This window comes from Rhinopithecus roxellana, chromosome 9 (assembly GCF_007565055.1).
Source record: "Rhinopithecus roxellana isolate Shanxi Qingling chromosome 9, ASM756505v1, whole genome shotgun sequence".
Taxonomy (NCBI): domain Eukaryota; kingdom Metazoa; phylum Chordata; class Mammalia; order Primates; family Cercopithecidae; genus Rhinopithecus; species Rhinopithecus roxellana.
Genome location: NC_044557.1, coordinates 19,211,049 through 19,425,745, shown reverse-complemented (window position 1 = coordinate 19,425,745; position 214,697 = coordinate 19,211,049). Strand labels below are relative to the sequence as shown.

Here is a 214,697-nt window from a genome sequence, read left to right as displayed (position 1 = left end):
GTAATATTATTTTTGGTAGTATATATAAGAGGCATTATATAGTGTCTCTTGAAATTTGTTTTTTCACTCATACTATTCCCTTGAGATACATCAAATTGTTTTCTTGTATTAATAATTCAGTCTTTGTTATTTCTGAGTAGTATACTTAATACAAATGTTCCACAGTTTATTTAACCATTCATCCATCAAACAACATTTGGGTAGTTTCCAGTTTTTAAATTTGCAAAAAACATTGCTATGAATGTACATGTACATGTTTTTATATATAAATCAATTACATATTGGTTAGACTAAGTAAGAAAACAGTAGACTGAAATAAATGAAAATTTGAAATAAATGAAGAGACATCCCAACTGATACCAGAAAAATAGAAATGATCATGAGGGAATACTATGAACAGTTATATGCCAAGAGGTTGGATAAACAAGGAGAAATAGATACTTTTTTACATGCATACAATCTATTAAGATTGAATCATGAAAAATAGAAAATCTGAGCAGGCCAATAATGAAAAAGAAGATTGAATTAATAATAAAAAGGCTCCCATGAAATAAAAGTGCAAGACTTTACAGCTGAGTTCTACCAAACATCTAGAGAATTGATAACAATCCTTCAAAACTCTTCTGAGAAACTGAAGAAGAGGCAATTCTTCCAAACTCATGTTAACACACGAACATTATCCTGAAACCAAAACCAGACAAGGACATCACAAAGAATGAAAACTACAGGCAGAGTGTGGTGGCACACAACTGGAATCCCAGCAATTCGGGAGGCCAAGCGGGTGGATCACCTGAGGTCAGGAGTTCAAGACCAGCCTGGCCAACAGGATGAAACCCTGTCTCTACGAAAAATACAAAAATTAGCTGGGCATGGTGGTGGGTACCTGTAGTCCTAGCAACTTGGGAGGCTGAGGCAGGAGAATCACTTGACCCCAGGAGGCAGAGGTTGCAGTGAGCCAAGATCGTGCCACTGCACTCCAGCCTGGATGACAGACCAAGACTCTGTCTTAAAAAAAAACAAAAACAAAAACAAAAACTACAAGCCACTAGTCCTATAAACATGGATGCAGAAATCCTCAACAAAATACTAGCAAATCAAATTTAACAGTACATTAAAGGGGTAATCCCCCGTGATCAAGTGGGATTTATTCCTAGGATACAACAATGGTTCACAATACACAAATGAATTCATAGAATATACCACACTAACAGAATGAAGTACAGAAATCCTATGATTATCTCAAAAGTTGAATACAAAGCATTTGAGAAATTTCTTCATCCTTTCATAAAATACTCTGATCAAATTAAGCATAGAAGGAATGTTTCTTTGTTCAATAAAGGCTATGTATGACAAACACAGAGCTAACATCATAATCAATAGTGAAAGGCTGAAAGATTTTTTTCTCTGCGATTACAAACAAGACAAGGATATCCACACTCTTCACTTTGTTCCAACATAATATCATTTCTGGTCACAATTAGGCAAGACAAATTTAAAAATGCATTCTAATAGGAAAGGAAGAAGTGAAATGGACTCTTTGTAAATGACATAATATCATATCCAAAATTATGTATGTTTTATGGCTATAATATAATTTTTATATATTAAAATATAAATATATATATTTTAATATATAAGTATATATAAAATTATATATAATTTATAATTTAAAATTAATATAATTTAAAATTAAAGACTCCACCAAAAAACTGATAGAACTAATAAACCAATTCAGTAAAGATGCAGAATATAAAATCAGAGTATAAATATCAGTAGTGTTTGTATGCACTAACAAAAACTGTGCGAAAAAGAGATTTAAAAATTAGCCTCTTTATTAAAATACTTGGGAATAAATTTAACCAAGGATGTGAGAGATCTATCTATGTGCTGGAAATAATAAAACATTAATGAAAGAAATTGAAGAAGGTACAAATAATTGGGAAGATATTCCTTGTTTATGAATTGGAATAATTAATATGTTAAAATCTCAGTGATATCCTAAGCAGTCTACAGATCAGTCCAATCCCTATCAAAAATACAAGGACATTTTCCACAGAATGGAAAAAACAGTGCTAAAATTTTTATAGTACAACAAAAGACCTCAAATCATCAAAGAAATCTTGAGCCAAAAAGACAAAGCTGAAGACATCACACTGCTTGTTTCAAAACATGTTACAGAGCTATAGTAATCAGACCTTCATGGTACTGACATAAAAACAGACTGATTAAGCAATGGAACAGAATAGATCCCAGAAATAGTCCCCACAAAATTTTGATCAATTGATTTTTGAAAAAGGTGCCATAAATATATAATGGGGAAATTACAGTTTCCTCAATAAATTCTTTTGGGAAAAGTTCATATCCACATGCAGAAATATGAAATTGGATCCGTATCTCATAACATATGCAAAAATAGACAAAAATTGCATTACCGACATAATGGTAATATCTAAAATTGTAAACTGTTAGGAAAACACAGGGGAGGAGCTCCACAACATTGGCCTGGGGAATAGTTTTTTGAGAACTGCATCAAACTGAAAAGCTTTTTCACAGCAAAGAAAAACAACACAATGACGACATATTTTCTGATCGGCAGAAAATATTAGTAAGCTATAAATCTGATAAGGGACGAGTATCCAAAATATGTTGGAAACATCTCAACAGCAAGAAAACAAATAACCTGATTGGGCAAAGTATCTGAGTATAGACATTTCTCAGAAGAAGACACACAAGTGGCCAAAAAATATATAAAAATATGCACAAAATCACCAATCATCCAAGAAATGCAAATTAAAATCACAATGAGTTATCACCTCAGACATGTTAAAATAGGTATTATCAAAAAGACAAAAGATAGCTAGTGACAAGAAGGATGTGGACAAAAGGAAACCCTTGTTCATTGTTGGTGGAAATGTAATTTAGTGCAGCCATTATGGAAAACAGTATGGAATTTCTCAAAAAAATTAAAACATAGCTACCATATAATCCAGCAATTCTACTTCTGGGCATATATCCAAAGGATTTTAAATCAGTATATTAAATAAATGTCTACACCCATTTTCATTTCAGCATTATTTACAATAGCCAAGATTCATCAACAGATGAATGGATGGATAAAGAAAATGCCCAGTATCTATTCCTCCTATTCTATTGTTCACAATGGAATACTTTTCAGCCTTAACAAAATGAGGAAATTATGTAATTTGCAACAACATGGAGAAAGCTTGAGGGCATAATGCTTAGTGAAATAGGCCAGGCACAGAAAGACAAATATTGCATTATATCAGTTATGTATGAAATCTAGAAAAGTCAAACTTAGAATTAGAGAACAGAATGATGGTTAACAGAGCTTGGAGGTAAGGAAGTGGAGAGATGTTGGTCGAAGGGTACAAAGTTTCAGTTAGACAGATGGAATAAGATTTTAAGGTCTATCATATAGTATGCTGAACATAGTTAATAATAATGTAATTCATATTTCAAAAATGCTATTAGAGTAGATTGCAATTTTTCACACCACAAAAAGAACAATTATGTGAGGTGGTTAATATGTAATTTATCTTAAGTATTCCATAATGTATGCATATATCAAAACATCATATTGTACCCATAAATAAATACATATATTTATTTTATTTAAAAATTAAATACAAACACCCAATATGTAATGTGAAAGTCACGTTTAAGGAAATAGAGAAAAAAGTAAATTAAGAAAGCAATGATATAAAACTGATGGGAAAGAAAATCTAATAACATGTGATGGTTAATTTCATGTGTCAATTTTGCTAGGCCACGTTGCTCAGATATTTGGTCAAACATTATTCTCGGTGTTTCTATGAGACTGTTTTAAATGTGGTTCACACCGGTGGACTTTGAGTAAAGTGGATTGTTCTCCATAATGTGGGCTGGCCTCATCCCATCTGTTGAATACTGGAGAGAATGAAAAGACTGACCTTCCTCCAACAGGAACTTCAGCATCAGGTCCTTTTGGTTTTCAGCCTGACAGCCTCTGGACCTCAATTGTAGCATCAGCTCTTCCTCTCTCCACCCTCCTGGCCAACTCTGCTGAGTTTGAACAAGTCAGCCTCTGCAATCATAAAAGCCAATTCCTTATGATAGATAGCTTTCTATTTATATAAACATCCTATTAATTCTGTTTCTCTGGAGAGCCCTGACTAATATAGTAAGAAAAGCTAACAATGGCAGTTCAAGATAAGTGAAATTATCATGAATAAAGTAGCATGAAAAGTATTCCAAGTTATTAAAGAATAGAAGTTTATTGAAATAAAGTTGCCCTAAATGAGAAAAAATATTTTAAGAAACTCTGATAAAAACTTGTATCACTGAGGTATAGTGAAATTAATATATTGGACTGTGTAATTAAATAATGAAAAATCCTACGGGCATCTTGGCCACAAGGAAAGTCAATAATGAGGTTAGGAAAACTGACTGGTGTTGGGCTTTGACAAAATGGAGTGCTTACAAATGAGTCAAATAATTTCTGTGAACTTACTGGAGGACATACAGTATCTCAGTGTTTTACACAGTCAAATTCGCATTGTAGTATAAACATTCTCACTTTTTCAAGAATTCTAAGACTGCAGTATCTGTGGAACTTTGTGGCAATGTTACTTAAATCAATACAGCCAAACAAGAACTGAAATGCGCTATGTAACAGATACATGTAGAGAATCATGGGATCATAACGATAGTTCCAGGAAAAATCCTTTGGAAAAATTCCACATCCATTCATGATTTAAAAGTAGGAATAGAGAACTTTATTGGTCCCAGAGTAGTGACTCATGCCTGTAATCCCAGCACCTTGGGAGGCAGAGGCAGCCGATCACCTGAGATCAGGAGTTTGAGACCAGCCTGGCCTAAATGGTGAAATTTCATCTCTACTAAAAATACAAACATTAGCTGGGCATGGTGGCACGTGCCTGTAATCACAGCTACTTGGGAGCCTGAGGCAAGAGAATATCTTGAACCTGGGAGGTGGAGGTTGCGGTGAGCCAAGATCATGCCACTACACTGCAGAGTGGGCAACGGAGCGAGACTCCATCTCAAAAAAGAAAGAAAAAAGAAAAGAAAAGAAAGAGTTTATTGATCTAATTAAGAACATCTATGAGAAACCTACAGCTAACATAAAAGTGTAAATGACTGAATATTTTCCACCTACCGTAAACTGCATGTTTATGTATCCCACAAATCCACATGTGGAAACTCCCCCAAAAAGATGGGATTAGGAGATCAGACTTTGGAAGGTAATTAGATTGGTTAATAAGAACCCAGCCTTCCTGATGGAATTAATTTTCTTACAAAAAGAGGACAGCATTCAGAGGATCTTTATCTCTGCTCTCTGCTATGTGAAGACACAAAGAGAAGCAGCAGTCTGCAAGCTAGGAAGAGAGTTCTTACGAAATATCATATCTGTGAGTGCCTTCATCTTGAACATTTTGGTCTCAAGAAATGTGAAAAAGCATGTTTGCTGTTTAAGCCACCCAGTCCATGTATATTTGTTACAGCAATTTAAACTAAGATGGGATTGGGATTACTACTTCCATTAAATATTTTACTGAAGTTTCTAGTGTAACAGGAAAAGTAACAATAACAAAGGGCATAGAGTTTTAAAAGGAAATGGTAATCCTACTTATCTGGATCCTTACTCTTGACATAAAAATTCCTAAAAAGTCACCACTAAAAGTACCAGGACAAATAAGAATTTAACAAGTCACAGGAAATAGAGGAATTAGCATTGTTAAATTGTTCATTATTCCCAAATTGATCTGTAGATTCAGTGTAGTACTAATCTAGCAAGCATTTTTTTTTAAAAGTTGGTTATCAAATTCATAAAGACATTTAAATATCCTGGAGTAGTCAAACAGTTTTATAAGGCAGAATAAGAAGGACAAGTTGCATTTTTCTTAAAAGGAAAGGAGAACTTCTTAAAAGACCAGATTGTAAATATGTTAGGCTTGTGAGAAATGTGGTCTGTTGAATCCACTTCATTCTGCCTTTGTACCATGGAAGCTGCGTAGATGATATGTAAATAAATGACTATGGCTGTGTTCCAATTAAATATTGTTTCCAAAACAGGGCAAAGTTTGCTGAGCCCTGTATATTATGTTATTGGCACAAGAATAGACATATAGAACAGTAAAACAGAATGGAGAAATCAGAAGTAGACCCATATATTATTATTGGTTGGCTTTTCAAAAGGGTGCAAGAACTTTCAAAGGGTAAAAAATTAGCTTTTCAACAAATGATACTAGAAGAACTGTATACCCTATAGAATAAAATATACTTTGACTCCTATAGAAAATGAATTAGGCATAGACTTATATGTCAAGGCTAAACAAAATTTCTAGTGGAAACTTTAGGAAAAAACTAATTAGTGGGCCACAAACATGTGAAAGATGTTCAACAGCACTACTCATCAGAGAATGGAAAAGAAAACCTCAGTGAGCTATCAATACAGTCCAACAAGAATAAATATAACAAAGAAGACTGAAAATACAAAATATCGGTAAGGATGTGGAGCAATGGGAATTGATTTATTCTTGTTGAGAATGAAAATGATCAAACACTTAGGAAAGCAATTTGCAATTTGGCTTATTTGTACTATTTACACACTCACAATTACCGTATGACTCAGGTATTCTATTTATAAATATTTACCAAGAAAAATAAGAACACATAACTGCACAAAGACCTGGATACTCAGGGAGGCTTTATTTATAATTGCTAAAATGTGTTAGTAATCCAAGTGACCATCACCAGGCAAATGTATAAACAAATTGTGATGTATCTATAAATGTACAGTACTTGGCATTAAAAACTAGTGGACAACTAGTAATCACAACATCGATGAATACTGAGTGAAAGAAGCCAGATATTTTAAAAGTTAACATCGATGAATACTGAGTGAAAGAAGCCAGATTTTTAAAAGTACATGCCATCTGATTCCAGTTATATGAAATTTCAAACAGACGCTCTATAGTAAGAGGAAGCAGGTCACCTATTGTCTTGAATCATGTGGTCTACTGACACAGCAAAGGATGTTGGAAACATTCTTTATCTTAATTGTGAAAAATGAATATGTAGGAGTGTACTACAACTCTTATAACTTTATATTTAAACCTGATGCATTTTATTGGAACATAAAGCTCAACAAAGTTAATATAAAAGTTACAAGTACAAAAATGATGAGAAAATAGAGACATCATTTGGGGTCAAGTTGTTCAGCTTGAAGGTTAGGGTGATACCCTACAGAGCACCCACGAATTTTTGAGAGGGTGGAAACATTAAATTCTCTCATTTTTGAAGGTATTAATTAGCAAGAATATAAAATTAAAGCTTCCTATTGTTTACTAAAGTTTTTATTTGGACTCTGACTTGCTTATTTACTAAGTAGACATGCATCCTCTTATTTTCCTATGATCTACATCTATATCTATTGTCAGAGCTATAGCTGTATCTATGTGTCTGTATCTGTGTTTGTATGGAACTGTATCTACTTTACCTCTGTGCAGATATGTATACATTTATAGTATATATAAATATATAGCACATAATTTCGATGTAAAAATTTTGAAATTGGTTTAATTCGTGTACTCTGTTTCGCAGAAAGAGTCACATGTTGCACTGTTGAAAAGAACCCTGAAAATACAAATCTTTATGGATAAAGCTTTAGTATGCATTATTGATATATTTCATTACATCTTTGCTTTTTGTTTAAAATCAGGAGGAATGTGCAAAAGAAATTTCTATTGTTTGCAATGCAGGCATATTTTACTCTGTTCAAAATATGTGTCTCAATAAAACAGTACATTAAGAAACGTTATCAATGGTCTTTACATTGACATAGGGAGATCAATATTTAGGTATTGATTACCAAATTCATATAAAAGTCTAGCAATAATGTATACATTTTTACAGAAGAGTTTGACCACACTATAATCTACTGGATTATAACTGGTAGCAGATATTCTGGATCCACTTCAGCTCCTAGATGAAGCCTTTTCCCTAAATTGATTATCATTTTAAAACAAGCTATTTCACTTATTCAATTGGAGATCTTTCTCATTAAATATTATATGTATTAAAATTATTACATGCTTTATAAGTGCTCGAGTTCTCTTGTAGAGGCTCTGTATTTTAAAAATGAGAATTATTTATGGGAACATTCAGGTTGCTGCAGAAATTATTGTTTATGTCAATCAGTTTCAGCAAGAACTTCCTGTCGGTAAGTTAAAATAACTGATTTGTTCATTATCATTGATATTTTTGCATGAAGTCTCTTAATGAGTGTCAGAATGTTCTAAATTTTGTTCCTAAAACAAAATATTTGCATAACTTAACAAGTTTTTATAAAAATAATAGTAGAAAAATATAGATGAATAAAACAATAATTTATGACAAGGTGATAAATTATATGCATATATTTCTGTTTTTCATATAATTATATATACATAAATCTTTATTTTATATATGCTATTTTATGAACTGTTTTATAATGTTTTCCCTCATATTCATTAAATACATCATGTCAACTTAATTTCAATATTTATATATTATCTATTTAATATGTTTAATGGAATTTAATCTATTTTACTAGCAAATGCCTCTTTCAGGACATTCAGATTTTATTATTATTGTTATTACATGAGGAATAAGACTCTTTGGCAGAAAAACAAGATCACAAGCATTGGAATTGTGCTTTGCCACAGCTAAAATTAAATCCGTCAGCCTACTTTCCTGTCCCCACTTAGCCATATACCTTCTTACCACCCCAGTAACAATGGAAACCATTTTTAATGAAAAAGCCATCCTTCAAAAACAACCAGAGAGTTTTTTTGAAATAATATCCTACGATTAGTATTTTCCCTCTTTTTATTTTAAACGTGTCTATCTTTAGTTATTAAAGTATAACACTGGGAAACAGGATATTGATTGTCAGTCTTTGTTTCTCCCTATCCAGTCAGATAACCCCTTGCCTTTTCATTAGAACCTGTAGTTGATTTATGTTTATCAAAAGTACTGATAACTATACATGTAAGTTAAATACTACTTTGCTATTAGTGTTTTTTTTTTCACATCACTTATTTGCTACTTTGTTCCTTGTTTCCCATGGGTTATTGGGTTATTTTTAGCATTTATTTTTATCTTTTATATTGATTTTTTTTTCTATCTTCTGTTTCCAGACTTTCATCCCAGCGGTTTTTCTAGTTGTTACAATTAGCACTCTCACCATTATCTAGAATTACCACCTCATATTTGATGTAAGAGCCATAAAACAATAAAGCTTCATTTAACCCCAATCAGTCATTGTTATTATTATTTTGTTGTTATATATATATATATATATATATATTTTTTTTTTTTTTTTTTTTTTTTTTTTTTTTTGAGACAGAGTTTGGCTTTTGTTGCCCAGGCTGGAGTACAATAGTGCAATCTGGCACACCGCAACCTCCGACTCCGGGGTTCAAGCAATTCTCATGCCTCAGCCTCCTGAGTAGCTAGGATTACAGGCATGCACCACCACTTCAGATTAATTTTGTATTTTTAGTAGAGTGGTGTTTCTCCAAGTTGGTCGGGCTGGTCTCGAACTCCCGACTTCAGGTGATCCACTCACCTTGATCTCCAAAAGTGCTGGGATTACAGGCATGAGCCACCGTGCCTGGCCTGTGTAATATATTTTAATTCTTATGTGTCATAAATGGCACAAGAAATTAATTTTTAATTGAGTATTTAGTTGTTGTTTAAAGAAATTAAAGAAAGAATGTATTTTATGTTTCTCCACATATTTACCATTTCCAAAGCTTTTAATTCCTCTAAAAGGTCTGTGTTTCTCATGTGTATTTTTTGACTATTGAATTTTCTTTAGCTTTTGTTCATCTGAAATTACCTTTACTTGTTAAATACTTTACTTGGGAATAACATCAACTTTTAGAAAAGCTGCAACATTGAGAATGATACAAAGAATCCCTCTATTCTCTTTATCTATATGTATTGTTAATTTGTATCTTATTATCACTTTGTTCTCTCCATGTAAAAGCAAGTTGTATATTGCATCATGAAGCATTATTCTCAAATATTTTAGTGTGTATTTACATAGAACAAGAACGTTACCTTTTATAATTACCGTGGAGTTATATGCCTCAGAAAGAATAGCCACATTTATCTTCTACCACTTTGTTGGATAATATAAGTGCTACTATGTATTATATTTAAAGAAGCTGTTTTATGGTCTAATATGGATCATTTTATGTAAGACTTTCATATATGCTTCAAAAATGTATATAATCTCTGAAACTTCCATATACGTGTATGATATCCACCACTTGCTGGGGTTTTAACATCTTGTGTATTGTTACAGATTAATTCATCTGCTTGATCTATTAGTTACTGAGATAACTACATAGCAATAGCTCACTCTAATAGTCAATTTCTATTTATTATTTTATTAGTTTCTTTCAAGTATTTTGTAGCCATATTACTAGGTATAAGGAAGTTTAGAATAGGTTTATTTTTCTGATGAGTTGAATATTTTTATCACTATGTTGTGATAAGCATGTCCATTTTTTTGCCTTTAAACTCTATAATAGTTATATATTAAACACAACTATTAACATATAACGATTAATATAACTATTATGTTAACTAATATAACTATCATATAACATAACATATGCTTATTTTCTAGTATTTTTCTGGTATATTGTCATCCTTTAGCTCTTAGTATTTCTGTGTCCTTATGTTTTCAGGGTTTTAGATTGGTTTATACAGGATTTTTTTTTACCCTCTTTATCCATTAGTATTTGATCTGTTGTTATTTTGTGGTTATTTGGACTCGCTTCCATTATCATGCTTTTGTTTTCTGCTGTCTTGCTTTTCATATGTTCAGCCTTGTAAGTGAGCACCTTCACTCATGCCACATATCCTACATTGTGTAAATGTGTAATATGGTTAATTGAGGAAGGTTACATACAGAGAACTAGGAAAATGTAAAACTATTTCTAAAAGGCCTGGACTCCAAGTTAGGAAAATAACATCTCTTTTGTCTATATCAGAGAGGAAAATTCTATTGCATTATTTTTTTCTGTCAGGAGTTTTCTGTAGACTTGCTGGAGACTGTTGAGGATCCCAAGCTATGAATTTTTGTGTTTTCAGCAAACAGAAATGTGTGTGTACACTATTTGCTACAATGTTTCAGAGAAAATGCTATAATTTTTCTCTTGAATGAGGATATATTATTGAAATTAATCACCATTACAGTACTCAGGGCAGTGTATTTAGAAGGCACATTGTTTATTCAGGATAAATAGTCATGTTGTTTTATTGGAATGAAGACAAATGATGGAATTATACAACAGTAGACAAAATAGGCTTAGTAGCTGAGTAAAAAGTCTGAGGCCTGGTTCTGGTCTTTAATGAATATGTGCTCTTGTGGAACAGGAATTAAAAGAAATTAAGGAGTGTGTAAGCAGAAACTCAGTTGTATGTAAGAAAACCCAGTTCCCTCTGAGAAAGAGAAAGAGCTGGAGTCCTTTAAAAATTAACTGCCTGTTTTACTGTGGCCAGTGAGCCTTTCTCTCCTCCTTTCCCAGGCATTGTGGAGACCCTGATTCCCTAGCTGTGCAGTTGCAAGGTCACTAGACAGATAAACTCAAGTCGCAAAACATGTTTTTCTTTTAAAAGTAAGAAATGATGTAATGCATGTCACAATTAATTAAATAACTGTCTTTATTTCTCACTTCTGTAATATGATTCCCCCTGCACAGATCTCCCCCCGCCCCCACGAAATGCTTAAAAGGTAACGTAACTCGTTGTTCAGGGCTCAGTCCGTCCTTTGGATGTTAATCTGACAGGGCTGGTGCACCTAAATAATTAATAAATATCCTCCTGAACCCCATCAGTCTCTCTGATTCCTTAAAAATATCCCACAACATTGGAAACTTCACTTTTTGACCTTTTATACATACATATATGTAAGGAAGAGAATCACAACCATGTCATTTTAATATCATCAATTAATGTATAAAGCCTCTAGGGTTATGCCTCAAACTTAGCACTTAATTTTGTTTTTGTCACTTTAGCACTGCATTATTCTAACATTTTATATTTAAATACATTTACAATATGATAGTTCAGTCATTTTCACTAGGGATTAAGAAAGAAAATTTGTCTTTTAGTATGCTTATGTGGGCTCTGATATGACAGCCGCAGCTGAGAAAGTTGTCTATATCTTTGGTCTTGTCAACACTGTAAGTATTTATCTTTAGTATTTAACAAGAAACATTTATTTTAATGCAGTAACTATTTATGTAAATAGCATTTTCACTTTTATAAAAACTACAGTTGTGCTAACTAGTTTCATCCACCAATGAATTCTTCTCCAAAAAATAGTAAATTGAACATAGTAGCATTACGTATGGAGATGTAATGTCATATTTATGGTCACCCCAAACCGTATATCATATATCTTCTGTTTTCAGGTGTTTTCTCAGCTTAAAATGACTGTTATTCTATCTTCTTTGGAGCTCTGGTCACATGAAAATAAGATTTCAACTAATGGGGATGCTGGTGATGTACTGCAAAGGTTTTTGTCATGGAAACAAAAATTTGTGTTTCAAAAGTCCAATAACATGGCATATTTATTAATGTAAGCAACTTATTCACACTGAAAGGGGGGTTTTCAAATATTTAATATGTTCACTATCAAAACTATACACAAAATTTATTATATGTATAATGCTTAGACATCTTAAAAAGATTTATTAATACTGTGTTGTCAAAATGCAGAATACAAAAATCTGATAACCATATAAGGCACCAATTAAATCATAGTAGGACATTGCTCTTAAAGTGGACCATTTATTTATGAAAATGTAATGAGCTGAAAAATGTAAAGCTTTTGGATAAACGTGGCGCCTTAATAATTGTAAAGCTCTTCTCAGTGATAAATAGTTAAAACCATCATTTTATCATTATTTAAAATGTAAACCAATGGCAAGCAAAATATGCAAAAATAATGGAATACAAAAATTGCATATGATGCTGGCTATAACACAAAACATTAAAATAGTAAATAACTGAAATGGATTACTTTAAGATCCCTGTAGTTTTTCTGGCATTTCTATGATAATCTAACATATAGCTATTAAACTAATTGCTGTGTATCTTTGAAGAGTCTTTACATGGATTTTTTTGTTTGTTTGTTTTACTAATTTGATTATTTAGGGCCAAAAACCCAGTCCTAAAGATCTTAAGCAATACGTAATAAATTTGCAAATCTATGGTGTCTAATGTGGAAGCAGAAATAAGGTTTAGGAATTCAGAAGCAACATTAACAAACGACTAAAATGTGTGAGGATATCATACTATATCATCTCTCTCTTTTTTGTAATGAATGTACTGCATGTTCTATCTCTCTCTCTCTCACCTTTAACATTCCTTACAACATTTAGTGTCGGTTTACTATGTGAAAATTATGGCAGTAAATGACCCTGACTTTTAGCTTTTAGAATTTTATCCAGCCAGTTATGATGACAGCAATAATTAATTTTGGGGAAAGATTAGACACTGCTAGGTTTTGTGCTATGTATCATAAACTGTTCAATAGCCCTCAGAACTTAACTTTATAGAAACTATGGGAGATTATCCAAATAGAAAATGCTTGAAAGTATAAGACACGACCTGCAATATTCATGTTTTAAGGAAAGTACAGCTTAATTGGCGTACCCAATTTATGAAAGGTGATTAAGTTATTAATAAATTAAAATATGTTTATTTTAACAAGAAAAAAATTTTAATTCAGTTATAGGGACCTTCCTACTTACGTGGGAGCAATGTACTATGGAGTGGCATGTGATCCAACATTTGCTGCAGGAACAACTTTGTTTTTTTGTACATTTTATTTCTATCTCTTAAGTAATACCAGATTTTGAAACTTAATATCTACTTGAAGGAGCATAAGTACACATTTTTAGATTTTGAAGCACAAATCATTTTAAAGAGCTTTTTATTATGATAAGAAACATAAAAAATTTACAATCTTTACCATTTTAAGTCCACACTTCAATTGTGTTAAGTATATTCACAATGCTTTGAAAGAAATCTCAAATTTTTTTTTGTCTTGCAAAGTTGAAACTCTAAACCTGTTATACAATCTTCATCTTACCCCTGCCCCCAATCTCTGATAACAACCAGTTTACTTTCTATTTCTACAAAAGTGACAACTTTAGGCTATTTATATAAGTAGAATTATATAGCATTTTTATTTTTGCAACTGGCTTATTTCACTTAACATAATGTCCTTATGGTTTGTTCATGTTGTTGTGTGTGACAAGATTTCATTCCTTTTTAAGGCTGAATAATATCACATTGTGTGTGTATGTGTGTGCTTGTGATTTTATTCATTCACATGTCAATGGACACTTCGGTTATTTCATAATTTGGCTATTTTGAATAATGCTGAAAACATAGGAGTACAGATAGCTCTTTAAAATCCTGATTTTAATTCTTTTGGATGTATACCCAAGAGTGGGATTGATGGATCATATAATAGTTATATCATTAATTTTTGGAGAAATCACCATACATATTCCATAGCAGTAGCACCATTTTATAATCCCATCAAGAGTACATAATTGTTCACATCTTATACACCACACTTTTATTCCTAGTTCATTTAATATTTTTATTACAAAAGTGTGTGAAATCTTATGAAATGTATTTTCTATAACAATTGAGATGATCACATGGTTTTTGTCTTTCATTATGTTAAAATAGTGTACCAAATTGTTTTATTTGCATATGTTGAGTCATCCTTGCATTTCAGGATTGACTCTCATTTGGTCATGATACTTAATCCTTTTAATGTGCTACTGAATTCATTTTTGTAATATTTTGTTGGGGAGTTTTGCGTCAGTGGGTAATGGGGATAGTGGTCTCTAGTTTTCTTTTCTTGTTAAACCTTTGTCTGGCATTGGTATTAAGGTAACACTGGCCTCATAGAATGAGTTGAGAAGTATTTCCTTTTCTTAATTCTTTGAAAGAGTTTGAGAAGAATTGGCGTTAAGTCTTCTTTACATGTTTTATAGAAATCTCCACTGTAGAAATCTTATCCTGGGATTTCTGTATTCAGATTTTGGAATATTATGTCTATCTTTTTACTAGTTCTGTGTCTTTTAGATTTTCTATTTCTTCACCAGGAAATCTTGGTAGTTTGTGAATGTGTAGTAATTTATACATTTCCTCTAGTTTATCCACTTTTTTGGCATACAGTTGTTCCTAGAATTATCTTATAAGATGTTTTTATATCTGTGGCATCAGTTGTAATCCTTCTATTTCATTTCATATTTTAATTATTTGGGTATTTTCTCTTTTTTCTTAATCTAGCTAAGGGTTTGCCAATTTTGCTAATCTTTTCAAAAAAACAAAATCTTTGTTTCTTGATTTTTTCTATTGGTTTTCTCATTTTATTATACTTGTTCCTGCTTTAATCTTTATTATTTCTTTCTTCTGCTTGCTTGGGTTTAGTTTAATTTTTATTTTATTAGTTCCTTGAAATGTAACATTAGATTATGGATTTTAGATCTTTCTTCCTTTGTAATGTGTGTGTTTGAAGGTATTAACGTCCCTTCTAGTAATGTTTTTACTAGACCCCGTAACTTTTGGTATATTGTGTTTTCATTTTAATTTGAGAGAGTACTTTCTACTTTTCCTTGTGACTTCTTTGACTCGCCAATCATATAAGATTGTCTTGTTTGATTTCTATGTATTTCTGGATATACAAGTTTTCCATCTCTCATTGATTTCCATTTTCTTTGTATTTTATAGTTTCTTTACATTGAAACTATAAAATACATTTTGCATAATTTGAATATTTTTAAAATTGTTAAGACTATTTCATGGTCTAACAGATACTCTATGCTGTAGAATGATCAATTGCTCTTGACAAGAACATGCATTCTAATGTTGTTGAGTGCAATGTTCTGTAAATATCTGTAAGGTCTAATTGGTGTATACTGTTGTACAAGTTCATTATTTACTTATTCATCTTCTATCTAGTTATTCTGTCTATTGTTGAAAGTGGAGTATGGAAGTATCCAACTACTATTGTGCTTGGATTAGCACAAAAATAATTGCTTCCTTCAATTATTTTTGAAGATTGCTTCCTATATTTAGAAGCTCTGATATTTGATGTATAAGTACTTATAATTGTTATACCTTCTTGGTGAACCGACCCTTTGATCTGTAACTAGTGTCCTTTTTAGTCTCTTGTAACAGTTTTGGTTTACAGCATATTTTGTTTGATATCAATATAGCTATTTTGACTTTCTCTGGCTACTATATGCATGAAATATGTTTTATAATCCTTTCCCTTTAAGTTAATATGTGTCCTTGTGAATTAAAATAGCAGGGCGGAGCAAGATGGCTGAATAGGAACAGCTCCAGTTTCCAACTCCCAGCACGAGCGACACAGAAGACCGGTGATTTCTGCATTTTCAACTGAGGTACTGGGGTCACCTCACTGGGGAGTGCCGGACAATCGGTGCTGGTCAGCTGCTGCAGCCCGACCAGCGAGAGCTGAAGCAGGGCGAGGCATTGCCTCACCTGGGAAGCACAAGAGGGAAGGGAATCCCTTTTCCTAGCCAGGGGAACTGAGACACACAACACCTGGAAAATCGGGTAATTCCCACCCCAATACTGTGCTTTAACCAAACGGGCACACCAGGAGATTATACCCACACCTGGCTGGGAGGGTCCCACGGCCATGGAGCCTCCCTCATTGCTAGCACAGCAGTCTGCGATCTAACCGCAAGGCAGCAGTGAGGCTGGGGGAGGGGCGCCTGCCATTGCTGAGGCTTAAGTAGGTAAACAAAGCTGCTGGGAAGCTCGAACTGGGTGGAGCTCACAGCAGCTCAAGGAAACCTGCCTGTGTCTGTAGACTCCACCTCTGGGGACAGGGCACAGCTAAACAACAACAGGGGAAGCAGCAGAGACCTGTGCAGACGTGAACGACTCTGTCTGACAGCTTTGAAGAGAGCAGTGGATCTCCCAACACGGAGGTTGAGATCTGAGAACGGACAGACTGCCTGCTCAAGTGGGTCCCTGACCCCTGAGTAGCCTAACTGGGAGACATCCCCCACTAGTGGCAGTCTGACACCCCACACCTCACAGGGTGGAGTACACCCCTGAGAGGAAGCTCCCAAAGTAAGAATCAGACAGGTACACTTGCTGTTCAGCGATATTCTATCTTCTGCAACCTCTGCTGCTGATACCCAGGCAAACAGGGTCTGGAGTGGACCTCAAGCAATCTCCAACAGGCCTACAGCTGAGGGTCCTGACTATTAGAAGGAAAACTATCAAGCAGGAAGAACACCTATACCAAAACCCCATCAGTACGTCACCATCATCAAAGACCAGAGGCAGATAAAACCACGAAGATGGGGAAGAAGCCGGGCAGAAAAGCTGGAAATTCAAAAAATAAGAGCGCATCTCCCCCTGCAAAGTAGCGCAGCTCATCGCCAGCAATGGATCAAAGCTGGTCAGAGAATGACTTTGACGAGATGAGAGAAGAAGGCTTCAGTCCATCAAACTTCTCAGAGCTAAAGGAGGAATTACGTACCCAGCGCAAAGAAACTAAAAATCTTGAAAAAAGAGTGGAAGAATTGATAGCTAGACTAATTAATGCAGAGAAGGTCATAAATGAAATGACAGAGATGAAAACCATGACACGAGAAATACGTGACGAATCCACAAGCTTCAGTAACCTACTCGATCAACTGGAAGAAAGAGTATCAGCGATTGAGGATCAAATGAATGAAATGAAGCGAGAAGAGAAACCAAAAGAAAAAAGAAGAAAAAGAAATGAACAAAGCCTGCAAGAAGTATGGGATTATGTAAAAAGACCAAATCTACGTCTGATTGGGGTGCCTGAAAGTGAGGGGGAAAATGGAACCAAGTTGGAAAACACTCTTCAGGATATCATCCAGGAGAACTTCCCCAACCTAGTAGGGCAGGCCAACATTCAAATTCAGGAAATAGAGAGAACACCACAAAGATACTCCTCGAGAAGAGCAACTCCAAGACACATAATTGCCAGATTCACCAAAGTTGAAATGAAGGAAAAAATCTTAAGGGCAGCCAGAGAGAAAGGTCGGGTTACCCACAAAGGGAAGCCCATCAGAATAACAGCAGACCTCTCGGCAGAAACTCTGCAAGCCAGAAGAGAGTGGGGGCCAATATTCAACATTCTTAAAGAAAAGAATTTTAAACCCAGAATTTCATATCCAGCCAAACTAAGTTTCATCAGTGAAGGAGAAATAAAATCCTTTACAGATAAGGAAATGCTTAGAGATTTTGTCACCATCAGGCCAGGCCTTACAAGAGACCCTGAAGGAAGCACTAAACATGGAAAGGGACGACCGGTACCAGCCATTGTAAAAACATGCCAAAATGTAAAGACCATCGAGGCTAGGAAGAAACTGCATCAACTAACGAGCAAAATAACCAGTTAATATCATAATGGCAGGATCAAGTTCACACATAACAATATTAACCTTAAATGTTAATGGACTAAATGCTCCAATTAAAAGACACAGACTGGCAAACTGGATAAAGAGTCAAGACCCATCAGTCTGCTGTATTCAGGAGACCCATCTCACATGCAGAGACATACATAGGCTCAAAATAAAGGGATGGAGGAAGATCTACCAAGCAAATGGAGAACAAAAAAAAAGCAGGGTTTGCAATCCTAGTCTCTGATAAAAATAGACTTTAAACCATCAAAGATCAAAAGAGACAAAGAAGGCCATTACATAATGGTAAAGGGATCAATTCAACAGGAAGAGCTAACTATCCTAAATATATATGCACCCAATACAGGAGCACCCAAATTCATAAAGCAAGTCCTTAGAGACTTACAAAGAGACTTAGACTCCCATACAATAATAATGGGAGACTTCAACACTCCACTATCAACATTAGACAGAACAACGAGACAGAAAGTTAACAAGGATATCCAGGAATTGAACTCACCTCTGCACCAAGCGGACCTAATAGACATCTATAGAACTCTCCACCCCAAATCAATAGAATACACATTCTTCTCAGCACCACATCGTACTTATTCCAAAATTGACCACATAATTGGAAGTAAAGCACTCCTCAGCAAATGTAAAAGAACAGAAATTATAACAAACTGTCTCTCAGACCACAGTGCAATCAAACTAGAACTCAGGACTAAGAAACCCAATCAAAACCGCTCAACTACATGGAAACTGAACAACCTGCTCCTGAATGTCTACTGGGTACATAACGAAATGAAGACAGAAATAAAGATGTTCTTTGAAACCAAGGAGAACAAAGATACAACATACCAGAATCTCTGGGACACATTTAAAGCAGTGTGTAGAGAGGAATTTATAGCACTAAATGCCCACAAGAGAAAGCTGGAAAGATCTAAAATTGACACTCTAACATCACAATTAAAAGAACTGGAGAAGCAAGAGCAAACACATTCAAAAGCTAGCAGAAGGCAAGAAATAATTAAGATCAGAGCAGAACTGAAGGAGATAGAGGCACAAAAAACCCTCCAAAAAAATCAATGAATCCAGGAGTTGGTTTTTGAAAACATCAACAAAATTGACAGACTGCTAGCAAGACTAAAAAAGAAAAAAAGAGAGAAGAATCAAATAGACACAATAAAAAGTGATAAAGGGGATATCACCACGGACCCCACAGAAATACAAACTACCATCAGAGAATACTATAAACACCTCTACGCAAATCAACTAGAAAATCTAGAAGAAATGGATAATTTCCTGGACACTTACACTCTTCCAAGACTAAACCAGGAAGAAGTTGAATCCCTGAATAGACCAAGAGCAGGCTCTGAAATTGAGGCAATAAAAGTCTCAAATTTTTGAGCCTACCAACCAAAAAAAGTCCAGGACCAGATGGATTCACAGCTGAATTCTACCAGAGGTACAAGGAGGAGCTGGTACCATTCCTTCTGAAACTTTTCCAATCAATAGAAAAAGAGGGAATCCTCCCTAACTCATTTTATGAGGCCAACATCATCCTGATACCAAAGCCTGGCAGAGACACAACAAAAAAAGAAAATTTTAGACCAATACCCCTGATGAACATCGATGCAAAAATCCTCAATAAAATACTGGCAAACCGGATTCAGCAGCACATCAAAAAGCTTATCCACCATGATCAAGTGGGCTTCATTCCTGGGATGCAAGGCTGGTTCAACATTCGCAAATCAATAAACGTAATCCAGCATATAAACAGAACCAAAGACAAGAACCACATGATTATCTCAATAGATGTAGAAAAGGCTTTTGACAAAATTCAACAGCCCTTCATGCTAAAAACGCTCAATAAATTCGGTATTGATGGAACGTACCTCAAAATCATAAGAGCTATTTATGAGAAATCCACAGCCAATATCATACTGAATGGGCAACAACTGGAAGCATTCCCTTTGAAAACTGGCACAAGACAGGGATGCCCTCTCTCACCACTCCTATTCAACATAGTGTTGGAAGTTCTGGCTAGGGCAATCAGGCAAGAGAAAGAAATCAAGGGTACCCAGTTAGCAAAAGAAGAAGTCAAATTGTCCTGTTTGCAGATGACATGATTGTATATTTAGAAAATCCCATTGTCTCAGCCCAAAATCTCCTTAAGCTGATAAGCAACTTCAGCAAAGTCTCAGGATACAAAATTAATGTGCAAAAATCACAAGCATTCTTATACACCAGGAACAGACAAACAGAGAGCCAAATCAGGAATGAACCTCCATTCACAATTGCTTCAAAGAGAATAAAATACCTAGGAATCCAGCTTACAAGGGATGTAAAGGACCTCTTCAAGGAGAACTACAAACCACTGCTCAGTGAAATCAAAGAGGACACAAACAAATGGAAGAACATACCATGCTCATGGATAGGAAGAATCAATATCGTGAAAATTGCCATACTGCCCAAGGTTATTTATAGATTCAGTGCCATCCCCATCAAGCTACCAATGACTTTCTTCACAGAATTGGAAAAAACTGCTTTAAAGTCCATATGGAACCAAAAAAGAGCCCGCATTGCCAAGACAGTCCTAAGTCAAAGGAACAAAGCTGGAGGCATCACGCTACCTGACTTCAAACTATACTACAAGGCTACAGTAACCAAAACAGCATGGTACTGGTACCAAAACAGAGATATAGACCAATGGAACAGAACAGAATCTTCAGAAATAATACCACACATCTACAGCCATCTGATCTTTGACAAACCTGAGAGAAACAAGAAATGGGTAAAGGATTCCCTATTTAATAAATGGTGCTGGGAAAATTGGCTAGCCATAAGTAGAGCACTGAAACTGGATCCTTTCCTTACTCCTTATACGAAAATTAATTCAAGATGGATTAGAGACTTAAATGTTAGACCTAATACCATAAAAACCGTTAAGAAAACCTAGGTAGTACCATTCAGGACATAGGCATGGGCAAGGACTTCATTGTCTAAAACACCAAAAGCAACAGCAGCAAAAGCCAAAATTGACAAATGGGATCTCATTAAACTAAAGACCTTCTGCACAGCAAAAGAAACTACCATCAGAGTGAACAGGCAACCTACAGAATGGGAGAAAATGTTTGCAATCTACTCATCTGACAAAGGGCTAATATCCAGAACCTACAAAGAACTGAAATAAATTTACAAGAAAAAAACAAACAACCCCATTAAAAAGTGGGCAAAGGATATGAACAGACATTTCTCAAAAGAAGACATTCATACAGCCAACAGACACATGAAAAAATGCTCATCATCACTGGCCATCAGAGAAATGCAAATCAAAACCACAATGAGATACCATCTCACACCAGTTAGAATGGCAATCATTAAAAAGTCAGGACACAACAGGTGCTGGAGAGGATGTGGAGAAATAGGAACACTTTTACACTGTTGGTGGGATTGTAAACTAGTTCAACCATTATGGAAAACAGTATGGCGATTCCTCAAGGATCTAGAACTAGATGTACCATATGACCCAGCCATCCCATTACTGGGTATATACCCAAAGGATTATAAATCATGCTGCTATAAAGACACATGCACACGTATGTTTATTGCGGCACTATTCACAAAAGCAAAGACTTGGAATCAACGCAAATGTCCATCAGTGACAGACTGGATTAAGAAAATGTGGCACATATACACCATGGAATATTATGCAGCCATAAAAAAGGATGAGTTTGCGTCCTTAGTAGCGACATGGATGCAGCTGGAAACCATCATTGTTAGCAAACTATCACAAGAACAGAAAACCAAACACCGCATGTTCTCACTCATAGGTGGGAACTGAACAATGAGATCACTTGAACTCGGGAAGGGGAACATCACATATCGGGGCCTATCATGGGGAGGGGGGAGGAGGGAGGGATTGCATTGGGGGTTATACTTGATATAAATGACGAATTGATGGGTGCTGACGAGTTGATCGGTGCAGCACACCAACATGGCACAAGTATACACATGTAACAAACCTGCACGTTATGCACATGTACCCTAGAACTTAAAGTATAATAAAAAAATTAAAAAAAAAAAAAAAAAAGAAAAAGAAAAGAGAAATGACTTAAAGCTGAAACTTACTTAAAAGAAAAGCAGAGCATCGCAGTTTGGAAAATTTACAGCCTAACCAGGAGAAAAATCCAAGCAGGCTTCTGAGTAACCCAAAATATAAGACAGCAAGTTTTTATTGCTCTCTTTTACTATTGGCCATAAGTACAAAAAACTTTCTGTTTTTCTTTTCTCTGTATACCCTCTCACAGACCAGTTTCAATAAAGCTTGTATTAAATTTAAGGATTTGATACAATTTTTAAAAATACACTTTCTGCTTACTAATAGACACAAATAAAAAATAAAAAACAAAAATAAAAATAAAAGTTCAAAAATAAAAAACAAACAGCTGCTTTGTTGAAACAGCCGCTTTGCTAACACATAACAGTGATTAACATGTTTGTAATCATTATTAAGATATTCCTCTTTGTAATGTCTAAAAAATATGACTAGTACTAGATAATATTAGTAACGTATTGGTCAGTTTATCTTGATGATGAATAGCCAAACAAGGAAAACACTGCAGAAGATTAGGTGGAAGATGGGTCTAGCTTCCTGCTAAGTGAATCTTTGTTTCAAACAGTAACAAGATTTTTGATCTATGCATCTCTTGGGTGTCTTTGCATTGTGGCTGACAATTCTAGCAAGCTTTCATATATGATAGCAATAGATCATTTTACCTCTCTGCTTTTCTAGTCCACAGTGTGCAATATTTCAGAAGAGTAGAGAGAGCTTCTCCTTTCCAACATTCATTTCAATACTTGGTAGTGGAGGAAAACATGAACAATCTTGTGAAACTGAATTTCCCACCACTGTACTATCATTGTATCTGAGGATGAGTGTTCAGATTATCACCCTGTGTCAGAAGCAGATTCATGCGATTTATAATCCCCTTATAGTGGAGGTGGAACAGATCCTGGAAAGAAAATTACTTGAACTGCAAAATGAAAAAGAAGTCTATCGGACATTTTATTTTCATTAAGCATAAATACTTTCTAGTTATTTTGAAGAAAATAGATATTTTGAAGAAAATGGGATGCATTTTAACTATGAGAGCTTTCACTAAAAATTGTTTAAAAATTGGGGTGAAACTCACAAATCATACAATTGACCATTTTAAAGTGGCCAACTCAGCATCGTTTAGTACACACACAATGTTGTACCTCTATCTACTTCCAAAACATGTTCGTCAACACAAAAGGAAACCCCTGACCCGTTGAGCAATTGCTCACATTCTTCCTTCCCCTCAGACCCTGGAAACCGCCCGTCTGTGTTGTCTCAATGTAGTCCCCTATTCTGGATATTTCATATAAGTAGAATTGTGCAATACTCGACCTTTTGCCTCTGACTTTCTTCACTTAGCATAGTGTTTTTGCAATATGTGTCCATACTCCTTGTAATATGTGTCCATACTCCATTTCTTTTTATCATTGAAAGTATGTTATTGTATGTATATTTACAATATATTTATCCCTTCATCAATAGATGGATATTTGGGTCCTTTCCTAATTTATTTCACTATAAATGTTTAGTAAATCCATAATTTAACACTAAACTGTTAAATGATAGAAATGATAGATGCTAATACAATGTACCTTTTGAAATTTTTGACATTTTTAATTAACCCCTTCATATATGTGTGTGTGTATATATACATATATATACACATATATACACACACATATACACATATATACACACACATATATATACATATATATGCGCACACATATTGTTTCCATTTGTCTCACAGATACGTAAAAGAGGACATGTTTGCAGGAAAAGCATAGATCTGTGCGATTTTACAGAATATTGCAATGAAACATCTGAGTCTTGTGTACCTGAAGTGAAATCTGCTGATTACAAACTATGCAATAAGACTGCCTATTGTCTTAGAGGAATATGCCAAGACAGGGATGGACAGTGCGTGCAATTGTTCATTTTTAAACTGTAGTTATTCTGAAGTCAGTAATCCATCCTATAACCATGTAAAAAAGTTTTGTTTTTTTTTTAAATCCAAATTTAAAAATAAAATTGCAATTTAAAGTAACTTTGAACTATATCAAGAGGTAAAATGGACTTAATAATCACAGGACAAAAAAAATAGAGCATTAGTCAAATATCAGATGACAGGTAGAAAGGGAGAACACTATTAGAATAATAGAAAAGAGAGAAAATGACTGATCTCTCAATTATATCTGCACTAAAGGAACACTTTTGCTCTTTCTTCCCAAGTGGATAGTTTTTAGCAGGTGTTTCTCCTTTGTGTATAGACAGTACTTACACCAAAAAGTTGTGGTGGATGACACTGAATGAGCATTATTGCTCTCTAGATATCTCCATATTAATTTACTACATTTTTACTTTTAATTATTTTTTTAAAATGAGTAATTGGAACTTCTTTATTTATGTTTTCAGTTGCTCAGGGTGCTACTTACCTGTGTTCACAAGAAGTGAATTTGCATGCTGACGATTTTGAAAACTGTAAAACTAGTTCCTGTAATTTTGAGTATGTATTTTTAAATGTATACATTTTTCTAATGTTGGTATGTGTGTGTGTATATTTCAGAGGGTCACTTAATACAAATGAGAGATGAACCTAGCATATACAGGTGAGTTTATATTTTACAGTTTATAAAATGTTATAGGTTCTGAATATATTGGGTGGTGTAATCTAAGTAACATTTTGAATTATCATTATATTTTGAGCTATTATTTACCTAGTATATTTTGTCCCTAAGTGAAAAAAGGTTAATTTTTTCTGCCTTATATTCCCAGACATGTCCTTTGTGCAAGGCTAGTTTGTCACTGGAAAAATGCAGACTTAATATCACATGAAGATTATGATGTTCAATATTCTTACCTTGGAAACCGTGTATGTGTGTCTGCATTTTTACAAAATTCAAGTGGTGGCAAAAAGGATAACTCCTATGTCAAAAATTGTACCTTATGTGGTCCAGAAAAGGTAAATAAAAATTTTACTTGATACTATATGGTGTGTGTGCATACGCATAACAGTGTGAGAGAGATAGTCATCTTTACTGTTGTATTACTGTTATAAATTTTTATTACTGCGTGATCTTGAGATTCAACTTCAGAATCCTTGTTGGTCAAAGGAACTTTTACTTTACTATCTGTCATTTTTTCTTTTTTATTATACTTTAAGTTCTAGGGTACATGTGCACTACGTGCAGTTTTGTTACATGTGTATACATGTGCCATGTTGATGTGCTGCACCCATTAACTCATCATTTACATTGGGTATATCGCCTAATGCTATCCCTCCCCACTATCCCCACCCCACAACAGGCCCTGGTGTATGATGTTCCCTTCCTGTGTCCAAGTGTTCTCATTGTTCAGTTCCCACCTATCCTTTTCTATGGCTGCATAGTGTTCCATGGTGTATATGTGCCACATTTTCTTAATCTAGTCTACCATTGATGGACATTTGGATTGGTTCCAAGTCTTTGCTATTGTGAATAGTGCCGCAATAAACATACGTGTGCATGTGTCTTTATAGCAGCATGATTTATAATCCTTTGGGTACATACCCAGTAATGGGATGGCTGGGTCGAATGGTATTTCTAGTTCTAGATCCTTGAGGAATTGCCACACTGTCTTCCACAATGGCTGAACTAGTTTACAATCCCACCAACAGCGTCAAAGTGTTCCTATTTCTCCACACCCTCTCTAGTACCTGTGGTTTCCTGACTTTTTAATGATTGCCATTCTAACTGGTGTGAGATGGTATCTCATTGTCATTTTGATTTGCATTTCTCTGATGGCCAGTGATGATGAGCATTTTTTCATGTGTCTGTTGGCTGCATAAATGTCTTCTTTTGAGAAGTGCCTGTTCATATCCTTTGCCCACTTTTTGATGGGGTTGTTTTTTTCTTGTAAATTTGTTTGAGTTCTTTGTAGATTCTGGATATTAGTTCAGATGAGTAGATTGCAAAACTTTTTTCCCACTCTGTAGGTTGCCTGCTCACTCTGATGGTAGTTTCTTTTGCTGTGCAGAAGCTCTTTAGTTTAATTAGATCCCATTTGTCAATTTTGGCTTTTGTTGCCATTGCTTTTGGTGTTTTAGACATGAAGTCCTTGCCCATGCCTATGTCCTGAATGGTATTGCCTAGGTTTTCTTCTAGGGTTTTTATGGTATTAGGTCTAACATTTAAGTCTCTAATCCATCTTGAATTAATTTTTGTATAAGGTGAAAGGAAGGGATCCAGTTTCAGTTTTCTACTTATGGCTAGCCCATTTTCCCAGCACCATTTATTACATAGGGAATCCTTTCCCCATTTCTTATTTTTGTCAGCTTTGTCAAAGATCAGATGGTTGTAGATGTGTGGTATTATTTCTGAGGGCTCTGTTCTGTTCCATTGGTCTATATCTCTGTTTTGGTACCAGTACCATGCTGTTTCGGTTACTGTAGCCCTGTAATATAGTTTGAAGTCAGGTAACGTGATGCCTCCAGCTTTGTTCTTTTGGCTTAGGATTGTCTTGGCAATGCGGGCTCTTTTTTGATTCCATATGAACTTTAAAGTAGTTTTTTCCAATTCTGTGAAGAAAGTCATTGGTAGCTTAATGGGGATGTCATTGAATCTAGAAATTGCCTTGGGCAGTATGGCCATTTTCACGATATTGATTCTTCCTATCCATGAGCATGGAATGTTCTTCCATTTGTTTGTGTCCTCTTTTATTTCATTGAGCAGTGGTTTGTAATTCTTCTTGAAGAGGTCCTTCACATCCCTTATAAGTTGGATTCCTAGGTATTTGGGAGTTCACTCATGATTTGGCTCTCTGTTTGTCTGTTATTGGTGTATAAGTATGCTAGTGACTTTTGCACATTGATTTTGTATTCTGAGACTTTCTCTTGCCTGATTGCCCTGGCCAGAACTTCCAACACTATGTTGAATAGGAGTAGTGAGAGAGGGCATCCGTGTCTTGTGCCAGTTTTCAAGGGGAATGCTTCCAATTTTTGCCCATTCAGTATGATATTGGCTATGAGTTTGTCATAAATAGCTCTTATTTTTTTGAAATATGTTCCATCAATACCGAATTTATTGAGAGTTTTTATCATGAAGGGCTGTTGAATTTTGTCAAAGGCCTTTTCTTACCTGTCATTTTTTATTTTGAATTTTGCCATAGGTATTTAAAATTTTCCCATATTTGAGAACTAAGCCTCTCTGTGAGGCAAGAATCTTATTTCAAATAATATGCCTAAATCTAGAACAAAAAATAAAATCAAAGAACATTCCAAAAAAAGGTCAGAAAATCTGAATAATTAGAACATTAAAGAAATAGAGGAAAAAACTCCAAGTATTTAGTAATTGACAAGAACTTGTTTAGTTATAATGAAAGTAAAATATTTATTTGCTCATCGACCTGCACTCTGAATTTGTTCTCCAAAATCATGACATACTTATTAAAATTTTGGCTTGCCCATAACAGTAAAACATAGAGTTTAAGCTTTACTTACTTTTTTTTTTTTTTTTTTTTTTTTTTTTTTTTTTTTTTTTTTTTTTTTTTTTTTTTGAGAAGGAGTCTCACTCTGTCACCCAGGCTGGAGTGCAGTGGCCAGATCTCAGCTCACTGCAAACTCCGCCTCCCGGGTTTACGCCATTCTCCTGCCTCAGCCTCCCGAGTAGCTGGGACTACAGGCGCCCGCCACCTCGCCCGGCTAGTTTTTTGTATTTTTTTAGTAGAGACGGGGTTTCACCGTGTTAGCCAGGATAGTCTCGATCTCCTGACCTCGTGATCCGCCCGCCTCGGCCTCCCAAAGTGCTGGGATTACAGGCTTGAGCCACCGCGCCCGGCCGCTTTACTTACTTTTGAGAGACATAATAGATAAAGGATTTTTGAACCAGTGCCATTGAAAAATTAGTTGACTGATGAAAAAGTACAAACCTGTCACACATTTTACATAATTTTTATATAGATCCAATATTTTAAGAAGAGAAAAATTAGAGGAAAATGGATATTAATAGTAAAATTATTTCAGAATGGGAAAAGTTGTTACCACATAAAAATAATGAAGTAATGACAAAGATACATTCTTATGCTGGCTACATTATAAAGGAATATGTCATCCTTTCAAAGGATGACAAAACTGATAAAATAAACTGACAAAAATGTTTACTATAAATATGACAGGGTAAATATATAATTCACAGCTAATTTAATCATCAATTAATTAAAGAAAAAGCACAAAAATGATGTGTATATGTGCTATACTTCAGAAGACATTTGGTCTTTGTCCCTGGTTCCTGGTGCAGAGCACCTAAAACTATCAGAATTTCCTAAGTGACAGGATTATCATTTGTTATTCATAATGAGCCCTTCTCAATCAATATCTGAGTTTATGCTAATGCAGTAACTTAGGGTAGGGCCCCTAGATAGCCTCAGGACGGGGATGGTCACCAGAAAGACCAAATGATTAGAAGGTTGACACTCTCAGTCCTACCCAATGACCTTTGGAAAGGGACGAGGTGAAGCTGTGGTTGAGCTCCATAAAGACTCTCTATGTGGCTCATGTCTGTAGTCCTGGCTACTTGAGAGGCTGAGGCAAGAGGAATGCTTGAGCCCTGGGGTTCGAGGGAAGCTCCAGTGCGCTTGAATTTTGCCTGTGAATACTCAACTGCACTCCAGCCTGGGCAGCATAGGGAGGTCCTATGTCTAAAAACAAGCAAATGAATAAAATTCTAAACAAAGAGATTCAGAGACAGCTTCTGGGTTGGTGAACACAACGACTTGCTGGGAGGGTGACGTGCCAGGAGAGGGGCATGGAAGCTCTGCCTGTACCACCTCGTCCCCATCAAATACCTTGCCCAACACACCTCTTCCAATGGGCTGCTCCTGAGTTACACCTTTATATTCCTATACTTTTTTTACAGTTTTATTTTCTTTTTAATTGACAAATGACAATTGTGTATTTACCTGGTATACAATATGATGTTTTGAAACAGTATATACTGTGAAATGAACAAATGAGTCTAATAATTATCATATTCATTACTTCAAATATTTATAATTTCCTTACTGTGAGAACATTTTAATCCCCTTTCAGGTATTTTGAAATATATGATATTTTATAATTAAGTATACTCATCTTGTTGTTCAATAAAAGATCCAAACTCATAATTAGCTTTTACTCACTGACATATTTTTCTTTTCTTTGTTTACTCCTTCCCTAACTCCTTGTAACCACAATTCTAGTCTCTATTCCATGAGTTCAACATGTTTAGATTGCACATGTGAGTGAGATTATATTTGTCTCTCTGTACCTATTTTACTTAATGTCATATAGGCCCACCAGTGTTGTTGAAAATGAATTTCCTGTTATTTTTAAGTCTGAATAGTATTTCATTGTATATGTATACACACACACACACACATTACATCACATTAAAAAATATGTATGCATCTGTTGATGGACACTTAGGTTGTTTGCATAGCTTGTCTATTGTGAATAATACTACAATAAACATGGGAGTCAGATATCTCTTTAGCATACTAATTTTATTTCGCTTAGATAAATACACAGCAGAGGGACTGCTGGATCATATGATAGTTCTCTTTCTAGTTTTTTGAGGAATTGCTGTACTGGTTTTCCAAAATCGCTGTATCAATTTACAATGCCACCAACAATGTATAAGCATTCCCTTTTCTCTACCTCCTAACCAACACTTGTTATTTTTAATATTTTTGATAATAGCTAATCTAACAGGTTTGATGTGATGTCTCATGTGGTTGTAACTTGCATTTCTCTGATGATTAGAGATATTGAAAATCTAATTGGGTGCTTTCTCTATGTGACTAGGGTTTATCAAATGACAGCCTTCGTCTTGGAAGCTGATTTTAGGCCATGATCACTAAATATGATACTATACTAACCACTGGTTTAAATGGGTAGTGCTTATTCTAGAGGACAGAACATTCTAGAAGCCCGAATTCTGTAGTCTTATCAGTCTAGTTGCTTTAGGAAACAAAATACCCTTCTAAATCTTTGGGATAAAAGTGCTGTGTGAACTGCATTCAGTCATTGAGTGAGAGAGGGAGAAGTGAGTAGTGGATGTTGAGAGCAAAGTAGGTTTTGTGGACAGACTTCTGTGGATAAGTCCACATCTTAGCCATCCCTCCCCTTCCTGTCCTTTCAGCTCTTCTCCCTCAGTTTTCCTTATAATCTTGAGGCTGTAGCTCTTGAAAGCATTGCCAGGCTAATCAATGAGGCTCCACTTTGCCATTTTCTTTGATATGGTTGCTTTTCCACTTCATTTTATCCATTGTTGATCTTCCTTTTTATTTCAGTATTCCAGGAGGTTCTTACATCTCTTTTCTTCCTTTTGCCTCTTTTTGATTATCCTTTACTCTCTTTTATTGGAAAAAGAGGGCTTTCGTGTTCGCCAGCTCTGTCAATTCAAATTGGAGTTATTTTCTGGCTATTTAAAAAAATCATCAAAGATGTGCTTTGTTTTCATTTGTTGTTCAACATTGTTCAATTGATTTCAGAGATATAAGAAAGTAGAGACTTCTTTACCTCACCTTCATGAAATGTGGGTCCTTTGTAAAAATTAAATTTAACATATATTTATATTTACCTCTATCCATACCTATATAAGAAGATAAATGCATTTTGTTCTCTCCCTCCTCCAATCCTCCACTCTTTGATAGGCACCACTGTGTATTTTTCCCCTCTATGTGTCCATGTGTTCTCATCATTTAGCTCCCAACTATAAGTGAGAACATGTGATATTTGTTCCCACAAAGGAGATGGCATAGTTTTTTTTTTTATGGCTTCATAATATTCCATGGTGTGTAGTTATATGTGTGCAGTCTTATTCCTGAGGTCTCTATGCTGTCCCTTGGTCTATGTGTCTGTTTTTGTACCAGTACCATGCTGTTTTGGTTACTGTGGTGTAGTTTGAATTCAGGTAGTGTGATGCCTCCAGCTTTGTTCTTTTTGCTTAGGATTGCCTTGGATGTTTGGGCTCTTTTTTGGTTTCATAAGAATTTTAAAATAGTTTTATTTTCTAGTTCTGTGAAGAGTCTCAATGGTAGTTTAATAGGAATAACACTGAATTTGGAAATTGCTTTGGGCAGTATGGCCATTTTCACAATATTGATTCTTTCAATTCATGAGCATGGAATGTTTTTCCATTTGTTTGCATCATCTCTGATTTATTCGAGTAGTGGTTTGTAATTCTCCTTGTAGAGATCTTTCATCTCCCTAGTTGGCTATATTCCTAGGTATTGTATTCCTTGACAATTGTGATTCCTTGATGTTCATCAGTGAAAAAATCCTCAAGAAAATACTGGCAAACTGAATCCAGCAGCACATCAAAAAACTTATCCACCATGATAATCTAGGCTTTATGTCTGGATGCAAGGCTGGTTCAACATACACGAATCAATAAATGTGATTCATCACATAAACAGAGCTAAAAACAAAAAACACGTGATTATCTCAATAGATGCAAAAAACACTTTTGATAAAATTCAACATCCATTCATGTTAAAAACACTCAATAAACTAGGTATTGAAGGAACATACATCATAATAATAAGAGCCTTTTGTAACAAACACACAACCAACATCATACTAAATGGGAAAAATCTGGAGGCATTCCCCTTGAAAACTGTCACAAGACAAGGATGCCCTCTCTCACCACTCACATTCAATGTAATATTGAAAGTTCTCAGTGTGCAAAAATCACAAGCATTCTTATACACCAGTAACAGACAAACAGAGAGCCAAATCATAAGTGAACTCCCATTCACAATTGCTTCAAAGAGAATAAAATACCTAGGAATCCAACTTTCAAGGGGTATGAAGGATCTCTTCAAGGAGAACTACAAACCATTGCTCAATGAAATAAAAGAGGACACAAACAAATGGAAGAACATTCCATGCTCATGGATAGCAAGAATCAATATCGTGAAAATGGCCTTAATGTCCAAGGCAATTTATAGATTCAATGCCATCCCCATCAAGCTACCAATGACTTTCTTCACAGAATTGGAAAAAACTACTTTAAAGTTCATATGGAAGCAAAAAAGAGCCCGCATTGCCAAGACAATCCTAAGCCAAAAGAACAAAGCTGGAGGCATCATGCTACCTGACTTCAAACTATATTACAGGGCTACAGTAACCGAAACAGCATGGTACTGGTACCAAAACAGAGATATAGATCAATGTAACAGAACAGAGCCCTCAGTAATCTGCCCACACATCTACAACCATCTGATCTTTGACAAAGCTGACAAAAATAAGAAATGGGGAAAGGATTCCCTATGTAATAAATGGTGCTGGGAAAACTGGCTAGCCATAAGTAGAAAACTGAAACTGGATCCCTTCCTTTCACCTTATACAAAAATTAATTCAAGATGGATTAGAGACTTAAATGTTAGAGCTAAAACCATAAAAACCCTAGAAGAAAACCTAGGCAATACCATTCAGGACATAGGCATGGGCAAGGACTTCATGTCTAAAACACCAAAAGCAATGGCAACAAAAGCCAAAATTGACAAATGGGATCTAATTAAACTAAAGAGCTTCTGCACAGCAAAAGAAACTACCATCAGAGTGAGCAGGCAACCTACAGAGTGGGAAAAAAGTTTTGCAATCTACTCATCTGGACTAATATCCAGAATCTACAAAGAACTCAAACAAATTTACAAGAAAAAAACAAATAAACCCATCAAAAAGTGGGCAAAAGATATGAACAGACACTTCTCAAAAGAAGACATTTATGCAGCCAACAGACACATGAAAAAATGCTCATCATCACTGGCCATCAGAGAAATGCAAATCAAAATGACAATGAGATATCGTCTCACACCAGTTAGAATGGTGATCATTAAAAAGTCAGGAAACCACAGGTACTAGAGAGGGTGTGGAGAAATAGGAACACTTTGACACTGTTGGTGGGACTGTAAACTATTTCAACCATTGTGGAAGACAGTGTGGCGATTCCTCAAGGATCTAGAACTAGAAATACCATTCGACCCAGCCATCCCATTACTGGGTATGTACCCAAAGGATTATAAATTATACTGCTATAAAGACACATGCACATGTATGTTTATTGAGGCACTATTCACAATAGCAAAGACTTGGAACCAACCCAAATATCCATCAATGATAGACTGGATTAAGAAAATGTGGCACATATACACCATGGAATACTATGCAGCCATAAAAAAGGATGAGTTCATGTCCTTTGTAGGGACATGGATGCAGCTGGAAACCATCATTCTCAGCAAACTATCGCAAGGACAAAAAACCAAACACTGCATGTTCTCACTCATAGGTGGAATTGAACAATGAGAGCACTTGGACACAGGGTGCGGAACATCACACACCAGGGCCTGTCGTGGGGTGGAGGTAGGGGGGAGGGATAGCATTAGGAGATACACCTAATGTAAATGATGAGTTAACGGGTGCAGCACACCAACATGGCACTTGTATACATATGTAACAAACCTGTACATTGTGCACATGTACCCTAGAACTTGAAGTATAATAATAATAAAAAGTCAGACAGAGTCTTCATCACAAACCAAGATGCTCCTGGGACAGGGGTGGAGGAACCTCACCACAGAGGTCCAGAGTTTCCTATTCCAAATATCCCTCAACTGAAAAATGGATAAAAAAAATGTGGTATATCCAAACAATGGAATATTATTCAGCCCTAAAAAGGAATGAAGCACTGACACTGGTACAACATGATTGTTCCTTGAAACCATTATGCTAAGTGAATAAAGCCAGTCACAAGCATCAAATATTTACATGTGTATTTGAAGCAGCCTCGTTGTCTGGGGCAAGTACAAAGTTTCTTGGTCTCATGGCCAAGGAGATCGAGGTCGTGGACACACACACACAGACACACACACACACACACACACACACACACACACACACACACACACACAGAGGGAGTTTGGAGCAGGAGTTTAATAGACAAAAGGGAAGAACAGAGAGGGGTCCCAAGTGGGTTGCCAAGTTGTCAGGGTTTTTATAAATGGGCTAGTGAGGAGGGGGCTCCTGAGGAGGGGATGTCTTCTCCTCCTAGGACCAGACGATTTGATTGAGACCAGGTGCGCTATCTGTGTGGCGCAGAGTTTTTTGTCAGTTCTCATTCCATTCCCTGCACACATAGGCAGAATCTCAGTCTGTGTAACTTTGTTATGCTTATCTGGGAGGGAGAGTTTCTGTGTCTGTTCCCAGACATCTTCTTGCAGCTGCAGGCATTCCCTCCCCCCAACAAGTCTGCTTTTAGCTTTCCTATCTTAGCGTGCCTAAAGGGAAAGGAATGTGCTTATTAAAGTTCGCTGTTTTACTGGGGCCCATTGTTTAAGTGTGAAGTTTGGTGATTACGCAGGAGACTTTCCCCTTCTTTCTGTGCCCAAGCTGCTGATCTGTGATTTACAGCCTGAACTTTCGCCTGCTTGTTGTTAGAAGAGAAGTGATTTCTTTGAACTGCCTGAGGTGAGAAAGGGGGCTATTTTTGAGCTGCGTTTTGTTAAAAGGAAAGATTTCTACCAGGGACTCACTTTACCTTGTGTACCTAAATAATTTCTTTCTGCCTCCTATAACATATTCATTTGTATGAAATGTCGAGAACAGAGACATCTCTTGAGATAGAAATTAGTTTAGTGGTTATTTAGGGAGTGGAGGGGTGGGACAAAGAACTTGTGTTGGGGGTGGGAGGGTACTGTATGGCTAATGGGCACAGAGTTTTTTCACGATGCGATGAAACTAATTTCAAATTGACTATAGTGATGGTCACACATATCTGGGAACATACTAAAAATCACTTAATTGTATGCTTTAAATGGGTAAACTGCATGGCATGTGAATTATATCTCAATAAAGCTGTTTAAAAATATAACCTGGGACAATTTTACCAGAAAATATAACCTGGGATAATTCCACCAGACTTCTCTCATCTTCATTGCCACTAACTTATTTTGGGTCATTGTGTTCACTGGCCTGCTTCTTGTCAATAATAATTTTTGAGCTATCTGTTCAGGTGTACCAGTACCTAGCAGATCCAAGTTTTAGTCCTCATGTGTTTTATTTATTTTGTTTTTTATTTTTTGAGATAGAGGTTTGTTCTTGTTGCCCAGGCTGGAGTGCAATGGCACAGTCTTGGCTCACTGCAACCTCTACCTCTGGGGTTCAAGCAATTCTCCTGCCTCAGCCTTCCAAGTAGCTGGGATTATAAGTGCCCACCACCACACCAGGGTAATTTTGTATTTTTAGTAGAGACAGAGTTTCACCATGTTGGCCAGGCTGGTCTCGAACTCCTGACCTCAGGTGATCCGCCCATCTTGGCCTCCCAAAGTACTGAGATTACAGGCATGAACCACCATGTCCGGCCCTGATCAGTTTTATTTTTGCACACAATTTTGCACACAATTTTTGCACACATATTTTGACACAATTCATCCCTGAAATAGGGGGTACTGGAGTAAAAGGCTTGAATGTGATAGATGAATTAGGTTTTGGACATGTGCCATTTAAGATATTTGTCAAAAAGCTAAGGGAGGCAGTTGCATAGTCTTCTACAGTGGTCTCAATTTTTCTCTCTCCCCTTGCCTTGCTGCCCTTCCTGTCTCCAGAGTTTCTTACTCAGAGCTTAGAGTCACTGTTAACAAAACAGTCAGATTGCATTGCAAAAGTTTTCTTTTCCCTTAGAATGCTATATTATAATCTTGTGTAGTAAGCAAGGTACACAATTGAAGTAAAGTGCTTTCTGATTGTCTTTTCAAGAAAAAGTTCCATTTTCTTGAATTCTCTTTATTTGCAAAAATAACACTAAATATTAAAGCTTTCCTTTCTCTTTCCTCCACTGATTATAATATAGTTTTATGAGAAAAATACACAGTTGAAGAAAAGTGCTTTTTGATGGTCTTAGTAGGATAAACTCCATTTTCTTTTTTGCAAATATATTTCAAATAATTTTGTGTATTTATAGGGTACAGTGTGATATTTTGATCTACGTATACATTATAGAATGCTTCAGTCAAGCTAGTTAACATATCCATCACCTCATCAATTTATCATTTCTTTGTGGTGAGAACATTGAAAATAAATTTTAGCAATTTTGAAATATGCTTATTATATTAACTGTGGTCACCATGTAGTGTAAGAGATCATTAAAACTTATTCTTTCAGTCTGACTCATACTTTGTACCTTTAGATCAACATTTTCCCTTTCTCCATCCCTCATCCCACTTTCCCTAGCCTCTGGTAATCACCTTTCTATAAGACAGACTTTATTAGATTTCATACACAAATGAGATCATACAGTATTTATCTTTCTGTGCCTGGCATATTTCCCTTAGCATAACGTTCTCTGGTTCCATCCCTGTTGTAAATGAATTTCCTTTGTTAAGGCTGTGTACTATTCCATTGTGTATATGTACCACATTTTCTTTATTCACTCATTCCTCATCGACACTTAGGTTGATTCCATGTCTTGGTATTATGAATAATGGTGAAATTGTACCAGCATTAAAAAGTTCAATTTTCTTGATTTTTCCGTATTTGCAAAGATATTTAAGTCAGCAGTAGCATGTAGAAAATTGCTAGTAATAATAGCTAATAATAATAGCTGTTATTTCTCTTTTCCTCTTTCTCTTCCACCTTAGTAAATAAAACCTGCCATAAAACCGTGATATGGAGAAACAAAATTACCAAGAATCTCACTAAAAAGGAAAATCTGGCTTATTTACCCCAATGTAACTACTGAGGGCTTTAAACAACTTAAACTTCTCTGCAACAAATTTTGCTCAACCTATGCTTCCATCTGGCATTTCCTCTCCCTGCCCTGTGAAAGTGGCCCAGCCCCCAGAGCTTCTCAGGCCTCACCCCCAGGGTCCTGGGGCAGCACAGGGTCCTCCCTGGCCCAGGCGCCCGGTGGCCAAGAGCCTGCCCGCGAGCTCAGCGCTGCTCAACGGTCTCTGTCCTTGGCTGTGCCTCCTGCGCTCTGGTTGAGCCATGTTCCTTCTCCTTGCCTTCCTCTCTGAGCTTGGAAGGCTGCAAGCCCACGTAGGTAAGTCCACCGGAGCCTCCCCTTTCTTCTTCGGCTTTAGAGCGGGCCTGGGCTCTTCCTGGGAGCAGTTTCTTGTTATTCTGGGACCCTCCCCCGCTCCCTTTTGGCATCTCAAGCAGGTGCTTCCGGTGTGTCAGGGACACCTTTCCATGCCAGGCCAGGGGAAGCAAGGTCCTTAGCGGAGGAGCTGTTAGCGCTCTGCATCAGCGCCCATGGTCTCAGTGGCCCACACGCAGTGCGCCTTCCGGGATCTTCCCACTCGGTGAAGGATGGAGGTGGTGGAGTACTAATTGCCTTCAGCGAACGCCTCAGAGTCCTGAGGAAGCAAGCCTCACAGCGATTCTAAAAGGGAGCTAGAGGGGCCTGTAGAACAGCAATGTCTACTTTTTTTTTCTTTTTTTGTACCTTAGCCATTTTCAATGTGCTGTTAATTATGTAGTGAAATTTGTGGACTAGAGAGTGTGAGCACATGTAAAAACGTTTACTTAAGATTTTAGGCGCCACCATGCAGTCAGGGATAAGAACCCATGCTTGACTGAAACGATTGTGGATGCAAAACAAAGACGAAAACAAACACATTTCCTTACTTCAGGTTCTGAAGGAATATTTCTGCATGTCACAGTTCCACGGAAGATTGTGTCAAATGACAGTGAAGTTTCAGAGAGGAAGGTAAATGATGAGGAATATTTATTCTATATTTAAAGTTTTATGGCAATTTTGATTTACCCTTATATTAAGTCAGATCATACGGAATTGTATTCATTGCCAAATCATAATATTTTGCCTGTGTTATTTTGTCTCCTGCCATGTTTTGATCCTCTTCTCCCCCATTTCTACTGCTTATTTCCCTGTCTTTTCTCTTCATCTCTTCCTAACACACTACTTGTTCACAATTTCCAAGAAATGTTCAGCAATCAAACTGGTAGGAAAAAGAAACCAATATAAAATATGCATGACCATGGTTTAGCCAACAAATTAACAAATTTTTTATTGTCCACTAAATGATGTAGAAATTGGTCATAAGCAAAATTTAGACATGGAAAATTTGATCCACAAGCATCAGTCTTAATAGCATGTAACCTACAAAGACATTTGTAAAAAGCGAAGAAAAAATAAGAATGTCACATTTGCCCTGTTATGATGCAAAATATTACAATAAGTAAAAATTAACTGGAAAAAGAAGTTGGAAAATTACTAACCTGCTAGATTAAAAAGTGATTAAACTGAAGGCCTTCAGTCTTGTATATTTGCTTGATTAAAATGCCTGAAATCGACATAGTTAAAATGTTCTATTTTACAAACTGGAGGTTACAATATAGGGGTTTATATTTCTATGCAGTCAAAAGGTACACAATATATGTCAACTCTGAAAATGTTTCAGGTTGAAAGAGTGATTTTAAAATTATGAGTAAGGAAAAGATTAATTCATTAATTCTATTTTGGCACACAATATTGGGACTTACCATGGCTATGTTTTACTAGTGAACAATTGTAATAAATAAAATATATGTCAAATTGTGTTTAGGAATCACAATAAAATGAATACTTTCCTTTAGAGAGGTTGGAAAGGATTTTCATTTATCAATCTTATTTATCACATTATCCTCCTGAAGTGGAATTATTGATTATATATATTCATTTTAAAAGACAGAGGATTAAAAAATATTAATGGCATCAAATCTGTGTCAGCATGTAGAGTCTAATCTTTAATTTGTAACTCCAATTCCACTACAGTAAGCTGCTTTCTGTTGAAAAGTTACTTGCATAAGTTATTTTCTGCCAACACAATGCCTCATGACTGTAATCCCATCCCAACCCTTTGGGATCCCAAGGTGGGAGGATTGCTTGAGCCCAGGAGTTTGAGGCCAGCTTGGGCAAGTTGGTGAGAGCCGATCTCTACAAAAATAACCTAACTGGGTGTGGTAGTGTGTGCCGGTAGTCCGAGGTGTTCTGGAGGCTGAGGCAGGAGTATCCCTTGAGCCCAGGGTTTGGAGGCTGCAGTCAGCTATGATTGTGTCACTGTACTCCAGCCTGGATGACAGAGGGAGACTTCATCTCTTAAAAACAAAAAACAAACAAAAAACCCCAACTATCTATCTATCTATCTATCTATCTATCTATCTATCTATCTATCTATCTGTCTGTCTGTCTGTCTGTCTGTCTGTCTGTCTGTCTGTCTATCTATCTATCTATCTATCTATCTATCTATCTATCTATCTTTCTGGTTTTTTTCCCCCTGATTTACTACTATTGCACGTTGTCATTGTATAATCACTGTAAACTTCAAATTTCTTACTACTTGTCAAGAAGCATATAGCAACTACGCAGGGCTTGATGAAATAGTTTTACTATGAGAGACATGCAGTATTCAGTCCTTGTCTACACTTTTGGTATTATTTATATGGAATTCTTGAAGTTATATTTTATTGTATATGGTATTCTCTTCATGTTTTAAAAACTTTATTGAGTTATAATTGATATAAAAATTGCACATATCTAGTGTAGACATTTTGATGAGTTTGAATATATGCATACACCCATGATATCATGACCACAATCGATGTACTAAACATATCCATCACTTCCAAAAATGTCCTTGCATACTTTAATTTTGTATTTTGTGCTAAGAATGCTGAAGATGAGAAAGATCCTCTTAACATATTTTCAAGTGCACAATGATGTATCGTTAACTATAGGTACTATGTTATACAGCATATCTCTAGAACTTATTCATCTTTCATTACTGGAACTTTGTATTCATTGAGCAACAATTCCCCACTTCTCTCTTTCCCCAGACCCGTGGCAACCACTATTCTATTTTCTGCTTTTATGATTTTGACTATTTTATTTATTTATTTGAGGTGGAGTTTCCCTCTGTTGCCCAGGCTGGAGTGCAGTGGTGTGATCTTGGCTCACTGCAACCTCCACCTCCCAGGCTCAAGCAGTTCTTGTGTTTCAGCCTCCTGAGTAGCTGGGATTACAGGTGCGTGCTACCACACCTGGATACTTTTGTATTTTTTTAGTAGAGATGGGGTTTCACCATGCTGGCCAAGCTGGTCTTGAACTCCTGAACTCAAGTGTTCTGCCAGACTCAGCCTCCCCAAGTGCCGGCATTACAGGCGTTAGCCACCACACCCACCTATTTTAGCTATTTTAGATTCCTCATATAAGTAAGTGGAATCATATAGTGTTTGTCATTCTGTGACCGTCTTAGTGTTCCAATATGTTTATATGCCACATTTTCTTTATGAGTTAATGTCATTGAACTTTTGGGTTGCTTCCAAACCATGAATATTGTGAATAATGTTGGAATTAACATGGGGCTGCAGATATCTCTTCAAGGTCATGGCTTTAATTATTTTTTGGATATGTAGCCAGATGTTACATTGCTGGATCACATGGTAGTTCTATTTTTAATTTTTTGTGGAACCTCCATACTGGTTTTCATAATGGCTGCACCATTCTCCATTCCCACCAATAGTGTACAAGAATTCCAACTTCTCCACATCTTTGCCAGTGCTTGTTATCTTTTGCTTTTGTTTGTGGGTATGGGTTTCTTTGTTTTTTTAATAAAACCCATTATAATAGCTGTGAGGTGATATCTCATTGTGGTTTTGATCCTGCATTTTTCTGATGATTAATGATATTGAGTACTGTTCCTTATACCTGATGGTCATTTGTATGTTTTCTTTGGACAGAAGTCTATTCAGGTCCTTTGCCCATTGTTTAATCAGGTTATTTGTTTTGTTTTGTTTTTGGCTGTTGAGTTGTAGAAGGTCCTTTTGACATTTTGGATATTAATTCTTTGTCATATAGATCGTTTGAAAATATATTCTTCTATTCCATAAAACAATGGCTTAAATTTTAGGATATTACAGGAACTATGAAGAAAGTTTCAAACCTTCTGTTTTATCTAAGTATACATATGGAAGCCGTAGTACCCATTGTTGGTTCAACACTGGGAAACAACTCTCCAGTTGGGGAGAGCTGACCTCAGTTAGGATGTGTTTGTTTCCTGCTATCAATGCCTTCTTATCAAAGACCATTGTGAACACACTAGCAATTGAACAAATGAGAATTATTACACATTGCAGTGAGGGAGAATGCACACCGTGGGGAGCCATGGAACATCTCTTTAGGAGGTTGTTAAAGCACTTATAAGACATTGGCGTGTTTTGGGAATTTGGGGGAAGTTTTAGGGCTTGTGCCTTCCATCTGGTTTAGATGTGGTCCGGAAGTAGGCATAATACTATGATTGTGTATCTTAGTAAGTCTTATCTAGGGCACAGGAAGACCAGAAGATTCCTAAATCTGTCATTAGTTAAGAAGCAGCAGCCATTCACACTAGCCCAGCAAGGGTATATTCAATCTTTCTTTCTTTTTTTTTTTTTTTGACTTGGAAGGGCTTACATTTTGTTGGTGTTCACACACGATTATGAAGTAGTGTTGGTTTTGTCTTGATACGTAATTGTCTCACAGTGGTCCTGTGTTACACTGATGTCCTTTTAAAGTGATTATATTCAACAGAAGAATTCCAAGGCTAGCTGATAGTACCAAGCCAACTCTTTAATGTTACTGGCTGCTCTCCCCTTTCTTATTCTTTATGTAATTAATTTATGTTATGCACATTATGTCTTACTCAGACTATAGCCAGAAGCAAGCATTGGAATCATAAATGTCTGCACAAGACAAATATATATATATTTTGTAGTGAATTAAGTTGTCATGGTAAGGTTGAGAAGAACTATCTATGCAGAATATCTATTCCAAATGACTGTTGTTTATAGATATTAATATAAATAGAAAATATAAGAATATATGTAACTGTATATTATGTATAAATTATGTATGATTGTGTATATTATATATATCAAGATGTATGTATATATTCCTTGACATGCACATTTTACACACACAAACATGTCAATGATTATGTACACACATGAAGAAATATATAAATATATACACCAACATGTGTGTATGTATGTATATATTTTTATTATTAATGTTTTTATTAATAATAAATAGTTTTTAATTACAAATTTTGTAACATATGTTTAAAAATTTTACACTTTCATTTTAAGTACTCCTTGAGTCATATTCTATACTTTTTTATTCATTTTTCAATATTTTAAAATGAATACTGTCATTCGTTTTTGGCTCAAGTATTTTGGGAAGAGGACATTTTGCCTTTAATTTCCAAAATAAATTTTCCTAGGTTTTCTTTTTTATACTAAAATAACATTTTACATTGATAAATAACACATATATCTCAATGAATTTTCACAAAGTAGACACACCTCCAAAATTAGCACTCGATTCAGAAATAGAACATAAGGAGCAAGTCACAAACTCTCTCCTGATTCCTTCTAGTTATTTTCCTGCTTATTTTGACTTATAAGGTCCTTGCTTATTATTGTTCAAAATTGAAAGTTACAGGCATATCTTGGAGATATTGCAGGTTTGGTTCTGACTTACACTTGGTTCTAGACTAATGTAAGTCACACAAACTTTTTGTGTGACTAATGTAAGTCACACAAACTTTTGGTATCCCAGTGCATACCAAAGTTCTGTTTACACTATACTATAGTTTATTAAGTGTGCGATAGTGCTATGGCTAAAGATAACAATGTATAAACCTTAATTTAAAATACTTTATTACTAAAAAATGATAACTATCATCTCAATTTTCAGTGAGTTGTAATCATTTGCTGACAGATGCCCTTGCCTGATGTTGATGGCTGCTGACTGATCAGGGTGGTGGTTGAAGGTTGGGGTGGCTGTGGCAATTTCTTAAAATAAGACAATGATGAAGTTTGCTGTGTCGATTGTTCCTTTCGTGAAAGATTTCTCTGTAGTATGCAATGATGTTTGATAGCATTTTACCCACAGTAGAACTTATTTTAAAATTGGACTCAATCTTCTCCAATCCTGCCACAGCTTTATCAACTAAGTTTATGTAATATTCTGAACCGTTTTTTTTTTTTTTTTTTTGTAATTTTAACAGTATTCACAGCATCTTTACCAGGAGTAGATTCCATCTCAGGAAACCAACTTCTTTGCTCATCCATGAGAAGTAACTCCTCATCCATTCAAGTTTTATTATGAGATTGCAAAAATTCAGTCATATCTTCAGGCTCCACTCCTAATTCTAGTTCCCTTGCCATTTCTACCACATCTGTAGTTATTTTCTCCACTGAAGTCTTGAATCCCTCAAAGTCATTCGTGAGGGCTGTAATGAACTTTTTCTGAGTTCCTCTTACTGTTGATGTCTTAACCTCTTCCCATGAATCGTGAATGGTCTAAATGACATGTAGAATGGTGAATTCTTTCCATACTGTTTTCAATAGACTTTGCCCAGATCCAGTAGAGGAATCACTATTTGTGGCAGCTATATCCTTACAAAATGTATTTCTTAAGTAATAAGACTTTAAAGTCAAAATATCTCCTTGACTAGGCTGCAGAATGGATGCTGTGTTCGCAGGCAGGAAAACAGCATTAATTTCCTTGCACATCTCCATTAGAACTCTTGGGTGACCAGGTACATTGTCAATGAGCAGTAATATTTTGACAGGAATCTTTTTTTCTGAGCAGTAGGTCTCAACAGTCAACTTCAAATATTTAGTAAACCATGTTATAAATAGTTATATTTTCATCCAGACTTTGTTGTTACATTTCTCATCACAGGCATAGTAGATTTAGTATAATTCTTAACGGCCCTAGCATTATCAGAATGGTCACTGAGTATTGGCTTCAATTTAAAGTCACTAGCTGTGTAATAAGCATTAACAAGAGTCAGCCTGTCTTTTAAAGCAAGACATTAACTTGGGGTGAATGATAGTTCTGTTTTTACTTTTTTTGATGTTTGACCCAGCAATCTCACTAATGGGTATCTACCCAAAGGAATATAGATCATATAAAAAAGACACTGGCACTTGTGTATATATTGCAGCACTATTCACCATAACAAAGTCATGGAACCAATCTAAATGTCCACCAACAGTTCACTGGATAAAGAAAATGTGGTATATATACACCATGGAATATTATGCAGCCATAAAAAGAAGAAAGTACAGAATCTTTCAATTTACCACTGTCCTTATGGATGCACAGCCTCGCTGACTATCAGGTCTCACATGTTTGTTTCAATTAATGAATCTATATTTACACATCATCACTCAAATTTTCATAGTGTACCTTAGGGTTCTCTCCTAGTGCTGTGTGCCATGTGGGTTTGAACAAATGTGTAATTACAAATGCCCACTAATAGTATCATACAGAATAGGTTCACTGCTCTAAAATTCCTTTGTGCTCTACCTAATCATCCCTCCCCACCAACCAAATCCTTGACATTTACTTATTCTTTTACAGTCTCTATAGTTTTGCCTTTTCCAGAGTGTGTTATAATTGGAATCTTGAAGTATGTAGCCTTTTCGATGGCTTTTCTTTCCACTTAGTATGTGTTTAAGATTCCTTTATATCTTTTATTGGTTTGATAGCTCATTTCTTTCTATCACTGAATAATAATCTATTGTCCGGCTGTACCAAAGTTTATTTAGCCATTTACCTATAAAGAATGTATTGGGGGGGCGGAGCAAGATGGCCGAATAGGAACAACTCCAGTCTCCAACTCCCAGCGCGAGCGACACAGAAGACCGGTGATTTCTGCATTTTCAACTGAGGTACTGGGGTCATCTCACTAGGGAGTGCCGGACAATCGGTGCTGGTCAGCTGCTGCAGCCTGACCAGCGAGAGCTGAAGCAGGGCGAGGCATCGCCTCACCTGGAAGCGCAAGGGGGAAGGGGATCCGTTTTCCTAGCCAGGGGAACTGAGACACACAACACCTGGAAAATCGGGTAACTCCCACCCCAATACTGCGCTGTAAGCATACAGGCATTCCAGGAGAATATATCCCACACCTGGCCGGGAGGGTCCCACGCCCACGAAGCCTCCCTCATTGTTAACACAGCAGTCTGCCGCGATCTATCCGCAAGGCAGCAGCGAGGCTGGGGGAGGGGCGCCCGCCATTGCTGAGGCTTAAGTAGGTAAACAAAGCCGCTGGGAAGCTCGAACTGGGTGGAGCTCACAGCAGCTCAAGGAAGCCTGCCTGTCTCTGTAGTCTCCACCTCTGGGGACAGCGCACAGCTGAAGACCAACAGGGGAAGTAGCGGGAGCCGGTGCAGACGCGAACGACTCTGTCTGACAGCTTTGGGGAGAGCCGCGGATCTCCCAACGCGGAGGTTGAGATCTGAGAACGGACAGACTGCCTGCTCAGGTGTGTCCCTGACCCCTGAGTAGCCTAGCTGGGAGAAATCCCCCACTAGGGGCAGTCTGACACCCCACACCTCACAGGGTGGAGTACACCCCTGAGAGGACACTTCCAAAGGAAGAATCAGACAGGTACACTCGCTGTTCAGCAATATTCTATCTTCGGCAACCTCTGCTGCTGATACCCAGGCAAACAGGGTCTGGAGTGGACCTCAAGCAATCTCCAACAGACCAACAGAGAGTCCTTCTGACTGTCAGAAGGAAAACTATCAAACAGGAAGGACACCTATACCAAAACCCCATCAGTTCGTCACCACCATCAAAGACCAGAGACAGATAAAACCACAAAGATGGGGAAGAAGCAGGGCAGAAAAGCTGGAAATTCAAAAAATAAGAGCGCATCTCCCCCTGCAAAGGAGCGCAGCCCATCACCAGCAACGGATCAAAGCTGGACAGAGAATGACTTGGACGAGAGGAGAGAAGAAGGCTTCAGTCCATCAAACTTATCAGAGCTAAAGGAGGAATTACGTACCCAGCGCAAAGAAACTAAAAATCTTGAAAAAAGAGTGGAAGAATTGACAGCTAGACTCATTAATGCAGAGAAGATCATAAACGAAATGACAGAGATAAAAACCATGACACGAGAAATACGTGACAAATGCACAAGCTTCAGTAACCAACTCGATCAACTGGAAGAAAGAGTATCAGCGATTGAAGATCAAATGAATGAAATGAAGCGAGAAGAGAAACCAAAAGAAAAAAGAAGAAAAAGAAATGAGCAAAGCCTGCAAGAAGTATGGGATTACGTAAAAAGACCAAATCTACGTCTGATTGGGGTGCCTGAAAGTGAGGGGGAAAATGGAACCAAGTTGGAAAACACTCTTCAGGATATCATCCAGGAGAACTTCCCCAACCTAGTAGGGCAGGCCAACATTCAAATTCAGGAAATACAGAGAACGCCACAAAGATACTCCTCCAGAAGAGCAACTCCAAGACACATAATTGCCAGATTCACCAAAGTTGAAATGAAGGAAAAAATCTTAAGGGCAGCCAGAGAGAAAGGTCGGGTCACCCACAAAGGGAAGCCCATCAGACTAACAGCAGATCTCTCGGCAGAAACTCTACAAGCCAGAAGAGAGTGGGGGCCAATATTCAACGTTCTTAAAGAAAAGAATTTTCAACCCAGAATTTCATATCCAGCCAAACTAAGTTTCATAAGTGAAGGAGAAATAAAATCCTTTACAGATAAGCAAATGCTTAGAGATTTTGTCACCACCAGGCCTGCCTTACAAGAGACCCTGAAGGAAGCCCTAAACATGGAAAGGAACAACCGGTACCAGCCATCGCAAAAACTTGGCAAAATGTAAAGACCATCGAGGCTAGGAAGAAACTGCATCAACTAACGAGCAAAATAACCAGTTAATATCATAATGGCAGGATCAAGTTCACACATAACAATATTAACCTTAAATGTTAATGGACTAAATGCTCCAATTAAAAGACACAGACTGGCAAACTGGATAAAGAGTCAAGACCCATCAGTCTGCTGTATTCAGGAGACCCATCTCACATGCAGAGACATACATAGGCTCAAAATAAAGGGATGGAGGAAGATCTACCAAGCAAATGGAGAACAAAAAAAAGCAGGGGTTGCAATCCTAGTCTCTGATAAAACAGACTTTAAACCATCAAAGATCAAAAGAGACAAAGAAGGCCATTACATAATGGTAAAGGGATCAATTCAACAGGAAGAGCTAACTCTCCTAAATATATATGCACCCAATACAGGAGCACCCAGATTCATAAAGCAAGTCCTTAGAGACTTACAAAGAGACTTAGACTCCCATACAATAATAATGGGAGACTTCAACACTCCGCTGTCAACATTAGACAGATCAACGAGACAGAAAGTTAACAAGGATATCCAGGAATTGAACTCATCTCTGCACCAAGCGGACCTAATAGACATCTATAGAACTCTCCACCCCAAATCAACAGAATATACATTCTTCTCAGCACCACATCGCACTTATTCCAAAATTGACCACATAATTGGAAGTAAAGTACTCCTCAGCAAATGTAAAAGAACAGAAATTATAACAAACTGTCTCTCAGACCACAGTGCAATCAAACTAGAACTCAGGACTAAGAAACTCAATCAAAACCGCTCAACTACATGGAAACTGAACAACCTGCTCCTGAATGACTACTGGGTACATAACGAAATGAAAGCGGAAATAAAGATGTTCTTTGAAACCAATGAGAACAAAGATACAACATACCAGAATCTCTGGGACACATTTAAAGCAGTGTGTAGAGGGAAATTTATAGCACTAAATGCCCACAAGAGAAAGCAGGAAAGATCTAAAATTGACACTCTAACATCACAATTAAAAGAACGAGAGAGGCAAGAGCAATCACATTCAAAAGCTAGCAGAAGGCAAGAAATAACTAAGATCAGAGCAGAACTGAAGGAGATAGAGACACAAAAAACCCTCCAAAAAATCAATGAATCCAGGAGTTGGTTTTTTGAAAAGATCAACAAAATTGACAGACCGCTAGCAAGGCTAATAAAGAAGAAAAGAGAGAGGAATCAAATAGATGCAATAAAAAATGATAAAGGGGATATCACCACCGACCCCACAGAAATACAAACTACCATCAGAGAATACTATAAACGCCTCTACGCAAATCAACTAGAAAATCTAGAAGAAATGGATAATTTCCTGGACACTTACACTCTCCCAAGGCTAAACCAGGAAGAAGTTGAATCCCTGAATAGACCAATAGCAGGCTCTGAAATTGAGGCAACAATTAATAGCCTACCCACCAAAAAAAGTCCAGGACCAGATGGATTCACAGCTGAATTCTACCAGAGGTACAAGGAGGAGCTGGTACCATTCCTTCTGAAACTATTCCAATCAATAGAAAAAGAGGGAATCCTCCCTAACTCATTTTATGAGGCCAACATCATCCTGATACCAAAGCCTGGCAGAGACACAACAAAAAAAGAGAATTTTAGACCAATATCCCTGATGAACATTGATGCAAAAATCCTCAATAAAATACTGGCAAACCGGATTCAGCAGCACATCAAAAAGCTTATCCACCATGATCAAGTGGGCTTCATCCCTGGGATGCAAGGCTGGTTCAACATTCGCAAATCAATAAACGTAATCCAGCATATAAACAGAACCAAAGACAAGAACCACATGATTGTCTCAATAGATGCAGAAAAGGCTTTTGACAAAATTCAACAGCCCTTCATGCTAAAAACGCTCAATAAATTCGGTATTGATGGAACGTACCTCAAAATAATAAGAGCTATTTATGACAAACCCACAGCTAATATCATACTGAATGGGCAAAAACTGGAAAAATTCCCTTTGAAAACTGGCACAAGAGAGGGATGCCCTCTCTCACCACTCCTATTCAACATAGTGTTGGAAGTTCTGGCTAGGGCAATCAGGCAAGAGAAAGAAATAAAGGGTATCCAGTTAGGAAAAGAAGAAGTCAAATTGTCCCTGTTTGCAGATGACATGATTGTATATTGAGAAAACCCCATTGTCTCAGCCCAAAATCTCCTTAAGCTGATAAGCAACTTCAGCAAAGTCTCAGGATACAAAATTAATGTGCAAAAATCACAAGCATTCTTATACACCAGCAACAGACAAGCAGAGAGCCAAATCAGGAATGAACTTCCATTCACAATTGCTTCAAAGAGAATAAAATACCTAGGAATCCAGCTTACAAGGGATGTAAAGGACCTCTTCAAGGAGAACTACAAACCACTGCTCAGTGAAATCAAAGAGGACACAAACAAATGGAAGAACATACCATGCTCATGGATAGGAAGAATCAATATCGTGAAAATGGCCATACTCCCCAAGGTTATTTATAGATTCAATGCCATCCCCATCAAGCTACCAATGACTTTCTTCACAGAATTGGAAAAAACTGCTTTAAAGTTCATATGGAACCAAAAAAGAGCCCGCATTGCCAAGACAATCCTAAGTCAAAAGGACAAAGCTGGAGGCGTCACGCTACCTGACTTCAAACTATACTACAAGGCTACAGTAAGCAAAACAGCATGGTACTGGTACCAAAACAGAGATATAGACCAATGGAACAGAACAGAGTCCTCAGAAATAATACCGCACATCTACAGCCATCTGATCTTTGACAAACCTGAGAGAAACAAGAAATGGGGAAAGGATTCCCTATTTAATAAATGGTGCTGGGAAAATTGGCTAGCCATAAGTAGAAAGCTGAAACTGGATCCTTTCCTTACCCCTTATACGAAGATTAATTCAAGATGGATTAGAGACTTAAATGTTAGACCTAATACCATAAAAACCCTAGAAGAAAATCTAGGTAGTACCATTCAGGACATAGGCATGGGCAAGGACTTCATGTCTAAAACACCAAAAGCAACGGCAGCAAAAGCCAAAATTGACAAATGGGATCTAATTAAACTAAAGAGCTTTTGCACAGCAAAAGAAACTACCATCAGAGTGAACAGGCAACCTACAGAATGGGAGAAAATTTTTGCAACCTACTCATCTGACAAAGGGCTAATATGCAGAATCTACAAAGAACTCAAACAAATATACGAGAAAAAAACAAACAACCCCATCAAAAAGTGGGGAAAGGATATGAACAGACATTTCTCAAAAGAAGATATTCATACAGCCAACAGACACATGAAAAAATGCTCATCATCACTGGCCATCAGAGAAATGCAAATCAAAACCACAATGAGATACCATCTCACACCAGTTAGAATGGCAATCATTAAGAAGTCAGGAAACAACAGGTGTTGGAGAGGATGTGGAGAAATAGGAACACTTTTACACTGTTGGTGGGATTGTAAACTAGTTCAACCATTATGGAAAACAGTATGGCAATTCCTCAAGGATCTAGAACTAGATGTACCATATGACCCAGCCATCCCACTACTGGGTATATACCCAAAGGATTATAAATTAGTCTACTACAAAGACACATGTACACGTATGTTTATTGCGGCACTATTCACAATAGCAAAGACTTGGAATCAACCCAAATGTCCATCTGTGACAGACTGGATTAAGAAAATGTGGCACATATACACCATGGAATACTATGCAGCCATAAAAAAGGATGAGTTTGCGTCCTTTGTAGGGACATGGATGCAGCTGGAAACCATCATTCTTAGCAAACTATCACAAGAAGAGAAAACCAAACACCGCATGTTCTCACTCATAGGTGGGAACTGAACAATGAGATCACTTGGACTCGGGAAGGGGAACATCACACACTGGGGTCTATCATGGGGAGGGGGGAGGGGGGAGGAGGGAGGGATTGCATTGGGGAGTTATACATGATATAAATGATGAATTGATGGGTGCTGACGAGTTGATGGGTGCAGCACACCAACATGGCATAAGTTTACATATGTAACAAACCTGCACGTTATGCACATGTACCCTAGAACTTAAAGTATAATAAAAAAAAAAAAAAAAAAAAAAAAAGAGAAAAAAAAAAAAAAAAAAAAAGAATGTATTGGCTGCTTCTAAGATTTGGCAGCTATGAATTAAGCCGCCATAAGTATTTCTACATAGGTACTTGTATGGACATAAGTTTTCAGCTCTTTTCAGTAAATACCAAGGAACACAATTGCTGGATTATATGGTAAGAGTATGTGTAGTGTTGTAAGCAACTGCCAGCTTATCCTCCAAAGTTGATCTATTATTTTGCATTTCTACCAACGAGGAATAAGAGTTCCTGTGGCTCCTCATCTTTACTTCAATAGGGGTTGTCAGTGTTTGGGTTTTGACTATTCAAATCAATGTGTAATAGTATTTTATTTTTAATTTGCAATTCCTTAATAATATATAAGGGTTAATTTTTTTAGAGCAGTATTAGGTTCAGAGAAAAGTTGAGAAGAAAGTACAGAATCTTTCAATATACCACTGTCCTTATGGATGCATGGCCTCCCTGACTATCAGGTCTCATGTTTGTTTGACATATGTCTTATTTGCTTGACATATATCTTATTTGATGAGATGTCTGTTTGTTTAGGTTTTTGTTTCTTTTTAAAGTCTGGCTGTTCATTTTATTATTGTTGAGTTTTAGGAGTTGTTTACATATTTTGATCCTTTATCATATAGGCCTTTTGCAAATATTTTCTTTTAATCTGTGGTTTATCTCTTCATACACTTGACAATGTCTTTCACAGAGAAGAAATTTTTAGTTTTAATTAAATCCAGTTTATCAATTATTTATTCACGGATCATGCCTCTGGGGTTGTACTAAAAAGTCACTGCCATAGCTAAGGTCACTTAGATTTACTCCTATGTTCTTTGCTTCAAGTAGTTTTATAGTTATGTATTTTACATTTTGGTCTGTTATTAATTTTAAGTCAATTTTGGTGAACTATTATGTTCTGTGTCTAGATTTATTTATTTTTTTAATGTTTGAATATCCAGTTGTCCCAACACCATTCGTTGAAAAGACTATCTTTATTTCATTGTATTTCCTATGCCATTTTGTCAAAGGTAGTTTATTTATATAGATCAATTTCTGTGCTCTTTATTCTGTTCCATTATTCTATTTGTTTATCCTTTAGCCAATACCACATTCTCCTAATTACTGTAGCTTTATAGTTCAGTCTTGACATCAGGTAGTGTCAGTCCTCCAACTTTGTATTTCTCTTTTAGTATTGTGTTGTGTTGCCTGTTCTTGGTCTTTTGCCTCTCCATATAAACCGTAGAATTTGTTTGTCGATATTTGCAAAATAACTAAATGGGATTTTGATGGGAGCTATCTTGAATCTATCTTGAATCTATTAATCAAGTTGGAAATAACTGATGTCTTAATGATATTTAGTGTTGCTATCCATAACATGGAATATTTCACTTAGTTCTTAATTTTTTTTCTATCAGTTTTGTTGTTTTTCTCACATAGATCTTGTATATATTTTGCTAGATTTGTATCTTAAGTATTTTGAGTTATGGATGCTAATGTAAATGTCATTGTTTTTACTTCATATTCCCTTCCTTCATGGCTGGTATGTAGGAAAGCAATTGACTTTTGTATGTTTACCTTCTATCCTGTGACCTTGCTATAATTGTATTTTAGTTCCAGAAGGGTTAGTCATCAATTCTCTCAGAATTTCTACATAGACAATCTTTTTGTCTATGAACAAAGACAGTTTCATTTCTTTTTTTCCCAATCGACTATACCTTTTCTTATTGCATTGGCTGGGACTGGTAGTGTGATGTTGAAAGGAGTGGCTATCTGTGCCTTGTTCCTGATCGTAGCATAAAAAGGTCTAGTTTTTCAAAACCTATGTATGATGTTAGCCTTAGATTTTTTAAAATAGATATTCATTATCAAGGGGAGAATGTGGCCTGCTATTCTTAGTTTGCTGAAAAGTTTTATCATCATCATTATTATTACTCAAAGTGGGTGTTGGCCAGGCACAGTGACTCACGCTTATAATCCTAGCACTTTGGGAGGCCGAGGCAGGTGAATCACCTGAGGTTAGGAGATCGAGACCAGCCTGGCCCACATGGCAAAACCTGGTCTCTACTAAATATATGAAAATTAGCGGGATGTGGTGGCACATGCCCGTGATCCCAGCTACTCGGGAGTCTGAGGAAGGAGAATCACTTGAACCTAAGCTGAGATCACACCACTGCACTCCAGCCTGGGCAGCAGAGCAAGACTCCATCTCAAAAAAAGAAAAAAAAAAAAAGAATAAGAAATGGGTGTTGGATTTTTTTCTTTTTTCTTTTCTTTTTTTTTTTGAGACAGAGTCTTGCTCTCTCACCCAGGCTGGAGTGCCGTGGCGTGATCCTAGCTCACTGCAACTGCCGCCTCCTGGGTTCAAGCGATTCTCCTGCCTCAGCCTCCTGAGTAGCTGGGATTACAGGCACTCACCACCACGCCTGGCTAATTTTGTATTTTTAGTAGAGACGGGGTTTCGCCATGTTGGCCAGGCTGGTCTCAAACTCCTGACCTCTGGTGATCCACCCACCTCGGCCTCCCAAATTTCTAGAATTATGTGCGTGAGCCACTGAGCCGGGCTGGATTTTTTCAAATGCCTTTTCCACATCTATTGAAATGATCTTGTGATTCTTTTCCTTTAGACAATGTGATGATTGCATCAATTGATTTTCAAGTGTTGAGTTACCTTTGCACACCTAGGATAAACTTCACTTGGTTGTAATGTATAAAAAATAAAATAATTTGTATAAAATATGTAAATAGTTTGTATAAAGTAATGTATCAAAATAATTATTTTTATACATTGTTGAATAAGATTTGCTAATATTTTGTTGAGGATTTTTCATCTGGCTTTATAGAAAAAGAAGTATTCCCTGTGCTTCTATCTCTTGAAAGAGATTGTAGAAAATTAATATAAATTGTTTCTTAAATGTTTAGTAGAATTTACCAGTGAATCCATCTGGGCCCAGTGCTTCCTGTTGTAGGAGGTTAATTATCGATTCAATGTCTTTAATAGATGCATTTCAATGGCTTTATATATGTATATACACACACATCCATTTATTTATGTCTTTGTTAATTTCACTAATCATTTTTCTGAAGCTTTTTAGATGCAGATATTACTCATATATTTTATAACTTTTAAAAAATATTTCATGTTTTTGATGCTTGTGTAAATTCCATTTTTGTTGCATATTCCTGTTATCCATTGTTGTTATGTAGAACTAAATTACATTTTAAATATTGAGCTTCCATTCTCATATTACTAAATTCACCCATTAATTCTAGTAGCTTTTTTCATATATTACTGAGAATTTTTTCTGTGTATTATCACGTATTTTGAAGATTTAAAAATTTGTTTTTTTTTTTCTTAATTCTGCCTACTAGTTATTCCTTTTCCTTGTAGTACTGCACTGACTAGAACCTCCAGTACAATACTCAGTAAAAAGTGTGAAATAAATTGTCAATAAATATTTATTTCTTGAGATTTCAGAGAGGATGCATTCAATTATTCACCGTTAAGTCTGACGTTATCTGTAGATTTTGTTCAATGCCTTTTAACAATTTAAGAAAGTTTTCATCTGTTCTTGGTTATTTCTTGCTAATACAAATATTTAAATTTGTAAATTTTTAAAAGCACTGTTAAAGAAAGGTCTGTAAAGTTTCTTTTAATCACAGTTTTTATTTTTCTGCAGGCCACAAAGTTTTATAGGTTATGACTTTATCATTATTTGTTTAAAATTATTTCTAAATTCTCAAAATTGCTTCTTTGACTTAGGGAATATTTAGAAGTGAGTTATTTAATATCTAAAAACTTGAGAAATTGTCTAGATATTTCTCATACTGATTTATATTTTAATTTTATCAGATCCAAATAAATAACTTGCTTTCAGTGACTTAAATATTTTTAGAGTATTGAGGCTTGGGCTAAAATAAGGTATATCTTAATCATTGTTCTTTGTGGATTTCAAAAATGTGTTTATTTCATCTTGGTGGATTGCGTGGTCTATAAATGTAAATTATTTCAAGTTGATGGATAGTGTTTAATCTTCTGTGTCCTTGCTAATTTTCTGTCACTAATGCTATTTCTGTGGATAACTGCTCTCAGTTTGAGAAACAGTTTTTGACTTGCTAATGAGCCTTAATAAGACTGAATGCTTAATCAGGGCACCAGGTTACCCTGGTGGCGAATGCACAACAGGATTTCACCATCAGATGGAAGTTGTATAAACATGACTGGAAGGCTTTTGAATGTGCCTGAAGGCAGTATTAAGTTACATGATGAAGTGGCCCAAATGCCCACAGTCTCAATTCCTATTTGTATTAGTCTGTTCTCACACTGCTATAAAGAAATCACTGAGACTGGGTAAGTTTTAAAGAAAAGAGGTTTAATTGGCTCACAGTTGGGCAGGTTGTACAGGAAGTATGGCTGGGGAGGCCTCAGGAAACATTCAATCATGGTGGAAGGGAAAGGGGAAGTAGGCATGCTTTACATGGCAGGAGCAGGAGGAAGAGAGAGGAGGAGGAGATGCTGCTCACTTTTAAACAACCAAATCTCATGATAATTATCACAAGAACAGCACTGAAAGGGAAATCTGCCTTTCTGATCTAATCACCTCCCACCAGGCCCCACCTCCAACATCAGAGATTACAATTTGATACGAGATTTGAGTGGGGACACAGATCCAAACCGCATCACTGCTGCACTATCTTCTGTCTTCCAGCCCAAATGTGCCAGGGGCCAGGTGGTGGCACTTTGCTCTCAGTAAAGCGTTTAAATCTCCATTTATAGTTAATTGTTTCCTCCACATTTCAGTTTTTCATGCATTTTACAGCTTTATGCACATTTGGATTTATATTGCCTTCTTGATGAATTGACACTTTTATCAGTTACGAAATGTTTCTGCTTATTCCTAATATTATTTATTATTATCATGAAGTTTGCCTTCTTAGTGTTTAATGTACACATTTAATTTATTTATGATTAGCATTTGGATGATATATTTCTCTTTGTTCTCTTAATCAACCCATGTCTCTGTAGGCATATAATTGGGTCTTGGTTTTTTATCCAATCTCACATTATCTGTCTTTTAGAAAAATGTATTGTACAATAGCGTACATAAGATAAAATTTACCACCGTAACTATTTTTAAGTATACAATTCAATGCTGTTAATTAAATTCACACTGTTATGCAACAAATCTCTAGAATTGTTTTATATTGGAAAACTGAATCTGTATACCCGTTAAATACTAATTTCTTTGATGGCCTTCCCCAGCCCTTTCCAACCATCTTTCCACTTTTTGTTTCCATGCTTTTGACTACATTAGATATTTTATATGAGTGCAGACATACATGATGTATTTCATGTCTGGCTTATTTCAGTTAGCATAGTGTCCTCAAGATTCAACCTTGTTTTAGCATGTAATAGCATTTCCTTCTTTTTTAATGCTGCATAATATTCTATTGCATATTCCACATTTTATTCATCTATTCACCTAGATGGGCATTTGGGTTGCTTCCACCTCTTGGCTATTGTTAATTATGACACAAAGAATATTGGTGTGCAGATAACCTCTTCAAGATTCTGCTCTGAATTGCTTTGGATGCATACCCAACAGTGGGGTTTTTAAATCATATAATAATTCTATATTTTATATGATTCTATTTTTATGTGATTTTTTGGATGAACTTCTCTACTATTTTTTGTAATGGCTGCATCATTTTAAATTTCCACCAACCCCACGTACGCACCAACATTTGCTGTTTCTTGTTCTTTTGATAGAAGCCATTCTATAGTGTTTGAGGTTTTGATTTGCATTACTCTTATGATTCTACAGGTGACCATGTCTCATGTAATAGACTGGAAATCACAGTTCCACCTTTACTGGAACTGCCCTGAATCCAGATGAGAACTTTAGGGTCATTTCTGCCATACTCTTGTGTGCCTTCTTGACCTTCAATCTCTTGCAAAATCCTTCTTCTGTTCTAAGATTTTTAAAATATACCTGTTATTTTCCATCTGTATATCTTCTTTGGTAAGATTCGAAAATTTTGTTCATTTTTAAATTGGGTTGTTTCTTATTTTTGAGTTTCAAAAGCTTTTTATATACTCTAGTTAAGTATTTTATAAGATGTGTGATTGGCAAATATTTTTCCCTGTCTATAGCTTTTTTTTCAGTCTTTTAACAATGTCTTTCTTTGAGCTAATTTTTTTCACTTAAATGAAGTCCAACTTATTATTTTTCTCTTGTATGGATTATGCTTTTGCTCTCATATCTAAAAACTCATCACCAACACCAGGAATACAGAGGTTTTTCTCCTGTGTTTCATTTTAGATATTTTGTGGTTTTATGTATTACCTTTAAGTCTATGATTTCTTTCCACAGTTGTGCAAGGTGTGATGTCTGTATTGAGATTCATCTTTTGCCTATGGACAAATTGTTCTATCACCATCAATTGAAATGACGACCATTTCTTATGAAATGACGACCCTTTCTCCATTGAATTGCCTTTGAATCTTTTTCAAAAATCAGTTGAAGGTCTATTTCTGGGCTCTTTTTTCTGTTCCATTTATCTGTATGTCCATTTTGTTTTGCCAATATCATTCTGTCTTCTTTATGGTAGCTTTAGAGGGAAATGTTGAAATTAGATAAGGCAATTTCTCCATCTTGGTTCTTTCTTCTCAAAATTTTGATGGGTATTTTATGTGCTTCACCACAGACATACGTTATTTTATTGTGCTTTACTTCATTGCAATTCACACCTGTGCCAAGCAAGTTACCTGTGCCACTTGTACAACAGCAAGTGCTCGTTTTGTCTCTGCGTTTGCATTTTTTAGCAATAAAGCATTTTTTAAAGTAAGGTTGAATATTTTTAGACATAATTTGCTTTACATATTCAATGAACTATAATATAGTGTAAATGTAACTTTTATATGCACTGAGAAACCAAAAAATATGTATCACTTGCTTCATTGAAATATTTGCTTTATTGCAATGGTTTGGAAATAAGCCTGCAGCATCTCTGAGGTCTGTGTTTTAAAATCTTTATATGACCCTTGATGAGCACATTAAATGATAATACTTATGTGTTCAATTTTGAAGTAGTAGTTTTTAACTATTAATATTTCTTTCACTTTGTTATCTTTATTTTTGCCTTCTTAAATTCTTACTAGTTGATATTGGAAGTCCTGGAAATAGCTTCTCTGTTTCTTATTTATTCTTTCAGATCTTCCACTTTTAAAATACTTTTGTGTTTAATTCACAGAAACTTTCTTAGCTTTGATGTTCAACCTCACTAATTAATCCTTCAGATATAGCCAGACTCTTATTCAGGATAATGATTTACTTAAGAATCAACAGTTACATGATCATTTATATGATCTATAATTGATTCATTTTTTACAATTTTCTGTCTTTTCTTCACTAAGAACTCTCTGCTCTTCACCACATGCTAACATTGTCACACAGTGGTAAAGCACATTGCTTCTCTCCCGGACTCCTACACTCATTCAGTGTGTCGTCTTTGGAGAGTTACTCAATCTCTTTTTCTTGAAATGAAAAATAACTTTTCTGAGGATAAAAATGTTACAAAAAACATACAAAATGCTTTGGACAATGCTAGGCATTTGATAAGCCCTCATTAAGCATTAGAAAATTATAGAATTAGTTTCTTATTATATTCAATCCCTACTCCTTGTAATACCTATTTTTATTTTTCTAAAGATATTAAATATACTTATATTAAGGTCCTGTTTTATTCACACATGATGCGGTTTGTATATGTGTTCTCTCCAAATCTCATGTTGAAACGTGGTCCTCGGTGTTGGAGGTGAGGTGCAGTGGGAGGTGTTTGGGTCATAGGGGTGGATCCCTCATGGCTTGGTGCTGTCCTTGCAATGGTGAGTGAGTTCTTCTGAGATCTGGTCATGTAAAAGTGTGTGGCACTTCCCCCCGACCCCCACTCTCCTTCTTGCTTTTGCTTTCGCCATGTGTAAGTTCCTGCTTCACCTTCTGCCATGAGTTTAAAAAAAACTCCCTAGGCCTAGCCAGAAGCCAAGCAGATGCTGGTCTCATGCTTGCAGAGCCTGCAGAACGATGGGCCAACTAAACCTCTTTTGTAAATAAATTACCCAGTCTCAGGTAGTTCTTTATAGGAACACGAGAACAGCCTAATACAACACACTTCATGGTTTTCTCAGGAGTAATTTGAGAAATCACTCCTTTTGTTTGTTGAATTCGTTATTGTCCCTTCTTGGTGTAGATACCTCGGAAGTTAGATTTTTATTGTGACTTGCCATGGAGTGGAGATTGTGTCAGACCTTTTGTTACCTCTGTTTTGCATTCAATCTGGGAGAATGCATTGAATTTACCGTAGTAGCTTACGTTAGTTTTAGGGGAATAATGGATGAGATTTGCCTCCAGTCTGGGTGATGAGCAGATAGTCTTCTGAGCCTGTGTGCTCTGTTTTCTTTCTGCCATTTCCAGTCATAGGCAGTATTGCCCTGTTTCTCTCTACCCAGTTCACAGACTGTTCCAGCTTAAAATCAGAGATCTCTCTTGACATTGGTTTGCCGTGGGACAGAAATGGTGGGTTTAGTAGGATAGACCTCTGCCTGCATCTGTAGACATAGGCCAGTTACGGTCCCTGTAGAATTTCATGGCATCACCTGCTGTTTCTGGATGCCATGACAATAGGATCATGAGCATTGTTAGTACCCAATTTGTGATAGTTTAGAACTCTTATCCCTGGAGGTGTGGCCTTCCTCACTGGCTTCTTGTCTGCTTTCAGTCTCTTAGCTCTTTTTCCTCAGTTTTACATGTTGAGAGAGAAATGCTAAATGTCTCTGAATAGGTATGACTGCATATACGTATGTATAAAAAATTTATTAGTGGTTCATTATATTTTGTGTGACATGTAAGCCTACAGTCATGTCTAATTTACCTTGACTAAAAATGCATGCTTTTTTCTAAATAGAAGCAATTAATATAGTGTTAATAATGCTAGAGTTTTTTTATATATATATATATATGTATATACTAAAATGTACTCTTCATTTTTATTTTATTTCATTTTATTTTTATTTCCATAGGTTTTTGGGGAGCAGGTGGTATTTGGTTACATGAGTAAGTTCTTTAGTGGTGATTTGTGAGATTTTGATGCACCCATCACCCAAGCAGCATACACTGAACCCAATTAATAGCCTTTTGTCCTTCACTTCCTTCCTACCCTTTTCCCCTGAGTCCCCAAATTCCATTGTGTCATTCTTACGCCTTTGCATCCATAGCTTAGCTCCCACTTATGAGTGAGAACATACGATGTTTGGTTTTCTATTCCGAAACTCAGCCAGGTCACTGCAAATACCATTCATTCCTTTCTTTTTATGGCTGAGTAGTATTCCATCATGTATATATACCACAATTTCCCTTCACTTTTATTTTAAAAAGTCACCCCTGCCCATTAAATTGCTCACATTGTTCCTGAATTTATTAAGATGCTAAATTCTTACTATTTAGAATAATAAATTCTAAAGACGATGTTCATTTTTAATAGATAGAGTGACTCATTTTTATTAACTTGGGCGAATATTGTTTTATTTTATATATTTCTAATTTCCTTCATAATCTTTACTGATGTGTTTTATTTTAGATGATTTACGTCATTACAATTGATGGACAACCTTATACTCTACATCTCAGAAAACAGTAAGATGTGATTTTTTTTTTCATTAAGGAAAAGGGAAAACCTGTAAGTTTAGATTTTACAGCCTTAAAGTTTTTGTGCAGTATTTAAATTCAGGAATGCTGTATAAAGTAGACTTGTTTTATCAGTTGACTTCCCAATTTAGGATTCATTAGGTCTTGAATATCAGATCTGTAGAGCTCTTTCATTTTAATTTTTGCTTGGTATTCTCAAATTATGAAATAAATTACATACTTGTAAAATCTCTGATTGCATGTAAGCCATTGAACCCAAGAACTGCAAGTTATATATTAAGTATATCTGGTGTGAAGTCAAATATAGTTACACGTCAAGTGAATATTGGTGGGAAATTCAACTAGTAACACAGTTTTTATGATGTGCTAATTACATGTGTGTCTATTTTTAACAAGTTTATACAGCTACTTTACATGTAAAATTCTCTAAAGTATAAAATTCAATAATTTTATGACTTTATGCACTGTTGCCACCATCAAATATAAATCAGTTTTAGAACATTCTTTCCCCACATAAGAGCCCTCATGTTTTTTCAGTTAGTCTTTGTTCTCAGTCACAACTCTAGGCAACAATCTACTGTTTGTATCTTGATTTATATTTTCTGAAAATTTTATAAAGATAAGTTAAGTAGCCTCTTCTCTGTCTGCATCTTCAAACATATATATTTATAGCAACTGTCCCTTGTCTGCCTGCTTCCTTGTAATTGAACAAGGCTAGACCAAATTATTCTAACTTAATTCATGACTACCCTACTTAATTCACATTTACTTTTCTTCCTGTACAGCTGCACAAAAGTGTTTTCTGATAGAATCATCAGTGGTCCTCATGTTTTTGAATGCCCTATTTGTGTTTTAGTTTTAATTTTTCTTAACCAGTTGGCAGCATTGATCATAGTTGACTGGTGTCTCCTCCATAAAATACTGTCTCCATTTGACTTCCAGAATACCACAGACTCCTGGTCCTGATTTTACCCATTGTGGGTACTTCAGTGCTCTCTCTTTCTCTCTGTCCCTCCTTTCTCTATCTTTTTTTTTTTTTAAATTCTTTCTCATCTCTCAAATCTTAAAGTACTCCATGGTACTGTCTCTGCATTCTGTTTTTTTATTTTTCTCTAGCTATATTCAATCACCTGGTTGTCTAATTCTTGTGACTTTAAATGCCATCTACATGTTGGTTGCTCCCAAATTAACATCTCTACCTTATTCCTCTTCAATAAACACCATATTCACTTACCTGAGTACTTAGTTGATAACCAAGTATTTACTAGAATCCTCATAGGTAACATGTCTAAATGGAATTCTGACTTTCTTCTCAAATTTGTCTTTCCCACAGTCATGTCAGGAATTGGCAAATATACCAGTTTTTCAGGGAAAAAAAACATTTAAAACGTTGGAATCATACTTGACATCTTTCTGTCATTTTCCCCTATTTCCAGTGGATTATAAACCTATATATTCAAAATATATCTATATCTATATCTAAGCCCTACAAAATATATCCAGAATTAGACCTCCCCCATTGATGCTATCTTAGTTCAAAGCACTATCATGTCTTACATCTAAATGGTTTCCCTGCTTCTTCTGCTTATTTGTACTGCAGATTCTTGTCAACACAGCACTGATTTTATTAAAACATTGGTCTGATGCTGTCTTTATCTGCTGAAACCCTCCAATGCTTCTCACCTCTGTTACACCATCTCTTACTATAGTCTCTCTTCATCACTCCACACTCCAGTCATATTGCCCCCTAGTTGTTCCTTGTTTGTACGAAGCATATTTCTGCTTGAGGGTCATTGCGTTTTCTATTAATTCTGTCTAGAATAACACTTCTGTGAAAATCCATGTGGTTTATTCCTCAGGTATTTAATCATCTATTCAGAGAGATTTTCCATGCCATCTTATCTACATTTTGTAACCACCCTCCCCAGGCCTTATCTATTATCATCTAATTACTAATACTATGTGCCCCTGGCTGTCACAAAGACTAAGGCTTTTTGTCTCTTGTATATTGCCGAATCCCAGCACCTACCTGAGGGTCTGTCAGATAGTGAACACTCAGTACAGTTGTTGAACGTCATCATACACATCCATATGCACATATATCTGATGCAGAGGAGTCCCAGACTCTGTCCCAGTTCTGAGGAAGTCTAAACTCCTTGATTCACCACTTCTATGAATTTCAAGTGTTATACCTCATACCTCACTAGAGTCACTCTAATTAAATCATGCAATTATATAAGCTAATTAAATCATGCAATTATATAAACCTAATTAAATCATGTTATATAAAATGTAATATTTGTTTTTAACATTTATATTAAAATTATGACTCAAACTTTTTTATTATTTCTTGCTTTTTTTTAGATCATTCTTACCTCAGAACTTTTTGGTTTATACATATAACGAAGCTGGATCTTTGCATTCTGAGTCTCCATATTTTATGGTAAAGTAAGATACCTTATGTTTTTTGTTAAAGTGGATATATTATTACCATTGGATTGTGTTTCATGTTGACAGTTTAATACAAATGTTTTATCCTTACTGACGTGTTACTGACTTTTGTACATAGAAATGGCATGTGATAGAGATGAAACCCAGGTACAAGAGAATATTCACAGAGGCCTAGGTGGTGCAAAGTAAAGAGAGTTGTCACAAATCTTTTTTTTCTGAAAATATGCATTAATAATTCTACATGATTCATGATCATATTAAATCTTTTAATATTTTGAATCTTCTGACATGTTTGACAATACATTTTTTATTCACAACAAATTTATATACTTGCCTTTCTATACTGTTTTTCAGATGCATTGCCATTACCAAGGATATGCTGCCGAATTTCCAAATTCATTTGTGACACTCAGTATATGTTCTGGTCTCAGGTAATAGCACCTTATAAGAAATCTATAGATGGAGAATTTAAGATATACTTTAAAACAAAGTTTAGTGACTAGCAGACGCAAATCATGAAAGTTTAAGGGAAATCAAAATGGAAAGTTTTCTTTATAACAGCTTTTTTCTATTTATATTAATGTTAATACTTAGACCTAAGGGCCTACTCCCATGAAATCAGTCAAGGGATATCATGGAAAATGGAATAGTTTCATGAAAAAAAACTTTAAAATATCTCCTTAAGTGTGATTGTTGTATTCTGCATCTGTTTTCTCAAATAGTTATGGAAAATGGCATTAATTAGTTATATAAATATAATAGGAAAATATAGTATGTTCTCATCTTAGTACCAGATATAAAACAACGAATTAAGAAGATCCCTCAGGAATAAAGGATAGGGAAAAGTGATTTTTGTTACTGATTCTGGGAGACTCACTTATGATACGTTCATCAGGAAAAGAAGGATCCAGAGCAGAGAAAACATGTTCTCTCTCTTTCCTTTGGTTTCAATTGCCTGATTTCCAGAATTTGTTCACATCAACTCAGAAACTTGGCATTCTCTGAATGTGTTTTTTATGGATAATAACCTATTTAGATATATAATCTACATACATGCTGTTCCTTATCAAACCTTTGTAAGAACAGGAACATTATTCCTGGGATTCTCAACAAATATATTTTTTTGTGGCAAATTTGGCCTTAATTAATATGATTGCCTTACAAAAATATTCTTCATTGCATTTAGATCTTTAAAATGTAAGCAAAAGGAAGCCAAATATGGTGGCTCTTACTAATGATAAACTGCCCCCCCCCAAAAAAAATGGAAAAAGAAAATGGGCTTAAAATGTGTTCTTTAGTATAGTTATTTTACTTCTTAGGCCATTTCAGATCATCATTTTGATGGGATCATTTGTGGGATTTTTATAACTGTTTTCTTATGCTTTCTAAATTTTCAGGGGATTTCTCCAGTTTGAAAATGTCAGTTATGGAATTGAACCATTAGAATCTTCAGCAAGATTTGAGCATATAATTTATCAAATGAAAAATAATGATCCAAATGTATCAATTTTAGCAGAAAATTACAGTCATATTTGGCAGAAAGACCAGTCCTACAAAGTTCCTTTAAACTCACAGGTGACTGTCATCATTCTGATGTTATGACATACTAGAAAATTGCCTGTGTAGTTTTCTTTTAAATCATGAAAGGAATTTAGTTAGCTACTGAGTAGGAATATTAAATTTTATATATTTTTCTACCTTTAAATAAAACATTGAAAATTCATCTAAAATACTTGGAAAGTTACATATTTCAAGCTTAATATTTTATGATGTATTACGTAACACTAATTTTTATATTTTTTTCAAGCCAAATGGATACTATTGAAAACGTTTAGAAATGCAGAAAGAACAGTCACTGTTATTCCAGTACCTTGGTAAAATTACTTTTAATATTTTGATACCTATCTTACATACTATCTGAACATATCTTTCTAAAATACACAGCCATTTGCATGTTGCTCAATGCTCTTAATTTGCTGCTAGACTAGGTATAGAATTCTTGCTTGACAGTTTCTTTCTTTCAGCACTTCGAATATTTCAATCCATCACCATGTGGCCTCTGTTTTTTTCTGATAAAAATATTCTATTATTCTTATTGAAAATTCCTTGGACAAAATGAGTTGCTTCTCTTTTGTTTCTTTCGAGATTCTTTCTTTGCCTCTGTCTTATGGCAGTGTGCTTATCATGTGTCTATGAATGGATCTCTTTGTGTTTACCATACTTGGAGCTCAAAGCACTTCTTGGGTCTGTACTAGATGTGTTTTGAAATTAAATTAGCTTGTGTGAATCCTGAAAAAAAAAAAAATTCCGTGAAGCTGTAAAACCAACTATCTGTATGGTTCCTAGAGACTTGACACTTTTTTGCTACTTTAAAATTTGTCTCGATTTTGTATTTCATTACTGCCAAAAGTATTTACTGAGATAAATAAAAAGGCATTCTTCTCAGGTTTCTGGTTTCAGGTGAGATATGAAAAGCTGGAAACAGCATTGCTTCCACATATACAGCAGAGTAAAATTTAGACCAACTGCACATTAATGATTTTTATGGAATACATCAAAAACCTGAGATTGCAGATTAAACCATTAACAAATATGTGGAGAAAAAAAGTGCCTATAGGTTGTGATGGGAACCAAATGTATAAAAAACAGAGTTTTTCTTTTTCCTTTTTTTTGTCACCACAATTAATTTGGTATCAGTACAAAATAACCTGCTACAACTATAAGATGTTCTTTGTAAGCCTCATGATAACCATGAAGCAACATTTTTAACAGACCCACTAAAAGTGGAAAGCAAGAAATCAAAACATACTTGATAGAGAAAAAATCACTTAACCACAAAGGAAGATAGCAAGAAATGAAAAAAAAAAAAAAAAAAAGAAGAAGAAGAAGTTTATACAAAACAACTAGAAAACAAATAAGAATATGGTAATACCAACTTCTTACCCATAAATAATTACCTTGAATGTAAATGAATTATTCTGTCCAACTAAAAGAAATAATGTGGCTTAATTAGTGAAAAAAAAATAGGAGGGAGGAGAGCAGAGATGGCCAACTAGACACAGCCAGGAAGGTTATCTCCCACTGGAAAACAAGACAAAGAAGACCAACACATTCTGAGCAGATCTTTGGAAGGAAGAATTTGAGGGTGGGTGGAGGGAGGATGTAGACCCTGTGCTGAATGGGGAGGAAGCTGGGAACCCTGCACAGGGCTGTTAAGCACCAGGACTCATCCCTGGCTTCCAGTAGCTCCTGGGGAAGAGGTGAGTTAAATGTTAGAGGAGTAGCCCACTCTCACTATAAAAACTTCCAGAATTCTAGCTGCAGGAGATCCCATGACCCCCACAGACACTTGATCTGGCAGGGAGACCTGCTTGGAGAAGTGGCAGGGACAGGACCCCAGCCTGTGCAGAACCCAGGGAGTTTGATTCAGGAAGAGCTGCAGTGGATTAAAGCCAGGAGTGCTCATACCCCAAGGCTCCCCACACTCCTCTACGTGGCTTTGGCTTTTGTTGATTGTTGGACCTGGACAAAACAGGGCTGCCTTGCCTGGGGGGACAAGGCCATTCTGATCTGAGCACCCCACTGTCTGACGTATTCTTCTGGGGTTCCTCCCTGGCTACATTCATTTGCAGCACAACCTCAGCTGCCCAACCTGAATGCCTCCCTGTTGCTGCTACCATAGCTCCTTCACCAGCAGACCCTACCTAACCATTGGAGAAATTTAGCAGATGGACTCTTGCCAACACACATGTGCCAATAGCCTCTCCCACCACTTTGTTGGTGCACACTCACCCATAGCCTCCCCCATTATTTTTCTGGTATGTGTGCATGCACCTTGCTGTTGCAGCCTCATCCCTGCCGGTACATGTACACGTGCAGACTCCATAGAGCTACCACTGCTGGAACACACCTGGATCCGTGGACTCCAGCATGTCTCCCTGTTGCTGCTGCCATGCGTGCATGCATGGAAGCCAACATGCCGCTACCACCACCACATGTACATGCATGCAGACCCCGCTGCACCGCCAGTCAGCCACTGCTGGTCTGCATGAAGGAGTGCAGACCCTGCTGCCATCACCATGACAGAGCACTTTTGATATCACCCCCAAATGGAATGTTGTTGCCAACATATCAGGAATATCTTGGCCCCTCAAGCACAGCAGGCGCTTAACCAAAGAACAAAGCCATGGGCCTGATTTCAGCCCCCCAGGGTTACAGCATGCGGCCCAGGAGTACAAAACCAAGCACGAACCCCCTAAAATCATCCAGATACAGAGTCAGTTGACTGAACCCAACTTACAAACATGGTCAAACCCTCAAAGCATCAAAGAATATAAAAACAAAAAGCCTCACCCAAAGGACAAAAACTTTAAACATCAGCCCACACAGATTAGGAAGCACTAGCACAAGAACTCTGGCAACTCAGAAAGCCAGAGTGTCTTCCTACTTATAAATGACTGTACTGTATCTCTGGCAATGGTTCTTAACCAAGCTGAAATGACTGAAATTACATACTTAGAATTCAGAATCTGGATGGCAATAAAGATAATCGAGATTTAGGAGAAAGGTGAAACCCAATCCAAGGAATCTAAAGAATCCAATTAAACAATGAGGAGGTGAAAGAGGATATAGCCATTTCAAGAAAGAATCAAACTGGTATAACAAAACTGAAAAATTCACTAAAAGAATTTCATAGTACAGTCAGAAGTGTTAACAACAGAATAGACAAAACTAAATAAATAATTTCAGAGCTCAAAAACTGGTTTTTCAAATCAGTCAAACACAAAGAAAAAATGCAAAAGAATGAACAAAACCTCTGAGAAATATGGGATTATGTAAAGAGAACAAACCTATGATTGTCATCCCTGAAATAGAGTGAAAGAGAGAGAGCAAGCAACTTGGAAAACATATTTGAGGATATTTTTTACAAAATATTTCCAAACTTTACTAGAGAGATTATCATTCAAATTTAGGAAATTCAGAGAACCCCAGGAAAATGCTATACAAGAACAACCATCCCAAGACACATAGTCATCAGATTCTTCAAACTCAATGTGAAAGAAAAAACATTGCAAATAGAAACAAGGGGCAGGCTATCTACAAAGAACACCCTATTAGGTGAAGAGTAGATTTCTCAGCAAAACTCTAGAAGCCAGAAGAGATTGAGAGCCTATATTCAGCATTCTTAAAGAAAATAAATTTCAACCAAGAATTAGATATCCATCCAAACTAAACTTTATAAGCAAAGAAGAAATAAAATCCTTTTCAGACAAGCAAATGCAGAGATAATTTGTTCCACCAGATCTGCTTTACAGGAGACCCTTAAGGGAATGCTAAACATGGAAACAAAAGACCATACAGGGCACCACAAGAACACACGTAAGCACACAGACAATTGACACTATAGGGAAACTACACAATCAAATCTTCTTAACAGCCAGCTGACAACACAATGACAGGATCAAATCTGCACATATCAATGTTAACTTTGAATGTAAAGGAGAAAAACACCCCACATAAAAGCATGGCAGGTTGCATGAAGAAGCAAGACCCAACTGTATACTTTCTTCAAGGGACCCATTTCATATGCGATGACACCCACAGATTCAGAGCAAGAGATGGAGAAAAATCTACCAAGCAAACTGAAAACACAAAACGCAGGGGTTGCTATTCTAATTTCAGATGGAATAAACTATAAACCAACAACAATCAAAATGGACAAAGAGCACTGCATGATGATAAAGGGTTCAGGTCGACAAGAAGATTTAACTATCCTAAATAGATTTTCACCTAACACTGGCACACCCAGATTCATAAAGCAAGTTCTTGCAGACCTGCAAAGAGATGTAGATAACTGCGCAATAACATTAGGAGACTTCAACACTCCACTGATGCAGTAGACAGAACATTAAAGCAGAAAACTAACAAAAATATTTGGGACCTAAACTCAGCATTTGACCAAATGGACCTAACATGCATCTACAAAACACTCCACCCTAAGAACAACAGAATATATATTTTTCTCATGGGTGTATGGCATGTACTCTAAAATCAACCACATGCTCAACCATAATGCAATTCTAAACAAATTAAAAAAAAAAAAAAAGTCATACAGACCACACTTTTTGGAACACAGTGCAATAAAAATAGAAGTTCACACCAAGAAGATCTATAAAAACCATACAATTACATGAAAATTTAGCAACTTACTCCTGAATGACTTCTGGATAAATTATGAAATTAAGGCAGAAATCAAGAAATTCTTTTAAACCAATGAGAACAAAGATACAACATACCAGAATCTCATTCAGTAGCAGGTTGTTTAACAGAATCCCACATGAGCATCTCAGCAGATGCAGAAAAGACTTTCAATAAAATTCAATATCCTGTTATGTAAAGAACCCTTAAACTAGGCATTGAAGGAACATACTTCAAAACAGTGAGTCATCTATGACAAACCCACAGCAAACATACTCAACAGGCAAAAGCTGGAAGCATTCCCCTTGAGAACCAGAACAAGACAAGCATGCCCACACTCACCACTCCCATTCAACATAGTACTAGAAGACCTCACTAGAGCAATCACGTAAGAGAAAGAAATAAAAGGCATTCAAATAGAAAGAGAAGAGGTCAATCTCTCTTCATAGATGATATGATTTTATACCTAGAAAACCCCATAGTCTCTGCTCAAAGGCTCTTAGATGTAACAAACAACTTCAGCAAAGATTCAGGATACAAAATCAATGTAAAAAAAAAAAAAAGTAGCACTTGTATACACTAATAACAACCAAACTGAGGGGCAAATCGAGAACATAATCTCATTCACATTAGCCACAAAAAATAAAATACCTAGGAATACAGATAATCAGAGAGGTGAAAGATCTCTATAATGAGAATCAGAAAACATTGCTGAAAGGAATCAAATGACAGAAACAAATGGGGAAAATATTTTATGCCCATGGTTAGGAAGGAAGAATCAATATTGTTAAAATGGGCCAGCCGCAGTGGCTCATGCCTGTAATCTGAGCACTTTGGGAGGCTGAGGCAGGCAGATCATCTGTTATCAGGAGTTTGAGACCAGCCTGGCCAACATGGTGAAACCCTATCTCTACAAAAAAAATTATATATATACAAAAATTAGGCAGGAGTGGTGGCATGCGCCTGTAGTCCCAGCTACTGGAAAGGCTGAGGCAGGATAATCACTTGAACACAGGAGGCTGAGGTTGCAGTGAGCCGAGATGGTGCCACTGCACTCCAGCCTGGGTGACAGAACAAGACTCCTTCTCAAAAAGAAAAAAAAAATGTTAAAATGTCAGTGCACCCCAAAACAATTTACAGATTCAATGCCATTCCTATCAAACAACCAACAAAGTTTTTCACATAATTAGACAAAACTATTCTAAAATTCATATAAGACCAAAGAAAGAGCCTGAATAGCCAAAGGAATTCTGAGCTAAAAGAACAAAACTGCAGTCATCACATTATCCAACTTCTAACTATACTTTAAGGAAGTAACCAAAACAGCATGGTCCTGGTAGAAAAACAGAAACACAGACCAAATGGAACAGGTTAGAACCCAGAAATAAAGCTGCACATCTACAACCATCTTATCTTCAACAGCATCAACAATAACAAACAACTGGGAAAATAATTTCTATTCAATAAACAGTGCTGAGATAACTGGCTAGTCACATGCAAAAGATTGAAGATGAACTCCTTCCTTTTACAATATACAAAAATCAAATCAAGATATGTAAAAGACAGTGTAAAAGCTAGAGCTATAAAAACTCTAAAATAAAACCTAAGAAATATCACTCTGCACATAGGCCTTAGCAAAGATTTTATGATGAAGATGCCAAAAGCAATTGTAACAAAACCAAAAATTGACAAGTGGAACCTAATTAAATAGAAAAGCTTCTGCACAGCAAAAGAAGCAATCAACAGAGTAAACAGACAACCTACAGAATGGGAGAAAACATTCACAAAGTATGAATCCAGCAAAGGCCTAATATCTAAAATTTACAAGAAAAAAAAGAATCCTATTTAAAAATGGCCAAAGGACATGAACAAGCACATTTCAAGAGAAAACATACATACAGCCAACAAGCATATGAAAAAATATTCATCATTGGTAATCATTAAAAAAATACAAATGATAACCACAATGAGATACCATTCCACACCAGTTAGAATAGGTATTACTAAAAAGAAAAAGTGACAGATGCTCATGAGGCTGTGGAGATAAGGGAACAATTGTGCACTGCTGATGAGAATGTAAATTAGTTCAGCCACTGTGGAAAGCAGCTTGGAAATTTCTTAGAGAACATGGAACTACCATTCGACCCGGTAACTCCATTATTGGGTGTATACCCAAAGGAATAAAAATCATTCCACCATAAAAACACATGCACACATATGCTTATCATAGAACTGTTCACAATAGTGAAGACATAGTATCAACCTAGATGTCCATCGATGATGGAATGCATAATGAAAATCTGTTATATGTACACCATGGAATACTACACAGCCATAAAGAATACTAAAATTATGTTCTGTGTAGCAATATGAATGGACTTGGAGGCCATTATTCTAAGCAAAGTAAAGCGCAAATAGTAACTCGAATACCACATGTTCTCACTGATAAGTGGAAGGTAAACATCGAGTACACATAGACACAAAGAAGGGAACAATAGACACTGGGCCTACTTGAGAGTGTAAGGTGGGTATAGGGTGGGGACCTATTGGGTACAATGCTCATTATCTGGGTGACAAATTAATCTGTACATTAAACCCCTATGACATACAATTTACCTATGTATCAAACCAGCACTTGTACCCCCCAAACCTAAAATAAAAATTGGAAATGAATAAAGTTAATAAAACCAGAAACCCTAAAACAAGACCTATTTGATGTCTCCAAAGACTCACTTTTTCTTTAAGTATACACATAGACTGAAAGTATACACATAGAAAGAAATATATATGAAAAGTATATATTTAATGCAAATAAAAACCAAAATAAATTAGGAGTAGCTATACTTAGATAAAAATATTCTCCAATGAAAAAAGTGTAAAAAAAAAAAAGACAAACAAGGGCATTATATAATGACAAAGTGGTCAATATAGGAAAAGGATTTAACTATCACAAATATCTTTGCACTCAATAATTGTAGCACCTAAATATATAAAGCAAACATTAATAGATCTAAAGGAAAAGATAGACACATATACAATAATAGGGGATTTCAACACCTCGCTTTCAGTAAAGGAGGAAACATGCAGGTATAAAATCAATGGAGAAATAACACATTTTAACTCTACTCAAGATTAAAAGAGACTTAATGGACATTTATAGGAGATCTGATCCAACAACTTGAGAATTCACATGTTTTTCAACTGCATATGGAGCATTCTCCAGGATAAGTCACATTCTGTGACACAAAACAAGTCTTCATAAAGTTTTTAAAAATTGAAATTGTATCGAATAGTTTTTCTAACTATAGTGGGATAAAACTAGAATTATAAGAGAAACATTGGAAACTGTACAAATACATGGAAATTAAAAGCAACATGTTCTACATAAAATAATCAGTAGCATTTCTATATGCCAATAGTAACCTATCTGATAAAGAATTCGAGAAAACAATTCCATGTATAATAGCTACAAAAAATAAAATAACTATTAGTCAGTTTTTCTAAGGAGATTAAAGATCTCCACAATGAAAACTATAAAACATGGATGAAAGAAATTGAAGTAGACACAGTAAATGCAAAGATATCTAATGTTCCTGAATTGGAATAATATTGTTAAAATGTTCATATTACTTAAAGAGACTTACAGATTCAATGCAATTTCTGTCAAAATTCTAATATCAGTCTTTACAGAAATAGAAAAAACTCAGTCCAAAATGTATATGCAACAAGAAAACACCCCAAATATCTAAAGCAATCTTGAGCAAAAAGAGGAAAATATACTATAAAGCAATAGTAACTGAAACAGCATGGTATTCGCATTAAAACAGACACATAGACCAATGAAACAACATAGAGAGCCCAGAAATAGAAGCGTGCATTTATAGTCAGCATTTTTTTTTTTTTTTTTTTTTTTTTTTTTTTTTTTTACAAAGGTGCCAAGAACTCACAATGGAGAAAGGACAGTCTCTTCAATATATGGTGCTGGGAAAACTGAATATTCACACACAAAAAAGAGAAAGTAAATTCCTATCTCTGAACTTATATAAAAAGATCAAAATGTATTAAAGATTTAAACTTAAAACCCCAAACCATGAAATTATTAGATGAAAAGCCTAAGCGAAATACTACATGACACAGGTCTGAGCAGGGATTTTTTTAGACAGGACCTAAAAAGCACACACAACAAAAGCAAAAAACAAACAAACAAACAAAAACAAACAAACAAACAAAAACAAACAAAAAAACGAAAAACAACCAACCAACCAAACAAAAACATTACAACAAACTAAAAAGCTTTTGCTGGCAAATGGGCAAGATATTCGAACAGGTAAACATACTTTCTCAAAAAAACACATACAAGTAGCCAACAGTTATATTAAAACAGAATGAAATCCCATCGTTGGCAACAACACAGATGAACTGGAGGTCTTTATCTTAAATGAGACAAGTCAGACACAGAAAAATAAACACTGTATGTAGTTACTTATAAATGGGATATAAATACTGTGCACACGGGGGTGTAGAGTGTGGAATGATAGACAATAGAGATTTGAATGGGTGAGGAAGTGAGAGATGGGTAGATAATGAGAGAATATTTAATGGATACAATATACAATATTTGGGTGATGGATACCCTAAAAGTTCTGAGTTCACCACTACACAATGTATGCATAGAACAAAATTATGTACATTTATATCCCAAAAAGATAAGCTACAGACCTGAAATGTGACAATGGACTGATATTGAGACAATATAAATAACTCAAAAGTCAACATTTTAAAAATACAATTAAAGAATAGCCAAAACATTAAGAGGCATTTTGCTGAAAAGGATATCGACATGGCAAAAACAAAACAAAATAAAAATACATTAAAATATTTACATCATCACTACCCATTAGAAAAATGCAAATTAAGAACATTATCAGGTACAATTACATACTTAATAGAGCAGCTGAGTTTTTTAAATGTGACATAAATACATGCATGACAAAATGGCACACACACACACACACACACACACACACACACACACACGCAGAGACTGTACCCATGTCAGTGTCCTGGTTTTGATAAGTTTATGACCACTGGGGAAAACTGGATGAATGACACATGAGTTCCCTGATCTTCTCTGGTATTTTCTAGTGTTTCATTTTTTTTTATTTTTTAAGTATAAAATATGGAAAATAAAAATAATCTATTAATATTATAATAATTTTGGAAGTTACTTTTATTGCAGGTAACATATCCAACAATATTGTGAATATTATTTTAAATTTATTTAAAAACTCAGATACTAAAGATATTTATTTTTGTTTTGAGACTAACAAGAATATAAAGTCACAATAGTAATGACATGGAATCAACCCAGATGCCCATCAGTAACAACTGGATAAAGAAAATATGGTACATATACACCATGGAATACTATGCAGCCATACAAAAGAATGAGATCATGTAATTGCAGGGATATGGATGGAGCTGGAAGCTGCTATCCTCATCAAACTAAAGCAGGAACAGAAAACCAAACACTGAATGTTCTTTTATAAGTGGGAGCTAAATGGTGAGAACACGTGGACACATGCGGGGAAACAACACACACTGGGGCCTGTCAGAGGGTGGAGGATGAGAAGAGGAAGAGGATCAGGAAGAAAAGCTAATGGATGCTGGTCTTAATACCTGGGTGATGGGATGATCCGAGCAGCAAACCACCATGGCACATGTTTACCTATGTAACAGACTGGCATGTCCTGTACATGTACCCCTGAACTTAAAATAAAAATTGGAAATTTAAAAAAATGTATATATACATATATATTCAATTTCCAACTTTTATTTTTAACTACTTCTACTTAAAAGTTATTGACAAAACTACTTGTTTTTCTAAAAACAAGTACATCAACACACAAGGCAAAATTATATTCTCATTGATTAAAAATAGCATAAGGAAAATTATATGTAATATATGATGTATATTATATACGTAATTTTACATATATAATATACGTAATACATATATATAATGGCCTTTAGAAAGATTCTATTGAAAATGTTCACAATTTTAAATGTATTAACCATGAAATGCAATTTTGAAAATAATCATAGGCAATCTAATGAAAATATTAAGATAATATTGAAAAACACATTGCTCCAAAATATCAGAAATATAGCATTAGAAGGAGAGACACCTAAGAAAATAAAGCCCATGAGAATCTATCAAGTGCAATTATTTTACTTATGCAAGTTTTAATCAATGAGAATATAATTTTGTCTTGTGTGCTGTTATATTTGTTTAGAAAAACATCTAGTTTTGTCAATAGCTAGTTTTAATTATATCAAAATAATACAAACTTATTAATTTTTCATTTCATATCTTATATAATGCTATTTACAATCGTGCTTGTCATACTTATTTTACAGATACATAACTGAGGTTATAATAAGTTACATAACTTAACAGAAGGCACAGAGATAAAAGATTTAGAGGAGTCATACACAACACACACTGCTGTTTGTAAACCTCTAAGACTTTCTGGTTTTCCAGGCTACCAGTCTCTCTCTCTCTCTCTCTCTCTCTCTCTCTCTCTCTCTCTCTCTCTCTCTGTCTCTCTCTCTCTATATATATAGTCAATTCAATTGCTTTTGGGTATGAGTGGACAGTTACATGGATGAATAGTATAGTGGTGATGTCTGAGATTTACTCCACCCGTCACTTGAGTGGTGTTCATTCTACCCAATATGTGGCTTTTAATCCCTCACTCCCCCTCTCAACCTCCCCATTTCTGAATCTCCAGTTTCCATGATACCACTCTGTATGTCTTTGCATACCACTTAAAAGTGAGAACATATAGTATCTGGTTTTCCATTCCTGAGTTACTTAACTTAGAATAATGGCCTCCTCCATTCAAGTTGCTGCAAAAGACATTAATTCATTTTTTTTATGGCTGAGGAGAATTCCGTGGTGTATATATTATCCACTCACTGACTGAAATACATTTAGGTTGGTTCCATATCTTTGGAATAATGAATTGTGCTGGAGTAAACATATGTGTGCAGCATTCTTTTGGATATAATAATTTCTTTTTGGGGGGATAGATAATCAACAGTGGGTTTGCTAGATCAAATGATAGATCTACTTTCACTTCTTTGAGAAATCCCCGTACTGCTTTTCCATAGTAGTTGTAGTAATTTGCATTCCCACCAGCAGTATGTACATATACTCCTGAACTTGAAATAAGTTCCCTGTTCACCACATTCACACATCTATTTTTTTTTTTCAGTTTTTAAAATAATGACCATTCTGGCTGGGATAAAGTGGTATCTCATTATAGTTTTTTGTTTGTTGGTTTTTTGTTTTGTTTTGTTTTGTTTTTTGAGATGGAGTCTCGCTCTGTTGCCCAGCCTGGAGTGCAGTGGGGCGATCTCGGCTCACTGCAAGCTCCGCCTCCTGGGTTCACGCTATTCCCTTGCTTCAGCCTCCCAAGTAGCTGGGACTACAGGCGCCCACCACCACATCCGGCTAATTTTTTGTGTTTTTGGTAGAGACGGGGTTTCACCGTGTTAGCCAGGATGGTCTCCATCTCCTGACCTCATGATCTGCCTGCCTTGGCCTCCCAACGTGCTTGGATTATCATTATAGTTTTAATTTGCATTTCCCTAATGGTTAGTGATGTTTAGCATTTTTCATGTTTGTTGGTCATTTGTATATCTTCTTTTGAGAAAGGTCTATTCATGTAATTTGCCTACTGTGTGGTGGGATTATTTGTTTTTATCTTGCTGATTTGTTTGAGTTCCTTGTATATTCTGAATATTAGTCCTTTGTCAGATGCATAGTTTACAAATATTTTCTCCCCTTCTTTAGGTTGCCTGTTTATTCTGATGGTTATTTCTTTTGCTGTGCAGAAGATTTTTAGTTTAATTATGTCCCATTTATTTATCTTTCTTTTTGTTGCATTTGCTTTTGAGGTCTTAGTCATAATTTCTTTGCCTAGGACAATGTCCAGAAGAGTTTTTCCTAAGCTTTCTTCTAGAATTTTTGTGGGTTCAGGTGTTATATTTAAGTCTTTGATCCATCTTGAGTTGATTTTTGTATATGGTGAGAGAGAGGGATGCAGTTTCCTTCTTCCACATGTGGCTATCCAGTATTCCCAGCATCATTCATTGAACAGGGAGTCCTTTCCCCAATTTATGTTTTTGTTTGCTTTGTTGAAAATCAGTTGGTGGTATTTGGGTTCATTTCTGGGTTCTCTAGTATATTCCATTGGTCTGTGTATCCACTTTTATACCAGTACAATGCTCTTTTGGTTACTAAAGCTTTGTAGTGTGGTTTGAAGTCAGGTCATGTAGTGTCTCCTGATATGTTATTTTGCTTAAGAATGCTGGTATGTTTCTGTATCCTCCCAAATCTCATGTGAAATTGTAATTCCCAGTGTTGGAGGTGGGGCCTGGTGGAAGGTGATTAGATCATGGGGGTGGTTTCTCATGGCTTAACACCATCCTCCTAGTACTGTTCTTGCGATAGAGTTCTCAGGAGATCTGGTTGTTTAAAAGTGTGTAGCACCTCCGCTGCTCTCTGTTTCTCCTGCTCTGTCCATGTGAGACATGCCTGCTTTTCCTTTGCCTTCCACTATGATTGAAAGTTTTCTGAGTTTTCCCAGAAGCTGTCATGCTTCCTGTACAACTTGTGGAACCGTGAGCCAATTAAATCTCTTCTTTATAAATCACCTAGTCTCAGGTATTCTTTTATAGCAGTGCAAGAATGGACTAATAAAATTGCTTTGGCTATTCAGACTCTTCTTTGGTTCTATGTGAATTTTAGGGTTTTTTTTTCTAATTCTGTGAAAGCTGATTTTAGTATTTTGATAGGAATTGCTTGAATATGTAGATTGCTTTTGGCAGTATGGTAATTTTCACAATGTGGATTCTTCCATCCATGAGCATGGGATGAATTTCCACTTGTTTGTGCTATCTAGGATTTCTTTACACAGTGTTCTGTAGTTCTCCTTGTAAAGATCTTTCACCTCCTTGGGTAGGTATATTCTTAATTATTTTATTTTATTTTTGCAGCTGTTGTAAAAGGAATTGAGATCTCAATTTGATTCTCAGCTTGGTCATTGTTGCTGTACAGCCATGCTACTAATTTGTGTACATTGATGTTGTAACCTGAGACTTCACATAATTCACTGGTCAAATGTAGGAGTCTTCTGGAGGAACCTTTTAGGGTTTTTTAGGTAAATGATTATAATATTGGCAGACAGAGTTAGCTTGACCTACTATTTTCCAATTTGGATTTCCTTTATTTATGTCTTTTGCCTGATTGCTCTTGCTAGGATTTCCAGCACTATGTTGAATAGAAGTAGTGAAAGTATCCATCTTTGTCTTTTTCCAGTTTTCGGGGAATGCTTTCAGCTTTTTACCCGTTCAGTATGATGCTCGCTGTGAGTTTGTCATATATAGCTTTTATTATTTTGAGGTATGTTCCTTCTATGCCTAGTTTGTTGAATTTTTTTATTATAAAGAGATGCTAGATTTTATTGAATACTTTTTTCAGCATCTATTGAGATTATTATAATTGTTTTCCATTTTTATGTGGTAAATCACATTTATGGACATGCATATTTTGATCTGTCCCTGCATCCCTGAGGTGAAACCTTCTGATCATGGGTGAATTATCTTTTTGATGTGTTATTGGATTCTATTTGCTAGTATTTTGTTGAGGATTTTTGCATATGTGCTCTAAATACTTTGCAATAGTTTCAGTAGGATTGGTATCAATTCTTGTTTGAGTGTCTGGTAGAATTTGGTTGTGAATTCCTGTGGCCTTGGGCTTTTCTTTGGCAGGTTTTTAAAATTACTGACTCAATCTCACTGATGGTTATTGGTCTAGTCAGGATTTCTATTTCATCTTGATTCAAGCTAGTAGGGTTGTGTGTTTCCAGGAATTTATCCATTTCTTCCAGATTTTTCTAGTTTGTGTGCATAGACATGTTCGTAGTAGTCTTGGATGATCTTTTGTATTTCTGTGATGTCAGGTGTAATACTTTCATTTTTATTTCTAAATCTTATTTTAATCTTGTCTCTTCTTGGCTAATGGAGCTAATGGTCTATTAATTTTGTTCATCTTTTCAAAGAACCAAGTTTTCATTTCACTGATCATTTTAATATTTTTGTTTCAATGTCATTTAGACCTGCTCCGATCTTTGTTATTTCTTTCCTTCTGCTAGCTTTGGGTTTGGTTTGTTCTTATTTCTCTAGTTCCTTGAGGTTGAGATTAAATTGTCAACTTGTGGTCTTTCAGACTTTTGGCGTAGGCATTCGGTGCTATAATCTTTCCTTTCAGCGCTGCATTTGCTGTACCCCAGAGGTTTGGATGATTTGTATTATTATTACCATTCATTTTGAAGAATTTTTAAATTTTTATCTTGAGTTTATTGCTAACCCCAAAATCATTCAGGATCAGATTGTTTAATTTTCTTGTATTTCTATAGTTTTGAGGGTTCCTTTTGGAGTTGATTTTTAGTTTTACTCCATCGTATCTGAAAAGATACTTGATATAATTTTGATTTTTAAAAAATTTATTGAGACTTATTTTGTGGCCCATCATATTATCTGTCTTGGAGAATGTTCTATGTGCTGATGAGAAGAATGTAGTTCTTGGGTAGAATAGTTTGTAAATATATGTTGGGTCCATTTGTTCTAGAGTACAGTTTAAGTCCTGTGTTTCTCTGTTACCTTTCTGCCTTGAAATCTGTCTAGTGCTGTCGGTGGAGTGTTGAAGTCATCCACTATTATTGTATTGCTGTCTGTCTCTTTTCATAGGACAAGTAGTCATTGTTTTATGAATGTGGGAGCACCGAAGTTAGGTGCATATATATTTAGGATTGCAATATCTTCTTGTTGGATTGATCCTTTTATCATTATATAATGACATCTGTATTAGTTTGTGCTGACACTGCTGATAAAGACATACACGAGACTGGGTAATTTGTAAAGGAAAAAGGTTTAATGGATTCACAGTTCCACATGACTGGAGAGGCCTCACATCATGGCAGAAGATGAAGGAAGAACAAAGGGACATCTTTCATGTCAGCAGGCAAGAGAGCTTGGGCCAGGGAACTCCCATTTATGAAACCATCAGATCTCATGAGACTTATTCACTACAGTGAGAACAGTATGGGGGAAACTGCACCCATGATTCAATTATTTCCACCTGACCCCACCTTTGACAGATGGGGGTTATTACAATATTTGGATGGGAACACAGTCAAAGCATATCAACATCCTTTTGTCTTTTAAAACTGTTTTTGCTTAAAAGTCTATTTTACCTAAGAATAGCACCTCCTGCTTGCCTTTAGTTTCTATTTGTCTGGAATGTCTTTTCCACCCCTTTGCCTTGAGTCTATAAGAATCTTTACATCTTAGGTGAGTCTCTAGAAGACAGCAGATGTTTGATTTGTGAATTTTTTTATCCATCCTGCCAATATGTGTCTTCTAAGTGGTATATTTAGACCATTTACATTCGACATTAATATTGAGGTGTGAGACACTGCTCCAGTCATGCTGATTGTCACAAAGATACTTCGTATTCTTCATTGTGTTATTGTTTTATAGGTTCTATGCATTGTATGCTTTCAAGAGGTCCTATTCTGTTGTGTATTGACATTTTGTTTTAAGAGGTACAACTCCTTTTAGCATTTCTTGTAGGGCTGATCTAGTAGTGACAAATTGGCTTAGTATTTGCTTGTTTGAAAAAGACTTTACTTCTTCTTCATTTATAAAACTTAGTTTTGCTGGCTACAAAATTCTTGGCAGAGTTATTCTTTATAAAGAGACTAAAGATGAATGTCACCCCTTCTTGTTTGCAAGGTTGCTGCTGAGAAAGTTAAACTTTTTAGTCATTAAGTATCAATTTTAATAATTCTATAATTTTGATTATTTTAGTGCACCCTTTTCTCACTCAACGTTATTTCAGTTTGAGCAATAAGTTGTATGGTCATTCAATAGTATGATCACAAAAAACACACCAATAACAGAAAGTTTAAAAGACAAAACTCACATATTTTAGAATATTGAAAAAAAATGAGAGTCCCCTTTTTTACAAAATTGCATATATACATGTATACACAAGGAGAGGATATATAAATAGATGGATAGATAAATAAACATATATGTCTTGATAGATGATAGACTGATAGATTTAGATGTTGAATAGATAGTCTGATAGGTCCATTAGATAGATAGATAGATAGATAGATAGATAGATAGATAGATAGATAGATAAACAACAATAGGTATATGAGATGAGGCATACTTTACTTTCCCATGGAAATATAAACCAACCTATTTAAATAGAGGCTCTATCCAGTAAGCTTATTCGTTTGCTTGTTTACCTATTTTAACTCGGACTATTCTATTGCAGATTCAACACCCTCTTTACTCTTGTATTTGGTGGCCAGTAAATATGCTTAGATCAAAGAGGAAATTTCTCTGAAGTTTCTATGTGTGAGAAGGCACTTCAGTTTGTTAGAAATAAAGCTCATGTAAAATTATCAATAAAGTGTTCAATGAGGATGTAATAAGTGATGATTTATAGGCGATAATCATATGGGTACACAGGGAAGAACAGAATGTAAAATATCAGAAATAATTCAATAGTTCCAGAGCATAGGCTTTGTGTGTCATTTGATATAATACAATGATTATTGATTGTGCTAAGATAATAACCTATAAATCATCAATTATTATTAATAGACAAATCACAGTATTTACCTGAATTTCAGTATAGACTATGTGTTCTCAAATATTTCCTATATCTCTATGAATGGACAATTTTCAGTATGCCACAGTTAGTGTTGCTTAGTCCTTCATAAGACAGTCAGTGAAAAATGTTCAAAGTGTAGATTTGTCAGTAGATGAAGACAGCAGAAGGTGGATCTTTATGTTTATGTTTTTTTCTCCTCATTCAGCATTAACAGAGACTACACCCTTACATTACTCTAGCAGGTTCATTGTAAATATTTTAAGCTTGAAATATGTTTTGAAGTAGAATTTTCTACATTGGAATTAATTTTTATATGTAAGTCCTCATGAAAATTTTATATGCAATTTTTTGCTGTCTTTACATGCCATTTTTTCTGTTAAATTCAATACATGTAAACATTTTATAAATCCCTGTTGTTGTTGTTTTCCAGAAAAAAAATCTTTCAAAACTATTACCCCAATATCTGGAAATATACATTATAGTGGAAAAAGGTTTGGTAAGTATGCTTTCAAGAGGTCTTTCAAAAAGGAACTAAGTATGCTTTCAAGAAAGAACTTTCCTTCTTGCCTTCCTGTCTTCTCCCTTTTCTCTCTTCCTCCTCCTTTCCCTTCCTCCACTGTCTCCCTATTTTCTTCCTCTCCTCTCTTTTCCTCCCCTCTCCTCTGTCTTCCCTTTTCTTCCTCTACCCCTCCTTCATTCACTCTCTCCCTTTGTTCCCCTCCCTCCCTCCCTCCTTCTCCTTGTTATCAAGATTATCCTAGCCTCATCAAATAAGTTAACAAATTTTCTTCTTCTTATAGTCTCTTTGAGAATTTAGATGTTATGAGTATGATTCCTTCCACATATAGTTGAAAGAATTTACTCTGAAACCCTGTAGACCTTAAGTTTTCTTTGGGTAAATATTTTAAAGTACACATTAAATTTCTTTACATATGATATACATAGGGAAGTTTAGATTTTCTTTAAACTTGTTTTACTTTCTACAAGTTAGATTGCTATGGTTTGAATGTGTTCCCTTCATAATTCATGTATTAAAACGTAATGGCCAATGTTATGGCTTTAAGGAATGAGGCAATTCTGCCATGAAAGATTCTTCCCTCATGTATGGGATTAAGTCTCCTATAAAACAGACTTCATGCAGCATTCTGTAGCTTGCCTTTCTGCTTTCCTCCCTATGAGGACATAGCAAAAAGGTCCTCACCAGACCAGTTTGTGGTGCCTTGATCTCGGACTTCGCAGCCTCTAGGAGTGTGAACAATAAATTTGTGTTCTTTACAAACTACCCAATCTGTCATATTCTGTCATAGCAGCACAAATGGACCAACACAGAAGTTGGTATCAGGAGTGGGTGTTGCCATAGCAAGTGTCTAAAAATGTGGAAATAGTTTTGGTACCTGGCAATGGGTTGAAGCAGGAGCTGTTTTGAAGTAAATAATGGAAAAAGTTTGTATTAATGCGAATGGAGTATGAAGGGTGAGTCTGATGAGAGCTCAGAAGAAGAGAAGGGAAGTAGGGAAGTTGTGCATCTTTTTAGAGATTAGTGGTTATGAACAGTTTTTAGAAATTACTTAAGTGGTCATGAACAGAATGCTGGTAGAAATATGGAGAGTAAAGGCTATTCTTATGAGAGCTCAGATGGAAGTGAAGTCCAAGGTACAGGAAACTGGGAGAAAGGCCACTCTTGTTATAAAGTGACCAATCACTTGGCTGAGTTAAGCCCATGCCGTAGAACTTTATGGAAGGCAGAACTTAAGAATGATGAACTCAGGTATTTGGCAAAAGAAATCTCTAAGCAGCAAGGTGTTCAGGATGCTGCATGGCTTTTTCTAATTATTTATAGTAAAATTTGAGACAAGATAAATGGTTTAAATATAGATTTTATAATTAAAAGGGAAGAAGAATGTAAAGATTTGAAAAACTCTCAGCCTGGCTCTGTAAAAACAAACAAAAACAAACAAACAACAACAAAAAAGGTGGAGGTGGGAGTGGGGGTGGGGTAAGTATCTATGGTAGAGAATAGCAAGAGTGTGTCAAGTGACCTTTAAAGAAAATTGATGTGGATAGAGGAAGTCAGCTGCTATTTATCAACACAAGAGGAGAATAACCCCAAAGACATTTTGGAGATTTTCAAGGCTGCCTTCCTATTACAAGCCCAGAGTGCTAGGGATTTGTAAGCAAGACAAGTTAAAGAGAGAAGCCAGAATGCTTATAGGACCTTGAGACTTACACACCAGGGCCACCTCAGGTCTAAGATCCTTGCATCACATCCAGGCACTTCTCTGCTGCCCTGGCTGTAGCTCAGCTGGGCCCAGGTGCATCTCAGACTGTGATTTCAAAGGGTGCAGACTGTGAACCTTGGCTGTGTCCACCTGGGGCTAACTCTCCAGGCTCACAGAGTGCAAGAGCTGTGGTGGCATGGCTACCTCCACCTATATTTCAAAGGATCCCTCAGAGAGATCCCACTAAGGCAACGTCTAGCAGAGACATAGGTGCTGGACCACCCACAACACCCCAGAACTATAGAGCCACCAGGAAGGAACGACAGCCTGGGAAAGCGGCGTGCATGCATTTTCAATGTGTGAGAGCTGAAGCATGGGCTGCACACAGCAAAGCCTTTGGGGCTCAAATCCCACCCCAGTGTGTCTCATGGGTGGCATGGAGTCAAAGAAGATCATTTGCAGGCCCTAAAATTTAATATTATTTGCTCTGTTGGGTTTTGCATTGGTTTGGGACCTGCTGTTCCCTTCTTCTTGACTCTTTCTTCTTCCTGAAATGGGAATGTCTGTCCTATGCCTGTCCCACCATTGTATCTTGGAAGCATATAACTTGTTCGATTTCATAGACTCACAGCTGGAAATTAATTTGCCTCAGGATAAATCTTGCCTTGAGTCTTACTCATATAATGTTTAGGTGAGATTTTGAAATTAGACTTAAAAGCTGGTGATAGAACAAGTTAGGTTTTAGGACTATTTGGATGGGATGAAGGTATTTTGTACGTGAGAATGACATGAATTTTGGGAAACTAGGGATGGAATGTTAGGGTTTGAATGTGTTCCTTCCAAAATTCAGATATTAAAACTTAATGGCTAAGGTGATGGTATTAAGGAATGGGACCATTTAGAGGTGATTAGTGCATGAGGAACTTCTTCCCTTGTGGATGAGATTAAGGCCCTTATAAAAGCACTGTGTAGCTTGCTCTTCTGCCTTCTGCCATGTGAGGATATAGCAAGAAGGCCCTCACCAGGCCAGATGCTAGCAACTTGTTCTTGGACTTCTCCACTCCCAGAAATGTGAGGAAATAGAGTTCTCTTTTTTATAATACCCAGTGTGTGTTACTCCTTTTAGCAGGCAAATGGACTAAGGCATAGGTTTTCAAGTAATTTTTTAAAATGATCTAAATTACCAAATTTCTTAGAATGAATTTGTAAGACATTCTTTTTATCTTTTAGAAATTGGTATATTTGTAGTATCAGCATTTCTAATGTTCACCAGTAATATTGGTGGGATATCCCTCTTTGCTTTTCAGCTGCATTTTATTATTTTACACTTATTATTTTGAAAGAACTTTAGACTTACATGAAAGTTAAGAAACAGTAAAGAGATTCTTTTCACAACTTCTCCTAAGTTAACCTCTTATTATAATCATAATGTCGTAATCAAAACTTAAAAGTTAATGTTTCTACATTATTATCAACCATTATAAAAATTTTGACATTTTTCCCACAAATGTCTTTTTCCTAATTCAGTCCTCAATTATAAGATCCTACATTCCATTGAGTTGACATGTCTCTTTTTTCTACTCCAATCTGTGGCATTACTATGATCTTTGTATTTCACGTACCTTGGCACAATTGGAGCATACATGCCAGTTATTTTGTAGAAATGTTTCTCAGTTTGGACTTGCCTGAATTTTCTTGTGGTTACATTGATAATTCATTTTATGTCTGACGAGAATATCCAAAAAAGACCTTTTCTTGTTAAGCTGTTGTTAAAGTAGTGTTGGTTTCATAAAACAAATTACAATGTCTGCCCTTTTCCTACATTCTGAATGAATGATTTTTGTAGAAATGCTTTTACTTATTCTTTACTTATTATTTAAATATCTGTAACCATTAACTTTTTTTAGAGAGAGAGAGAGAGAGACAGGGCCTCACTCTGTCATGCAACGTGGAGTGCAGTGACAAAATCATAGCTCACCGCAATCTCGAACTCCTGGCCTCAACCAATCCTCCTGCCTCATCCTTCCAAGTAGCTGGGACTACAGGCATGCACCACAATGCCTGGATAATTTTTTAAAAAAATTTATAGAGACGAAGTCTCACCATGTTGTCCACGCCTCAGTCTCCCAAAGAGCTGGGGTTATAGGCATGAGCCACTGCACCTGCCCAACAATTAACCCTTACAGTCCTCTCAACCTGATATTTCTTTATGGGAAGGTTTAAAGTTACAGAATCCACTTTAATAGTTATATGATTATATATTGTTTGAACTTTACCTTTGGCCATTTTGGCAAATGCCATTTTAAGTAATATTTTCAAATTTATGAAAATGTAATAAGTTTTTGACATCAGTATTTTCATACTTTATTATCATCCTTTGATATAGTAATCTTCTTTCATTCCTGATATTGGCAATTTATATCTTCTCTCTAACCTTTTATTCTTTTTAAAAGTGTATATGTTTAAGATGTATACATCATGATGTTTTTGTATACATAGTGTTACATTTTTGTGGTAAAAGTACCTAAAATCTACTCTCTTAGCAAATTTTCAGTATATAAAGCAATATTGTTAACTGTAGTTCTCACATTGTACATTAGGTCTCTAGATTTATTTATTCTACATAACCCACACTTTGTATCCTATGAATGCCATTTCCACATTTCTTCCCACACTCTGCCCTCTGCCCGTTGACAACCACCTTTTCACTTTGTTTCCATGTATTTGAATATATTTGTTTTGTTTTGTTTAGATGCCACATGTAAGTGAGATCATGTAGATTTTCTTTTCTGTATATGGCTTATTTCACTTAGCATAATGTCCTCCAGATTCATCCATGTTTTCACAAATGACAGGACAACCATTTTCAAGGCTTAATAATATTTCTGTGTGTGTGTGCATTTTATATATATGTATATACATAATATATAATCCATAGAAACTTAAGTCCCTTATATAAAATAGTGTAGAATTTGCTCAAATCTACACACATTCTCCCATGTACTTTAAAACAGCTCTAGATTACTTATAATACCTAATACAATGCCTAAATATTTCATTCACATGATTCAAAATAATACTTTTATGAAAAATAAAATTTCTTTTTCAGTATGATTATATGGGATCTGAAATGATGGCTGTAACACAAAAAATTGTCCAGGTTGTTGGGCTTGTCAACGCTGTAAGTTTTTACTTTTTCACATTTCCATTTTCATGAAAGTTTCTTTAATATAATTTGGGTTCTGTCTTGGCCAATGAATAACTTAAATACTTTTTGTTAGTTCAATACGCAAAATACTGGAACATTTTATTTTTTAATGTATCTTCTAAATGTAATAACTTGTTACTTTAAAAATGTATAATAAATTTATTTTTAGATGTTTACTCAGTTCAAATTGACTGTTATACTGTCTTCTTTGGAATTGTGGTCAAATGAAAACCAGATTTCCACCAGTGGGGATGCTGATGATATATTACAAAGATTTTTGGTGTGGAAACGGGACTATCTCATCCTACGGCCCCATGACATAGCATACTTACTTGTGTAAGCACAGTGTTCTACATTAATAAAGATATCTGCATAAATAATTATTTTAAATTGGTAATTTAGTGAATTTATTGTGTTCGTCAACTTTTTGTAAGCCCCTTTGAAAGTGTTTAAAAATTAGTAGCCTTTGCCATGGAGGTGCTGGTGTACTTAAAGATATAATAAAAGTAACAATAATCAATTTTGTATTAGAATAGTTTGGAGTATAAGTATTATTTCAAAAACCTGCATTTCATGAACTTCTACGATATTGACTTTACTACAGAAAACATATAATCCTTAGTTTATGAATGATGTAAAAACGGAGACTATTCAGTTAAAATTATACGTGATAAATTAATACGTTTCATGTCTACTTTTCACTAGGAAGGATTTGGGTTTTTTTTTTTTTAACTATTTAATATTTTTAAATGCTTATCTTTAGGAGTGGTAAGATTGCCTCTTCCACAAATTAAAAATTATTTTCTCTTTAACTTTTGGTAACCAAATGAAGTTAAATTTGAGCTAATAAAATTATATCCATTTTAGGAGATGCAAAAGGAAATTACATCGGTGTTAAAGTGAATTGATTAAGGTCAATGATTTTAGTATTTTGTATAGTTTATTAGATATTACCTAGTTTGAAGCTTTATATATTTGCAAAGTCATTTTTAAAATTTTATGTAAAGAAGGTTTAATTTAATAAATAAGTTTACAAATTGTTTTGCGTAACTATGTTAATAAAAAAATTATAATAATGTAGTTACAGGAAACATCCTAAATATGTGGGAGCAACATTTCCAGGCACCATATGCAATGAAAGCTATGACGCAGGTATTGCTGTGGTATGTAATTTTTATTCTTTGTTACATCACTATTTTTAAGCTGTATATTATATTTTATAAGTATTAATTTAAGTAAATAGTGTATAATCACTTGATCTTTTCTGAATATGTATATTCATTATTATTTTGTTGGGACAAAATTAATAGAATCTCAGAAAGTTTATTTATTTATAAAGTTCAAACACAAAGAATATTATGTGAACAAACCTTAGTGTAACCACTCACTAACTAGTCATAATGGACATGAACATTTGCTTTAGATTTTTAAATGAATAAAGCATTAGAGCAATGTTAAAGCCTCCTACATATTTTCTCCAAGTTCAATAAATAGCAAAAATCATGAATTTGTGCTTGCAATTTTACACATACTTTATGCTATTATAATAAATATATGTATGCATAAATGATATATATTGGTTTGGGATATTGAAAATTTGTATATTGATAAAAGTGTTTCCTGCATTATCTACAACCCCTAAATCATCTTTCTCAATTAAAAAATTTCATCTTTGTAACCATATAACTCCATGTTAATTTCTTTTTAAAGAAAAGTTTTATTGAAGTACAAAATATAGCATATAGATAAAATTCCACAAGTCAAAGTATATAGCACAATTAATTTTTATCAAGTTTATACATAGGTGTAAACACCACAAAGATCAAGAAATAAAATATTATCCACACTTCAGAAGGTGCTTGCGAATCATGCGTCCTCCCACCTACTATTTGTACCAAAGGAAACCGCAATCCCATTGCCCTTGTTTAATTTTACTTCTTTTTGAAGTTTATGTAAGCAGAACAGTGTGTATTCTTGTCTGCTCTATTTTGCTCAGTATTATGCCTGTAACAATCATTTATGTTTTTATGGGTAGGAATAGTTTATTTATTCTTTTACTATGTATTTCTAAAAAATATGCCCTCACTATTCAAATGTGAGTATTATCTGTTGACTTCCTATTATTGAAGTTAGAATGTAACATCCCAATAGTTCATCATATCCGTATTTTGACTCCTTTATTTCCCCTCTGTAATTATATACTTCATTTGAATTGTGTCTTACTCCCTAATGACCCAAGTAATGAACTAAGATTAAATTGCCTTTATTGTGTGCCTTTTCGTTCTTCCTAAATTTAATAGGTGCATTATACTGATTTGCACAACAATTGCTTAATAAAATTATACATTGCTTCTAGTTTTCTCCTTGTTTCAGAAATTTCTTTTTTCTTTCTTGGAGACATTCTGGAGAAATTGTCTGTTTTACCAATCTATATTAGACTTGATGCATAGACGGGGTTTGAGAATTTTCAATCTGGTTTCCTTTGTATTGTATGTATCCCTCTTTCATATTTTGCTCATTTTGGTAGAAATGAGCTCCTATAATATACTGACAAAGAAAAATGGGAAGTAAATTGTGTGGAGTTATATGATAGAAAACATTTTAATTTTTTTAAATTCCAACTTTTAAATTCAAGGGTACATGTACAGGATGTGCAGGTTTGTTACCTAGTTAAAAGTGTGCCATGCTGGTTAGCTGCACATATCATTCCATCACCTAGGTATTAAGCCCAGCATCCTTTAGCTGTTTTTCCTGATCCTTTCCCACCTCCCACTCCTCCAACCTCCAACAGGCTCCAGTGTGTGTTGTTCCCACCATGTGTCCATGTGTTCTCATTATTCAGCTCCCACTTGTAAGTGAGAATTATTTGATTTTTTGTTCCTGCCTTAGTTTGCCGAGGATAATGGCTTCTAGCTTCATCCATGTCCCTGCAAAGGACACAATCTCATTTCTTTTATGGCTGCATAGCATTACATGATGTATATATACCACATTTTCTTTATCCAGTCTATCTTGATGGCCATTTAGGTTGATTCTATGTCTTTGCTATTGTGACTAGTGCTGCATAAACAAATGTGTGCATGTGTCTTTATTACAGAATGATTTATATTCCTTCGGGTATATAGTCAGTAATGGGATTCATGAGTCAAATGGTATTTCTGCCTCTAAGTCGTTGAGGAATTGCCACACTGTCTTCCACAATGGTTGAACTAATTTACACTCCCATGAACAGTGTAAAAGCATTCCTTTTTCTTCATAACCTTGGCAGCATCTGTTGTTTATTGACTTTTAATAATAGCCATTCTGACTGATGTAAGATGCTATCTCATTGTGGTTTCAATTTACATTTCTCTAATGACCAGTGATGTTGAGTTTTTTTTCATGTTTGTTGGCCACATATATTTTTTTTATGAGGAGTGCCTGTTCTTGTCCTTTGTCCACTTTATAATGGTTTTTTTTTTCTTGTAAATTTGTTTATGTTCCTTGTAGATGCTGGATAGTAGACCTTTGTCAGATGAGTAGATCGCAAAAATTTTCTCCCATTCTGTAGGTTGTCTGTTTACTCTGTTGATCATTTTTTTGCTGTGCAAAAGTTATTTAGCTTAATTAGATCCCATTTGTCAATTTTGTTGCAATTGCTTTTGGCATCTTCTTCATGAAATCATTGCCCATGCCTATGTCCTGAATGGTATTGCGTAGCTTCTCCTTCAGGGTTTTTAGTTTTTTTTTTTTTTTTTTTTTTTTTTTGAGTTAATTTTTGTATATGGTGTAAGTTTCATTCTTCTGCATATGGCTAGCCAGTTCTCCCAGCACCATTTATTAAATAGGCAATCCTTTTCCCATTGCTTGTTTTTGTTAGATCAGATGGTTGTAGGTGTGTGGTCTTGTTTCTGGGTTCTCTACTTTGTTCTATTGGTCTGTGTGTCTGTTCTTGTACTAGTACCATGCTGTTTTGGTTACTGTAGCTTTGTTATATATTTTATTGTACAGATTATTTCAACACCCAGGTATTAAGCCTAGTACCCATTAGTTACTCTTTCTGATCCTCTACCTCCTCCTACCCTCCACCCTCTGGTAGGCTTCAGTGTGTGTTGTCCCATGTGTCTAGGTGTCCATGTATTCTAGGTGTCCATGTGTTCTCACCATTCTAGGTGTCCACATGTTCTCATCATTTAGTTCCCACTTATAAGTGAGAACATGTGGTATTTGGTTTTCTGTTCCTGTGTTAGTTTGCTAAGGATAGTGACCTCCAGCTCCAGCCATGTCCCTGCAAAGGACATAATCTCATTCCTTTTTATGGCTGCATAGTATTTAGAATGATTTATATTCGTTTGGGTATATACCCAGTAATGAAATTGCTGGATCTAATGGTATTTCTGTCTTTGGGTCTTTGAGGAAACACTACATTGTTTTCCACAATGGCTGAACTAATTTACACTCTCACCAACAGTGTATAAGTGTTCCTCTTTCTCCACAACCTTGCCAGCATCTGCTATTTTTTGACTTTTTAGTAATAGCCACTCTTACTAGTGTGAGATGGTGTCTCACTGTGATTTTGATTTGCATTTCTCTAATGATCAGTGATGTTAAGCTTTTTCTCATATGATTGTTGGTCACATGTATTTCTTCTTTTGAAAAATGCCTGTTCATGTCCTTTGCCCAATTTTTATGGAGTTGTTAGTTTGTCTTCTAGTAAATTTCCTTAAGTTCCCTACAGATGCTAGATATTAAACCTTTGTCAGATGCATAGTTGGCAAACATATTCTCCCATTCTGTAGATTGTTTACTGAGAGTTTCTTATGCTGTGCAGAGTAAGAAACTTTAGTTTGTTCATTCTTCTACATATGGCTAGCCAGTTCTCCCAGCGCCATTTATTAAATAGGCAATCCTTTTCCTGTCAATCCATTCCTAGTTAATGAATGAAACTTTAGTTTAATTAGATCCCATTTGTCAATTTTTGGTTTTGTTACATTGCTGTGGCATCTTCATAATGAAATCTTTGCCCCTGCCTATGTCCTGAATGGTACTGCCTAGTACCATTCTGTCTTCCAGGGATTTTATAGTTTTATAGGGATTTTATAGTTTTGGATTTTACATTTAAGTCTTTAATCCATCTTGAGTTAATTTTTGTATATGGTGTAAGGAAGGGGCCCTGTTTCATTCTTCTGCTTATGTCTAGTTAGTTATCTCAGCACCATTTATTAAATAGAGAATTCTTTCCCCTTTGCTTGTTTTTGTTAGGTTTGTTGAAGGTCAGATAGTTGTAGGCCTGTGGTGTTATTTCTGGGATCTCTATTCTGTTCCGTTCGTCTAGATGTCTGTTTTTCTATCAGTACCATGCTATTTTGGTTACTGTAGCCCTGTAGTATAGTTTGAAGTCAGGTAGCAACCATTATGCCTTCAGCTTTGTTTTTTTTGTTGTTTTTGATTTTTGTTTGTTTGTTCTTTTCTTACAATTGCCTTTCTATTCAGTCCTTTTATGGTTCCATATGAATTTTAAGATACTTTTCTCTAGTTCTGTGAAGAACGTAAATGGTAGTTTAACAGAAATAGTACTGAATCTATAAACTGCTTTGGGCAGCGTGACCATTTTAACAATATTGATTCTTTCTGTCCATGAGCATGGGATGTTTTTCCATTTATTTTTATCATCTCTGATTTCTTTGAACAGTGGTTTGTGGTTCTCCTTGTAGAGATTTTTCACCTCCCTAGTTAGCTGTATCCTAGGTATTTTTTTCTTTTCATGACAGTTGTGAATGTGAGTCCATTTATGACTTGACTCTTGACTTGGCTGTTATTGGTGTATAGGAATACTAGTGATTTTTGCATATGCTTTTGTATTCTAAGACTTTGCTGAAATTGTTTATCAGTTTAAGAAGCATGTGGGATGAGATTGTGGGGTTTTTAGAGATAGTATCATGTTATCTGCAAACAGGGATAGTTTGACTTCCTCTTTGGATGCCTTCTTTCTCTTGCCTGATTGCCTTACTAGAACTTTCAATAGTATGTTGAATAGGAGTGGTGAGAGAGGGCATCCTTATCTAGTGCCACTTTTAAGGAGATATTCTTCCTGTTTACTCTTTTGCACTGCTCTGATGACAATTTTGCTGTAATTCTTACCTTTTCCTCATTGTGTAATGTGTCTTCCCCATTCCTGGGCACTTTTAAGATATATTACTTTGGTTTATGATATATTAGGGGATCTGTATTAGATTTCCAGGGCTGCCATAACAAAATACTGCAAACTGAGCACTTAATCAACAGAAATGTATTGCTTCACAGTTCTGGATAAAATGGAATTCTGAAATCAATATGAACAAAGTGGCTTCTATTAAGGACTGTGGAAAACAATCTCTTCTCTGCCTTTGCCCTAGCTTCTGGTGGTTTGCAAGAAGTCTTTGGCATTCCTTGGCTTATGGATGCATTACCCCAATATTTGCCTTTCTGTTCACATGAAGTTCTTCCTGTGTCTCTGTCACAGTATCTAAATATCTTCTTTTTATAAGAGCATCATTTATACTGGAAGTACAAGACCATATTTCCCTCTCTGACCTAGTATCAAAAGTCTAGATTTTGGTTTTTATATTTTGCCCCAAAACATGATGGTCAGCCTAGATATCATTCCTCATATTCTGTTCTGGCTTTAACTTCTTTCAAATTCTGACACTGTAACTTTTAAACATATTTATTACAGGATAATAGGAAAGGATACTTATTAGTTTATTTTTTCATCTGCCAATTCTGTGTTTTCAGTCACATACATACAAACATGTACACAATTTTTTTTTCTTTTAGCTATGCATTACACAAATTTTCTAGTTACACATTTAAACTGATACAGAAAAATTAGACGTTCTCAGATTTGTGTTTGTAATGCTTAAAGAGTTAAGAAATATATCATGATTTAAATAAATATCAGAGATAAATAATATGAAAAACACTTCGAGTCCACACCCTTAGCAAGCATTTTTAAATATCTTCTCACTTCAAATTTATTTCTTGTTTTTTTTGGTCTTTGAGACAGGGTCTCACTCTGTAGCCCAGGCTGGAGTACAATGGTGCAATCAGCTCACTGCAACCCCAAACTCCTGGGCTCAAGTCATTCTCCTGCTTTCTCCCAAATAACTGGGACTGCAAGTGTGCATCACCTTGCTGGCTATTTTAATTTTTTTTTTTTTTTTTTTTTTTGTAGAGATGGAGTCTCACTGTGTTGCCCAGGCTGGTCTTGAATTCCTGGCCTCAAGCAATCCTCCTGCCTTGGCTTCCCAAAATGCTGGGATTATAGGCCTAAGCCACTGTCCCGGCCCAAATTTCTTCACTGTGATTGTGTCTGAATCTCTGGCTTCTGTCCTGTCATTTCTTCACTTTAATCATTGTACATAACTTTCCGGTAGGTCCCCATTCAAACCCCCTATACATATACATAATGTTGGGTCATTTCCCATACTTTATATCTCAGCCTAAATAGAAATTTCACAAAGAAGATTTTCTAACTACCGTAGTTAACTACCTTATTTTATACCCCTCCATAAAATTTTCTATTGGAGTACTTTATTTACTTAAAAGCATGTGTAACAATCTATTTTTATATAGAAAGTTTATTGCAGATTACTGTTAATTGTCTTTCTTTCTATAATATAAGCTATAGATGTGAACAAAGTCCTTTTCTTTCATACATGCCATTATATTCCTACCATCTATCATAATGCCTGACACATGAGTACACTGAATTGATATCTATTCATTGGATGAACTGATTTAATGAGAAAGTGAAATAAATGTGTTTTACTGTATCAGAAATACCACCTGTTCAAAGCTCTAGAATTTTGGCATGCAAAATTTAAAATCAGAGACTATCATAGTTTGATTACTTGTTTCATGCTTCTTAATCAGTAAATTATGGCAGATAAAAAAATGGCATACCAAAATAATTTTTGTGAAGTATGTGCAATATAAAAAGTATTAAAATAGAAAATAAGATACGAGTAAAAATATTTCAAGTTATTACTTGCTTTTGTTTTCACACATAATAATTTTCTCTTTAATGTCTTTATTTTAGTATCCAGATGCAATAGGTTTGGAGGGATTTTCGGTTATTATAGCTCAACTGCTTGGCCTTAATGTAGGATTAACATATGATGACATCACTCAGTGTTTCTGTCTGAGAGCTACATGCATCATGAATCATGAAGCAGTGTAAGATGTTTTCTTAATTAATTTCACTTATATTTTTATAAGGTTGTTTCCAAAATGTGATAAAGTTTTTAAACTTTTATATTCCACACCACATCGATAGCTAGAAAGGTATGTCATGCTTGAAAAGTTATCACACAAAAATTCTCTATACTTAGGGACATATACTATAGATTGATCTATATCTACGTCTGTGCACACACATACACATCACTGACATCGCATTCATATTCTTTCTTGTCATGCCCAACTTTTAAGCAGAGGTTTCAAAACTTGATTGCTTTGTACCCATCTTAAACAAAAGTCTTATTTTGTATACAATATTTTTAATTTTCAGTTGGAAATTATATGGTCCAAGTAGAAGATATCTTCTGAGTCCCTATCTATTTATCCCCTAATTTTGTGTGAAGAGATTTTAGTGCCCAATATTTGCAGTATTTGTAGCTTTTTGCATGAGTGTCTTGCAAAGGTATGGTAATACTTATTCCTATTAAAACAAAGTATTTTAAAATAGTAGAGACGATTTGATTAAATAACATTATTCTGTGTAATATTTCTCTTACTTTTTCATAGTTGTTCCACAACAAATGGGTGTTAATACAAGCGAAAGCATTTCTTTTTGCTCTTAAACTTCCAACTCTGAAACTTTAGAAGTTATACATTGATTTCCTTGGAGGCTTAAAGGACTACCCAGAACCTCTGTCATCTCAGATTTTGCGGTTTAAGTATTTGCTATCTGAGACATGATTGTCTAACATAGCGCTATAGACATGATTGTCTAACATTTATAATGCTAATAAATGATTGTCTAACATGATGCTGTCCAATAGAAATAAAATATGAGTCACATATGTAATTTTAAATTTTCTAGAAGCTTTGACAAGGTGAAATTAATTGTAGTAATATATTTTAATGATATATTTTATGTAACCCATTAGATCCAAAATATTATCACTTTAACAAGTAGCCAAAATAAAAATTGTTAATTCGTTATGTTCTATTCTAGTGTAGATGTGTATTTGTGTTGGGTATGGATTGTGAGAGAAAGAACAGAGTCCAGGGTCACACCAATGTTATCAGCCTTAGCCACTGAAAGAATGGAGTATTCAGCAACTGAGAACAGACATGGTTGTGATAAGTAGTTCAATACCACATACGGTATATTTGAAATGTCTACTGTACATCTATTAGACATTTCTCCTAGACATACTAGTGGAACTATACCTGTGAACATGTAAATAAAGATCTCCCCGGGACTTATATTTTAGTGTGAAATTTAGGTAACATGAGATGAAATTTTGAAAATTAAAACTAATGAAACATTTTTACGTAATGCAAAAGTGCTATATAGAAAAATATTGAAAGTGGAAGGAGAATGAAGAGGGGGCACAATTTAAGATAGTGTTGTCAAGAAAGATCTCTCTGGGAGGTAACACTTGAGCAGACATCTGACTGAAATGAAGAAAGAAAGCTTGAACTGTATAACAGAAGAGAACACTATGTAGAGGGAACACTAGATAGATGGTTAGATACAGAGATATGTAAATGCATAGATACATGGATACATAGATTTAACCACCATACCTTATTGCATTACTTTGATGAGAAAATACATTTTCAGTTTGTTTCTTTGTTTGTTTGTTTTGAGACGGAGTCTCGCTCTGTCGCTCTGGAGTGCAGTGGCGCGATCTCAGCTCACTGCAAACTCCACCTCCCTGGTTCACGCCATTCTCCTGCCTCATCCTCCCGAGTAGCTGGGACTACAGGCGCCTACCACCACGCCCGACTAATTTTTTGCATTTTTAGTAGAGACGGGGTTTCACCGTGTTAGTCAGGATGGTCTTGATCTCTTGACCTCGTGATCGGCCCGTCTCGGCCTCCCAAAGTGCTGGGATTACAGGCGTGAGCCACTGCGCCCCGCTGAAAATAGGTTTTCGATGTAATTTTTAAAGAGAATGTTAAAGATAAGCAATATTAAAATTGAATTATCATTGGTTTAATCTCTGCTAAGGTATAGATTTTGGGGTGGCCATCTTGTGATTTATATGATTATGTATGGAGTGTTGTTTAGATGTGGTTTTATTAGCAAGGTTTATTTGCCTGAGGAATATTATTTTATTTTAGGAGTGCCAGTGGTATAAAGATTTTTAGCAACTGCAGCATGCATGACTATAGATATTTTGTTTCAAAATTTGAGGCTAAATGCCTTCAGAAGCTTTCAAATTTGCAACCATTACATCAAAATCAACCAGTGTGTGGTAATGGGATTTTGGAATCCAATGAAGAATGTGACTGTGGTAATAAAAAGGTGAGTAACAAAGATTGAAACGCGAGCACAGTTTTTATGTTTCTGATAAAACATAAGACATGTTTGTCATGGTATATATAATGATATATGCAACTATGCCATTAATTTATAACTGAAATATGAGAAAGAGGATGAGTTAAGATGTATAAATCACATTCCCACACTTCTTAAATTGAGAAGGCAAGTCTGTCGTTAACACTAGGTTTGCATATCTGTTTCCAATCATGCCAGCAGATTGATTTTGAATTTATTGGCTAAATGAAGTCCTTTTTATTATCCACATCTCAGTTCCTAATTCATTTGGCTTCATTCTCTATTTTCTCTACAAACTTCTACTAAATTTGGTCCAAATTTTGCCCTATCTCTTGTTCTTGCAAGAATTGCTAAACATTGTAATGAGGTTTTTAAATCCTTCTCAGGCATTCCTGCATTTACAAATTTTTGAATGACCAAAATTTGTTTTATTTATTCATTTAAAAATATATGTATACACCTGATTATAATTTCATCAATCAAATGTTCAGTGAACATTATTTTCAACAGGTGAGATGACATGCTTAATCCACTTTAATTATTGTCCCATAATATTTAACAATTTGTCTCTATTTCAATAAAGTTTCTTCATGATTTATCCTCCAACAGTTACATGAATTCCTTCTCCCTACATAAACAGCTGTCACCACATTTTAACACACTGTTAAATTCTCTCAATTTCTCTTAAGTCATCCTATATTTCACAAGGTAAAGCCTATATGTAAGAGTCTGTGTGCATCTATATATGTGTATACGCACACACATATCACACTTAAACATATGTAGTACATACATAGTACACACACACATACCTGTATATATATATGTGTATATATATATATATACACATATATATATATATATATTTACCAGTTTCCAATTATCTCATATTTTTCCATGCTATCTTAGTTTTCTGATAAGCTGTACTGTGCTCATCTTGCAGTCTCCTGCCCCTAAATATGGTATCATTTACCTGCCAATAAATACTAGCTGCTTTTTATGAAGCATAAAATAAAGCAACACAATCTGGGTCTAGGTCTTCACATTTTGGGTTTCTACAACTATAGAATGTAGGCAGATTGACACTAAGAGCAGATACAGCCAGTGTCTCATCAGTATTCCCTTTATATTTGCTGTTCCGGCAGTACTTTTGTTTCAAGTATCAGAGACTTTCTGCTGGAGTGTGCCTCCTGTTACCTCAGTGGTATGTGCATCCATTAGCACGGTGAGCTCAATGTGCTTGGAAACTAATGATCAGCCATCAGATAATTATGATGGTCAGTCCCAGATTCCTTTCTCCTTGTGAGGAAATTCTCTGAGGCATTTTCTACATCAGAGTTCTTTAACTGTGGTCAGTTGGTTAAATCCAGCTGCTGCCTGCCTCTTCTTGTAAATGAAGTTTTATTGAATTACAGCCATGCCCGTGTGTTTGAATGTTGTCCATGGCTGCTTTTGTGCTATAATAGCAGAGGTAAATAGTTACAACAGATACTATATGACAAGTAAGTCTGGAAAAACTATTTGATGTTTTACAGAAAATGTTTGTTAATCAAAAGGGAATTTACAGAGTAATTTGAACTATATGAAAGTTAAATGTAATGAAAACCAAGGCATTTCAGAAAGATTCTATACAGAATCTGTGATAACACCCCTGACATCAGAGGCCCTGAAACACCGTTACAGTTATCACAGATTCTATACCCAGTCACTTTGAAAACCAATTGTAGACTTTTTGTAAAATAAATAAAGTTATACGTTTCTACTAACAGCAGTGAAGAAAAAATTTCTTATACAAGACTAAGAAATAAAAGGTATCAAACTCAGAAAAGAAGTTAAATTGTCTCTGCAGATGACTCGATCATATTTATAGAAAACCCTAGTGTCCAACAAAAAATTAGAACTAATAAATAAATTCAGTAAAGTTGCAGGTTACAAAATCAATATACAAAAATCAGTAGCTCTTCCTGCAGTAACAACAAACTGTATGAAAAAGAAATCAAGAACACAGTCTCATTTACAATATCTACAAAAAATAAATACTTGGGAATAAATTTAACCAGGGAGATGAAAGATCTGTATACTGAAAACGATAAAGCATTGTTGCAGGAGTGAAAGGAAACAAATAAATGGAAAGATAAACCATGTTCAAGAACTGGAGAAGTTAATATTGTTAAAATATCTATAGTGGTTAAAGTGATCTACAGATTCAATGTAATCTCTATCAAAGTTCCAGTAACATTTTGCATGAAAATAGAAAAACAATCCTCAAATTCATGAGAAACCCCATAAGACCTTAAAACCCAAGCAATCCTGAGTGAAAAGAGCAAAATCAGAGGCATCACAATACCTGACTTCAAAATATCCTACAAAGCTGTAGTAATCAAAACAGCATGATAATGACATAAAAACACGTAGACCAATGAAACAGAGTATAGAGCCCCAAAATAAATTGACACATTTATAGTCAATTGATTTGTGACAATAAAGGATGTCTACTAACTATCCAGTTTACTAACTGTATATTCACATGTAGAAGAATAAAATTAGACCCTTGTCTCACAAAATATAAAAAACCAATGCAAAACGGACTAAAGATTTAAAACTAAGACATGAAACTATAAAATTATTAGAGGAAAACATAGGAAAAGCTCCACAACATTGGATCTGGCCATGATTCATAAATATGGCACCAAAAACACAGACAACAAAAACAAAAATAGAGAAATGAAATTATATCTAACTAAAAAGCTTCTACACAACAAAGGAAACAGTCAACAGATTAAAGGGAGAACTTAAGGAATTGGAGGAAATATTTGCAAACTATACATCTAATAACAGGTTAATATAAAAATACATAAGAAACCTCAACCACTCAATAGCAGGAAAACAATCCAGTTAAAAATGGGCAAAGGACCTCAATAGACATTTCTCAAAAGAGGACATACAAATGGATGAAAGGTATATGAAAATATGCTCAAAATCACTAATAATCTGAGTAATTCAAATTAAAATCAGAAAGAGATATTACCTCACATCTGTCAGAATACTATCATCAAAATAGATGACTGATAACAGATGTTGGTAAGGGTGTGGAGTAAAGGAAACCCTTGCATGCTATGATGGAAATATAAATTAGTACAGCCATTACAAAAACAGTATGGAGATTCATAAAAAAAATTAAAACTTCATATAATCCAGTGATCCCATTACTGGGTATATATACAAAGGAAATAATAGCAGTATGTTGAAAAGATGTCTGCACTCCCATTTTAATTTCAGCCCCATCTACAATAGCCAAGGAATGAACCTAAGTGTCTATCAGTGAATACATGGATTAAAAATCTGGTAGAGATACACAATGGAATACTACTCAGCCTTTTTTAAGAGAAGAAAATCCTGCAGTTGGTGACAGCATGGATAAAACTGGAGGACATATGTTAAGTGAAATAAGGCAGGCATAGAAAGACAAATACATCATTTTCTCACTTATTGTGGAATCTAAAAATGTGAAACATATACTAGCCAGGAGTAGAATGGTGCTACCAGGGGCTGGGGGTGGGAAACTGGGGTGACGGTGGTCAAAGGTTACAGAATTTAAATGAGATAGGAGGCATAAGTTCATGGCGACTATGGTTAATAAAGATGGATTGTATACTTGAAAATTGCTAAGAAAGTAGATTTTAAGTGTTTTCACCACAAAATAATCACAAGTTTGTGTGGTAATGCATGGGTGTATTAGCTTGGTTTAGCCATTTTAGAATGTATACATGTATCAAAACATTGTGCTGTATATCATTAATATATAAACTTTTGTTTTTCATTTTTAAAAATGTATTTTTTAAAAAATCAACAATAATGGTCATTAAAGTTGAAATATAACTAAAGATCTTATATAGATATTAAAAAATGGTAAGATCATATCACACACATTATGTAAGTAAACAATCAGATAAAATTGACAGATTATTCTAAAATTGTATTTATAAACACTAACATGAGTCGATATTTAAAAAGTGAATAAATAGCCTTAAAGGAAATCCTATCTATAATTTCACAACCTCTCATCAGAGAGAAGTTCATACCACATGACTCTACAAGTAATTATTTAAAAGTTAAGGAATTCTACTGATTTTAGACTTAGGAAAAAACCTAATATGCCCTTACTTCTTTGAGGATAAAATAATCTTGATGCGAAAATCTGATGAAGATATTTCAAGAATAGTTTTTATGTGTTTTTAATTGATATATCATAGTTGTACATATTTTGGGGGTACGTGTTATATTTTGATACATGTATACAATGTGAAATGTTCAAATCAGAGTAACGAATATCTTTTATTTGTGTTGGGAACATTACAGTTCTCTTCTAGCTATTTTAAAATATGCAATAAATAATTTTAAACTATAATTTACTTATTGTGCTACTGGACACTAGAACTTATGTTTTAATTGTATTTCTGTACCCATTAACCAACTTCTATTCATCCCACTTTCCTTCCCAGCCTCTGGTAACAACCATTCTACTCTCTGCCTCCGTGAGACCCACTTTATTGGCTTCCACACATGATTAAGAACATGTGATATTTGCCTTCCTGTGTCTGACTTACTTCACTTAAGATAATGTCCTCCAGTTACATCCATGTTGCTGCCACTGACAGGATTTCATTCTTTTTATGACTGAATAATATTCCATTGTGTATATAAACCACATTTTCTTTATCCTTTCATTTGTTGATGGGCTCAGGTTGATTCCACACCTTGGCTATTGTAAATAGTGCTGCAATAGACATGAGAGTGCAGATATCTTTTCAATATACTGATTTCCTCTTTTTTGGATGTGTACCCAGCAGTGGGACTGCTGGGTCATGTGGCAGTTCTATTTTTTGTTTGTTGAGGAAGCTTTATACTGCTTTCCATAATGACTATAATATTTTAGATTTCCATTAACAGTGTGCGAGTGCTTCCCTTTCTCAGCATCCACATTAGCATTTGTTAGTTCTTGTCGTTTTGATAATAGCCATTCTAACTGGGATGAGATGATATCTCATTGTGGGTTTGATTTGTATGTCCCTGATGATAACTGATGAACATTTTCTCCATATATCTGTTGTCATTTGAATGTCTTACTTTGAGAAGTGCAAGGACTTTTTGTCCATTTTTAAATTGGATTATTTGGTTTTTTCTATTCAGTTGTTTGAGTTCCTTATATACTTTTATGTTAAGCTATTATCAAATGTGTAATTGGCAAATATTTTCTCCCATTCTTTAGGTCGTCTCTTCACTCTGTTAATTGTTTCATTTGCTGTACAGAAACTTTTTAGCTTGATGTAATCCCATCCATTTTTACTTTTGTTCCCTCTGCTTTTAGTCTTGCTTAAAAATAACGTACCAAGACAAATTTCCTGTAGTGTTTCCACAATGTGTTCTTCTACTAGTTTCATATTTTCAGGTATTACATTTAAGTCTTTAACTCACTTTTAGTTAATTTTTGTAAATGATGAAAGATGGAGATCTAGTTTCATTCTCTTGCATATAGATATTTCATTTTCCCAGTGCCATTTATTAAAGAGACTGTTCTTTTCCCAATGTATGTTGTTGGATATGTCCATATTTCTCATGAACACAAAATCTTCACTAAATGATTAACAAATTGAAAGTAATGATACAACATATACATAAACAGTAACATTATGTTCTATTTTTGGGAATAGAATGTAAAAACAGTGATCATCTCAATGATAATAAATTTTGAGAAAAAGGGACAAGAGGGAAATTTATTATATTTAAGAAAGTGTATCTATAAAATCTACAGTCAACATCATACATAATAGTTGAACAACCCAGAGGTCGGAAATGAGGCAGTGAAAGATCTGTTGTCATCTTTCACACTTATTATGGAATGTGATAAACTAGGCACCAAAGCAACAAAAAGAAAATACATAATAGTTGGAAGAGAGGAAATTTAACTTTCTTTATTTATAATCATATCATTGTGTACATAAAACCCAAAATAATCTAGAAATAAATTATTTGCCTGTATAAATGAATTTATCAAGGTCACTTGTTACATGGTCAATTCATAAAAATCAAATACTTCTTTATAAATGATTAGAAGAAAAAATTTTAAAATAACAGCATCTACAATAACACCCAGGAACACAAAATACTTGGGAATATATATAATAAAACCTGTATAAGACTACTAAATATAAAACTGCAAATCATTAGGAGAAAAATTATGGAAGTACTTAATGCAAGGATATGTCATGTTTTAAAATTAGAGGAACTAATATTGCTAAGATGTAATTTTTGGTCCAAATTCATCATCCCCAAGTGCAATTCCATTTCATATGCTAGCAGGAATTGTGTTTGTGTATGTGTTGGTGTGTGTAAATAGACAAGCTGATTTTAAAGTTTAAATGGAAACATGAAAGGCACAAAGCTAGCCAAAGTGATCTTGAAAAAGAAAAATTTGGTCCACTGAAATTTTCAGAAATCTATTTTCATTATAAAATTATAGTTATTAAGGCAGTATGGTATATATGCTTGGACAGACACAGACAAATGAAACAGAATGGAACTTAGAATAGACCTACATAAATATAATTACTGCTTTGTGACAAAAAGGACATAGGAATGCAATGTAGAAAGGATGCCTTTACAAAAAATGATGCTGGGATAATTCAATATACATAAGAAACAGTCTTTACCTATTTGGGTTATATATAGAACCTGATTCCAGATGTATTGTTGATAAACGTGTAAAGGCAAAAAAAAAAAAAGTGTGAAACATAAGTGTATATGTACTCTAATAATTTTCTCTAAAAGTCAAAATTACCTAATATTTACAAATTGAATTTTGATAAAATAAAATATCAGATAAGATATTTAAAGGGTAGATTATACAATAGGAGATTGTTTTCTCCACATAAATGTGGCAGAAGATATGTACTCAGATAAAGAATACATATAAATCAATAAGAAAATGACAGACTTTCAGACAGAAAAATTGACCTAATTCTTAAACAGAAACTTCCAAAATGGATATGCTAATGGCTTATAAATTTGTGAATCGATGCTCAACATCCCAAAATGCAGATTGAAAGCATAATTTGAAAACAACCAAACACCATCAGAATGGCAAAGAAGAAAAAATTGGTGAGGATGAGTCACTGTAGCTATTATGCACTGCTGTTGGTAGTGAAAATTGGCAGAAGAAGTGAAAAGTTGTGCTATTTTATTGTAAAGTTGAACACATTCATAGCTGTGTTCCAGAATTTCACTCTCAGGTATACATAAAACATAAAACATATTGTAATAGCAAAGAAAAGCAAACAGAGAAATAGCCCAAATATTCTTTTTCAGCAAAATGAAAAACAAATTGTGCTATAACAATAAAATAAAGTATGCTGCACAAAACAAAGTGGTTGAATTCAATAAACATTATTTTGAGCAAGATAACCTAGACCAAGAAAATTATGGTAAGCTGAAAAAATAAAACTATTATAAACTGTTAAAAGGCAAGATCACATTTCCCTTTATTGGTTAATAGTCTCTAAAAAGTGTGTTTTTGTTGCTTTTTTTTTTTGAGACAGTCTTGCTCTATCATCCAGGCTGAAGTGCAGTGGCTTAATGTAGGCTCACTCTAACCTCTGTCTCCCAGGTCAAAGTGATTCTCCTGCCTCAACCTCCTGAGTAGCTGGGATTACAGGGACCCACCACCAAGCCTATTTAATTTTTTTTTTTTTTTTTTTTTTTTTTTTTTTTTTTTGTATTTTTGGTAGAGAGGGGATTTCGCTATGTTGCCCAGGCTGGTCTTCAACTCCTGGCCTCAAGTGATCCACCCACCTTGGCCTCCCAAAGTGCTGGGATTACAGACATGAGCCAAGGTGCCTGGCCTAGTTACTAAAAAGGAGTTTAAGGAATCGTCTCAAGACTTGACGACACTGTTCACATTGTTTTGGGGAAATGTTGTAGATTTCAATCTCTTCTAGAAGTGTATTCAACATATAACTAGATATATGTTAATTTAAAAGGTAAACAGTACATCTAAAAAGGAATATATTGGAAATTGTATTTTCAATGAAAAAGACATGAAAGAACAAAGTCTTGATAGTCTTAAAAATGAGAAGAGAGGAAAAGCAAAACAAAATAAAACCTATGATACCTCAAAATATTAAAATATAATGATGTCAGAGTAAGAACATAACATTTCAGGAATGGACATAACTATTAAAAGGTTATATTTTCCTATTAAATGAGAGACACTTATGTTATAAAATATCCAGCTACATGCTGTTTACATTTCCGTATCTACAGCAATCGAAACACATAGGGAATTGTTTTAGGAATCTTTGAGCTGAGATTACTGATGGCAGTCTTGCTGGTGAATATTAATAATTTGTTGCTTTTTATTAACTGAGTGAAATGAAACATTTATAAATCAAAGGAAAAGAACTTAAAAGAATCTATGGCAAATCCCTTAAACTGTTTCATTAATATAATTGTGATAGGCAGAATATTGTCCCTCAAAGGTGTCCCCATCTCATCCTTGAACCTGTGTGGATGTTATTTCACGTGACAAAAGGAACTTTGCAGGTGTGATTAAGTTAAGGACCTTGTGATGGAGAAAGTATACTACATTATTCAGATGCATCCAATGGCTCAGATTTTTTAAAGCAGAAGAGGAAGGAGAAGAAAAGCTGATAGTGATGTGCTATGACAAAAATTTGACTTTCCTTTACTGGCTTTAAAGATAGAGGAAAAAACCATAAACCAAGGAATTTGAGGGGCCTTCTATGAACTGAAAAAGGCAGGAAAATAGATTTTACCAGAAAGCTTCCAGAAAAGAATCCAAGCCCACCAATACCTTGATTTTTAGCTGATTGGACTGCTACACTACAAAAGTTTAGATCATATATTTGTATTGTTTTAAACCACTAAGTTTGTGGTAACCTGTTAAAGGTTACGGCAGTAAGATGAAACAAACACAATTATAGTAAGTAATAAGTAGGGGTTATTTATGCTGGTTTCTTAGTATACCACTGGAGATTTCTTTCCCAGAAATCTAAGTAAAAATAACACTGCATTAGTGAGGGCTGAAAATGGAATAATGCTTCTGAAGAGTACCTCACATGCACCTCTTCATTATAACCTGAATGTTGGAGGGCAGATGTTCTATTACAACTCTTCTTATTTGAGTTGTGGAGAGGAGTACTTCCTATATTCTCTAATCAACATTTAAAAAGTAATATATTTTTCAAAATTGAGAACAAGACAAATAATAAATGTAAAGAACACTTCACATTTCCAACTTGATCTCTTGCTAGAAAACATTTAAAATAGTTTTGGGGAATGAAAATATCTGAGTCTTAATATAGAATGCCTCAGAGAAATTTGGGACAATTAGAATGCATGACGGATTTTTAAAATAACCCACGGAATTTTGAAATTATGTAATCTTTTTTATTACAAAGTTCCCTTGCTATTAGATTATACCTCTCAGTGGCTGTTGTTATATGTTATCTGATATTTGATTAATTGTTTGATAGCTAAAAGAATTGATTGGATTTTAAATGTAAAGACCATCGATGCTAGGAAGAAACTGCATCAACTAACGAGGAAAGTAACCAGCTAATATCACAATGACAGGATCAAGTTCACACATAACAATATTAATCTTAAATGTAAATGGACTAAATGGTCCAATTAAAAGACACAGACTGTCAAGTTGGATAAAGAGTCAAGACCCATCAGTCTGCTGTATTCAGGAGACCCATCTCACATGCACAGACACACATAGGCTCAAAATAAAGGGATGGAGGAAGATCTACCAAGCAAACGGAGAACAAAAAAAAGCAGGGGTTGCAATCCTAGTCTCTGATAAAACAGACTTTAAACCATCAAAGATCAAAAGAGACAAAGAAGGCCATTACATAATGGTAAAGGGATCAATACAACAGGAAGAGCTAACTATCCTAAATATACATGCACCCAATACAGGAGCACCCAGATTCATAAAGCAAGTCCTTAGAGACTTACAAAGAGACTTAGACTCCCATACAATAATAATGGGAGACTTCAACACTCCAGTGTCAACATTAGACAGATCAACGAGACAGAAAGTTAGCAAAGATATCCAGGAATTGAACTCAACTCTGCACCAAGCGGACCTAATAGACATCTACAGAACTCACGACCCCAAATCAACAGAATACACATTCTTCTCAGCACCACATCACACTTCTTCCAAAATTGACCACATAGTTGGAAGTAAAGCACTCCTCAGCAAATGTACAAGAACAGAAATTATAACAAACTGTCTCTCAGACCACAGTGCAATCAAACTAGAACTCAGGACTAAGAAACTCACTCAAAACCACTCAACTACATGGAAACTGAACAACCTGCTCCTGAATGACTACTGGGTACATAACGAAATGAAGGCAGAAATAAAGATGTTCTTTGAAACTAATGAGAACAAAGATACAACATACCAGAATCTCTGGGACACATTTAAAGCAGTGTATAGAGGGAAATTTATAGCACTAAATGCCCACAAGAGAAAGCAGGAAAGATCTGAAATTGATACCCTAGCATCGCAATTAAAAGAACTAGAGAAGCAAGAGCAAACACATTCAAAAGCTAGCAGAAGGCGAGAAATAACTAAGATCACAACAGAACTGAAGGAGATAGAGACACAAAAAACCCTCCAAAAAATCAATGAATCCAGGAGCTGGTTTTTTGAAAAGATCAACAAAATTGATAGACTGTTAGCAAGACTAATAAAGAAGAGAAGAGAAGAGAATCAAATAGACACAATAAAAAATGATAAAGGGGATATCACCACCGACCCCACAGAGATACAAACTACCATCAGAGAATACTATAAACGCCTCTATGCAAATCAACTAGAAAATCTAGAAGAAATGGATAATTTCCTGGACACTTCCACTCTCCCAAGACTAAACCAGGAAGAAGCTGAATCCCTGAATAGACCAATAGCAGGCTCTGAAATTGAGGCAATAATTAATAGCCTACCAACCAAAAAAGTCCAGGACCAGACGGATTCACAGCCGAATTCTACCAGAGGTACAAGGAGGAGTTGGTGCCATTCCTTCTGAAACTATTCCAATCAATAGAGAAAGAGGGAATCCTCCCTAACTCATTTTATGAGGCCAACATCATCCTGATACCAAAGCCTGGCAGAGACACAACAAAAAAAGAGAATTTTAGACCGATATCCCTGATGAACATCGATGCAAAAATCCTCAGTAAAATACTGGCAAACCGAATCCAGCAGCACATCAAAAAGCTTATCCACCATGATCAAGTGGGCTTCATCCCTGGGAAGCAAGGCTGGTTCAACAAGTGCAAATCAATAAATGTAATCCAGCATATAAACAGAACCAAAGACAAAACCACATGATTATCTCAATAGATGGAGAAAAGGCCTTTGACAAAATTCAACAGCCCTTCATGATAAGAAATCTCAACAAATTGAGTATTGATGCAACGTATCTCAAAATAAGAGCTATTTATGACAAACCCACAGCCAATATCATACTGAATGGACAAAAACTGGAAGCATTCCATTTGAAAACTGGCACAAGACAGGGATGCCCTCTCTCACCACTCCTACTCAACATAGTGTTGGAAGTTCTGGCTAGGGCAATCAGGCAAGAGAAAGAAATAAAGGGTATTCACTTAGGAAAAGAAGAAGTCAAATTGTCCCTGTTTGCAGCTGATATGATTGTATATTGAGAAAAACCCATCATCTCGGTCCAAAATCTCCTTAAGCTGATAAGCAACTTCAGCAAAGTCTCAGGATACAAAATTAATGTGCAAAAATCGCAAGCATTCTTATACACCAGTAACAGACAAACAGAGAGCCAAATCATGAATAAACTTCCATTCACAATTGCTTCAAAGAGAATAAACTACCTAGGAATCCAACTTACAAGGGATGTAAAGGACCTTTTCAAGGAGAACTACAAACCACTGCTCAGTGAAATAAAAGAGGACACAAACAAATGGAAGAACATACCGTGCTCATGGATAGGAAGAATCAATATCATGAAAATGACCATAATGCCCAAGGTAATTTATAGATTCAATGCCATTCCCATCAAGCTAGCTACCAATGAGTTTCTTCACAGAATTGGAAAAAACTGCTTTAAAGTTCATATGGAACCAAAAAAGAGCCCGCATTGCCAAGACAATCCTAAGTCAAAAGGACAAAGATGGAGGCGTCACGCTACCTGACTTCAAACTATACTACAAGGCTACAGTAACCAAAACAGCATGGTACTGGTGCCAAAACAGAGATATAGACCAATGGAACAGAACAGAGCCCTCAGAAATAATACCACACATCTACAGCCATCTGATCTTTGACAAACCTGACAAAAACAAGAAACCGGGAAAGGATTCCCTATTTAATAAATGGTGCTGGGAAAATTGGCTAGCCATAAGTAAAAAGCTGAAACTGGATTCTTTCCTTACTCCTTATACGAAAATTAATTCAAGATGGATTAGAGACTTAAATGTTAGACCTAAAATCATAAAAACCTTAGAAGAAAACCTAGGTAATGCCATTCAGGACATAGGCATGGGCAAGGACTTCATGTCTAAAACACCAAAGGCAATGGCAACAAAAGCCAAAATTGACAAATGGGATCTAATGAAACTAAAGAGCTTCTGCACAGCAAAAGAAACTACCATCAGAGTGAACAGGCAACCTACAGAATGGGAGAAAATTTTTGCAATCTAGTCATCTGACAAAGGGCTAATATCTAGAACCTACAAAGAACTCAAATTTAGAAGAAAAAAACAAACAACCCCATCAAAAAGTGGGCAAAGGATATGAACAGACATTTCTCAAAAGAAGACATGCATACAGCCAACAGATACATGAAAAAATGCTCATCATCACTGGCCATCAGAGAAATGCAAATCAAAACCACAATGAGATACCATCTCACACCAGTTAGAATGGCAATCATTAAAAAGTCAGGAAACAACAGGTGCTGGAGAGGATGTGGAGAAATAGGAACACTTTTACACTGTTGGTGGGATTGTAAACTGGTTCAACCATTGTGGAAAACAGTATGGCGATTCCTCAAGGATTTAGAACTAGAAATACCATTTGACCCAGCCATCCCATTACTGCATATATACCCAAAGGATTATAAATCATACTGCTATAAAGACACATACACATGTATGTTTATTGTGGCACTCTTCACAGTAGCAAAGACTTGGAATCAACCCAAATGTCCATCAGTGACAGACTGGATTAAGAAAATGTGGCACATATACACCATGGAATACTATGCAGCCATAAAAAGGGATGAGTTCATGTCCTTTGTAGGGACATGAATGCAGCTGGAAACCATCATTCTCAGCAAACTATCGCAAGAACAGCAAACCAAACACTGCATGTTCTCAGTCATAGATGGGAACTGATCAATGAGATCACTTGGACTCTGGAAGGGGAACATTACACACTGGGGCCTGTTATGGGGTTGGGGGTGGGGGGAGGGATGGCATTGGGAGTTATACCTGATATAAATGACGAATTGATGGGTGCTGACGAGTTGATGGGTGCAGCACACCAACATGGCACAAGTATGCATGTGTAACAAACCTGCACGTTGTGCACATTTACCCTCCAACTTAAAGTATAATAGTAATTAAAAAAAGAATTGATTGTATTTTTCATGGAAAATGGCCTACGATGTCTCAGTTTTCAAACATATTTTCTAAGGATCCCCTGGTATTGGAATGAATAATTTTTTTAAAAAAACAAGCAAATGCACAAAAAAGCAAGTATGTGTGTGATATACTATGAAAGAAAACCGAATTATAAATATTGAACAGTATGTAAGTGACAACAATTACTAAAATTGTAAAATCTAAGAAGATGGGCAAGATATTGAACTGAATATAACTAACGAGTTGTCTCTGAAATATATAAAACAAAATACATGGACTATGCACATATCCATAGTCCACAAAGCTTTAATATAGCTCTTTCAGGCTGTCAAACAACTAATCAATTATAAGATAATGTATAACAACAGTCACTAAAAAGCATATTCTAATAGCAAAGGAACTTTATAATGAATAAAAGAATATATGTAATTTTCAAAATTCCATGGGTTATTTTAAAAATCAGTCATGCATTAGATCATGCTGAAAATAATTATAGACACTAAAAAATCTGAAAATAAACATATATTCCCACAACATAATAAAAGTGGATATTAACCTAAAACACGTTGTCCTGAAAATTCATCTGCAAAGAAAAAGAAATGCTTTATTTTTAAATACATTTAAACTGGGGGTGGGGTGAAGTCTTGAGTTTTTGTATGTGACTGAAGTTAAGTTGTTATAAGTATACAATAATTTATTTTAAGTATAAGATATTTTATGTAAGCCTTATGATAACCACAAAGCAAAAAACTATGGCAGGTGCACAAATGAGAAAGGAATTAAAACATAACACAAAAGAAAATCACCAAATCACAAGGATAAACAACAAGAGAAGAAGAAAAGAACAAAGATCTACAAAACAACCAAAAAAAAAAAAAAAAAAAACTAAAAAAATGGCAGTAGTAAATTCTTGTCTATAAATAGTTACTTTGAATATAAATGGATTAGAGTATTGAATCAGAAGACACAGAATGGCTGAATGGATTTTTTAAAAAGATTAAATTATATGCTATATCTAGGAGACTAGCTTTAGCTTTAAGGACCCACATAGGCTGAAAGTAAAGGAATGGGAGACTGTATTTCATGCAAATAGTAACCAAAATAGAACAGGGACAGCTATATTAATAACAGATAAAGTAGACTTCAAGTGGCATACAGTCACAAGAAACAACAAAATACATTGCTTAATGAAAATGGTACAATTCATCAAGAATACATAACAGTTATAAATGCATCCAATACTGAAGTACCTAAGTTTATAAGGTAAATATTAACAGACATTAAAGGAGAAATAGATGGCAATACAATAATAGGAGATGATTTTAATATTCCACTGTCAACAATGGACATATCAACCAGACAGAAAATTAACAGGAAAGTACTGGAAGAGTTATTTTAAAAGAGTAATATGAACATTCCAGTCCTGAAATTAGGAAAATATAACATAAGCATAAAAAGGTAGTAATTCTAATCAATAATAGCAAATGCAAACATTTGTAACCTGTGAAATATTAATGCAATATTGTGCAGAAACAGTTAACCTACCAGCCCTGAAGTTGCCATCTTTAGAAAGACCTGCTTCTAAGGTTGGCCCTCAGTTCAGGTCTGAGAATTTGAAGTTTTAAATGTTCCATAGGTAATAATGTTGGTTTGCTTTCCCAGACTGTAATGTTGAACAATTTAATTTATAGTGGATACCTGCTTCCTTTTGGGATTTTAGAATTTTGGTTATTGTGATTGATCATTTAAGTACATGATCAGGATGCCTATATGACCATACTCACATAAAAATGCTGAGTCTCAAATGGGCTTCCCTAGGCAGAAGTGTTACATGCAATCTTGCCTTTTTGCTAATAGAGAAGGGAACATGCTTATTGTGCTTTCTCTTACACTGGGTAGATGAAATTTGTGTAAGGAATTCTCCGGACTTTATCGGATATGTATTTTTCCTTTACTAATCCAGGTGTATATTCTTGCTGTGCTGTTGTAATAAATCTTACATGTGAATGAAACTGTCTTCTAAGTCCTATAAATGTTTCTGGCTAATCATCACATATGTGTGTGGTGTTGGGGGCCCTGGAAACACTGATGAATTAACATTGGCATAGTTGTTTATGTAAAACTAAAGACACATGTAAGGAGCATTTAGGAATGATAAAGAGGACATTAAAATATGGAGAATATTTAAGATGTTATTAATACATTCTAATGCCTTCATAATATTGGTGATTTTATAGTATAAATTTAAAGTATTAACTCATGAGAGTAGTCAGCAGTGTTACAATTAATGAAATATTAATAAATTACCAAAAATATATAACAAAGGTTTAAAGCATCTATGGACTATTTCTATCCTTGAGGAATATTCAAGGTTTAAGAATTAACAAATATTTTTTATTGCTTTATCAAGGACAGTTTTGATTTTTTAGAGTGCATGATTGTGAATAATACAATAACTATCAGATTTAATTTATACGATGGCCTCAGCAGTTATGTCTACTGTTGCATTTGCATGGTCAGTGCAAATACTAGCACAATAGAAAAGGCAAAGTCTAAGTTTTGTTAAGGAAATTGTTTTCACCTCATAGATCTACTGAAAATATTTTGAGCCCCCCCACCAAAATCTTCCAACTACATTTGGAGAACTTCCCATTTAAACGAATTGATAGATAATAAAGATGCAATATTCAACTCATTACAGTAGTAAAAATGGGAGAGAAATAGTAATAGTATTGCCAAAAATACAATAAATAGTGAGATAAAAAGGAAATTCACATTAGTAAAATTAAAACTATGTAAAATTACAAGTAAAGTTAATAAACACTTTTAAAATAAATATTTTTAAATACTTCAAATAACTGAATGATACAACAAAACTGAAAGAAACACAGAGATGTGAATAAAAGCATAGTTTTTTTCCTGGGATGGGAATACTTAACATCAAACTACATCCAATTAAATCTCTGAAGTCCCCATAAACACCTCCCTAAATTGAACTATTTTTCTACCAAAGCAGATTCTAAATTTCATCTGGAAATAAAAACTTACCAAATATCCCTTTTAGTAATTTGGAACAATGACCATCTAAAAAATGCTGTGATTAATGAGATATGGTATCGGCAAAAGAGTAAACAATAAAGAAAATGAAAGAAATAGTCCATGTTTTGGTCATTATCATCATCTACACGTAGAATAGTGTCTGGCAAATATCACATGCTCAGTAAATACTTGTTGATTGAATAAATGTAAGGATAGTGTAATTATCTTGATAGCAACACGTCATTTTTATCACTGAGTAAGGAATGATTCCAGTATATTCAGAATACCCCATTAGAAATAGTGTGACTTGGAAGGTTTATTCAAAAGTTTTACTTTTTTTTTTTTTTTTTATTTTTCATTGAGCTTTTTATTATACTTTAAATTCTAGGATACATTTTTCTTAAACTAAGGACGAATGCAAAGAAATTTTTACAAAAGTAGTTGACTTTAGCAAAAACTTGCCTTAAAAAATATCAAAATACACTATAAGGCTGTTTAATTTCACTTGCAGTGTTATTGGGTCATTGGCTGAAGAAAGAAGTATAGATGTTTATACATCTGTTTCTACCTATTTATACATCAATATTTATATCTGTCACCAGATCTATCTAAGTATGTAAAAGTTGTATAGAGAGATAATATTTATTTCTAGGGTGGAAGTGGTTAATTTCATAAATATTAATTTATAAACTGGATGCATTCCCTGTGAGAAAGGAAGAAGCGCCTGTGACATCCAGGATCCGACCTGGTAAAATCAGTCAGGCTTTGGTGGCATTAGGAGGTGATTTGGTCCTCATGTATGGGCGTTGGTGTTCTCTTAAAGCTCTTTTGACCTTTGACTCCAAAGGTTAAAATCAGACTAGGAAATTCTATTATTATGATGAATCAAGAAAGAGAAATAAGGTCACTCTTCAATTATGTCTTAACAGAGAAAACACATGCACCAAAATGACTAAACAATCACCTATCCTAGCTAATATGAGTAGTTGCTGCAACTGTACCACTTTCAGCTTTAGCATTGGCCCAGTATTTCCTCCTTCTAGATAAGAATTATTAAATTTCCCAGTCACAGAATTAACCCTTGGTTCCTGACAGCATTCAGTCCAGAGGAAAGTCCAGACTTCTTAAATTCTCCCTGAAAATCACCTAACACAAGCCCAGATCTTATCATTAAACCCTCCTACTGCAGTATTCCATGGTCCCCTTGGTGTGCGTTCTTTGCTGCATCAAGCAATAAGCCTAATTTGTAACACTACAGATATGTTCTAGGTAGTCTTTGTTGAAAGGGCATTGACACCTGTATCTTCATAAATATCCTCCAGTTTACACAAATGGAAGCTCTGTTTTGTGTACCCACTCACCCATACAAATGTGGGTGCATGCACCTTATTTGTACCTGTGTTCACGTATATAATAACTGCTAATAAATATTTGAAAAAATATTCAACAGCATATAAAGCGATATATTTTACAAAAAGTAAAGCTATAAGCCTTAAAATTAGCAATAAAATATAAGAATAAAGTACTAATATTGTTTTATGTTCTTGGCGTGGTGGAGGTCTTGATAATCAATATATAAAACTCAATAGTCCTAAAGGAACAAGAATATTACAAATCACTCAAATTGATAGGCACCATTAACAGACCAATTATAGACTGCAAAGAAACATTATAAAAATGTAGAAAAGAGAGGCTGGGCGTGGTGGCTCATACCTGTAATCCCAGCACTTTGGGAGGCTGAGGAAGGTGGATCACCAGGTCAGGAGATAGAGAGCATCCTGGCTAACACGGTGAAACCCCATTTCTACTAAAAATACAAAAAAAAAAAAAAAAAAAAAAATTAGCCAGGCATGGTGGCGGGCACCCATAGTCCTAGCTACTTGGGAGGCTGAGGCAGGAGAATGGCATGAACCCAGGAGGCGGAGCTTGCAGTGAACCGAGATCACACCATTGCACTACAGCCTGGGCAGCAGAGGGAGACTCCATTTAAAAAAAAAAATGTGTGTATATATATATATATAAACAAGATATCATATAAAATCTGGTTCTGTTATCTAATGGGAAGAGGGAAAGAAAAAAGCCCTGCTATGCAAAATGGTCAAAATATATGATTATTTAATTCATAAATAAAATTGCACAAATGCAAATTTATTCACAAACTCACTGGTAATCAGAGAAGTAATAATGAGAGCTTTGAGTTCGTTTTTTCCATTCCTTGTTACAAATTAAAATGATTGGTCATAATTAGTACTGCTAAGTATTGTGGTACAGGGAGAGCTTCTTCGTTAACTGCTAGTGAAAGAATATATATACACACACATACATTCATACAGCATTATTTAACTTTGGAAGGTTAAACAGTAAATTACACAATGTGATTACCCCTAGGGAGTCTGGAGAATGTAATTACAATTTCAACTTTTGCTCTGCATTTTATATATTATTTGATTGTATAAGCATGCATCTATTTACATGCATACACATGAAAAAGTGTGAACAAATGGGAATTTCAAAATGAAGAAGAATCCTGCCTTCATATTAAAGGACAAGATCTTTGAAACTAGATCTCTGAGTAAATAAAATTGTTTAATAAAAGTTAAGAATATAAAAATATGGTGTAAATGCAGTGTTATTTACATACAAATAATATTTGTTTTTTAACATTCTTTAAAGTTATTACCTAATTTATTTATCTATTTTTCTGAGATGGTGTCTCACTGTGTCACCCAGGCTGGAGTGTAGTGGCATGACCTTGGCTCACTGCAACCTCTGCCTCCCATGTTTAAGTGATTCTCTTGCCTCAGCATCCTGAGTAGCTGGGATTACAGGCACGTACCACCAAGCCTGGCTAATTTTTGTATTTTTAGTAAAGATGGGGTTTCACCATGTTGGCCAGGCTGGTCTTGAACTCCTGAGCTCAAGTGATCTGCCCACCTTGGCTTCTCAAAGTGCTGGGATTACAGGCATGAGCCACTGCACCTGGCTCCTAATTTGAATAATAATTGACTGCCATTTACTTTTTAAAAATAATAGGTATAGGCATTTTTTTGTTTATTTCTATTATAGTAAAACATGGTACATAAATATATACTAAGTACATTTTTATTCTACTTGTTGCCTCACTCTAACTTTATTTACAATTGGAATCCTTAGTAGAAAAATCACCCATGAGACCCCTGAGAAAAGTTTGTTTCTCGTAAAAACCACCTTTTCATTCCCCCAAGAATATATTTTGGTATTGGTAACTTATGAGTTAATTATCAAATATTTTAGCTAATGAATATTGCTGACCAACTGCTATTTTAGATGTTATTTCTGCAGTTCTTACACTTGCATGCACCTGTGGCTATTCTAGAAATAGTAAAATAGGGTCTGGCACACTTGCTAACTGCTGTAATCCTAGCACTTTGTGAGGCTGAGGCAGAAGGATCGTTTGAACTAAGGAGTTTGAGACCAGCCTGGGCAAGATAGTAACACCTAGTCTTTATGAAAAAAAAAAAAAAAAAAAAAAAAAGGAAAAGAAAAAGGAAAAAAAAAATATCTAGGCATGATTGCTTGCACTTCTGGTCCCAGCTACTCAGGAGGCTGAGGTGGGAGAATCACTTGGGTCTCACTGGTTGAGGCTGCAGTGAGTCATTACCACACCACTGCATTCCAGCCTAGGGGACAGAGTGAAATCCTATCTCAATTAAAGGAAAAAAAAAAAAAAAGAAGAAGAAGAAGGAGAAGAAAAGAAATGGTAAACTAAAACAGCTTCATTGGAATTATACAATTACATTGTATAATTACAAGTTTGTACAGAACAGAATATTAAATTGAAATTGAGATTAAGAAACAAGAGCTCTTAAGTGGTTGAACTGTAATAATGTTTCTTCCTTAAAATTTTAGGAATGTCAATTTAAGAAGTGCTGTGATTATAACACATGTAAACTGAAGGGCTCAGTAAAATGTGGTTCTGGACCATGTTGTACATCACAGTGTGAGGTAAGTTACCAACATTCATTAAAAGTTGAACTGTGGTATGAGAAGTCTGTATTAACTGAGTCAATGTGCAATTAATAATAATATATAAGGAATTTAGTGTAATAATATGTAGAGTACATGAACAAACACAAGTTTAAAGGAAAATTGCTATAAAATATAAAAGTCATCTCAGACAGGTACCATTACAGTTACTATATGCATGGGCTCCACATACTGAATCGCTTAATACATGCAAACATGAATTAGGCACATTAGCATGATGCTTTTGAGATTTATTCAAGTTCTGGTGTCTATTAGCAAATAATTCCTTTTTGTTGCTGAATAGTATTGCAAATATTGTAAAGATATGCCACAGTTTGTTATTTTTATTTTTGTCTTTATTCCCTAAACAATACCGTATAACTGTTTACATAGCATTTATATTGTATTAGGTAATATAAGTAATATAGAGATAATAAAAATATATGAGAAAATGTGTATCAGTTATATGCAAATACTACAAGATATTATATAAAGGACTTAAGTGCCCATAGATGTAATATCCCTCAGGGTTCCTGGAACCAAATGCCCATGGATTCTGAGTGATGACTCTATTCTTCAGGGTTAAAATCACAAAGTTTACCAACTTGTAAATTATCAGATAAAAGGGAGAAAAAACACACATTACTACATCCAAAAAGTTATTAACTCTCAAATAAATTATAAAGTCAAACAAATGATAAATGATTATGGAAAAAATTGTAGCATGAATAGCAGACAAAATATGCATCATATAGAATGTGTAAAGAACTCTCACTTATTGATAACGGAAATGCAAATCATATACATACAATTGAAACAAACAGTATTTATTGATATTGGAAAGGTTACATAACTATATATTGTACAAGAGTTAGTAAATATGGGCTAAATATTTATGCAGTAATATAGTATTATGTCCAAGACACACATTTGGATAAGAAAACAAGTTCCTTAATAGCAAGATATTTTATTATTCCAATTCTGGTAAATCACCTCTATGTAAATACTCTATGTATTCTTTTTGTTGAATTTAGCTATTAATGTATAATTTAATATACTAAAATTCTGTTAGTGAATATTCCCAAGTGTCAGAAGAAACATATTTAAGCTTATAACTAGCATCATAATCAAGGGTAGGCAATGTCATTACTCCTCTCTCACATTTCCCTGTGCCTCTTTATACTCAATCCATGACTCCACCCTCAGCCCCTGGTAACCATTGATCTGTTTACTGGTGCTGTAATTTTGCTTTTGCAAAAATATCACATAAATTGAATCATACAATATGTGCAAATGTGAATTAGGCATCTTAGCATAATGTATTTGAGGTTCATTCATGTTCTTATGTTTATTAGCAGATCATTTCTTTATAGTGATTGCATACTAGTAGTATTGCAAGGATTGTAAGGATATACCACAGTTCATTAATCCATTCCCCAGTTGAGGGATACTTTGGCTGTTTTTCATTTTTGGTGATGAAAATATGGCTACTTTAAATAATATTCATAAGCATATTTGTGTATGATCATAGTGTTTCATTTCACTTAGCTAAATACCTAGGAGAGGGATTGCTGGATCGTTTGGTAACCATGGCACTTTACAGGAAATTGAAAAACAGTCTTTCAAAGCAACTGTACTGTCTTGAGTTCCCACCAGACACTTATGAGACTTACAGTTGCTTTGTAAACTGAATGTAAACACTAAAATTATAAAATATATGATTTTATGCTATCTTTGCTACTGATTTGTTATTTATACCTTTTAAAAATCATTTAAATCATGGATCCATACAAATTATTGATTATAAATTACTGATTAACCATTGCTTTACAAATCATTAATTAATCAGGCTAATTTCTTATTTCATTTAATGTGTAGTGAATACTTCTTATAATAGAACATACTCTAAAAACAAAATACATTTTTACTATTTTTGCTGAATAGTCTTTTATCTTTTAGAGTAAATAAAAGAAAAAAGAAATTAAATGAATTAACATCATTTGTTTCATTTCTGAGCTCTATTTTCTTTTGCAGATTTGTGTTTACTATCATATTTCTTGTACCTGAAGACCTCCCTTTACTATTTCTTGTCATTTATGTCCTCTGAAAATAAATTATCCCAGTTATTTTTTTGTTTGAGACAGGGTCTGGCTCTGCTGCCCAGACTGGAGTGCAGTGGCACTATCTCTGCTAGCTGCAACCTCCACCTCCTGGGCTGAAGCCATCCTCCCACCTCAGCCTCCCAAGTAGCTAGAACTACAGGCACATACCACCATGCCCAGCTAATTTTTGTATTTTTTGTAGAGATGCGGTATTCCACCATGTTTCCCAGGCTGTTCTTGAACTCCTGAGCTCAAGCAATCTATCTGCCTAGGCCCCCCAAAGTGCTGTGATTACAGACATTAGCCACCATGCCTGGCTCCTTGGTTATTTTTTGTCTAGGAAAGTCTTTATATCTCATTCATTTTTGAAATATATAGTTACAGGGTATGGAATTCTAAGTTGAAAAAGTTGTTAAATTTCATCACTTTTAAGTTGCCACTTTTATTTATTATGCATCTTTGTTTCATTATTAAGTATTGTATTAGTTCGTTTTCATGCTGCTGGTAAAGACATACCTGAGACTGGGCAATTTACAAAAGAAAGGGGTTTAATGAACTCACAGTTCCACATGGCTGGGAAGGCCTCACAATCATGGTGGAAGGTGAAAGGCACATCTCACATGGCGGCAGACAAGAGAAGAGAGCTTGTGCAGGGAAACTGCTTTTTATAAAACCATCAGATCTTGTGAGACCTATTCACTATCAGGAGAATAGCATGGGAAAGACCTACACCCATGATTCAATTATCTCCCACTGGGTCCCTCCTATCACACGTGGGAATTATGGAGCTACAATTCAAGATTAGATTTGGATGGGGACACAGCCAAACCATGTATGTGTTAATTTCATCAAACTGGATTGTATTTTGTGTGTGTGTTTGTGTGTGTATGTGTATGTGCATGTGTGTGACATCAACATATATAGCAGGACACCATTTCAACATGGTGAACTTCACTGTGGATGGCAATCTATTAGGTCAGGTCACTGCAAAATTTTGACAATAACTGTACTCCTCACCTAAGTGATGCAAGGAGGCCTTTATGCTCTCAGATAATAATAAATATATAAAAATGAGGCCAGGTGTGGTGGCTCAAGCCTGGGCACAGTAGCTCATGCATGTAATCCCAGCACTTTGGGAGGCCAACGTGAGTGGATTACCTGAGGTCAGGAGTTTGAGACCAGCCTGACTAACATGGTGAAACCCTGTCTCTCCTAAAAATACAAAAATTAGCTAGGCATAGTGTCATGTACCTATAATCCTAGCTACTCAGGAGGCTGAGGCAGGAGAATTGCTTGAACCTGGAGGATAGAGGTTGCAGTGAAATGAGATCATGCCACTTCACTCCAGCCTGAGCAAAAGAGCGAAACTCCATCTCAAAAAAAAAGATACTGATGTGATGTGATGATAGTTATCATATGTGCACGCCGTTTACTATGTATTGTTCTAAGAACTTTTTCCATTACTCTTGTTCAATACCCATAAGAACTCTATGAGAATTTGTCTTTTATTTCAAGCTTACAAAAGTAAAACAGAAAGATTGTGTTTTTTGTTTGTTTGTTTGTTTGTTTTGTTTTGTTATACTTTAAGTTCTAGGGTACATGTGCCTAACGTGCAGGTTTGTTACATATGTATACTTGTGCCATGTTGGTGTGCTGCACCCATCAACTCGTCATTTACATCAGGTATAACTCCCAATGCAATCCCTCCCGCGTCCCCCCTCCCCGTGATAGGCCCCAGTGTGTGATGTTCCCCTTCCCGAGTCCAAGTGATCTCATTGTTCAGTTCCCACCTATGAGTGAGAACATGTGGTGTTTGGTTTTCTGTTCTTGTGATAGTTTGCTGAGAATGATGGTTTCCAGCTGCATCCATGTCCCTACAAAGGATGCAAACTCATCCTTTTTTATGGCTGCATAGTATTCCATGGTGTGTATGTGCCACATTTTCTTAATCCAGTCTGTCACTGATGGACATTTGGGTTGATTCCAAGTCTTTGCTATTGTGAATAGTGCTGCAATAAACTTCCAAAGGAAGATTGTGTTTCTTACCCATACAAATAAGCTAGTAAGAGTCAGAGACAGGGACTGAAACCAGGAAGCCTGGCTCCTGAGTTTCTCCAAGAACCAAAAGGTAGAGATGGCGTTCTTATAGTTCCAAGGAACAGGTATGTTTAATCTGTGTAGTTGTTTTCTAATGCTGTTTGAGTCAGCTTGTTTCAAAATGTAGAGCACAAAGGAGGTGAGCAACTGTAAACTCACTGTCAAAAGGGATTCTTTCGTGTCTTTCAGCCAGTTTTCTCTGGGCTTCACAATGAATACTGTATTTGATTTTTTTGTGTGTGGCAAACTCATGGACTTGGGAACTCTGGTGTTCCCTCAAATATCAATAATTAGAAACATTTTATGTGCTAAATCTTTTCACTAAGCAATTGAAAAAATTGATTTACAGAACATAATTTTATTTTTCCTTTTCCTTCCAGTTGTCACTAGCGGGCACTCCATGTAGAAAGAGTATTGATCCAGAGTGTGATTTTACAGAGTACTGCAATGGAACCTCTAGTGATTGTGTTCCTGACACTTATGCATTGAATGGCCATTTGTGCAAGTTGGGAACTGCCTATTGCTATAATGGACAATGTCAAACTACTGATAACCAGTGTGCCAAGATATTTGGAAAAGGTATTGCTCTTTCTTTCGTATTTATTTTGCCTTAAATTTGCATCTCTCTGTAGAGTACGTTGTATACCACATAACTCTAGAAATGGAAGAACCTGAACCACGAGGTTAGTAAAAATTAAGTTTTAGTTAATGAAGGCTAGTTTTTTAAAAGTGTCTGAGGTTTTCCAAGAAAAAGACCATACATTATTTTTACTGTGGTTTGATTTTTGTTTTTGATGATTAGCTATCTGGGCAAAAATCCATATTTGCAGCTCATCATTTATATAAAGATTAAAATCAGTAGATTCTAAAATTTATGTAATTTCCTATTACTCCCCACATTAATGATCTAATTTTTTTTTTTTTTTGAGATGGAGTCTCGCTCTGTCGCCCAGGCTGGAGTGCAGTGGCCGGATCTCGGCTCACTGCAAACTCCGCCTCCCGGGTTTACGCCATTCTCCTGCCTCAGCCTCCCGAGTAGCTGGGACTACAGGCGCCCGCCACCTCGCCCAGCTAGTTTTTTGTATTTTTTTTAGTAGAGACGGGGTTTCACCGTGTTCGCCAGGATGGTCTCGATCTCCTGACCTCGTGATCCGCCCATCTCGGCCTCCCAAAGTGCTGGGATTACAGGCTTCAGCCACCGTGCCTGGCAATGATCTAATTTTAATGGCATGAAACTTACAAGGCTCAGAATGAATTTCATTTAAAAATAATCATATTTCCTAATTGAGGAATAATTGCTAAGATAATGGTGGTCTTAAGCCACCTGATCAAAATTCATTTTTATATTTTGTTTTTCAAACAGCTTTGAGAGTAATTCTAATATACTTGTGCATATATATTTGCTTTTCTGGTGAGCAATTATTCATAATATCCAAATATAATTTTGTAGTTTTAGAGGAATTAAAATAATATAAACAGATCAAAATTACCCAGTGAAATGCATATAAATATAATTATTTTCTAGTTGAGTAAAGTTGGTTTATTTGCCTAGTGGTAAACTCAGGAATATAGTTTGTACCAAATGACATTTTGTATGGTCCGTCTTGTCTTCCTAATTATTTGAGTAATAAATTTCAGTTTAGGAGGCTTAACCAAAATTCAACAAAAGCTGCAGAACTATGATTTCTTAAATCAGAAGTCCATGCTATTTTCTGTGTGCTGTGTTTCTAGGATGCTACTTTTTATATGTGTATGTGTTTCTTTTTTTAATACTTATTTCTATTTGAATAGTATTACTTGTTATTTTTAACAGGGTTTAAAATACCTCTTAAAAGTAAAATTAAATAATACTTTCTGTAAGGTTCATTAAGGAGAGTCTACAATATATTCTTCTATTTTTTTAATTTAAAAAAGCCTTCAAACTAGAATTCATTTACTTGACACAGGACATCTTTTTGAGTTCTAATTGCAACAGGATGTTTAGGAAAATGTTGTGTATTCCTATAATATATGTTCTAGGATCTCCACAAAACTAACGTGAATGCGTCAAAAATTTCATCTTCTGATGCAGTGTTTTGTTCATCCATTAATTCATTCATTTCCCATTTTCTCCTTGATTCGTTTACTTAGCTTTTTACTTGCAGGCATTTTTCTTCTGTTACCAAAAACCATAGGTGGTATTTTATATGGGACATGTTAACTAACAAGTAGTTACATTAATTTTGCATTCTTTTATTAAGTAAATTTAAACTTTTAAAGAAATGTTGAAATATAAGTAGATTTGTTATTCAAAATTATACACTGAGTGTGTATATGCAAAGAGTCTACAATATTCAACCGGATGGACATTGTCACGTGATTATTATACTCATGGAGCTTATAACCAAGATAAAAGGACAGTAAAACAAAAGAAATATAAAACCTATAGCCATGTTCTTTGCATTTAAAACAATAAAAATAGAATACTAAAAGAAAATCATGGTAGTGAATAAGGAAAATACCGCCATCTGTCAAGTAGTCTTCAACTATCAGCTCTTTCAGAATTCTTCTCAACTGCAAAGAGACACTTTGCCCAAAGGCACACACTTCTCAAGCCAGCACACATGCAACAATTACGTGAGGTGGGGGTTTTATAAAAAAAAGTCTCCCTATTTTGGCCCAATCAAACATACACTGGCAGGTTATTTATACCACACAGCTACCTATTGGTTTGTTCAAGACCTTATTGGGTTTGCATCTCAGTTTGACTTCTCCTCTTCTTCATCCAGCTTCCTTCCACTTCTGAATATTCTGATCTTTAATAAATAGCCTTTACAGTATACCTCGTTTAGATGTCAGCTCCTAGAGGCCCCAACTACTAATTGGTAATGACAGTGGAATAAGTAAATATAGCCTAAAAGATGAGTTTTCAAATCCAAATCACTCTCTGCCAGGCTATCAATGAGCACCTCATCACTGGTGGAAGTTGATAGTACACTCTCTCGGCAGATTGGGATAGTATACTTGTGAGAGAGAATACATTAGCTGGTACAATTGAAATTAATGGGGCAAATAATAATTCTAAGGGTAATGGCATTAAATGGTTATTGCCAAATACCATTGAACTTAGGAAAATATAACAAAAGGACATGCATTTGAAAGCAAAGTGTGAGTCTAGAGGGCCTCTGCTAACTTATAAAGAGCTCTCATCATTTAAAAAAGAGGTTAGAGGGAGATGAGGAAGACTTAATTGAGAAGTTAAACTCTATATAAGTTTGAATTCCTTATCAGGTATATTTTTCAGGATTAGGGTTCTAATTGGGAGACGAATGGGACCTACACTTGGGATGGAGACAATTGAAAATATGACCACCCTAATTTTGAGCCTCCAGGCTTCTTTGAGTCTATTGAACCTATAGAATGATCTAGTTCTGATTTCTCCCCTATCCCTCTTCATAACATAAAGTGTATTCTCATCAGTATCTTCCCACTATCCTTCATGGCCACTAGCTGAAAATGGAGAAAAGGCACAGAATAATAGATACAGGGATGTGAGAGACTTTATAAAGCAGTAAGGAAACTATACCCCAAAAAAGATTTGGTCCTAGCCAGCAGTTACTGCCAACATCAGGGAAGTACACATGGGACTGAATTCTGAGAGCTTGATCATGAGATTGAATAGAGGAACACAACATGGGATAGGGGGGTATTTATTGTTTTGGGAGCACTCTCCCAAAGTACAGCATTTAACATAACTGGCATGGATCCTAGAAGACAGTAAAATCTTTCCACTAGGATGGCTTCCAGCAGCATGGAAAAAACATGATGACTCACCCTAAGTGAAATTTAAATGACAGAATTTCCATAGCAGATAGTGGAGAAAAGAAGAAAAAGGCTCAGGGAAGTGAGAATACTGTAGTCTATATACTGTGTATTTAAGGCCAAATGATTTGGCCAAACAGGAAAGCCCAAGGCCATAAGGAATGTGCTAGAGAAAGGGATACCATATTTACTATAAATTTCAAAGATGGCCTCCTCTGCAAGTCAGAGTCGGAATGCCACTATAGTAATACACTCACCAGTAGCAATGGATATGATAAGATCTGGAAAAATCAAGACCCAATAACAGTGCTTAACTACCAGAAGCCAGATGAATAATGTTATAAGCCGTAGATATGCAGTAGCAGACATGGGTAGCTTCCCTACCAAGTGTCAGGGAGAGAGTTAATACAGTATGATTTCCCTGTATTCTGTGAGCAGTCAATAAGGGTGCTACTCAAATTGTTCCCTTAAAGGAAATGTATTAAAATAGATGACTAGGAGGCTGTGAAGAGTTGTCTCAGTAAATATCACAATGTTAGGTCCACACTCTGAATCTAAACCAATTTTCAGAGCCAGAACTCATAGACTTAAGCGGGAGCAAGGGCCATGGGAGAAAAACCCCATAGCACCTTGGCAAATATACATGTTAACTATTCCTCTAGTATGTTCCCATATGGACTTACAACCATTAATCACATATCCGTTCACTGGGGAAAAGAAAATATCCAAGCATTTTAAAAACTAGTGGACACAGACTGCATTGACATTAATATCCAGAAGCCCAATGTGATCATGGTCTCCCTGTGACAGTGAGGACTTAGAGACACCCAAAGTTAAATAGAGTCCTGGCCAAGTTTCAGTTTACAGTGGGTCTGCTAGTTCCACAAATCCATTTGGGATTTGTTATTTCTCAGACCTAGTGTATATAATTGGAGTTGGCATATTTAATAGTTTGTGCAATTCCCTCAGTGGGACCTTAGTGTGTTTGATATCTGTAACTGTCTGCTTCAAGAAATTAGTGCTACCTTTAAAGATCTAAAGGATGAAGGGGTGGTTGGCTATATAATACACATGTTAAATTATTCAATATGATCCCTGCAGAAACAAGATCATCTGGAAGATAATATTAAACTACTACAAATGTAATCAGGTAGTAGACTTGATTACATTCACTGTGCCAGTGTATGTCCATGCTAGCACAGATTAGCATGGCCTCAAATATGTGTGAGAAGTGTATCCCCTGATACACTTGACCCTAAAAGCAAGTGTATTATTATTATTATTATTATTATTATTATTATACTTTAAGTTCTAGGGTACATGTGCACAACGTGCAAGTTTGATACACAGGTATACATGTGCCATGTTGGTTTGCTGCACCTGTCAACTCATCATTTGCATTAGGTGTTTTTCCTAATGCTATCCCTCTCCCCACCCCCCACCCTCTTACAGGCCCCAGTGTGTGATGTTCCCCGCCCTGTGTCCAAGTGATCTCATTGTTCAATTCCCACCTATGAGTGAGAACATGCACTGTTTGGTTTTCTGTCCTTGTGATAGTTTGCTGATAATGATGGTTTCCAGCTTCATCCATGTCCCTGCAAAGAACATGAACTCAACCTTTTTTATGGCTGCATACTATTCCATGATGTATATGTGCCAAATTTTCTTAAGCCAGTCTATCATTGATGGACCTTTGGGTCGGTTCCAAGTCTTTGCTATTGTGAATAGTGCCACAATAAACATACATGTGCATGTGTCTTTACAGTAGCATGATTTATAATCCTTTAGGTATATACCCAGTAATGGGATCGCTGGGTCAAATGGCAAATTCTAGTTCTAGATCCTTGAGGAATCATCACACTGTCTTCCACAATGGTTGAACTAATTTACACTCCCACCAACAGTGTAAAAGCATTCCTGTTTCTCCACATCCTCTCCAGCATCTGTTGTTTCCTGATTTTTTAATGATCACCATTTTAACTGGCATGAGATGGTATCTCACGGTGGTTTTGATTTGCGTTTCTCTGATGACGATGATTTGCGTTTCTTTGATTTGCGTTTCTCACCAGTGATGGTGAGCATTTTTTCCCGTGTCTGTTGGCTGCAAAGATGTCTTCTTTTGAGAAGTGTCTGTTTATATCCTTTGCCCACTTTTTGATGAGGTTGTTTGTTTTTTTCTTGTAAATTTGTTTGACTTCTTTGTAGATTCTCTATATTAGTCCTTTGTCAGATGGGTAGATTCAAAAATTTTCTCCCATTCTGTAGGTTGCCTGTTCACTCTGATGGTAGTTTCTTTTGACATGTAGAAGCTCTTTAGTTTAATTGGATTCCATTTGTGTATTTTGGCTTTTGTTTTCATAGATTTTGGTATTTTAGTTATGAAGTCTTTGCCCATGCCTATGTCCTGAATGGTATTGCCTAGGTTTTCTTCTAGGGTTTTTATGGTTTTAGGTCTAACAGTTAAGTCTTTAATCCATCTTGAAGTAATTTTTCTATAAGGTGTAAGAAAGGGATCCGGTTTCAGCTTTCTACATATGGCTAGCCAGTTTTCCCAGTACCATTTGTTAAATAGGGAATCCTTTCCCCATTTCTTCTTTTTGTCAGGTTTGTCAAAAAGATCAGATGGTTGTACATGTGTGGTGTTATCTCTGAGGCCTGTGTTCCATTCCATTGGTCTATATCTCTGTTTTAGTACCAGCACCATGCTGTTTTGGTTACTCTAGCCTTGTAGTATAGCTTGAAGCCAGGTAGCGTGATGCCTCCAGCTTTGTTCTTTTTGCTTAGGATAGTCTTGGCTATGCAGGCTCTTTTTTGGTTCCATATGATATTTAAAGTAGTTTTTTTTCCAAATTCTGTGAAGAAAGTCATTGGTAGCTTGATGGGGATGGCATTGAATCTATAAATTACTTTGGGCAGTATGGCCATTTTCACGATATTGATTCTCTCTATTCATGAGTATGGAATATTATTCCATTTGTGTCCTCTTTTATTTCATTAAGCAGTGGTTTGTAGTTCTTCTTGAAGACATCCTTCGCATCCCTTGTAAGTTGGATTCCTAGGTATTGTATTCTCTTTGTAGCAATTGTGAATGGGAGTTCACTCAAGATTTGGCTCTCTGTTTGTCTGTTAATGGTGTATAGGAATGCTTGTGATTTTTGCACATTGATTTTGTATCCTGAAACTTTGCTGAAGTTGCTTATCAGCTTAAGGAGATTTTGGGCTGAGACAATGGGGTTTTCTAAATATACAATCATGTCATCTGCAAATAGGGACAATTTGACATCCTCATTTCCTAATTGAATACCCTTTCTTTCTTTCTCCTACCTGATTGCCCTGGCTAGAACTTCCAAAACTATGTTGGCTAGGAGTGGTGAGAGAGGGCATCCTTGTCTTGTGCTAGTTTTCAAAGGGAATGCTTCCAGTTTTTGCCCATTCAGTATGCTATTCTGTGGGTTTATCATAAATGGCTCTTATGATTTTGAGATACGTTCCATGAATACCCAGTTTATTGAGAGTTTTTAGCATGAAGTGCTGTTGAATTTTGTCAAAGGCCTTTTCTGCATCTATTGAGATAATCATGTGGTTTTTGTCTTTGGTTCTGTTTATATGATGAATTGCATTTATTGATTTGCATATGTTGAACCAGCCTTGCATCCCAGGGATGAAGCCCCCTTGATCGTGGTGGATAAGCTTTTTGATGTGCTGCTGGATTCGGTTTGCCAGTATTTTATTGAGGATTTTTGCATTGATGTCCATCAGGGATATTGGTCTAAAATTCTCTTTTTTTGTTGTGTCTCTGCCAGGTTTTGGTATGAGGATGATGCTGGCCTCATAAAATGAGTTAGGAAGGATTCCCTCTTTTTCTATTGATTAGAATAGTTTCAGAAGGAATGGTACCATCTCCTCTTTGTACCTCTGGTAGAATTCAACTGTGAATCAGTCTGGTCCTGGATTTTTTTGGTTGGTAGGCTATTAATTATTGCTTCAGGGTCTATTGTTGGTCTATTCAGGGATTCCGCTTCTTCCTGGTTTAGTCTTGGGAGGGTGTATGTGTCCAGAAATTTATCCATTTCTTCTAGATTTTCTAGTTTATTTGTGTAGAGGTGTTTATAGTATTCTCTGATGGTAGTTTGTATTTCTGTAGGATCAGTGATGGTATCCCTTTGCCATTTTTTATCGCATCTATTTGATTCTTCTTCCTTGTCTTTTTTATTAGTCTTGCTAGCAGTCTGTCAATTTCGTTGATCTTTTCAAAAATCCAGATCCTGGATTCATTGATTTTTTTAAGGGTGTTTTGTGTCTCTATCTCTTTCAGTTCTGCTCTGGTCTAAGTTATTTCTTGCCTTCTGCTAGCTTTTGAATTTATTTGCTCTTGCTTCCCTAGTTCTTTTAATCATGATGTTAAGGTGTTGATTTTAGATCTTTCCTGCTTTCTCTTGTGGACATTAGTGCTATAAATTTCCCTCTACACACTGCTTTAAATGTGTCCCAGAAATTCTGGTACATTGTGTCTTTGTTCTCATTGGTTTCAAAGAACATCTTTATTTCTCCCTTCATTTCGTTATTTACCCGGTAGTCATTCAGGAGCAGATTGTTCAGTTTCCATGTAGTTGTGTGGTTTTGAGTGAGTTTCTTAATTCTGAATTCTAATTTGAGTGCACTGTGGTATGAGAGACAGTTTGTTGTGATTTCTGTTCTTTTACATTTGCTGAGGTGTGCTTTACTTCCAATTTTGTGGTCAGTTTTAGAATAAGTGCAATGTGGTGCTGAGAATAATGTATATTCTGTTGATTTGGGCTGGAGAGTTCTGTAGATGTCTATTAGGCCTGCTTGTTGCAGAGCTGAGTTCAGGTCCTGAACATCCTTGTTAACCTTCTGTCTCGTTGATCTGTCTAATATTGACAGTGGGGTGTTAAAGTCTCCCATTATTATTGTGTGGGAGTCTAAGTCTCTTTGTAGGTCTCTAAGGACTTGCTTTATGAATCTAGGTGCTCCTGTATTGGGTGCATAAATATATATTTAGGATAGTTAGCTCTTCTTGTTGAATTGATCCCTTTACCATTATGTAATGGCTTTTGTTGTCTCTTTTGATCTTTGTTGGTTTAAAGTTTGTTTTATCAGAGACTAGGATTGAAACCCCTGCTTTTTTTTTGCTTTCCATTTGCTTGGTAGATCTTCCTCCACTTTATTTTGAGCCTATGTGCATCTTTGCATGTGAGATGAGTCTCCTGAATACAGCACACTGATGGGTTTTGATTCTTTATCCACTTTGCCAGTCTGTATCTTTTCATTGGGGCATTTACCCCATTTACATTTAAGGTTAATATTTTTTTTTTTTTTTTTTGAGGCGGAGTCTCGCTCTGTCACCCAGACTGGAGTGCAGTGGCCAGATCTCAGCTCACTGCAAGCTCTGCCTCCCGGGTTTACGCCATTCTCCTGCCTCAGCCTCCCGAGTAGCTGGGACTACAGGCGCCCGCCACCTCGCCCGGCTAGTTTTTGTATTTTTAGTAGAGACGGGGTTTCACCGTGTTAGCCAGGATGGTCTCGATCTCCTGACCTCGTGATTCGCCCGTCTCGGCCTCCCAAAGTGCTGGGATTACAGGCTTGAGCCACCGCGCCCGGCCTAAGGTTAATATTGTTATATGTGAATTTGATCCTATCATTATGATGTTCACTGGTTAATTTTCCCATTAATTGATGCAGTTTCTTCCTAGCATCAATGGTCTTTACAATTTGGCCTGTTTTTGCAGTGGCTGGTACTAGTTCTTTCTTTCCATGTTGAGTACTTCCTTCAGGAGCTCCTGTAAGGCAGGCCTGGTGGTGACAAAATCTCTCAGCATTTGCTTGTCTGTAAAGAATTTTATTTCTCCTTCACTTATGAAACTTAGTTTGACTGGATATGAAATTCTGGGTTGAAAATTCTTTTCTTTAAGAATGTTGAATATTGGCCTCTACTCTCTTCTGGCTTGTAGGGTTTCTGCTGAGAGATCCACTGTTAGTCTGATGGGCTTCCCTTTGTGGGTAATCCGAACTCTTTCTCTGGTTGCCCTTAACATTTTTCCCTTCATTTCAACCTTTGTGAATCTGACAATTATGTGTCTTGAGGTTGCTCTTCCCTAGGAGTATCTTTGCAGTGTTCTCTGTATTTCCTGAAGTTGAATGTTGGCCTGCCTTGCTAGGTTGGGGAAGTTCTCCTGGATAATATCCTGAAGAGTGTTTTCCAACTTGCTTCCGTTCTCCCCATCACTTTCAGGTACACCAATCAAACGTAGATTTGGTCTGTTCATATAGTCCCATATTTCTTGGAGGTTTTGTTCATTTCTTTTTACTCTTTTTTGTCTAACCTTGTTTTCTCACTTTATTTCATTAATTTCATCTTCAATCACTGATACCCTTTCTTCCACTTAATCGAATCAGCTATTGATGCTTGTGCATGCCTCACAAAGTTCTCGTGCCATGGTTTTCAGCTCCATCGGGTCATTTAAGGTCTTCTCTACACTGTTTATTCTAGTTAGTCATTCATCTAATCTTTTTTCAAGGTTTTTAGCTTCCCTGTGATGGATTTGAACATCCTCCTTTCGCTTGGAGAAGTTTATTATTACCAACCTTCTGAAGCCTACTTCTGTCAACTCGTCAAAGTCATTCTCCATCCAGGTTTGCTCCATTGCTGGCGAGGAGCTGTGATCCTTTGGAGGAGAAGAAGCACTCTGTTTTTTAGAATTTTCAGCTTTTCTGCTCTGGTTTCTCCCCATCTTTGTGGTTTTGTCTACCTTTGATCTTTGATGTTGGTGACCTACAGATGGGATTTTGGTATAGATGACCTTTTTGTTGATGTTGATTCTATTTCTTTCTGTTTGCTAGTTTTCCTTCTAATGGTCAGGTCCCTCAGCTGCAGGTCTGTTGAAGTTTGCTGGAGGTCTACTCCAGACCCTGTTTCCCTGGGTATCACCAGCGGAGACTGCAGAACAACAAATATTGCAGAACAGCAAATATTGCTTCGTCCCAGAGGGGCAGCCACCTATATGAAGTGTCTGTCGGCCCCTACTGGTAGGTGTCTTCTAGTTAGGTTACACGGGGGTCAGAGACCCACTTGAAGAGGCAGTCTGTCCCTTCTCAGAGCTCAGCTGTCATGCTGGGAGAACCACTGCTCTCTTCAGAACTATCAGACAGGGACGTTTAAGTCTGCAGAAGTTGTCTGCTGCCTTTTGTTCAGGTATGCCCTGCCCACAGAGGTGGAGTCTAGAGGCAGTAGGCCTTGTTGAGCTGTGGTGGGCTCCACCAAGTTCCAGCTTCCCAGCCACTTTGTTTACCTACTCAAGCCTCAGCAATGGCAGATGCCCCTCCCCAAGCCAGGCTGCTGTCTAGCAGATCGATCCCAGACTGCTGCACTAGCAGCGAGCAAGGTTCTGTGGGCGTGGGACCTGTCGAGCCAGGCACGGGAGAGAATCACCTTGTCTGCCAATTTCTAAGACCTTGGGAAAAGTGCAATATTTGGGTGGGAGTGCCCCATTTTTCCAAGTAGTCTGTTACGGCGTCCCTTGGCTAAGAATGGGAAATCCTCCAACCCCTTGTGCTTCTGGGGTGAGGTGATGCCCCGCCCTGCTTCAGCTCACCCTCCATGGGCTGCACCCACTGTCCAGCCAGTCCCAGTAAGATGAACCAGGTACCTCTGTTGGAAATGCAGAAATCATCCGTCTTCTGCATTGATCACACTGGGAGCTGCAGACTGGAGCTGTTCCTATTCGGCCATCTTGGCAAGTGTATTATTTTCTATCCCTATTTGAAAAGAAGATTAGAAATAGTTTACATTCACATAGAGTGGATAACAGGATTCATTTAGAATTTTTCTCCAGGGTTACATTTGCTCTTTTTCCCTCCATCATAATATAGTAGAAGAGATTTGGACTTCCCATAAAACGTAACATTTATCCAATCCATCAGTGATTTTATACTAGTCAGGCAAGATAAGCAAAGTATAGCCAGCATGCTGGAAGGACCAAATAAAACACATGTGCTACAAAGGACAGGAGATAGACTCTGGAAAACTATGTAAGTTCCAGAGGTTTCTGTCCATAAGTGACATGCTTCAGATCTCTCATTTCGTTAAGAAGAGGAAGTTACAAGGTCAAGCCCAATATTCATTAGACTAGGAAGTATTTGCTCCCCCCAGAAAGAGAAACATATTGTTTTAAAAATAAAATAACTTATTGCAATAGATATAATCATTTTCTGTGTGTGTAAGATAAGACAATATTTCTTTCTACTTGCATCAACAGGGTATGCATAGAAACAAAAGCATGATCAATAAGTACATGATCTTTTTGAAATTAAATTTTCTTAGTCCGTTACTGACATTTAATTTATATTAAGACTGATAATTCAACTGACATGTTTGCATTTTAAGGTGCTCAAGGTGCTCCATTTGCCTGTTTTAAAGAAGTTAATTCTCTGCATGAAAGATCTGAAAACTGTGGTTTTAAAAATTCACAACCATTACCATGTGAAAGGAAGTACGTATGTAGAAAATGATTACTTCTTTGAATCATAAAAATTATGTATTTTTATCAAGAGATACTAAGTAGTAATGAACGTTAAATTGTATAACATGGGAATATTTTCAAATACCAATGCATACATTTTTTTCTATGAAATTCAGGATTTTCTATTATTTTCCCTTGATATCATCCTAAAAATGAGAGTGGACAAAAAAAAACAAAAGGCTAATACTTAGTAACAGAGGAAGAAAATGGACACACAGTGCCAGAAATCAGAACTGCTACTCTGTATTGAGAATTCAAATGAGGTTTTGTATTAAGTCTGTAAATAGCAACAATCTTAAAGCAAACCTCAAGCTTTGATTTTTAAGACATAGAATTGTTGAGAAGAAGAAAGTTATTTTTGTTTTTGCTGATTGTGTCCAAAACATCAATATGTAAAGCATGGAAGTATCTGTTAATAGCTAAATTCAGACTATTGGGACGTAGTGTCACTATAATCCATGTAATAAAGGGATTAATGAAATCCAGTAATCTAATAAAGGAAGTGCCTACCCCATAACGAATATTTCTTTAATTTTATCTTCCTTAATTTCACTGAAAATTAAAGAGTTACAAAAATGTGTAACAGAGCCAGATTCACAAAATAAGAGAATGGGAATAACATAAAAAAATTAGATATAATTAATTCAGGGAGAAGCAGACATTTCTTTTAGTCTCAAAGACATAGCCAGGAAAAACCATAATAAAATCTTCAGGTAAGCACCACTATCAGTACTGTTAAAAACAATACGGTTCCTTTATGAAGATGAGAAATGGATGAAGAAGGTATCCAGTTGGGTGGGACTAAAGTAGTATCCTCCATCACCCTCCTCCTTATATGAAATTACCATGGATATGTATGCTGTGGAGAGGATGCAGAACTTCCCACTTGCCCCAACACAGGAGGATTAGTACGTGGAAAGAAGAAAGGTGGAATCACAAAGAAAGTACTGATGAGTGGGGATCTCAGGAGAAGACCCTGCATAATCAGCCACACCTATTGATATTAAAACAGAGCACCAGGGGCCAGCAGTCTCAGTTACACCACAGTGGATCCCCACAAAGACAGAAGATGGTGGCATGACAACCCCACTTAATCTTCCTGATGTTCAGAGACACATTTGCTGCCTTTAAGATTATTCATGAAAAAAAGATGAAAGATACCTGGAAGAAATTGTGAAAGTTAACAAACATGATTCCTTTGGCCTTTGTCTTATGTGATAATAGTACATGAATTTTCCTGAAATAACATCATTAGATGAAACTAAAATTGAATAGCATACATCATCTCATCTAAACAGACTGTGATTCCTTTTCAGAAAAGAAAAAAATAGTTCTAAGAATTTAACTATAAGTGCAAATTTTGGGAAAATGGACTTGGAGGAAGAATTTGTACTCAATAGCCAGACTAGAAGGATACATACGTACTATGCAAGTCTGGTTTAGAATATATTCTATAGAAAGAGAGTGGAGCCAAAATCAAAAGAAATATCGAGACCTGGGAAAGTAGAAAAGTTATGCGGGAGGGAAGACAAAAGTGGAAGTGGAATGTAATTTAGGTTTCAGCTCTTAATCTCATTTCAATCTTTACTTCTTGATGTAATTAAGCTTATTCTTCTGATACTGAAAAAGCCTCAAATGGTCTTTTAGGACAAATGCATAAAATTTCCTAAGAGGAGCCTTTTGATGAAATAATAATGACATGTTCAGTAGACGCAGATCAATGGCTAAAAATGATTATGCTAATTGAGGATGGTATTTGATAATTAGATTTCAATAATTTCAAGTAAAAAAGTTACATAGATTATCTTTCAGAGCATAGTCTAGAAATACTGTTAGCCTCATAGAGAAGCCAGTATTTTACCCAATGATAGATTACAAATGGCGAAATAAAGCATCTGTGGGAAAAGATAACCTTTGGTATGTTTGTGGCATGGAGGGGATCTAAAAGTTCTTAAATTTTTAACAGATAAGTTAAATATGCTGGAAATATCTGTATGTTGGGAGAAATTGTGGATCAAAATGAAGGGTGTGTACACAGCAGAAATGTACTGTCTAGACATCATGACAAGAATGATAGGCACAATAAAATGTACAGAAAGAGAAATGCAATTAGCCACTCTCAGCAAATTTTGTGTAATAAGTGACCAGGCTGGCCAAGCTATGTCAAACCAGGGCAAGTGACTAATTCTCCCAGAGTGTGGTAAAATGTGAATGGTCTAAGACGACTGGAACCTAGAGAACCAAAATTGGGCTCTATAATACGAAATGAAGTAATGTTTTCACATCTGAGTTAAGCATATACATTTCAATTCTGCTATTAAGACAGTTGCATTTAGTTGTTGTGCACCATAAAATAATGTTTTAGTTTGGCATTTTTCAAGTGTTGTACTGTCAATTAACAGTATTTATGTTACCATCTATGCAGTACTCTCTTGGAACTTGTTATCATTAAGAGATAAACTGATAAGGAATTTTTTGCTTTCCACTTCCAGGGATGTTCTCTGTGGAAAATTAGCTTGTGTTCAGCCGCATAAAAATGCTTATAAAAGTGACATTCAATATACAGTTTATTCATATATTCAAGACCATGTCTGTGTATCTATAGCCACTGGGTCCTCCATGAGATCAGATGGAACAGACAATGCCTATGTGGCTGATGGCACCATGTGTGGTCCAGAAATGGTAACAAAATGTGATAATTTATATTCAGCTGTGTTAAATTATGTTGATTATCAGATACTGCACTCCATGATGACTATCACAATTATATTGAATGGATTTAAACTTGTGCTAGCATTTATTTCCCATGTGATGTTTAAATGATAATTAAAACAAGCCTAAGTTATCCAATTACATTGCTTTTTGGATTAAAATATTATCAGTCTTTATGTAAAACTAAGTACATATATATTTTAAGCACAAGATTTTACTAACTGACATCTGGTAGCTTTAAATTGTAAAATGCTAACACAAAGTTTCCCATTTTCCTTGCTTCACAAAGAACATTAATTGACTTTACATATTTCTTAAATTATTTGATTTGTATCTGATCAAAATACAAGTGTACAAAAGGTTTGAAACCAAACAAGAATCTATACTGGGAAACATTGCTATAGTATGCATATACAGGCTCATGTGTAGATACATGCATGAATATATATGAATGCTTGTATCTATGTCATCATAACATAAAAAGAGGACAAAAAGGCTTTAGAGACTTGGTTAATCTTGCAATATAAGGGCACATGTTCCAGAAAACATGATAATATGTGGCATCTGAAATTTTGCACAATAATTATAAATTAGAGTGTTGCATTTAAGTGTCATTTGGTGCTTATTTGATGTGTAAAAATAAAACAGAACCTAGAAATGGAGGATGAGTTAGTTAATTGTTATATCTGGTGTCAGCAACCCTAATCCCTTGAAAAACCTTCGTGTGGTGATCTGCTCCTGTAATGACTCTCAGCGATCCCACTTTCTGTCATTCATTCCTTTGTGTAATCCCTTCCTTTGCCTGTAGGCTGTATCTAATGACTTGCTTGTAACAAATAAAATGCAAAAGTTTTGGAATGTCACAAGATCAGAGGTTAGAGACAAGAAAGAAGATGAGAATAGATAGTGACTTCTGTTTTGCATGGACTGTCTCCCTTGCGTTCTCAGATTGCTTGCTTTGCTGAAGCAAGCTGCCTTCCTGGAAAATCCCACAAGGAAATCAACTGTGGGACAGTGAAAATCTGAGGCCTTCAGTTCGACAGCCTGTGAGGAACTGAATTCTGCCAAAACCACACAAGCAAGCTATGAAGAGGAGCTTTGCAAGTCAGACCAAGAGATGAGACAACAGTCCCAGAAAGCAGATAACGCCTTGATTTCAGCTTGTAAGAGACTGTGAAGCAGAGAACCCAGATAAGATGTGCTTGAATTTCAGACTCACAGAAGCTGTGATATAATAAATATGTGTTGTTTAATGTCATTAATTTTAGTGATAATTTGTTAGGCAGCAATAGATAACTGATACAGATTTGATACCTGGAAATATGGTGCTGCTGTAACAAATACCTTAAAAAGTGGGAAGGAGGCCCGGCCCGTGGCTCAAGCCTGTAATCCCAGCACTTTGGGAGGCCGAGACGGGCGGATCACAAGGTCAGGAGATCGAGACCATCCTGGCTAACCCGGTGAAACCCCATTTCTACTAAAAAAAAAAAAAAAAAAAAAAAAAAAAAACTAGCCGGGCGAGGTGGCGGGCGCCTGTAGTCCCAGCTACTCGGGAGGCTGAGGCAGGAGAATGGCATAAACCCGGGAGGCGGAGCTTGCAGGGAGGCGAGATTGCGCCACTGCACTCCAGCCTGGGTGACAGAGTGAGACTCTGTCTCAAAAAAAAAAAAAAAAAAAAAAAAAAAAGTGGGAAGGAATATAGAACAAGGAAGTAGATTGGGACCAAAAGAATATTGAAGACCAAGGTACAGAAAGCTCAAATTGCCTGGGACGGACCTTAAGTACAACTCCGGAGTTTAAGGACCTGGCTGGTGAGGGCTCAAGTGGTAGTTAGAAGTAGTATTATTAAAGACTGGAGGAAGTAAGGTTCTTTTTATATAGTGGCAGAAAGCTTAGCATATTGTCTTCTACAGTATGTGGAAAGTAGAATGTGTACGTAACTTGGTGATCTAGCTTCTGATCCCTTCTAACAGCTTATAATATAATATGAAATGAAATAAGCTGAGGGAACTGTTAAATAAAACATAATCATTGATGATTTTGAAAAATCTTAGCCTCTACAGACAGGAAAAGATGCTAAAATAAAGAAATGGATTCCAAGAACTATTAGGAAACCATGGTCAAGAGTGAGGCTATAAAACACTAGTTAAGAGTTCCAAAAGATTAGTCAAGATCAACTCTTAACTAATGTTCTACAATAAAAGGCTCAGAATGTTATTCAGTTATACAAAAGTCCTTTCAATAAAGAAAGACTGTGCCTCACAAATGCTCTAATTTTAAAAAGTAGAGCATCTAGAAACTTCAGAGCTTTGTCCTTCAGCCATCTCAGCAGAAGCCCAAGGTAGAAAATGGTTCATTTCAAAGATATTTGAGAGCATGGCTTTTGTTTAATGTAAAGAGTCCCAAAGAGATTCACAGGAGACCCACAGTTTTTGAGAAACTGCCAGTAAAGAAAATACAAAATGAAAAGAGGCTGTTGGACCCCCAAAATTCTACTGAGAGGAGGCAGGCTGAGACAATTGCTCAGAGGCAAACACGTGCTACCTTTCCTGAAAAAAGAAGGAATGCTTAGTGAAATAAGAACCGAGAAGGCAGAACTGAGAGCCAAGAGAGATTATTCAGAAACCTTGAAAGCCAATCAAGGAACTCCCAACATGAGCCCTTCTAGATATTTCAGAATTGCTATGGACTAGTAATTCCTTTTTAGTTCTAATCCTCCCCCCAACACACACACTTTGAATGAAAGTATCTGTAAGCTATTCTATGCCTTTATTACCATTATATATTGTTGGGGTTGGGGACAGATTACTCTCTAGTGTCAAAGATCTACAAATGGAGGAGCAATACTCAAGGAAGTATACCCACGAACTTAATCCACAGATGGAGTTAACTCAGATGAAGAAATAGGCTTTGAACTGATGCTATAATGAAATGAGAATTCTGGAGAGCTTGACAATTCTTGTGGTTTTTATGTCTAAAAGATACACAACATTAGAAGCTGAACTGTGCTGCTCAGCTTTTAAAATGCCCTCCAATATCTTATCATCTTCTGCTTACTCCCTTTATAATACACTTTCCCTACCAACCATGTGAGGGATGGATATAGTGACTTGCTTCTAGCAAATAGAGTATGGAAAAAATGTTGGACTATAACCTGCAATATTAGGTTATAACAGATAGTATTTTTCATTTTGTTCTCCTGCCCCTTCTTCATTGCTTACTTGGATGAAACAAGCTGCCATGTTGAAGAGGTATACATGGGAGGAAACTGAGTATGGCCTCCACCCAAAAGACCTTGAGGAAATGAGCATGTTAATACAACAGCCTTCTGACAACCACGTGACAAATTTGGAAGCATATTCATTTTAGTAAAACCTTCAGATGAAATTGGCTGGTATTTTAATACCAGCCTATGCAAATATCTGAAGCAAAAGACCAAGCTGTGCCATTCCTTTTATTACTTGCAGAAACTGAGACAATACGTGTATTGTTTCCTTGTCCAAAGACAAACTTCTAAGGGTGTAATTTCTGATTTGCAAGCTAAGTATGTTTTTGGTTCTATGAGAAGCTGCTATAATCTTTGATTGAGTGGCTCTACCATTTTTCATTTCCACTATTAGTGTGTGAGTGAGAAGTTTCTCCATGTCCTCACTGGTGTTTGGTGTTAGCACTACTTATTATTTTCTCATTTTTATATGTGCATAGTGATATTTGCATTCTTTAATAGTTAATAATATTCAATATTTTTTCAATGAACTTATATGTCATCAGTATATCCTCCTGAGTAAAGCATTAGATCATGTCTAGCCTATTTTAATCAGATTGTCTTTTTTTAAAGTTCAGTTAAATTATCTTTAAATATCATAAAAGCAAGATGGCAAATATTTTCTTCTACTCTGTAGTTTGTTTTACTTACTTTTTTTGGTTGAATTGTATAGTTTTATTTGACATACAAAAACCACTTTGAAACACCAAGATGGGAGGATCACTTGAGCTCAGGAGTTCCAGACCTTCCTGGGAGACATAGCAAGACCTTGTCTCTAAAAAAAGGAACAATATTTTTAAAAATTAGCCAGGTGAGGTGGCACACACCTGTAGTCTCAGCTACTTGGGAGGCTGAAGCAAGAGGATCTCTTGAGCTCAGGAGACTGAGGCTTTCATACCACTGCACTCCAGTCTGGTTAACAAAGCAAGACCCTGTCTCAAATAAATAAATAAATAGAAGATAAATAAATAAACAATAAGTTGATGAGTTTAGAGATAATTATACATCTGTGAAATGATCACTACCTTCCATGTTGTAAGCTACTTATAACTTCCAAAACTTTTTCCCAATCTTTTATTTATTTATTTACTTATTTATTATTGTTGCCTTTCTCATAGAAGCATTTAACATATAATCTACCCCCTAGGAATTTTTTAAGTACATAATACATTATTGTTAACTATATAAACTGTGACATTCAGTCAATCTCTAGGAATTACTTATCTCAGATAACCAAAATGTTTTAACTTTTGACTAATATCTCCCCATTTCTCCCTTCCCCCAGTCCCTAGTAACCACCATTACACTCTCTGCTTCTGTTAAGTTTTATTATTTAAGATTTGTCATATAAGCAATATCATGTAGCATTTGTTTTTCTGTGCTTGGCTTGTTTCATTTAGCCTATTGTCCTCCAGGTTCATCCATGTTGTTGCAAATGGCAGGAATTCCTTTTTTATAGTTAAATAATATTCCATTGTATGTATATACCATGTTTTCTTTATCCATTCATTTATTAATGGACATTTAGATTAGATTTCTTCCATGTTTTGGTTATTGTTAAAAATTCTACATTGAAGAGGGTAGTGTGGACATCTCTTTAGAATCCTGTTCCTTTGGATGTTTATCCAGTAGCGTAATTGGTGGATCATACGATATTTCCATTTTCAGATTTTGAGAAGCTTATGTACTGATTCCCATAGTGGCTATATGAATTTATATTCCCACCAACAGTGTACAAGGGTTCCTGTGTTGGTTTATATTAGGTGTCAACCTGATTGGATTGAAGAATGCCTAGATTGCTAGTAAAGTATTGTTTCTAAGTGTGTCTTTGAGTGTTACCAGAGGAGATTAACATTTGAGTCAGTGGACTGGGAGAGGAAGACCCACCCTCAATGTGGTTTACAGCCCGACTAGAAAAAAGCAGAAGGAAGAAGGTAGGATAAGCTGGCTTGCTGGGTCTTCTGGCTTTCATCTTTCTTCCATGCTGAATGCTTCCTTCCAACCTCTGCCTGTTATCCAGTTCCAAAGTTGCTTCCCCATTTTCAGGTATCTTTATAGCAATGCCCCACTTCTCTGGTACCAATGTTCTGTATTAGTCTGTTGTCATACTAGTATAAAGAACTACCTGAGACTGGGTAATTTATGAAGAAAAGAGATTTAATTGACTCACAGTTCCACAGGCTGTACAGGAGGCCTGGCTGGGGAAGCCTCAGGAAACTTACAATCACAGTGAAAGGCAAAGGGGAAATAAGCACATATCCACATGGCTGGCAAGAGAGAAAGAGAGAGAAGAGAGAGGAGAAAGAAGGGGGAAGTGCTACACACATTCAAATAACCAGATCTCATGAGAACTCACTATCACGAAAACAGCAAGGGGGAAATCTGCCCCAGTGATCCAGTCACCTCCTAACAGATCCCTCCCCCAGCATTGGGGATTACAATTCAACATGAGATTTGGGTGGGGACATAGAGCCAAATCATATCCGTTTCCTTTTCTCCACATCTTCTCCAACTCTTACTATCTTTAGTCTTTTTGATAATAGCTATGCTTACAGGTATGAGGTGATGTCTCATTGTGGTTTTAATGTGCATTTTTCTAATGATTTATTAGTGATTTTGAGTATTTTTTCTATCTATTGGCGATTTGTATCTTTTTAAAATAAATTTCTATTTATGTACTTTGCCCAGTTTTTAATCAGATCGTTTTCTTACCATTCATTTGTTAGAGTTCCTCATATATTTTGGATATTAACTCCTCATCAGATGTATGGGTTTCAGATGTTTTCTATCATTTCATAGGCTGTTTATTCTCTCTGTTGACTGTGTCCTTGACTACACAGAAGATTTTGTTTGATATAATCCAATTTGTCTATTTTTGCTTTTGTTGCATATACAATTCGTATCTCCAAAATTATGCCCAAACCAATGTCATGAAGATTTTCTGCTATGTTTTCTTTTATTAATTTTATAATTTCAGGTCTTATGGATTTTTAAATCCATTTTGAGTTGATTTTTGTATGAGGTGAGATAAGGGTCTAATTTCATGTTTCTACATATAATATCCAGTTTCCCTGGATATTGACTGTAATATCCAGTTTTCTTAACCAGTTTTTGAAGGGAATTTCCATTTCCCTGTTGTGTATTCTTGGCATATTTTTCTAAAATCCATTGACTGTATATTTGTGAATTTATTTCTGGGCTCTCTATTCTGTCCCATTGTCCATGTATTTGTTTTCATGCCAGTACCATGCCATTTTGCAGGCTATAGATTTGTAGTATAGTTTTAAGTCAGATTTTGTGATACCTACAGCTTTGTTATGTTTGCTTAATAATGGTCTTTTGTTGCTTTATGAAAATTTTGAATTTTTTTCTATTTTTATGAAGAATGTCATTTGCATTTTGATGCAGATTGCATTGAACCTGTAGGTTGCTTTTGATAGTATGGACAAAAAATATATTTGCAATCTGTGAAAATGAGATATGTTTTCATTTGTTTGTACCATATTCAATTTCTTTCATCAAGATTTTATATATTTCAATGTTCAGGTGTTTGTCCTCCTGATTAAATTTATTCATAAGTATTTTTGGGAGCTATTCTAAACAGGATAACTTCTTTGATTTTCTTTTTCAGAATGTTTGTTATTAGCATATAGAAACCTGTGTACACAGGGGCAGTTCTGGTTCCTGTGTCTGCAAGAGCTTACTGGACTCTGGGGCTATCCTGCAGCCTAAGTCTGCAGCAGTGTGCTGGTGTCTGAATCAACTGGCACAGGACTGGGGCTTGGGTCTGCAGGGGGAGATCTGGAGCCTGGGTTCATGGGGACTGACTTGGTGATGTGGTCTCCTGGAGTGAGTCTGTTGCTGGAATTTGCAGCAAATTCAGACACATACTTCACTCTTTCTCCCCAATGGGAGAGCTCCCAGGTGGAGAGCATCTTTCTCCAATCTGCTGTGTTAGGCTTGGGCGAGAATTGACATGGTTAAAGTAAAATCATTCTTCCTACATTTTCCAATTTGTCTTTCCTCATTTCTGTGCTCCACATTGGTTCTTTCTTCCCTCTCTCAGATTTCAGAGTTCTGATGAAGATTATTTCATGCATGAATAGCTGTCAGATCAGTCTTTGAACCTCCTATTACTCCATTTTGCTAACGCCATTCCTGTAGCTTTTTCTCCCCATCCACAGCTTTTCTCAGAACAAAAACTTTTTATTTTCATAAGGTCCAGTTTAGCAATGTTTCCTTTTATGTATCATGCTTTTGGTGTCAAGTCTAATAATTCTTCACCTAGAGCTAGATCATGAAGCTGTTCTCCTGCGTTTTTCAAAAATGTATATTCCATTTTACATTGGAGTCCACATTCCAATGTGGACTTAAAGTGTAACTTAAAGTGTAATTTTAAATTAACGCTTTTGTGAAGTTTAAGAGATTTTTTGTTTGCTTGTTTGTTTTTTGCCTATGTATGGCCATTTAGTTAAAAACTATTTGTTGAAAGGCTTTTCTTTCTCCATTGAATTACTTTTGTACCTTTGTCAAAAATTAATTAGGTATGTTTTGTGGGTCTATTTTGGAGTTCTCTGCCCTGTTAAATTGGTCTACATGTCTATTCATCTGTCACTAGCATACTCTTGATTTCCCTAATTCTGAAGTAAACCTTAGTATTAGGCAGGGTGATTCTCTTCACTGTATTACTATTTTTCAAAATTGTTTTGACTATTCTAAGTTTTGTAACTTTTCATATAAATTTTAGAATAAACTTATGTTAGACAAAATATTTGGAGAATTTTGATAGAAATTGTGTAAAAACTATAGAAGAATTTGGGGAGAATTGACATCTTTACTATATTGTCTTTCAATCTATGAATGTAAGTGTCTTCAACTATATAGGTAGTCTTTGATTTCTTTTATCAGTAGTTTATAATTTCCAGGATATAGATCCTGTATGTACTTTTTACATTTAAATGTAAGTATTTTGCTTACACTGGAACAATTTTACATGGTATTATGTTTTAATTTTCACACATACGATTGTTAGAGAAATGTGATTTTTATGTATTGAACTTGTGTCCTGAAACCTTGGTAAACTCAAGTCTTAGCTCTAAAAGTTTTTAAGGATATGTTTGTTAATATTTGGTATGTGGACAATTATATCACATGAAAAATGGGAATGCTTAATGTTTTCTTTCATAATGTTTGTTTTTTTTTAAATTTACTCTTCTTGCCTTATTTCACCAACTAGAAATGTAACTACTATGCTGAAAAATACTGGTAGGAGGGGACACCCTGGCCTTCTTCCTGCTCTTCTGGGAAAACATTCAGTTTTTCTTAATTAAGTATGATGTTAACTATAGGTTTTTGAAGATGTTCCTTCACTGTTTCTTCGTCATTGAGGGAGTTCCTATTATTTGTTTACTTAGAGGTTTTTTTTTCTTAAAATCATAAATGAATACTGAATTTTGTCAAATGCTTTTTCTGTGTTAATGGATGTAATTATGTGAGTTTTCTTGTTTGGAATTATAATTATGTTGAGTCACGTTGTCTAAAAAACAATATATGGAAGTTCATTGATGGTATTTGGACACTTCAATATTCTGGATCCTCAAGAAAAATATGTGTTTGTAAAGATAATAAATGTCCTCTTATTCTATGTATACTAAAGTAGCTTTGTAGAGATTAGATGGCACAAGACATTGAATTTACATGGTAAATTTTGGAAGATTGCTTGAAATTAGCAAAAACTTTTATCATGGCTGTTTAGGAGACATAACAGTGCTAAGCATGTAAGATCAAGGAACCAACAGATTCAGTGTCTGGTGAGAGTCCACTATCTGCTTCAAAAATGGCACCTTCTTGCTGCATCCTCACATGGGAGAAAGAGTGAATAAGCTCCCTTGGAGCTCTTCTAAAAGAGCACCAATCCCATTTATGAAGGTTCTTTTCTCATGACCTAATGACCCTCACACTCCCTAAAAGCCTCACTTATCAATAGTACTGAATTGGGTAATGGATTTGAACATATGAATTTGGGGGAACACAAACATTCAAACCATAACATTACACCCCTGACTTCCTAAATTCATATTATTCTCATATGTAAAATGTATTCCGTCCCAGGAGCCCCCAAATCCATAACTCATTCTAATGTCAACTCAAAAGTCTAAAGTCCAGATTTTCATCTAAATATCATCTAACTCAGATATGGGTGCAATTCAAGATATGATTCATCCTAAGGCATTTTGCCTTCCAGCTTTGAACTTGTGAAATCAATTTATTTACTGACAAAATACAATAGTAAACAGGCATAGGATACACATGCCCATTACAAAAGGGAGAAATAGGAAGTAAGAAAGGGTTCCAAGTAAGTCCAAACTCCAATGAGGCAAAAAACACTAAATATTAGAGCTGGAGAACAATGTTTTGACATATCTTCCAGGCACACTGGGGCACAAACTGCGCCCCCAAGGCTCTAGGTAGCCCAGTCTCAATGGATGTGCTGGTTACAGCCCATGCACACCTCTCACAGGTTGGAGTTGTATGTCTGGGGCTCTCTTAGGCTAGAGTTGCACACCAGGGACTCAACCAACCTGAGGTTAAGGGGGCAGTTCTGTACTCATTGCTTGAGTAATCGTGACCCTAGTGGGGGCTATCTGTGCTGGCCTCACTCTTGCTCTCAGCTCCACTGGGCATTGCCCTAGTAGGACAGTTCTCTGCCTGTGCTCTGAGGGTCTCTGGGGCATCCTTTGAAGTCCAGATGAAGGCAGCCATGCCTCCATAGCTTGTTCACTCTGAGCCCTCGTAGAGATGGCACCAAGGAGACACCCCCAAGGTTGATACAATGTGCCCTCCAGAAGGACATTCCCTTGGGTCTCATCCCATCTGGGCCCACGGGAGCCCCACCTGGTATGCTTGACAAAACAGTTTGCTAGAATGCAGGGAACAGAGACTTAAGCCATCACGAGTAGTAAGTGCCAAAGTCCTGTGGGTGCATGAAGCTCCTCTTTTGACAAAGATCTGTCCCTCAAGCCTTGTAACTCCGATTCTGTAATGGGAGTGGCAGCACTGATAATCTCTGAAATGCCTTCAGGGTCATTCTTCCATTGATTTGGGGAATATCACCTAGTTTCCAAACCTTCTTAATCTCTTGTTCGAAAGGTGGCTTGGTCATATCCTTGGTGTTTTCTCCTGAAAATGTGCTTTTTCATTCTTTACAACATGGTGGGGATAAGAATTTTCCAAATCTTTTAGTTCTGCTTTCCTTTTCATTATAAATTCCTTGTTTAATATTTATTTCTTCTCACACTTTACTATAAACCGATAAAAAAAGCATGTTGCTCCCTCCACCATCTGCTAACATATTTCTTCTTCTCTGAAATATCCTATTTCATGGCTCAGAAATTCCACATTCTACAAAAGGACACAAACAATTAAAAGGACACATTCCACATTCTAGGACACAATTTAGCCAAGTTCTTTGCCTCTTTATAACAAAGATCATCTTTCCCTCAGTTTACAGTACCTTGGTCCTCATTTCAATTGAGACCTCATAAAAATGGCTTTCACCATCCATTTTCCTACCAATGCTCTGATCAGAACCAGTTAGGTAACCTGTGAAGAGACTGAGGCTCTCTCTACAGCTATCCTCTTCTGAGCCCTCACCAGAATCATCCTTAATTTTCCACTTACAGCAACGTAGGCTTTTTCTAGCATGCACTTCCAAACCTTTTCAACCTCCAGTCATTAGTGAGTTCCAAAGCAACTTCCACATCTTTAGGTATTTGTTATAGCAACATTTCACCTCTCAGTACCAATTTCTATCTTAGTGCATTCATGCTGCTATAATGAAATACCTGAGACTGGGTAATTTACAAACAACAGGAATGTACTACTTAATAGTTTTTGAGGCTGGGAAGTTCAAGATCAAAGTGCTAGCAGATTTAGTGCCTGGTTAGTTCTCTGCTTTAAAGTTGGTACCTTGCCATGTCCTCACGTGACAGAAATGGTGAACAAGCTCCACTGGACCTCTTTTATTAAGGCACTAATCCCATTCATGGGGATTCTACCCTCATGGTCTAATTGCCTTCTAAGGGCTCCACCTTTCAATATGATTGCACTGGAGATTAGGCTTCAACAGGTGAATTTTGGGGAACACAAACATGCCAACCACAGCATGTTAATATCTTGGTTAAAGTGTTTCTTTTTCATTTCTAAAATGACAATAACTTGTTTGTCTCTTTTGTTCTTAAATGATTACAATTTTTGGCATACAAAAACCAACAATAATTAAGAAAAATTATTTTCAGACTCTTAGATATTTTTTATTTATTAATTGCTTTTAAGAAATGCATAGGAATCAGAACTCTGTGTAATTGGAAATTTCTTTGTTGAACTATCAGTTATCACACATCACTTGCAGTGTTTTATGTGATTAAAAGTGTGTTTCCATTACATTGTTTGGTGCATATTCATATTGAGCCAACAGATCTAAGGGGAATTTATTGAAAGTTAACTAAGAGTGCCTTCATCACAGGATGTTGACCACATTGATTTTTAAAAATAGATTCCTATTTTTTTTTACTTGAAGTGTCTTTTGTCCAACTAGACTTCCAGAATGGATTGCAGAAATACAGATATTAAGTGAAACATGTTCAGTTATAATATTAGTATACATTTTAATATAAAGCTATTTTTCACATTCCCATGTGGCCTTTTGCACCTATATATAGAAAGTTCTTGTGCTACTTAGAATACGACAAAAAATAATCTCAAAAGCATTCAAAATATGTCTATGCAATATTCACATAAATTTAGATGCATACTTAAATGGCCATGAATGGTACTTTATTCTGTTTCCTAAAATTATTTACAATGCATTATTTGTTGTCTTCTTATTCTGATCAGCAATGTATAACTTTAAATCAAACTTATAATCCAGTGAGAAATGGTACTTAACTTAAGAGTTCATCGCTTGATTATTAATTTCTTATAATCTCCCTTCCTTATACATACACTGGTCTAAATTAGACAATTTTATTCTATTGTACCATATTTTAAATTCAGGAAGTATATGTGCAGGTTTGTTACATGGGTAAATTACATGTCACTGAGGCTTGGTGTACAAATGATTCCATCACCAAGGTAGTGAGCATAGTACCCAATAAGTAGCCTCCCAAACCAAGTCCCTTTCCCTATCCTCCCCTTTCAAGCGTCCCAGTATCTATTATTCCACTTTTTTTCTGCTATGTGTATTTAATGTTTAGCTCCCACTCATAAGTGAGAACATGCAGTATTTAGTTTTCTGTTCCTGCATTAGTTTGCTTAGGACGATATCGTCCAGTTGCATCCATGCTGCTGCAAAGGACATTATTTCATTCTTTTTGTGTGGCTGCATAGTATCCCATGGTGTGTGTGCACCCTATTTTCTTTATCCAGCCCACCATTAATGGGCATCTTCATCAATTCATGTCTTCGCTATTGTGTATAGTGCTGTAATAAACATATGAATGCATGCGTCTTTTTGGTAGGACTTGTTTTCCTTTGGATGTATATCAATAGTGGTATTGCTGGGTCAAATTGTAGCTCTGCTTTAAGTTCAGGGAGAAATCTCCAAAGTGCTTTCCACAATGGTTGAACTAATTCATATTTCCATCAGCAGTTTATAAGTGTTGCCTTTTCTCTGCAACCATACTGGACTATTTTTGGACTTTAACTGATGTGAGATGGTATCTCATTGTGGTTTTGATTTGCATGTCTCTGAGATTAGTGATGAGTGTTTTTTTCTATTTCTTTTTTTTTTTTTTTTTTTATTATACTTTAAGTTCTAGGGTACATGTGCATAACGTGCAGGTTTGTTACATATGTATACTTATGCCATGTTGGTGTGCTGCACCCATCAACTCGTCAGCACCCATCAATTCATCATTTATATCTTGTATAACTCCCCAATGCAAGCCCTCCCTCCTCCCCCCTCCCCCCTCCCCATGATAGGACCCAGTGCGTGATGTTCCCCTTCCAGAGTCCAAGTGATCTCATTGTTCAGTTCCCACCTATGAGTGAGAACATGCGGTATTTGGTTTTCTGTTCTTGTGATAGTTTGCTAAGAATGATGGTTTCCAGCTGCATCCATGTCCCTACAAAGGACGCAAACTCATCCTTTTTTATGGCTGCATAGTATTCCATGGTGTATATGTGCCACATTTTCTTAATCCAGTCTGTCACAGATGGACATTTGGGTTGATTCCAAGTCTTTGCTATTGTGAATAGTGCCGCAATAAACATACGTGTACATGTGTCTTTGTAGTAGAATAATTTATAATCCTTTGGGTATATACCCAGTAGTGGGATGGCTGGGTCATATGGTACATCTAGTTCTAGATCCTTGAGGAATTGCCATACTGTTTTCCATAATGGTTGAACTAGTTTACAATCCCACCAACAGTGTAAAAGTGTTCCTATTTCTCCACATCCTCTCCAACACCTGTTGTTTCCTGACTTCTTAATGATTGCCATTCTAACTGGTGTGAGATGGTATCTCATTGTGGTTTTGATTTGCATTTCTCTGATGGCCAGTGATGATGAGCATTTTTTCATGTGTCTGTTGGCTGTATGAATATCTTCTTTTGAGAAATGTCTGTTCATATCCTTTCCCCAATTTTTGATGGGGTTGTTTGTTTTTTTCTCGTATATTTGTTTGAGTTCTTTGTAGATTCTGGATATTAGCCCTTTGTCAGATGAGTAGGTTGCAAAAATTTTCTCCCATTCTGTAGGTTGCCTGTTCACTCTGATGGTAGTTTCTTTTGCTGTGCAAAAGCTCTTTAGTTTAATGAGATCCCATTTGTCAATTTTTGCTTTTGCTGCCGTTGCTTTTGGTGTTTTAGACATGAAGTCCTTGCCCATGCCTATGTCCTGAATGGTACTACCTAGATTTTCTTCTAGGGTTTTTATGGTATTAGGTCTAACATTTAAGTCTCTAATCCATCTTGAATTAATCTTCGTATAAGGGGTAAGGAAAGGATCCAGTTTCAGCTTTCTACTTATGGCTAGCCAATTTTCCCAGCACCATTTATTAAATAGGGAATCCTTTCCCCATTTCTTGTTTCTCTCAGGTTTGTCAAAGATCAGATGGCTGTAGATGTGTGATATTATTTCTGAGGACTCTGTTCTGTTCCATTGATCTATATCTCTGTTTTGGTACCAGTACCATGCTGTTTTGGTTACTGTAGCCTTGTAGTATAGTTTGAAGTCAGGTAGCGTGACGCCTCCAGCTTTGTCCTTTTGACTTAGGATTGTCTTGGCAATGCGGGCCCTTTTTTGGTTCCATATGAACTTTAAAGCAGTTTTTTCCAATTCTGTGAAGAAACTCATTGGTAGCTTGATGGGGATGGCATTGAATCTATAAATAACCTTGGGGAGTATGGCCATTTTCACGATATTGATTCTTCCTATCCATGAGCATGGTATGTTCTTCCATTTGTTTGTGTCCTCTTTGATTTCACTGAGCAGTGGTTTGTAGTTCTCCTTGAAGAGGTCCTTTACATCCCTTGTAAGCTGGATTCCTAGGTATTTTATTCTCTTTGAAGCAATTGTGAATGGAAGTTCATTCCTGATTTGGCTCTCTGCTTGTCTGTTACTGGTGTATAAGAATGCTTGTGATTTTTGCACATTAATTTTGTATCCTGAGACTTTGCTGAAGTTGCTTATCAGCTTAAGGAGATTTTGGGCTGAGACGATGGGGTTTTCTAAATATACAATCATGTCATCTGCAAACAGGGACAATTTGACTTCTTCTTTTCCTAACTGGATACCCTTGATTTCTTTCTCTTGCCTGATTGCCCTAGCCAGAACTTCCAACACTATGTTGAATAGGAGTGGTGAGAGAGGGCATCCCTGTCTTGTGCCAGTTTTCAAAGGGAATTTTTCCAGTTTTTGCCCATTCAGTATGATATTAGCTGTGGGTTTGTCATAAATAGCTCTTATTATTTTGAGGTATGTTCCATCAATACCGAATTTCTTGAGCGTTTTTAGCATGAAGGGCTGTTGAATTTTGTCAAAAGCCTTTTCTGCATCTATTGAGACAATCATGTGGTTCTTGTCTTTGGTTCTGTTTATATGCTGGATTACGTTTATTGATTTGCGAATGTTGAACCAGTCTTGCATCCCAGGGATGAAGCCCACTTGATCATGGTGGATAAGCTTTTTGATGTGCTGCTGAATCCGGTTTGCCAGTATTTTATTGAGAATTTTTGCATCAATGTTCATCAGGGATATTGGTCTAAAATTCTCTTTTTTTGATGTGTCTCTGCCAGGCTTTGGTATCAGGATGATGTTGGCCTCATAAAATGAGTTAGGGAGGATTCCCTCTTTTCCTATTGATTGGAATAGTTTCAGAAGGAATGGTACCAGCTCCTCCTTGTACCTCTGGTAGAATTCAGCTGTGAATCCATCTGGTCCTGGACTTTTTTTGGTGGGTAGGCTATTAATTGTTGCCTCAATTTCAGAGCCTGCTATTGGTCTATTCAGGGATTCAACTTCTTCCTGGTTTAGCCTTGGGAGAGTGTAAGTGTCCAGGAATTTATCCATTTCTTCTAGATTTTCTAGTTGATTTGCGTAGAGGCGTTTATAGTATTCTCTGATGGTAGTTTGTATTTCTGTGGGGTCAGTGGTGATATCCCCTTTATCATTTTTTATTGCATCTATTTGATTCCTCTCTCTTTTCTTCTTTATTAGCCTTGCTAGTGGTCTGTCAATTTTGTTGATCTTTTCAAAAAACCAACTCCTGGATTCATTGATTTTTTGGAGGGTTTTTTGTGTCTCTATCTCCTTCAGTTCGGCTCTGATCTTAGTTATTTCTTGCCTTCTGCTAGCTTTTGAATGTGTTTGCTCTTGCCTCTCTAGTTCTTTTAATTGTGATGTTAGAGTGTCAATTTTAGATCTTTCCTGCTTTCTCTTGTGGGCATTTAATGCTATAAATTTCCCTCTACACACTGCTTTAAATGTGTCCCAGAGATTCTGGTATGTTGTATCTTTGTTCTCATTGGTTTCAAAGAACATCTTTATTTCCGCTTTCATTTCGTTATGTACCCAGTAGTCAGTCAGGAGCAGGTTGTTCAGTTTCCATGTAGTTGAGCGGTTTTGATTGAGTTTCTTAGTCCTGAGTTCTAGTTTGATTGCACTGTGGTCTGAGAGACAGTTTGTTATAATTTCTGTTCTTGTACATTTGCTGAGGAGTGCTTTACTTCCAATTATGTGGTCAATTTTGGAATAAGTGCGATGTGGTGCTGAGAAGAATGTATATTCTGTTGATTTGGGGTGGAGAGTTCTATAGATGTCTATTAGGTCCGCTTGGTGCAGAGATGAGTTCAATTCCTGGATATCCTTGTGAACTTTCTGTCTCGTTGATCTGTCTAATGTTGACAGCGGAGTGTTGAAGTCTCCCATTATTATTGTATGGGAGTCTAAGTCTCTTTGTAAGTCTCTAAGGACTTGCTTTATGAATCTGGGTGCTCCTGTATTGGGTGCATATATATTTAGGAGAGTTAGCTCTTCCTGTTGAATTGATCCCTTTACCATTATGTAATGGCCTTCTTTGTCTCTTTTGATCTTTGATGGTTTAAAGTCTGTTTTATCAGAGACAAGGATTGCAACCCCTGCTTTTTTTTGTTCTCCATTTGCTTGGTAGATCTTCCTCCATCCCTTTATTTTGAGCCTATGTATGTCTCTGCATGTGAGATGGGTCTCCTGAATACAGCAGACTGATGGGTCTTGACTCTTTATCCAGTTTGCCAGTCTGTGTCTTTTAATTGGAGCATTTAGTCCATTAACATTTAAGGTTAATATTGTTATGTGTGAACTTGATCCTGCCATTTTGATATTAACTGGTTATTTTGCTCGTTAGTCGATGCAGTTTTTTCCTAGCCTCGATGGTCTTTACATTTTGGCATGTTTTTGTGATGGCTGGTACCGGTTGTTCCTTTCCATGTTTAGGGCTTCCTTCAGGGTCTCTTGTAAGGCAGGCCTGGTGGTGACAAAATCTCTAAGCATTTGCTTATCTGTAAAGGATTTTATTTCTCCTTCACTTATGAAACTTAGTTTGGCTGGATATGAAATTCTGGGTTGAAAATTCTTTTCTTTAAGAACGTTGAATATTGGCCCCCACTCTCTTCTGGCTTGTAGAGTTTCTGCCGAGAGATCTGCTGTTAGTCTGATGGGCTTCCCTTTGTGGGTAACCCGACCTTTCTCTCTGGCTGCCCTTAAGATTTTTTCCTTCATTTCAACTTTGGTGAATCTGGCAATTATGTGTCTTGGAGTTGCTCTTCTGGAGGAGTATCTTTGTGGCGTTCTCTGTATTTCCTGAATTTGAATGTTGTCCTGCCCTACTAGGTTGGGGAAGTTCTCCTGGATGATATCCTGAAGAGTGTTTTCCAACTTGGTTCCATTTTCCCCCTCACTTTCAGGCACCCCAATCAGGCGTAGATTTGGTCTTTTTACGTAATCCCATACTTCTTGCAGGCTTTGCTCATTTCTTTTTCTTCTTTTTTCTTTTGGTTTCTCTTCTCGCTTCATTTCATTCATTTGATCTTCAATCGCTGATACTCTTTCTTCCAGTTGATCGAGTCGGTTACTGAAGCTTGTGCATTTGTCACGTATTTCTCGTGTCATGGTTTTCATCTCTGTCATTTCGTTTATGATCTTCTCTGCATTAATTAGTCTAGCTGTCAATTCTTCCACTCTTTTTTCAAGATTTTTAGTTTCTTTGCGCTGGGTACGTAATTCCTCCTTTAGCTCTGATAAGTTTGATGGACTGAAGCCTTCTTCTCTCCTCTCGTCCAAGTCATTCTCTGACCAGCTTTGATCCGTTGCTGGCGATGGGCTGCGCTCCTTCGCAGGGGGAGATGCGCTCTTATTTTTTGAATTTCCAGCTTTTCTGCCCTGCTTCTTCCCCATCTTTGTGGTTTTATCTGTCTCTGGTCTTTGATGGTGGTGACGTACTGATGGGGTTTTGGTATAGGTGTCCTTCCTGTTTGATAGTTTTCCTTCTGACAGTCAGAAGGACTGTCTGTTGGTCTGTTGGAGATTGCTTGAGGTCCACTTCAGACCCTGTTTGCCTGGGTATCAGCAGCAGAGGTTGCCGAAGATAGAATATTGCTGAACAGCGAGTGTACCTGTCTGATTCTTCCTTTGGAAGTTTCCTCTCAGGGGTGTACTCCACCCTGTGAGGTGTGGGGTGTCAGACTGCCCCTAGTGGGGGATTTCTCCCAGCTAGGCTACTCAGGGGTCAGAGACACACCTGAGCAGGCAGTCTGTCCGTTCTCAGATCTCAACCTCCGCGTTGGGAGATCCACGGCTCTCCCCAAAGCTGTCAGACAGAGTCGTTCGCGTCTGCACCGGCTCCCGCTACTTCCCCTGTTGGTCTTCAGCTGTGCGCTGTCCCCAGAGGTGGAGACTACAGAGACAGGCAGGCTTCCTTGAGCTGCTGTGAGCTCCACCCAGTTCGAGCTTCCCAGCGGCTTTGTTTACCTACTTAAGCCTCAGCAATGGCGGGCGCCCCTCCCCCAGCCTTGCTGCTGCCTTGCGGATAGATCGCGGCAGACTGCTGTGTTAGCAGTGAGGGAGGCTTCGTGGGCGTGGGACCCTCCCGGCCAGGATTGGGATATATTCTCCTGGTGTGCCTGTATGCTTACAGCGCAGTATTGGGGTGGGAGTTACCCGATTTTCCAGGTGTTGTGTGTCTCAGTTCCCCTGGCTAGGAAAACGGATCCCCTTCCCCCTTGCGCTTCCAGGTGAGGCGATGCCTCGCCCTGCTTCAGCTCTCGCTGGTCAGGCTGCAGCAGCTGACCAGCACCGATTGTCCGGCACTCCCTAGTGAGATGACCCCAGTACCTCAGTTGAAAATGCAGAAATCACCGGTCTTCTGTGTCGCTCGTGCTGGGAGTTGGAGACTGGAGCTGTTCCTATTCGGCCATCTTGCTCCGCCCCCCTATTTCTTTTTTTTTAACTTTTAATTTTAAGTACAGGGGTGCACGTGAAGGTTTGTTACATAGCTAAACTTGTATCATGAGGGTTGTTGTAGAGATTATTCCATCACCCAGGTATTAAGCCTAGTATCCTTTAGTTCTTTTTTCTGAACTTCTCCCTCCTCCCAACCTCCACCCTACCAAAGGCCCCACTGTGTGTTGTTCCCCTCTGTGTCCATGTGTTCTCATTATTCAGTTCCCACTTGTGAGTGAGAACATGCAGTATTTGGTTTTCTATTCCTGCATTAGTTTGCTAAGGAGAATGACCTCCAGCTCCATCCATGTCCCTGCAGAAGACATGACCTCGGTTTTTTTTTGTTTGTATTTTATTTTATTTTATTTTTTATTTTTATGCTTGCGTAGTATTCCATAGTGTATATGTAGCACATTTTCTTTATCCAATCTATTTGATGGGCATTTAAGTTGATGCCATGTCTTTGTTATTGTGAAGAGTGCTGCAATGAACAGACATGTGCCTTTATACTAGATTGATGTATATTCCTTCAGGTATATACCCAGTAATGGAATTGCTCTGGGAAGCACCACACTGTCTTCCACAATGATTGAACTAATTTACACTCCCACTAATAGTGTGTAAGCATACCTTTTTCTCCACAACCTTGACAGCATCTGTTATTTTTTTCACTTTTTCATAATAGCCCTTCTGACTGGTATGAGACGGTATCTCACTTTGGTTTTGATTTGCATTTTCTTAATGATCGATGATGTTGAGCTTTTTTTCCATGTTTCTTGGCTGCATGCATGTTTTCTTTTGAAAGGTGTCTGTTCATATTCTTTGCCCACTTTTTAATGGATTTTTTTTTCTTGTAACTTTAAGTTCCTTACAGATGCTGGGTAGTAGACTTTTGTCAGATACATAGTTTGCAGATATTTTATGCCATTCTATAGGTTGGTCTGTTTAACTCTGTTTTCTTTTGCTGTGCAGAAGTTCTTTAGTTAAATTAGATCCCATTTGTCAATTTTTGCTTTTGTTGCAATTGCTTTTGGCATCTGCATCATGAAATTGTTGCCTGTGCATATGTCCTAAATGATATTGCCAGGGTTTTATGGTTTTGGGTTTTATATTTGGGTCTTTAATCCATCTTAAGTTAATTTCTGTGTGTGGTGTAAGGAAGCGGTCCAGTTTCAATATTCTGTATATGGCTAGCCATTTATCCCAGCATCATTTATTGAATAGAATATCCTTTCCCCATTGCTTGTTTTTGTCAGGTTTGTCAAAGATTAGATTGTTATACATGTGTGGTCTTGTTTCTGGGTTCTCTGTTCTGTTCCTTTGGTCTCTGTGTCTGTTTTTGGATCAGTACCATGCTGTTTTGGTTACTGTAGCCCTGTAGGATAGTTTGAAGTCAGGCAGCATGATGCTTCCAGCTTTGTTCTCTTTGCATAGGATTGCATTGGCTATTCAGACTCATTTTTTGTTTATGTGAATTTTGAAATAATAGTTTTTTCTAGTTCTGTGAAGAATTTCAGTGGAGGTTTAATGAGAGTGACATTGAACCTATAAATTGCTCTGGGCAATATGACCATTTCAGCTGTATTGATTCTACCTGTCCTTGAGCATGGAATGTGTTTCCAATTGTTTGTCATCTGTGATTTCTTTGAGCAGTGTTTTGTAGTTCTCCTTGTAGAGTTCTTTCACCTCCCTAGTTCGCTGTACTCCTAGGTATTTGTGTGTGTGTGTGTGTGTGTGTGTGGCAATTGTGAATGGGAGTACATTCCTGATTTGACTCTGTTGGCTGTTGACTCATTTGTCTGTTGTTGGTGTATGAGAATGCTGGTGATGTTTGCACATTGATTTTGCATTCCGAGACTTTGCTGAAGTTGTTTATCAGCTTAAGAAGGTTTTGGGCTGAGAGGATGGTTCTTTGAAGTTGAGCTCCAGTAGTTGCCAAAGTGCTCTCAGACTGCTGGCAATACCACTCTGTAGGAGATGATGGAGAGTCATGAGTGTAGGTGTGCTGGTGGGTGTGGCAGGTGTGCCACTAGGGCAGGGGCACTCCAGCATGTGGCACCATGGGCAGGGGTGCTTAGGAGGAGATTACAGGAGCATGACAAGTGGAAGGTGTGTGCACTTCAGTAGGGATCACCATGGGCAGTAGGGGTGCTCTGTTGGAGGTCCCATGGGCAGGGGTCACTCCAGCAGGTATAGTGGGAATGTCATAGGTGGGAGGTGCTACAGTGAGTGGTGCTGCAGGTAGGAGGCCTAATTTGGACAATTTTGTAATCTTCGTATGGCGTATAAAACTTTTTCTTTTTTTACTGTGATAAAATATACATAATGTAAATTTACAATTCTACCCATTTTCAAGTGGACAATTCATTAATTACATTTGTATTGTTGTGCAACTGTCACTACTATTCACATCCAGAACATTTTTTTGTCATCCCAAACTGAAACTCTGTACCCATTAAAAAATAAATCCTTGTTATTCTCTCCCCAACAAACAAATGTTGGTGAGGGTGAAGAGAAAAGGGAACACTTACACACGATTGGTAGGGATGTAAATTAGTTCAGCCACTGTGAAAAGCAGTTTGGAGATTTCTCAAAGAACTTAAAACAATTGCCATTTGACCCAACCATCCCACTTCTGGGTATATACTCAAAGGAAAATTGCTCACTCTATCAAAAAGACACAAGCATTTGTATGTTCATTGCAAGACTATTCACAATAGCAAAGACATGGATGGAATCAACCTTGAAGCCCATCAATAGTAGATTGGATTTTTAAAAATGCACACCATGGAATACTGTGCAGCCCTAAAAAAGAATGAAATCATGTCATGCCCTTTGCAGAAACATGAATGAAGCTGAAGGTTATTACCCTAAGGAAATAATGCAAGAACCAGATGATGTATATGCATCTCTTATGTATATATATTAAATCATTGTTGAATGCTTTTTCTTGTTTTATATGAAACAAGAAAAGTTTACAAGGTACAATGTACCTTATAAATATGTACCATTTGTGTATATCAATTAATGTCATTCACTGTATGTATACAATGTATAATGATCATATCTGGCTAACTAGGAAGCTCATCACCTGAAACTTTTAAAATACAAAAATGCAGAGAATGCAGAGAAAGGGTAACTCTTATACATTGTTTGTGAGAATGCAAATTAGTACAGCTACTATGGAAAACAATATGGTGTTTCTTCCAAAACTAAAAATAGAGCTACCATGTGATCCAGTAATCCTACTACTGGGTGTTTATTCAAAGAAAAGAAAATAAGTATGTTGAAGAGATAGTCACACTCCCATGTTTATTGCCACGCTATTCACAATAACCAAATTATGGAATCAAACTAATTGCTCATTAATGGATGAATGGATAAAGCAAATGTGGCACATACACACAACAGAATCATTATTTAGTGATAAACAAATAAATTCATGTTATTTGCAGAACATGGATGAACCTAGGGATCATTGTATTAACTGAATTAAGCCAAGCACAGAGAAATAAATATCATATATTCTTACTCATACATGGAAGCTAAAAACAGTCTTGGATATTGTTTTTTTTTTTGCTGAATTGCTCTGGCCAGAACATCTGATATTTGCTGAATATGAGGGACAAAACCGGGTTGACATATGCAACTTATAATCTATAAATTGGTTTCATGCAGATTTGAGGAAATAATTAAAAAGCTAATTTTTATTCATGTTTGGTATTGTTATATTGTGAATGACTTAAACAGATTTTGTGGTGACATTTTGAAATAAAAAAGAAGCTTACAAAGTCAGAAAAAAAATAGAAAAACATAAATGAGGCAAAACACCACATATCTAGATGATTATTCACCACTGTATTACCCATTTTGCAATAAAAAAGTTTTATAAAAAATATATATTTTTCTTGCCATATTATTTTGAGGAATATTATAACAAAGATTCATAACATGAATTATACTTAAAACCTAAACAAAATGATTTTCTGCTCCATTTTTTGAGAAGATAAGTCATTAACATCTAATCAATTATTCATAACAAAACATTAACATAATTTAGAAAACTCATATGGTGAGTGTCTCAATCCAATCCCAGCTGTAAGTATCAAAAACCAAAACTATATGTAACCTTTACATAAACCACGTCAAGGTAAGCACCCTCAGTTTTTTTGCTTGCAATTACTTTGTTGTTTAGATTTTTGTATTAATGACTAATATTAATATGATTAATATTACCTTAATAATTTATTAATATTAGTCATATTGATATTAATAAAAGTCTTTCAACTTAACCATCTCTTATGCATATATATGAAACCATTTATGTTTTTTCTTGTTTTAGATGACATTTGTGAATTGTAAAAATTTTGTTTCCTTTTAGTACTGTGTAAATAAAACCTGCAGAAAAGTTCATTTAATGGGATATAACTGTAATACCACCATAAAATGCAACGGGAAAGGGGTAAGTCACTTTTGTATCTAAATTGCATGTTATTGTTGTGGATAATTCAAATAGACATCTGTTTATGAGGATTGAGAGTCTAAGCTATTTAAACTTGCCCAGGTCTAGTAGACTAATATAAAGAAAATTACTTGACCTAGTTTTAACACTATATAACACATTAAGTGAATTGTGCAAGATACGTATTGAACTGTAAGCAGTCACAACTTAATGATTAGTAATATGTTTAAATAAAAACATTTACTCTTCTTCAACACAAATAAATGTGTTTTTACTTATATTGTGAATATACTTTTTCTTCCACATACATTTAATAATTAAGGCATATGAGTATACAATATTTTACAGAGTATACTTAAAAACACATTGACATATCGGGGAATATTTTTTTCTCATGGAGAGATTTCCAATAGCAAATGCAACTTGACGCAAAAAGCTTTCTTTATTTCTTCTGAGTTGTTTTGTCTGTTTTAATCTGGTAATTTAAATTTGTTAATTTTATATTGCATTTCCATTTATTAAAATTTACAAGTTGAGGGTTTTAAAAAATTATTTTCCTAAAAGAAAATCAATGCGTGATGTAGTCAACATAAGAGTAACCTCAAATTCACCAGAATGTATTAATATTTAATTCTATAATTTCTAAATTAGTTGGATTCAGAAGATATAAAATGCTAGTACATTGTCAGTAATTTGCTATCAGCTGTTAACAAAGAAAACAGCCACATTTTAATGTTTTGTTTTTTTCTTTCTGTAATTATAATTTTTGGTTTGAGTTTTTTACTTCCTCTGTTATATTATAGGTCTTCAGCCTTATTATTTTTTATAAGATCTCAACACAAAGTTATACATTGTCAATTTTTGCTACCATGTTTCATTGGGTACATAATTGTTTTCTTCATATATTTTTATTTACATTCAGTCATTTTACTTCTACTTGTTAGATTTTTTTTAATAAAACCTTTACTATGAAATATTACATTCATAAAGGAAATACATAAGGTAAAACTTCTGTATTTACATTAATCTATATTTCTACATATGTTATATTTTGTAGTTAAAATGTTTAAAAAGAAAAACTACTGAAAAATAATTATAAGTCAATAGAAATCTTACTGAATCTAGGCAAATTTGCATAGATTCTCTAATGACAGTTCTCAATAGACAGCTTTATCATTTATCATTCCCGTTCAATTGAATTAGCATGTAGGTGTTCTGAAATTCCATTATTCATGAAATGTTGCCAGTTGTAATAGTGTCATTTTCTTTTTGCTAATGATATACTTTTCATTAGTTGCCATGGACAGTTATAATTTATTACTCTGAAAACTAGTAGTCTAAGCATCAATATCAAGAAGTTAAGAAAATAACAGAATATTAAATTCAGGCTTTTATGCATGATTCAGTGTAAGTGGTGGATATTCTTGCCTTGTCCTTATTGCGAAAGAAAAAATTTCCAGGCTTCACACTTTAGTGTAATATTTGCAGAATATTTTTATGATAATTTTCTGTTAAAATAATTCTTTTGTTTCTAGTTTAAGTGTTTTCTATTATGAATAAATGTTAAATTTTATCAAAGACTTTTTCTGCATCTATTGACTTTACTATATGATTTTCCCCTTTAATCTGTTAATGTACAAATGTATTTATTGATTTTTAAAATAGTAAGCCAACTTTAATTCCCAGAATAAAACCAACCATGACCTGCTTTTAGTTCAGTTTTTGAGTATTTTATTTGATATAAATATTTCTATCTTATGGATTTGATAGTTTTATATCTTGTAGTTAATGTTTCTGATTTTGTATCAAGGTTATGCTATTTTGGTGGTGCTTCTTCGTTGTATATTTTCTATAGTAGCTTTAAAAAAAGTATAGACATTTTTCAGAGCAATGTTTGGTTTACGTAAAAACAAGCACCAAGTACAGTGAACTACAATATATCTGGTCCCGCTCCCTCCCTGCTTCCCCTATTATTTTGCATCTTGCCTTAGAGCGATGCCCTATAATTCCTGTGCTACTATTTATACATTATTATTAACTACAGTCTATAGTTTACATTGGGTTTAACTCTTTGTACTTTCTATGGGTCCTAAAAATATATGGGTCTTATAAAATATGCATCTTAAAAGATATGTGGATCTTAAAAATATGTTTCCATTATTACAGTATTATACAGAATAGTTTCACTGTGGAAGAATGCCCTGTGATCCATATATTTAGCCCTTCATCCCTTTCCATAAACTCCTCGAAACCAATGAACTTTTTACTGTCTCTTAGTAATATTTATTTAAGATCCCTCCATGTCTTTTCATGGCTTTATGGCTTATTTGCTTTTATCATTGAATAATATTCCACTCTACAGATGTACCACAGTGTGTTTGATCATTCATCTATTAAAGGACAATGTGGGTTTTTTTTTTTTTTTTTTCCATTTTGGGCAATTGTGAATAACAGTTGCTATAAACACTAATTTACAGGTTTTGGTGTGGACATAAGTTTTTATTTCAGTTGGGTAAATACCAAGGAGCACAATTACTGAGTCATATAATAGCAGCATGTTTGTTTAGTTTTGTAGGCAATTACTAAATTGTCTTTCAAAGTAGATGTATCATTTTGCATTCTCACTAACAATGAATGAGAGTTCTTGTTGCTTGATATCCTCACCAGCATTTGGTGTTTTCAGGAATTGAGATTTTAAGCATTCTAATTATTTAGTGGTAATTCAATGTTGTTTTAATTTACAGCTCTCTAATGACATATGATGTTGAGCATCTTTTATTACACTTATTTGGGATATGCATATCTTCTATAATGAAGCATCTTAATCTTTTGCCTGTTTTTTTTTTAAATAAATCCTCCATTATTCCCTTTCCCTAGCCCATGGTAACCACTATTCTACTTGAGGTTTCCATGAATTGATTACTCTAAATACCTCATATAATTGGTATTATACAATATTTGCCCTTTTGTGTCTAGCTTATTTCACTCAGCATGATATTTTCAAGGTTCATCCATGATGTATCATGTATCAAAATTTCATTCTTTTTTAAGCTGAAAAATATATCATTGTATGCATATACCACATTTTGTTCATCCATTGATTTGTCAGTGGATGCTGAATTTGCCTCTACCTTCTAGCTGTTGTAAATAATATTGCTATGAACATTGGTATACAAATATCTGTTGAGGTCCCTGTTTTCATTTCAATTATTTCAGGTATATGGCCAGAAGAATTGCTGGAGCATATGGTAATTCTATTTTCAATTTTTTTTCAGAGTCACCATATTTTTTGCCAGTCTCACCAACAATGCAAGCACAGGGGTTCCAATTTCTCTACAACCTGCCCAATATTTATTTTTATTTTTTAATAGTAACCATCTTAAGAGTTGCAAAATGGAATATCACTGTAGTTTTGATTTCCATTTCCCTAGTGATTAGCAAAATTGAGCTTTATTTCCCTTATTGGCAATCCATATACCTTTAGAGAATTTTCTATTCAAGTCCTTTGCCAATTTTAAAATTGTGCTTCCTTTTTATTATTGAGTTTTAGAATTATTTATGTATTTTGGATATTAATTCCTTATCATATATGTGATTTGCTATTTTTCCATTCTATGTATTATCTTTTCACTGTCTTGATAGTATGCTTTTGTGTACAAAAGTTTTTAATTTTGATGATGTTTAGTTATTTTTTCTTTTGTTGCCTGGTTTTTTTGTTTAATACTAAAGAAATCATCAAATCTAATGTCACAAAGCTTTTCCCTTATGCTTATCTCTAAGAGCTTTAACTTTTTAACTCTTCTTTCAGTTAGATCTTTTTTTTTTTTTTTTTTTTTTTTTTTTTTTGAGGCGGAGTCTCGCTCCGTCGCCCGGACTGGAGTGCGGTGGCCAGATCTCAGCTCACTGCAAGCTCCGCCTCCCGGGTTTACGCCATTCTCCTGCCTCAGCCTCCCGAGTAGCTGGGACTACAGGCGCCCGCCACCTCGCCCGGCTAGTTTTTGTATTTTTAGTAGAGACGGGGTTTCACCGTGTTAGCCAGGATGGTCTCGATCTCCTGACCTCGTGATTCGCCCGTCTCGGCCTCCCAAAGTGCTGGGATTACAGGCTTGAGCCACCGCGCCCGGCCTCAGTTAGATCTTTTATCTATTTTGAGTTAATGTTGATATATGGTCGAGATCAGAGTCTAACTATATTTTTACACATGGATATACACTTTTCCCAGCATTTGTTGAAACAATTGTTATTTACCCATTGAATGGTCATGGAAGCCTTGACAGAAATAATTTGACCGTAAATGTTAGGGTTAATTTCTGGGTTCTCTATTCTCCATTTGTCTATATGTCTGTCTTCATGCCAAACCACATTGTTTTCATTATTGTGGCTTTGCAGGAGGTTTTGTCCTCAGGAAGTATAAGTTATTCAACTTTGTTCTTCCTTTTTAAAAACTTTTAAGGCTACCTGAAGTGCGTTGGGATTTCATATGAACTTTGTGATGCATTTTTCAATTTGTGCAAAAAGCATCATTGGAATTTTGATCAAGATTGTTATGAATCTGTAGATTGGCTTGGTAGTATTATCTTGACAATATTAAGTCTTTCAAATCATGAACATGAGATGTTTTTAAATTTATGTCTTCTTTAACTTCAGCAATGGTTTGTAATTTTGATTGTATATGTCTTGTCTCTCCTTGGTTTTAAGTTGTTCTTAAGTAGTATTCTGTTCTTTCTAATAATATTGCAAATGGTATTGTTTTCTCAATTTCCTTTTTGGGTTATGCATTGCTAGCTAGCGTATTAAAATGCAGCTATTTTTTGTATGCGTGTTGATTTTGTGTCCTGCAACTTTTTAAATTTATTAGCCTAAGATGTTTATGTGGGATCTTTAGGGTTTTCTACACACAAGAATATACTATCTGTAAATATATTTTATGTTATTCTGTCTTTCCAATTTGATTGCCTTTTATTTCTTTTTCTTGCCTAACTGTTTTGGCTAAAATTTTGCTGTATAACATAAATTTTTGTATGTTGTGTTTTTATTTACATTTCTCAAAATATTTTCTAATTTTCCCTGTGATTTCTTTCTTGAACAATTGGTTGTTTTAAAAGGTAGTGAATTTTTTCACATCATTCATTTTGTCTTCTATATCTTTTAAACATCAAAACACAATAATTATTGTTTTCTATAGTCAACATTTATTTATTCTTGCTTAATCATATATTTTACTCTTTCTATTTCTTGTATTTTCTATGTTTCTGTATTTATTTCTGTTAAAAACTTTCTTCAGCGTGAAAAAAGTATGGTGGCTAAAATTAACATTTTTTCTGATAAGTGTTTTTTTGAATGTTTTATCTTTAGGTCAGAATTTTCTTTCAGTAGTTTAAAAAATATAATCTGTTTTATATTGACTTACATGATCTCTTCTGAGAATTCAGATGCATTTTACCTTTGCTTCTTGAGGAACACCTGCTTTTAATGTTTTCTTTTTGACATTAGTGTTCATGTGTTTGCATATGATTTGCTAAAGTGTAGTTTTCATCATACTCGGAACTTACAGAGCTACTGAATTCTACTAAGAATTATTTTTCTCAAGTTTTGGAAATAAAATTTTAAGTCATTACTTAATTTTGCTTTTTCTATATTCTCTATTAATCCTTTTGGGATTAAATTTACATCAAATTTATGGTTTTGTACTGTGTTCCAAATACATTTTAAAAATTTTAACAGAAATAAACACAGAAACATAGAAAAGAATACAAGAAATAGAAAGAGTAAAATACATGTTAGATTTTATTCTGAATCTCTCAAGCTTTCATTCTTTCCTCTTCAATCTGGGAGTTTTAAAGCTATTTTCTAGTTCTGTTATTATTCTGCTGTTTCTAATTTGCTTTTACAGCCTTGTATTGTATTCCCGACTTAATCATATTATTTTTCCATTTTTAAATTTCTTTAGTTTTAATAGATTTCAATTATGTGGGGAAATTTTGTCTTCTCTATTTTTAGAATTTATTAATTTATCTCATGTCTAAGTTGTAATTATTTGGCATATTCTTTTTATATCCTTGTAAAGTCTATATAATTTGTAGTGATAACTCCACTTTTTGCCTGGTATTGTTAATTTAAGTACTCTCTTTTATTGTATTGACACCCAGCTAGTGTCCACTGGAGAACCTTTTGGTGAATTGCTTGGTGTGTGAGAAAATACCTCAACACATCAGGAGTCACAGAAGCGTTCTTTGTTGACTACATTAGGGTAATTTTCTGTACCTCTCACAGTCGTTTCAATTGCCTGATTTTCTTCTTGATACCTTTCTATTTCCTTACAAACCTCCTTACATAATTTGCAATGGAATGTTTAACAACGATGGTAAGTTTTACAAGAGAGGCTTTATAGTTTTCTCTTGGCAGAAATAGTGTGGATCTGATTAGTTTAAATCCATTTATGGATTGAGCTAGGTAAATACAAGTTCATCGCTTTATAAATCTAAGACACAGTTTTATAAATCTGTTACACCATATTTCAATGGTGTAAGTATCTAAATCTTTCACCTAAAAAACTGCAGCATCTTTATCTCCTCAGCATCCAGAAACTCTAAGAATTACAGCAGTGCTTTAGAGAAATTTTTGAATTAGCTTTTAGCTTAAGAATATGGAAAATGCTTTTAGGGAGATAATGGCTGTATTATCTAGCCCTTCACAACTCCACTTTCCAACCCCTGCATTTCAAGAAAATGATAATAATTCTGTTGTTTATTTGTATCCTAAAAATTGCCCTCATTACTGTCAAGCTGGAGTTATACTTCTAAATGTGCCAAACTGGCAAGGGCTTCTTTGAAAAGGGGCGATCAGTGGTTTGAAATTATCATTCCTTAAAGAACAAGTCTCACTTGTTTTTTATGGTTTTTCAGCTTAGTAATTGCATGTTGAATTATTCTAAAGTTTAATAATGTACATCATATTCATTCTAGGTTAATGGAAGCTTCCAATATTTGCTTAACTTGCTGAAAAATTTAGGAAGAAAGACTTCAATTTTATTGAATTATTTTTTATTATTTAATTATATAATTTTTTTCATTAATAATTTACTTGAATGAATCATATTAGTGAATTTCCTAAAGCTGAATTATCTTTTAATTTCTAGGATAAACCCTCCTTAGTTTTGATTTATTATTTTTTAATACACAAGTGAAATGTGTTGTGTTAATATTATAATATATATGAATTTGTTTTCTTAAATATACTGTGTGTAGAATTTTTTGTGCTAATATGAGATGTTTTATGATCTTGATATAAAAAATAATGCAATGCTTATAAATCACAGTTTTTCATCTAATAACTGGACCACATTTATACTGCTAATTGAATACAAGTGTGCCACAAGATATTGAGTTTGATGGACTGCAGGTAATGAGGTTGGATATAGAGTAAATATTGTTTCAATGAGAAGCCCATCCAATGATCTTCAAGGAGGGACAAAGCAGAGCAGAATGTGATAATGGGACCTTATTGCCCCAGTAGGCAGCAATGATGATTAGAAAAATCTTGAAATTTCTGATCTTTCCCAATAAGCTGAGGATATCCAAAGAAGTACACAACTACCTGTGCATTTTTCTCAGAAATTAGTTGTATAATGTATGTGAACAGGAGGGACAGGAAGGTGACAGGGAAATGTATTTTCTGAATACTCAGAGAGCATAGGGTGTAAAACAATGTGAAATGAGGGACTGAATTGGTCAGAATATTCTATCTGTGTGTAATTTATGCCACTTTAATAACACTTAAATTAACTACAATGTGATTTTTCTTAAAGTGCTTGTGTATTCTAGAAATTAAAGCTACAGCATTACTTGGAAAACGACATTAAAAATTGATTTTTAAGACAATCACATAATCACTGGAAATTTTAACCTCAAATTTATCAACAAATAAAAGAGAATGTTGTTGAAGCTTAAAATAATTTTAATTGCCACAAATTCTAAATGTACAGTAATTTCATTTCATAATTGCTTACTTGTGTAAACAGTTTTCTCATTCAGAATTTTATAGAGCTTATCATTAATATTTCTTGGTCGGGAGATGTATGTGAAAAAGTAAACAAAATTTGATATGAGAATATTCACAAAACAATTCTCTCACTGAAGTTTGAAAAATTGTACATAGAACTTTTAGGTAAATGTAATAGTAAATATGTGTCTTAACATTTTGGAATCTATCTTTCTTAAACAATTATGAAATCTAACGAAAATTTAATAAAAATAAGTTATCCCAAGCTCTTTTTATCTAACTAATTGGTACATTATAAACATTAATTTCTGAGTATAACATGACATGAAACATTCAGATTATAGAGTCATTTGGACACTTTTTTATTTTATTTCTATGATGTTGACAAGGTTGATATAAATATATTTGCTTCCAAAATTTTTGCTCAAAATTAATAATGAATTTGGACCTGCTGTTCTTACAAGACTTAGAATAATTGATTATATTTTTAACTTGTTCCCCACCAACTGACCCACGTAAGTTAAAATTTATTCTAATATAAGTGTGGTTTATTTGTGTTTTATATGAAAATCAGTGATTTTATACATCTTTTAATTTTTTTCTAAAAATATATATATTTCTGATAATCTTATTTTTCTTATTCTTGTTTTTGATATGTTCATTGTGATATATTTTTGCTTGTATTTACTGATATATATATTGTTCTATTTCCTATTTTTACTTTTTAATACATTGTGAGAATCTCTGCCTTTTATTAATCAAGATGCTTGTTGTTCCTGACATTGTATGCTGCGTATTTCTTATATTTCACATTTAAACATTTCTTTTCTTTTTTTAATTAACTATGAATTAATTTTTAGCTTTCATTTTAAGTTCAAGGGTACATATGCAAGGATGTTACAGAGGTGAACACATGTCATAGGAATTTGTGATACAGCTTATTTGTTACATAGATGAACACGTGTTATGGGAATTTGTGATACAGTTTATTTCATCACCCAGGTATTAAGCCTAGTATCTATTAGTTATTTTTCCTGACCCATTCCCCCTCCTAATCTCTGCATGCATGTGGACCCCACTGTGTGTTGTTCCCCTTTATGTGTCCATGTGTTGTCATCATTTAGCTCCCACTTATAAGTGAGAACATGTGGTATTTGGTTTTCTGTTCCTGTGTTTGTTTGTCAAGGATAATGGCCTCCAGCTCCATCAATGTCCTGGCGAAGGACATGATCTCATACTTTTTTATGGGTGCATAGTATTCCATGGTATATATGTACCATTTTGTTTATTAAGTCTATCCTTGATGGGCATTTAGGTTTATTCTATGTCTTTGCTATTGTGACTAGTGCTGCAGTGCACATATGCCTGCATGTGTCTTTATAACAGAATGACTTACATTCCTTTGGGTATATTCCCAGAAATAGGACTGCTGGGTTGAATGGGATTTCTGTCTTTGGGTCTTTGAGGAATTACCATACTGTCTTCCACAATGGCTGAACTAATTAACCCTCCCACTAACAGTGTATAAGCATTCCTTTTTCTCTACAACCTTGCTAGCATCTGTTATTTTTTGACTTCTTAGTAATAGCCATTCTGACTGGTATGAGATGATATCTCATTGTGGTCTTGATTGTTATTTCTCCAATGATCAGTGATGTTAGGCTTTTTTTTTCATGTAATTGCTGCCTGCATGTATGTATTTTTTTTGAAAAGTTTCTGTTCATGTCATTTGGCCACTTTTTAATGGGGTTGTTTTTATTATTTTTTTTCTTCTCATAAATTTGTTTACATTCCTAGCAATGCTGGATATTAGACCTTTTTCAGATACATAGCTTGCAAATATTTTCTCCCATTTTGTAGTTTGTCTGTTTAATCTGTCAATAGCTTCTTTTGCTGTACAGAAGCTCTTTGATAATATCCCATTTGTCAGTTTTTGCTTTTGTTTGTATTGCTTTTGGCATCTGCATCATGAAATATTTGCCAGTGCCTATGTCCTGAATGATATTGCCTAGGTTGTATTCCAAGGTTTTTATAGTTTTGGGTTTTACTTTTAAGTCTTTAGTCCATCTCATATTGATTTTTGTATATGGTGTAAGGAAGGGGTTCAGTTTCAATTTTTCTGCATGTGGCTAGCCAGTTATCTCAGCACCATTTATTGAATAGAGTATTCGTTCCCTATTGTTTGTTTCTGTCAAGTTTGTTGAAGATTAGATAGTTGTTGGTGTGTGATCTTATGTCTGGGTTCTCTATTCTGTTCCATAGGTCTATGCGTCTGTCCTTGTACCAGTACCTTGCAGTTTTGATTATTGTAGTCCTGTAGTATAGTTTGAGTCAGGTAGTTTGATGCCTCTTTTTGCTTAGGATTGCCCTGGCCATTTGGACTCTTTTTTGCTTCCCAGTGAATTTTAAAATAGTATTCTGTAGTTCTGTGAAGCAAGTCAATGTTAATTTAACGGGAATAGCATTGAATCTATAAATAGCTTTGGGCAGTGAGGCCGTTTTCACAATATTGATTCTTCCTATCCATGAGCATGGAATGTTTTTCTATTTATTTGTATCATCTGTGATTTCTTTGAGCAATGTTTTGTAGTTCTTCTTGTAGAGACCTTTCACCTGCCTAGTTAGCTATATTCCTAGGTATTTTATTCTTTTTGTGGCGATTGTGAATGGGACTTCATTAGTGATTTGGCTTTCCGCTTGACTGTTGTTGGTGTATCAGAATGCTAGCAATTTTTGTACATTGATTTTGAATCCTGAGATTTTGCTAAAGTTGCTTATCAGTTTAAGAAGCTTTGAGGCTGCTGAGACAATGGGGTTAATTGTAGATATAGGATCATGTCATCCACAAAAGGAATAATTTAGCTTCCTCTCTTTCTATTATTTCTTTGTCTTGCCTGATTGCCCTGCCCAGAACTTTAAATACTATGTTAAATAGGAGGGGTGAGAGAGGACACCTTAGCTCATGGCAGTTTTCAAGGGAAATGCTTCCAGCTTTTGCCCATTGATTATGATGTTAGCTGTGGTTTTGTCATACGTGGCTCTTATTGTTTTGAGGTATGTTCCTTCAATAGCTAGTTTATTGAGAGTTTTTAACATGAAGGGATGTTGAATTTTATCAGAAGTCTTTTCTGAAGGAAATTGAGACACACACAAAAACATTCAAAAGATTAAACAATCCAGGAGTTTATTTTTTGAAAAAAGTTATAAGACAGACCACTAGCTATATTAACCAAGAAGAAAAAAGAGAAAATTCAAATACACACAATCAGAAATGATAAAAGGGAAGTTACTGCTGACTGCACAGAAATACAAACAACCATCAGAGAATATTATAACCACCTCTATGCACTTAAACTAGAAAATCTATAAGAAATAGATAAATTCCTAGACACATACACTGTCCCAAGATTGAACCAAGAAGAAATTGAATCACTGAACAGACCAATAACAAGTTCTGAAATTGAGGCAGTAATAAATAGCCTACTAACCAAAAAAAGCCCAGGACCAGATAGATTCACAGGTGAATTCTACCTGAGGTACAAAGATGAACTAGTACTATTCCTACTGAAACTGTCCAAAAAATTGGAAAGGAACTCCTCCCTAACTCATTCTATGAGGACAGCATCATCCTGATACCAAAATCTGGCAGAGACACAATAAAAAATGAAAATTTCAGGCCCATATCTTAGATAAACATCGATGCAAAAATCCTCAACAAAATACTGGCCAACCGAATTCAGCAGCACATCAAAGAAGCTTATCCACCACAATCGAATAGTCTTCATTCCCAGGATGCAAGGTTGGTTCAACATATGAAAATCAATAAATGTGATTCATCATGTAAACAGAACTAAAGACAAAAATGTCACAATTATCTCAAAAGATGCAGAAAAGCTTTTGATAAAATTCAACATACTTTTTAATTTTCTCTAGATCATTTTTAATGTTTTATCTTGCCATGACTTGCCCTAATACAAAGTAAATTCTATAATGTGACTTTGTATTGACTGAGGGGACCCTAGTTACCTGGGAATTTAAACATTTGTTTCTTTTTCCTTATTTGTCTATTTCTATGCCCAGCTTAAATAAAACCTATTTCTCCTTGCCCATGGAATTAAGGAGTGACCATTTTTGCACTTGTACCTACCCTTTACCTTAAACCTCTAAAATTTGTGGTTTTTTGAAAATTTTAGACTTGAAGTTCCTAATATTATAAAGGATTATATACATTATGTTAATTCTGATTTTTAAATTATCTTACAGTTAAAAGTATAATATATTTAGATTTGCTATCCTAGATGAAATATTCTATCATGTCCTTGTACTTTCATTGGAGGGGTGGGGAAGTGGAATAATGCTTTGTCAAAATATAGAGAAAAAATATATATGAGAAAAATGCATTTAGAGATCTTGATATCAAAATGCAAAACTGATGGTTTTCCATATAAGTGATCCTTTGTTGTCTAAAAATTATATTTTTGTTTACCTTCAAACAAAATACTCACACTATTGAATATTATGAGTCTAATTTTTAAAATGTGCCTGTGAATTCTTTATATATACAGGTATGAGAAGAAGTTCATGGTATCTTGTTACGGATATTATTTGGCAAAAATCTATTAATGTGTGTGTGTTTGTGGATGTGGGTATGTGTATTTAGAAATGCATTTGATATATATGAATGAAACACAACATCTTTAGCAGCTGGAAATGGTACTGAAATAGTGGCTGAGGAATTTCACTTCTATACACTTTTATTGTTTGAATTTTACAAAATATGTACTTACTTGTTTTATTTTAAAATGAAAATACTAAACTGTTGAAATATTAATACAAAGGCATGAATAATACAGAAACATTGTCAAATGTTAACTTCTAGCAATGCAAGGTTATCATAAAGTTGTATTTGATCGTTGATTTTTAATATTTGCACGTATGTTATTTCATTATGGAAAATATAATTACTTAAAAATAAAATGCACATTATTGACCAATAATGTCAAATGTTGAAAAGGGACTAGGATAAGGAATTAAAGTGGCCAAGTCGATTGATGTTTATTTTATCACAATACTTTGTATAGACATTGAAGTGCATGAGTAGAAAATGTCCAAATAGTGACAATAAATGTTTTCAAATTACTAAATAAGATAACAGTCATTAAAAAAATTTAACCTCTCTGAATATGAAGGCTACAACTTTATTAAATTTTATTTTTTAAAGATGATTGAGGAAGATATTAAACATGCTCAGGCCAGAAATAAACTTTCACGTAGGTATTTTGCCATCTGGCCATTATGTTGTGAAAATTTTTACTACTTTTTCTAACCTATTTCTCATGTTTTATAGTCATAATAATCTTAAGAAAAAATAACTATTCTATGAAGTTTAGGTATTTATATCAGATACAAAGACTAAGATGACTCAAACTGTTTCTGTATTTTTCTGTTTCAGATATGTAATAATTTTGGTAATTGTCAGTGCTTCCCTGGACATAAACCTCCAGATTGTAAATTCCAGTTTGGTTCCCCAGGGGGTAGTATTGATGATGGAAATTTTCAGAAATCTGGTAAGTGGAAATTTATTTTCTAAGGCAAAATACAAGGTTGTTTTATATAAAGCTAATTAAAGAAATCTAAGTTCTCTTGAATGGTAGCTTCATCTACATTGCAGTAATCCCTCCTTATTTGTGGGGGATACATTCTAAAACCCTCAGTGGATGCCTGAAACTGTAGATAGCGCCAAACTCTAAATGTACTGTTTTTTCCTACATATACATATCTATGATAAAGTTTAATTCATCAGTTAGGCTCAGTAACAGCAATGAATAACTGTCCTTCCATGTTTTATGCCCTGGCGCCTCCTTTGCACTTTCATTGCTGTAGGTCCTATTGGTCTTCTTCTTCCAGAAGACTGCCTTCATTACAATTGATAACTGGCTTTGGATGATATCCTTTCTCCTTGATTAACGTCAACTCTGCTGGAAATGTGGAAGCTGCTTTTTCATCAGCAGACATAGCCTCTCTAGTAATTTTTCTATTTTTCAGTCCAGACATATTTCTGAATCTGTGTAACCATTTCTTACTTGCAATAAATGTCTCACTCATTTCAGGGAATTCCATACTGAAGTATTTCTACAGTTTCAAATGTTTTCTGGTGCAACATGTTGCTGTTAATCAGAACACATTTTCTGTTCATGTCTTCTACTTACAAATTTACTGTCTTTTCTGTCATAGCTAAGCGTTTATCATGCACTGCAGTCTTAACTTTTGTAGTTCGAGATACATCAGCAAAACTAGTACAGATTTCCTTCTCCTTTACAACTTTATAGACTGAAGATTTGTTTTAACCATAGATCTTAGCAATGAATAGTTTCCTTATTAAGGAAAATATGTATGTATGTATATTTTGTATGTATATTTTGTCAAATGTTGACATTTATAAATATAAAGTTTATTTAAATATTAAAATATAAATATACACATACATTTGTAAGTATGCATATACATTTTTTCTTACATATATTTGGAATATGTATGTATTAATATATTTTCCTTAAGTCAAAAGTATTCACCCTTTTCCTTAAGGAAAGAATTTTTGCCTTCTCTTTGGCATATACAAATTGTTGGCTTCACTAATCTTGCCCTTTGTGATCATTATGAAGTAAAATAAGGGTGATTTGAACAAAGCACTGTAATGGCATAACAGTCAACCTGATAACTAAGATGGCAAAGTGACTAATGGACAGGTAGCGTATACAGTATGTATTCGTTTGGAAAGATTCAGGTCCTGGGTGAGACAGAAAGGAATGATGGGAGATTTCATCATGCTACCCAGAATAGCATGCAGTTTAAATCTTGTGAATTGTTGATTTCCAGAATTTTTCATTTAATATTTTCACACAGTGGTCGCCCATGGTTGTTACTGTGCAACCAAAGCTGTTGATAAGGGGGAGTGACTACTGTAATCTCACACAATATTTATAATCAGATATTCCCAGAGATATTCAACTTCAATTAACTCAAGTAAGTTAGAACACAGTACCAGTAAGTTTCAACAAATGTCATTCAATCAAATTTTTTAAATTCACGTATAAAATAATAAAAATTACACAAATGTTTTTCATTCCATATTATTACAAACTCTGTAGGCTGTTAAAAAAACTGTACCATACAGTGTCTATTCTCAATGAACTTTGAAAAATATGGCAAAATACACATGCATTTTTTTAGGAAATAATAGTAAATCAATCACATTTTGAGTGATGGCATACACATGTATACTTTAATTGTTTCTATAAATGAAGGCAATATTGAAGCGGGATATTTCCATGACCCCTTCATGGGACTTGCGACAGGGGTGTCTCATTTACACAACTTGCAGTTCTCAACTCCTTGCAGGAGGGAGTGTGTGAGTGAATGAGGCGGGAACTGGAGTGCATGAGCACTGGAATCAGCTGGCTCCTTCAGTGCCAGCACGGGCAAACTCCACACACTGGGACCTGCTGTGGTCCAACCCTTGAAGGAGGCAGAACATAGGTAAGTGGGTGCAGGAGCCAGGGCGAGCGCTTTTGAGCGTCGGCAGGAGCAAAGGAAGTTGAATAGTTAAAATGCCTTCGAAGAAAAAAATGTTGTAGGAAATACACTGCCCAATATTGAAACTCACTATAAAGCTACAGTAATCAAGTCAGTGTGGTACTGTCATTAACGCAGACATACAGGTCAATAAAATAGAATAAGAAACCAGAAACAGACATACAAATATATGGAAATTGGATTTCTAATAAACGTTCAAAGCAATACAATGGATAAAGTTTAGCTTTTTAAACAAATTGTGCTAGAATAATAATATATTTACATGTAAAAAAGATAAACTCAGAGCTGTATTTCACACCATGTTCAAAAATTAAGGATTACAGACCAAAATATGAAACTTCTAGCGCCAAGCAGACCTAATAGACATCTACAGAACTCTCCACCCCAAATCAACAGCATATACATTCTTCTCAGCACCACATCACACTTATTCCAAAATTGACCACATAGTTGGGAGTAAAGCACTCCTCAGCAAATGTACAAGAACAGAAATTATAACAAACTGTCTCTCAGACCACAGTGCAATCAAACTAGAACTCAGGACTAAGAAAATCAATCAAAACCGCTCAACTACATGGAAACTGAACAACCTGCTCCTGAATGACTACTGGGTACATAACAAAATGAAGGCAGAAATAAAGATGTTCTTTGAAACCAATGAGAACAAAGACACAACATACTAGAATCTCTTGGACACATTTAAAGCAGTATGTAGAGGGAAATTTATAGCACTAAATGCCCACAAGAGAAAGCTGGAAAGATCTAAAATTGACACCCTAGCATCGCAATTAAAAGAACTAGAGAAGCAAGAGCAAACACATTCAAAAGCTAGCAGAAGGCAAGAAATAACTAAGATCAGAGCAGAACTGAAGGAGATAGAGACACAAAAAACCTCCAAAAAAATCAATGAATCCAGGAGCTGGTTTTTTGAAAAGATCAACAAAATTGACAGACCGTTAGCAAGACTAATAAAGAAGAAAAGAGAGAAGAATCAAATAGACGCAATAAAAAGTGATAAAGGGGATATCACCACCGACGCCACAGAAATACAAACTACCATCAGAGAATACTATAAACACCTCTATGCAAATCAACTAGAAAACGTAGAAGAAATGGATAATTTCCTGGACACTTACACTCTCCCAAGACTAAACCAGGAAGAAGTTGAATCCCTGAATAGACCAATAACAGGCTCTGAAATTGAGGCAATAATTAATAGCCTACCAACCAAAAAAAGTCCAGGACCAGACGGATTCACAGCTGAACTCTACAGGAGGTACAAGGAGGAGCTGGTACCATTCCTTCTGAAACTATTCCAATCAATAGAAAAAGAGAGAATCCTCCCTAACTCATTTTATGAGGCCAGCATCATCCTGATACCAAAGCCTGGCAGAGACACAACTAAAAAAGAGAATTTTAGACCAATATCCCTAATGAACATTGATGGAAAAATCCTCAGTAAAATACTGGCAAATCAAATCAGGCAGCACATCAAAAAGCTTATCCACCATGATCAAGTGGGCTTCATCCCTGGGATGCAAGGCTGGTTCAACAAATGTAAATCAATAAACGTAATCCAGCATAAAAACAGAACCAAAGACAAAAACCACATGATTATCTCAATAGACGCAGAAAAGGCCTTTGACAAAATTCAACAGCCCTTCATGCTAAAAACGCTCAATAAATTCGGTATTGATGGAACGTACCTCAAAATAATGAGAGCTATTTATGACAAACCCACAGCCAATATCATACTGAATGGACAAAAACTGGAAGCATTCCCTTTGAAAACTGACACAAGACAGGGATGCCCTCTCTCACCACTCCTATTCAACATAGTGTTGGGAATTCTGGCTAGGGTAATTAGGCAAGAGAAAGAAATCAAGGGTATTCACTTAGGAAAAGAAGAAGTCAAATTGTCCCTGTTTGCAGATGACATGACTGTATATTTAGAAAACCCCATCATCTCGGCCCAAAATCTCCTTAAGCTGATAAGCAACTTCAGCAAAGTCTCAGGATACAAAATCAATATGCAAAAATCACAAGCATTCTTATATACCAGTAACAAACAGAGAGCCAAATCATGAATGAACTTCCATTCACAATTGCTTCAAAGAGAATAAACTACCTAGGAATCCAACTTACAAGGGATGTAAAGGACCTCTTCAAGGAGAACTACAAACCACTGCTCAGTGAAATAAAAGAGGACACAAACAAATGGATGAAAATACCATGTTCATGGATAGGAAGAATCAATATCATGAAAATGGCCATAATGCCCAAGGTAATTCATAGATTCAATGCCATCCCCATTAAGCTACCAATGACTTTCTTCACAGAATTGGAAAAAACTGCTTTAAAGTTCATATGGAACCAAAAAAGACCCCACATTGCCAAGACAATCCTAAGTCAAAAGAACAAAGTTGGAGGCATCACACTACCTGACTTCAAACTATACTACAAGGCTACAGTAACCAAAACAGCATGGTACTGATACCAAAACAGAGATATAGACCAATGGAACAGAACAGAGCCCTCAGAAATAATACCACACATCTACAGCCATCTGATCTTTGACAAACCTGAGACAAACAAGAAATGGGGAAAGGATTCCCTATTTAATAAATGGTGCTGGGAAAATTGGCTAGCCCTAAGTAGAAAGCTGAAACTGGATCCTTTCCTTACTCCTTATACGAAAATTAATTCAAGATGGATTAGAGACTTAAATGTTAGACCTAAAACCATAAAAACCCTAGAAGAAGACCTAAGTAATACCATTCAGGACATAGGCATGGGCAAGGACTTCATGTCTAAAACACCAAAAGCAACGGCAGCAAAAGCTATAATTGACAAATGGGATCTCATTAAACTAAAGAGCTTCTGCACAGCAAAAGAAACTACCATCAGAGTGAGCAGGCAACCTACAGAATGGGAGAAAATGTTTGCAATCTACTCATCTGACAAAGGGCTAATATCCAGAAACTACAAAGAACTCAAATTTACAAGAAAAAAAAAAAAAAACCATCAAAAAGTGGGCAAAGGATATGAACAGACATTTCTCAAAAGAAAACATTCATACAGCCAACAGAAATGAAAAAATGCTTTTCATCACTGGCCATCAGAGAAATGCAAATCAAAACCACAATGAGACACCATCTCACACCAGTTAGAATGGCAATCATTAAAAAGTCAGGAAACAACAGGTGCTGGAGAGGATGTGGAGAAATAGGAACACTTTTACACTGTTGGTGGGATTGTAAACTGGTTCAACCATTGTGGAAAACAGTATGGCAATTCCTGAAGGATCTAGAACTAGAAATACCATTTGACCCAGCCATCCCATTACTGGATATATACCCAAAGGATTATAAATCATGCTGCTATAAAGACACATGCACACATATATTTATTGCGGCACTATTCACAATAGCAAAGACTTGGAATCAACCCAAATGTCCATCAGTGATAGACTGGATTAAGAAAATGTGGCACATATACACCATGGAATACTATGGAGCCATAAAAAGGGATGAGTTCGTGTCCTTTGTAGGGACATGGATGCAGCTGGAAACTATCATTCTCAGCAAAGTATCGCAAGAACAGAAAACCAAACACTGCATGTTCTTACTCATAGGAGAGAATTGAACAATGAGAGCACTTGGACTCTGGAAGGAGAACATCACACACGATGGCCTGTTATGGGGAGGGGGGAGGGGGGAGGGATGGCATTGGGGGTTATACCTGATGTAAATGACAAGTCGATGGGTGCTGACGAGTTGATGGGTGCAGCACACCAACATGGCACGGGTGTGCATATGTGACAGACCTGCACATTGTGCACATGTACCCTAGAACTTAAAGTATAATTAAAAAGAGAGAGAGAGAGAGAAATCCTCAGTGACTTTGAGCACAGATTTCGTAGGTATGACACCAAAAATATGACCCCAAAATGTGATAAATTGGACAACATAAAAAATTTAGAACTTTTGCTATTCAAAAGCCACTGTTAGGGGAATAAAAGGGGAAGCCACTGCTTCTTAACAAATATTTGTAAAATATACACTTGATAATGTATTTGTATTCAGAATATATAGTGAATCCTTGAAATTTAATTTAAAAAGCCACCTGTATAGAAAAGGGGGACAAACTAAGTATATGTAAAGATGCCCAACATCATAGGTCATCGGAGAAATGCAAATTAAAATCACAAATAGATGCTACTCATTCCTTTAAAAATTGCTTACATTTAAAAGGGCTGACCACGTTAACTTTGGCCAAGATGTGGGGGTAGGAACCATATACTGATATTTAAAACAAAATTTAAAACACTGATATTTAAAACAAAACTTATAGTTTCAGAGATTCTTAAGGAGGTAAATATAAATCACCATATAATACAGCTATTACACTATTTACCCAATAGAATAGAATGCTGATGCCCACACAAAGCCTTGGGTATAAATGTATATAGTAACAATTTTTGTAATAGATAAAATCTGGAAACAACAAACATAAATCAAAATGTATACAGTAACAATTTTTGTAATAGATAACACCTGGAAACAATGTAAATATAAATCAACAGATGGCTAAACAATGTGTAGTCTCTCAATACAGTGTAATACTATCAAACAATAAAAAGAAACAAACTTGTTATGTACACCAATATGGATGAACCTCAACATTTATGCTAAATGAAACATGTTAGACTATGAAGAATACATATTGTCTTGTTCTACTTACATATTAGTATAAAAAAGAAAGCTAATTTATAATGAAAGAATATAGACCAGATTAGCTGCTGCCTGTGTGGGGAGTGGCAACATGGCAGGATTAGTGGGCATGGGAAATGTGTGTGGATTATGTATATATGCATTGTTTGCATTTTTATGGTTTCATGGTGGTATACATATAACAAAACCTATCAGATTATACATCTAAAGTGTGGGCATTTATTTTATGTCAATCATCTCTCAGTAAAGCTGTTAAAACAACAAAATTAAAATAATTTATAAAAGAATTTACACTATTTTGTTGCCAACTCTTAGGCACTAGTTAAACCCATTCTATTATCAAATAAAATTTTATAAACACTTTACATTAAGTGAAAAAACTAACACATCAAAACAAAAAAATAGAATGTTTGCTTTATATTTAAAATGTTTGCCTTATATTTGTGAGGGTTAATATTTGTTTATATTTGTGAGATTATATTTGTGACATTTCATCCAACTGTACAGGGGTGTTTGCATTTCATTTTACATGAAGAAAAACTAGGGAAAGAAGAAAAATACCAAAGATAAGTAAAAATGAAGACACTCATTTACTACTAATAGGAATATAATGGTTACAACCACTTAGGGAAATCATTGGAAATATTTACTGATGTTCAATACGATAATATGCAAGCATTGACACTTCCCATGTATGCATATGTCTGAGAGATTTTCAAACACAATGTTGATCAAAAGACATGCTGTAAAATAGTCACAGCAGCACTCTTCATAATACCTCAAATTTCAAACCACCCAAATGTCTGTCAGAATATCAGAAATTAATACCTGCTGTTTCTTTTATTTATTTGTTTGTTTATTTATTTATTTATTTAAGATGGAGTCACGCTCTGTCGCCCAGGCTGGAGTGCAGTGGCGCGATCTGGGCTCACTGCAAGCTCCGCCTCCTGGGTTTACACCATTCTCCTGCCTCAGCCTCTCGCAGTAGCTGGGACTACAGGCCCTCGCCACCACGCCCGGCTAATTTTTGTATTTTTTTAGTAGAGACGGGGTTTCACCGTGGCCTTGATCTCCTGACCTCGTGACCCATTCGCCTCAGCCTCCCAAAGTGCTGGGATTAACACCTGCTATTTCTACACAAAGGTATAGTATGCATCAATTAGAATAAGCATTTTACAACTATAAGCAACAACATTTGTGAATTTCAAAAGTCAGTAATAATGAACAAAGTCAGAAAACAGTGTGTATGCAGTATAATTCCATTTATATAACATTTAAAATCTGTCAAAAATGATCCACGCTCACCCCATTCAATAAATGGTGCTGAGAAAGTTGAATAGCCACATGCAGAAGACTAAAACTATGTATTTCAACTTATACAAAAATTAACCCAAGACGGATTAACAACTTAAATGTAAGACTTGAAAGTATAAAAATTCTTACAGAAAGCCTCTGAAATCCTTTTCTAGACATTGGCATAGGCAAAGAATTTATGACTCAAACACCTCAAAAGCAAATGCAACAAAACTAAAAATGGACAAATGGGACTTTTTAATTAAACTAAAAAGCGTCTGCAAAGAAAAACTAATTATCAACAAAGTAAGCGGACAACCTACAGAATGAGGGAAAATATTTGCAGACTATATATTAACAAAGTACTGTTATCCAGAATCTACAAGGAACTAAAAAAAACTCAATAAGAAAAATATGAACAACCCAATCAAAAAATTGGCAAAAGACATGAACAGACACTTTACAAAAGAAGACATACAAGAGGCCAAAAAACATATGAAGAAATGATCAGCATCAATAATCATCAGAGAAATGCAAATTAAAACTACAATGAGTTATCATGTTATCAGAATGGTTAGTATTCAAAAGTCATAAAACAGATGTTGGTGAGGATGTGGAGAAAAGGGAACACTTGTATACTGTTGATGGAAATGTACATTAGTACTATCACTATGGAAAACACTATGAAGATTTCTTAAAGAACTAAAAATAGAACTATCACTCAATCCAGGAGTGCTACTACTGACTAGCTACCCGAAAGAAGAGAAATCAGTATACATCATATGTTCATTGCAGAACTAGTCACAATAACAAAGTTATGGAATCAACCTAAGTGTCCATCAATGGAGGACTGGATAAAGAATACACACACACACACACACACACACACATATTTATCATGTGATATATATTGATATCATATATATATCAATGGAGGACTGGATAAATAACACATGGTGCATATATATATATATATATATATATATATATATATATATAAAATATTTTCTCCCATTCTGTAAGGTTGTCTGCCTACTTTGTTGGTTATACCATGTGTGTGTGTGTATATATATATATACCATGTGTTTTTTATCCAGTCCTCCATTGATGAATACATATTTATATCTCTTTATACATACATCATGGAATACTACTGAGCCATAAAAAAAACAAAACCCAGCAACATGGGAAAGGCATTAACCTAAGTGAAATAACTCAGAATCAGAAAGCCAAATGCTGCATGTGCTCACTTATAAGTGGGAGCTAAACAATGGGTACCATTGGACATTCACAGTGGAATAATAGACACTGGGGACTCCAAAACGTTGGAAGGTGAAAGAGATATGAAGGGTGAAAAATTACGTATTGAATACAATGTGCACTATTCCGATGATGGGTACACTAAGAGCCTAGACTTCACCACTACACAACACATCCATGCAGCGAAACTGCACTTGTACCTCCTACATCTATTTTTCAAAGTGTATACAATATCAAAAGATAGAAGCATAGCTAATGTGTCTATATTAATAGCAAGTCAAAATGAAAGGAAAATAAGACTCATGCTGTTAGAGGCAAAATTAGTGATTTTCTTTGGGAAAGATAGTGTCTGGTAAACTAAGTTGGGGAGTTATGTTTCCAAAATCTGTTGCTGGTTACATGGTCTTGTTCAATGTAAATGTATTTTGAGCTGTACAAATTTATGGCACAGATTTTTGTTACTATGTTATATACATTAATAAATTTCACTAAATAATTAAACAAACCATGACCTTTGTAACTTTTGGAGAGGAGAAAGGATTAGGAAATGTCCCGCAGTGCTTTGGAATTATAACAGGATCTTTTTTGAGACCTGGAGTGTGGGAATGTGTATGTTCTTTAGTTAACTCATTACTCATTTTGCTAATGTATTTACATATTGCATACTTCTCAGACTTGTGTGATATCTCAACTTTTTAAGTATAGAAAAATAACCAAAGGGAGTAATATGCTTATAGAATGTCAATGAGTGGAAAGATACACACATACACACATGCACACAGAGGCACATGTAATGTATAGATATATAGATATAGATGCAGATACAAGCATAGGTATAAATATGAATTTTCTTTACATACATAGAACATAGACACTAGATGGAGAGAAATGAGTCCTTTATAAATGGTTTTCTCTAAGGAAAAAAAACTGATTTAGCAAGCGAGTGGGATGGTGGTTTCTCAAAGTATACATTTTTAAAAATTGTAACAATCCCTATTACTGTATTAACTTTTAAAGTATTGATGTTACAAATAAGCTGAATACAGCAAACAGCACTCTAAACATGTATACAGCAGATTAATATTAAATAAATATGTGTAAACAAATAGAAATCCATGAAAAATATGGCACTGTAGTTTGCATTTATGTTCTATTTTTTCCTAGTAGTTTGCAATGCCTTAAAACCTCATTATATATACACATATATGATTAAGGTGAAAAAATATGAATGCATTTAAATATCCACTGAGTCCTCACTAATTTATGATATGATTCATTTCTAGGTGAATTTTATACTGAAAAAGGCTACAGTACACACTGGAACAACTGGTTTATTCTGAGTTTCTACATTGTTCTGCCGTTTTTCATAATTTTCACCATTGTGATCTTTAAGAGAAATGAAATAAGGAAATCATGCAACAGAGAGAATGCAGAGTGTAAGCGGTAATGGTATAGAATTAATGTATTAGGCTAAATTATCCTAGTCATTAACCAGTGTCATGCATGTTATATAACATTTTAAAATATTAATTCTTAAATATACTATTTTAAATCTAATGTAAGTGGTATCTTTATAATTTTGTTTTTCAATAGTTTGTTATTATATTGGGGCAAGCCTAAATTCTGAATGTTCTGGAACTTTTCTTCATGAGTATACTATGCTGTACCAAAGACTTACCAGGTCAGAAAAGAATATAGTTGGTACATTATTTTAAGTGCCCTTCTAGTTAGATCCAATTACACATTGGTGTTGGTTTTACTTACCACTTTAATATATCTATTCTTGTAATCTGTTCAGATTTTCTGTTCTTTATTAAGTCATGTTTGGAAGCTTGTGACTTAAAAAATATGTCCCTTTCTTCAAAATTGTGTAATTTGTTGCACAAAGTTATTCATCGTATTTTCTTATAATCATTTTAATGTCTGTAGGGTCAGTATTGAATTATTGCACTTTATTCCTAATTTTGTTTATTTGCATTTTCTTTTTTCTTGTTCAGACCTGTTAAAGATTTGTTAATGTTGCTGATATTTTGTTTTGTTTTGTTTTTTGGAGCAACATCTTTTTTTTTTTTTTTTTCATTTTTTTTATTATACTTTAAGTTCTAGGGTACATGTGCATAACGTGCAGGTTTGTTACATATGTATACTTGTGCCATGTTGGTGTGCTGCACCCATCAACTCATCAGCACCCATCAATTCATCATTTATATCATGTATAACTCCCCAATGCAATCCCTCCTCCCTCCCCCCTCCCCATGATAGTCCCCAGTGTGTGATGTTCCCCTTCCCGAGTCCAAGTGATCTCATTGTTCAGTTCCCACCTATGAGTGAGAACATGCGGTGTTTGGTTTTCTCTTCTTGTGATAGTTTGCTAAGAATGATGGTTTCCAGCTGCATCCATGTCCCTACAAAGGACGCAAACTCATCCTTTTTTATGGCTGCATAGTATTCCATGGTGTATATGTGCCACATTTTCTTAATCCAGTCTGTCACAGATGGACATTTGGGTTGATTCCAAGTCTTTGCTATTGTGAATAGTGCCGCAATAAACATACGTGTGCATGTGTCTTTGTAGTAGAATAATTTATAATCCTTTGGGTATATACCCAGTAGTGGGATGGCTGGGTCATATGGTACATCTAGTTCTAGATCCTTGAGGAATTGCCATACTGTTTTCCATAATGGTTAAACTAGTTTACAATCCCACCAAGAGTGTAAAAGTGTTCCTATTTCTCCACATCCTCTCCAAAAACTGTTGTTTCCTGATTTTTTGATGATTGCCATTCTAACTGGTGTGAGATGGTATCTCATTGTGGTTTTGATTTGCATTTCTCTGATGGCGAGTGATGATGAGCATTTTTTCATGTGTCTGTTGGCTGTATGAATGTCTTCTTTTGAGAACTGTCTGTTCATATCCTTTGCCCACTTTTTGATGGGGTTGTTTGTTTTTTTCTTGTATATTTGTTTGAGTTCTTTGTAGATTCTGGATATTAGCCCTTTGTCAGATGAGTAGATTGCAAAAATTTTCTCCATTCTGTAGGTTGCCTGTTCACTCTGATGGTAGTTTCTTTTGCTGTGCAGAAGCTCTTTAGTTTAATGAGATCCCATTTGTCAATTTTGGCTTTTGCTGCCATTGCTTTTGGTGTTTTAGACATGAAGTCCTTGCCCATGCCTATGTCCTGAATGGTACTACCTAGATTTTCTTCTAGGGTTTTTATGGTATTAGGTCTAACATTTAAGTCGCTAATCCATCTTGAATTAATCTTCGTATAAGGAGTAAGGAAAGGATCCAGTTTCAGCTTTCTACTTATGGCTAGCCAATTTTCCCAGCACCATTTATTAAATAGGGAATCCTTTCCCCATTTCTTGTTTGTCTCAGGTTTGTCAAAGATCAGATGGCTGTAGATGTGTGGTATTATTTCTGAGGACTCTGTTCTGTTCCATTGGTCTATAGCTCTGTTTTGGTACCAGTACCATGCTGTTTTGGTTACTGTAGCCTTGTAGTATAGTTTGAAGTCAGGTAGCGTGATGCCTCCATCTTTGTCCTTTTGACTTAGGATTGTCTTGGCAATGCGGGCTCTTTTTTGGTTCCATATGAACTTTAAAGCAGTTTTTTCCAATTCTGTGAAGAAACTCATTGGTAGCTTGATGGGGATGGCATTGAATCTATAAATAACCTTGGGCATTATGGCCATTTTCACGATATTGATTCTTCCTATCCATGAGCATGGTATGTTCTTCCATTTGTTTGTGTCCTCTTTGATTTCACTGAGCAGTGGTTTGTAGTTCTCCTTGAAGAGGTCCTTTACATCCCTTGTAAGTTGGATTCCTAGGTATTTTATTCTCTTTGAAGCAATTGTGAATGGAAGTTCATTCCTGAATTGGCTCTCTGCTTGTCTGTTCCTGGTGTATAAGAATGCTTGTGATTTTTGCACATTAATTTTGTATCCTGAGACTTTGCTGAAGTTGCTTACCAGCTTAAGGAGATTTTGGGCTGAGACAATGGGGTTTTCTAAATATACAATCATGTCATCTGCAAACAGGGACAATTTGACTTCTTCTTTTCCTAACTGAATACCCTTGATTTCTTTCTCTTGCCTGATTGCCCTCGCCAGAACTTCCAACACTATGTTGAATATGAGTGGTGAGAGAGGGCATCCCTGTCTTGTACCAGTTTTCAAAGGGAATTTTTCCAGTTTCTGCCCATTCAGTATGATATTAGCTGTGGGTTTGTCATAAATAGCTCTTATTATTTTGAGGTATGTTCCATCAATACCGAATTTATTGAGCGTTTTTAGCATGAAGGGCTGTTGAATTTTGTCAAAAGCCTTTTCTGCATCTATTGAGATAATCATGTGGTTCTTGACTTTGGTTCTGTTTATATGCTGGATTATGTTTACTGATTTGCGAATGTTGAACCAGCCTTGCATCCGAGGGATGAAGCCCACTTGATCATGGTGGATAAGCTTTTTGATGTGCTGCTGAATCCGGTTTGCCAGTATTTTATTGAGGATTTTTGCATCGATGTTCATCAGGGATATTGGTCTAAAATTCTCTTTTTTTGTTGTGTCTCTGCCAGGCTTTGGTATCAGGATGATGTTGGCCTCATAAAATGAGTTAGGGAGGATTCCCTCTTTTTCTATTGATTGGAATAGTTTCAGAAGGAATGGTACCAGCTCCTCCTTGTACCTCTGGTAGAATTCAGCTGTGAATCCATCTGGTCCTGGACTTTTTTTGGTTGGTAGGCTATTAATAGTTGCCGCAATTTCAGAGCCTGTTATTGGTCTATTCAGGGATTCAACTTCTTCCTGGTTTAGTCTTGGGAGAGTGGAAGTGTCCAGGAAATTATCCATTTCTTCTAGATTTTCTAGTTGATTTGCGTAGAGGTGTTTATAGTATTCTCTGATGGTAGTTTGTATTTCTGTGGGGTCGGTGGTGATATCCCCTTTATCATTTTTTATTGCATCTATTTGATTCCTCTCTCTTTTCTTCTTTATTAGTCTTGCTAGTGGTCTGTCAATTTTGTTGATCTTTTCAAAAAACCAACTCCTGGATTCATTGATTTTTTGGAGGGTTTTTTGTGTCTCCATCTCCTTCAGTTCTGCTCTGATCTTAGTTATTTTTTGCCTTCTGCTAGCTTTTGAATGTGTTTGCTCTTGCCTCTCTAGTTATTTTAATTGTGATGTTAGAGTGTCAATTTTAGATCTTTCCAGCTTTCTCTTGTGGGCATTTAGTGCTATAAATTTCCCTCTACACACTGCTTTAAATGTGTCCCTGAGATTCTGGTATGTTGTATCTTTGTTCTCATTGGTTTCAAAGAACATCTTTATTTCTGCCTTCATTTCGTTATGTACTCAGTAGTCATTCAGGAGCAGGTTGTTCAGTTTCCATGTAGTTGAGTGGTTTTGAGTGAGTTTCTTAGTCCTGAGTTCTAGTTTGATTGCACTGTGGTCTGACAGACAGTTTGTTATAATTTCTGTTCTTTTACATTTGCTGAGGAGTGCTTTACTTCCAATTATGTGGTCAATTTTGGAATAAGTGCGATGTGGTGCTGAGAAGAATGTATATTCTGTTGATTTGGGGTGGAGAGTTCTATAGATGTCTATTAGGTCCGCTTGGTGCAGAGATGAGTTCAATTCCTGGATATCCTTGTTAACTTTCTGTCTCGTTGATCTGTCTAATGTTGACAGTGGAGTGTTGAAGTCTCCCATTATTATTGTATGGGAGTCTAAGTCTCTTTGTAAGTCTCTAAGGACTTGCATTATGAATCTGGGTGCTCCTGTATTGGGTGCATATATATTTAGGATACTTAGCTCTTCCTGTTGAATTGATCCCTTTACCATTATGTAATGGCCTTCTTTGTCTCTTTTGATCTTTGATGGTTTAAAGTCTGTTTTATCAGAGACTAGGATTGCAATGCCTGCTTTTTTTTGTTCTCCATTTGCTTGGTAGATCTTCCTCCATCCCTTTATTTTGAGCCTATGTATGTCTCTGCATGTGAGATGGGTCTCCTGAATACAGCAGACTGATGGGTCTTGACTCTTTATCCAGTTTGCCAGTCTGTGTCTTTTCATTGGAGCATTTAGTCCATTTACATTTAAGGTTAATATTGTTATGTGTGAACTTGATCCTGCCATTATGATATTAACTGGTTATTTTGCTTGTTAGTTGATGCAGTTTCTTCCTAGCCTTGATGGTCTTTACATTTTGGCATGTTTTTGCAATGGCTGGTATTGGTTGTTCCTTTCCATGTTTAGGGCTTCCTTCAGGGTCTCTTGTAAGGCAGGCCTGGTGGTGACAAAATCTCTAAGCATTTGCTTATCTGTAAAGGATTTTATTTCTCCCTCACTTATGAAACTTAGTTTGGCTGGATATGAAATTCTGGGTTGAAAATTCTTTTCTTTAAGAACGTTGAATATTGGCCCCCACTCTCTTCTGGCTTGTAGAGTTTCTGCCGAGAGATCTGCTGTTAGTCTGATGGGCTTCCCTTTGTGGGTAACCCGACCTTTCTCTCTGGCTGCCCTTAAGATTTTTTCCTTCATTTCAACTTTGGTGAATCTGGCAATTATGTGTCTTGGAATTGCTCTTCTCGAGAGTATCTTTGTGGTGTTCTCTGTATTTCCTGTATTTGAATGTTGGCCTGCCCTACTAGGTTGGGGAAGTTCTCCTGGATGATATCCTGAAGAGTGTTTTCCAACTTGGTTCCATTTTCCCCCTCACTTTCAGGCACCCCAATCAGACGTAGATTTGGTCTTTTTACATAATCCCATACTTCTTGCAGGCTTTGTTCATTTCTTTTTCTTCTTTTTTCTTTTGGTTTCTCTTCTCGCTTCATTTCATTCATTTGATCCTCAATCGCTGATACTCTTTCTTCCAGTTGATCGAGTCGGTTACTGAAGCTTGTGCATTTGTCACGTATTTCTCGTGTCATGGTTTTCATCTCTGTCATTTCGTTTATGACCTTCTCTGCATTAATTAGTCTAGCTGTCAATTCTTCCACTCTTTTTTCAAGATTTTTAGTTTCTTTGTGCTGGGTACGTAATTCTTCCTTTAGCTCTGAGAAGTTTGATGGACTGAAGCCTTCTTCTCTCATCTCGTCAAAGTCATTCTCTGACCAGCTTCGATCCGTTGCTGGTGATGGGCTGCGCTCCTTTGCAGGGGGAGATGTGCTCTTACTTTTTGAATTTCCAGCTTTTCTGTCCTGCTTTTTCCCCATCTTTGTGGTTTTATCTGTCTCTGGTCTTTGCTGATGGTGACGTACTGATGGGGATTTGGTATAGGTGTCCTTCCTGTTTGATAGTTTTCCTTCTGACAGTCAGGACCCTCAGCTCTAGGTCTGTTGGAGATTGCTTGAGGTCCACTCCAGACCCTGTTTGCCTGGGTATCAGCAGCAGAGGTTGCAGAAGATAGAATATTGCTGAACAGCGAGTGTACCTGTCTGATTCTTACTTTGGAAGTTTCCTCTCAGGGGTGTACTCCACCCTGTGAGGTGTGGGGTGTCAGACTGCCCCTAGTGGGGGATGTCTCCCAGTTAGGCTACTCAGTGGTCAGTGACCCACTTGAGCAGGCAGTCTGTCCGTTCTCAGATCTCAACCTCCATGTTGGGAGATCCACTGCTCTCTTCAAAGCTGTCAGACAGAGTCGTTCGCGTCTGCTCAGGCCTCTGCTGTTTCCCCTATTGTTTTTTAGCTGAGCCCTGCCCCCAGAGGTGGAGTCTATAGAGACAGGCAGGTTTCCTTGAGCTGCTGTGAGCTGCACCCAGTTCGAGCTTCCCAGTGGCTTTGTTTACCTACTTAAGCCTCAGCAATGGCGGGCGCCCCTCCCCCAGCCTCGCTGCTGCCTCGCGTTTAGATCGCGGCAGACTGCTGTGTTAACAATGAGGGAGGCCTTTGTAGTAGACTAATTTATAATCCTTTGGGTATATACCCAGTAGTGGGATGGCTGGGTCATATGGTACATCTAGTTCTAGATCCTTGAGGAATTGCCATACTGTTTTCCATAATGGTTGAACTAGTTTACAATCCCACCAACAGTGTAAAAGTGTTCCTATTTCTCCACATCCTCTCCAACACCTGTTGTTTCCTGACTTCTTAATGATTGCCATTCTAACTGGTGTGAGATGGTATCTCATTGTGGTTTTGATTTGCATTTCTCTGATGGCCAGTGATGATGAGCATTTTTTCATGTGTCTGTTGGCTGTATGAATATCTTCTTTTGAGAAATGTCTGTTCATATCCTTTGCCCACTTTTTGATGGGGTTGTTTGTTTTTTTCTCGTATATTTGTTTGAGTTCTTTGTAGATTCTGGATATTAGCCCTTTGTCAGATGAGTAGGTTGCAAAAATTTTCTCCCATTCTGTAGGTTGCCTGTTCACTCTGATGGTAGTTTCTTTTGCTGTGCAAAAGCTCTTAAGTTTAATTAGATCCCATTTGTCAATTTTGGCTTTTGCTGCCGTTGCTTTTGGTGTTTTAGACATGAAGTCCTTGCCCATGCCTATGTCCTGAATGGTACTACCTAGATTTTCTTCTAGGGTTTTTATGGTATTAGGTCTAACATTTAAGTCTCTAATCCATCTTGTTTATTGCGGCACTATTCACAATAGCAAAGACTTGGAATCAACCCAAATGTCCATCTGTGACAGACTGGATTAAGAAAATGTGGCACATATACACCATGGAATACTATGCAGCCATAAAAAAGGATGAGTTTGCGTCCTTTGTAGGGACATGGATGCAGCTGGAAACCATCATTCTTAGCAAACTATCACAAGAAGAGAAAACCAAACACCGCATGTTCTCACTCATAGGTGGGAACTGAACAATGAGATCACTTGGACTCGGGAAGGGGAACATCACACACTGGGGTCTATCATGGGGAGGGGGGAGGGGGGAGGAGGGAGGGATTGCATTGGGGAGTTATACATGATATAAATGATGAATTGATGGGTGCTGACGAGTTGATGGGTGCAGCACACCAACATGGCATAAGTATACATATGTAACAAACCTGCACGTTATGCACATGTACCCTAGAACTTAAAGTATAATAAAATAAAAAAATAAAAAAATAAAAAAATAAAAAAAATAAAAAAAAAAAAAAAACAATGAGGGAGGCTCCGTGGGCGTGGGACCCTCCCGGCCAGGTGAGGGATATATTCTTCTGGTGTGCCCGTTGCTTAAAGCGCGGTATTGGGGTGGGAGTTACCCGATTTTCCAGGTGTTGTGTGTCTCAGTCCCCCTGGCTAGGAAAAGGGATTCCCTTCCCCTTTGCACTTCCCAGGTGAGGCGATGCCTCGCCCTGCTTCAGCTCTCGTTGATCAGGCTGCAGCAGCTGACCAGCACCGATTGTCCGGCACTCCCTAGTGAGATGTCCCCAGTACCTCAGTTGAAAATGCAGAAATCACCGGTCTTCTGTGTCGCTCGGGCTGGGAGTTGGAGACTGGAGCTGTTCCTATTCGGCCATCTTGCTCCGCCCCCGCTGATATTTTTAAAGATCCTTAAAAGATCCAACTTTTTGTTATAATTATTTTTCGCTAGTGTTATTCAGTTTTGTATTTCATTAATTACAGGCTAATATTTCTTATCTACTTTTTTTCCTTGCTTGGGGATTGGCTAGTTCTTTTTCTAGTAATTGTAAGGTCAATGCTTACATCATTGTTTTGAGATCTTTGTTCTTCTGATATAGGCATTTAAATCTATAAATTTTCCCTTAGGCTTCGCTGCATTCTATACATTTTGATAGCATATGTTTTCATTTCCATTCAGTTCAAAATGTTCTGTTTTTTCTCGTGAATTCTTCCCTTGGACTCATACATTATGAGTAATAAACTCATAATATTGTTTAATTCCCAAATATTTATAGATTTCTCATATTTTTTGTCTTGTTAATTTTCAACTTAGTTGAGCACAAAATATACTTCATGTGATTTCAATCATTGTAAATTTAAAATCATTTTAAATTTTTTGGGACTTTTTAAATGGCCTAGTATATAGTCTGTCCTGAAGACTATTCCAAATACACTTGAAAAGAAGGTGTACTTACTATTGTGAATACCCACTGCGTGTGTGGGGAGTTCTATAGAATACAGGTAGGTCGAGGTGGTTGATGGTGTTGTTCAAGTCTTCTATATCCTTGCTGATTATTTTTGTCTAGTTATTCTATCAGCTTTATACCACTTCATGGAAGTATAATTGACATATAAATATGTATACATACTTAATATATACATCTTGATGAGTTTGGAAATAAATATTTCCCTTTAAACCATCATCACCATCAAGGCCATAAATATATCAGCTCCCAAAATATCCTCCCAAACTCTTTATTACTATTGTTGTTTTAACAAGGTAAGAACATTTGACATAGATCTACCCTGTTAGCAAATATCAAGTATACAATACAGTATTGTTAGCTATAGGTACTGTGGTGTATAGTAGAGCTCCGGAATTTATCTTGCATAACTGAATCTTTGTACCCTTTAACCATCACCTTCCCATTCTCTGCTCCCATATCCCTTGGCAACCACTGTTCTACTCTCTACTTCTATGAATTTGATTATTTTTGAGCCCACATATAGTTAAGATTATGTAACTTTTGTCTGACATATTTCACACAAATTTTGTCTGGCATATTTCCCTTGGCATAATGTCCTCTACATCTATTCATGTGATAACAAATAAGAGAATTTTCTTCATTTTTAAGGATGAGTAATATTCCATTACATACATTTGGCACATTTTTTTTTAACTATTTACCCACGATGGACATTTAGGTTGTTTCCATATCATAGCTATTGTGAACAATGCTACAATGAACATGGTCATGCAAATACCTCTTCAAGGTCTTGATTTCAAGTCCTTTGAATTCATACCCAGAAGTGAGGTTGTGGCATCATATAGTAGTTCTATTTTTCATTTATGAAGAACCTTCATACTGTTTGCATAATGGCTATACCAATGTACATTTCCACCAATACTGTACAAGAGTTCCTTTTTCTTCATATCTTTACCAACCTTGCTCTCTTTTCCCTTTTTTCAATAACAACCAAGTTAACCTAAGATGTGAAGTAAGCCATTCTAAGTAGAAAGTAATATCACATAGTGGTCTTCATTTATGTTTTCCTGATTATTGGTGATATTAAGTACCTTCTGATACCTGTTATTCAATTCTATGTATTCTTGAAGAAATGTCTATTAAGCTGCTTTGATAATTTTTAAATCAGGTTGTTTGCTTTCTTGCTATTCAGTTGTATGAGATCTACAAACACACACACACACACACAGACAAATATATATGTGTGTGTGTGTGTATATATATATATATATATATATATAAAGTTTGTAGAGACACTGTCTCCGTATGTTGCCTAGGCTTGTCTAAACTCTTGAGCTCAAGTAGTCCTCCCGCCTCAGCCTCTCAAAGTGCTGGGATTACTGGCATGAGCCATGGTGCCTGGCATCCCACACATATTTTTGATATTTTGATATTATGAAACCCTTTATCAGATATATAGTTTGCAAATACTTTGTCTCATTCTATAGGCTATCTTTTTATTTCATTGATTGTTTCTTTTGCTATGCAAAAGCTTTTTAGTTTAATGCAATCACTTTATTTCTACTTCTATCGCACACACCCCTCACCCCTCACGTTCTAATTAGGATGACTTCTTCTTACAGTGGTCGTAACACCCACCTATTAGCTTATACCAATTGCAGGCTGATTGCTAAATTGTTTTCAACATGCCTTGGAGCATAAATTGCTCCATAGTCTGATCAATTAAGTCCAAGTGATTTTGCAAAAATAGTCTTTGAACCTAGCCCTTGAAGCTTATTTCTTCCCTCTAATCCCCAATGAACCATCCTTAGTGATCTCTTTCTTTGGTTGTCTTTGTTAAACATCTAGCTGCTGTATAATTTAGCTTGTTTATATATATGTGTGTGTGAAACAAGATAATATATATATATATACCATCTTTTCTTAATTGTTTACCATCACAGTCTCCACTGATTTTGACAGCATCCTTAGACTCACACTTTCCTATCCTCTGTTGTAATTAAGTTTTCTTTAAAAAGGTACAGACCAAAATTTTACTCTTGGACATTTATCTCCAAGAAATGAAAATTATGTTTTCTCAGAAACATGAATTCAAATGTTCATAATACTTTAATTAATAATAATGAAAAACTAGAAATGACTTCAATGCTCCTCAATAGGTGAATGGTTACCAAAAGCAGAGTAAATCCATACTATGACATATACTAACTAAAACAAAGCCATTTTCAAAAGCTGACGCACTGTGTGATTGGACTTATATAAAGTTGTTGAAATAGAAAAAAAATCAGTATGGGAAAAAGATTAATGATTGTCAGGGACTAGGAATTGTGGGAGAGGTTGATGTGTATGTCTATAAAGGGGGAAGGCATCAAAAAGTCTTGTGTTTATAATATAGTTCTGTATCTTAATGTGATTATAGTTATATGCTATTACGCATGTGATCATTTGCACACAACTACCCACATGCCAGCATAAGATCGTGTACACCTGGTGAAATATGACAAATCTCTGTGAATTGCATCAATATTAATTTTCTGATTTTCGTATTATATTATAGTTAGGCAAAATGTTAGCATAAAGGAGGTTCAGTAAAGGGTACACAGGACCTTCCTGTGCATTTCTTTGAAATGTCCCATGAATATGAAACTATTTCAAAACAGAAAATCAAAAAGTTATTTCATGAACATAAATGTAAAGATAAAGTTATGGAGCTTTTTGAAGAAAACAAAACTTTTGGCGACCCAGAACTATACCAAGAGTTATTTTACCTGAGAACAAATCATGATCCATAAGGAAAATTTGAACTTCATAAAAATATAGAAAGCATTTTTATAAGGTACTTTCAGCAGAAACAAGGAAATATTATGACATTAAAAAGTAGATTGGTTAACATTAGGTGACTTCAGGTTATATTTCCCTGCAAATGTTAGAGCAGAGGGCACTTTCTTACCACATAAGCTGACATTGACCTGTGTAAGGATTAGGCTTTAATTCCTCTCCTGATTTCTTGGAAAGTCAGATAAACAACTGAGTTTCAGTTTGGTTACATGGCACCTTAGGATGAATGGCTCCATTTCAGTTTGTTCTGTTGGAGACTAGTGTAAGAACTCAGCTCAACAATAACCTCCCATAGATTGTATTTAACAACCACTTTCCCAAACAACCACCTTGCAAAATCTTTCTAAGATGAGAAATTAACACTCACACTTAAAACTTTTGAATAATTTAATATTACTCTCATAAAAAGTTTATTTACTCACCCAATTAGCTTAAATCTCAAATGTGACATTCTTTCTGTAGTTACTTTTGATAGAGAAAGATAGATTATTTTAACTGCATTCCCAGGGAAAGTTGTATACATCCTAAAAATGAATTTGTAAAGTATATCTAGCTATGACATTTCTTCAATATGTCTAGTTTCCTATTAGCCTCTGACCTACTTGAACATAAGGATGGCATCTCTATATTTTGGAAAGAGCTGCTACAAAGGTCCCTGAAATGTCTTCAAGGCCTTTCCCCTATTGTCTTGGATATTAGCACTTGGCTCCTTTTTAGTTAACAGAGATTTTAATACAATCATGAGTAACTGTATTATTTATCATGCCTTCAGTGATGTGTAGTAGACTTCAAAAATGTGTTCAGGTCATAGAGAGTCAGAAAGTCATTATTCTTTAATAGCAACACTGTAAATCTTGATACATTAATTATCAATTATGTGAATTAACAAAATATATAAATAATAAAGTCTTTAAGGTGTATAGGACTATTTAAATAAATATGACATACAACATATATCACAACCAAAAGCACATGGTTAAAAAATAAATACTTCAGTGAAATAAAAATTTTGGCTATTTGGAGGTTAATTTTTTATGTTATTATAGTTTGTAAGTCAAACAAATATTTTATTTAGAAGGAAGTGTGGAAAAATGAGTTGTAAAAGAGCCAACCTTATTTTGTTCCCTTCTACAAACTGGAGAAGACAATCAATATTTGATTTTGTTTTTAAATATTGCATGAAAGGTATATAAGCAAGAGTATTCCACAGAAGGACAACTTAAGAATGTCTGGCCAAAGAAAAAAATTGCAAAATTGAAATTAGGTAATTCCATTTTTATATTTTTGAGAACTACCATACTGTGTTCCACAGTAGTTTTACAATTTTTCATTCTCACCAGCCGTCCAAAAGGGTTCCAGTTTGCCCATATTCTTGCTAGGATTGTTATTTTCTGCTTTTTAAAAAAACATAGTAGCCATCCTAATGGGTGTGAGGAGAAGATATCTCACTGTGGTTTTGATTTGCATTTCCCTAATGATTAGTGATATTGAGTATATTTTCTTGTGTTTGTGGGCCACAGAGGATGGGAAGTTATTGAATACGTATCGTTCAATGAAGAGTTATTCTTTTTTTTTTTTTTTTTTTTTTTTTTTTTTTTTTTTTTTTTTGAGACGGAGTCTCGCTCTGTCGCCCAGGCTGGAGTGCAGTGGCCGGATCTCAGCTCACTGCAAGCTCCACCTCCCGGGTTCACGCCATTCTCCTGCCTCAGCCTCCCGAGTAGCTGGGACTACAGGCGCTGCCACCTCACCCGGCTAGTTTTTTTTTTTTTTTTTTGTATTTTAGTAGAGACGGGGGTTTCACCGTGTTGGCCAGGATGGTCTCGATCTCCTGACCTCGTGATCCACCCGTCTCGGCCTCCCAAAGTGCTGGGATTACAGGCTTGAGCCACCGCGCCCGGCCCCATGAGGAGTTATTCTTTATTGAGCACAGAAGTTCATTTTTGCAAGAAGAAAATGTTTCTGGAGACAGATGGTGATAGTTTCACAGCAATATGAATGTACTTAGTACCACTGAACTGTACACTTAAAAATGGTTAGAATGTGTATTTTTACATATTTACATTACATACAATACTACATAAAGTATTTTTATAAACTGAATAAAGAAATTGTGAAAAAATTAAAGTCAGCAACCTGAATATTAACTATAAAATGAAATTTATTTCCATGTTAATTCTATTGTTTTCATGTGTGAATGTCATATTAATGGGGAAAAAATAAAGACTAACCTTTTATTTTGTCTCCCTAAGCCATAGGTTTTTCTAAGAAACAAAGTACATAAAACTGAATAAATGGATTTTGATTGTTTTTACATAGTCATTTCATAGTTTGCCTGGTAAATTATAAATCAATGCTAATGTATGAAAACATATACGTTTATTTTATGTTTAGCTTTTTAGTTGGACTCCTTATAATATAGATAAGTTACCTATAATATAGATAAGAACCAAATTTATCTATAATGTAGATAATATAACATCTATAATATAGATAACCAAACTTATCTATAATAATCTTTGAATTTTAGCAATTATAAAGTAGAAATTCAGTAGTAAATATGGTTTAAAATAGGCACTGGCTACTGCTAAACATATTGTGAATTTCTATTTTTTCTGTTTTTCTTCACTATAGTAATTCATCCGCTGTATCAGAAAGCTATGATGTGGAACATTAATATTGCACAGAACTTCCGTAGCAAATAAACTAAAGGAACAAATGTGCTTTATAACCTTATGTTATCCCCGAATGCATTGTAAATGCTAAACTTTTGGAAAATAAAGCCTGCGTGCCTTCCCACGTGCCTCCTCCAATGCATCCGGTTGTGGGTGGGGAGCCCCCTGACTCCAAGTTCCACGAGTCTCTGGGATCCACAGAGCTGGGTCTGGGCCGTGCCCTCTAGACTCCACCGTTCTTGGGCTCCGCTCGGCCTCCCCAGCCCTGGCCAGAAGCAGCCCTGTTCCATGCTCAGCAGCCATTACTGTGGCGAGGCCGCTGGCCACGCAATGCTCTCTTGCTGATCCTCTCAGAGCTGGACCGGCTGACCTCCGCGGGTCATTGCAAGTGAAGAATTTTGCTGCGTACGATGACTGCATTTCAGTGTCCAGAGAGGAGGCATGTGTCACCCTCCCTGTTCCAGTAGCTCAGGCCAAGCTGGGCAGAAGAAACAGCCCGTTGCTCCAGAGCCCCAGAGCCTCAAGGACAGGCGGGCATCATCCTCCTTGGTCTTGAACCTTAGGCCAGGTTGGGGAGGGACACGGTCAGAGCCTGCCCAGTTTCAGGGCCACTGTGCCACTGGAATCTGGTTGAACCTACTAATTGGAGGGCTCAGCCCAGAACTCAGATAGCTGTTCCTCACTTAACCTGACTCTGCTCAAGAGGGTGCATTTCCTGGAGAGCTGGGAGAAGGAGGGAGGCTGGACAGGGTCTGACACCTACAGCCCATACTTCCTTTGCCATTCTGGGTTGAGGTCACCGAGACCCGGAGTGTAGGGGATGACTCTGGGTAATACTCCCTCTTCTCTTCTAGGAGAGCTTCTTCTTGGAATTGGACAAAGTCTGGTTTTGGGGGGTGTGTATGTGTGTGTGTGTGTGTGTGTGTGTGTGTGTGTGTCTGTTGGGGCTTGGAAGTATGGTGATGTAAGATGAGCAGACGAATGAAGGAAGGATACTGTGATATGCTGGGAATTTCCACATAGGTTTCCTTATTGCCGATTCTGAAACACCATTTCTGCAAATTGTATGGCCACAGAATATTAAGAAAGACACCAATAATGGCAATGTATCTATACACATTCATCTGTGAAATTATGCTTGTGCTCATATTTACTTTGTGCTTACATTTTGTCGGAGTGAAAATAAATGGTTTGCTTAACTTTTTCTTTCATTATTCTTCAAGTAATATATGCCTACTAGGGAAATAATTCTTAAATATTTAAAAATACAGTCTCAAATAGAAAAAACAAAGCATACCAAATTCCTAGCACATAAAAAGGCTAAACAGTCAACTTGAACTTGATTTTAACTAGCTTTATTGAAACATAACTAACATATCATACAATTCACTCATTTAAAGTATGCAATGCAAAGGTTGTAGTAAGATCACAGAACTGTGCAACCATCACCATAATCAATTTTTGAACATTTCATCACCCAGAAAAGAAGCTCCAGAAACATTAGTAATCACTCCCCATTGTTTTCTTCTACTTTCCAGCTAACTTCTCCTTTACTTCACTGGCCCCAGGCAATCACTTATCTACCTGCTAGCTCTATATATTTGTTTATTCTGAACCTCAAAAGACAAGAAAAGCAAGAATAGAAAAGAAGGGATTACTTTAAACTGAAAAGCTTTGATAGAGCAAAAGAAACAATAGAGTGAAGAGACAACCTATATAACAGGAAATGTTTGCAAATTATACATCAAGTAAGGGGTTAATATCCAAAATTTATAGGTGACTAAACTCAATAACAAGAAAACAAATAATATTATTTTGAAATGGGCAAAGGACCTGAATCAATATTTCTCAAAAGAAAACATCCAAATGGCCAAGAATTACATGAAAAAATGGTCAACATCACTATCATCAGGGAAATGCCAATGAAAATCACATGCACGTGATGTCACCGCACAACTGTAGAATGGATCCTTTATTGACAAAAAGTGCACAGTTATGCTGAGAGATTTTCTCATACAAATTCTTAGAAAGTTTAGCAAATGATACTTGAGCTCTGAAAAATTAATACCATATGTATGATAATGGTTAGAAGGCTGAAAAGTGTTAAAGGAAGTGACACATGCAAGTCTCTAGTTGTGTTTCAAAACAATTCTAACTGCTCTGCATCTTTAATTTTCTTAACAGTAAAGTAGGTAAAGTTATGCCAACTTGTGAGTATGTTGTTAGACTTTATGAGATATTTTATAAGGCATTTAGCCATGGTACATAAAACTTGTTTTTTACATTTTTTGTTATTATGAGTAAGGTGCAGGTAAGTTATGTTGTTGAAATATAGATTTGTGTTTTAAGCAACTGTGTATATTGTGATACCATTACCTGATATCCAGAATGTAGAAGGCAAAATATATGTCTTTATTCTTAAACAATAGGATAAAAGAGGAATGCAGAGTATTTCATTGGCTCGTTTCCTATAGAGTTTGTATCAAATACAATTATAAGACACATCATGAAGTTCTACATATGAAAACCAATCATATGTAGAAACCAATCTATGTAATAGAATGAAAGAAAAGAACCACATGGTCATCCTAAGTGAGGCAGAATAAGCATTTGACAAAATTCAGTATACTTAATGATCAAAAGCCTCAAGAAGCTAGGAATAGAGGGAAACTATCACAAAATAGTTAAAGGTATAATTAATAAATCCACAGTGGATGTCGTATGTAATGGTGAGAATGAAAACATTTACTCTAAGATCAGGAATAAGGTAATGATGTCCATTTTCACTGCTTCTATTCAACACAGTACTGGAAGATCTACTTAGAGCAATTAAGCAAGAAAAAAAGCATTCAAACTAGAAAGAAAAAGTAAAATCTCTGTTCCCAGTGGTCAAATCTTATCTATAGAGAACACTACACACAAATGCCCCCCCCCCCACACACACACACCATGTTATAACTAATAAATTCAGCACAGTAGCAGGATACCAAATCAACACCCCAAAATAAGTTGCTTTTGCCCAGGCATATGGTTCACATTTGTGATCCCAGCTACTTGAGAGGCTGAGGCAGGAGGATTGCTTGAGGGAAGAAGTTCAAGACCAACCTGGGCAAAATAGCAAGAAGTCATCTCTAAAATAAATTTTTTTTAAAAATTACCTGGCCCTGATGGCACACTTGTAGGCGAAAGGATCGCTTAACCCCAGGAGTTCAGGCTGCAGTGAGTTGTGATCATACCACTGCACTCCAGCCTAGGTGACAAAGCGAGACCTCATCTTGGAAAACAAAAACAAAAAACTGTTGCATTTATTTATACTAACAATAAACAGTCTAAAAAGGAAATTAAAAAATTAAACAATAGCATTAAATGGGGTGAAATAATTACAAATAAATTTAACCAAAGAGCTGCTGAAAGACATGTACAATGAAATCTACAAAATATTGTTTAAAGAAAGTAAAGACATAAGTAAATGGAAAGTTATCCCGTGTTCATGGATTAGAAGACTTTATATTTAAGATGCCAATATTATGTAAATTGATCAGATTCAATGAAATCCCAATCAGAATCCTAATGACTTTCTTGCAGGAATAGAAAAACCTATTCTAAAATTTATATGGAATCACAAAGGATTCTGACTAGCCAAAATAGTTCTGAAAAAGAACAAAGTTGGAAGGCTCACACTTTCTGATTTTAAAATTACCTAAAAATCTACAGAAATTAATAAAGTTGGATGTAAAGACAGATATATAGATCAAAGTAACAGACTAGAAAGACCAGAAACAAACCCTCATGAGTATAATTAAAAGGTCTTCAATAAAGTACCCAAGACAAATAGGGAAAGGGCAGTCTTTTAAACAAACCATGTTCGGAAAACTAGATTTCCACAAGCAAAAGGACAAAGTTGGACCCTTTCCTAAGGCCACATACAAAAATTAACTCAAACTATATCAAAGACTTACATATAAGAGTTAAAACTATAGAAGCCTTAGAAAAAATATATAGGCCAAAAGCTTCATTATGTTTAATTTGGCAGTGATTTATTGACATGATATCAAAGGTACAAATAACAAAAGAAAAAAATAGACAAATCAGACCTTATAAAAATTAAAAACTTTTAAGCAAAAAAAAAAAAAAAAAAGAGTAAAAAGGCAACCCACAGAATAAAAGAAAATATTTATAAATCACAACTCAAAATGGATTAACATCCAGAATAGATATACAACTTCTAAAATTCAGCAACTTCTAAAACTCAATGCCATAAAAACAGTTCAAAAGGACCTGAATAGACATTTATCCAAAGACAAACAAATGACTAACTAAGCACACGAAAAGATGTTTAACTCCAGAAACATTAAACAAAAAAGTAGAGAGTCATGAAAATAGCAAAAGACAAATAACTTTGTCACATACAAATGATGCTGAATAAGAGTAATAGCTGATTTATCATTAGAAACCATGGAGGCCACAACAGGGTAGGATGAAATATTCAAAGTTCTGAAGGAAAGAAATGATCAATCAATAATTTTATATTGAGCAAAACCATCCTTCAAAAATGAAAAAGAAATTAAGACATTCTCAGATAGACAAAAACTGAATTTGGCACTAGCAGACCTATCCTATAAAAGAACTGAATCCATATGAACAAAAATTAGGCACCATTAAGGGTAACTATGAAGGTAAATATAAAAGACAACATAAGTTTATTTTGGTTGTGTCTTTCCTATCCTATCTTATTCAAAAGACAGCTACATAAAGCAATAATTATGAATCTAAATTGACTGGTACACAATAGTAAGTATGTAATTTGTGACAATAACACAAAGTATACTGGAGCAGAGGACAGACCTAAATATAAGCTAAGCCTGTATACTATTGAAATTAAATTGGTATTACTCCAAAATAGATTGTTATAAATTAAGATATTAATGTAAACTGCAGGCCAGTCACTAGGCAGACAATTCAAAAATATATGTTAAAGGAAATAACATTAAAATAGTAACTCAAAAATATCCATTTAGCTCAAAGAAAGCAGTAATGGAGGAAAAAAAGGAAGAGAAAAGGCATAAGACATAGAGAAAACCGAGGGTCCGTTTCAAGATGACTGAATAGGAATAACTCCAGTCTGCAGCTCCCAGTGTGATCGATGCAGAAGACAGGTGATTTCTGCATTTCCAACTGAAGTACCTGGTTCATCTCACTGGGACTTGTTGGACAGTGGGTACAGCCCACAGAAGGTGAGCTGAAGCAGGGTGGGGCATCGCCTCACCCAGGAAGCACAAAAATTCAGGGGATTTTTCCTTTCCTAGCCAAGGAAAGCTATGACAGACTGTACCTAGAAAAATGAGACACTCTCGCCAAAATACTGTGCTTTCCCATGGTCTTAGCAACTGGCAGACCAGGAGATTCTCTCCCGTGCCTGGTTCGGTGGGTCCCATGCCTATGGAGCCTTGCTCACTGCTAGCACAGCAGTCTGAGATCGACCTACGAGGCTGCAGCCTACACCTACAAAGAAACATAGACTTCTAGACAATAATAGTGGAAAACTTCAAGACTCCACAAACAGCATTAGGTAGACCATCAAAGCAGAAAATTTAATAGATATTCAGGACCTGAACTCAACATTGGACCAAATGTATCTATTAGACATCTACAGAATTGTCCACCAGAAAACAAGAGAATATACATTCTTCTCATTGCCACATGGCACATACTCTAAAATCAACCACATAATTGGACATAAAGCAATCCTTAGAAAATGCAAAAAAAAAAAAAAAAAAAAAAAAAAGTTATACAAAACACACTCTCAGACCACAGTGCAATAAAAATGTAAGTCAAGACTGAGAAAATCACTCAAAACCTTGCAATTACATGAAAATTAAACATGCCCGTCTCTACTAAAAATACAAAAAACTAGCCGGGCGCGGTGGCGGGCGCCTGTAGTCCCAGCTACTCGGAGGCTGAGGCGGGAGAATGGCGGGAACCCGGGAGGCGGAGCTTGCAGTGAGCCGAGATCGCGCCACTGCACTCCAGCCTGGGCGGCACAGCGAGACTCCGTCTCAAAAAAAAAAAAAAAAAAAAAAAAAAAAAAAAAAAAAAAAAAAAAAAAAAAAAAAAAAAAAAAAAAAAAAAAAAAAAGAAAATTAAACATGCTCATGAGTGACATTTGGGTAGTAATGAAATTAAGGCAGAAATCAAGAAGTTTTCGAAAAGAATGAGAACAAAGATACAGTGATACTGTTTGGCTGCACCCCACCCAAATCTTGATTGTAGCTCCCAAAATTCCCATGCATCATGAGAGGGACCTGGTGAGAGGTAATTGAATCATGGGGCTGGGTCTTTCTTGTGCTGTTCTCATGATAGTGAATAAGTCTCACAACATCTGATGGTTTTATAAAGAGCAGTTCAGTTCCCCTCCAAATGCTCTCTCTTGCCTGCTGCCATGTGAGATATGACTTTGCCCCTCTTTTGCCTTCTGCCATGATTTTGAGCCTTCCCCAGCCACGTGGAACTGTGAGTTCATTAAACCTCTTTTTCTTTATAAATTACCCAGTCTTGGGTATGTCTTTATAAGCAGCATGAGAACAGACTAATACAGTAAATGGGTACCAGTAGAAAGGGGTGCTGCTGTAAAGATACCCAAAAATGTGGAAGCATCTTTGGAACTGGGTAACAGGCAGAGGTTGGAACAGTTTGGAGGGCTCAGAAGAAGGGAGAAAAATGTGGAAAGGTTTGGAACTTTCTGGTGACTTGTTGATGACTTTGATGAAAATGCCGATGGTGATATGAACAATGAAGTTCAGGTTGATGTGGTCCCAGATGGAGATGAGGAATTTTTTGGGAACTGGAGAAAAGTTGACTCTGTGCTTTAGCAAAGAGACTGGTGGCTTTTTGCCCCTGCCCTAGAGATATGTGAAATTTTGAACTTGAGAGAGATGATTTGGAGTATCTGGTGGAAGGAATTTCTAAGCAGCAAAGGACTTACTCAAGGAATTACTTGAGCAGCAAAGGACTCAAGAGAAAGCAGAGCATAAAAGTTTGAAAAATTTGCGGCTTAATGATGTAATAGAAAAGAAAAATCCATTTTCTGGGGAAAAAAATCAAGTCTGCTGCAGAAATTTGCACAAGTAATGAGAAACTGAATGTGAATCATCAAGACAATGGGGAAAACGTCTCCAGAGTATGTCAGAGAACTTCTTGGCAGAGTTATTCTCAGAGGGTTGTTGTAGTGTAGGTCAGAAAAGTAAATCTCATGTAAAGTGTCTTTGTTTTGTGTTGCTATAAAGGAAGATGTGAGACTTGGTACATTTTTTATTATAAAAAGGTTTATTCTGCTCACAATTCTGTTGGATGCAAGACTGAGCTCTGGTGAAATCCTCAGGCTGCTTCTACTCATGGTGGAAGGTAAATGGGAGCAGGCATGGGCAGAGATCACATGGTGAGAGAGGAAGCAAGACATAGCGGGAGGTGCCAGGCTCTTATTAACAACCAGCTCTTACAGGGATAGAGAGAGAACTTAATAGAGAGAGAACTCACCCATTACCGTGAGGATGGCACCCAGTAATTCATGAGGGATCTGCCCCCATGACCCAAACACCTCCCATTAGGACCCACTTCTAATACTGGAAATCAAAATTCAACATGATATTTGGGGTGAACAAACATCAAACTATAGTATTAGGTCTTAATGTCAATCAATATAACTTACACTTTAAAAGACTATTTTTTTTGCAAATAGATTATAGATAGGCAAGGGGAAAAGTAAATGAAACAAGTATGGGGGCTGTAACAATAGTCAAGGAGAGTAACAATGGTGGTTCAACTAGGAATGGTAAGTGTAGTCAAAGTTTGAATATTTTTTGAAGTAAACCAATGGAGATAATTGACAAATTGAATGGCTACTGTAACAGCAGTACTTTACAATCCAACAATTTCACTTCTAGGTAAATATCCAAGAGAAATAGAAACATATGTCCACAAAAACCTACATTAGAGTTCATAGCAGCATTATTCATAGTAGTGAAAAAGTGGAAAGAGTCCAAATGTCTGTCAACTGATATATGACAAATAAAAATATAATAATGAATGAATGAAATGTACTTTATTTACAAAATGTGGTGTAACAATGAAATGTTACATTTTTGGCCGGGTGTGGTGGCTCACACCTGTAATCCCAGCACTTTGGGAGGCCGAGGTGGGTGGATCACCTGAGGTCAGGAGTTTGAAACCAGCCTGGTCAGCATGGTAAAACCCTGTCTCTACCTAAAATACAAAAATTAGCCAGGCATACATAGTAGGGGGTGCCTGTAATCTCTGCTACTTGGGAGGCTGAGGCAGGAGAATTACTTGAACCTGGGAGGCAGAGGTTGCAGTGAGCTGAGATCATGTCACTTCACTCCAGCCTGGGCAAAAGAATAAGACTCTGTATCAAAAAAAAAAAAAAAAAAAAAAAAAGAAAGAAAGAAAGAAAGAAAAGAAATGTTGCATTGTCGTTTTGACACTGTAACAGCAGATTAGGGGATTTGCAACAGAAGCCATGTGACTCATAATGCCAAAAACATTTAGTATCAGGCTCTTTACAGAAAAAATTATATGCTAACTACTGGACTAAATACAAGTTATGAAATAGACATTGTCTGATTGAATTAGAAAGCAAGGTCCATCTGTATGCCTCTATAATAAACCTTTTAAATATAAACATTTAGATAGGTCAAAGGTAAAAAGACAAATGTATCAGGCAAACACTAATTAAAGTAAGCCCAGGTACTTATCCTAATTTCAGATAAAATAGATATTCCAACAGACAGTTTTCAGAGAAAAAGGGGACATTACAAATTATAAGGGGAAAATTCTCCAAGAAGACATAACAGTACTAAATGTGTATGCTTGAAAATAAACTGGAAAACTGACAGATCTGAAAAGAGAAACAGACACATCCTCAATTATAGTTGTAGATTTCATTATTCCTCTTTCATTATCTGTTAGAAGTGCTAGGAAGAAAATCAGTAAAGATACAGATGATGTGAAGAAAGCCATCAAGCAACTTGACCTAATTGGCATTCAGACACCCAACATCCAAATACACAGTCTTCTGAAGTGCACATGGACCATTCACCAAGACAGATCATATTTTGGACCATAAAATAAATAAGTACTACTTTGGAAATGTTCTTGTTGCTTTAACTGCACTGTAAAAAAGTTGCAGAAGAACAATGATCACAAGTAGTTTATAATTAAAAGTTCCTAACCGGTGATGAGAAATTCAGTGGTGAATTATACAGGGAGGGTATTTTACAAATAAACTGGGAGAACTCTATTCTTATATCTGTGGATGTCTGAATGTTCGGCTTTCACTCTTGACTTAAGTAAGAGAAAGAATATGTATAATTTGCTGTTTAAGGTATAATTCCCTGAAAACCTCCAGGACCAATGGACCTACCTGGAAAACCTGGTTATACAACCTGGATTTTCCTTCTATACATAATTGCATAAAGACTCCACTGGGAACTTCTGCCATGAGCTTTCCTAGAGACAGAATTTATTCCACAAACCTTTGTTATTTCATGAAGAGATTAAGCCATGAGTCTGTATGTACAAATATTAATAAGAACCCCAGGGACTTTGCACGTGGATGTCTATTGAATCCCTGGGGCTCACCAGCACTCTCTCTTGCTACACCGAATCCTTCATCTTTGAATAGAGCATTTAATGTGAGTATTCTCTACTGAGGCTTTGAGTCCATCAAATATCCAATCTTAAATATCTTTATATGGTCAGAGTCTGTAAACTATGTTCTCATCTTGAAACATATGAGCCTGAGAGAGATTCTGATAAAGATTTTAATTTCAAATGTATTGTAAATTTATAGTGTTTCTTGTTGAGGCAATTATTAATCATATAAAATTATTCCGTGGTCTAGTATTGTTTAGCATAAAGGTCTATATTATCTCTAAGTTCTCAAGACTGTGAAAGATTGCTTGGTACCAAATAAATATGTAGGGAGGTAGAAATAGAGATAGACAGACAGATAGATAGATAGATAGATAGATAGATAGATAGATAGATAGATAGATAGATATAGATGATAGATAAATACATTATAACTGACACAAAAGTTTCTGAGAAGGAAATTTACCTCATACTCAGCTTTGCATCTAACCAAACAGTGCATTTAAAAAGAAAATTAGAATTAAAACTCTGACCACAACCATTTCCTTAATTAAAGTAATGTTCTCTTATTGCCCCGGTGGAATTCTTTATTGCCTAATGTTTGATATTGAGGAGGGTATGGACCATTCTAAAGGTTCTCATTTAGTATAGCTGCAAAAATTAGTTAAAGGGTAAACTTTAATCAATGTCCTTCCCCGTCCTCCCGTGAAAAGGACAACACACTCCACTCACACGGAACACTCATACCAATTATATGCTCAGGTACAAAGAAAGTAACCACGGTGCAGTCTTTAGAATCAAACTTTACTATCTGTAATTTCCCATTTCCACTATGGTATTTCCATTTCATTCACATACATCTTAGGTCCTCCTTGTCTCTCGGAGGGTTTACGGTACATTGAGTTCCTGTAACTAACAGTTCTAAGATAATTTGCATGCCAACTCAGGTCACTTTACTCAAACTATTGATGGCCCCCCAAAAAAGTCTGGACCAACATATTTTGGTCTCCCTATCAGTCTTTTTCAGATTTATGGCTTTAAATAAGTCATTAAATTCAGCTCATTCTTTAACTATTTTCTGTTCTGAACTACAATCCTCATGATTAGATTTGAACTCCACTGGACTAGAATAGATAAATTTCATATGCCATTGGTCTATGAGTTGGGGTTGGGGTTGGAACAGGTCACTTAGCTCTGAAATATTGATAAATTGCTATCAACTTCTTAGTGGAAACTTCATTTATTTCTTTTTTTAACTGCATATTTAAAAGTAATGAAATAATTTTAATCAGTGGGCCTGTTATGTCTACTTTATCTTTTCCTTTTTGTATTAAGTCCACTTTTTTCAATTGACAGATAAAATTGTATGTACCTATCATGTATAGCATAATGTTTGGAAACATATATACATTGTGGAGTGATTAAATATAACTAACTGATAAATTCATTATCTCAAATAGTTAACATTATTGTGGTGCAAACATATATCTGCTCTCTGTGTTTTTCAATAATAAAATACACTGTCATTGACTACAGTCAGCATGATGGATCTCTTGAGAATATTCCCCCTATTTAACTGTAAATATGTACCGTTGGACCAACATTTCCCCAAACCCTTTTGTCTTCTAATCACTTCAGCTTCTGGTAACCACCATTCTACTCTCTACTTCTATGAAATCAACATTTATAGATCCCACATGAGTGAGATGATGTGATATTTGTCTTTCTGTGGCTTATTTTACCTAACATCATGGTCTCTAGGTTCATAAATGTTGTAGCAAATGAGATAATTTCCTCTTTTTATGGCTGAATTATTGTATATATGTACTGTATTTTCTTTATCCATTCATTAGTTTATGGACATTTAGCTTGATTCCATATCTTGACCCTACTGTGTGTGCTGCAGTAAACCAGGCAGTGCAGACATCTATTCAACATACTGATTTTATTTACTTTGAATACATAACCAGTGGTGGGAGTGCTGAGTCATACAGTACTTATAGGTTTAATTTTTTGAGGAACCTCCATACTGTTTTCTATAATGATTGTATTAATTTATATTCCCAACAACAGTGTAGAAGTGTTCTGTTTTTTCTGCATCCTCATCTGTACTTATTATCTTTTATCTTTTGATAACAGCCAATCTAACATTGTATCTCCATTGTATCTTATTGTGGTTTTGATTTACATTTTCTGGTGATTGGTGATATTGAGCATTTTGTATTTTATGTGTTGGCCACTTGTATGTATTCCTTTGAGAAAGTCTATTCCTTTATTGTGTCCATTGTTTAATCAGGCTATTTGTCTTCTTGCTATTTGAATTTGTTAATATTTTGAGTATTATTATCAGATGTATAGTTTGCCAGTCTTTTCTCTTTTTCTGCAAGCTGCCACTTCACTCTGTTGAGTCTCATTTGCTGTACAGAAGTTTTTTAGTATGGCACAATTCTATTTGTCTATTTTTGCATTTGTTGTCTGTACTTTGAGGTCATATTCTAAAAACTCATTACCCAGACTTATGTCTTGGAGCTTTTCCCCTATGTTTTGTTTTCCTTATACTTTTACAATTTCAGGTCTTATATTTAAGTATTTAATTCATTTTGAGATAATTTACCTATATATTAGATCCTATATATCTAAGACATAAGGATCTAATTTCATTCTTCTGAATGTAGGTAACCAGTTTTGTCAACATCATTTGTTGAAGAAACTTTTCCTCGTATGTATTCTTGGTGCCTTTGTCGAAAATCTGTTGGCTGTAAATGCATAGATTTATTTCTTGGCTCTCTATTCTGTTCCATTGGTCTATGTGTCTGCTTTTATGTCAGTACCATGGTGTTTGCACATTTTGAAGTTAGGTAGTGTGATTTACTTACAAATTATCCAGCTTCAGCTGGGTGCAGTGGCTCACGCCTATAGTCCCAGCACTTTGGGAGGCCAAGGCGAGTGGATCACCTGAGGTCAGGAGGTCAAGACCAGCCTGGCCAACATGGTGAAACCCCATCTCTATTAAACATACACAAATTATCTGGGCGTAGTGGTATGCACCTGTAATCCCAGCTACTCAGGAGGCTGAGGCAGGAGAATTGCTTGCACCTGGGATGCAGAGGCTGCAGTGAGCCGAGATCACCCCATTGCACTCCAGCCTGGGTAACAAGAGCAAAATTCCATCTCAAAAAAAAAAAAAAAAAAAAAAAAATCCAGCCTCAGGTTTTTCTTTATAGCAATGCAAAAATGGCCTAACACTATCTTTAATTTCTTTTAATAGTAATTTATCATTTTGTATGTATAGGTGTCATAGTTTTTCTAGAATGGTTATTTCTAGAGATTTAATATGTTTGGTGCTAATGTAAATAATATTCTTTTAAATATTCTAGTTTTTACATTTTTTATATGTAAACGGGATACTTGTGTATTAAATTTACACCCAATGGATTTTTCAGATTCACTTGGTAATTAAAATATTTTATCTATAGATTATTTTGGATTTTCTGTGTTTATATTATAATAAGGTTTTCTTTGGATAAAGATTCCTTTTTAAAGTGTACTTTTTATTTTTTTGCAGCCATATTTACTACTATTTCCACAGATATATAAAAATGTTAATAGTGAATTTTCTAAATGTCTTCACAATATTAAGAGGAAAGACTAGAAAATTCAATATTAATTATTTTCATTATATATGTTTTGCTGATCCCTTTCATCGGATTAAAAAACTTCAAATCTATTTCTAGTACCTAAAAATCTGTGTGTCTTGTGTGTGTATATGCTTATAAATCAGAGAACTGAGTCAAATAGTTTGACTATTTTAGATCCCTCATATAAATGGAATCATGAAATATTTGCCTTTTTGTGATTCGCTTATTACACTTAGCATATGTCCTTAAATTTCACCCATGTTACTACATATAACAAGATTTCCTTCTTTTTTCAGGCTGAATAATGACTGCCATGTTTGGTTACCAATTTTTGCTGAACCTCATAAAAGGAATCAGCATGTGTAGGACTGAAGTTATATCTTCCTAAGTACTTGCTTGATTGCAAAGAGGAAGCCATCAAAAGGTAAATTTTCTTTATTAAACACTTTTTAACTTTGATTACAGTTGCTTTTAAATTGCAGTTACATGCAGATATTTAAATTCTTCTTAGGTCAATTTTGGAAAATAGAAATACTTCTATTTCATTTAAATGTTTAAATTTCTTACTATTAATAGTGACTGTGTGTGCCTTTTCACTTCTGATATTGTTAATGTGTGCCTTCAAAATTTTTCTCTAGTATTAGTATATTCTTGAAGGTTTATTAATTTTATCGGTTTCCTCAAAGAAATAAGTT

At 35.6% G+C, this 214,697-nt stretch overlaps 1 protein-coding gene across 3 annotated transcripts; it reads left to right on the top strand.

The window, feature by feature from the left end:
* The first annotated feature begins 37,577 nt into the window (after nt 1-37,577).
* On the top strand, nt 37,578-200,822 carry LOC104676327 (disintegrin and metalloproteinase domain-containing protein 18). 3 transcript variants are annotated; one of them, XM_030937874.1, is made up of 20 exons: nt 37,578-37,685; nt 38,278-38,354; nt 61,098-61,153; nt 63,530-63,608; nt 63,971-64,047; nt 65,014-65,191; nt 83,005-83,070; nt 87,903-87,974; nt 88,171-88,337; nt 89,083-89,164; nt 96,061-96,197; nt 98,319-98,502; nt 119,179-119,274; nt 123,875-124,073; nt 135,700-135,805; nt 138,328-138,517; nt 162,175-162,255; nt 175,709-175,823; nt 186,419-186,578; nt 200,658-200,822. In XM_030937874.1, exons 1-20 carry the CDS (start codon nt 37,631-37,633, stop codon nt 200,698-200,700), a joined length of 2,220 nt encoding a protein of 739 aa, XP_030793734.1. In that variant the 5' UTR covers nt 37,578-37,630; the 3' UTR covers nt 200,701-200,822. The 3 variants fall into 3 exon arrangements, with proteins under 3 accessions (XP_030793734.1, XP_030793735.1, XP_030793733.1); XM_030937873.1 differs by having other exon boundaries at nt 37,631-37,685; nt 186,419-186,571; nt 200,658-200,728; XM_030937875.1 differs by lacking the exon at nt 87,903-87,974.
* The last annotated feature ends 13,875 nt before the right edge of the window (nt 200,823-214,697 follow it).

Coding starts and splice junctions, on each gene's coding strand:
- LOC104676327 (XM_030937873.1), top strand. CDS start 37,631: ATGTTCCTTCTCCTTGCCTTCCTCTCTGAGCTTGGAAGGCTGCAAGCC. Junction 98,503..119,178: donor GTGACTGTGGTAATAAAAAG/GTGAGTAACAAA, acceptor TTAAAATTTTAG/GAATGTCAATTTAAGAAGTG. Junction 175,824..186,418: donor TGGAAATTTTCAGAAATCTG/GTAAGTGGAAAT, acceptor ATTCATTTCTAG/GTGAATTTTATACTGAAAAA.